The sequence below is a fragment of the Camponotus vicinus genome, unplaced genomic scaffold, assembly GCF_025532165.1.
Source record: "Camponotus vicinus isolate PSW18456_S1 unplaced genomic scaffold, iyCamVici1.0 SCAF_1, whole genome shotgun sequence".
NCBI classification, from domain to species: Eukaryota; Metazoa; Arthropoda; class Insecta; order Hymenoptera; family Formicidae; genus Camponotus; species Camponotus vicinus.
In genome coordinates this window covers 25025868-25304604 of record NW_028141945.1, presented here as the reverse complement: position 1 = coordinate 25304604, position 278737 = coordinate 25025868, and the positions used below count along the sequence as shown (strand labels likewise).

At 31.9% G+C, this 278737-nt stretch overlaps 6 protein-coding genes, 2 long non-coding RNA genes, 3 other non-coding genes and 6 pseudogenes across 13 annotated transcripts; 7 read left to right on the top strand and 10 right to left on the bottom strand.

The window, feature by feature from the left end:
* Window positions 1-6794: 6794 nt before the first annotated feature.
* Window positions 6795-14446, bottom strand: LOC145959846 (terpene synthase-like). The gene is made up of 4 exons (XM_083079037.1): window positions 14313-14446; window positions 14127-14229; window positions 13638-13944; window positions 6795-6943 (listed from the first exon to the last, which is right to left on the bottom strand). Exons 1-3 carry the CDS (start codon window positions 14415-14417, stop codon window positions 13709-13711), a joined length of 444 nt encoding a protein of 147 aa, XP_082935163.1. The 5' UTR covers window positions 14418-14446; the 3' UTR covers window positions 6795-6943; window positions 13638-13708.
* A 21928-nt stretch (window positions 14447-36374) lies between these two features.
* On the bottom strand, window positions 36375-50363 carry LOC145959845 (terpene synthase-like). The gene is made up of 5 exons (XM_083079035.1): window positions 50303-50363; window positions 47766-47865; window positions 47495-47649; window positions 39837-39981; window positions 36375-36506 (listed from the first exon to the last, which is right to left on the bottom strand). Exons 2-5 carry the CDS (start codon window positions 47826-47828, stop codon window positions 36375-36377), a joined length of 495 nt encoding a protein of 164 aa, XP_082935161.1. The 5' UTR covers window positions 47829-47865; window positions 50303-50363.
* Window positions 50364-60875: 10512 nt separating this feature from the next.
* LOC145977629 (uncharacterized) lies at window positions 60876-62378 on the top strand. The gene is made up of 4 exons (XR_014440594.1): window positions 60876-61114; window positions 61418-61528; window positions 61730-61860; window positions 62056-62378. It is a non-coding gene; the product is annotated as an uncharacterized LOC145977629 (long non-coding RNA).
* Window positions 62379-65020: 2642 nt separating this feature from the next.
* On the top strand, window positions 65021-65140 carry LOC145959901 (5S ribosomal RNA). The gene has a single exon (XR_014435219.1). It is a non-coding gene; the product is annotated as a 5S ribosomal RNA (ribosomal RNA).
* Window positions 65141-67563: 2423 nt separating this feature from the next.
* On the top strand, window positions 67564-223450 carry LOC145961836 (proto-oncogene tyrosine-protein kinase ROS-like; annotated as a pseudogene).
* LOC145973027 (terpene synthase-like) lies at window positions 100404-115857 on the top strand. Of its 2 annotated transcripts, none has more exons than XM_083102158.1 (7): window positions 100404-100490; window positions 100607-100759; window positions 108952-109098; window positions 109511-109631; window positions 114917-115056; window positions 115140-115242; window positions 115413-115857. In XM_083102158.1, the coding sequence occupies exons 1-7, from the start codon at window positions 100428-100430 to the stop codon at window positions 115646-115648; spliced, it is 963 nt and encodes a 320-aa protein (XP_082958284.1). In that variant the 5' UTR covers window positions 100404-100427; the 3' UTR covers window positions 115649-115857. The 2 variants fall into 2 exon arrangements, with proteins under 2 accessions (XP_082958284.1, XP_082958288.1); XM_083102162.1 differs by having other exon boundaries at window positions 100607-100761; window positions 108990-109098.
* LOC145959902 (5S ribosomal RNA) lies at window positions 121334-121453 on the top strand. The gene has a single exon (XR_014435220.1). It is a non-coding gene; the product is annotated as a 5S ribosomal RNA (ribosomal RNA).
* LOC145973671 (proto-oncogene tyrosine-protein kinase ROS-like) lies at window positions 147036-155421 on the bottom strand (annotated as a pseudogene). Its single transcript, XR_014439533.1, has 7 exons — window positions 155280-155421; window positions 152506-152648; window positions 152338-152431; window positions 151668-152198; window positions 150016-151443; window positions 147442-147549; window positions 147036-147250 (listed from the first exon to the last, which is right to left on the bottom strand). The product of XR_014439533.1 is annotated as a proto-oncogene tyrosine-protein kinase ROS-like (transcript).
* LOC145974912 (uncharacterized) lies at window positions 159301-160103 on the bottom strand (annotated as a pseudogene).
* LOC145959440 (uncharacterized) lies at window positions 173625-177161 on the bottom strand. Its single transcript, XM_083078292.1, has 4 exons — window positions 177061-177161; window positions 176761-176940; window positions 173843-174182; window positions 173625-173722 (listed from the first exon to the last, which is right to left on the bottom strand). Exons 1-4 carry the CDS (start codon window positions 177148-177150, stop codon window positions 173625-173627), a joined length of 708 nt encoding a protein of 235 aa, XP_082934418.1. The 5' UTR covers window positions 177151-177161.
* On the bottom strand, window positions 177795-183023 carry LOC145974905 (uncharacterized; annotated as a pseudogene).
* Window positions 207176-213462, bottom strand: LOC145973022 (proto-oncogene tyrosine-protein kinase ROS-like). Its single transcript, XM_083102144.1, has 7 exons — window positions 213253-213462; window positions 211532-211676; window positions 211364-211457; window positions 210592-211224; window positions 208889-210366; window positions 207582-207689; window positions 207176-207390 (listed from the first exon to the last, which is right to left on the bottom strand). The coding sequence occupies exons 1-7, from the start codon at window positions 213394-213396 to the stop codon at window positions 207278-207280; spliced, it is 2715 nt and encodes a 904-aa protein (XP_082958270.1). The 5' UTR covers window positions 213397-213462; the 3' UTR covers window positions 207176-207277.
* On the bottom strand, window positions 216355-216474 carry LOC145959908 (5S ribosomal RNA). The gene has a single exon (XR_014435225.1). It is a non-coding gene; the product is annotated as a 5S ribosomal RNA (ribosomal RNA).
* Window positions 219133-219937, bottom strand: LOC145974899 (uncharacterized; annotated as a pseudogene).
* A 10228-nt stretch (window positions 223451-233678) lies between the features above and the next one.
* On the top strand, window positions 233679-236767 carry LOC145973007 (uncharacterized). The gene is made up of 4 exons (XR_014439331.1): window positions 233679-233873; window positions 234557-234661; window positions 234733-234837; window positions 236252-236767. It is a non-coding gene; the product is annotated as an uncharacterized LOC145973007 (long non-coding RNA).
* Window positions 236768-238922: 2155 nt separating this feature from the next.
* On the bottom strand, window positions 238923-241030 carry LOC145961780 (uncharacterized; annotated as a pseudogene).
* Window positions 241031-248085: 7055 nt separating this feature from the next.
* Window positions 248086-264700, top strand: LOC145959844 (terpene synthase-like). Its single transcript, XM_083079034.1, has 8 exons — window positions 248086-248353; window positions 251160-251259; window positions 251375-251529; window positions 259242-259386; window positions 259835-259955; window positions 263739-263878; window positions 263962-264064; window positions 264247-264700. The coding sequence occupies exons 2-8, from the start codon at window positions 251197-251199 to the stop codon at window positions 264480-264482; spliced, it is 963 nt and encodes a 320-aa protein (XP_082935160.1). The 5' UTR covers window positions 248086-248353; window positions 251160-251196; the 3' UTR covers window positions 264483-264700.
* Window positions 264701-278737: the final 14037 nt, after the last annotated feature.

Sequence of the window (278737 nt, the reverse complement as noted above, 5' to 3'; positions counted from 1 at the left end):
AAATGGTAATAATTATTATTCTCTTGCAGCACGCTGAAAACAATTTTGGAACGCGAAAACAGTACTGTCAGTATTTTCAGCGCACTTAGGAAGACACTTTATATGATAAACAAATACATAAATTTAATACCCACACAGAAAAAATTATCTAATGGATATCTAATAAATATCTAAATGGCTATATAAGGTTTATGCCCTCTATAGATAACTAGTAGATCCTTTAATAGGTTACCTTTAATTTTTTAAATGGAACCCCCTATTTTTTATTATGTATTCTTATAGCTTATCTCGAGAACTTTCCAAAACACTATAATAAAGTATTTCTTCATTGAGTACTTTTCGAGTTATGAGGCTTGAAATAATTTCTTAATTTTACATAAACCATAAAATATCTAGTAAAATATTCATTTTTCGATTATCTTACCTTAATACTTTTATATGCAAAATAATGAGAGGAATCAATTGGTGTAAAAAAAAACATAGTTGTTTTTAAGAAAAAATATTATATAAAGGGTGTCCTAGACCACCCGTACACCCCTTTTCTTTCAAAAACTAAGTATTTTAGAGAAAAACATTTTCGACAAAAATTGTATGGTTTTGAGGGGAACATAAGATGGTGTCATTGGTTTGACCTTGGATGGCATCGTTAAGGTGAGGTCAAGGACACCTTTAATTTTTTAAATGGAACTACCTATTTTTTATTGCATATTCTTATAGCTTATGTCGACAGCTTTCCAAAACACTATAATAAAGTATTTTTTCATCAAGTACTTTTCAAGTTATAAGGCTTGAAATAATTTCTTAATTTTACATAAACCATAAAATATCTAGTAAAATATTCATTTTTCGATTATCTTACCTTAATACTTTTACGTACAAAATAATGAGGGGAATCGATTGGTGTAAAGAAAACACATAATTATTTCGAGAAAATATGTAATTTGCAATTAACAATTACATTTTTTTTCGAAACAATTATGTGTTTTCTTTACACCAATCGATTCCTCTCATTATTTTGTACATAAAAGTATTAAGGTAAGAAAATCGAAAAATGAATATTTTACTAGATATTTTATGGTTTATGTAAAATTAAGAAATTATTTCAAGCCTTATAACTCGAAAAGTACTCGATGAAAAAATACTTTATTATAGTGTTTTGGAAAGCTCTCGACATAAGCTATAAGAATATGCAATAAAAAATAGGTGGTTCCACTTAAGAAATTAAAGGTGTCCTTGACCTCACCTTAACGATGCCATCCAAGGACAAACCAATGACACCATCTTATGTTCCCCTCAAAACCATACAATTTTTGTTGAAAACGTTTTTCTTTAAAATGCTTAGTTTTTGAAAGAAAAGGGGTGTACGGGTGGTCTAGGACACCCTGTATAATTGTTAATTGCAAATTACATATCTTTTTTTAAAAACAACTATGTTTTTTCTTTACACCAATTGATTTCTCTCATTGTTTTGTATATAAAAGTATTAAGATAAGATAATCGAAAAATGAATATTTTACTAGATATTTTATGGTTTATGTAAAATTAAGAAATTATTTCAAGCCTCATAACTCGAAAAGTACTCAATACAAGAAATACTTTATTATAGTGTTTTGGAAAGTTCTCGAGATAAGCTATAAGAATACATAATAAAAAATAGGGTGTTCCATTTAAAAAATTAAACCTTCATGTGACATTTTTGTTTATTACTTAATAATTATTGCGAATTTTGCAAAATGGTAGAGGACTTTTCTTCTTAGTTTGACCCATCTATCATCATTTTTCGTTTGGTCCCTCACGAATCGGACACCCTGTATATATCATCTACATATCCATATCCATTAAGTAACTACTAAAGATATCCACTAGATACACACGATATTATTCTCATATCTATATTCACACGCAAGAAAAACGGGCCACTAAATTTTAGCACAATTTTTTAACATCTTTCAATAGCAATAAATCAGTGAAAAATCATCATATTAAGATGAAACAAAGCTCAAATTAAAGCTTGAACATTTCTCTTAAAAACAAAAAACAAATTTGACTTACAAAAAATGTTTTACAAAATGGCGGACGTTGAAGATAGACTTTGAGAAATGGGAAACAAATTTATTTAAAACAGTTGCATTGCTCAGTTGTATCAGTTTCCTGGTACAAAAATGTATGAGCTTTTAAGCTCATTTATTTCCTAACAAATTCATATTTTAATCAATTTTCTGCGATCTTCTTTGATACAAAAATGCTAAAATTTAATGGCCCGGTTTCTTTTCGTGTAAGTGTATATTCACCAAGTAGCTACTAAAGATATACTGAATATTTATATACATCCACATCGCGTCTTGTCACTAGGTAGTGAAAACGGGAGCGCCGAACTCGAGAGTGGAATCCAATTAAGACAGTATACAGGGCGAGCCTGAAAAACGTTGTCTGTAAAATGACGTATTCCTGACACCATTCTAAGACAATTTTTCCTTTACCAAAATTTGATTTGAAGCGTAGTTTTTGAATTATGAGCAAAAATAGTTAGTAAATCACGCGTCGGGTACAGAAGGCAGGCAGGAGCGGCGCGGCGTGCCGCGAGCGCGGGCGCAGCTGACCGCCCGACGGGTGATTACCACCGCATGAGTCGCTAACTATTTTATCTTATAACATAAAATTATGCTTTAAATAAAGTTTTGGTAAAGAAGAAAATGTCTTAGAATTACGTCAGAAATACGTGTTCCTTAAAATAACGTTATTTTAATAATGAAAAATTGTTCCGGATCGCCGGCCGTCCGACGTTGCAATCAGCTGATTGCTACACGCGATGTGTGTATGGCGGAGTGTGTGCGTAAGAGAGAGAGAGAGAGAGAGAGAGAGAGAGAGAGAAAGAGAGAGAAAGAGAGAAAGAGAGAGAGAGGGAGGGTAGGAGGGACAGACATTCATACACACGCACGCACTTTTTTTCTCGCTCTCTTTCTCTCTTTTACGCAACACTCATACACTCTCTCATTCAGTCTCTCACTCACACTCTCTCGGTCACTCACTCACTCACTCACCTGCTTACTCACTTGCTCACTCACCTTGTAGCAGCATAGCGAATCTTCATGCTATGTATTGTTGTTATCTGCTGCACGGTTATGATTGCTAGAGATGTGCGACACATCGAAACTTTTTCGATTATTAATCTCACACTCGATTGACACAATACAGATTACACGATAACGAGTTTACTGTTTATTCACTCACTATTGATTTATCGATACCAAAAATTACTTTCAAAGAAACGCGAATGCAAACAGCACATGACTCGACGCGAAGCGACGGACCGCGGAGACTGCGCGACCATAAGAGTTATGTTGCCAGAAATGCGACACGCGACATCTAACAAACGACTTGCGCGTGGCGCGTGATTGACGCGAGATAAGACGAACAATCGGCTGAAACCTTCGCATTGCGAATGCGGTAGAAAACATGAAACGTATAATGACATACTTAAAAAACTAATTATTTATTATAAATAATAACTAATTATTTATTATAAATAATAACTATTTCTAATTATAATAAATAATTATTATTTTAAAAAGCATGTGTTGTACGTTATTATGTTTTCGAAATTATTGCATTCACGATGCGAAGATTTAAGTCAATCGCAAGAATAATGTAATTAAAATTACATTTGGAAAAATTTATTTTTATTCTGCTCATAATGAAATGTTCCAACGTGAAAATGTATTGGTCGCTCTGAAAAGAGCGGATTGACTAAAAAAATTTTAAAGCAGATGCTCAAAATGCCCGCCATCCATCCTAATGCAAGCTCTCATGCGTTTTAATAAGTTTCTTTCGACGTTTTCCATTATTTCTTCGTCAATATTCCAAATAGCGAATCGTAATCTTGTCTCCAGATCTTCAATATCTTCGGGAAGCGTTTTATAAATTACTTCCTTGCAGTATCCCCATAAGAAAAAATCTAGAGGATTGAGATCCGGAGATCTTGCGGGCCAACGTATCGGGCCGTACCGACCCATCCAGCGCCCGCGAAAATTCTCGTTTAAATAATTCGTAACGATCCTGGCGTTGTATGGCCCAGCACCGTCTTGTTGGAAGATAATATCGTTTCTTTCAAATAATGGCACATCTTCTAAGAAATGTGGTAGATTTTCTGTTAATAAATCGACGTAGGTTCTTCCAGTTAAAATATCTGGAAGAATAACTGGACCAAGTATTTCAGTGCCCATTATTCCAGCCCATACATTAATCTTCCAACGAGTTTGAAAATTTCGAAATCGCGTGACTCTGGGATTTTCTTCGCTCCAAAAGTGCATATTATGCACATTAAAAATTCCTTCTTGTGTGAATAGTGATTCATCGCTGAATATCACACGAGAGGAATATCTGGGATCTCGATCGACGTTTCGCAGACAATTTTCGCAAAACGTTCGTCTTGACAATCGCGAATGTAGCGGACGTTAATTAGTGATTGGTCGCGGGAGGCGAGGAGGGCCATAGACCCCCAGCGAAGATCGTATAAATTAGACGCACGATCGGTGATGCAATCAATAAGCCTGCGATTATCAAGACGAACGTTTTGCGAAAATTGTCTGCGAAACGTCGATCGAGATCCCAGATATTCCTCTCGTGTGATATTCAGCGATGAATCGCTATTCAAGAAGGAATTTTTAATGTGCATAATATGCACTTTTGGAGCGAAGAAAATCCCAGAGTCACGCGATTTCGAAATTTTCAAACTCGTTGGAAGATTAATGTATGGGCTGGAATAATGGGCACTGAAATACTTGGTCCAGTTATTCTTCCAGATATTTTAACTGGAAGAACCTACGTCGATTTATTAACAGAAAATTTACCACATTTCTTAGAAGATGTGCCATTATTTGAAAGAAACGATATTATCTTCCAACAAGACGGTGCTGGGCCACACAACGCCAGGATCGTTACGAATTACTTAAACGAGAATTTTCCCGGACGCTGAATGGGTCGGTACGGCTCGATACGTTGGCCCGCAAGATCTCCGGATCTCAATCCTCTAGATTTTTTCTTATGGGGATACTGCAAGGAAGTAATTTATAAAACGCTTCCCGAAGATATTGAAGATCTGGAGACAAGATTACGATTCGCTATTTGGAATATTGTCGAAAAAATAATGGAAAACGTCGAAAGAAACTTATTAAAACGCATGAGAGCTTGCATTAGGATGGATGGCGGGAATTTTGAGCATCTGCTTTAAAATTTTTTTTAGTCAATCCGCTCTTTTCAATACATTTTCACGTTGGAACATTTCATTGTGAGCAGAATAAAAATAAATTTTTCCAAATGTAATTTTAATTACATTATTCTTGCGATTGACTTAAATCTTCGCATCGTGAATGCAATAATTTCGAAAACATAATAACGTACAACACATGCTTTTTAAAATAATAATTATTTATTATAATTAGAAATAGTTATTATTTATAATAAATAATTAATTTTTTAAGTATGTCATTATACGTTTCATATTTTCTACCGCATTCGCAATACGAAGGTTTCAGCCGATCGTTCGTCTTATCTCGCGTCAATCACGCGCCACGCGCAAGTCGTTTGTTAGATGTCGCGTGTCGCATTTCTGGCAACATAACTCTTGTGGTCGCGCAGTCTCCGCGGTCCGTCGCTTCGCGTCGAGTCATGTGCTGTTTGCATTCGCGTTTCTTTGAAAGTAATTTTTGGTATCGATAAATCAATAGTGAGTGAATAAACAGTAAACTCGTTATCGTGTAATCTGTATTGTGTCAATCGAGTGTGAGACTAATAATCGAAAAAGTTTCGATGTGTCGCGCATCTCTAGCAATCATAACCGTGCAGCAGATAACAACAATACATAGCATGAAGATTCGCTACGCTGCTACAAGGTGAGTGAGCAAGTGAGTAAGCAGATGAGTGAGTGAGTGAGTGACCGAGAGAGTGTGAGTGAGAGACTGAATGAGAGAGTGTATGAGTGTTGCGTAAAAGAGAGAAAGAGAGCGAGAAAAAAAGTGCGTGCGTGTGTATGAATGTCTGTCCCTCCTACCCTCCCTCTCTCTCTCTTTCTCTCTTTCTCTCTCTCTCTCTCTCTCTCTCTCTTATGCACACACTCCGCCATACACACATCGCGTGTAGCAATCAGCTGATTGCAACGTCGGACGGCCGGCGATCCGGAACAACTTTTCATTATTAAAATAACGTTATTTTAAGGAACACGTATTTCTGACGTAATTCTAAGACATTTTCTTCTTTACCAAAACTTTATTTAAAGCATAATTTTATGTTATAAGATAAAATAGTTAGCGACTCATGCGGTGGTAATCACCCGTCGGGCGGTCAGCTGCGCCCGCGCTCGCGGCACGCCGCGCCGCTCCTGCCTGCCTTCTGTACCCGACGCGTGATTTACTAACTATTTTTGCTCATAATTCAAAAACTACGCTTCAAATCAAATTTTGGTAAAGGAAAAATTGTCTTAGAATGGTGTCAGGAATACGTCATTTTACAGACATAACGTTTTTCAGGATCGCCCTGTATAAGGCCGTGCACGGTACAAGACCCGCGAATCACAGCTCATCGATCAAAGAGCGCACTAGCTCGAAGACTATTATAGCCGCATCTTTTCTATCTTTTGTGAGGAGCTTCAGAGCTTCAACAATTAATCGCAGACGATCACGAATTCTGTTATATATAAAACATGGATATCCATGCAAAAATTTAATAAATATCAATAAATGTAATATATGTAATATATATGTAATATATATATATTTTTTTATTTATATATACACACATAAGTATCCACTGGATGTTGTATGGATATTCTGGATGTTGTGGATAATGGCTTATACATCTTGTGGATATTTATGAAACTCGTTTGGCGAACATTTGGATATCTACAGCTATTTCTAATAACTCTGATTCTCATATACTCGTGGATATCCTTATGTTATGTATCAATGGGGGTAACATTAATACCCACACTGTCTTTTCGTATAATGTACTTTATTGTTGTTTTATTATGAATATATAGAGAACACGTATGAAAGAAATGATATTTAAACGTATCGCTTAGAGGCACTTCGCCTTGTCTCGTTAAACGTATCGCTTAGAGGCATTTTGCCTTGTTTCATTAAACGTATCGCTTAGAGGCATTTTGCCTTGTTTCTTAGTCGGACCACGACAACGCCTTGGGAATGTTTTCCTGAGTCGTGGTTCACACACATGTAACGTATCGTATTGAGTGTTCTCTGTTCGGCTTTTTAATCCGTACTGACGAGCTGAGCCTCTGCGCTCAGCTCCCCACCACTTATTATTTGGTGAGTTCGCTGGGCCTTGCTATTACGTGTATCGTAAACGCGTTGAGGCCTATAAACTCGCATGAATGTGTGTGTGTATGTGTTTATTCTTCTCGACTAAGATATATGTCATGCACGACGTCGCATTCCACGTAACACACTCCCCCCGTTGAGAGGGTACCGATCAACTACGCATCGTTGATCTCGCATAAGTATAACGCATGTTACGGCTATCGATCAACTACGCATCGTTGATCTCGTATGAATAACGCATGTTATAACGTATATTATGTACATTACGAATGCTTATGTTACAATATACATATATATGTACATCGTATTATCATTGTTCGACTGGTAACGGACACAGCATTTTCGCAGCTCTCTTCATTTCGCTAGTGGCAGTTTTGACAGTAGCAGCTTGGATTACTCCGTTTTCGCCTGGATGTATTTCCTTAATCCTGCCCAATGCCCACTGTGTGCATGGCAGATTTTTTTCTTTTATAAGTACGACGGTACCAACGTCTAAATTTGATCCGTCCTTCTACCATTTATTGCGCATCTGAAGTTCATTGAGATACTCCAGGTTCCATCGCGTCCAGAAATCCTGTCTTACCTTAGTAATATGTTGCCAGGTAGACATTCGATTGACTGGAACAGACGAAAGATCAGTTTCTGGTAGGGACGTTATCGGTTTTCCGATCAAATAATGAGCCGGAGACAACACCATCAGGTCATTTGGGTCGGACGAAATGGTCGTAATGAGTCTCGAATTTAGGATATCCTCGACTTCGGTAGTAAATGTATTCAATTCTTCGAAAGTGAATAAAGTATCTCCTATCACCTGTTTAAAGTGATGTTTGAAGAGTTTTACTGATGATTCCCATAACCCACCGAAATGGGGTGCGAATGGTGGTATAAAGTGCCATGTAATTCTACGTTCGTTCGAAAAATTGTCTATGATCTCCTTATGCTTCTCAGAATTGAATAAGGCGTACGTTTCTTTTAATTTATTATTCGCGCCTACAAAATTGGATCCGTTATCTGAATATATATGTTCTGGTATGCCACATCTCGCTATAAACCGACGCAATAAATCGTCAGCTATAAATCCGCTATGCCGCTATAAATCCATCAGTTGACAAATCGCTTACGACTTCAAGATGTATAGCCTTGATTGTCATACATACGAACACGCATACTCGTACATATGTTTTAATCCGCGTTCGATTACGGTATTTCCTTTCTTTAATAAAAAAGGGGCCACAAAAATCAATACCCGTATTAGTAAACGGTACAGAACGCGCGTCGGAGGGAGATTGCCCATATTATAATCGACGGTATTTGCCTGAAATCGAAAACAACGCACGCATGTACGTACAATTTTCCGTAACTGATTCCGACCATCTGGTAACCAAAATTTCTGTCTTAATAAATATAATGTAGTTTGTATACCTGTATGATGATGTGTCTCATGGATTTCGCGAATAATGTGATCGGTCAAACGGTGACAATTAGGAATCAGTATCGGATGTTTTTGACCGAACGTTAGACTCGACATTTGTAATCGACCTCCTACGCGAATTAAATCATTGTCGTCTAGAAACGGGCTCAAATTCGCGAATTTACCTTTAATCGTTGATATTTTGTCTTTTAGCCCTTTAATTTCGTTGGGAAATCTTTCAGCTTGAAGCATCTTTATTATTCGTATTTCTACTTTATTAATCTCTTCCGCGTTTAATGGTCCAGAATGCTTATTCCTGGGTAAGACGCGAAAACAATATGCTACTACTCTTAATAATTTTGAATAAGACGAGTATCTATCAAAAATTTTAAAATCGTTATCTTTGATCATCATGCAGATATTCTTTTTCAGTTCCGGTATCTCCGTTATTTGTGTAATTTCATTGGGCCAATCAGTCTCATTCTTCGCTAACCACGAGGGTCCTGTGAACCACGTTAGATTTTGCAAGAAAACGCGAGGTAGCTGTCCTCTCGAGATCGCGTCCGCTGGGTTATTCTCCGACCTAACGTGTCGCCACTCTATTGAATCGGTGATTTCTCTTATGGCTGCGACGCGATTTGCTACATAAGTCTTTAATAAATGTGGAGACGTTTGTAGCCAGTGAAGCACAATCGTCGAATCGCACCAAAATATAACTCGGTTGTATACGATCTCCGTTGTGCCGCTTATTTCTCGATATAACTGTGCCAGTAATAAGGCGCCACAAAGTTCGAGCCGCGGAATAGTAATAGTTTTTAAAGGTGCAACCCGCGATTTAGCGCATAAAAGTCTAACGATCGTATTTTCAAGTTGCCTTCTCGAACGTAAGTACACGCACGCACCGTAACCGATGCTGCTAGCATCGCAAAAACCATGCAATTGGACCTCGTTGTAATCCGCAACTAGTATTTTCCTATCAAAAGAAATCCGATTCATCGTTGACCATTGTCGAGCGAACTCTAGCCATTCCGTGTATATAGTTTGCGGTACTGATTCGTCCCAATGTAAGTCGCATCGCCATACGTCTTGCATCAATTTTTTCGCATATAATATAACTGGACCTAACAAGCCTAAAGGGTCAAAAATCTTTGCAATTTCCGATAATACGTCTCGTTTCGTTAATCGTTCCGCGATGTTAATCGAACGAGTCGTGTAATGTATTTTATCATCTCGAGTGTTCCATGTTACGCCTAATGTCTTTAGAGTGTGGTCTACATTTAACACAAAATTTGCATGGAGTACTTCGGACTTTAGGTCACTGATCATTATTAGACGCCTATTGTCGTATGGCAAAACCCCCCCGAGCTAGTAATGCGGTTATCTCATCCCTTATCTCGCGAACTTTATTGATTGTCTCAGCGCCCGTCAATAAATCGTCTACGTATAAGTGTTTTTCGAGTATTTCGGCTGCTCTGGGATACCTGTGCCGTTCGTCATCCGCGAGTTTTTTGACGGTCCTAATCGCGAGAAACGGCGAAGAGGCAACACCGAATGCGAGTGTGTTGAGTTGGAACGTATCGATTGTGTGGTTTCTACATCAAAGTATACGCTGGTATCGTCTGTCATCCTCATGTAACCACACCTGTCTAAACATTTTTTCGATATCTGCTGTAATTACATATTGGTACGCGCAAAATCTTATTAAATGCGAGATTAAATTGTTTTGAATAGTAGGCCCTACTAATAACACGTCGTTAAGAGATAACCCGTTATTCGTTTTTGCTGAAGCGTCGAATACTATTCGCACCTTGGTGGTATTACTCGTCTCTTTACTACCGCGTGGTGTGGCATATAGTAACCGTCATCGCTTGGGTCTTCTACTCGAGACATATGTTTTAACGTTCAATATTCTTCTAACACTTTGTTATACTCGCTCTTTAGTTTCGCATCCGCATTAAGCTTACGTTCTGCTGCCGCTAGTCATTTAAGTGCAATATTTCGAGATTCTCCTAGATGTTGATTTATGTTACGAAATGGTAAACGGACTTTGTAACGCCCGCTGTCGTCTCGTGACCGTTTTCACATAGTGTGCTTCGCATTCGATCTCTTCTTCCGATTTCTGTTTGCCTACTGTGACTTCTTCGATAGTCCAAAACTTAGTTATTAAATTATCTAACGTTGTTAAATGATACGCCGCGTAATTCGATGGGTTTTGTGATGCGCCGTTTCACCAGCGACTACCCATCCCAGACGCGTTTTCTGGAGATATAGATCGTGATCTTTGTGTGTTAGATTAATTTGACCGAATGCGAATAACGACAGCGTCGCCCCTGAACTGATTAACAAATCGACGGGCCTCGGTAAGTGGAAGTCTGGATCCGCTAATCTAATGTTTGCAGGTAAATTAATTGAGTCGCGCGGAAAGACCTCTGATGGAATTAGATCCGCGATAGCCGGTATTGTCAAGCACGTCAATTCCTTCGAGTAACCATCATGTATTGATTGTATGGTAATTCGTACCACGCCTTTCGATTTTGTATTCATATCATTAATCGTGGCGATTGGTAACGATTGTTTGATCACGTGTACGCCGAAACGTCTTATGACAGATTCCGAAAGAAAATTCGCACTTGCACATGTGTCTAATAAAGCGCAACATTTAACCAGCTTGTTTTTGCGACCCCGGATGTGTATTAATGCGCTTGTCAATAATTGCGGCGCGGAAATGTGTAACGTCGTGAGGCTCGTCTTTCTGTTATCGGTCGGTTCTAGTCAATTGGTTTGAGCGGATTCGGATTTCGTCGCATCGGATTTTCGGTTGGTCGAATAATTCTCTTGATGTAAAAGAGTGTTATGTCGTTTCTGACAAATTGTGCAGTTGGAAAATTTGCATGTGCTGCCTATATGTGATCGTAGACAATTGTAACATACCTTCGCGAACCTTACTGCTTCGATGCGTTTATGTACCGGTAACTGTTTGAATTTCTCGCATAAATAGAGCGGATGTTTTTTAGCTTTACAGATTATGCAATTACGAGATGCGCTTATGGTGAACGCTTGGTTCGAAGGGCCATTTTGCTTTCTTTTGATAGGAGGTTCTAATTTTCCCTTTTCTATTTCCGCCATTTTTGACCTTTCACGTTTCGATGCGCAAACCGCGGTTTTATATAAGAATTCGTACATCTGATCGGGTTTCGGAAATTCGTCTCTTTCGAGAGTTGTTTCCCATTTCTCTAACGTGATCTTGGGTAATTTACTCTCCAAGATGTGAACAATCATTTCCGGTCCTACTGAAACCCCTAGAGTGTTTAACGACGCGACGTGTTGTTGCGCGTCGTCTGCTAGTTTGGATAAACTACTCGATGTCTCCTTTTCTATTACAGGTAAGTTTAAGATTAATGATAAATGTCTCGAAATCAGAACTCGTTTTATTTTATACGAACGCTCTGAGACCCCCCTAGCGTGTTTAACGACGCGACGTGTTGTTGCGCGTCGTCTGCTAGTTTGAATAAACTAGTCGATGTCTCCTTTTCTATTACAGGTAAGTTTAAGATTAATGATAAATGTCTCAAAATCAGAACTCGTTTTACCTCATACGAACGCTCTAATATATTCCACGCGTTGGAATAATTTATTCCGTCTATCTCGAATATCCGTACTTTACTAGCGGCCTCACCAATTAACGCTGATTTCAAATAATATAGTTTGTCTATATCTGATAAATCCGTTTGTGAGCCTATCACGTTATGAAATGCATTTTTAAACGATAACCAGCATTCATATCTACCGTCAAAAGTTGGCAGAGCCGCCTCGGGTAACTTAATCCGCCGTGTCTTGCGTGAGGTCCTGACTACATCGTTATCGTCTCGCGTTTCGACGCTCGCTCTGTCGGGTCCCGCGTTTGATGTACTCGCCGCGTTTACGATGGTTTCTATTTTTCCTGCGACGTAATAGAAACGTTCTTGAATATTCTCGAATTCGGTTTGATGTCCCTCATCCGTATCTAATATAGCGAGTTCGTCATTGAACTCTTCGTAAGCGTGGTATAAATCGGTCAAACGCGTTAATCTTAATTTTAATGCAACGTTATCTAAATTACCTTTGTCGAGGGCATTGCCTAAATTAGTTATTTGAGACTTCAAAGACTTCCTTTTTTGTACGATGAATTTGATTCTGTTCGACATTGTTATGTGGTATGGGTTGAATTATGTTCGAACGACTTATCTGTTTCGTTGGATGATGTCCGTGCGTGTGTTTAGATATCTCTCGCCTTTTTTCCTTTGTCTCCCCGTAAATCCACTAGTGATCCTCAGATCCGTTCGTAGATGCGTAGGAGTTGATCGCTTGCACAGAGGCCGTTCGCCGACCTCACAGGAGGCACCAAATGTTATGTATCAATGGGGGTAACATTAATACCCACACTGTCTTTTCGTATAATGTACTTTATTGTTGTTTTATTATGAATATATAGAGAACACGTATGAAAGAAATGATATTTAAACGTATCGCTTAGAGGCACTTGGCCTTGTCTCGTTAAACGTATCGCTTAGAGGCATTTTGCCTTGTTTCATTAAACGTATCACTTAGAGGCATTTTGCCTTGTTTCTTAGTCGGACCACGACAACGCCTTGGGAATGTTTTCCTGAGTCGTGGTTCACACACATGTAACGTATCGTATTGAGTGTTCTCTGTTCGGCTTTTTAGTCCGTACTGACGAGCTGAGCCTCTGCGCTCAGCTCCCCACCACTTATTATTTGGTGAGTTCGCTGGGCCTTGCTATTACGTGTATCGTAAACGCGTTGAGGCCTATAAACTCGCATGAATGTGTGTGTGTATGTGTTTATTTTTCTCGACTAAGATATATGTCGTGCACGACGTCGCATTCCACGTAACACCTTAATGCCTATGAAGAATATTCAATGGATATCTAATATCAATTATTTTCTGTATGGGTATACTTTCTTTCTTATAAAAACATTCGTGTTAAGGAGTCTTGGGACGCTTCTTTGCTATCCCAATTCTTGAACTCATCTAGAATTTTTATTAGGAGCGGATTGCCTCCTAAGCGATCAATCTCAGCTCTTGCTTTCATGTCCAATTCTTCAAGTACGCTTCTTGTATACTTGAGAGAGCCAAATTTTTCTAACAATTTAATGCAATGACGTTTCAATTCGATATCTTTTGTTCGTTGTTTTAGAATATCTTTATCAGACATTATTAAGGAAACTTATATATGTATAATAAAATTATAAATAAAATTATAAAGTATTTGAAAATTGTATATGTGTATATGTAATGTAGGGCTGTTTACATTTCTTTAGTAAATGTGTTACTAGTGTGTTAACTAAAAAAATATAAAAAAAATAATATATAATAAAGGATACTCATTATTTGCTTATCATCAGGATTGGTTGTAAGCGCATGAATAATTGGAAAGCTGAATTTTCCTTCAGTCAAATCCTCACAGTAACTTATATCTTCGGTATACTATAACAAAAAATATATTGACTTCAATCTTTTCAGTTCATTTAAGTACGTATAACGTTGCAAATATATATATTATTACTCACATCACCGAGGCATAAATTACAATAATCATCACGTATTTGATAGTATAAACTCAAAATAGCTAATAGCGGCGACAAATCTTCTTCATAAGTTGAGAACAATTTCATTAATCTTACTGGCAAGTTAAAGAGACAACCAATCTCTGTAAAATTAATAGAAATTTCAATTATACATATATATATACATATATATATATATATATATATATATATATATATACACCCAGTAAACACTAAGTAACAGTAATATAATTACACAGGCCCACAAAAAAAAAGTACCCTGTGCTGGCGATCTGATTAGGCTAGTCTCATGTATTTTGGCCCACTGAATTCGAATCTGACGTCAGAATTGTTGCGTCACAGTTTTTTTTAAATCTCAACAATAGACGAAAATTTCGTAAAAATTGACATTCTAGGGTAATAAGACTGCGCTTCTTGAAGAAAAAGTTACCGAAATCATATTTTAATGTATTTTCAGACATTATAAATCCAAATCCGACCTAGAATATAAACGTTATGCTCAATTTATGATGCGAGCTGGACCTAATGCCCGAATAATGTGTCTTATGATCGTCCGCGCTTACGCACTCTTTTATCTTCAAATGACCTGTGAAGTGGATTTCTCTTACGCTTTTTTCTTTCTGCTATATTTTCTCTTTTTAACATCCAACAAAAATCAGCCATCATATTTTCATCCCATCGTCCTTGATATCGGCGCTCCATTTCTTTAATATCTTGATGGAATCGCTCTCCTTACTCTTCACTGTAATCCTCAAGATTTTCTGGAAAGTAATCTAGGTGTGAATGGAGAAAATGCAATTTTAGATTCATTAAGCATCCTAATTTACCAAAACTTTTAACCATATTAGCTACTATTTTCTCGTAATCTTTACTTTTGTGATTACCCAAGAAATTTTCTAGTACTTCTTGAAAACTAAGCCACGCAGCTTATTCAGTGTCATTCATCGTAGTAATGAACGTTTCGTCCTGCAGCATTGTACGAATTTGAGGACCATCGAAAATTCCCTCCTTCAACTTGGCTTCGGATTATAATAGATTACGAGAAAATAGTAGCTAATATGGTTAAAAATTTTGGTAAATTAGGATGCTTAATGAATCTAAAATTGCATTTTCTCCATTCACACCTAGATTACTTTCCAGAAAATCTTGGGGATTACAATGAGGAGCAAGGAGAGCGATTCCATCAAGATATTAAAGAAATGGAGCGCCGATATCAAGGACGATAGGATGAAAACATGATGGCTGATTTTTGTTGGATGTTAAAAAGAGAAAATATAGCAGAAAGAAAAAAGCGTAAGAGAAATCCACTTCACAGGTCATTTGAAGATAAAAGAGTGCGTAAGCGCAAACGATCATAAGACACATTATTCGGGCATTAGGTCCAGCTCGCATCATAAATTGAGCACAACATTTATATTCTAGGTCGGACTTGGATTTATAATGTCTGAAATTACATTAAAATATGATTTCGGTAACTTTTTCTTCAAGAAGCGCAGTCTTATTACCCTAGAATGTCGATTTTTACGAAATTTTCGTCTATTTTTGAGATTTAAAAGAAACTGTGATGCAGCAATTCTGACATCAGATTCGAATTCAGCGGGCCAAAATACATAAGACTAGCCTAGTCAGATCGCCAGCACAGGGTACTTTTATTTTGTGGGCCTGTGTTATTGGTTATAATTTCCCACTCAATAAATATAATTGTTACAGTTATATAACATGTATAACTTGACGTTTGCTGGGTACGTGTATATGTGTATATATATACAGGGCGATCCTGAAAAACGTTATGTCTTTAAAATGACGTATTCCTGACACCATTCTAAGACAATTTTTCCTTTACCAAAATTTGATTTGAAGCGTAGTTTTTGAATTATGAGCAAAAATAGTTAGTAAATCACGCGTCGGGTACAGAAGGCAGGCAGGAGCGGCGCGGCGTGCCGCGAGCGCGGGCGCAGCTGACCGCCCGACGGGTGATTATCACCGCATGAGTCGCTAACTATTTTATCTTATAACATAAAATTATGCTTTAAATAAAATTTTGGTAAAGAAGAAAATGTCTTAGAATTACGTCAGAAATACGTGTTCCTTAAAAAAACGTTATTTTAATAATGAAAAGTTGTTCCGGATCGCCGGCCGTCCGACGTTGCAATCAGCTGATTGCTACACGCGATGTGTGTATGGCGGAGTGTGTGCGTAAGAGAGAGAGAGAAAGAGAGAGAGAGAGGGAGGGTAGGAGGGACAGACATTCATACACACGCACGCACTTTTTTCTCGCTCTCTTTCTCTCTTTTACGCAACACTCATACACTCTCTCATTCAGTCTCTCACTCACACTCTCTCGGTCACTCACTCACTCACTCACTCACCTGCTTACTCACTTGCTCACTCACCTTGTAGCAGCGTAGCGAATCTTCATGCTATGTATTGTTGTTATCTGCTGCACGGTTATGATTGCTAGAGATGCGCGACACATCGAAATTTTTTCGATTATTAATCTCACATTCGATTGACACAATACAGATTACACGATAACGAGTTTACTGTTTATTCACTCACTATTGATTTATCGATACCAAAAATTACTTTCAAAGAAACGCGAATGCAAACAACACATGACTCGACGCGAAGCGACGGACCGCGGAGACTGCGCGACCACAAGAGTTATGTTGCCAGAAACGCGACACGCGACATCTAACAAACGACTTGCGCGTGGCGCGTGATTGACGCGAGATAAGACGAACGATCGGCTAAAACCTTCGCATTGCGAATGCGGTAGAAAACATGAAACGTATAATGACATACTTAAAAAATTAATTATTTATTATAAATAATAACTATTTCTAATTATAATAAATAATTATTATTTACTCAATCACGCGCCACGCGCAAGTCGTTTGTTAGATGTCGCGTGTCGCGTTTCTGGCAACATAACTCTTGTGGTCGCGCAGTCTCCGCGGTCCGTCGCTTCGCGTCGAGTCATGTGTTGTTTGCATTCGCGTTTCTTTGAAAGTAATTTTTGGTATCGATAAATCAATAGTGAGTGAATAAACAGTAAACTCGTTATCGTGTAATCTGTATTGTGTCAATCGAATGTGAGATTAATAATCGAAAAAATTTCGATGTGTCGCGCATCTCTAGCAATCATAACCGTGCAGCAGATAACAACAATACATAGCATGAAGATTCGCTACGCTGCTACAAGGTGAGTGAGCAAGTGAGTAAGCAGGTGAGTGAGTGAGTGAGTGAGTGACCGAGAGAGTGTGAGTGAGAGACTGAATGAGAGAGTGTATGAGTGTTGCGTAAAAGAGAGAAAGAGAGCGAGAAAAAAGTGCGTGCGTGTGTATGAATGTCTGTCCCTCCTACCCTCCCTCTCTCTCTCTCTTTCTCTCTCTCTCTTACGCACACACTCCGCCATACACACATCGCGTGTAGCAATCAGCTGATTGCAACGTCGGACGGCCGGCGATCCGGAACAACTTTTCATTATTAAAATAACGTTTTTTTAAGGAACACGTATTTCTGACGTAATTCTAAGACATTTTCTTCTTTACCAAAATTTTATTTAAAGCATAATTTTATGTTATAAGATAAAATAGTTAGCGACTCATGCGGTGATAATCACCCGTCGGGCGGTCAGCTGCGCCCGCGCTCGCGGCACGCCGCGCCGCTCCTGCCTGCCTTCTGTACCCGACGCGTGATTTACTAACTATTTTTGCTAATAATTCAAAAACTACGCTTCAAATCAAATTTTGGTAAAGGAAAAATTGTCTTAGAATGGTGTCAGGAATACGTCATTTTAAAGACATAACGTTTTTCAGGATCGCCCTGTATATATACATATACACGCGGCGGGGGGTGACGTCACGCGGGGGATGACGTCACGCGGGGGGGGTGACGTCACGCGGGGGGGGTGACGTCACGCGGGGGGTGACGTCACGCGGGGGGTGACGTCACGCGGGGGGGTGACGTCGCGCGGGGGGGGCACGTCACGCGGCGGATGACGTCACGTGCGGGGGGGGGTGACGTCACGCGCGGGGGGCATCACGTGCGCGGGGGTGACGTCACGTGCGGGGAAGCGGGATCCGTGGCGCGAGCGATGGACGAGGGGTTCCGCGCGGGTAGGGGGGATCCGCGGCGCGGCCGATGGACGAAGGGGTCCGCGAGGAGAAGGGGGATCCGCGGAAAGAAGACGGTGGTGTGAGAAGAATAGCGCTACGTGTGGGAAAAGGATAGCGCTAAGTGTGTGTGAAGAGGACAGTGTGACAAGGATGGCATCAATATGTGACAAGGATGACATCAACGTGTGACAAGGATGGCGTCAACGTGGGACAAGGACGACGCATTGTAAGATGCTGCATAGGTGGGAGAAGGACGACGCAAAGGTAAGTGAGTGAGTGAGTGATAGCGACGAGCATATGAATGAGAGAGAACGATAATATCGCGAACAACGCGTACGAAAGAGAACGATATTGCAAGAATAACGCGTGCGAGAGAGAACTATAATATCTCGAGACTTAGAACGATAATAGCGCGAGAACAACGCGTGCGAGAGGGAATCATAGCGCAAGACAACGCGCACGAAAGAGAGAACGATATCGCTATACTTACAACTAGCGCAAGAGAGAGAACGATAGCGCGTACGAAAGAGAGAACGATAATAGCGCGAGAACAACGCGTACGAGAGAGAACGATATCGCTATACTTACAACTAGCACAAGAGAGACGCAAGGGATGGGAACGCAAGGAGAGGCGAGTAAATAATCACATTCTTTTTTCAATCAAAATTTATTTTAAAATGTGTGTAATACAATTGTGTGTGTGTGTGTGTGTGTGTGTCTAATAAAATAATATTTAATAATATTTAATAATAATATAATAATAATATATATAAGAAAAAGTATATAATAAGAAAATAAAAATATAATAATCGAACGACTGTCGAACGACTGTCGAACGGAAACGAACACTCGTCGAACGGAAATGAACGGTCATCGAACGGCTATCGAACGGTAATTGAACGGTCATCGAACGGAAATGAACGACCGTCGAACGGTCATCGAACGGAAACGAACGACTGGCGAACGGCTATCGAACGGTAATTGAACGCCCATCGAACGGAAACGAACGCCCGTCGAACGGAAACGAACGATCGTCGAACGGAAACGAACGTCCGTTGAACAGTCATCGAACGGTAATTGAACAGTCATCGAACGGAAACGAACGCCCGTCGAACGGAATTGAACGGTAATTGAACGCAAAACTATATTCAATTATTAAACAAATATTTAAATGTTTTATTATGTACCACAATGTAGTATCGAAATACAATATCTGTGGCAGCTGTGTCACGTACGGAAACACGATACTGCGCACATACATAGATAAGGAAAAGGAAAGAATGGAGAGAATAAGAAAGACGATAAAAATATATCGCATCAATTTATTATAAATATGGATTCGAAGAATCATGGTGTTTCAACCACCAATTATAAATCTTAAATACATTTTGTAAAGCGCAATTTTTTACATGATTTTCACAATGCATAGTATTCTTAACATCTAACTTATTTAAAGAAGCTACATCCTCATAGTCTACATCCAAAGTTTCGATAATCACATCGTTTCTCGCATCATTATCCAGTATATCGGCTAACCATTGCCGTTTTTCGTGCCCTTTAACGTACACGTGAGGTGACGCATCATCATCCTCCCCCGTTGCACCCATCATCGCCGTTGTAATTAAACGTTTCGACTTCCAATATGAAACGTGTCCATCATTCCACGATAATCCATGGTGATTTTTCATCAGCCATAAAACCTGACATCTCTCAGATTTTGTGAGCATGTGCCATGGTTCGGGACATATAAAAATGTAATGAGAAAGTACGGATCCCTTTCTCAGAACCGCAGCTTCCTTCACGACAAAATTTTTCCCAACGATAAATCCTTGTAGATCCACAAACGTTGGCACAGCCATGATGACAAGATCCGATCGCAGACTGATGTCGATCGTCAAACATCTCAATCTTTTATATTTTTTCATATGCAATGGAGGGGATATTTGCTGACTTATGTAATTTTGCGAACTACATTGGTCAATGGATTATATTCGACAACCCGATCGTGCAAGATGAGACAATAGGCGGTAGTATTCGCCGGTATATTTTCCCTGCATTCAAACTCTATTCTCACGTCCACGGTAGCAGTTTTGACAGACTCGTTTTGTCGCGAGCAATCAATGACCGCGAGAGGACCGCAATGTAGAAACTTTGAAATAGTTAATAGCGTGGTGCTGTTATCGCATCCGTAATAAGATTTGTGAAAACGAGAGTACATATCGAATAGGACGGCGAATCTATTTTTTTCAAAATCTAAATTTAAATCATCGTAGAGATAAAATTCCGAGTTTAAATAGAGTTTAACGTTGGTCAATTTGCAGTCATCGAATAATGTAACATCTTGTGACACTGAATTCTTTTTACCAGTTTGCAGTGCAAAGATCACGTATCGTGGTTTCTCTAGCTGGAAGGCGGCTTTCACGGTCCACGAATGCTTAGTCGTGCTATGCAGCAGAGGAAATTCGTATAGATTCCAAGATCGGAAACTCATGTTCAAGTATCGTCCGCTTTCCAACATTCGCAACATCGACAATTTATTAATCTCATTCAATATTACATGAGGCATACGCCACTGTATCTTGAATAATTCAATCTCAGCTTCCGACGATGGATGTCCGAATAGACAATTATTATCGTTGAGCGAACGTATCAGAATCAATTCGTGACGAGCGTTAATCACAACGCGTTTATAATCTTCGCAAAATCCCAGCAACATGTTGAGCGGTACGCAATAGTTGAAATAATTTTTGTCACCGTTGTAGGTCAAATCCCACGCAGCGTTCTTCAAGTTTATACTTTTCTGGTGCGTTAGAGAGACATAATTTTTGAGCGTTGAAGTTATTCCAACATTTCTATTGCGATCAATCTCTACTCCATCGAGTTCATATCGAAGCTCATCAAACATGAATGCGGCGCAATTGTTTCCCAATACAACCTTCATTTCGTCATTCGCTTTACGCACATTAAACCTTCCCTCGATGTAAAGAAAGCTTTCACACGGTAACGTGTACAAATCCTGATGTTGTATAGGTATTCGTATCTCATCGCTGTATCCAAGCGTCGTATTGGCGTACGGATTGTATGTATGAGTCTCAATCTTGACGATGCGATCGTCAAAGACTGGCTCACCTGCGATATTCAAAATATCAATCATTCTTTTCGCACGATGAATCCCAATGATTTTAAAAATTCACGATTCAACGCGCTCAGCTTCTTCTTAACGGCTATCTTATTATTGTCACCCGATACCGCAATAGTATTGTCCCTCGTAAAAGTATTGTCTCTCGCGTGCTCCGTTTCGTTCAGCACGAGCATACTATGTTTGTCGCCGCCGTATATGCAATCTTACGGTAATTTCCTCTCCTCGAAAATCGAGCAATCGGCCTCTTTGATCCACAATACGTATCGTTAAATCCGTAATGCTCCGTACGATGATCGGCAGATAAATGATCTGTGCCGGCGTTTCCGATATCTTATATCCTGGCGGTACGCTCGGTGAAAATTCATGTATCGTGTGTACGCGCATGCCATTGCTGTACGCACCTGTAGTCACGTTACATTCTATACGAATAATATTTACGTTTATAATATTAACTGGTTCGTCCGATTCGTACCACTTGCGAGGTTGCAATATACGATTCGACGAGAATCCAAGCAAGGATCCTACATTGTCGGGTTTGGTAAAGTTTATTCTGTAGGCGCATTTGATTTCGCTCTTTAGCGTGCTATGATTGGCGCGGAGCGCTATTGGATATTCCTCATCATAATCGTTTTCAACATCTCTGGAAAGGTGTTCATCTTGCAAAATTGCGCGTTTGAGATAGTCATTTATAGCGTGCAATTCGTACGATCCTTCGGGAATCGTAATTTCCTTGTCGTCGTTGCCAAAGTAAAATTTATTATTCGAAAAATTTACATTCGGAATCGTATGATAAGTTTCAAAATCAGTTAATCCGAGCTCGTAATCGGCATCGGTCAAATCTATAGCGGGAAAATAGCTTACAGCGAGAACGCTGCTTCTACCAGTCAACGTAAGTGTCAGTGACATGTCGAACGAATACTGAGTCGTGACGATGGATTGTTAGGCTTTAAATTGATCGTCGACTGTTTGAAGAAATTTTAAACACAACTGTCCACAGATGCTCTGATTGTAACTTTGATAAGATGCGTAATTGTATTCAATTTTCACTCGTCCGAAATATCGCACAAGTTCCTTGGGTGGTCGAAGATTTCCAAAACTGTCGAAATATACGACACGATCTCCTCTCTTTGCGTACGCTACCCAATGAGTACCGGGACCATCAACGTCATCCAAATTGACGATACCGCTCTCGTTTCGTCGTACACCGCTTATCGGTAAATTATTGCGCATGAAAACACCTCTAAAGAAAGATATGTGCATACGTTTCGCCAATTGTTCCAATTGCACGTTAGTTGTCGCACCCGTAGGCATTTTTAATGTTTTTTCGACGTTTCTTTTTTCTCTTAGACTTTGTTGAGAATCCCTGTCCACGCTTGTACGGAGCGAGATAAAGTCCGCGACCTTCCATAGCACGATTGTGACGCTGCAACTCTTCCAGCTGACGTTGCGCCGCCTTGCTATCGTTTACAGCCTTTGCGATTCCCGCCGCACCGCCGGCCAAAGAACCGACAACTCCCAACAACGGTAAAAGTGGTAAAATACTACCGCGTTTCGCTACTGGAAGTATTCGTTTTTTCCTCCTCTTTGTCGTCGATGGCTTTTTCATCCCCATGCCGAGTTTTGTCTTTGCCTTCATTGCCGCCCAAACAGTCGTAGCGGCTGCTCTTTCGCCAAGAGTCGAATCCCTCGCGGTAATGCGTTCTCGCGCTCTTGCAGCTAGTATGCGATCCGCGACGTGTCGTTGACCGAGGTCGTTGCTTCGCGAGTAAGCAATGTCGTGCTCGCGACAAGCGGCGTCCAATGGATTGATGCCTCGATCGCCTCTAGCCAATCGTTTCTCTAATCGAGTTCCCGGGCCGCAAAACTGATAACCGGGAATATGTAATTCGATGGGAAGCGCGTTTATCGCACTATTTAAGAGACCGCTACCTTTTACGATTCTCGCTGACATTCGTAGCAATCTTTTATTAACGGTGGCGGACCGTCGATATGTGTTCGCTGCCACGGCTGATTGTAATGTCTCATGCACGAACGATTTTGTCGAACCTCCGAATCAGCCTTTATATATTCTGGAAGCTTGTCCCACAATCGTTCCACGTAATCACCAAAATTTTGCAGTAAAACAATCTTTGGGATATACTGCAGTTGTTCGGCGGTAAGCCGGAAAATGTCTCTTTCATCCGACAGAAGGAGAAACATTTTGATACTGAACGGTTTCGAGTTGAGACACCTCTATAAATAGGTCTCCCCCCTCGTGATCATTCGCAAAATTGATTTGAAAGAGAAAACATGCGGTTCGTGCGACAAGCGCGGATAATCAAAGTATCAAATTTCGACGATAGACTAATATCGGAGAAAAAAGTACGCAAGCATGGAAACATGCTACCGACTACTATACGCAGTATCGTTTGCGGCCCTTCAAACTGCGGTAAGACAAACGTGTTGATTAGTTTGATAGAAAGTCCGTACGGTGTACGTTTCGAGAACGTGTACGTATACTCGAAATCGCTTCAACAACCGAAATATAGATACTTGGAAAATTTATTAGCACCTATAGACGAAATTGGTTATTTTACATTCTCTAATAACAGCGATGTCATTCCACCGAGCGAGGCGCTTCCGAATTCCATCTTTATCTTTGATGACGTGCATGTGACAAGCAAGATACGATAAGAGAGTACTTTGCAATGGGTCGACACTCGAGCGTCGACTGTTTCTATCTTTGTCAAACGTACGCCAAGATACCTAAGCATCTTATACGCGACAATGTGAATCTTTTGATTTTATTTAAACAAGACGGCACAAACTTGAAACATGTGTACAACGATCATGTAAATACCGACATGTCTTACGACGATTTCCGCGCATTGTGTCAGAAATGTTGGCAACGCAAATATGGCTTCGTAGTCATTGATAAAGACAGCATGTTGATCAATGGACGATATAGAAGAGGATTTAATGATTTCGCGATACCGTAAAGCGATCAGTCGTCATCGACACATCGATCGAGCATCATGAACGGTGATCGTGAAAAGATTGCGAGAGAGATTGCAAAAACGAGCGAATCAATTTGCAAAAAATATCGTGCTTTGAAAACTGGTAAAATGGAGGAAGACGTTGCATTGGAAAGGCAATTTAAGCCAATTACCGAACCTTTAAAACAGCTTGTCGAAAATACTGTGGAATCTGATGCGCCGAAAATCGAGCCATTGAGTTTGACGTTCGGAGAGAAGCACGAGGAAAAAATAAAAGAGTCAAAGCATGGAATAAAGCGAGCACGGATAAATATGCCGATAAACGATTCGCCGATATATTCGACACCGAATCGATCAAAACGAAGGAAACAATTTTCTAATATGGCTACTGTTTCTACTCCGATAAAAGTACAACCGCGTCAAACAATGCCATTCCCGTTCGTCGAAGAAATTTACGAGATCACACCCGATTCGTTTGTAACATCGGTCCGACACGAATTAGAAACGTCCGAAGGTCAGAAAACGTTCCGAGATCATTTTGGTCCACTAGCGCAAAAATATATAGGAGCTATCATGAGTGTTGATAAAAATAAGAGTATGGATTACGTCTACGGTGTTAAATTTACCAGCGAAGGAATGATGCTCGGTGATAAACGTTTCGATGTGGACATGGAAGATAATATAATTATCGATGGAATAAAATATACGGGAACCGAAGGTATCTACGATTTGATTTTTAGAAAATTTCCCAATCATAAAAAATACACTCAAGACGATTTGTATAAATATCAAAGTATATTAAAAGTAACAAATGCGCATAAACGTGACAACAAAGTTAATAATCCTATTAAAAGTAATAAAGGATACAAGTACAAATATATAATTGCACCATTATTCCCCGATAGAAAGGTGGGAAGAGGTATAGACGCATCACGAACCATGACGCTAAGCGACAATATGATCGATTACGTGCTTTGGAACGATCCCAACGAATTGGTAGATCGTTTGCGATTGCTGGACGCCTCGCGTCGAGCCGGCAACAATGCTCACGACAATGAAATCTTGTCAATTATCGAAGAACTTCGCGAGGCCGACATTATTATAAATTAAACTATGCGTCGACGATACGTGTCATTCGGTCAATGATCTCGGTACCGAAATGTCGATTAATAAATTTGGATTATCCCTCGGAACGTCGAATAATTTGTACTATCAATGGAATGGATTATTGAGAAATTACGTTCGCGATAACGCTCTCTGCCAGACTACTACAGGCTTTGATGCAAGGTCGCGCAAGATTCAACGCGTAGCGCAACCGGAAGCTGATACTGACGCCGTCAACAAACGATACGTGGATAAACTTTTGAGAGATCGACAGGGAGAAATTGAGCAAAAAATTATCGCGCTCGAAACAAACGTGCAGGCGCTACAAATAATGATGGACGAGATGAAGAATGTGCTGAGATATGCAACATCTGACTCGACACAGTAAACGAGACATACTAATATTGCAATAGTAATTATGCCTCGATCAAACGTGCGAAAGAAGAAAAACACCTCCGAAAAGCGGCAACTAGTCGAGGAATTACATGCTCCGGCGAGAAGAAATTTTCCACGAAGACGCGTCATTGTACGCGGATACGACGATCTGTGGCAGGCGGACGTGGTCGACATGCGTTCGTACTCTCGACTCAACAAGGGTCATAAATATATACTCACAGTTATCGATGTGTTGAGCAAGTATGCGTGGGCCGTACCGCTCAAGAGTAAGAGCGGAAACGAAATGTCCGAAACGATCGCAAAAATTATTGGAGATGATAAAAGGTGTCCGAAAAATTTTCAAACCGACAAAGGAAAAGAATTTTACAACGCGAGTGTGCAGAAACTCATGAAGAAACACAACATTAATCATTACTCGACATATTTCGTTATGAAAGCCTCGGTCGTGGAACGATTCAATCGTACTTTGAAAAACAATATGTGGAAAATGTTTACGCTCAACGGAAATTACAAATGGATCGACGAGCTATCTCGACTCGTTGCAGAGTACAATACGCGAAAACATCGCACCATCGGTATGAGACCTGCCGACATCACTCCAGCGATCGCCGAAAAACTTTTAAATACGGTGTATAGCAACGTAAAAATTGCGGCTCCGACAAAATTTAAAGTAGGCGATTCTGTACGCGTGAGCAAATACAAGACCATCTTTGAAAAAGGTTTCACGCCTAATTGGACGACCGAAGTTTTCAAGATTGTCGAGGTGCAGAAAACTAATCCCGCGACATTCATACTCGAAGATACGCGTGGAGATCCCGTCGCTGGAGGATTCTACGAATACGAACTACAACGCGTCGCTAATCCCGACGTATATCTCGTGGAAAAAATTTTGCGGGAAAAGGGTGATGACGTATACGTGAAATGGTTGGGAATGGATAAATACAACTCTTGGATACATAAAAATAATGTATTATAAATATTTATTAAAATATATAAAATATGTGTATAAAAAATATAAAATTTATTAAAATATAGAAATATATAAAATGTATAAAATATAAAAATATATACATGGTTATGTACAAAATATACAATTAATAATAAACAAAATATACATTTATTTACAATGGTATTCTATAATGTCCCCACGGTAACGTATCGGTGGTTTCGGGTACGATATACCGCTTATCGTCGTACGGACTCAGAGCAATTTTCGTCTCGCAGATCGTGTATACTTGATGTAATTTAGATCGTATACAAGACTGCTGACGCGTCATTTCAATTTCTTCGTTTAAACACCGCGTGTAATCGTCAAACGTTATCGTTCTCGCGACAACGTTACTCTTGACACCTTCAACTTTCTTTGTGTCCTTTTTCCCATTCACTCATAATGCGTACATCTTTGCTCTGAGCCCGACGAATTCGGTCATTATGGCACCGTTGTTTTCGTCCTTCATTAGACCCGGTACCTTTTTATTTACAAGCGGTATACCGTACACATTATCCACCGCATAATCACTCGTGTCGAATCTGATGATATCACATTTCATATTCTCATACACATCCGCGCACTCAATGTGATATATGAGACTATCCGTATCGATGTACATTACCCGGCATTTGTCGCGATACATTGGCGTCATATACTCGTGATGAAACTCGTACAAACATGTCTTGGATATGTCGAGTATGGACATACCCACGTAAATCGGTTTGTAGAATTTCACCTCGAGTTTACGCAATTCCACAGCGATTAAGTTTTCTGAAAAAACGCTTCTGCTGTGGAAATTTGGTTTCGCGATCATCGCCTCTGCGCCGTACCGACCATCCCACTTTGTTAATAATTTAACATCGACATGATTGCGCACATTTTCCATCGTTTTACCAAACACCGCATTATTCATTAATTTATATAAATTTTTTTCGAAATCATTTTTAGCCAATGTTCTAAAATGTGTATTTAATTCTATGTAATTTCGAAGCCAGGGAGATTGTGAAAACTGTAAAATTCGATGTATTTTTGTAACGCGAAGACCGTGACGCGTACACTGCTGCAGGTTGCGATAGTGTATCACGTAACGCTTCTTATCGTATAGCGTTGCAAGCAGTTTGAATTCCCGCTTGCCAGGTGGTTTGTCGCGTGTCGGGCAAAACGGTAGGTCAGTGTGCGCATCGTGAAGATGTTGCGGGTACTCGAGGTCCACTTCGAGGACATAGCCTGTAGGCGAATCTAGCGCGATGGATGATACGTCAAAATTGGACACGTCATCGACCCATTGAAAATCGGCATAGGGCAACGGTTGACACATTGCCCATCCGTACAAATTATTTACATCAAAGTACATCAGGTACGATGATGGTTTCGATGGATCGTACGACTCCATGTACTTGTTATTAGCGCGAGCGTATCTACCCGAACATTGACTCAGACCGCCGCGTATACCACGTTCGATGAACATAACCATGTCGATGTCAATAAGCAACTCGAACGTAATTTTCGTATGCTTCAACATGGCGTCCCACGTGTATCCGGGGAGAGTATAGTAATACGCGGGGTCGAGTCCGTAACTTTCGATACATTTATCTCGAAAGGTTTCGAAAATATCGGCTAATAACAAGACATCAATTTTGAGATATAAATCACTATATTCGCCTAGCGTCCGAATGGAGAATCGCGTCCAGATGTTCTCGGCGTGCGCGTAATCGCTCTCGGATACAGTTTCGCCGGTCAAGGAACTGTAAAACGATTTGCGCGGTGGTAAACATGTATCTTGCAACTTGTCAACGGAATCGATGTATTCGTACGGAAATACACCTTTTCGCGTTAACAAATTGAAATGTTCGGTTGATAAATTTTGAAATTCTGATTTTAAAATTTTGAGTTTGTCTTTGTCCAAAAATGATGCCAATTTGTCGAGACTCGATGTGAGAAATTTGAATGAATCGATGAAACGTAATTTTACATAATTTTTTGATTCTTCATCCATACAAACATTTTTAGTAAACGAAATATATTTCTCTTTAGTTATCGGAAGTAACTCGATTTTCCCTTCGAACGATGTGGCTATTTCCTCGATAATAAAGTGCGAATCGTAACCAGATAAATTATGAAAAACTATGGGAATACAAAAAGATTCTTTATAATTTAAATTACAATTTGAGTGTGCTGGACCTCTGTACCGCCCGGTCAGATGGCAATGATCGCGAACGCGTGTATCGTCTTGCATGAACGGTTTTTCGCATATATGACATTGAGTGGCTCTATGGAATTTCTCCCACTCTTCGGACGTCAAATTTACCATGGGAACATTTGTTTTTAAAATATTTTTTACACGTAACGCTAAATTTTTGAGGTCTTCGGCAAACCATGCTATACAATCGGCGCTACGACGCGAATGGTACGCCGATAACGATTCGTCGTACGAACAATGTACATAATAGGCTATACTAAATACTTGGTGATGTTGACGCAAATTTCGCTGTTCTTCATCCGTCTTGGCCAGAACGCATTCCAGGTCGGCGTAGACCACAAATGGAAGCCGCTCCTTCCGATTAAAATTGTTGAACGATAGCCACTTGTCCTTATCGCTCGGCAATCGGACAGCGCAATCGTTCATCTTTCCGCAGTCGACCGTATGCGACTGCAACTTGGCGTCTGAATTAAAATAATGCAGGCATCTGTAAAAGAACAATTTTTTAAAGATTTATATAACAAAGTGTATAACCTATAATTATTCAAATAATATAAATTAAACTTACCGATCGCAGATATATCTTTGACCGTTGTGTTTGCTCAGTTGTGAGCTCACGAGCCGGGATAAATTTTTAATCCATGCAAAATGTCCGACGCTGTTGTCGTCTTCAATGTACAGCAAGTTGATATGCTTATCCCGCTTCTGCTGCAAAAGACGCATCGGGACAATGCTGTTCTTGTCTTCGATGTTGTACACATTTATAGAAATGTCATTGGCAAGTTAAAAATTTTTTATTTGGTTCACTGTCACTGGAAACTCAATGTTCTGGAGATTCAGCACTGTCGTGTAATGCGGGTACGATGATTCCCGTTCCGCCTTTCTTTCGGCGGGGTTTAGGGCGGCGACCACTGCCCACGCGAAACATGCATTGTCTCTGGATTGTACATTAATCACCGCTCTTTTCATCATAATGTTCCGCGGTAATTTGACATCCCGCACGCATAGGATTATACTTATTTATATTTACAGTTAAATTTAGTATTCGCGACAAAGCCCACCCGCTATCGCGTTCCTGAAATTCTTCCAGCGACGCTAGGGTGGGTTCGATAACGCGCCGTTCGTACCACTCGCGTAAATCGGATGTGCGAAAGAGTTCATAGTTTCTCGTATTGATACTTTTGTTGGCGCGTTTATCCCCAGCCACGAATTCACCGTTAAATATAGTGTTCACTTTCACACAATTGTGTCTTTTTATAACGTTCTTCACATGTTCTATCACAATGTCTTTGGCGTCATCGAGAAATTGGCGAGGTTCGATGTGATTATAGTTTATCACCGCACCAGTCGATACGCGACTCTCGAACGCCGTATCAATCTCGCGCCACACAAGTCCATTTTGACGCGCGCTACATCCGGCACGCGCGTGTATGAAACGTCCACGTACCGAATTTTTCAACCCTTCGAGGCGCGCGATCCGAGCAATCAGCGATTGTCGATTTCCGATCGATAATCGCGGTCGCTTGATGCGACTTTGCTCTTCCAACAACTCGATGTATTGGTCGCATCGTTGCTCTCACACAATGTAGTCTTCCAGCGAATCAATCAATGTGGATTGCTCTCGCAAATTTTGTTCCTCCATATTGTAACACACACTTGCGAAATGCGCTTCCTAATGATAGTTCTGGATGTATTTTAGCAAAAATACTGGCGGGGTGTGCCTCTTTATCACGATTTATATACTGTCTCGTGCATATCATCGAACATTCTAGAATGATTTCATCTTAAAAAATTCCCCGGAATAGCGTCTGCAATTTAACCTTGATAATTTCGCGTTTTGTCACGTACATTTGAAAAATCTAACGTGATTGCATCAGGAGCAGCCGTACATCGGCGCTCGATTTTAGCGAATTCAGCTAAATCTTTGTCTAGGGGTGATGTGCGTTTTAACCTTGACGGTTAATCTTTGTTCCGATGCGCATCTTAACCTTGAAAATTTCGCGTTTTGTCACGTACATTTGAAAAATCTGACGTGATTGCATCAGGAGCAGCCGTAAATCGGCGCTCGATTTTAGCGAATTTAGCTAAATCTTTGTTCCGATGCGTATTTTAACCTTGAAAATTTTACGTTTTGTCATGTACATTTGAAAAATCTAATGTGATTGCATCAGGAGCAGCTGTACATCGGCGCTCGATTTTAGCGAATTCAGCTAAATCTTTGTTCTGGGGATGATGTCATCGCAGCCGTACATCGGCGCGACAAAATTTTAGAGGAAATTAAAATGTCGTGTCAGCAATAATCCCCTCTACATTGCAATTTGCGATACTATTTGAATTGATATTAATTCTAATACGATCAGTATTGCATCAATCACGCGTGTGAAAGGTTCGCTGAAGAAATCAACATGAATTTTTACGTTCCGATTCGAAACGGTGAAACTCCACCGTGTAAGAAGCAAAAATGTAACACGTAAGTTTCGATCGTTTAAAAATTTTATTTATTAATTTTTTTTAAATATTGATCTAATTTATATATTTTTATAGCATTCAGCCTCGTCGTGCGACTCGCATACTTGGAAGAAGATACGCTCTAACCCCAACGTCGTACAAGTATTTGGACATTGGAATAAGCGTTGGAGCTGTATCGTACGTGGAACTGATTCTCGGCGATAATCGAGGCAATCAAATAGTGTTACCTTTTTCAACGTGGAATTTGTTGATGCAGAAGCAAGCAGACATTGAACAATTTCTACAATCGACTGCTCTCCTATTAAGGATTGGAGATTTATCGATCGAAATGTATCAATCGAAAATTGTAAAACTCACATTATGTGACAATTCTTTGTACATGAAACCACCGACATTATTACATTTATTTAATTTTGAAAATTGTATCGATCATATGCACAATTAGTTATGTGAGAATACGTATCTCGTGAATGAAAAATTTAAACAATTTGAAACTGTATTACAACGTAACAATATTACTACTGTATGCGATGCTGTAAAAACGATACGCGATAGTGATGTCTTTAACAGCGAATCATTAATCGATTGCGAATTATTAACATGCGCTGTAAATGATATTCTTTACGATGCGTGCAATAAATAATTATTTTTATTCCATCTGTGATTTTAATTCTTTCTTTCCATACGAATAAGAATAGTTATACTTTTCTCAACACGCTCCGCTAAAGATGTAGAGAAATGTTGAGGTAGATGAGACGTGATGCTCTAGTTGAAATGAGACAAAAGATATTAAAAGATATATAATGAAGAGGAGCCTGCGACATTAGAATATTATTTCTTTCGTTAGTCTTTGCGTTTCGTTAGTCTTGTGTTACGTTAGTGCAATGGCTGAAGACGACGTTATTATCATCGATGACGATACGGATGATGATGATTATTGGATGGAAAGAGAGAGAGAAATGGATGAGGAATCATCCGATGGGAAACCTGATTTCCGTTTTCGGACTAGTGATGATGAAGAATTACTTCAATACGAGCGGGAACAACTTTCAAAGAAGAATCTGGAAACTTCAATCGTTCAGTTTATAAGACATCAAGAGCTCGACTTGGAAAAACCTCGCACAAATTCGTTGAGGACATTTCTTCTAGCTCGAGAAATATGTGCGCGAGATTTTGCAAAATATCATGGATGTAAATGTTTCAATATAGAACCTAATCATTCTAAAGTAAATTGTATTGGAAATAAACTGCGTGAAAATCTCGAATTAATAGAAGATTTTGAAAAATTGGAAGAAGATGATCATGAGAATATACTACGGCGGAAATTGGAAACGTTGAAGGTAAAATATTTTTGTCGATGTGTAATAAATTTAAAACACTTAAAATTAATATGTTTGATTTTAGAGTTTACGTGATGATATGAATGGTCGACGAGAGGATAAACAGATATGTGAATCCAAATCTGCATCAAAATATAAATTGTGTGTATTGTATAACGGTGAATGGCAAATGCCATGGAAAGTATTGTAAGTAACTTTCAATTTATAATACATCAAAAGTTCTAAAATAAATTATTAAAAAACTATTCAAATGTCTTTTTCTGTTCCAGGAGCGGCTTCCCTCAGCCCGGCACATCGACCCCTTAGCCTTCTAGGAGCGACCTCCCTTTTAGCCCGGCGCATCACCCCCCCCCCCTATATATATCTTTTTTATATTTTAAATTTTTATTTTATTATTATTATTATTATATTTTTTAAATTCTATATCTATCTTTTATTATTATATATTACATATTAAGCACACACACACACACACACACAAAATTGTATTACACATATTTTAAAATAAATTTTGATTGAAAAAAAGAATGTGATTATTTACTCGCCTCTCCTTGCGTTCCCATCCCTTGCGTCTCTCTTGTGCTAGTTGTAAGTATAGCGATATCGTTCTCTCTCGTACGCGTTGTTCTCGCGCTATTATCGTTCTCTCTTTCGTACGCGCTATCGTTCTCTCTCTTGCGCTAGTTGTAAGTATAGCGATATCGTTCTCTCTTTCGTGCGCGTTGTCTTGCGCTATGATTCCCTCTCGCACGCGTTGTTCTCGCGCTATTATCGTTCTAAGTCTCGCGATATTGTAGTTCTCTCTCGCACGCGTTATTCTTGCAATATCGTTCTCTTTCGTACACGTTGTTCGCGATATTATCGTTCTCTCTCATTCATATGCTCGTCGCACTCACTCACTTACTTTTGCGTCGTCCTTCTCCAACCTATGCAGCATCTTACAATGCGTCGTCCTTATCCCACGTTGACGCCATCCTTGTCACACGTTGATGTCATCCTTGTCACATATTGATGCCATCCTTGTCACACTGTCCTCTTCACACATACTTAGCGTTATCCTTTTCCCACACGTAGCGCTATTCTTCTCACACCACCGTCTTCTTTCCGCGGATCCCCCTTCTCCTCGCGGACCCCTTCGTCCATCGGTCGCGCCGCGGATCCCCCCTACCCGCGCGGAACCCCTCATCCATCGCTCGCGCCGCGGATCCCCCCCCTACCTGCGCGGACCCCCTCGTCTATCGCTCGCGCCGCGGATCCCCCTTCCCCGCACGTGACGTTACTCCCACACGTGATGCCCCCCCCCCCCCTCGCGTGACGTCACCTCCCGCACGTGACGTCATCCACCGCACGTGACGTCATCCCCCGCGTGACGTGCCCCCCCCCCCCCGCGTGACGTCATCCCCCGCGCGACGTCACCCCCCCGCGTGACGTCATCCCCAGCGCGACGTCACCCCCCCCCTGGGCGACGTCATACCCGCGTGACGTCACCCCCCCGCGTGACGTCATCCCCCGCCGCAGTTCTCCCTTGCCCCTCACCCCTCCTCGGAGCCCCTGGGTTAGAATTCTCCTAGTATCACTACTTATATATATATATATATATAATTGAAATATCTATTAATTTATATATATATATATATATATTTTTTATATGTAATTTTTTTAATAATTAGAAATTTGGCTCAAGTAATCAAAAAATTAAAAAGAAAATGGCATAAGAGCCAACGCGCGGTAGTTCGAGCGCAGAGAAGCAACAACACTTCTTTCTTTTTTCAATATTGATTTATTAAAAAACACATTATAATAACAAAAAACGAACGTTTCGGATCATCTTTTGATCCTTCTTCAGCGTGATGTTAACAATTTATATTATAGATAGTGATGCGTTACATTAAACGAATTTGTTCTCGACGCGTAGGTGACGCTAAATTGCATCCCGCGGAGGTCTAGTAAGCGCTCTGCTTCCAACAGTCAATTAAGTATACTATAGTTATGCTATGCGACGTCACAGCAGATCTAACAAATCGAGTAAAAATAATAAAATAAATACCGAAAGATATTACACGTGAATAAGCTTTTTTGTTTAAATTAATAGATAGAAGTATGGCTCACCAGATTCCGCGCTTTTTACAATTAATAATATAGTATGACGCTGTGCGCTCCATGTCGATTCGAGATTCGATGACGAACTGTATAAATATGTCCTCGGTTGTTAGGATGTAAACATGGACTCAACCAAGGACATGCGCAGTTGACTCAACGATAATAAACATACCGACGCATGAACGAACGCCTCATATTTTCGATAAATTATCGATTATCGTTGCAAATGTATGATGCAAGCCCTCTGTATCACTCTGCAAGTTCAAGCTATTTTTTTGGCGCTTGATAAATAGCATTTCAGAGACAAGCCTTTTGCCCAACGAGGACTCCCTGTCCAAAATCTCAGATTCTTCCCAATTAAATTCGTGACCGAATTCCAGTCTGTGATTAGTTATAACCGAAGGTTGTGACGTATTTCGTCGAATGTGATTTCGGTGTTCAGAAATTCGTTTTTTTAACTGTCTGCTAGTTTGGCCGACATATGACGCATCGCAATCATTGCACGAGACTTTATACACTACATTGTTACACGAATCTTCTGGCATTATGTCTTTATGGACCTTGACAAAATTACGAAGTTTATTTAAGCCAAAATAAGAAACTCCCGTGTCATGATTACGAAGAACTCGTTCCATGTTTACGTCCTGACAACCGAGGATATATTTATACAGTTCGTCATCGAATCTCGAATCGACATGAGGCGCACAGCGGCATACTATATTATTAATTGTAAAAAGGGCGGAATCTGGTGAGCCATGCTTCTAACTATTAATTTAAGCAAAAAAGCTTATTCACGTGTAATATCTTTCGGTATTTATTTTATTATTTTTACTCGATTTGTTAGATCTGCTGTGACGTCATATAGCATAACTATAGTATATTTAATTGATTGTTGGAGGCAGAGCGCTTACTAGACCTCCGCGGGATGCAATTTAGCGTCACCTACGCGTCGAAAACAAATTCGTTTAATGTAACGCGTCACTATCTGTAATATATATTGTTAACATCGCGCTGAAGAAGGATCAAAAGATGATCCGAAACGTTCGCTTTTTGTTATTATAATGTGTTTTTTAATAAATTAATATTGAAAAAAGAAAGAAGTGTTGTTGCTTCTCTGCGCTCGAACTACCGCGCGTTGGCTCTTATGCCATTTTCTTTTTAATAATTTTTTTATTTCAAAAAAATATATATATGCACACACAAATATTAACATTTACTTTTTATTGCCATAGCCTTGTAATCTTTCTCACTTGGGCAAATGAAATTATCCCGCCAAAAAATTTCTATTCCTTGACCTCTTTGAAGTTCCAACAATTGTTCTATACACACTTTTGGTGCCTAAAAAGAAAACGTAGTTAGTACAATAATACAATACACAATTCTATCTAACATGCATTATGGAGCTTATCTTTTACAATTTTAACAACTTTTAATGTGCTTTATATTAAATTAGTATATGTTAAAATATCATAAAATGTTTAACAAAACAGTTATAATGGCAATACGAGTCTAGTGTCGATGTTATAACACATTTATTTATATTACAATCAAATAAATATTGATATTAAAGCATACAAAGAGAGGATAGCGAACGTTTCGACCCTATTTTTGGGTCATCTTCAGCGCGAAAGTATATAACAAAAGATAATATAATGAAAAAACATAACAACAAAGTGTTTTATATCGGAGTCTGTTACAAAGGGTGCTGTCTAAAGCGATAATAAATGTCTCGGTATCTCATTATTTTGACGATGCCTACGTAAAAACAAAAGACAAAAGTAAAACAAGTTAAATAAATAATGTAATTAATATGAACAAAGAAAGAAAAAGTACTAAATTAAACATGAAATTATGAGATTGAAATGTTAATTTATTAAAAATGATCTAAATATAAACTGAACATAAAGTCAAAGAAATAAATAAATAAGTTATAAATAAGTTAAATAAATAATATGACTAATATGAACATAGAAAGAAAAAAGTACTAAGAATTACATGAAAATTACGAGATTGAAATTATTTTAATGTCAATTTATTAAAAATGATCTAAATAAACTGAACATATAGTCAAGAAATAAAAATTAAAAGGTTAAAAAGATAAGAAGTTAAAACTACGGAAATAAGACTTACTTCCAGGCATCGAAAATAATGACGCGCCGAGGAGATGAATAGAGACAACTTAACATCTCCGAAGACGAAGATCGACTCGTCTTTAACGGATAAATGTGACTTATAATTTCTGATATTTAATCCATTTCTTAAAGGACAAGACCGCTTCATCACCAAACGTAAATTTAATACTATTGAAGAACGAGTAGGAACGCATTATTGCAGCCAGCGTTTAAATTACAAAAATTAATAAATATAAGACTCGAAATATAAAATTAACAAAACAGTTATAATGGCAATACGAGTCTAGTGTCGATGTTATAACACATTTATTTATATTACAATCAAATAAATATTGATATTAAAGCATACAAAGAGAGGATAGCGAACGTTTCGACCCTATTTTTGGGTCATCTTCAGCGCGAAAGTATATAACAAAAGATAATATAATGAAAAAACATAACAACAAAGTGTTTTATATCGGAGTCTGTTACAAAGGGTGCTGTCTAAAGCGATAATAAATGTCTCGGTATCTCATTATCTTGACGATGCCTACGTAAAAACAAAAGACAAAAGTAAAACAAGTTAAATAAATAATGTAATTAATATGAACAAAGAAAGAAAAAGTACTAAATTAAACATGAAATTATGAGATTGAAATGTTAATTTATTAAAAATGATCTAAATATAAACTGAACATAAAGTCAAAGAAATAAATAAATAAGTTATAAATAAGTTAAATAAATAATATGACTAATATGAACATAGAAAGAAAAAAGTACTAAGAATTACATGAAAATTACGAGATTGAAATTATTTTAATGTCAATTTATTAAAAATGATCTAAATAAACTGAACATATAGTCAAGAAATAAAAATTAAAAGGTTAAAAAGATAAGAAGTTAAAACTACGGAAATAAGACTTACTTCCAGGCATCGAAAATAATGACGCGCCGAGGAGATGAATAGAGACAACTTAACATCTCCGAAGACGAAGATCGACTCGTCTTTAACGGATAAATGTGACTTATAATTTCTGATATTTAATCCATTTCTTAAAGGACAAGACCGCTTCATCACCAAACGTAAATTTAATACTATTGAAGAACGAGTAGGAACGCATTATTGCAGCCAGCGTTTAAATTACAAAAATTAATAAATATAAGACTCGAAATATAAAATTAACAAAACAGTTATAATGGCAATACGAGTCTAGTGTCGATGTTATAACACATTTATTTATATTACAATCAAATAAATATTGATATTAAAGCATACAAAGAGAGGATAGCGAACGTTTCGACCCTATTTTTGGGTCATCTTCAGCGCGAAAGTATATAACAAAAGATAATATAATGAAAAAACATAACAACAAAGTGTTTTATATCGGAGTCTGTTACAAAGGGTGCTGTCTAAAGCGATAATAAATGTCTCGGTATCTCATTATCTTGACGATGCCTACGTAAAAACAAAGGACAAAAGTAAAATAAGTTAAATAAATAATGTAATTAATATGAACAAAGAAAGAAAAAGTACTAAATTAAACATGAAATTATGAGATTGAAATGTTAATTTATTAAAAATGATCTAAATATAAACTGAACATAAAGTCAAAGAAATAAATAAATAAGTTATAAATAAGTTAAATAAATAATATGACTAATATGAACATAGAAAGAAAAAAGTACTAAGAATTACATGAAAATTACGAGATTGAAATTATTTTAATGTCAATTTATTAAAAATGATCTAAATAAACTGAACATATAGTCAAGAAATAAAAATTAAAAGGTTAAAAAGATAAGAAGTTAAAACTACGGAAATAAGACTTACTTCCTTACTTACTTTACTAATTTCATGTTTAATTTAGTACTTTTTCTTTCTTTGTTCATATTAATTACATTATTTATTTAACTTATTTTACTTTTGTCCTTTGTTTTTACGTAGGCATCGTCAAGATAATGAGATACCGAGACATTTATTATCGCTTTAGACAGCACCCTTTGTAACAGACTCCGATATAAAACACTTTGTTGTTATGTTTTTTCATTATATTATCTTTTGTTATATACTTTCGCGCTGAAGATGACCCAAAAATAGGGTCGAAACGTTCGCTATTCTCTCTTTGTATGCTTTAATATCAATATTTATTTGATTGTAATATAAATAAATGTGTTATAACATCGACACTAGACTCGTATTGCCATTATAACTGTTTTGTTAATTTTATATTTCGAGTCTTATATTTATTAATTTTTATAAAATGTTTATTTTTATTTTAACGATAAAACATTTATGTATGTTTTCCTTTTTAGTCAAGTCCTCGCAATAATTTTTATTTTTTCTATAACAAAATAATCTTTAATCTTTTCGGGTTTAAATATATAAATGCCATATAATCCAAAGATTCATAGTATTTAAATTTTTTGCATTTTTTGAAAATATTTGAACACTAAGAGAGAATAAGATCTGTTATTTTCAATCTTGCTTTGTAAAGATAATGCGACTAAAATACTGTATACTTTATCTTCTTTTTGTAAGTATAATATGGTTACTTACTGCAGGATGTTGTAAATTAATAATTCGTTCCAAAGCAATAAACAATATATAAGCGGCAGCACTTAGTGAGCTAGCAATCCCAAAAACAGAATGAGCGACAGGAATACCTTTCCGCAAAATGGAATTATCTTGAATGTCGTCAATTCTGTAAAAAAATAAAACAAATTATAATATTAAGAATATATAGAAAATTGCACTTTTGATATATAAATTCCATTTTATCCATGTAATATAAAGAAAAATGTAATATAAAATACACGTAGTATAGAAATAATAATATAGAAATAAATGTAATGTAAAAATTATGTTGTGCTCGTCGGTGCCGTTTCTTACGAAAGACCAGTCGGAAGCCAGCATGCAGTGCACGCGAATACCTCCACCGACACTTATTTGGTCAGCGAACGACCTTTCAGGAGTCCTCCGTGGCAATCGGCATTGCATCCATTGAGCGAGATGCCAACATCACTTTGGAGTCGCATGTCATTGTGTTAAAAAGCGGCATTAGGTATGAGATCTGGATAGCTCAGTGGTCTAGAGCAGTTGCCTGGAAAGCGAAAGAGTCGGATTCGACTCCCGATCCAGCCACTTGCATCTCACATATTGTTTTAGTCCACGAATATTATTTCCTAGCAATTATTCATTGGGCTGAAGAGTGTGTGTATATTCTCTTCAGCCTAATGAGTAATTGCCAGGAAATAATATTCGTGGACTAAAAGAATATGTGAGATGCAAGTGGCTGGATCGGGAGTCGAACCCAAGTCTTTCGCTTTCCAGGAAACTGCTCTAGATCTGCTCTTCACAGGATATGCGTCGATGCCGTTGCCACGGGGATGAATTCCTCGATAGGAAAATTGTGAAAACATTTCACAATAATGACATCATGACTTGATAAAATATTTCTTCATAATTGCACTAAGATTATTCGCCATATCGTTATTATTTTATTGAAATACTATTTAGAAATTAATTGCGCAAACAGTTATTAATACTTTATAAAATATCAATATTTTTACATCTACTTTTTTAAGATATATCTATATAATTGCAAATCACAAATTTCAGCGATTAAAGTTTGTCAATGATATCGTGTAGAATTTGCGCGCTAGGTCCGTAACTATATTTATACGCGTACCGATCAATCATCTGTTATTGATTTTATCATATGAGGTGATATTGATTTCTATTGCATAGCTGATTTTATTTTGTAATTTCTTATGTGCGTATTTATTATTTACATAATTAATACATAATCATACATTATGGTGATTAATTAGTATTAACAAATTATAAATAATATATGCAGAAAACGTTTTTTTTTTAAATAAAAATTTAAATAATTGTTCAATTATTACATTTAAACAGAATTATAAAATCTTAAATAAAAAATATTTAACATATTTGAAAAATGAGATACATTTCTCTTTAATCAAAGAAATATTTGTAGAAATTAATCTATTATCATTATAATGAAACAAAAAAATAAATTCAGTTATGCAGTAAAAATTAATATCATCTGACATGAAAAAATCAATAACAGATGACAGATCGTGTAAATGTACACGTGTAAATGTAATTATGCGCAAATTTTACACGATATCATTGACAAATTTTGATTGTTTATAACTTAAAAAATATTATAGCCTCAACATTTTTGTATTAGAATTTTCATCTCAGTTTTTATTCAGGAATATGTTATTAAAATTTCAATTGCGAGTGTGGAACATCCTGTATATAGGGTGTCATGAAAGTGAGCATGACTTTAAAAAATTAAGGTAGATTGGCTCAAAATTAGAAGAAAAGTCTTGTACAGTTATGCAATATTCGCAATAATAAACGAGAAATAAATTAAAGAAAATCGGCTAATGCGCGTGGCTAGAAGTGCGTGGCAGTGAAGGCGGTCTCACTGTAACATAATGACGGCGCCTGGCGAAAGGTGATTGGGGAGGGGAGGAGCGATGAGTGTGTAGGCGCGCGGCGAAGGCTCTTCCCCTCTCCAATCACTGTTTCGTTATTTTATTGTGTGCGTGTGGGCCGTATCACAGTATATACAGTAGAGCAGGCCTGGCCCACGAACTATAGCTCGTGCTTCCCCGCTTCCCCTTCCACTGACGCGAGATGCGTGCATGTACTGTACATGCTGACAATGAGTGTAGAGTGTTGACGAATATGTGGAATAAGAAAGAGCGCGCGAGAGTGATAGCCTTAGAGGAGATAGGTGGATCGAGGGGCCTGAAAGGAAAAACAGGAAGAGACAGCCGCGAGAAGAGGGGGCATATTCTCCTCCTCTCGTGCTCCGTGGGCGCCCCCGAGGCCAGGCCTGCAATAGAGACCTATAGGGCCGCTTCGACCAAATTCCGATTAACTCAATCGTTGATTAAAGGATTGCCAACATGACAAAATAATTCAGTGTGACCAATTGTATTTCTGACTATATACTGTATTTCTACTAATTATTGGCTTCTCTCTGTATATTGTTAGAAATACAATTGGTTACACTGAATTATTTTGTCATGTTGGCAACTCTTTAATCAACGATTGAGTTAATCGGAGTTTGGTCAAAGCGGCCCATATAGGATCAGTTTCACCATCTCCGGTTAACTCAATCAGCCGATTAAATTTAAGAATTGCCAACTACAAAACAAACTAATTTTTACTCACAGACATCTTATTATAATGTTACATACTTATTTAATATTATATGCACGTGGCAATAACAATATTACACACTCACTTAACAGCTGCTAATATGTACAATAAGATGTCTGTGAGTAAAAATTAGTTTAAGTTTTGTAGTTGGCAATTCTTAAATTTAATCGGCTGATTGAGTTAACCGGAGATGGTAAAACTGACCCATCAGAGATGCGCCAATGGCGAACAGTGTTTGATTGGTCACAGTGAAATCACGTGGTTTTTCCGCCATCTTGTACCCCATGACGTCATTAATGACGTTACTGATGACGTTTATTGACGTCATGCTAATTGTTGCTCGTGTTCTGAGTAAGATCTTGTTTTTCATGTATTATGTAATATTATAAGTTTATAACATAATAATTTCAATTAACACATAAATTTTTTTTAAATTGAGAAAGATTGTTTTGCTAGGAAGAACTGTGTTATAATAATTGAAAAAATTATCAAATTATGTTTATATATTATATATATTATTATTACCTTATTATATTATTATATTATTATATTATTATATTATTAATACCTTAATGCATTAATATATTTATATTATATGTTAATATATATTTTAAACATTTTGCATTTATTATAATATAAATGTAATAATGTAAATATTATAAAAGAGAATGAGGAGGATAAAATATAATATAGCGTCACTATATATTTAAATGATATACTCAACCTAGAAAATAAGAATAATTAAATCAAGTATCAGCTCCCAAATCCTTCGTATAGCAAACTCATTTTGTTGCAGTATGATTAGACTCGAAACACAAGCACGGCTGTGTTCCAAAATTTACTGCCAGTACTGAAAATATATAGTGTATGTCACACGTAAACTATAGAGTTTCAGTACTGGCAGTGAATTTTGGAACGCAGCCCACATGTAATGTCAATGACGTCATAGGGTATAAGATGGCGGATAGAAATCGTGGTGAGGAGTCATTGGCGCATCTCTGATTATAGGTTTCTAATATACAGTAGCAACTCTCCTGATTTTGTGTTGGCCAAAATGGAGTGCGCATGCGAAAAATAAATAAGTTGGTCAGTAATGCCATCTGAACTTCTATCTCGCTTACTCTTTCTGTTTTTGCTCTCTCTCACATATTTAAATGCCCAATTAAATATCTACCTATCATTACTCTATATTTTTTAACTTTAAACTAAACAATTAAGTATTTATTTATACATGCTTATATATATTTTACATACATGTATAATATATTAGTATAATTGTTATTAGTATAATTGTACTTTAATTTCATATATTAATTATTTAATATAATTGAATATTTAATATAATTGTATTATAATATTATTTAGTTTAATAATTATAATTTTTATTTTCTTGAGCATAAAAAAGTATTTAACATTTTTTATATATTTTACTTTTTTTACTTTATATTTTTTATTACCTCCCATATGGCACAGAAATTTGCATCAACATTGCTGCAATGTTACAACATTGCACATTGCAGTGTAATGCTGCAGAAATATTGCAGAGATATTATTTTGTAATATTACTTTGGCAATATTGCACCAACATTTTAACATAACGAAAATGTATAACATGTGTTTCTTTACTTGCCGCTACTGCGACACCAAACTTAAGTAATTCGTATTCGAATTTTCGTCTAAAGTGGATATAGTCTACAAAGGACTAATGCAATAATTATATTTCTTGTCTTGAGTCGGTTTAATTTCTAATAAATTGACTTGATTTATTTAATATTCTGAATTCTAATAAGGGATCTAGATTATTAAACAAATAATTTATTTAATAATCTGGATCCCTCGTTGGGATTCAGAATATTAAACAGATTTTTCTTCACTGAATGGATAAATGAGAAATAGTTCATTTATTGCACGTATTAAAATATTCTGGTGTTGAGGGTATGTAAAATAATTGTATGTATATTATTGAGATAAATATTTAATAAGAAACATTTATAGATAAAAAATTAATTATTAATAAATTTACTAATAAAAAATACTAATAGATATTTTTTTAAAAGCGTGAAATTTTTTTAAAGGGAAATGTTTTTTTCCTATCTTTCTTAAACATTTTTTTAATATTTTCAAAGTTTATTTATTAAATTTAAAACGGTCTGCATTTGTAGCAAAACGCGTTTTCATATTACAAATACATTGCACCGTAACATTACTACAATCTTACAATGCAATATTCCTATAAGCGGACATTTTAACGTTGCTGCAATCCCACAGCAATGGTGCAGCAACATTTTGCAATAAATTTGCAATGTTGCAATATTGCGGTGAAAGATTGCTGCAATGTGTATGCAATCTTTGTGTGCTGTATGGGATGTAATATATTTTGTTTATAACAATTATTTATTTTTTTATTGATGTTTTCTAGAGAGAGAGAGAGAGAGAGAGAGAGAAGAGAGAGAGAGAGAGAGAGAGAGAGAGAGAGAGAGAGAGAGAGAGAGAGAGAGAGAGAGAGAGAGAGAGAAAGTAGAATGAATACGAAAGAGTAAGTGAGATAGAAGTTTAGATGACGTTACTGATCAACTTACTTATTTCGCGCATGCGCACTTCGTTTTGGCCAACACTGACATCAAAGGTGCCGACAGGGAGTTGCGCTACTGTATATACTGTGGTCGTATCCTCTTCCGTATCATCACTGTTTCTCAGTTTAATTTCTAATAAACTAAATTTAAAATAATTTATTTAATAATCTACCCAGTGAAAACAGTATAGTCAAAATAATGTTAATATGACGTCAAAATCGTTGTTTATCGTCATTGCGTCAAGAAAATAGTTTAATATGACGAAAAATTGACACCATATATATTGAGATTGTATTTGATGAAATACTTTAGGAAAAGTGGAAATAGATTTTTTATTGATTAATTATATATACATATAATATTAATGAGAAAAACTCAATGTCATATTGACATCAAAATGAGTATATTATGATAAGATAATTTGACTGAATTTATAATCGATTATTTTATTTCGAAAGAGATTTTTGGCGTTGTTTTATAGTGGTATGTATTGCGATTTCTATATATTTTGAAAATTTAAGCTCCCAATCGCATTTATTTTGATATTATTATACGATATTGCACGTTCAACTGACTTTATAAATTTAAATAGTGCGCGCGATCACCCATATAAAAATTAGTAAGCAGTAAGAGAAACGACCAATTATAGTCAATTATAGTAAAGCAGCCATTGAAACTAGAATATTGCTTGACCATGATTGATCGATTCTCTTCCTGCTTACATCTTACTGCTTATGAGTGACAATTTGCTTGTTAACAATGGTTTTTAGTTCATCTGCCGACAGGACATAGGACATAGTGCAACAAGAATACGAGTGATTAACGATTAAATAGAACAATCTTACATAATTATATAGAATTAACATGGATAGAAGACAAGTAAGTATTATTAATTGTATAATATATCTTTGCATTTTATACATCGTATTTTATTTAATAGCTTATTGTAATGATTGAGATTAGTTAGGTTAGATTAGATTAACCGGTGTTCCCAAGGCTCATATTATGAGTTTTAGAAATATCCAAAAAGTATGTGCTATACATTGAGTGATTATAATTTCTATAACATGTTAGGAGATTTAGATTATATTTCTTTTCTTTTAAAGTGTCCATAAATATCATCATGTATCAGTTTTAAGCATTTATAATAATATGTAATAATAAAATTAGAAAAATATATCCTAATGAAAAATAAAACATGGTGTTTAGGATTGAAATGTTCTTTATTGACGATACACGTGAGATTGACCGCTTTGCTCAAAGCATTGAGGTAGACTGTCTTTCTTTAAGAAGAACGTAAAGCGCGCCATCTATCTTACCTTAATGGTATACATATAACATAACTCAATCAAAGAAAAAAAAGAAAACTGAACACATGGTATGATGAACGCGATAAATATTTTGATGTATTTTATATACATAATCTGAATCTCCTAATATGTTATGCATTTATGTTTAAAAGGATATGAAATGTCACATGACTTTATTAAGAACAAAATCGTTTGAAGTTTATATTGAATAAAAAACATTATATAATGTATTTTTGTCTTCATTTTGTCTCTGTTCCTATTATAAATGTAATTTAATTTTTTAATATTGCATTCATTCCTGTAGAGAGTAAGGGGGCATTCAGATCTTGACAGAAAAGCAGAAAGCCAATCAGAACTCGCGTTAATAATAAGCAGTATATGAGAAAAACAAAAAGTAGAAACTGTTACTACCAGCGTAAGTTATGATTAATAACTTCTGCTTTTCTGCCAAGGTCTAAATGCGCCTTAATTGTTTACTTTGACATCAAACAGCCATCAAAATGACAGTCAGGAACATCATCAAAGTATGGGACGTTTTGCAGTCAAATTGCTATCTTTTTGCCGTTATTTTGATCACTCCTTTTGATATCATATTCTTTGTCAATTTGATAACATTTTGACATCATTTTGATTAGATTGTTTTCACTAGGTATATTCCTTGTTGAGATTTAGAATATTAAATAGAATATTAAGATTATTTGAAATTAGATGCATAAATGGTAAACAGTCCATTTATTGCTTGTATTAAAGTATTCTTATTGCCGAGTATCGATAATCTATATAGATGTCCTTGAATGAAGTCATCTTTTAGTCATCATATAGGTAAGACTAAAATGTCACTCAATTCAAGTCATGAAACGGCTTCTAGCCATTTTTCCATCGACTTAACGATGTCAGTAAAAGATGTCTATGACAAAAATATATCCAGTTTTAAGAGTACTTTTAGACGACTTGGTGCTGTGTGAAATATTACAAAAATAATATTCCTTAATGAAAATTATGTAGATTTATGTAGAAGTATTTAGACAACCATAACAATCTAAATATATATATATTATGAAGAAATAGAAATGTGCGCAATTGGAATAAAAAAACATAGAAATTATAATGTAGCAAAATGCAAACTTACATATTGCTCGAGTTGTGAAGCATGATTACTATTTCTTCGATTGCTTTTATTCTGTTAGGCGATATCTTTAGCCAGTAATTAAAAGTCTGAATTAATTTTGCCGTTATCTGCTTTCCAGGAACTTGAAGATTGTATCTGATCGGTTCTAACAGTTTCTACAATAAATCATAATTTTTTTAATCTTTTACGTCACCAAAATCTCTGTAGTAATCATAGATAAATAAAATACCTAAGAAAAAGAGAAAAAATAGAATGAAAGATAAATTCTTACCTCATCTTCTTGTTTGTTGCCACTCAGAGAATAATAAAACGAGTTGTTATTTGTATTTGTCATGTTTTTCAATTCTCAGCGATATCTTCTTCTCTCAAAACTGTAAGAATTTAAGGAGAAAAATATTTTTATATATAATCCAGCGAGAAATGACTCATCAGATTGATGTAAAAGTCGGCACATCGAAAACATAAGAAAAAAATTAATTCATAATTAATTTTATATTCATCAATTTTAATTGATTTTTATCATCTTTCGATCAATTATCGATATAGAATGATTCGATTTCGACTCAATACTTCTTCCTCAATGCAGCTGTATTATTAGAGGCGAGAAAATATAAATTTTTTTCTTGTATTATACACATTAAAATAAGTTAATTTATCTACATTTCACTACTTATGTGTTCAATATTCAATATTCATAAAATATTCGTAAAAATTGTCGGTCTTGTAATCCTTTATTAGTAAATGTAACTGAAGAAAACTGAAAAAATATTTGGAAATATTTAATTGAAACAGATATAATCAAGAGTTAACTTATACGGAAAATTAAAATTGTACAACTATTAAATTTTTTATAAATCTAGTCTTACCAAATACTATGGAACATGAATAGTGAAATTTAGAAATATTAATTTATTTCGACATATAATGCAAGAAAAAAGTTTATATTTCTCATTTTTATTAAAATAAAAGTAAGAATTCAATTAAATGTTGAAAGATATAACTATTTATTTTTCTTTGACATTTATAATATAAAAGTTGTTTTAATTAACTTAAAACTAGGCACGTCACAGACGTAATTTTTAAAAATCACAGTTAATCTTCATCAGTCAACTTAATCTTGTACGACATTTGTTTTAATTCAATCATATTTCAATTATAAACAAATAAAATTAGCGCAAAAAATAAATTTTTTAACATTTTGAAAAAGATTTTTTGTAGGGGCACTTAAAATCCGTTATTTATAAAACACCAGTAATGTAAATGATTTGCGTCGAAGAATTGTACAAGAATACAGAGACATTCGTGTAGAAACTTTTCAAAATATTTGTTCAGAATTTGAAAATCATTTATATTATTGCTTATAAAGCAATACAGAACATTTTGAACATTTATTATAATAAATAACTAATAAATAAATTCTACTCCAAAATTTATCTTTATATATAAAATATTTTTGACATCTAAAGCTTCCAAGTGCGATTTCTCGAAAAATACTCACTTAAAAAAAAAAAAAAAGAAAGAACTGTATACAAAAATCAAAAAAGACTTTTAAAATGATATACTTGACTCCTATTGCCATTTAAGATTTTTGAAGGGGTAGCTACTTCGACGAAGGGGATGAAAAAATTTCGTTATATTCAATGTATTTAAATCCCCCTCAAAAACAAAATTGACGTCTTTGGCATTTTTCGCAAAAAATAGTCAATCATGAAATAAATGGGTGGAAGGTTTTAAAATGAACACCATACACACACACACGCACACGCACACGCGCGCGCGCACACATAACCTTGACAATGCTATTCGAGGTCATAATAATGTTGCTGTGTAATGCGCCACATAAAACCCTATAGCATTTGTATGAAACATTTTTTTTTAAATGCGTATTTTTCGAAATATTAAGGGGTTTCCACACTTTTGGTAAATCTTGTATACATATATATATATATATATATATTGATGAGATCGTTGTAGTAAGAATATGATAGTTCCTGGCTATTGGTCAATAGTCAGTAATGTCTCGGCCTTCGTTATGATCATACTCCTTTCTCTTTATACATGGCTTTTTCTCTTGTCTTTGTACTCTTTACGCTTCCACCTTGTTATCAATCAAACCAATTTTTTTCGGTACATCTGGGAGGTTTGGATGTTGGAGAGGTTTTCACGTTTTTATCGCATTGAGATCTCTTTTTATTAATTTCTTTTAATTGAACATATATTCTCTCACATAATTTTTCTACTTTTGATATCTTATCATTTTCATCAATATATAAAAAAATATATAATAAATATATATAATAAATATATAATAAATATATAATAAATATATATAATTAAAAGTATAAGACTCGAAATATAAAATTAAACAAAACAGTTATAATGGCAATACGAGTCGAGTGATATTGAACAAATACAAAGAGAGGATAGCGAACGTTTCGACCCTATTTTTGGATCATCTTCAGCGCAAATGTGATAATATAATAAAAAAATAACAAAAGTGTTTTATATCGGAGTCTGTTACAAAGGGTGCTGTCTAAAGCGATAATAAAAGTCTCGGTATCTCATTATCTTGACGATGCCTACGTAAAAACAAATAACAAAAAGTAAAATAAGTTAAATAAATAATGTAACTAATATGAACAAAGAAAGAAATAAGTACTAAAATTAAACATGAAAATTACGAGATTGAAAATATTTTAATGTCAATTTAAAAAAAAATGATCTAAATAAATATAAACTAAACATAGAATTCAAAAAAAACAAAAAATTAAAAAGATAAGAAGTTAAAACTACGGAAATAAGACTTACTTCCAGGCATCGAAGACAATGACGCGCCGAGGAGACGAATAGCGACAACTTAATATCTCCGAAAACAAAGATCGACTAGTCTTTAACGGACAGATGTGACTTATATATAAACGGTAAAGCGGGTCAAGTAATATATAAATGTGCACATACGCAAAGTCGCAGACCTGTTTGTTATGATAGAAACTGTGTTAAATTTTTGGCAAGTCGTGAACTGTATCAGAAATTTATTTAAACATTGTCAACAACTTACAGAATAGGACATGACAATTTTGTTATAGCTACAGAGACTCTACACGACACGTATTTTATTGTATTTTTTCTGATTTTCTTATTTCACACCACACAATTAAATAAAATTATATTTACAAAAAAATGTACAGAGTTTCAGGAACTGAAACGGCGAAGACATCGAGATAAGTCCGAAGACGAATATAGCGGCGTAACTTTGCAGCTTTACTAATAAGAACGAGCGGTTTTACTAAGAGCGGTTTTACTAAGACCGGTTGTACTAAAAGCGGTTTTACTTGCGAAAAATTCTGTGAATTGCTAAGTGCGAACTGCGAAGTACACCGAAAAAATTGTATTCTTAACTTAAGAATATGCCACTTATCTTTAGAATATATACCACTAAAATAGGCGCCAAGAAGATCCTCTTAAGTTAAGAGGTAAATCTTCTAAAGAGATATTCTTATTAAATATTCTTATTAGATATTCTTGACAGGTAAGAATATATACTTAATGGGATGTTTTTTTATTATTTAATATTTGAGCCGCCCACAGGCTAAAGTGATTAACTTCACTTTTTAAATTTTTTAAAATTTTAGTGCCAAACTAATTGATTTTGATCAATCAAGTGCTTTAGCACTAAAATTTTGAAAAATTTAAAAAGTGGAGTTAATCATTTTAACCTGTGAATGGCTCATTTGTAATTAATTACAATAACAAAAAGTAGTTTTACAAATGAACATTTGTTATTTATTAAATATGTTTAAATGATATACATATAATTGAATTTGTGTGTATTAACATAAGCTAAATATACATTTTTGCTTATTATATTATTTTTACTACTAATACTATAAACTAATACTATAAACTCTAATTTACTACTAATACTAGAAACTCTAATTATACTCTAATAATACTATAAACTCTAATTTACTACTAATACTATAAACTCTAATTATATACATACTAGTATATAATTCTATACATACTAAAAATATACTAAAAATAACTATGTGTAAATTATATATACTTATATTATATATATTTATTTTTATACTATATTATACAGGGTGTCGCAGACCACCCGTATCAGCCGAATATCTCAAAAACTTAGCGCGGTAGACAAAAATATTTCAGACAAAAGTTATAAGGTTTCAAGTAACGCATTACATGGCGATATCAGTATGACCTTGAAGAGTGTTGTCAAGGTCACGTAAAGGTCACCTTCAATTTTTAAATAGAACCCCCTATTTTTTATTGCATATTCTTGTAGCTTATCTCGTGGGCTTTCCAAAACACTATAATAAAATATTTTTTCATTAAGTACTTTTCGAGTTATGAGGCTTAAAATAATTTCTTAATTTTACATAAACCGTAAAATATCTTGTAAAATATTCATTTTTCGATTTTCTTACCTTAATACTCATGCACAAAATAATGAGAGGAATCAATTGTAAAGAAAACACATAGTTGTTTCGAAGAAAAAATATGTAATTTGCAATTAACAATTACATATTTTTTTTTAAAAACAACCATGTTTTTTCTTTCATCAATTGATTTCTCTCATTATTTTGTACATAAAAGTATTAAGGTAAGATAATCGAAAAATGAATATTTTACAAGATATTTTACGGTTTATGTAAAATTAAGAAATGATTTCAAGCCTCATAACTCGGAAAGTACTTAATGAAAACTAACTTAATTATAGTGTTTTGGAAAGCTCTCGAGATAAGCTATAAGAATAAGTAATAAAAAATAGGGGGTTCTGTTTAAAAAATTGAAGGTGACCTTCGCGTGACCTTCAAACAACTTTTCAAGGTCAAATCAATGACATCATCTTATGGCCCCCTTAAAGTCAGTTAACTTTTGTTTAAAACATTTCTTTCTTCAACGCTTTGTTTTTGAGATATTTCGCATTATCAACTTAAATGGGACACCCTGTATGTAATGTTAAAAATATGTTAAATAATTTTAAAGATTAAAAAGTAAATTTTTACTTTAAGTTACACAGTACGAAAAATTTTTATTTTGACATATATTGTAGAGGATACATTCCTAAGTAAAACATTGTTTGAATTTTACGGCGGTCTCACTTCGTTCACGAGATATACGATTTTAAATTAACATAATTACTTGTATCTTTTCGTTATATTCTATTTATGCTTTTATATTTTTTGTTTACATTTGTTCGTCACGGTTTCATGTTTTATTTTACTTGAGTGTTTATATTTTTTTTAATAATTTACCTTAACCTCCAATCCCTTCATCCCACACCACCCCTGAGTCAGCGCGAAACGAGGTCTATTATTGTATAGTTGCACATGGGTTTACAACTTTCTATGCGAAACGAGGTCTACCCTACACCATCCCGGAGTCAGTGTGAAACGAGATCTATGATTCCTCGTTTCGCATAGAAAGTCGCAAACCCATGTGGAACCATTCGGAAAGATGACCTTGGTAATGTTGTAAACAAAAAATATAAACATGTTTAGGATATAATGAAAATATGATATAAGTATGAAATTTCGAAATCGCATATCTCAGGAACGTAAAGAGATCGCTGCAAAATTCAAATAGTGTATTACTTAGGAATGTATTATCTACAATATATGTCAAAATAAAATTTTTATGTGCTGTGTCACCTAAAGTAAACATTTACCGCTTAAAATAATAGGCGCACATAAAACTTACTAATACATTCGGAAGTATTTATAGTCTCACTTAATAAAACTTTTTGCGGATTAAGTGATACAAATTTAGGATTATATTTTCCCAAATTATTAATCAATGTGTTTTTTCTAATTAATAATTCATACGGTACATTACCGTTGTTGTATATATTCAATTTGGGCATTCTCGCTTGTACTCCATCTAAATGAAGAACCTATTCAAGATTATATTAATGTTAAAATATAATCATTTAATTACAAAAAAAAATTTTTAAAAAGAAAAAATTACGATAAAAAAAATTATAAAAAAATACAAAATTAAAAAAATTACAAAATTGCAAAAAAAATTACATAATTTGAACTAATAAAATGCTCAATCCGATCTATATCTTCGTTCCACGCGACAACCTGTATCCTTCTTCCGGCTCCATTGTTTAGATAAAATTTAAAAAATTTATATTGTGGGCTTCTACCAACAATACGAGACGCATCGATGCCATCAACATAACCGATTACTTCACTGTATAAGAATTATAAAATTATAAAATTATATATTTTCTTTTTGTACACAAAAGAAATAGTGCATTTGAAAAAATAAATCATAGAAAAACATAAAAAATAACCATAATAAAAAGTGAATCTGCATTAACTATGTTATTTAGGTAGTGACATGAACACTATAACTAAAAAATAAATACATACATTAATTAAAGAATTAGAAAGAATGAAATTATTGAAAATAAAACACAATATTATTATTATTATTATTATTATTATTATTATCATTATCATTATCATTATCATTATCATTATCATTATCATTATCATTATCATTATCATTATCATTATCATTATCATTATCATTATCATTATCATTATCATTATCATTATCATTATCATTATCATTATCATTATCATTACCATTACCATTACCATTATCATTATCATTATCATTATCATTATCATTATCATTATCATTATCATTATCATTATCATTATCATTATCATTATCATTATCATTATCATTATCATTATCATTATCATTATCATTATCATTATCATTATTATGATTATTATTATTATTATTATATATTATTATTGGGAAAAATTTATTTATAAAGTTTATTTAGAATATATGATTTTAAAACTGAAATGAATAAATTAAAAGAGAGAGAGAGAGAAAGAGAGAGAGAGTGTGTGTGTGTGTGTGTGTGTGTAGGTGTGTGTGTGTGTAGGTGTGTGTGTGTGTAGGTGTGTGTGTGTGTAGGTGTGTGTGGGTGGGTGTGTGTGTGAAATATATATAATGTAATATGTATAATATTTGTATATATAATCTGTATAATAGTTTGTATATAATAACCATGAAGAATATTAACACTGTCGAATCAAAAATTTGAATTCTATCCAGTATTTCCTTAGGTGTTAAAGAGTCTATTAATTCATCAATTTCTTCATTCTCTCCTCTTTCGGCTATAGCTGCGTTTAGAACTTCTTGAAAATCTGCTTCAAATTCCATTTTAAATTTTATTGATGTAAATTTAATATTTTTTGACTATATGTCTGTTAAATGTTTGTAATAAAATATTATTGATGTAGATATTTATTTATTAGGTTCTCATATAATTTATATCCTTTCCTCGGTTGTTTTATTCAGAGAAGTACTTCGTGTGATATAATAGATGAAAATCAATAGGTCGATTTTACCTATTACGATATTCTACGATATTTATTGACTATTTTAAACATTTTTCTAAGTATAGTGATATCAAAAGTTTATAATCAAGCATATCATTTCTGAATATTGGTATATTGGATATTTGTGTGATATAGTGATAATAGTGAATTTTAAACATATTTTAAATTTTAAAATTATTTAATATATTTTTATATACATTATTACATTGTATATATTTTACAATTCCACAAGCATAAATGAAATTTTACATCCATTATGAATAATAATCGAAAGAATAAGATAAAGATCAATTACTGATGGCACATTTAAATTAAAAAATAACATTATAAATTTTGATGATGACAAATATTTAAATTTAGATTTAAATAAAAGAAATATAATTAAATTAATAGGAACTATGCAAAGTTCAGATAAAAAATAATTATAGTAATTTTTTTAATTCATTAATATTACTTTGTTGGAAAACGGCTTCAAATTAAATTATGCTGTTTAAAATTTTTAGGATATGTATCTGTTTAATGTATCTGATGAAATGTGACTATAAATGGATTTATTTATTACTTTTCCATAGAATTTATATCCTTTTATCAACAATTTTATTCATAGGAGTATTTATGCGATATAATTGATGACAAAATTGATGATATGATCTCTAGATACTTCCTAGATAAATGCATTTTATTCAATATCGATGAGAGTTATTTACTTCGATTCGTGGTTGCCTCGAACGGCTGCCATCGCGCGTATTTTGAGAATTTGTGTGTAAGAGGGTAGACAAATAAGATATATTATTTCATTTTATTAAAATTTAATATAGAGTTTATTTATTTTGTTCATGTAAGAGCTCAATGGCTCTTACATGAACAAAATAAATAAACAGCGCGCAAACAAATAAACAAACGCGCTATGCGCGCGCCTGTGTTGTTCTAATAAAGTAAAGTTTAAAAACAATATCTACAAACAAATTCTACGATGGATGAGCTATGAGCAATTAGAAGATAAGTGCGTATTATAAGAATAAATTAGCATCAAAAATTAATAAAATTGATAATTGTTAATGCGTATCCTTTATTTAATAAATTAAACAAAATCTTTACAAAAAAATCTTTTCTTGATCTCTTCCCTTTTTAATTAATACTTCCATATATTTTCGCAATAGATGCAAAGCATAAGTTCGAAAGAAGTTATTAAAATTATTTAATTTAATTTAATTAATTTAATTTAATTATTTAATTTAATTTATTTAATTTAATTATTTAATTTAATTTATTTAATTTAATCCATTCTAGCTCATCCATTTTAAGGCAACGGATTTATCTACTATCTACAATCTACATCTACATCTACATCTGCAATCTCTACGAATCCGTTACCTTAAAGTTAAATAAAAGTTTTTTTCACTCATTGGCACTGATGCGCAACAGCGGAGTTGTTGTTATCGAAGCTAGTTGTCTATAACATACAAATATAAAATTCATTTATAATAATGCTCACAAAATGCAATTAATATTTAAAAAAATTTTTACCGCGCGGAATTTTATATCCGATGTATAAAAAAATAAGCAGATAAACACGTATGGAAAAATTTTATAAATTTTTCAAACTGTTTTTTAAATATAAAATTTTATATGGTTTTTATAAAAATCTTTCTCTTTAATTCATTTAAATAATAAAATCGAATTATTGTTCGTTTATAACAAGTTAACGATTTATAACAATTAATATATAAATAATAGATATTCACTATCAGGTTGCTCCGCCGATGTAAGATGCCTCTCCCAGGCCTTCCTCTCTCCCAGGCCTCCTCCTTCTCTCATGTTGTTGACGCGCGATACTTTTAACGGCACTCACGCACTCACGAGCGATATTTTTATATCGCTATTTTCGCTATTTTACGCGCTATTTTTGCTATTTTACTTAACGGTGTCCGCACTATTTCGATACAATAAAAAATTTTCTATTTGATCGCGCGATGTATATACTTAATATGTATATACTTTGAACGGCACTTCCGGTTTCGGTACGAGCGAAAATCCCATTTCAGCTTCAAGCCAACAGGTCGGGAATGCAACGATACAAGGAGCAAAGATTAAGCCCAAACTGGAAAGAAGACAAAACGATTGACGGAAATAGAAGAAAATGAAGTTCACCAATTCTTTTTCGCGCATAATTATCCTATCTCGTATCGAACTTGGACCCGCTAAGCACGATTTCAGTTGCTCCGCCCGGACATGTTATGCCTCCCGCGGTTGCTATATGCTACACCAGGCTGGTAGACGGCAAAAGAAGAGGAAATCCACATTTTTCAAATGCTAACATTCAGCAATTTAGAAAATGGGGAGGCAACCCCTTTTATCGAGCGAAAATCATGCCTAGGGGAATCCACTCGACTCCTCGACAGGGTTAACACACGCAGTGTGTGTGGCTGTAGACAAGCAAAGAGAAGGGACCCATTGACGACCATTCCGAGCAATTGATCGAGTTCTAACTAATTCGGGCCGAATCACTTGACGAAGCACGAAGCACGAAGCGCGAGTGTACGTTGCATAGCAACGTGTGCAAACTCGAAACATCCCAGTTAATTGGCATCGGAAGTAGAGACTCGTGACAATAAATGAAATTGGGATTTTATATGAAAAAGTCCAAAAGTTTCGCGAAAACGTGACGACGCGAGAATACTACAACGCGAAAACGCGGTAACAAAGCGCTTGCCGTCCGCGGCACGTTGATGGCACCGACGACGCGAAAGGGTACTTAGCTTCCATTCAGGCACCTTAAGATTTATCATAAATAGAAAAATTTAAAATAAACCTCAAGGCACCATCCAAATACTAAGCCCTCCCACCGGGACAAGGTGTACCTAATGGGAGGGTTATATTATATATAATTTTATATATAATATAATACATAATTTGAAATTTATTTTGTAATATAGTACATAAATTTAAATTCGCAAATATAAATGATAAATAAAAATATAAAAGATAAAAGAAAATCTATTATCTAAAGCAATGTTCAAAATAATTGATTTTAAAACTAATTATTGAGCGCAATTAATTTTTACATTTTTACTTTTAAATATATATATTTTAATATTATAAATTGCGTAATTACAAAATAATTTATATTTTTTAGATATAAACTTTTAGTAATACTATAAATAAAAAAATTTCTATTTTTTAATATGTGAAATATTTAAATAAATATATTAATATGAAATATTTTATAAAACATAAGAAGTATCTGAAAATATTAATTAATAAAAAATTTTATAAATGTTTTAATTATTTTAAAATAAAATGGAATATTTTTTATAAGTGTATGTATTATATATGTTACAATTTAAAATCACTATCAAAGAAATAAAACGAAACGTGAAATATGTATATTTTGAATATATATTAATGATAAATAATTTATATATTATTGCGTCCGCGAAACGATATATATCGAATGCGCGCAATCGGCATACGCCTACGTTCGTGCACTCGTAAATAATAACGCGATTTAAGGTGCACAAGAATTTAAAAATAAACCGCGAGTAACATACAATAATTCAGAATAATCGTAAAACGGATCACAAATAGACGCGCGTTCGCACAGCTTGACAGCTGGGCTCAGACTCTCTGACAGTCGTTGTTTATAACATCTTGACAACGCGCGCGAAAACGATCTTCTTCGAAAGAATTCAACGGGTGACGAATACATTCAGCGGGACGGAACGAGGGGACGCAACAATATAATAAATAATGAATGTGAGAAATAATTTATATTAATGACTTACATCATATCTCTCATTGGTCCATCCATTTCCAAAACCTCCTTTTTTCTTTTGCTTTCTTCGCTTTTTCCTCGTGGCACTTCAATCCACGTTGCACTCATTTGAATTCCTCGTTGCACTTACACTCATTCACGAAAAGTTCCTCGTTGCACTTGCAATTGTGTTCAGAGAAAGAATTTGATAATATGTGAAACGTCTCTCACGTCACTACTCAAGGTCACTGTGCGAATGATAATAAAGCTATGTAACATATTAACAATAGCGCGATACTGTTTATTAAGATCGAACACGGTGTTATTGATAATTCTCTCGTTGCCGAAATATTTTCTGTAATATAAAATATTTGCGCGAGGAATATTAAATTATAGAAGTATTTGAATTTATTGATTAAGATTAATTGATTACTTATTAAACTATTCATCATGAAGTCTTTCGTTATGCTAATTATTTGTATCTATAATTCGATTGTTTTACTTCGTGTTCTCTCACAATCCCCTCCTCCAAATTATATTTAGATTGTCAAGTAGAATGATAAAGTAACACGGATGGAATATATTTGTGACTCTAAGTATTAAAATAATAATTATTGTCCGTAAAAATTGCAAACATCGATGTGATTATTTAATATGTTGGATTCCTATCACATTAAATCGATTCTCGATTAAATTGTATATTGTTTAGTTAACCAGGATTGAGAAAATTTAAAGCATTGGTCGAAATATATTTAATTCTAATATTGTTAAAGAAATATTGTAATAAGCATTGATGATCAAAATATCATAATATATTTAATTCTCTTGTCCCCTTTCATGTATCCCCTGTTTCAATTTTTATTCGCAGTAATGAATGATTACGATTCGATAAATATTTATCGTTGCGATACAGTTTCCTGTCGTTTATCAAATGTTAATTAATTTTTAATTATTAATATTAATAGCAAATTATGTTTCGATACTAATCGTAATCGTGTTTAGTACAAAAACTACAATATACGAAGCGTTTCTCATCACTACTTTATTACTCGAGAGTCATCGTGCGAATGATGACAAAGTCGTAATGTAGCGCGCTACTGTTTATATTCTATATTGCCAAAGTCGAATACCGTGTTATTGATAATTCATTGCCGAAATATTTTATATATTATCAAATATATATTAACGCGGAATATTAAATTATACAAGTATTTTAATTTATTTAGTAAAATTGATTTTGGTAAAACTAGACAATTGCGGCCTATACGCCGATGACCTTGACCTTGACATATGTTGTCAAGGACACCTTCCCGAGTAATTTCATGTATATATACAGGGTGTCAGGGAAATTTTTGCCCACACGAAGTAAGGAGGTAGATTGTATCAAATTAAGAAGGAAGGACTTGTATGTACTACAGCTGAGCGGACATGTGAGTGTAATCATAATGCGCAGGCGCCGAGCTCACATGTACGCTTACACTCGCCCGTATGCCACTGATTGTGGCATACGGGCTAGCGGGAGAAAATACTTATCGCGCGGCCGTAATTTACGTGGAATGATCTTCCGGGCGTGCACGAAAGCCAAGTGAACGTACAGTTTTACGAGTTGTGCAATAATTATGTGAAACTGGGTATCGTGCATAATATCGGGATAATCGGTCCAGCAGTGCGTCTTCGTGTATGAGATGATGAAAGGATTCTTGAAGCATTTTATGAAAATCCTGGAACTAGCGTGCGTCGTGTGGCACATGAATTTGGTTTTTCGCGATACGCGGTACATCACGCTTTACGTGTAACGGATTACGCTCGTATCATTACCAACATGTGCAACACATTTTATCGAGAGATTTTCAACCACGGATCAATTTTTGTGAAGGTACTGTCATCATCAATTTTTTACATTTACGATACATTCAGCGCACAGTAACGGCATTTTGAACAATTTTCACAAATATTTAAATTGAGAGTGGAATAGGCCTATGGGGGAAACCACTATAAAAAAAGCGCACCATGCTATCTACCGCAAGGTGGTGTGGAAATGATAGCGCATCATTTTCTCGTCACTAAAAGGACGGGTCATTTTTCGGCGCAGTATTGCGATATATCGCACGCCACCATCATGTCTCGGAGAGCGATCCGCCCATCACTTCGCCGCACGCCTAGTATAGGATTACAGTGGGACGACTCTCGTCGCCGCGCGCTTCTACTCACGCAGATTGGCCGATATTCTTTATTTAATTTTTCGTTAATTATTGCGAATATCACAAAACAGTACAAGTCCTTTCTTCTTAATTTGAGCCAATCTGCCTCCTTATTTCGTATGGGCTAAAATTTCCCTGACACCCTGTATAGCGATACCATTTTGATTACGTAATTCCCGTATTGTCGGCGCTAGTGTCTTTCTTCCTTTTACGTTATTGGTGATCGGTGAAAACGTCCATGTGATTTCTCACATATTAATCGCAGGTAATCATTATTATTTCTTTCAAAATGTATTAAATCTATAACACAACATATTCTATAAAAGATATTTTCGTTTTAAAGATACTTGTATTTTTTATTCATATTTGATATTTACGATAAAATATTTTAAAGTCAAATAACCTCAAAACCGCATATTTTAAAACTTTATCTTATTGTGAATTTTTAGATTAGTGAGATATAAATACTTGTAATTCTTAAATAATTATTATGAAACTTGACATATACGTCAAAAAAGCGCAACTTGAAATATCTATATGCTTATATGAAATTCTTTTTTTGTTGCAGCGTTGCCAAGAAAGAAGCGGAGAAAGAACAATAGAGAGAAATTTATGAGAGTCCACTCCTGCATATTTGTCTGTGGAAAATTCCACATACAAGTGGGACATAAAACAAAGAGTAAGTATAGTAAATTATAATATAAACATTAAATTATAAAATATTAAATTATAAACATATTACTTTTTTCTTTTTATAATGTTCCTTACATGCTTCTCTTCCAATTTACATGTGCATGTTACGTGTACATTACATATTTTTTTCTTTTAACAGCAATAGACACGTGCAAACATATTCTTATGTGAAATTTTTCTGTTGCAGCGTTGTCACAAGAAAGGGAGTGGAGAAGGAAAACAGAGAGAGAGAGAAAGACAGAAATTTCCAAAAGAGCACTCCTGCGAAGTAATATTTCTCTGTGGAAAGTTCCACACACAAGTGGGACATAAAAAAGAGTGAGTACAATAATAAATTATACAAATATTAAATTATGCAATTCCATGTGCGATAGCTTTCTTTTCAACTATTTTTCACATCTACATATTAGAAATAAAGCGTATACTAATTTGTTATTTGATTAAAATTACATTATAGATATATTTGTTCTTATTTATTAAGGAATAACTAATGAGAATATGTTACTTTTTCAGGTGTGATATGAAGATCACATGTCAACGTGACGGATGAGCAGATTGCCGCGCCTATAAAAGTATGGCTCGCCCATGCTAAAGAGCGCATGGAGCGTTCACGAAACATACAAGAATGAAAAGAATATAAAGCTAAAGTTTTGTTTCTAATAGTTAAAGACTGTTATTATTCTTATTTCTGTATTCTTTTTATTCACAAAGTAATTATATAGTTTCGAATATAAGACGAATATTGTATGGGATTCCGGTGCAATACGTGTGCAATTACAGCTTTAAGTAAAATTAAATAAATTTTATTATTAATTTTTATTTTGATACTTTGTAATAAAAAGTGATAATATTAATTTAATAAATGATATATAAATTTATAAAGAGATAAATAAATATATTTATTTACTGAACACAGAATACAAATTAATATAACTTAACCTATCCTAATCAATATACTAATAATATACTAATAATGATATACTAATAACATACTGAGTGACATTCTATAGATATACCGATAACATACTGCACGTTCCACTGACGATATTCTATGAATATACTGCAGGATATTTATAACATATACTACGAACTATAATAAGTGGGACATAGGAACATTTATAGCATGTACTCAGTATATCGTAGTACGTATATCGAATGTTTTCAGAATGTACGCAATATACTTTTACGATATTCTCCGAACATTCTCAGTATCTACATGTACTGTTAGGGATATGGTTAAATTCGTAAAAAAATAACCTTTCACTTGGTAATAAAGAAATTTCAAAATTAAAAAAAGATATTTAGTGGTAAGGGTATTTTGAAAAATTAAAAAAATAAAAATTCTTTGTTATTGTTGTAAAGTACTCTTGAAGCCACCCATACAGCACAGGTAGATCCTGAGTATGTATTCAGTATATCGCAAACGTAGATTGTGTATATCCTACTAATATTCGATATACGTATTATGATATTTTGAGAATGTACAAAGGATGTTCCTATGTCTGCCTTAGAAATCTACTCAGTATATATTCAGAATATTTCTTGGTATATTATGAGTATATTTTTAGAATATCTTAAGCATATTTTTACATTAATAAATTATATATGAATATAGAAGACAGTTGGATTGTATGTAAAATAAAAAATAGATTCTTCATGTAAAAAATAAATAAAAATGTGAAATTATTTACTTTATAAACAAAGTTTCAGACAAAAATGTTATTTCTAATAGATAAATATAAAACGTTTAAAAAATACCTATTAGTGTTTATTAAATGATTCTTATTGAAATAATATTTATCTCGATAATCTCGAATATGTACAATTATGTAAGTACACTCGGCAATAGAAATACTTTAATAAACGCAGTAAATGGATTATTTCTCACTTTAATTTTAAATAATCTGTTTAATATTCTGAATTCCAACAAGGAATCCAGATTATTAGACAAATTACTTTAAATTAAGTTTATTCCCTAACAGCACATGTAGATACTGAGAATGTTCGAAGAATATCGCAAAAGTACAATGCATATATTCTCAGAACATTCGAGATACATACTATGATATACTAAGTATATATTAAGAATGCCCTAATGTCCGCCTATTTTGGTTAATAGTAAATACTGAGAATATCTTGTAATATAATTTCATATATGTAATAGAAATACTTTTAATAAATGCAGTAAACGGACACACTATTTCTCATTTTAATTTAAAATAATCTTTTTAGTATTCTGAATCCCAACAAGGAATCCAGAACAACTAAACTACTAAACAAATGAAAAATTTTAAATTAAGTCAGTTTATTATAAATTAAACTGACTAAAAAGAAAAAAGAAGAAACTTTGGAACTCGAGTTAGTACCAGTCCTTTATATCCATTTCACCAAAAATTAAGTACGAGTTTGGTGGCGCGCGTAGCGGCAAAATGAGGAAACACGTGCAATATTATAGAATATCCTGAAAATATACGAGAAAGAATATACTAATACGAGATATGCAAAATATATTCTGAGAATATATGAAAAATAATATACAACAAGAGATGTTATGAGATTATTCTCAGTATATTACATCTGTAACGTATATTTACAGTATGAGTATAGAATATTCGAATGATATCATGTGCTGTTAGGGTTATAAATTAAACTGACTAAAAAGAATAAAAGAAGAAACTTTGGAACTTATGTTAGTACCAGTCCTTTATGTCTATTTCATGAAAAATTGAGTACGAGTTTGGTAGCGCGCGTAGCAGCAAAAAGAAGAAACACATGCAATATTATAGAGTATCCTGAAAATATACGAGAAATAATAGAGATATTCAAAGTATATTCTGAGAATATATGAGAAATAATATACAACAAGAGATGTTATGGAAATGTTCTCAGTATGTTACATCTGTAACGTATGTTCACAGTATAGGTGTAGAATATTCGAATAATATCATGTGCTATATGGGCATTTAACTTTTAATTTGAAAACTTTTTTCTATCTCTTATAGTTTCTGAAATATTTATCTCGAAAGAAAAAAATCGATTTTTTTCAAAGGAGTGTTTTACCCCCTAGACACGCGTATGGGCACGTATAAAAAATATGTGTCCCTTATTTTTGTCTAGAAAACAACATATCAAAAGCTCATTAAAGTCGGAGGGGGACACTGCCATGCCTTTTCGTTAGATGGGTGACTGCTTGGAAACACCATGTACTGTTGGCAGCATCTTTTTGTTTTTTGTTAATTTAAATATAATCAATATTGATATAATTTTTTTTATTCCAATCCCTATGCTAAATCATTTTCTTATAATATGATAACTATTGAATCAATAGATTGTATATACATTTCGTGAAAAATGATAATAAATAACAGCATACGCGTTTGAAAATTTATAAATAACTGCGTTCAATATGTTTAAAAATTAATAAAATACGTTCTAAAAATTTAAAAATTAATCTTCAGCAATCGAAAGGCTCATTATCGTCAACGGTCATACCACGTTGTAAAATACCAGTTCTCGTCCGATCACTGAAGTTAAGCAACGTTGGGCATGGTCAGTACTTAGATGGGTGACCGCTTGGGAACACCATGTACTGTTGGCATCATCTTTTTTTTTGCTAATTTAAATATTATAAATATTGATATAATTTTTTTATTCTAACCCCTATGCTAAATCACTTACTTATAATGTGATAACTATTGAATCAATAGATTGTACGTACATTTCGTGAAAAATGATCATAAATAACAGCATACGTAGCGTTTGAAAATTTATAAACAACTGCGTTCAATACGTTTAAAAAATTATAAAATACGTTCTAAAAATTTAAAAATTATATCACGCCGGGGTCATGCCGTCGTTTTTTATGTGATAGTTTTATTACAAGGAAAAGCACGGAAATGTCCCCCTCCGAATTTTACGAGCTTTTAATATGTTGTTTTCTAGACAAAAATAAGGGACACATATTTTTTTATACGTGTCCATACGCGTGTCTAGGGTAAAATACCTCTTTGAAAGAAATTGGTTTTTTTCTTTCAAGATGAATATTTCAGAAATTATAAGATAGAAAAAAATTTTCAAATGAAAAGTTAAATGGCTTCAAAAGTACTTTATAACAATAATAGAAAAAAATTTATTTTTTTTTTAATTTTTTATGATAATTTTTTCAAAGTTTTTTGTTATTATTCGAACTCGCAAGTGGATAGAGTAGGGATAAAATAAAGACTACTTGTTATGACGGGAACTGAGACCTTTCGGTAATATCGGGACAGGATAGATCGAGATTTTTTATTCTCGATGGTTCCCGATGATTCCTGACGTCGAAATGATCCGGCGTCACATTACAATAATAAATTCGAATAAAATGCAATTTTACTTTTTATTTATTTATTTGAATAATTTTTACTAGACATCTAAGAATTATTAATTAATTAAAATAAAACATGCAATAAAATAAATAAAATTTTTTAATACTGTGTAATAAAATTTATTAATAAACAAATATTAAAATAAATAAAATTGATTAGAAAATATGAAATATGTGTGTATATTTATATCCGAAACGTACGATACGTAGGCAACTACTTTAATAAATTATTAAAAACTATATTGAATAAGTAAATTAATTAAATAAATGAGTAAACATAAAATATGTAATTATAAAAATGAAAATATATAATTATAAAACATAAAATAATAAACAAAATATATAATTATAAATTTATATGTACTTACAAAAATTAAGAAAACAATATACTAAAAGCTCATCAAAACCGGAAGAGAACACTTCCGTGCCTTTCCTTGTCAATGAAAAAATACTTTATTATAGTATTTTGAAAAGCTCTCAAGGGAAACTACAAGAACTTTTTTTTGGGAAGAGATTGCTCTGACACCCTGTATATGTATATATATATGTATATATGTATATATATATATATATATATACAGGGTGACCCATTTTAATTAGGCAGCCAAATAACTCGAAAAATAAGCAAGATAGAGAAAAATGTTTTAGACAAAAGTTGTATGGTTTCGAGGGGGCCATAAGATGGTATCATTGGTTTGACCTTGAAGAGTCATTTGAAGGTCACGTGAAGGTCACTTCAATTTTTTTAAATGGAATACCCTATATATTTTTATACATTCTTGTAGCTTATTTCGAGAGCTTTCCAAAACACTATAATTAAGTACCTTTCCGTTAAGTACTTTTTGAGTTATGATGCTTGAAATAATTTCTTAATTTTACATAAACCGTAAAATATCTTGTAAAATATTCATTTTTCGATTATCTTACCTTAATACTTTTATGTACAAAATAATGAAAGGAATCAATTGGTGTAAAGAAAACACATAGTTGTTTTTAAGAAAAAATATAGAATTGTTAATTGCAAATTACATATTTTTTCTTCGAAACAACTATGTGTTTTCTTTACACCAATTGATTCCTCTCATTATTTTGTACATAAAACTATTAAGGTAAGGTAATCGAAAAATGAATATTTTACAAGATATTTTACGGTTTATGTAAAATTAAGAAATTATTTCAAGCCTCATAACTCAAAAAGTACTTAACGAAAATGTACTTAATTATAGTGTTTTGGAAAGCTCTCGAGATGAGCTACAAGAATGTACAAAAATATATAGGATGTTCCATTTAAAAAAATTGAAGTGACCTTCACGTGACCTTCAAATGACTCTTCAAGGTCAAACCAATGATACCATCTTATGGCCCCCTCGAAACCATACAACTTTTGTCTAAAACATTTTTCTCTATCTTGCTTATTTTTCGAGTTATTTGGCTGCCTAAGTTAAAATGGGTCACCCTGTATATATATGTATATATATATATATATATATATGTATATATATATAAATTAACCAGAATATATCGAAAATATATGTATATACATATATAAATTAATATCAACTCGATTAGCAGAATGAATTATTAGTAGAGTGAGGAGTGAAACAACTAATTGAGGACGGAAACTGATTGAGTGCAAACATTTACGAAAAAAGCAAATTATGTTCGGAACAATATTATGCGTTTTATTGAAAAGTTTCGTACTGACAAAGGCAATTATCACGTTTATGCCGAAGGATTATACCACTGCAAATAGCCTCCAGGAAGAATGCGTTTCCATGTGTCCGGATTTAAATTTCACCCAAATAAGAGATATTTTTCGTTTGATTAAGAAACAATTGAATGTTATTGCCTTAATAGTGTAATTAAAAATGTATAGTGTAAAAATGTATAATAATAAATTATATACATTATATATATGATAATAAAAAATAAAACTATTCAACATAAAAATAGGATTTATAAGGAAATTTTATATATAATAATAAAAGAAAATTGTATTCAATGTAAACAAAGGATATATAAAGCTTGGAAATTTTGTTTATGAAAAGATGTTATATAATATGATATAATAAGTTCAATTAAAACGGTAAATTAAAACTTGATTGTATTATTTTTGTCTCTTACTCTCCCTTTCTCTCCCTGAGAGAGAGATAGAAGAATATATATACTGTTATTATTTCTAAAAATAATAATTTTTAAAATTAATGAAGCTTCCTATCTACTTTCTCCTACATTTATATATACATATGATGACACTTGAACAGACTTTTTTATATGTTAGTTTTCTTCAATTACTAAAATTTCTTTATTTTTCTAGATATTTATAATAACATTTATTGATACATAGTATAAGATTTATATTAATTTAAATTTCATTTTATGAAATTAATTTAGAAAGTTAGCATCATTTCTTTGTATTAAGAATAATTATATAACGGAATAAAACTACTAAATATCGAGACAGAGAGTCGAGAGTCGAGTTGTCTAATGAAACTTTAAATTAACTGTAATGTTAATATTTTAATCGTCAATATATGCAATAGCAATTGCTATATCCTAGAATTTATATTAATTTTCATTATACATATATTCATTTATATATAATTATGTGCACATATTCTTATCGAGACATTGTCGGTTTATACAATCATGTTTTCCAGGATTTGTTTCCATTAAAAATATAACGATAACCTAGAAAAAATTTGACAAGATTTTAGATAAATAAATTTGCATAATCTCTATGAAAAATATTTAATAACTGTAAAGAAACATTATTTTTAATATTTTTATTCTTGAAGTACAAATTAAAACTTTAATGATGTCGGACAAATTCTTGAAAAGTTTGAGTTACGGTAAAATTGGAGAAGTGTTAACTAACCTGTCGTGAAAGAATCAAATCGTTAGGCAAAATTGTTTCAATAAGTGGAGAAAGCTATACATTCACTTGTATTATTTGCTAAATGTTACGATTATAAATCTTTATTGACTCTTATTAACCTATGACTTTCCTAACCCATGACTTTCCTTTTGATATATGAATCATGTTTGATATATAAGATGTCTAAAAAAGAATAAAAAGAATAAAAAATAGATTCTACACAAATAAAATTACATTATTGTACTTCACATATTATCAATTAAGAGTGGTATATATCAAACCGATATTATTAATCAAACAAGAAACGAATGATAATTTTTTGTTTCATAATTTATATAATTTATCATTAAAAACACAAAAATAACTGCGTTTCTGCTCCAACGGTACTGATTAAATCTTTTCGTATGTTATACTTTGTTAAGGATATTTCAACGTCCGGGAGAAGTAATCATCATATATTAAATTTCAAACCTGATCAAAGTCATTCCGATAGTATAACTGTGAGAAATGAGCGAGAAATCGATGAAGTTCCACTTGTAAATATTTCTATAATTCCAGAATCTATTGGTAAGTTGCAAAAAATGCATGGAACATTAATAAAAAAATAATTATGTTAGTATATACGATCTCAGAATCTGTAGAAAGCAGGTTGAGCAAGCCAACATCTCTCAGAGCATTTGTACAATTCTCCCACCGATTCACGGAGAAAGTAGACGACATTTTTATAACATTGAGGTAAAGAATCTAAATTCTCAGTCTGTATTCTTTCTTTTTTCTCTCTTTTTCTTAAATTCAACGACATAACTATATCAAAATGTTAATTCTGTTATAATTTTGTTAAATATAAAATGGCTAAAATTTTATTTTTTACAGATGGAACCAATCTGAATTTACCGATGAAATAATACAAGGATACACAGTGCAATGTTTTTTCATCGAGGACTTAAAAGAGATTCAAATCTGCGACGATAAAAATATCACAACTACAAAATTGGAGCACACGGTGCACAATCTTAAACTTAACACGACATATTATTTTCGAGTACGTGCACATACTGAAATTATTGCTGGTCCTTACACGGATTTAATCGATGTATCGACTACGCATGAAAATCCAATACCTAAATTATTATTAGTAACGAATGCTGGCGTCCACATATTGGACTTAGATTCAAATATTATTAATAATATCGTTGAACAATCGGACATAAGATATGTCGCTTACTGGGCACAAGAACATAGAATTTATTGGATGCACGGAAATAACCTAATGACATTGGAAATTACTGAAAATAATATCACAAAAATAGCTAGTCTTGATTATCATGCATTTAATCTCTGCATTGACTGGGTAGCAGGAAATCTATATTTGGGAGTTACTAGCATGGTAAATGAGAGACGTGCACATATTAAAAGTTCGACTTAACATTGTGGAAAAATGGCATAACTAAATATGATAAGATTTTAAGTATAAATTCGTATAATGCAAATTGGACAGTAGCCGATTTTATAAATATATTACCATCTATAGGGTATGTTTACTATCGTACATCTGAAAAATTATAATTTCTTATTAAAGATTTTTGCAAATTTGTAATTTTACTATAATTTTATGTGGTTTTCTAATTAAGGTCATAGGTAATAAAAAAATAATAAGTTTACATATAATTATAAGAATTTTGAAATTTTACTACACCTAAGTTTCTGTTCTTGTTAAATTAATTTTTTATAATATGTAAAATAATTATATATTTTTTTAGAATTTTACATTACAACTCACTTGATAAAATGGATGGATTTGATAATGTAATACAATGTGATCTTGATGGAAAAAACACGCAAATTATTCAGATAAATTCATCCAATATGTGCTCCTGCCAATTTCATAAAGATTCATTTTATTCATTTAGTTACGTACAAGTTGATGATATGAATAATGAGAAACCGTTAATTTACTGGGGGTAAAGAAAGATTACATAATTGTGACAGACATTAACGTTTGTATGTGCAATATGATTTTACACAACAAAGACATGAACGATGCAGTGGAATTCAATTTTATAACGATTGACAAAACAAACATTTATATTTTTATACGGAATTACATGGTTACGGTCGATATTTCTATAAATTACTTTTACGTTTTGGAAAAGAAGTATGCACTTTTCGATAGCATAAACGAGGGATAATAATATCCCCAAAAGATAGAACTCTTTGGATTCATAAATTTCACGCTTTTAATAAATCTTTACAACCGTACCCTCCAATAAAATGTCTGATATCTGACGAAAGAATTTACAATTTTGAAGAAATAATTGCAACGACAAACAGCATTATTGTAACTCTCCCGAAGCCGGTTGTAAAGAGTAAACGCAAAAAATATAATTTACCAACTACTATACATACTATCTCTGTAAGCCATTGTGTAGACAACAATCTCAACAAATCTGAAGAATTTAATGTACAGACGTACGAGCGATATTATGAGATTGAGAACTTAACACTGTTTACAGAGTACAAGTTGAAGTTTACTTTAAGCAATTATTACTTTGATCAATTATCGATAAATCCATTCGACTCGAATATGATACTAATGAAAACTAATCCGGGCAAGCTCAATGCACCGGAAGACATAAGTGTTCAAGCTCTGACGCCTACTATAGCAGTAGTTCATTGGATGCCACCCAAGAAACTAAACTGTGCGCCCGTGATCTACGAAGTGTATTGGAAGTCAGTTACATTAGTGAACGGCACACAACAAAAGAGCAAACAATTTATCCATATGCCGAAACGTATGGCAGACGGCAGATTTTTCACAAAGATTCACTTGTCGCTACCAGTACAAGATTACTTCATATACATGCGTGTGTATCCAGTTAATTTTAGTGATTTTTGTAACGAGAGTTTAAGCAAGAGTTTTGTTCACATATACTCAGAACCAAGCAATATTACTTTGAGGGAGGTTAATATAAATAACATAGACATTTCATGGATCCCAAACATCAATTTGACGGGTTTTTCTGCAATAGAGTACAAAGATATTGCAACAGAAAGGTGGCATACGACGAATTACATTAAAATGAATTATAGCGAAGAAATAATATACCATATCGAACATTTACAGCCTGGAACGTTATACAAGTTTCGCTTGATATTGAAATACCTCGAATATGACGAAATTTTTATATGGCCGGATGATGAAAGATTTATTTTTTCAACACTTGGTAAGCAAATAAAGACACTCATACAATAAAGTTGTATATTAAGGAATAATTTCTTTGAAACATTGAAATATTGCAAATCAATTGCGAAACTCTGCTGAGTCATTGTTTTAAGATTGTGACAAAGTTAAGATGTTCGCTCGTCTAATACGAGGGTCGTTCATTAAGTCCTTAGAAAAAGATAGAAAAACAAATTATTTTAGGTAGATTTTTTTTTATTTTTCAACATAATCCCCTTTTAACTTGATGCACTTATCCCAGCGTTTCTTCAAGCTTTTTAAGCCGTCCAAAAAGTAGGATTTCGGAAGGTCGTCAAAATAGGCATCTCTTTGGGCGATGACCTCCTCGTTCGACGTGAATCGTTTTCCGCCGAGCCGTTTTTTCAAGTTTGGAAATAAAAAAAAGTCACTGGGGGCCAAATCTGGTGAGTACGGTGGATGTTGCAATAATTCGAACTTTAATTCCGCGATTTTCGTCGATTCACGTCGAACGAGGAGGTCATCGCCCAAACAGATGCCTATTTTGACGACCTTCCGAAATCCTACTTTTTGGACGGCTTAAAAAGCTTAGAGAAACGCTGGGATAAGTGCATCAAGCTAAAGGGGATTATGTTAAAAAATAAAAAAAAATCTACCTAAAATAATTTGTTTTTCTATCTTTTTCTAAGGACTTAATGAACGACCCTCGTATTGCAATGAAATATTATAGCAACATTGCAGTGTAATATATTTGAAAGAACGCAATGTGTGTGTTATGGCAGCCATCTAATAATATTACATGTAGAGTATTTCTGTTTTCGACAGATAAATATCACAGAAACATATGGAAGCATATAATTAAGAAGCTTGATATGAAAACAGTTTGCAACGACATCATATCTAAAATAATATATTGTAAAATTATATTTAAACATAATCATATAACTTAAAATATTATATTTTGGATACAAAATTATTTTAAATATTTATACGAATCGCTTTCTTTACTTTAGATGTTTTATATACTCTTATAATGGAGTAAATATATAAACATTAATTTGAATTAATTATGCATTTATTACTAATTCTTTTTATTTAGTTTTATTTAAATATTTTAAAAATTCGTTACATTTACCTGTTACATATATTTGCATGTGAAAAATACATAAAAATGCATATGAAATAAAAATTAAAAAGTACAATTTTGGATAAAATAATACTTATTCTTAATATAATGAAAAAATATTTTAAAACTTATTAATATCATATTTGTACATGAGTGTATTCCAGGTAACAGAATGACATTTTAATAACGTTTCAATGACGTCATAGTAGGTCATTAAGACGTCTTTAGATATCATTTTGCTACCTGGATATTAATATATCACTAAATATATTGTGTAACGATGATACTATATTATCTATATCCTTTAATAGAAAAAATAGCAATGCTTACCTTTAGCTTAGAATTATATCGACTCATATTATTTGTATGTTCCCATACAGCACAGAACATCGCAGCAATATTGCAGCAACATTGTAATATTGCTGCAATATTGCTGCAATGTTCTGTGCTGTATGGGTTATTACATTATTTTTATAGATAAATTAAAAAGTATTATTGCAATGTTTCTAAAATATAAATATTGTATTTCTAATATCTAACAAATATTTTGTTAATTTATATTTCCGCGATGTTCTATAATATTTCATTGCAATTTGCAATATTGTAACTTTGTCGCAAAGTAATTGGAATATTCTGTGCTATATGTATATTAATATGTATATTAATATTATATGCTTATTTTCTTGGATATTAAAAGGCCTACAAAATTTAGAAAATTAAATATTTAGAATAAAGTTATAAGTAGAAATAAGTTTTTAAAGAAAACACACACACACGAAGATATTAAAATTATATTTTTGCATAATATAGGTGATATTTCGAGAACTCCTGGAATATTAGCTATAAAATATTACCTACCATTGTTGTTAAGTTTTATCGTTATAGTTATTGTAATCTGCGCCTGCTACTTTTATAGTTGTACATAAGTATATTTGATATACGCGCGTATTGACTTGAATTGTAGATTATACATATATATCAGTTGTAATATCTAGAGATTTATTGAAAATAATTAATTTACTTATATAAAGTTAAATTAATAAATACTATTTAAAAGCGATAAACTTTTTAATAGATATTATTCCATAACTAAATTCAAATTTTATTACAGTATATCGACAACGCAGAAATAATACTGAACAAATTTTGCCTTCAATAACGGACACGGAATTAGCTGTTCTGCCAGGAGCGGCACAGGATGTGGGGCGCCGCCGGGAGTAATAAAGGAAAGGCTACGGGGTTGTCGAATATTTCCCTTTTTATTAACAAAATTGATTTATTTTCCTTTTTTATAATATTTTTAAATACATTCACTGTTTAGCTACTCTACACAAGTCTCGGGTTTCTTTTCTCAGCCTCTTCCTTAGTTAGACTTTAAGTAAAAAATTTTAAGTACTCCGCTAGATTTTAAGTACTAAATTCTTCTTTTAATAATCGGCACATTAAATAGCGATTAGCCCTTTCATGCACTGGTAATTGATTAATTTTTTATTAACGACTGTCCGCCACGTGCTACGCTTTTTATTCACTCGTTTTTGGCGAAATTTGGGAGAAGATCGCCTAGCAACATAACCGACCATATAAGGTCATGATGTACTTTTGTGGCGGTCAAATCTTATTGTTATTGCAAGCAAAAGCGTTTCAAGAGTCGAAATCCTTTATTTGCACTTTCGCGTTTTCGGCGAATTCGCGCGTGGTTCGCTGAGGTGGCGGTTCGCGAACATTCTATCGCGTTTTAAATTTATATTAACAGTAAAATAAAGTTATAGTTCTTCAGACTATAACATCGCTATTGTACATGAAGTACCTTGCTGAAACACTCAATTCAATATGATTTACAGTCCTATGCTACATTATAATCTGGATAAATATGCAATCACCGAAATCAAACGTAAACAAATTACATTAACAAAACCTTTTGGTACCGGCGCATTCGGATTGGTAAAAATTAATTTTTTCAAGCAACGTTTCACGATATTAATTTCTAGATCAACAAAACAGATATGCGTTTAATAATAAAGACATGAATTACATGAATTTTTATTATAGATTATAATATAAAATTTAAGTGGAACAACATACATGCACTTTATTATGTATTTGTCGTTGAATTATTTAATGTAAAGTAAAATATAACGTTACTTGACATTAAATTATACATTTTTTAATGAAATACGTAAATGAAATATGTAAATTTGTGTAAAATATTTCGCAGATGTTTCAAGGAAATGTGAAGAACTTAGAAAGATCGAGCACAGAGATATCCGCTGCAATAAAAGTGCTTCGAAATGATGCTTTTTCTCATGAGAAAAAGAAATTTTTAGAAGAAGCCAGACTTATGAATCACTTTCGACATAAACATGTATTAAGATTGTTAGCCGTTTGTTTAGATGGAGATTTGTCGTTACTAGTGTTGGAATTGATGGAAACTGGTGATCTGTTAAAATATTTAAGAACCGATATGAGATCAATACTATTAGCCAAGTACAATAAATTATGTGATATTAATTCGTAATCGATACTAAATGAGTTAAGATTACTTTAATTCCTAAAGCATCTTTTATATGATGTATATAATTTAAAAAAGTTTTACACAAATTTTAAATCGCATAAATAACCTACAAGTCCAAGTAAGATATGTACACTTCGGAAATGCGAAAGTATAAACGAAAGGTTTCGATTTTGAATCGCTTGCACTAAGGTTCGATCGGCACGAAAAGTCACTGTGACCATATATGATCATGTCGCTAAGCATTCTTCACTAAAAATTTAGCCAAAACGAAGTAATAAAAACCATCCATTGCGAGCGAGTGGCCGGCATTCGCTAATTAATTTTGCACTTATCAAAGTTAATCGCTAAAGGTTTTTTGGAAATAATTGATAATTTAGAATCAATCATGCATGCTGAAAAAGAAAATGATTTACTTCACGCATAAATTATTTCACACTATGTATATAATAAAGAGTATATATATTGTACTCGATAATATATAATAAAAACAAACTATGAGAATCTATAATAAAAATACTATACTACAATCCTCTACTGGCGAACTCCGACGATTTGTGAATCTTCAAAATCCTCACGGCACCTCACATGTCATATCTCACATGGCACAACAACGTTCTTCCATTGACTTATCCTTCCTTAGATTTGAATCGTAATATCAGTAAAGTTTTCCTTACCTGAGACTAAGACAATTATTTAATATTGTACATAACACATCAATATTTATTATATAAATTATTTCAATGTTTTTGTTATTCTTTTTTTTAGTTGAATTTTATAATACACATAGTATATATAAAATAACAATTAAAAAATTAATTAAAAATAGGCAAGTAGGAATCAGTAAGTTGAAACATGAATATTATGTTTGCTAAAATCATATCATATACTAGGAAGGAGAAATTCTGCTTCTTACTCGCTGGATGGAATATTTGTATTCGAAATATTTACTTCTAAGTGCAATGTTTGAAAATTAACATTCTTAGGTGATTCTACATTATGAAAACTTATTATCGGTATGACAAACTTTGTATGCGCGAAGAAGATTGTCGATGCTACTTAACACTTTAACTAGGGGTATATATTCGTAAGACAAATAAATGAAATGAATTATTAATGAATAAAATAAATAATAGACTCGAGATAACACAACGTAAGAAAAAACTAATGGAACTAATGGAATTGTCAATAAGCAATCCCCGTACCACAGCATATCTTAAAGTTGCTTATTGACGATAGCTTATTGACGATTGTTTCATAAAACGTCGTCAGCCATTGACAACAGCTCGTTAAGAATCATTGTTTCATCCATCAACAGTCCTCTCCATAAATTTACGACTTTTCTCCATAATTGTTTATATGATAATTTACCGCATGCCAAGAGCCACATATGCAACAGCTATAAATTAGTTGATAAATTAAACAATTTATACGTGGAGGAACATTTAAGACTCATTTCGCTTGACGTAGTGTCTCTTTTCACGAACGTTCCTATAGATCTTATTATTGGTGGAGTTGCTAAGCGATGGCACTTGTTAAAAAATAAAATCAAGATTCCATATCATGAATTTTTAATTGGGTTAAGATTAGTTCTGAATTCCACTTTTTTCAAGTTTAATGGGATATATAAACAGATTTAACCATATATAAACAGATTTTCGGCACTCCTATGAGGTCCCCGCTTTCTCCTATATGCGCGGATTTAGTCTTACAGGATCTAGAAGAAAAAGCTATTGCACGCCTTCCTTTCCATCTTCCTTTCTACTTCAGATACGTTGACGATATTGCTTTAATTGTTCCCTCCTCCTTTACAGATCTCACATTACAAATTTTTAATTCATTCCATGAAAGACTTCAATTTACGACTGAAATTGCGGATAATAATTGCCTTAATTTTTTAGATGTGTCTATTATCATTAACAATAATCATATCGAATTCGATTGGTATAGAAAACAGACTTTTTCTGGTCGCTTTTTAAATTTCTTTTCGCAACACCCATTAGCGCATAAAAAGGGTGTCGTCATTGGACTCACTGATAAAATCTTTAAATTATCTCACCCGCATTATCACGAAAAGAATTTTAAATTTATTTTTGACACACTACTTATGAATGGTTATCCTACAAAATTTATTTTCACTACTGTGATACATAGAATCAAATCTCTCATATGTAATAATATCGTTCCCCCCTCTCCTCCTGCTTCTCATCCTTCTTCCTCTCGTTCCTTTTTTGTTATTCCATTTATTGATGGTGTTTCTAAACAGTTCAAAGATATCGCCGCGAAGCTGAACAAATCGTTATCATTTATGGTTTTAAACAAATTAAATCGTTTTATTAAAGCTTACAAGGATCCTTTACCAACTGTAAATCATTCTAATGTGGTTTATAAAATCTGCTGTGAAAATTGTACAGCATCTTATGTGGGGCAGACCAGCAGACAGCTCACTACCAGGGTTAAGGAGCACAAATCTAACATTAATAGGCCCTTTGAATCCCTTTCTGTTGTCTCTCAACACAGGTTAGAGGGACACGAATTTAATTGGGATGAAGTGAAAGTTTTAGATGAAGATCCTTCGTTTTTAAGGAGAATTATTTCTGAAATGATTCACATTACGCTGCAAAAAAATGGTTTGAACATGCAAAATGACACTATTAATTTAGACAAAGCTTATCTTCCTATTATAAAATCTTTTCCTTCCAAATAATTATGGCTACGTTCTTTGCTCGCTCCGTACCTGAATTTCTGCCCCCCTCCCCCTCCTTTCCATCGGTATGCCTAAAGCTTCTTCTCGCTCGACTCAGTACGTTACGCCGTTTCGCCTGCGATACATCGTTCGCTTTCTGTCGCCGATCTTTCGTGATATGCTTAATTTTACCTTGCTTTTCCTTGCATAATTTATTACTCGTATGTATTGCGCTCTATTAATTTTCTTATACTTTTCATTTTATTTTTATTCTTTATGACTTTTTTTGCTTATACTGTTTTTTGTTTTGCTTGGCTTTGGTTGTGGGAATGCGTGTTGCTCTGCCTGTTTTTAATTTTTCAGATCCTGGCTTATCATCTATTTGGATCAATTATTTATTGCAAAATAAGACGCTTTAATCTCAGTTGCGTGGCGGATTTTCTTGTGCTATCATCGCCTGAGTTATATCGACAACATTTTGCTTTTTCTCCATCTTTTTTACTCATCTCCGATCTGTGTTTGGGAGTACAGGTGAGTAGCATGCGGACTCGCAGGCATTGCCACAGCGACGTTAAATTTATATTGGCGAAATTCTTTTTTATTACACTATGTATTATCTATTTCAATCGTAAAATTTTGACTCGACGGTAACTTCATGTATGTTAGCAATTTTTTCGACGACTCCGAGCGTTACATTGCATCATGATTCTTGTGTTATTGCGGTTTTTTTGGAATACTTTATAGCATTGAAAAGGATCCGGAGAAGATCGAAACGTTTGCGTTTGTTTATATATTGATTATTGCGACCGTTTATTCTTTATTTCGCTTAAACATTATTGTTTGTAATTTAATACATCTTTCAATTATTATATTTTTTGTTTTTTGCGTCGACCATCTACGCGTGTGGTTCATTTGCCTTGTCATTATTAGTTTGTTGATTCTTATCTTTGTAACTACTTTTAATTCTTATTCTTTTTTCCATACGTGTTTATCTGCTTATTATTTTACACATCGGATATAAAATTTCGCGAGATAAAAATTTTTTTAAATATTAATTGCATTTTGTGAGCATTATTATAAATGAATTTTATATTTGTATGTTACAGACAACTAGCTTCGATAACAACAATTCCGCTGTTGCGCATCAGTGCCGGTGAGTGAAAGAAACTTTCATTTAACTTTAAGGTAACGAATTCGTAGAGATTGCAGATGTAGATGTAGATTGTAAATTGTAGATAAATCCGTTTCCTTAAAATGGATGAGCTAGAATGGATTAACTTAAATAAATTAAATAAAATAATTAAATTAAATTAATTAAATTAAATTAAATAATTTTAATAAGTTCTTTCGAACTTATGCTTTGCATCTATTGCGAAAATATATGGAAATATTAATTAAAAAGGGAAGATATCAAGAAAAGATTTTTTTGTAAAGATTTTGTTTAATTTATTAAATAAAGGACACGCATTAACAATTATCAATTTTATTAATTTTTGATGCTAATTTATTCTTATAATACTCACTTATCTTCTAATTGCTCATAGCTCATCCATAAAATTTGTTTGTAGATATTGTTTTTAAACTTTACTTTACTAGAACAACACAGGCGCGCGCTATGCGCGCGCCGTTGAGCTCTTACACGAACAAAATAAATAAACTCTAGATTAAATTTTAATAAAATGAAATAATATATCTTATTTGTCTACCCTCTTACACACAAATTCTCAAAATACCGCGATGGCAGCCGTTCGAGGCAACCACGAATCGAAATAAATAACTCTCATCGATATTGAATAAAATGCATTTATCTAGGAAGTATCTGGAGATCATATCATCAATTTTGTCATCAATTATATCGCATAAATACTCCTATAAATAAAATTGTTGATAAAAGGATATAAATTCTATAGAAAAGTAATAAATAAATCTATTTATAGTCACATTTCATCAGATACATTAAACAGATACATATCCTAAAAATTTTAAACAGCATAATTTAATTTGAAGCCGTTTTCCAACAAAGTAATATTAATGAATTAAAAAAATTACTATAATTATTTTTTATCTGAACTTTGCATAGTTCCTATTAATTTAATTATATTTCTTTTATTTAAATCTAAATTTAAATATTTGTCATCATCAAAATTTATAATGTTATTTTTTAATTTAAATGTGCCATCAGTAATTGATCTTTATCTTATTCTTTCGATTATTATTCATAATGGATGTAAAATTTCATTTATGCTTGTGGAATTGTAAAATATATACAATGTAATAATGTATATAAAAATATATTAAATAATTTTAAAATTTAAAATATGTTTAAAATTCACTATTATCTACAAATATCCAATATACCAATATTCAGAAATAATATGCTTGATTATAAACTTTTGATATCACTATACTTAGAAAAATGTTTAAGATAGTCAATAAATATCGTAGAATATCGTAAGAGGTAAAATCGGCCTATTGATTTTCATCTATTATATCACACGAAGTACTTCTCTGAATAAAACAACCGAGGAAAGGATATAAATTATATGAAAACCTAATAAATAAATATCTACATCAATAATATTTTATTACAAACATTTAACAGACATATAGTCAAAAAATATTAAATTTACATCAATAAAATTTAAAATGGAATTTGAAGCAGATTTTCAATAAGCTCTAAACGCAGCTATACCCGAAAGAGGAGAGAATGAAGAAATTGATGAATTAATAGACTCTTTAACACCTAATGAAATACTGGATAGAATTCAAATTTTTGATTCGACAGTGTTAATATTCTTCATGGTTATTATATACAAACTATTATACAGATTATATATACAAATATTATACATATTACATTATATATATTTCACACACACACCCACACACACACACCTACACACACACACACACACCCACACACACACACCTACACACACACACACACACACACACACACACACACACACACACATTCTCTCTCTCTTTCTCTCTCTCTTTTAATTTATTCATTTCAGTTTTAAAGTCATATATTCTAAATAAACTTTATAAATAAATTTTTCCCAATAATAATATAAAATAATAATAATAATAATAATAATAATTCTTTCAAATAATAATAATATTGTGTTTTATTTTCAATAATTTCATTCTTTCTAATTCTTTAATTAATGTATGTATTTATTTTTTAGTTATAGTGTTCATGTCACTACCTAAATAACATAGTTAATGCAGATTCACTTTTTATTATGGTTATTTTTTATGTTTTTCTATGATTTATTTTTTCAAATGCACTATTTCTTTTGTGTACAAAAAGAAAATATATAATTTTATAATTTTATAATTCTTATATAATGAAGTAATCGGTTACGTTGATGGCATCGATGCGTCTCGTATTGTTGGTAGAAGCCCACAATATAAATTTTTTAAATTTTATCTAAACAATGAAGCCGGAAGAAGGAAAAAGGTTGTCGCGTGGAACGAAGATATAGATCGGATTGAGCATTTTATTAGTTCAAATTATTTAATTTTTTTTTGCAATTTTGTAATTTTCTTAATTTTGTATTCTTTTATAATGATTATATTTTAACATTAATATAATCTTGAATAGGTTCTTCATTTAGATGGAGTACAAGCGAGAATGCCCAAATTGAATATATACAACAACGGTAATGTACCGTATGAATTATTAATTAGAAAAAACACATTGATTAATAATTTGTGAAAATATAATCCTAAATTTGTATCACTTAATCCGCAAAAAGTTTTATTAAGTGAGGCTATAAATACTTTCGAATGTATTAGTAAGTTTTATATGCGCCTATTATTTTAAGCGGTAAATGTTTACTTTAGGTGACACAGCACATAAAAATTTTATTTTGACATATATTGTAGATGATACATTCCTAAGTAATACACTATTTGAATTTTGCAGCGATCTCTCTACGTTCCTGAGATATGCGATTTCGAAAAATTTCATACTTATATCATATTTTCATTATATCCTAAACATGTTTATATTTTTTGTTTACAACATTACCGAGGTCATCTTTCCGAATGGTTCCACATGGGTTTGCGACTTTCTATGCAAAGCGAGGTTTACCCCACACCACTCCTGAGTCAACGCGAAATGAGATCTATATTGTTTGATTCCACATGGGTTTGCAACTTTCAATGAGAAGCGAGGTCCACCCCACACCACACCTGAGTCAGCGCCAAGCAAGGTCTATCTATTATTGTATATTCCATATGTGTTTGTAACTTTCCATGCGAAACAAGGAACCATAGATCTCGTTTCACACTGACTCCGGGATGGTGTAGGGTAGACCTCGTTTCGCATAGAAAGTTGCAAACCCATGTGCAACTATACAATAATAGACCTCGTTTCGCGCTGACTCAGGGGTGGTGTGAGATGAAGGGATTGGAGGTTAAGGTAAATTATTAAAAAAAATATAAACACTCAAGTAAAATATAACATGAAACCGTGACGAACAAATGTAAACAAAAAATATAAAAGCATAAATAGAATATAACGAAAAGATGATACAAGTAATTATGTTAATTTAAAATCGTATATTTCGTGAACGAAGTGAGACCGCCGTAAAATTCAAACAATGTTTTACTTCGGAATGTATTCTCTATAATATATGTCAAAATAAAAATTTTTCGTACTGTGTAACAAAGTAAAAATTTACTTTTTAATCTTGAAAATTATTTAACATATTTTTAACATTATATATATCTCACAGTTCTAGAAGCATATATAAAAACAAATTTTGCATCGGTTATGAACAATAGATTAAATAAAAACATAGGCTGTGGTTCAATTACTGACGGCACATTTAAATTAGAAGTTAGTATTCTAAATTTTGACGACGATGAATATTTAAATTTAAATTTAAATAAAGGTGACAAAATTGAGATAATCGGAGCTATGCAAATTTTAGGTAAAAATATTTATAATAATTATATAAAATATATTATCTATGAATATACATATGTTTTATTTTTTAGAAATAAATTTTTTTTATTACTAATTTTCTTTAATTTTATAATTTTAAATTTTTTTTCATAATCTTATAATTTTAATTTTTTTTTAAATTAAAAAAAATTTTTTTTTTTATATGAGACATTTTCCCTTTTTTAATATTAATTTAATATAACAAAGAAAACAAATTAATTATTCCGCTGGTTCTCATTGCCTATTTAATTTTTTGATTATTATTATTGGAGCTTTATACAATTATTAATTTCAATTATTTAATTTTATGTTTATAAAGCAAATTAAATTAAAAATATATTAATTAGATTAAATATCATTGAGTAATTTTTAATGCAAACTTATTTCGACAATACAGATCTTTTTTAAATTTAAATATTAAAATTTAAATAAGTTATAAATTAAAATTTAATTAATTTGAATAAATAATAAATTAAAATATAATTAATTTAAATAAATAATAAATTAAAATTTAATTAATTTGAATAAATATTAAATAAAAATATAATTAATTTAAATAAATAATAAATTAAAATTTAATTAAAGAATAATTAAATAATTAATAAACAATAAATAAATAACAAGTTAATAAATATATGGCTCTAAAAATTTAAATAAATATAGAGGAACAACGGCAGTAAGAGCCAGCGCAGGTTTTTGTGCACATGTATTATATCATGAATGGTAAGCTTACAATAGTGTACTATTTCTTCGATTACATTTAATCAATTTAAATAACGTACGTTTCGGCCCTTCTTTTTGGCCGAAAAAGGGCCGAAACGTACGTTATTTAAATTGATTAAATGTAATCGAAGAAATAGTACACTATTGTGAGTTGTTTACCAGCTCGGGCGAAGATTATAACGTCCAATCTCTTATCACGTTAATTACATCCATTTATTCGATTTTATGTTATTGACATTCATTTATATTCTACATTGCACATTGACTTACTGTAAGTTTATTTATCGCCTATTTATTCTATTTAATATCACATATTGCAGTGTTCGGGTTGATCACCTTTTAACCATTGACTTTTAGTTTAATTTCGACTTCAACATGGACCAACTTTCATACCTCTTTGGTCTTCCAATCACAGAGGGATCGACCTGCGACACGATAATTGTGACAAGATGTGCGATAATTTTCTTATTATTCGACCTTGATGGATCTAGTTAACGATAGAAAGTTATATTATTTTTGTTTTATATCTTTTATTATTCTAATTGCTGCGCTGAAGATGGCCCCAAAAAAAGGGCCGAAACGTACGTTATTTAAATTGATTAAATGTAATCGAAGAAATAGCACACTATTGTAAGCTTACCACTCATGATATAATACATGTGCACAAAAACCTGCGCTGGCTCTTACTGCCGTTGTTCCTCTATATTTAAATAAATTAATTAATTAAAATTTAATTATGTTAAATTCTTCAATGTCGCCAGTAAATAAAATAAAAGACGTAAGTTAGATCGACCACACTGGCAAATTTATTGTTGGTAATATATCACGGTAATATATCAATTGAACTCCACTAATGGTAATCTTCCACGATGTTATGGCTTACCTAAGATTCATAAAAGTGGTTTCCCATTGCGGATTATTGTGTCAGCACTTGGAAGTCCGTTATACAATGTCGCGAAATACATTCATGATATACTACAGATTTCGATTTTGGAACCTAAATCTCATATTAAGGATGGTTGGACATTTGCTAATAATTTGAAAGATAAATCTATTAATGATGACGAAATTATGATTTCACTTGATGTCGCTGCATTATTCATGTCGCTAATATTCCTAAAGAATTGGTTTTGAGTGCTGTGACTAAACGTTGGGATCATATTGCTCCTAACACAAAATTTAATTGTTCTCAGTTTTTATACGCGATAGAAACGGTTTTGGATTCTACTAGTTTTTCGTTTAATGGACAGTTTTATGAGCAGATTTTTGGTAGTCCTATAGGATCTCCCCTGTCACCTATTCTGTCAGATATCGTGATGGATGATTTAGAGACGCATTGCTTAAATTTGTTGAGTTTTAATGTTCCAATATATCATAGATATGTGGATGACATTTTTACCATTGCTCCACGTACAAAGATGGATGAGATAAAATTGACCTTTAATAATTATCATCCACGTTTGACATTTACTCATGAAATGGAGTCTGATTCATGTATTAATTTCTTAAACACAACTGTCATTTGTTCAGATGACATCGTCGTCTTTTGACTGATTGGTACAGAAAACCCACGTGCTCTGACAGATACATTAATTTTTATTTTAAGCATCCGTTTAAATATAAAATGAACACCATTTATAATCTCGTTGACCATGCTATTTTATTATCTGATGTTAGGTTTCATTTTAAGAATATAGATATTGTGAAACAGATTTTATCCAACAATTGTTTCCCAAATTATTGATCGTTACGTCAAAAAAAAGACTTGATTTTTTGAAGCATCGTGACGTAAATATGAATACTGAGCGTGATAATTCAGTCACACCTTCCTACATCTCTCTACCGTTTGTGGATGGCTTGAGCGACGGGATTAGTCGTGTGTTTAAAAATATGGGTCTTAAGGTTGTTTATAATGTACCTAAGAAACTTGATGCATTAATTAAACGTGGGAAAGATGGATTGCCTATTAACAGCAGGACGGAAGTTGTTTATAAGTTGGATTGTAAAAATTGTAATGCGTCATATATTGGCCAAACGAAGAGACATTTACGTACTCGTGTTAAAGAGCATTTTAATAATATCAAAGTGCACGCAAGTAATCTTTCGGTCATCAGTAAACATAAATTGGAATTTAACCATGACTTCGATTGGTCAATGCCAGTTATTTTACATAATGAAAAACATGTGAGAAAGAGAGAAATTGCTAAAATGTTCTATATTAAAAAGTTTGACAACACTATTAACTTACAAAAAGACACTGAGAATTTAAACAATATTTATGATAAACTAATAAAGGTCGTTCAGTCTTTCTCAGTTAGTTGTATGGAGAGGTTGACATGATGAAATCTTGACACAGCGATTTCCTTTTCTCTCACAATATAATAATTAACTAAGGCTCTGTATGTATATGAATTTTCCGCTTATTTTTATTATCAATTTAATGTCAATTTTATGTCAATTACTTCTTATAATACTATATAAATATTTTAGTTCACTTGATAAGGTCCAAAACCTTGGTCGAAACGTCGTGATATATTACCAACAATAAATTTGCCAGTGTGGTCGATCTAACTTACGTCTTTTAAAATTTAATTAATTTGAATAAATAATAAATAAAAATATAATTAATTTAAATAAATAGTAAATTAAAATTTAATTTGAATAAATAATAAATAAAAATATAATTAATTTAAATAAATAATAAATTAAAATTTAATTAAAGAATAAATAAACAATAAATAAATAATAAATTAAAATTTAATTAATTTGAATAAATAATAAATAAAAATATAATTAATGTAAGTAAATAATAAATTAAAATTTAATTAATTTAAATTTATTTGATCTTTTTCATTATTTTTTTTTCTTATAAATATTATAGAATATCAATAAAAAATATATATATAATCGACCAAAACTAGCCAAAATTCTTGTTTATTTGTTAAAAATTACGACGTTTCGACCATATAGTTGTGATCCTTTTCAAATATACACTGGAATATTAATAATTAGATTTTTGATTTTTTGTTTTTGGCGGTTTGAATAAAAAACAGCAATAGATCTGAAATGACTGTGAACAATTTGAATAACTTACAGTTCAGATAAAAGAATATAACAATGTAAATCTAACTCTACATATCACAATTACAAGATCATTAACGTCTTGCCACATTTAAAAAGAGAGTTAAACGTTATGTCAGTGTGAGACTTCGTCAAAAACTGAATATGTTGAATCGAAAATAATAATAAACTACACGACCTTTGTTATTTTGTCATAGTTGTTTAAGTTATCCGTGTCCTTCTGTAGGTTGATTGAGTTATTAGATTTTTTAATATAAAACATTTCAGCAATTTCTCTCTTTCGCACATATTTCTCATTGTGTAATATATTAGGTTTCGTCCAGTCAAATTCGTGTCCTGATTCTAATCTATGTTTACTTATAACAGAATGATTTGTTTCATGCAATTTTATATTGCTAAAATGCTCTTTCACTCGAGTACGTAAATGCCTTTTTGTTTGCCCAATATATGACACATTACAATTTTTGCAATTTAATTTATATACAACATTTGTTTTATCGTTATTATGTAAAATATTTTTACCACGTTTTATTAAAGTATTTAGTTTTTTTGTTATTTTATAGACAACGTTAAAGCCACTGCCTCGCAATAAACGGCACAAGTCATGACTCACATCTTTATCGTATGGTAATGAAATAAAAGATGTCCTGTCGAAATGTTTAGGATTTGCGTCAACGTTCTTGTTGTGTGGTCACGATTATTTAAAAAATTAATTCTTTTTTGTATGTGTCGTTTTATGATATGTTCAGGGAAACAGTTATTGAGTAAAATATTATGTACTAACTCAATGTTTTTTTTGTTGGAAAATGTCATTAGATAATAAAATTGCATGGTCAACCAAATTATAAATAGTATTAATTTTATATTTCAACGGGTGGTTGGAATGGTAGTTTATATACCTCCCAGACCACGTAGGTTTCCTATACCAGTTAGTAATAAGTCTGTTATCGAACCGAATGACAGTTGCATTTAAAAAACTGATAGACGAATTAACTTCAATTTCATAAGTAAATTTCAAGCGTTGGTGATAATTTTTAAAAGTCGTTAAAATCTCGTCTATTTTTGTACGTGGCACTATGGCAAAAACATCGTCTACAAATCTATAATAAATGGAAACAGTAAAATTCAAAGAACTTAAACATTGTGTCTCCAGATCATCCATCACCATATCTGCTAAAATAGGTGATAACGGAGAACCCATCGGACTGCCGAAGATTTGTTCATAAAAACGTCCATCAAAGGCAAAGCAAGTTGAGTCTAAGATCAATTCTATTGCATATAAAAACTGAGCTAAATTAAATTTTGTATTCTTAACAATATCATCCCAACGTTTTTTAATGGCATTTAAGATCAGATCTTTGGGAATATTTGTAAATAATGAACTGACATCCAAAGATATCATAATATTATCATCATCAGTAAACTTATTCTTAATATTTGTTACAAAGGACCAGCCATCCTTAACATGTGTGAATTTGGTTTTCTGATTGACTTGTATAAAATCTTATGGATATAACTCGCGATATTGTATACCGGGCTCCCAAGTGAGGATACTATAAATCTTAACGGAAAACCATCTTTATGAATCTTCGGCAGACCGTAACAACGTGGTAAATTCCCATTAGTACAATTTAAATATTTATAAGTCGTTTCGTTGATCAAATTATTGTTACGCCAGGATTTGACTAACGCGTTTATCCTGTTAGTTAACTGTTTTATAGGATCTTTCTTCAATTTTTTATATGTAGATTGGTCATTCAATAATAAATCCATTATTTCATAATAATCATTCTTATCCATAACAACAGTAGTCTGACCCTTATCAGCTCTCGTGACTATAATATCATTATTCTCACGTAAATATTTTTTAGAAAGTGAAAATGCGTTAAGGATATATCTGTCTAAGTAATTGATATGTTTTTTCTCACATAAAAATTTTTGAAGCGTACCAGCAACAGAAATTCTAGTTGTTTCAATGAAATCCGTGGGGATAATATTGCATTTCACCTCAAAATTCTTAACAACATCCAATATATAGTTTATACGATCATTTTTTTGATCCTGTTGTATCGGTAGTGATATTATAGAATATCATTTTTTACAACAATCATTTATACATTTTATTCACATCTAATATTTTTCCTATAAATATTTATGCTTTGTTTCGAATATATTTATTCCTTAAATTAAATTAAATTTTTTAAATTATCATCTTTTAAATTATTATCATGCAAAAATTTCTTATAAAAAGTCCAGTACGAAATAATTTATTTCCTTTGAGTAGTATAGCTAGGCGGGTTCTAACTCAGGTCCTCTCAGGGGGGATGAAGCGCGAGGGGAACCGCGGCGCGGAGTGAGTGACGTCACGCGCGGGGGAGAGGGAACTGCAGCGCGCGAAGAGTGACGTCACGCGTGGGGAAAGGGGATCCGCGGCGCGACCGATGGTCGAGGGGGTCTGCGCGGGGAAAGAGGAACCACGGCGCGACCGATGGACAAGGGGGTCCGCGGGAAAGGGGGATCCGCGGCGCGACCGATGGACGAGGAGGGTCCGCGAGGAGAAGGGGGATCCGCGGAAAGAAGACAGTGCTAAAGTGTGAGAAGGATAGCGCTACGTGTGGGAAAAGGATAGCGCTAAGTGTGTGAAGAGGACAGTGCGACAAGGATGGCGTCAACGTGGGACAAGGACGACGCATTGTAAGATGACGCATAGGTGGGAGAAGGACGACGCAAAGGTAAGTGAATGAGTGAGTGATAGCGATGAGCATATGAAAGAGAGAGAGAATGATAGCGCGAGAACAACGTGTGCGAGAGAGAACGATAGCGCGTACGAAAGAGAGAACGATAATAGCGAAGATAACGCGTGCGAGAGAGACAATGATAATATCGCGAGACTTACAATTAGCGCGCGAGAGAGAACAATATTGCAAGGACAACGCGTGCGAGAGAGAAAGAGATAGCGCGAGACTTACAACTAACTAGCGCGAGAGAGATAGCGCAAGGAATGGGAGCGCAAGGAAAAGGTGTGTAAATAAATACATTTTTTCAATTATAAATATAAAATATACATTTATTAAAGTGTAAATACATTTTTGTGTCATAGCGCGTGCGAGATAGATTACTATACTTATTCTATCTAAGCGCGAGAGAAAGAGATAGCGCGAAAGAACAATGACGAAGATAGAGAGAACTTATGATTAACGCGCGAGAGAGAGAGCACAACGAAGATATCGCGAGACTTACAACTAGCGCGTGAGAGAAAGATGCAAAAGGATGGGAGCGCAAGGAAAGGCGTATAAATAAATATGTTTCTTTTTACAATTAAAAATATAAATTTATTAAAAATGTATGTTAATAATAAATACATTTGTTGTGTGTGTGTGTGTCTAATAATAAAATAATAAGAATAATAGTATTAATAATATATAAGGGGGGGGGGATGCCCCGGGCTAAGGGGAGGCCGCTCCTGGAAGGTTAAGGTGTCGATGTGCCGGGCTGAGGGGGGCCGCTCCTGGAACAGAAAAAGACATACATTTGAATAGTTTTTTAATAATTTATTTTAGAACTTTTGATGTATTATAAATTGAAAGTTACTTACAATACTTTCCATGGCATTTTCCATTCATCTTCATACAATACGCACAATTTACATTTTGATACAGGTTTGGATTCACATATCTGTTTATCCTCTCGTCGGCCATTCATATCATCGCGTAAACTCTAAAACCAAACATAATAATTTTAAGTATTTTAAATTTATCACACATCGACAAAAATATTTTACCTTCAACGTTTCCAATTTCCGCCGTAGTATATTCTCATGCTCATCTTCTCCCAGTTTTTCAAAATCTTCTATTAATTCGAGATTTTCACGCAGTTTGTTTCCAATACATTTTACTTTAGAATGATTAGGTTCTATATTGAAACATTAACATCCATGATATTTTACAAATTCTCGCGCACATATTTCTCAAGCTAGGAGAAATGTCCTCAACGAATTTGTGCGAGGTTTTTCCAAGCCGAGCTCTTGATGTCTTATAAACTGAACAATTGAAGTTTCCAGATTCTTCTTTGAAAGTTATTCCCGCTCTATTCGAAGTAATTCTTCATCTTGACTAATCCGAAAACGGAAATCAGGTTTCCCATCGGATGATTTCTCCTCCATTTCTCTCTCCTCTCTCTCTCTCTCTCTCCATCTCATCCATTTCTTTCTCCTCTCTCTCTCTCTCTCCATTTCTCTCTCCTCTCTCTCTCTCTCTCTCCATCCAATAATCATCATCATCCGTATCGTCATCGATGATAATAACGTCGTCTTCAGCCATTATATGTGACCAACGAAACACAAGACTAACGAAACGCAAAGAACAACGAAAGAAATAATATTCTAATGCTGCAGACTTCTCATTCCAACTAGAGCATCACGTCTCATCTACCTCAGCATTTCTCTACATCTTTGGCGGAGCGTGTTAAGAAAAGTATCAACTATTCTTATTCGTACGGAAGGAAAGAATTAAAATCACAGATGGAATAAAAATAATTATTTATTGCAAGCATCGTAAAGAATATCATTTACAACGCATGTTAGTAATTCACAATCAATTAATGATTCGCTGTTAAAGACATCACTCTCGCGTATCGTTTCTACAGCATCGCATACAGTAATAATATTGTTACGTTGTAATACAGTTTCAAATTGTTTAAATTTTTCATTTACGAGATAGGTATTCTCGCATAACCAATTGTGCATATGATCGATACAATTTTCAAAATTAAATTAGTGTAATAATGTTTGTGGTTTCATATACAAAGAATTTTCGCATAATGCGAGTTTTACAATTTTCGATTGATGCATTTCGATCGTTAGATCTCCGATCCTTAATGGGAGAGCAGTCGATTGTAGAAAACAGTCAATGTCTGCTTGTTTCTGCATCAAAAAATTCCACGTTGAAAAAGGCAACACTATTTGATTGCCTCGATTATCGCCGAGAATCAGCTCCACGTACGAAACAGCTCCAACGTTTATTCCAATGTCCAAATATTTATACGATGTCGGGGTTAGAGCGTATCTTCTTCCAAGTATGCGAGCCGCACGACGAAGCTGAATGCTATAAAAATATATATAAATTAGACCAATATTTAAGAAAATTTTAATAAATAACAAAATTTTTAAATCTTTTTTCTTACATGTCGCATTTTTGCTTCTTATACGGTGGAGTTTCGCCGTTTCGAATCGGAACGTAAAAATTCATGTTGATTTCTTCAGTGAACCTTTCACACGCGCGATTGATGTAATACTAATCGTATTATGTAATACTAATCAAATTATTATTAATTCAAATAGTATCTCAAATTGCGATGTAGAGGGGATTATTGCCGACGCATCGTTTTAATTTCCTCTAAAATTTTGTCGCGCCGATGTACGGCTGCGATGACATCATCCTCAGAACAAAGATTTAGCTGAATATAACAAAATTTTCAAGCGCCGATGTACGGCTGCTCCTGATGCAATCACGTTAGATTTTTCAAATGTACGTGACAAAAAACGTGAAAAAAATAACCGTCAAGGTTAAGACGCACATCATCCCTAGACAAAGATTTAGCTGAATGCGCTAAAATCGAGCGTCGATGTACGGCTGCTCCTGATGCAACCACGTTAGATTTTTCAAATGTACGTGACGAAACATGAAATTATCAAGGTTAAATTGCACACGCTATTCCGGGGAATTTTTTTTAAGATGAAATCATTCTAGAATGTTCGATGATAAAACAATGCAGGAGAATATAAATCATGATAAAGAGACACACCCACCAGTTTCGCTAAAGTACATCAGAACAGTCATTGGAAACGCTAAATTTCGCAAGTCTGTTACAATATGGAGGAACAAAATTTGCGAGAGCAATCTACTTTGGTAAATTCATTGGAAGATTACATTGTGTGGGAGCAACGATGCGATACGTATATCGAGTCGTTGGAAGAGCAAAGTCGAATCAAACGACCGCGATTATCGATCGGAAATCGACAATCGCTGATTGCTCGGATCGCGCGCCTCGAAGGGTTGAAAAATTCGGTACGTGGACGTTTCATACACGCGGGTGCCGGATGTAGCGCGCGTCAAAATGGACTTGTGTGGCGCGAGATTGATACGGCGTTCGAGAGTCGCGTATCGACTGGTGCGGTGATAAACTATAATCACATCGAACCTCGTCAATTTCTCGAGGATGCCAAAGACATTGTGTTAGAACATGTGAAGAACATTATGAAAAAACATTATAATGTGAAAGTGAACACAATATTTAATGGTGAATTCGTGACCGGAGATAAACGTGCCAACAAAAGTATCAATAGAAGAAACTATGAACTCTTTCGCACATCCGAGTTACGCGAGTGGTACGAACGGCACGTTATCGAGCCCACCCTAGCATTGCTGTAAGAATTTCAAGAACGCGATAGCGGGTGGGCTTTGTCGCGAATACTAAATTTAACTGTAAATATAAATAAGTATAATCCTATGCGCGCGGGATGTCATATTAAATTGCCGCGGAACATTATGATGAAAAGAGCGGTGATTAACGTGCAATCAAAGGACAATGCGTGTTTCGCGTGGGCAATGGTCGACGTCCTATACCTCGTAGAAAGGAACGCGGAACGGGAATCATCGTACCCGCATTACGCGACAGTGCTGAATCTTCGGGACATTGAATTTCCAGTGACTGTGAACCAAATAAAAAATTTTGAACTTGTTAATGACATTTCTATAAATGTATACAGCATCGAAGACAAGAACAGCATTGTCCCGATACGTCTTTCGCAGCAGAAGCGGGACAAGCATGTCAACTTGCTGTACATTGAAGACGACAACAGCGTCGGACATTTTGCGTGGATCAAGAATTTATCCCGGCTAGTGAGCTCGCAATTGAGCAAACACAAGAATCCAAAATATATTTGCGATCGGTAAGTTTAATTTATATTATTTGAATAATTATAGGTTATACACTTTGTTATATAAATCTTAATTAAACTTTTTCTTTTACAGATGCTTACATTATTTTAATTCGGACGCCAAGTTGCAGTCGCATACGGTCGACTGCGGAAAGATGAACGATTGCGCTATCCGATTGCCGAACGATAAGGACAAGTGGTTATCGTTCAACTTTAATCGGAAGGAGCGGCTTCCATTCATCATATACGCTGACTTGGAGCGTGTTCTGGCCAAGACGGAGGAAGAACAATAAAATTTGTACCAAGTATTCATCACCAAGTATTTAGCATAGCTTACTATGTACATTGTTCATACGACGAATCTTTATCGACATATCATTCGCGTCGCAGTGCCAATTGTATAGCATGGTTCGCCGAAGACCTCAAAAATTTAGCAATTCGCGTTAAGAATATTTTAAAAACAAATGTCCCCATGGTAAATTTGACATCCGAAGAGTGGGAGAAATTCCATAGAGCCACTCAATGTCATATATGCGAAAAACCGTTCGCGGAAGACGATACACGCGTTCGCGATCATTGCCATCTGACCGGGCGGTACAGAGATCCTGCACACTCAAATTGCAATTTAAATTATAAGGAATCTTTTTGTATTCCGATAGTTTTTCACAATTTATCCGGTTACGATTCGCACTTTATTATCAAGGAAATAGCTACAGCGTTTGAAGGGAGAATCGATTTACTTCCGATAACAAAAGAGAAATATATTTCGTTTACCAAAAATGTTTGTATGGAAGAAGAATCAAAAACTCATGTAAAATTACGTTTCATCGATTCATTCAAATTTCTTGCATCGAGTCTCGACAAATTGGCATCATTTTTGGACAAGGACAAACTCAAAATTTTAAAATCAGAATTTCAAAATTTATCAACAGAAAATTTCAATTTGTTAACGCGAAAAGGTGTATTTCCGTACGAATACATCGATTCCGTTGACAAGTTGCAAGATACATGTTTACCACCGCGCGAATCATTTTACATTTCCTTGACCGGTGACACTGTATCCGAGAGCGATTACACGCACGCCGAGAACATCTGGACGCGATTCTCCATTCGGACGCTAGGCAAATATAGCGACTTGTACCTCAAAATCGATGTCTTGTTATTAGCCGATATTTTTGAAAACTTTCGAGATAGTTGCATCGAAAGTTATGAATTCGACCCCGCGTATTACTATACTCTCCCCGGATACACGTGGGACGCCATGTTGAAGCATACGAAAATTATGTTCGAGTTGCTTACTGACATCGACATGGTTATGTTCATCGAACGTGGTATACGCGGCGGTCTGAGCCAATGTTCGGGTAGATATGCTCGTGCTAATAACAAGTACATGGAGTCATACGATCCATCGAAACCATCATCGTACTTAATGTACTTTGTAAATAATTTGTACGGATGGGCAATGTGTCAACCGTTGCCTTACGCCGATTTTCGATGGGTCGATGACGTGACCAATTTTAACATATCATCCATCACGCTAGATTCGCCTACAGACTATATCCTCGAAGTCGATCTCGAGTACCCGCAACATCTTCACGATGCGCACACTGATCTACCGTTTTGCCCGACACGCGACAAACCACCTGGCAAGCGAGAGCTCAAACTGCTTGCAACGCTATATGATAAGAAACATTACGTGATACACTATCGCAACCTGCAGCAGTGTACGCGTCACGGTCTTCGCATCACAAAAATACATAGAATTTTACAGTTTTCTTAATCTCCATGGCTTCGAAATTACATAGAACTAAATACACATTTTAGAACATTGGCTAAAAATGATTTCGAAAAAAATTTATACAAATTGATAAACAATGCGGTATTTGGCAAAACGATGGAAAATGTGCGGAATCGTGTAGATGTTAGGCTCATAACGCACTGGGACGGGCGGTACGGCGCAGAGGCAATGATCGCAAAGCCAAATTTCCACAACCGAAGCGTCTTTTCGGAAAACTTAATAGCTGTGGAATTGTGCAAACTCGAGGTGAAATTCTACAAACCGATTTACGTGGGTATGTGTATACTCGACATATCCAAGACATGTTTCTACGAATTTCATCACGAGTATATGACGCCAATGTATCGCGACAAATGCCGGGTAATGTACACCGATACGGATAGTCTCATATATCACATTGAGTGCGCGGATGTGTATGAGAATATGAAGTGTGATATCGTCAGATTCGACACGAGCGATTATGCGGTGGATAATGCGTACGGTATACCACTTGTAAATAAAAAAGTACCGGGCCTGATGAAGGACGAAAACAACGACGCCATAATGACCGAATTCGTCGGGCTCACAGCAAAGATGTACGCGTTACGAGTGAATGGGAAAAAGGACACGAAGAAAGTTAAAGGTGTCAAGAGTAACGTTGTCGCGAGAACGATAACGTTTGACGATTACACGCGGTGTTTAAACGAAGAAATTGAAATGACGCGTCAGCAGTCGTGTATACGATCTAAACTGCACCAAGTATACACGATCTGCGAGACGAAAATTGTTCTGAGTCCGTATGATGATAAGCGGTATATCGTACCCGAAACCACCGATACGTTACCGTGGAGACATTATAGAATACCTTTGTAAATAAATGTATATTTTGTTTATTATTAATTGCATATTTTGTACATAACCATGTATATATTTATATATTTTTTACATTTTATATATTTTTATATTTTAATAAGTTTTATATTTTTTATACACATATTTTATATATTTTAATAAATATTTATAATACATTATTTTTATGTATCCAAGAGTTGTGTGATTTATTCATTCCCAACCATTTCACGTATACGTCATCACCCTTTTCCACGAGATATACTATACGTCGGGATTAGCGACGCGTTGTAACTCGTATTCGTAGAATCCTCCAGCGACGGGATTTCCACGCGAATCTTCGAGTATGAATGTTGCGGGATTAGTTTTCTGCACCTCGACAATCTTAAACATTTCGATCGTACAATTTGGTGTGAAACCTTTTTCAAAGATGATCTTGTATTTACTCACGCATACCGAATCACCTACTTTGAATCATATTTTTTTTTACCGTATTATTTGGTTCGTAAAGCATATTTAAAAGTTTATCTGCGATTGCGGGAGTGACATCGACAAGTCTCATACCGATAGTGTGATGTTTTCGTATACAATACATAATTTTTATATATCTCCAAGAGTAGAACGATTTATCCATTCCTAAACATTTTACGTAAACGTCAGATATTACATTTCGGTACTACTATATTGCGGTACATGATAAAACATTTTAAATATTTAATAGATAATTGAATATAGTTTTGCGTTGATAGTCGCTTGATAGCCGTTCAATGCTGTTTGATAGCCGTTCAACGGTCGTTCGATAATCGTTTAATGTCGTTCGATAGCCGTTCGACAGTCGTTCATTTTCGTTCAACAGTCGTTCGATAGCCGTTCATTTCCGTTCAACAATCGTTCGATAGCCGTTCGACAATCGTTCAATGTCGTTCGATAACCGTTCAACAGTCGTTCAATTACCGTTCAATAGCCGTTCAACGGTCATTCATTTCCGTTCAATAGCTGTTCAACGGTCGTTCATTTCCGTTCGATAGCAGTTCGACAGTTATTTTTAAGAAAAAATATGTAATTGTTAATTGCAAATTACATATTTTTTCTTCGAAACAATTATGTGTTTTCTTTCAAATTAATTCCTCTCATTATTATGTACATAAAAGTATTAAGATAAGATAATCGAAAAATGAATATTTTACAAGATATTTTTTACGGTTTATGTAAAATTAAGAAATGATTTCAAGCCTTATAACTCGAAAAGTACTTGATGAAAAAATACTTTATTATAGTGTTTTGGAAAGCTCTCGACATAAGCTATAAGAATATGCAGTAAAAAATAGGTGGTTCCATTTAAGAAATTAAAGGTGTCCTTGACCTCACCTTAACGATGCCATCCAAGGTCAAACCAATGACACCATCTTATGTTCCCCTCAAAACCATACAATTTTTGTCGAAAACGTTTTTCTCTAAAATGCTTAGTTTTTGAAAGAAAAGGAGTATACGGGTGGTCTAGGACACCCTGTATATACAGGCTGTTCCGTAAGTCGAAGTAAATCATTCGGGAGATAAATGGGGAACCAAAAACAAGAAAGAAAGTTGATACACACATAGGTCCGAAAATGCGTTCTTTTCGAGTTATCGCCATATTTATGTTAAAATTTGAAATTGCTTCGCTTTCAAATTTTTTTGTAAAAATTGAAATATGAGATGGTTTTTATGAATATGATGAGTTTTTATATATATATATATATACTGGGTTTGACCTTGAAGTTATTTGAAGGTCACATGAAGGTCACCTTCAATTTCTTAAATAGAACACCCTATATGCTTTTGCATATTCTTGTAGCTTATCTCGAGAGCTTTCCAAAACACTATAATTAAGTTAGTTTTCATTAAGTACTTTTCGAGTTATGAGGCTTGTAATCATTTCTTAATTTTAAAAAATATGTAATTGTTAATTGCAAATTACATATTTTTTCTTCGAAACAACTATGTGTTTTCTTTACACCAATTGATTCCTCTCATTATTTTGTACATAAAAGTATTAAGGTAAGATAATCGAAAAATGAATATTTTACAAGATATTTTACGGTTTATGTAAAATTAAGAAATTATTTCAAGCATCATAACTCAAAAAGTACTTAACGGAAAGGTACTTAATTATAGTGTTTTGGAAAGCCCTCGAAATAAGCTACAAGAATGTACAAAAATATATAGGGTATTCCATTTAAAAAAATTGAAGTGACCTTCACGTGACCTTCAAATGACTCTTCAAGGTCAAACCAATGATACCATCTTATGGCCCCCTCGAAACCATACAACTTTTGTCTAAAACATTTTTCTCTATCTTGCTTATTTTTCGAGTTATTTGGCTGCCTAAGTTAAAATGGGTCACCCTGTATATAGGGTGTTCATTTTAAAACCTTCTACCCATTTATTTCATGATTGACTATTTTTTGCGAAAAATGCCATATATGTCAATTTTGTTTTTGAGGGGGACATTTAAATACATTAAATATAACGAAATTTTTTTCATCCCCTTCGTCGAAGTAGCTACCCCTTCAAAAATCTTAAATGGCAATAGGAGTCAAGTATATCATTTTAAAGGTCTTTTTTGATTGTTTATACAATTCTTTCTTTTTTTTTTTTAAGTGAATATTTTTCGAGAAATCGCACTTGGAAGCTTTAGGTCTCAAAAATATTGTACATATAAAGATAAATTTTGGAGTAGAATTTATTTATTAGTTATTTATTATAATAAATGTTCAAAATGTTCTGTATTGTTTTATAAGCAATAATATAAATGATTTTCAAATTCTGAACGAATATTTTGAAAAGTTTCTATAGGAATATCTCTGCATTCTTGTACAATTCTTCGACGTAAATTTATATTACTGGTGTTTTATAAATAACGGATTTTAAGTGCCCCTACAAAAAATCTTTTTCAAAATGTTAAAATATTTATTTTTTGCGCTAATTTTATTTGTTTATAATTGATATATGATTGAATTAAAACAAATGTCGTACAAGATTAAGTTGACTGATGAAGATTAACTGTGATTTTTAAAAGTTGCGTCTGTGACGTGCCTAGTCTTAAGTTAATTAAAACAACTTTTATATTATAAATGTCAAAGAAAAATAAATAGTTATATCTTTCAACATTTAATTGAATTCTTACTTTTATTTTAATAAAAATGAGAAATATAAACTTTTCTCTTGCATTATATGTCGAAATAAATTAATATTTCTAAATTTCACTATTCATGTTCCATAGTATTTGGTAAGACTAGATTTATAAAAAATTTAATAGTTGTACAATTTTAATTTTCCGTATAAGTTAACTCTTGATTATATCTGTTTCAATTAAATATTTCCAAATATTTTTTCAGTTTTCTTCAGTTACATTTACTAATAAAGGATTACAAGACCGACAATTTTTACGAATATTTTACGAATATTGAATATTGAACACATAAGTAGTGAAATGTAGATAAATTAACTTATTTTAATGTGTATAATACAAGAAAAAAATTTATATTTTTTCGCCTCTAATAATACAGCTGCATTGAGGAAGAAGTATTGAGTCGAAATCGAATCATTCTATATTGGTAATTGATCGAAAGATGATAAAAATCAATTAAAATTGATGAATATAATTAATTATGAATTAATTTTTTTCTTATGTTTTCGATGTGCCAACTTTTACATCAATCTGATGAGTCATTTCTCGCTGGATTATATATAAAAATATTTTTCTCCTTAAATTCTTACAGTTTTGAGAGAGGAAGATATCGCTGAGAATTGAAAATATGACAAATACAAATAACAACTCGTTTTATTATTCTCTGAGCGGCAACAAACAAGAAGATGAGGTAAGAATTTATCTTTTATTCTATTTTTTCTTTTTTTCTTAGGTATTTCATTTGTCTATGATGACTACAGAGATTTTGGTGACGTAAAAGATTAAAAAAATTATGATTTATTGTAGAAACTGTTAGAACCGATCAGATACAATCTTCAAGTTCATGGAAAGCAGATAACGGCAAAATTAATTCAGACTTTTAATTACTGGCTAAAGATATCGCCTGACAGAATAAAAGCAATCGAAGAAATAGTAATCATGCTTCACAACTCGAGCAATATGTAAGTTTGCATTTTGCTACATCATAATTTTTTATGTTTTTTTATTCCAATTGCGCACATTTCTATTTCTTCATAATATATATATATATATTTAGATTGTTATGGTTGTCTAACATAATTTTCATTAAGGAATATTAGTTTTGTAATATTTCACACAGCACCAAGTCGTCTAAAAGTACTCTTAAAACTGGATATATTTATGTCATAGGCATCTTTTACTGACATCGTTAAGTCGATGGAAAAATGGCTAGAAGCCGTTTCATGACTTGAATTGAGTGACATTTTAGTCTTATCTATATGATGACTTCCTTCAAGGACATCTATATAGATTATCGATACTCGACAATAGGAATACTTTAATACAAGCAATAAATGGACTATTTACATTTATGCATCTAATTTTAAATAATCTTAATATTCTATTTAATATTCTAAATCTCAACAAGGAATATACCTAGTGAAAACAATCTAATCAAAATGATGTCAAAATGTTATCAAATTGACAAAGAATATAATATCAAAAGAAGTGATCAAAATGACGGCAAAACGATGGCAATTCGATTGTAAAACGTCCCATACTTTGATGATGATCCTGACTGTCATTTTGATGTCTGTTTGATGTGAAAGTAAACAATTAGGACGCATTTAGACCTTGGCAGAAAAGCAGAAGTTATTAATCAAAACTTACGCTGGTAGTAACAGTTTCTACTTTTTGTTTTTCTCATATACTGCTTATTAACGCGAGTTCTGATTGGCTTTCTGCTTTTCTGTCAAGATCTGAATGCCCCCTTACTCTCTACAGGAATAAATGCAATATTAAAAAATTAAATTACATTTACAATAGGAGCAGAGACAAAATGAAGACAAAGATACATTATATAATGTTTTTATTCAATATAAACTTCAAACGATTTTATTCTTAATAAAGTCATGTGACATTTCATATCCTTTTAAACTTAAAATGCATAACATGTTAGGAGATTCAGATTATTTGTATAAAATACATCTAAATATTTATCGCGTTCATCATACCATGTTTTATTTTTCATTAGGATATATCTTTCTAATTTTATTATTACATATTATTATAAATGCTTAAAACTGATACATGATTATATTTATGAACACTTTAAAAGAAAAGAAATATAATCTAAATCTCCTAACATGTTATAGCAATTATAATCACTCAATGTATAGCACATACTTTTTGGATATTTCTAAAACTCATAATATGAGCCTTGGGAACCGGTTAATGTAATCTAACCTAACTAATCTCAATCATTACAATAAGCTATTAAATAAAGTACGATGTATAAAATGCAAAGATATATTATACAATTAATAATACTTATTTGTCTTTTATCCATGTTAATTCTAAATATAATTATGTAAGATTGTTCTATTTAATCGTTAATCATTCGTATTCTTGTTGCACTATGTCCTATGTCCTGTCGGCAGATGAACTAAAAACCATTGTTAACAAGCAAATTGTCACTCATAAGCAGTAATATGTAAGCAGGAAGAGAATCGACCAATCATGGTCAAGCAATATTCTAGTTTCAATGGCTGCTTTACTATAATTGACTATAATTGATCGTTTCTCTTACTGCTTACTAATTTTTATATGGGCGATCGCGCGCACTATTTAAATTTATAAAATCAATTGAACGTGCAATATCGTATAATAATACCAAAATAAATGCGATTGGAAGCTTAAATTATCAAAATATATAGAAATCACAATACATACCACTATAAAACGACGCCAAAAATCTCTTTCGAAATAAAATAACTGATTATAAATTCAGTCAAATTATTTTATCATAATATACTCATTTTGATGTCAATTGAGTTTTTCTCATTAATATTATATGTATATATAATTAATCAATAAAAAATCTATTTCCACTTTTCCTAAAGTATTTCATCAAATACGATCTCAATATATATGGTGTCAATTTTTCGTCATATTAAACTATTTTCTTGACGCAATGACGATAAACAATGATTTTGACGTCATATTAACATTATTTTGACTATACTGTTTTCACTGGGTAGATTATTAAATAAATTATTTTAAATTTAGTTTATTAGAAATTAAACTGAGAAACAGTGATGATACGGAAAAGGATACGACCACAGTATATACAGTAGCGCAACTCCCTGTCGGCACCTTTGATGTCAGTGTTGGCCAAAACGAAGTGCGCATGCGCGAAATAAGTAAGTTGATCAGTAACGTCATCTGAACTTCTATCTCACTTACTCTTTCGTATTCATTCTACTCTCTCTCTCTCTCTCTAGCTCATGATACATACAATATTATTAATATAAAATGTATTTTATTGAAGAATATATAGAAATAAATTGTTAATAATATACCTGAAAAAGAAAAACATCAAATAAAAAAATAAATAATTGTTATAAACGAAATATATTACATCCCATACAGCACACAAAGATTGCATACACATTGCAGCAATCTTTCACCGCAATATTGCAACATTGAAAATTTACTGCAAAATGTTGCTGCACCATTGCTGTGGGATTGCAGCAACGTTAAAATGTCCGCTTTTAGGAATATTGCAATGTAAGCTTGTAGTAATGTTACGGTGCAATGTATTTGTAATATTAAAACGCGTTTTGCTACAAATGCAGACCGTTTTAAATTTAATAAATAAACTTCGAGAATATTAAAGAAATGTTTAAGAAAGATAGGAAAAAAACATTTTCTTTTAAAAAAATTTCACGCTTTTCAAAAAATATCTATTAGTGTTTTATATTAATAAATTTATTAATAATTAATTTTCTATCTATAAATGTTTCTTATTAAATTTTTATCTCAATAATATACATACAATTATTTTACATACCCTCGACACCAGAATATTTTACATGCAATAAATGAACTATTTCTATACATGCAATAAATGAACTATTTCTCATTTATCCATTCAGTGAAGAAAAATCTGTTTAATATTCCCAACGAGGGATCCAGATTATTAAATAAATTATTTGTTTAATAATCTAGATCCCTTATTAGAATTCAGAATATTAAATAAATCAAGTCAATTTATTAGAAATTAAACCGACTCAAGACAAGAAATATAATTACTGCATTAGTCCTTCGTAGACCTTATATCCACTTTAGACGAAAATTCGAATACAAATTAGTTAAGTTTGGTGTCGCAGTAGCGGCAAGTAAAGAAACACATGTTATATATTTTCGTTATGTTAAAATGTTGCTGCAATATTGCCAAAGTAATATTATAAAATAATATCTCTGCAATATTTCTGCAGCATTACACTGCAATGTGTAATGTTGTAACATTGCAGCAATGTTGATGCAAACTTCTGTGCTATATGGGAGGTAATAAAAAATAGAAAGTAAAAAAAGTAAAATATATAAAAAATGTTAAATACTTTTTTATGCTCAAGAAAATAAAAATTATAATTATTAAACTACATAATATTATAATATAATTATACTAAATATTCAATTATATTAAATAATTAATATATGAAATTAAAGTACAATTATACTAATAACAATTATACTAATATATTATACATATATGTAAAATATACATAAGCATGTATAAATAAATACTTAATTGTTTAGTTTAAAGTTAAAAAGTATAGGGTAATGATAGGTATATTTAATTGAGCATTTAAATATGTGAGAGAGAGCAAAAACAAAAAGAGTAAGCGAGATAGAAGTTCAGATGGCATTACTGACCAACTTATTTATTTTACATGCGCACTCCATTTTGGCCAACACAAAATCGGGAGAGTTGCACTACTATATATTAGACATCTATAATCAGAGATGCGCCAATGACTCCTCACCACGATTTCTATCCGTCATCTTATACCCTATGACGTCATTGACATCACATGTGGGCTGCGTTCCAAAATTCACTGCTAGTACTGAAAATCTATAGTTTACGTGACATACACTATATATTTTCAGTACTGGCAGTGAATTTTGGAACACAGCCGTACTTGTGTTTCGAGTCTAATCATACTGCAACAAAACGAGTTTGCTATACGAAGGATTTGGGAGCTGCTACTTGATTTAATTATTCTTATTTTCTAGGTTGAGTATATCATTTAAATATATAGTGACGCTATATTATATTTTATCCTCCTCATTCTCTTTTATAATATTTACATTATTACATTTATATTATAATCAATGCAAAATGTAAAATATATATTAACATATAATATAAATATATTAATGCATTAAGGTATATAATAATATATATAATATATGAACATAATTTAATAATTTTTCAATTATTATAACAGTTCTTCCTAGCAAAACAATCTTTCTCAATTTAAAAAAAATTTATGTAAGTTAATTGAGATTATTATGTTATAAACTTATAATATTACATAATACATGAAAAAACAAGGTCTTACTCAGATTTAACACGAGCAACAATTAGCATGACGTCAATAAATGTCATCAGTAACGTCATTAATGACGTCATGGGGTACAAGATGGCGGAAAAACCACGTGATTTCACAGTGACCAATCAAAAACTGTTCGCCATTGGCGCATCTCTGATTATGGGTCAGTTTCACCATCTCCGGTTAACTCAATCAGCCGATTAAATTTAAGAATTGCCAACTACAAAACAAACTAATTTTCACTTACAGACATCTTAGGGTGCGGACCCATGCAGCGGAATAGCGGAACGCGGAACGAGAGCGGAACCAATCGCGAGCGTTCTGCGTTTTTCAGCAGCTTTAGCTTTTTCGCAGACTGCGTAATCAGCGTAATATACACATATTGCATGTAGCATGTAACCTCAAAATACATAAGTGCAATAAAAATAGTAGTGCAATAAGCGGCAGTAAAAGAAAAAAACATGAGTAATATTCCGTAATTATTATTATATCCGTAATTCGTTGTCACGATGAATTTAACAAGGTATATGTGTATACATATATACAGTTCTGTCATTTTTGTTGCGCAGAAACATGGGCCTCCAGTCCCCATGTAGCATAAGTAAACTTTGCGCAACCAATCACGAGTTATTATTTCAAAAGTGTTGAAACACGTTAAAATTTATTTGACAGATTTTAACATTTTCAGTCAATATTTCCGATAAGAAACGCATTTAATTTAATATTTATATACATGATAATAAAAACGAGCAATAAAAACAATATTTAAAAGTCATTTTAGGGACGTGCTGTTCGGACTGCTTACGCTCATTCCGCTCCATAACCTAACCATGGGGATGGGGAGGATTTGAAATTTGCGTGATGAAAACTGCGGAACGCTCGCGATTGGTTCCACTCTCGTTCCGCATTCCGCTATTCCGCTGCATGGGTCCGCACCCTTATTGTACATATTAGCAGCTGTTAAGTGAGTAATGTAATATTGTTATTGTCACGTGCATATAATATTAAATAAGTATGTAACATTATAATAAGATGTCTGTGAGTAAAAATTAGTTTAAGTTTTGTAGTTGGCAATTCTTAAATTTAATCGGCTGATTGAGTTAACCGGAGATGGTGAAACTGATCCTATATGGGCCGTTTCGACCAAACTCCGATTAACTCAATCGTTGATTAAAGGATTGCCAACATGACAAAATAATTCTGTGTAACCAATTGTATTTCTAACAATATACAGAGAGAAGCCAATATAATTGTAGAAATACAGTATATCGTCAGAAATACAATTGGTCACACTAAATTATTTTGTCATGTTGGCAATTCTTTAATCAACGATTGAGTTAATCGGAGTTTCGAAGCGGCCCTATAGGTCTCTACTGCAGGCCTGGCCTCGTAGGCGCTCACGGAGCACGAGAGGAGGAGAATATGCCCCCTCTTCTCGCGGCTGCCTCTTCCCGTCTTTCCTTTCAGGCCCCTCGATCCACCTATCCCCTCTATAAGGCTGTCACTCTCGCGCGCTCTTCCTTATTCTGCATATTCGTCAACACTCTACACTCATTGTCAACATGTACAGTACGTGCACGCGTCTCGCGCCAGTGGAAAAGGAAGCGGGGAAGCACGAGCTATAGTTCGTGGGCCAGGCCTGCTCTACTGTATATACTGTGATACGGCCCACACGCACACAATAATACATATTATACAGGGTGTCATGAAAGTGAGCATGACTTTAAAAAGTTAAGGTAGATTGGCTCAAAATTAGAAGAAAAGTCTTGTACAGTTATGCAATATTCGCAATAATTAACGAGAAATAAATTAAAGAAAATTGGTCAATGCGCGTGGCTAGAAGTGCGTGGCGGTGAAGGCGGTCTCATTGTAACATAATGGCGGCGCGCAGCGAAGCAGTAATTGGAGAGGGGAAGAGCCTTCGCCGCGCGCCTACACACTCATTGCTCCTCCCCTCCCCAATCACCGTTTCGCTGCGCGCCGCCATTATGTTACAGTGAGACCCCCTTTACCGCCACGCACTTCTAGCCACGCGCATTGGCCGATCTTCTTTAATTTATTTCTCGTTAATTATTGCGAATATTGCATAATTGTACAAGACTTTTCTTCTAATTTTGAGCCAATCTACCTTAATTTTTTAAAGTCATGCTCACTTTCATGACACCCTGTATACAGGATGTTCCACACTCCCAATTGAAATTTTAATAACATATTCCTGAGTAAAAACTAAGATGAAAATTCTAATACAAAAATGTTGAGGCTATAATATTTTTTAAGTTATAAACAATCAAAGTTTGTCAATGATATCGTGTAAAATTCGCGCATAATTACATTTACACGTGTACCGATCTGTCATCTGTTATTGATTTTTTCATGTCAGATGCTATTAATTTTTACTGCATAACTGAATTTATTTTTTTATTTTATTATAATGATTTTTATAATGATAATAGATTAATTTCTACAAATATTTCTTTGATTAAAGAAAAATGTATCTCATTTTTCAAATATGTTAAATATGTTTTTATTTAAGATTTTATAATTCTGTTTAAATGTAATAATTGAACAATTATTTAAATTTTTATTTAAAAAAGAACGTTTTCTGCATATATTATTTATAATTTGTTAATACTAATTAATCACCATAATGTATGATTATGTATTAATTATGTAAATAATAAATACGCACATAAGAAATTACAAAATAAAATCAGCTATGCAATAGAAATCAATACCACCTCATATGATAAAATCAATAACAGATGATTGATCGGTACGCGTATAAATATAGTTACGGACCTAGCGCGCAAATTCTACACGATATCATTGACAAACTTTGATCGCTGAAATTTGTAATTTGCAATTATATAGATATATCTTAAAAAAGTAGATGTAAAAATATTGATATTTTATAAAGTATTAATAACTGTTTGCGCAATTAATTTCTAAATAGTATTTCAATAAAATAATAACGATATGGCGAATAATTTTAGTGCAATTATGAAGAAATTTTTTATCAAGTCATGATGTCATTATTGTGAAATGTTTTCACAATTTTCCTATCGAGGAATCCATCCTCGTGGCAACGGCATCGACGCATATTCTGTGAAGAGCAGGTCTAGAGCAGTTTCCTGGAAAGCGAAAGACTTGGGTTCGACTCTCGATCCAGCCACTTGCATCTCACATATTCTTTTAGTCCACGAATATTATTTCCTAGCAATTACTCATTGGGCTGAAGAGAATATACACACACTCTTCAGCCCAATGAATAATTGCTAGGAAATAATATTCGTGGACTAAAAAAATATGTGAGATGCAAGTGGCTGGATCGGGAGTCGAATCCGAGTCTTTCGCTTTCCAGGCAACTGCTCTAGACAGCTAGACTGCTCTAGACACTGAGCTATCCAGATCTCATACCTAATGCCGCTTTTCAACACAATGACATGCGACTCCAAAGTGATGTTGGCATCTCGCTCGATGGATGCAATGCCGATTGCCACGGAGGACTCCTGAAAGGTCGTTTGCTGACCAAATAAGTGTCGGTGGAGGTATTCGCATGCACTGCATGCTGGCTTCCGACTGGTCTTTCGTAAGAAACGGCACCGACGAGCACAACATAATTTTTACATTACATTTATTTCTATATTATTATTTCTATACTACGTGTATTTTATATTACATTTTTTTTATATTACATGGATAAAATGGAATTTATATATCAAAAGTGCAATTTTCTATATATTCTTAATATTATAATTTGTTTTATTTTTTTACAAAATTGACGACATTCAAGATAATTCTATTTTGCGGAAAGGTATTCCTGTCGCTCATTCTGTTTTTGGGATTGCTAGCTCACTAAATGCTGCCATTTATATATTGTCTATTGCTTTGGAACGAGTTATTAATTTACAACATCCTGCAGTATGTAACCATATTATACTTACAAAAAAAAGATAAAGTATACAGTATTTTAGTCGCATTATCTTTACAAAGCAAGATTGAAAATAACAGATCTTATTCTCTCTTAGTGTTCAAATATTTTCAAAAAATGCAAAATTTAAATACTATCCTTGGATTATATGGCATTTATATATTTAAATAAACCGAAAAAATTAAAGATTATGTTGTTATAGAAAAAATAAAAGTTATTGCGAGGACTTGACTGAAAAGAAAAACATACATAAATGTTTTATCGTTAAAAAAAGATAAACATTTTATGATATTTTAACATAAACTAATTTAATATAAAGCACATTAAATGTCGTTAAAAGATAAGCTCCATAATACATGTTAGATAAAATTGTGTATTGTACTAACTACGTTTTCCTTTCAGGCACCAAAAGTGTGTATAGAACAATTGTTGGAACTTGAAAGAGGTCAAGGAATAGACATTTTTTGGCGGGATAATTTCATTTGTCCAAGTGAGAAAGATTACAAGACTGTGGCAATAAAAAGTAAATGTTAATATTTATGTGTGCATATTTATATTTTTTTGAAATAAAAGAATTACATATAAAAAAAAAATATATATATATATATATATAAATTAATAGATACTTCAATTATACATATATATATATGTAGGATATTTTGAGTGCATGTGCTGACCAGTCCGATCGCGTATTGTGCACGGTCACACAGCACAAAAACACGAAGCATCTCGCGCGGCGTTATGTCTTCCGCGTGTGGACCTTTTGGGACGCCCCGCACAGCTCCTAGAACGTCCTGCGCGTTAAGATTATTTTATGACTAACGTATGTACGACGGAAAGACGAGCATGGGCTGTAGCAAGACAGCTCAGGCAGATAGTTCCTAACGATCGTTCAAAGAATCACGACGCTCTACCGTATCCTAACTTTGTAACTACACATATTCCGTTGTATATTACTTTAAATAAATTATATTCTTAAATAACATCCTACATATTTTGGAGGCTCGTCCGGGATAGCGGTATAAAGTGTAGTATCAGATATACGACGAAGAAGGATCGCGGTATAGAGTGTAGTATCAGATATACGACGAAGAAGTGCATTAAAAGTGCATAAGAAGTTTTAAAGTGTGAAGGCGTAAAGACGTAAATGATGGAACCAGGCACTAGCGCAGCAAACGACGATCTGAGTACAACATTGATGAGCATGACGACAACTCAGTTAAAGCAGGAACTCAAAAGACGAAAGCTCAAGACGACGGGACTGAAAAGTGAACTTATCGCACGACTGTTGCCGTTCATGCTACTCGAACGCGAACACGGCGATACAGAACATGATGATGATAACCAAAGCAAAGGTGATAACGAAAGTACACGCAGACAAGAACACGACAACGAAAGTGATACGAGTGACTCAAGCGATGAAGACGAGGCGCCAATCATTGAAAGAAGACGATTTAAGGAAGAAACCCGAAGAAATCAACTATTGACGTTCAGGGATGTTGAAGAATCCTTGAAAACGTTCAACGGAGACGACAAGGTCAACGTGAAGAGATGGATCAAGGACTTCGAGGAAATGGCTGCATTGTGCGAGTGGTCCGATATCCAGAAAGTGGCGTACGCGAAGCGTCTTCTTCGCGGTTCGGCGTAAGTTATTCGTAAACTATGAGAAGTGCACGAAGACATGGAAAAAATTACGGCGAGCATTAACGGAAGAATTTGCCAACATTGTAGATGGTCACGCAGTGCATCGGGAATTATCACGACGAAAGAAAACGTCCGACGAGTCATACCAGGCATATACATACAAGATGCTCGAAATCGCCGCACAAGCTGATGTGGATACGCGGTCGGTAATCCAATACATTATCGAAGGTATCCAAGACGACGCAGTTAACAAGACAATATTACACGGAGCAAAAACCATACGCGAGCTGAAAGAAAGGTTCACTCAATACGAAGCTATAAAAACGGAAGGAAAATCGAGGATAAGGCAGTTAAAACCGGAGGAGAAGAAGAAGACGATCCGAGGGGACACGAGTTTGACGGAGACGAAGAGATGTTTTAACTGTGGCAGTAAGGACCATTTGGGTAAAGCGTGCCCGACGAAGGACAAAGGTGCCAAATGTTTTAAATGTAATCAATATGGACACATCGCTAAACTATGTAAAGTAGCAGTAAGTACACCGAAAGAAACCGCATGTATAGCTATTAAGGACCCTCAGCAAAAACAGATCAAACCAGTAGAAATTTCGAATCAACGTTTTGTCAGCGTTATAGATACCGCTAGCGATATAAGTTTAATCAATCGAGATTGTTAATTGATAATAAATTAGGTTGTCCGAAGTTAGATAATGGCGTAAATTTTAATGGTTTAGGCGCATTAAATAATAGCACGCGTGGTTCCTTTGTAACGAATATTGTTATTGATGGCGAAACATTCGAAATCACATTCCATGTCGTTAATAACGAGATAATGAAATATACAGTCTTGATCGGTGCTGACTTCTTAAATTTGATCGATCTACGTTCGGTAAAAGATAAAGTGACAATTCGAAAAGCTCCCGAAGACAGTCTAGATGTACCTGAAGTATTAAAGATCGACGTAATAGAGAAAGTAGATCCGTTTGATTTTTCATATATCCCCGATGAAGACGCTCGACGAGAAGTAGAAACTATTGCAAAAGATTATAAACCAAGGAAAACGCAGGAAGTCGGTACTAAAATGACGTTAGTTTTGAAAGATGATATCCCGATTTATCAAAGACCGCGCAGATTGTCTCAGCCGGAAAAGGAGGAAGTCGATAAACAATTAAAAGCATGGTTAGATGACGGTATAATAAGACCTTCTAATTCCGACTATGCAAGCCCTGTCGTTCTAGTTAAGAAGAAAAATGGCGAGACAAGAATCTGTGTAGATTTTAGGAAGCTAAATAAGAAAATAATAAAAGATCGCTATCCGTTGCCATTAATCGAATATCAATTAGATCGTTTGCAAGGCGCGAAAATTTTTAGCACGCTCGATCTGAAAAACGGTTTTTTCCATGTCGAAGTAGCTGAAGAAAGTAGGAAGTACACTTCTTTCATTGTTCCAACAGGTCAGTATGAATTTATGCGGATGCCTTTCGGACTTTGTAATTCCCCCGCGGTATTCCAAAAATTTATAAACGCCGTATTTAAAGATTTGATTTTTAAGGGGACAGTATTAACTTATATGGACGATTTGATTATCCCTTCGCAAAATATTGAACAAACGATTGATGATTTAAAACACGTAATAAAGGTAGCAAGTCAAGCTGGTCTGCATATCAACTGGCGAAAGTGTCAATTTATCCAAACGAAAATTGAATATTTAGGACATGTTGTAATTAACGGAACCGTAGCACCGGCGGAATGTAAAACTAAAGCCGTTATGAAATTTCCAACTCCTAAATGCGTCAAGGACGTGCAGAGTTTTGTCGGTCTTACGAGTTATTTTCGAAAATTTATTCCTCGATATTCCACGATAGCACGACCGTTAACGAATCTTTTAAGAAATAATGTAGTTTCGATTCGAAAAAGACGAAGAGCAGGCATTTTTAAATTTAAAATTCGCATTGAGCAACAAACCAGTTTTGAAGTTATACAAAGTCGGAGCTGAAACAGAATTACATACAGACGCTTCAAAATTCGGTTACGGTGCAATTTTATTGCAGAAAGATAATTCGGATAACACTATACATCCAGTTTATTACGCGAGCAGGAAAACCACCGCGGCCGAGGAGAAATATACTAGCTATGAGCTCGAAGTACTTGCAGTCGTCAAAGCGTTGAAAAAGTTTAGAGTATACCTGTTAGGTATTCACTTCAAAATCGTCACTGACTGTAAAGCGTTTACTCTAACAATAAACAAAATAGATTTATGCGTTCGTGTGGCTAGGTGGGCTCTGGCCTTAGAAGAATACGATTACGAAATTCAACATAGACCAGGAAAGAATATGATACATGTAGACGCACTGAGTAGAAATCCTCTTCCAGAAATTCCTCTTATCAGCGAAAGTAACGACGGTTTAATTGCCAAATTTAAGAAAGCTCAGAGTACTGATCAAGATTATGCAGAAGATTATTAAGAGTACTGATCAAGATTCTGCAGAAGATTATTAAGTTAGCGACACTTAATAAAGCCGACGGATATCTACAGGGTGATTCAAAATAACCCCTGTGTCCCTGAAATGACATATTCTTGAATCAATTCTAAGACGATTTTTTCTTCGGCAAAATTTCGTCCGAAGCTTAGTTTTTGAATTATTAAAGGAAGTAGTTAACGTATGACGGGTCGAATACAAGAGGCAGGCAAGGGTGGCGCGATTCACCGTCAGACGCGGGAGCTTACGGGGCGCCTGCTGCGATTAGCTGATCGCTATACACATTCAGACACACATGCGAACATATACATTCTCTCTCTGTCTGCTGTCTGTCTGTCTGTCTGTCTGTCTGTCTGTCTCTCTCTCTCTCTCTCTCTCTCTCTCTCTCTCTCTCTCTCTCTCTCTCATTCGTTCACTCACTTGCAATTTTTTTTTTTTTTTTTTTTTACGAGAGAGGGGAAAATGCATTTTATGCATACCCACCGGTCGATCCAGTGAGTTATGTGGGACTCGAGTACCAAGTCGAATTACCAACTCGGTACTCCCTACCCACTAAAAACCCCTCTCTTTTCACGAATTTCCTTTAACACACTGTCCCTCTGACTTCCCGAGATCTGTTTTCACATAACGTCAAATAATAGTCATTATTACCTTGTTCGATGACTTTTGATGTATTGCTGTAATTGCTTGAAGGAGAAATGAATTTTCCGATATCGGAAGAATCGGCATTGCATCCATCGAGCAAGATACCAACATCGCTCTGGAGTCGCATATCACTGTGTTAAAAAAAAAAAAGCAGCATTAGGTGTGAGGTCTGGATAGCTCAGTGGTCTAGAGCAGTTGCCCGGAAAGCGAAAGACTCGGGTTCGATTCCCGATCCAGCCACTTGCGCCTCACATATTTTTCTAGTCTGCGAATATTGTTTTCTAGCAAATATTCGTTAGGCTGAAAAGTGTGTGAATGCTCTCTCCACAGGATATGCGTCAGTGCCGTTGCCACGGATGGATTCTGTCGCTCGTTGATCAAATGGGCGTAAAGACACGTCCGACCTCCTCCCACATACATCCCTATCTTTCTCTGGATCGATACATAGTTACAAAAGTAGGCGACCATGAAGGGCCACAGGAAACTTCAACATCTGCCGATCATATAAAACCATGGCTGTATTTCGACGATTTAGACGAAATAGAGAGTGAAGACGAGGAAGAGAAAAGTTGCAATTTATGAACAGTGGTGAGCGTGACATTCGAGGGCGAATGTCTGGCAGGACGGCCGAGATGTAGGATATTTTGAGTGTATGTGCTGACCAGTCCGATCGCGTATTGTGCACGGTCACACAGCACAAAAACACGAAGCATCTCGCGCGACGTTATGTCTTCCGCGTGTGGACCTTTTGGGACGCCCCGCACAGCTCCTAGAACGTCCTGCGCGTTAAGATTATTTTATAACTAACGTATGTACGACGGAAAGACGAGCATGGGCTGTAGCAAGACAGCTCAGGCAGATAGTTCCTAACGATCGTTCAAAGAATCACGACGCTCTATCGTACCCTAACTTTGTAACTACACATATTCCGTTGTATATTACTTTAAATAAATTATATTCTTAAATAACATCCTACATATATATATATATATATATATATATATATATATATGTATAATTGTAATATCTATTAATTTTACAGAGATTGGTTGTCTCTTTAACTTGCCAGTAAGATTAATGGAATTGTTCTCAACTTATGAAGAAGATTTGTCACCGCTATTAGCTATTTTGAGTTTATACTATCAAATACGTGATGATTATTGTAATTTATGCCTCGGTGATGTGAGTAATAATATATATATTTGCAACATTATACGTACTTAAATAAACTGAAAAGATTGAAGTCAATATATTTTTTGTTATAGTATACCGAAAATATAAGCTACTGTGAGGATTTGACTGAAGGAAAATTCAGCTTTCCAATTATTCATGCGCTTACAACCAATCCTGATGATAAGCAAATAATGAGTATCCTTTATTATATATTATTTTTTTTATATTTTTTTAGTTAACACGCTAGTAACACATTTACTAAAGAAATGTAAACAGCCCTACATTACATATACATACACATATACAATTTTCAGATACTTTATAATTTTATTATATATATGTTTCCTTAATAATGTCTGATAAAGATATTCTAAAACAACGAACAAAAGATATCGGAATGAAACGTTATTGCATTAAATTGTTAGAAAAATTTGGCTCTCTCAAGTATACAAGAAGCGTACTTGAAGAATTGGACATGAAAGCAAGAGCTGAAATTGATCGCTTAGGAGGCAATCCGCTCCTAATAAAAATTCTAGATGAGTTCAAGAATTGGGATAGCAAAGAAGCGTCCCAAGACTCCTTAACACGAATGTTTTTATAAGAAAGAAAGTATACCCATACAGAAAATAATTGATATTAGATATTCATTGAATATTCTTCATAGGCATTAAGGATATCCACGAGTATATGAGAATCAGAGTTATTAGAAATAGCTATAGTTATCCAAATATTCGCCAAACGAGTTTCATAAATATCCACAAAATGTATAAGCCATTATCCACAACATCCAGAATATCCATACAACATCCAGTGGATACTTATGTATATATAAATATATATATATATATATATATATATATATATATATATAACATATATATTACATATTATATATTACATATATTACATATATTGATATTTATTAAATTTTTGCATCCGTATCCATGTTTTATATATAACAGAATTCGTGATCGTATGCGATTAATTTTTGAAGCTCTGAAGCTCCTCACAAAAGATAGACAAGATGCGGCTATAATAGTCTTCGAGCTAGTGCGCTCTTTGACCGATGAGCTGTGATTCGTGGGTCTTGTACCGTGCACGGCCTTATATACTGTCTTAATTGGATTCCACTCTCGAGTTTGGCGCTCCCGTTTTCACCACCTAGTGACAAGACGCGATGTGGATGTATATAAATATCCAGTATATCTTTAGTAGCTAGTTGGTGAATATACACTTACATGAAAAAAAAACCGGGCCATTAAATTTTAGCATTTTTTTATCAAAGAAGATCGCAGAAAATTGATTAAAATATGAATTTGTTAGGAAATAAATGAGCTTAAAAACTCATACATTTTTGTACCAGGAAACTGATACAACTGAGCAATGCAACTGTTTTAAAAAAATTTGTTTCCCATTTCTCAAAGTCTATCTTCAACGTCCGCCATTTTGTAAAACATTTTTTGTAAGACAAATTTGTTTTTTGTTTTTAAGAGAAATGTTCAAGCTTTAATTTGAGCTTTGTTTCATCTCAATATGATGATTTTTCACTGATTTATTGCTACTGAAAGATGTTAAAAAATTGTGCTAAAATTTAGTGGCCCGTTTTTCTTGCGTGTGAATATAGATATGAATAGATGAGAATAATATCGTGTGTATCTAGTGGATATCTTTGATAGCTACTTAATGGATATGGATATGTGGATGATATATGTATATATACAGATCTACTAGTTATCTATAGAGGACATAGACCTTATACATATAGCCATTTAGATATTTATTAGATATCCATTAGATAATTTTTTCTGTGTGGGTATTAAATTTATGTATTTGTTTATCATATAAAGTGTCTTCCTAAGTACGTTGAAAATATTGACAGTACTGTTTTCGCGTTCCAAAATTGTTTTCAGCGTGCTGCAAGAGAATAATAATTATTACCATTTTAACGAAAATAGATCCTAAGGAGTTGCTAACTTCTGACTGATTCTGCACATATTCTCGAGGTAATATAATTTCAGTAATGCATATGGCGACTGGTTGTTTCCACATTTTTCGTAACATTTAAAAAAAAGGAATGTCATTAATAAATCTATCATTTTATGTCATTAATAAATATATCATTTTATATGTCATTACATATTTTTATGTTATTTTTTTATACTAGTTATAATGGTTAATTTTTCTATTTTAATACCTATCGCTCCTTTTTGTTGCTATAAAATTTATTACGCGTTGTCAAGATTTAACTCTCCTTTCCTCTCCCCTCCCCCCCCTCTATCTCACGATCCATCTATTTATCCCTTTATCCATGTCATCTACAATACTACAAATGCATTCCGATTTTCATTGCTGCCACAGTCTACAGACAATTTCGGAACTGTTGATTGCAGTAGTAGTACAGTACTGTGTACTGTCAGTATATTTTCAGCGCATTTCGAAAAACACCCAATGTTACAAGTTCACTATTACTCAAAATTATCTGTTATTGATAGCGAAATAGAATAAGGGATTGGGTAAAAAAAATAATATGTGACATATGATACTAATATGAAAGACTAATATATGAAATGAAAACAAAATAATATATGAAAAAAATAATATGACAAAAACTAATATAACAAAACAATTGTAATAAAAAATGCAATTAATAAATGCAAAATAAAATTTCTTGATAGGAAACTTCTTGAAATTTCTTGAAACTTTTTGAACAAAGGAAAAGGCTTGTAAAAACGTATTCGAGAATAAGAATGATAATTATGTTACATCCAGACTCTTGAATGGATGTGCCATCTGGAAGAACGTAACTTATTTACCCCGTGATACACTTTACAAGAACGTGAATGATTCTGGTCGAACAAACTGTTTGAGCCTTTATTTGATCGGACGTCGTGCTTATGGGGATATGTTGCACTGGAATCTGCGATGTTGTGATATTATAGTCATTAAACGGTAATTTGCTGAATTTCATATCCTGGATATATGCTTGGCCCTTTACCGTGAACAAGAGATATTCCGTGAGAATATTGTAATACTCATCTTTGTCCTCAATATATTGTGCTTTGCCGGTATTGTTCAACCATTTTTGGTACGCCATAAACCATGGATCGAGAGTATGATTATTGATGTACGGATTTTGCATGAGAATGTCCACCAGCTGAACCAGCGCTTGACGATCCTCGTAATAATTTACACCCGTCAAGTATATGTTGACGTATTTACCGTACTTGGGAAAGTATTCCTTTAATTTATTGTGAAACTGTATAGAGTAAGATTCCTGATTCAGACAGCTTAATATACGCTACTTTATTATTTTGCTACAGATTTTATAAGAACTATGTATGATAAGTAAATATCGCTATTTTTAAAACAACTTATTTAATGAAAAAACATTTTCTATTTGATATTACCGAAGCAATGATGACTGAAAGTAAAATAAATAAGTTAGATAACATGTGAATAATTTTGGATCAAAATTATTGTTCTAACGTTCTAAGAATTTTTTTGACTCTAAAAAGGATCAATTAAATGTTTTAAAGCATATTTCAAAATGTAGACTTTCTTTGTATACACAATTCGCTCTCCGAATAAAATTTTCTTGTATAATTGAACCATTTCTGATGTGACGATTGCTATTGCACAATGGAACTGTTTTTCTAAATTGAATATGTGTGGATCGAAATTATTCACATATTATCTAATCTACTTATTTTACTTTCAGTCATTGCTTCGGTGATATCAAATGAAAAATGTTCTTTCATTAAATAAATTGTTTTGAAAATAACTATTTAATAGATATTTAATAAATATCTAGTTATCATGCATAGTTCTAATATGAAAATTATATATAGTTGGCCAATCCCTCACGTAAACAAGATAATGAAACTTATGGGAAAAGATGTATGTACTTATGGAAAAAGGAATATTAGTGAACAGTACAAACATGAGATAAAATGTTTCTTTCTTTTTTTATTAGTTATTTTTTTAATATTTTTGACTAAAGTAAAAGAGAGAGAAAGATTGTAATATTATATAATTTTATATTTTTATATATTATATAATTTTATAATTTTATATATTATATAATTTTACATTACATTTTTAGTTTCATCAATTTTATATTAATTTTAGTTTCATTAATAATTTAATATTTGATTTATAATTAAAAGTTAGATGACAGATTATTTTTTTTATACATTTTTCCTTATGCATTTTGTTGTGTAATACATACTATATATATATAGTTCTCTCAAAATAATTTAAGAATCAATTTATATATATATATATATATATATATATATATATATATATATATACATTTATAAAAATTATCGATTTCCGAATATGATCCTTAGTGTGTGTGTGTGTGTGTGTGTGTGTGTGTGTGTGTGTGTGTGTGTGTGTGTGTGTGTGTGTGTGATATACATAGTTTCCGCTGATGTTACAATGGTTCGGGAGTCATCAATCAGGATGAGGGGAACCTAGATTTTATAATTTAATCCTAACTGGTATTTGCAATATAATCTATTTTTTAATCTATTTTCTATAATCTATTTTTTTAAATAAATAAAATTATAATAAAACAAAAATATTAAAAGATCCAGCTATAAAATCAAGCGGAGATATTATGTACGCAAGAAAATTCAAAGACAATCAATAATTAGTAACAAATTTATTAAATAAAGTTATTGAATGTTGGAATCGCGGACATTTCGATTAGTCTTGTTAATAGTATCGTTAGTGCAAGTGACAATTAACCCATACAGTACCGAGCACTGTAGTAATATTGCGGCAATATTGCAATGTTATCACAATATTAATTATTAATATTGCTGTAATATTTTGTGCTGTATGGGAATTCGCTACGTAACAATAACGATATTGTCGTTAGAAAATAGACTGAAGGTTTCTTTCACTTATATTCCCACTAAGCAAAATGTCAATAGATTGACAGCAGATTCGACCAGAATTTCACATCAGAATCATAGCTATTTGTGTCTGCATTAAGCTTGTGTTCTGGCGACAGAGTAAAACATAATCTGACAACTGATGGTCGGCAGAAACCGAGAATCTGCGCACGTAATCTGATGGCAAATTGATAGCAAAAACCGAACAAGATTTATACTTATTTATATTATATAAATAATATTATATAAATAATATTATATAAATGCAATAAAATTGATTACAGGTGCTAAATAAGAATATTATCGGCAAATTACAATTTTCTTTTAATATGACATATACAATGTAATATATGTTATCGTAGTTATATCTCACAAAGCGAAGAACTAGCAAATAGCCACAATTATGAAGAATAGAACCAGGAGACCGAATTAGGCCTGATTAGAGCCACCAAATTGTGCCAAAAAAGTTATATGTTATCATTTCCAAATTTGCCCACTTGTAGGCAAATACTACTTTAACCCTTTCGTACCTCCGGCTTTCCCAAAAGAGATGTGTTTCATATGAAGACAATTTTATAGGTTTTTGGGGGTACTGATTACAAATTTATCATCAAAATGTAAATTCAAAATGGCGGATTCAGGATGGCGACTATAAAAAGCTCAAATATAAATATATTTAAAATATGAGCTTAGATTTTATTTTTTTAAATATATATATTAAAATATATATATTTAAAATATATATATATATTATGTTTTTTCCTGAATACACACACACACGTTCGAATCGTAGCATTGTTATACACTTTTTTTGCAAGCCGCGCATCTGTCGCGAGACTTGGATGCTCGTCGCACGCGTCTTACATTGATTACACATAAGAAATATTATAATATTTATCCTAATAAAATTGTAATCATAAAATAAAACTTTTAGTTTATAATTAGCATAAATTCTACGATATTCTATATTATTAATAATATAATTCTATAATTCTTTTTTGATTAATATACGGATAATCTTAATTTTCTAAAAGTTTGATTATTTGCAAAAGTTTAGATAATTATATTTTATTGTAAACATTACATTTCTCAAAGTGCGCGATTTCTTTACATATATAGCTTGAACTTTCTTCTTTAAAACAAGCCAAGGAAAAAGTCGATAGGATTATTTGTTTAAAAGTTATGATTTTTTCGTCGGTGGGACATATATGTATGTCCCGGAGGTACGAAAGGGTTAGGTACGGAAAACAATACATATAAATAACAGCATACGTAACGTTTGAAAATTTTATAAATAACTGCGTTCTATATGTTTAAAAATTTATAAAATACGTTCTAAAAATTTAAAAATTATATCTTCAACAACCGAAAGGCTCATTAACGGCAACGGTCATATCACGTTGGAAAACACCAGTTCTCGTCCGATCACTGAAGTTAAGCAACGTTGGGCATGGTCAGTACTTAGATGGGTGACCGCTTGGGAACACCATGTACTGTTGGCACCATCTTTTCTTTTTGCTAATTTAAATATTATCAATATTGATATAATTTTTTTATTCCAACCCTTATATGCTACATTATTTTCTTATGTGATTACTATTGAGTCAATAGATTGTATATTTTGTGAAAAATGGTGATAAATAACAGCATTCGCAGCGTTTGAAAATTGATAAATAATTGCATTCAGTGTGTTTAAAAATTTACAAAATACGTTGTAAAAATTAAAAAATTATATCTCCAACAACCGAAAGGCTCATTATTGGCAACGGTCATACCACGTTGTAAAACACCAGTTCTCGTCGTCGTGCCGCTAAGTTCAGTCGTACTACTAACGAAATCGATTATCCGCTAAAATCATAAAAATAAATCTACAATTTATAAAGAAATATTGCAAGACAATATAAAAAACTGTCTCCCATTACAGAAAAGACACTAAATACGTTATGTGGTGAAAAGATTAGCACCACTAAGAAATCCAGTACGATCGACGCAGGTGACATAACCTCGTTGCTAAGAAAGTCCATTATAAACAACCAGCTTTATACAGTAAAGTATAAGGCAACAAATATAAACAGTGCCTCGCTAGAAAAGTTGCATCAGCAACTAATAAAGAAACAAAAGAGTAGGAATCTGCATCCAAATCTTACTTTAGTCAAGATGAAGAAAAGTCAACATGTAGATGACTCGAACAAAGAAAACCTACAGCCCATAAAAAGCACTATACCGATTAATAATACACCCCTGAAAGAGGACGTACAACCACAAATCGACTCCCAAATCGAGGATACGCCAACCTATAACGTACTAACGAGGGATAAATACACACCTCTTAATGAAATTACAGATCTAAACAGATTCAGATGCTAACGACAATAGCAGCATCGTAGCCGAGTTAAAAAATCGGAATAGACGGACTCATCCGATTACTGAAGCCTCCAGCACCCAGGATAAACCCTTCCACGACAACACAACACAAAAAGGAATAAACGTCCATCCAGGGCCTTCTAATATAACAATATCCAAAGAAGACGACAAGGATCGGCCTAAAGGAAAGGATCAAAAGATGGAAGAAAAGCCACCTCCGCTCAACATCATTTATCAAAGCCCAAAGGACACAGAACGGCTTATAACTAGCCAAATAAAACAGGCAAATTTTACAATTAAGCGTATAAATAATAATAAACATATATTACAGATGTTCTCGCTAACAGATTTCCATAAAGCTAAAAAATTATTAGAATCGGTATATACGTGTTTTTATACTTTCACACCAAAAAAAGATAAAGCTATCTCAGTACTACTAAAGGGATTACATCACTCGTATGATCCGCAGGTAATTCTAAGTGAATTAAAATCGCTAAAGGTCGAAGGTATAGACTTTCATAAAATTACTCTCTTTAAGATAAAAAGATCCGTAAGTGAGAATATCCCATTATCTATCTTTTTAGTGCAGTTGGAGGCAGGAAGTAAAATACAAAATCTTCTCAAAATAAATAGACTATGTCACCACGTTATATCGTGGGATAAATTAAAAAACAAAGACATTATACAATGTAAAAGGTGTCAACGATTAGGGCACGTAGCATCCAACTGCAACCTCAAATATAGATGCGTAAAATGCAATGATCCGCATGACCCAGGAGAGTGCAAATTATCTCCAAATAGCATACAGGATAAGACCAAATTATATTGCGCAAATTGTCAAAGTTACGGCCATCCCGCATCCTATCGTGGTTGTCCAATACTCCTTAACCTGAAAAAAAAGCACAAGAAAAGAAAATAGAGCTACAAGAGAAAAGAGAAAGAAAGATAATAAATCTAAACAACTACGTAAAGAAAAATATCAATTTCGCAGACGTAGTAAAGAATAATAACACAACATCCTCACCTGCAGAACGAAACCCTGCACCACACGAAAACACATCTCCAAATGCACCCTTAGCGTCTAGTATCAATGGTATCATAAACATGTTCAAAACTCAAGTAATGACACTTCTATAAAAGCAACAGTAACAAATAAACAATCTTACACAGCTAGTTGAAAAAGCGGAAAAAAAACAGATTACGTTTTAAATATAATCGACTCTATATGCCAAAATAATGACTAACTTTAATCAAAATAAAAAAACTTACCCAAACTTAAATTACTTGTAATTAATGTAAACTCAATCGTAACAAACCAAAAAAGATCTTCGATAACAAACATACTAAAGACACAAAAGCCAGACGTAGCTTTACTCTCTGAAACAAAACTAAAACAAAATCACGTGGTAAACTTTAAAAATTACAACATAATAAGAAATGATAGAAGCGATAGACAAGGAGGCGGAACAGCAATAATAATAAAAAAAAATATAGACCAAAAGAAAGTACATATATACACGCCTCAAACAAAACCCTTCTTAGAAAATACTATTATAAAAATAAAATTAAAAACTAATACATACCTATTCCTAATAGCAGCCTACGCGCCTTGCGGTAATAAAAAAGAATTTATCCCAGAGCTCAATAATTTATTCGGGCAACTCCAACTAGAAAGAGAAGAAAACTATTATATTATTGCAGGCGACCTAAACGCTAAGCACACCAACTGGTTAAATAAAGAAAATAATCCTAGAGGAGTGTCTCTGAATAAATGGTTAGCGAACAATGAATTCCAATATCGAAGCAAACTGTATTGTACGCAGTTTCCCTCCTATCCTTTAGGAGAATCACATCTTGATATCATAATAGCAGACGTACGGATAGATTTCAATAACACAGTAGACTCCTTCAAACTACCAAGCGTCCCATATGATAGCGATCACAACGCGATTCTTGCACATGTCTCTTTTACAGAAGACACACAAATACCGTTCACAAATAACACTGCAACACAAAAATACAATTATAGAATGACAGACTGGGAAAAATTCGCTAACACATTAAAACAAGATTTTAAACTCGACATCCCCAATGACAAAAACTTAACTATACAAGAAACAACAGAATACTTAAAACAAATAGATAATATTAAATTATTAATGAAGGAATCAGAAAAGTTATTTCAAAAATAAAACCTAAAGACGGAATAGATACCTATCTAAACTCAAATATCATAAACTTACAAAAACTTAAAAGTCATATACTAACACAACTACATAAAAAACAGAGAGAATGGCCCAATGCAAATGAAAACGCGATTAGAATGCTAAAAAATCTGTTGAGAGATGTCAAGAATAGACTGAAAGTAGACTTCGCGAGCTCGGTAAACAAATACTGGGAGGAAAAGATTCGCAACATCCCTGTTAATAACTCCGCGTCAATGTTCCCGCAAGTAAATTCAATATTCCGGAAAAAGAACATAGCCGAAATATCACAGCTCAAAATCCCGCGCGAGAGTAAGCATATTTTAGACAAATATAATATAAATACCGGGAATATATCCATAAATGAAAATAATGAAACTATAGTCAGCAACATTGAAGATAAACTTAATGTAATTGGTGCTTTTCTTGTAAACATAAATAACGAAAAGAGGACGAGCAATATTAGGTTTGAAGAGATAATAGAAAACAAAGCGCGCGAATTAGTTAACACAGCAGAAATAAAGCGTAAAAATAACGAAGTAATATGCACATTCAACGAAAATAACACTTCTGACAACCCATCAACAGAAGAAGGACCAAAAAGCTACTTTACTAATGTTTTCTCTTTAGAAAAAAAATTTAGACATCTTAATAACAAAAAATCATCAGGTATAGGCGAAATACCAAATATAGTACTCAAACACTTACCTTCAGCCATGATACGAGCTTATGCGATCCTCTTTAACAATTTATTAAACAATAGATATTTTCCACTGCACTGGAAAAAAGCCTTAGTAGTACCGATCCTAAAAAGAAATAAAGAAGACACAAACCCAATAAATTATAGACCCATAAGTCTACTCCCGAATATAAGTAAAGTATATGAAATGATAATAAATGACGCGATATTAGCAGAGTGCTCGGAAAAAAACGTCTTACCCGAAAATCAATTCGGCTTCAGATCCAAACACTCCACTTTACACGCTATTAATAAACTTACCTCAGACATCTGTTGGGCCATAAATGACAAGAAGTGCGTAGGCGCCTGTCTCATAGATTTAGAAAAAGCGTTTGATTCGGTCTGGCTATCAGGCCTCATTGTCAAGCCTAGTCAAAACAAATTCCCCGATCACATGATAGAATTAATCTGGAGCATGATAAGTGAAAGATCCTTCGTGACCGCCATAGGAAAGCTTACTTCTTCAAATGACTTCGTTATAACAAATGGATTGCAACAGGGCTTAGTAAACTCTCTCATTCTTTTCAATATATACACATGTTACGTGCTGAAATTTTGCAATACAAATTCGGTCTGCCCCATAAAATCCATCGCCTTTGCAGACGACTTAATAATTTATCACGAGGATTCATGGCCCTCACGAATACAATGCAAGCTTCAAGATGGATTCGAAAGAATCAATACATATTATAAATCGTGGAAGCTGAAAATAAAAATAAACAAATGTGAAACCATTTTATTCAGATAGAACCTAGAATATGCGAACAAAAACGTATGAAAGAATTATAAAACATTCTCCATAAAAGATGGAAATGAGATTATACCACACATGAGTTGTGTAAGATATCTAGGAGTTTATTTAGACGAAAAGCTAAAGTTCAACAAACATATAGAAACACAATTAACAAAAGCAAAAAAAGCCTTCTTTCAACAAAAAAGACTCTTTTACTCAAAAATATTAAATACAAAAATAAAAATAATATGTATGTTACTTACCTCTAATTAGACCTATTATTACATATGGATGCCCTGTGTGGTATAACGTCAGTGCCTCACAATTGGAAAAAGTCAGACAGTTTGAACGTAAATGCTTAAGAGTTTGCCTGAGAATGTTCGCAAACCCAGAACATGATTACTGCAAACATTACAGTAACAAAAAGATATATGATAAAGCAGATATTCCAAGAATAGACACAATTTTATAATAAAACTCACACGAGACCATTTTGCAAATGCAAGCCTCATTAAACACAATAGCTTAATCTTTGGTGCATTATATCCACACCCAGAGTACCACGCAAAAACATTAACCTCTGGCTTTATCCCTCCTGAAGCTTTCCCATATTTAGACGCTAATGGCTATATACAAGACATAAATGGTATCCCAACCATTTATCACATACCTAGACATAAAAATATAAAAACCATAAAATATCCGGCAAATGTAAACTGCTTAAGAGATAAGATTGAATTACGTTATTGCATGGACCTTCCAGAAAGAGATATACAGGATAAACACCGTGAAAATTCCAAATACTGGTGGCTCGAAAGAGATAAGTAGCCTTCCTTCCTTTCCTTCTTTCTTTCTCTTTCCTATGATTAGTGCAAAGTAAGGAAAAATCCATTAAAACACACAAACAAATAAATATATATATATTAATGACAATGTACCAAAGCGCAGACCACTTTTTTTTTTTTTTTTGGTAACCCAGTGGAAATGCTTGATGCATACCCTCGTCCCCGGGGGAGGAGCGAGGATTATGCGGGACTCCCGGCAGCGCCAAGTGTTGGCCCGCCAGTTTACCCGCTAAAACCACTGGGGTGGCCTTCCACGCGTTGGAGGAGCAGGCGGGAACCCGGAACTGCCGTTGCATTACATCGGCATCCCCAACTGTGTCTCCCCTCCGCGCTTAGGGCCCGGCAAACTTGGGTGCTACTGCCGGGCCTCCTTCCCGGGGAGGGCTTTGTTGGCCGCTCCCCGCTTTCCTTCCTCAGTGTGGGCAGACGGGGCCACGCCGTCCACCCACCTTCCTCGTAGGCCTATTTACTGGTCGCCTTGGGCCCCCGTCTTCGGCGACCAGGCCTAGAGGGAATCGTACTTGGGCGCCATCCTAAGGTGGCCCCGTGCGTTCCTAGGGAGGGGAATTGAATCTCCCCCCCTGTACTCCTACTCCGTTTATGCGGACTTGAGGGAGCTGTGGCTCCCTCGCATCTTCCAGCACCGAGCTGTGGTGCTGTAAGGAGGGGGAGGGGGGGTTTATTCCCCTGCCCTCCTCCTCGCCATCCCTTTTGCAGACCACTAGTCTTATGCTACTAGTAATGTATATAAGTTAATGTAAGCTAACCTTTTAGACTAATAAAATTTACAAGTCGTAATAATAAGTCAGTATAACAGTATTCCCGTCCAATGTACATATTATAACCTCTAAGGATATTTACAAAACTGTTAGTGCCTAAGTATATAAAAGAATAGCGGATAGAATAATGTCTACATAGACTGATAATTTGCGTTGTTTTGTTTCTCTTTTTTAACTATTTTAGTTTATACTATGTTATAACAGCGTAAAACAGATCTCCGAAGTTTTTTCCTGCGCCTTTTTCTCTGGATAAACATTACATAATACCAACCTGTAAAGATCCGTCCGCGAATCACCTCGATAATAAAAATAACTACCATACCGACCATAGAACAATTATAATAAATAACTAATAAGTCCTAAGAGATTCTCCTCGGAGACCACAGTGACATTTAAAAGATGAAATGTAAAAACTCGTTTATTGGTTTCTAAAAAATTATTGTAACTGAAATGGGCATTCAATAAACAACTTATACACACACACCAGTTTTCGTCCGATCACTGAAGTTAAGCAACATTGGGCATGGTCAGTACTTAGATGGGTGACCGCTTGGGAACACCATGTACTGTTGGCACCATTTTTTCTTTTTGCTAATTTAAATATTATCAATATTGATATAATTTTTTTATTTCAATCCACTGAACTATATATAAACTGGATTGGAAACTGTCATTGTATGTATGTACATAAGCGAATAACGGGCCTGAGATAGATTTTCAGGGCTAAGTGTCTCACTCACACGCATCTACGCACATGTGCACATTTTGCAGAGTACAAGCAGATCTAAAAGGATGAAATGAGACATCTAGCCCTGATGAGTATTCTCTCTCGGCTCGCGAAAAGCTCTTCAGTTCCCATTCCACCCTTCAGATTTCGACACCTCGCGTCTAAGAGAGCTTATGCTCCATCCATGTATTTCTTAGGGCGCATTCAGACCTTAGCAGAAAAGCGGGAAATAGAAAATTAGAAGCCAATCACAATTCGTACTGGTAGTAAACAGTGCATTCTGCTCTTCTGTGATTGGCTCCTGCTTTTCTGTTTTCTGCTTTTCTACCAAGGCGTTTTTACGTCCATGGTGTCCTCTGTGTCGCCAGAGAAAAGACTGAGAGATGTCATGGCCTGCTTTTAGATGATCCCTGAAAGAGATACTCCCTCTATGGACTTGAAAACGTGGACATGAACTACAAAGCCAAAGTCCATGAATATTCTCGGAGAGTAATATATAATGTGCACAATTTCTGGTTTTGTTCCGTGCTATGTGCACAAAATGCCGGTAGCACCAGTGCTGTAGAACAAGATACTTATGTATGTAAATTGATAGTAAATTATTCAATCGCGAAAAATACTGTAATATTCAAAGATAAAATAAATATTTTTCTATATTTATCGTCATATTTATATCTTTTTATTTACAAAACACAAAATGCCTGCTGTGGGATAAAAACATTTTTAACCGTATTTCTATCAATCTTCTTAATTAGTAATAAATTGATCTTTGATATTTATCAATCTTTTTTAATTATTTATAAATTTATTATAATTATTAATACATGTATAGAATTTGTCAAATTAATCACTGATTCTTCTAAAGTCTTTATAATTAAAACTCGAAAAATATAGATGTTGTAAAATATTTTAAGTCTCTTCCTTTATATAAAATATAAAGAATTTATATGTTCCATTTTAATATAGCTAACATTATCTTTATATATTTTTATTATGATTTTCATACCAGCATAACATTTTTATGCTTAATACTTTATATAATACAATGTACTAAATTATAAAATTTAATATAATTAATTTAAAATTTAATATTATTAATATTAATTTAAAATTTAATATAATTACAAAATAGTATTACTATTAATAAATAGGTTGTATGCATACTGTCTTTTAGTTTCTAATCATTTCCAATCACTATACATTTCTATCCAATATATTCTCTTCTTCGAGTTCTTGGATTATTATGATTTATTGTATTCATTTGTGTTAACATCATAAAGATTACCATCCAGTTGTCATGATTATTCCTTCCTATGGAGTACATTGGAATACTTTGTTCTCAGGTATAGATATTCAAATCACTGTAGTTGCCTTTTTCTATTTTCTCGATTATTGTCTCTTTTTCTTTCATTTTATTCAAAAATATTAAGATAATATAATATATATTTATATAATTTTGGTATTTCTATTAGTCTCTTCCCCTTCGACTTGTCCGGCATGACTGACCCTACTAGTAACTACGGCCGATATTCATAATTCACTCTTATATTTAAGATCGTCTTAAGTAAGTTGGAATATAATTATTTTACTAACTAAACGGAATCTTAAAAAGCAATCTAAGATCATACTTAAAATGATGTTAAATACAAGAATAATCTATATGAATATCGGCGTACATTACCGCCGGCATAGGTTCACGAGAGTACTCAAACCTCCCCACCTGGCAAATGCCTTCGTTAAGGTAGAGAAACATCGAGGAGGAAAAATTTTTTTTTATTTCTTTTTTATTTTACTTTTATTTTCTTTTAATACAGAGTTTCCAAACAGAAAATATAATACACATATAAAATATATATTACATAATTACAATATAATATATGCAACGTAAATTACAATTAATTTGCAATTACATAAAAAAAACATTACAAAATAAATTACAAATTAAATTATTAACTAACATAAAAAATATTAACATAAACATACTAACATAAACATATTAAATTATTAATTAACATAAAAATAATTACATTACAAATATATATATTACAAAATATGGTAATTATGCAGATATACGGAGCCACTTCCGATTTCAATAATTTTCACATATGTTGTCAAGGTCAACACTCTGAGTAATGGTATAAAGATTTTAGCCCGCGCTCGTTGTTTATTAATAAATTATTAACCAAAAGAGTTTAATGAATAGAACACAATTTTACGTCATAGAATGATTATATGACGTGATCCACCAAATTTTAGTAAATTTTCTTAATTTTACATAACCGATAAACCGATTAGATGCTTTCATTCGAATAATGGCTGCTATGTATCCTATCAATGAAAATATAAATGAATTATAAATTACAATAGATAAACATTTATGCTACTTCCTAAAATTATTATTCTTTATTTTAAATACATTTAATACAATTAAAAAATATCACAAATGTATGTGTACACAAACACACACACACACACACGCGCGGAGGGTGCAAGGGGGGCCTTCGACCCCCCTCCCGCAACCTCCCCGCCGGTAGGGGACGCATTGCGAAGAGTTAAATCACAATGGATATATGCTGTAAGTTATAAAGCGAGGTCCATCTTGCCTACCGGCGGGGTGGTTGCGGGAGGAGGGCCAAAGGCCCCCCTTGCACTCCCCGCGCGCGCGCATGTGTGTGTGTGTACACATACATTTGTGATAATTTTTAATTGTATTAAATTGTATTAAATTCTATATAAATTTAAATTGTCTTAAATGTATTTAAAATTATTATTTTTTTATATAACAGCTAAAATAGTAGGTTTATGGAAAAAATGCATACAACTTTTTTTGTAGTTTTTCAGCGGCTTTATTTTTTGCTTAAAATTTTTTTTCTCAAATCAATATTTTCGGAGATAAAAAGCATTAAAATTGTGAAATTCTTTTGTTAATAATTTTTAAATAAACAACGAGCGCGGGCTAAAATCTTTATAACATTATTCAGAGTGTTGACCTTGACAACATATGTGAAAATTATTGAAATCGGAAGTGGCTCCGTATATCTGCATAATTACCCAAAATATATGACAAAATATAATACAAATTTGATATAAAATATAATTCGAAATTTAGACGAAATTTAGAATCTCCAGACGAGACTGATCAGCGAAGATAAATTACGCGATATTTATTATTAATAATAGATATGCAATAATAGAATTTAATAAGTTTTAATACGTATATAATCATGATCAAAAGAGTCATTAATAAAATTATTGATCGTTTCTTCGATTGTAAAAGAAAGTATTTGCATTACTGGCGCATTTTGTATAAATTATCAAAGGAAATATTCAAAATAAAATGATAGAATAAACTTCGAAATCAACAATTAAATTACTAAATAAATCGCGATTTAAAATTCGCGAGAAAACGCGACGAATAAATAAATCGACAATAATCAGAATATTCGATTGCGAGATACGCATAACTTTTATAATATGATAATCGAAACCATCAATAGACACGCGTGCGATATAATTATTATCGCACAAATGATGACAGACGAAGATATTTTGGCAAACATTTGTGATCCGTATTGTTTATGAACATAAAATTCACTGTCCGATTTATTTGTGATTAATACGCGACTTTATATGAATTTCACGATTGAGAATAAAATACATATCCTATTTCGCCCATGATTAGGTGAATAAGATGAAATGAGCTCTATAAGTTTTAAAATATAATTAAAAATCGCGTTGTGGCCACATTTAATAGAAAATAACGGAACTAATGATTTTCAAAGTCCCTCTAATAATCGATGTAATTATAGAGTTTAATCAAATTTAAATAATGTAAAGAATCACGTTTAAAACAATCATTAATAAAGTTATCGATCGTCTTTTAAATTATAGAAGAAAATATTTGCACTACCAGCATTTTGCACGAACTATTATAAACAATATTCAAAGACGTGGAAAGATAAATAAAGCTTCAATGTATAAGTCAACGATTAAATTATAAGATAAATCGCGATTTAAAATTCCCGAGAAAACGCGACGAATAAATAAATCGATAATATTCGGAATATCCGATTGGGATATGTATACCTTTTATAATATAATAATTATAATCGTAGCGACTCAATAGACATTATAATCGCGCGCGATATAATTATCACATAAATGCGAAGATATTTTGACAAACAATTTGATGTCTGTAATATTTACGAATACAGTACTCACTGTCCGAGTCAATTGCGAATCTTTATAAGATGAATCGCGACTCGAATTTACGAGAAAACGCGACGAATAAATAAGTCCATAATATGCGGAATATTTGATCGCGATACGTATAATTTTTGTAATATAATAATCGAAGCTCTCAATAGTGCACGATATAATTATTATCACGTAAATATAGAAAATCGAAAATATTTCGACAAACATTTGAGGTCTGTAATGTTTGTGAATATGCAATTCACCAACCGATTTACTTGCGAATTTTTATAAGATAAATCGTGATTTAAAATTCGCGCTAAAACGCGACGAATAAATAAATCGATAATATTCAAAATATTCAATTGCAGATACGCAAGTGACATACCGGTAATCCGATAAAAACAGGAGCGATCTTAAAAATGGAGAACGATTAATATCTTGTTTCTATATCAGATTTCGCAAGATCAATCTGCGAAGAAAAGTTAAGTGATCCATTGAACGTCGGGAACTTCACTGAAGGAGGGAACGAATCTTGGATCTTCCGGACTATTCCCGATAGCAATGATTTCAGTAATAAATCAACGACAATTATCCCTCGTCATTATCTTCAATTCACGAAATTGATATCAAAAAATATGTTTTTCCATTATTAAGAAATATATTTCTTTATTGAAAATTAAATAGATATAACGACCTTATTTATTGAAATATGATTACGAACGATTATATTTATAAATAATAAAATACATGCATTATTGGAGTTTGTGTTAAATGTGTGAACACATATAATTTGGGATACCGTTCGCGCGCGCGAGACGAATCAAACCCAATATCAGCAAGATTTAAAAAATTTCAATTCGAACAATGTGCAAAATAAAATAAATCAATTAATTCTAGATTAATTCTTTAGATTCTTATTCTTATAACGTTGAAATTAATAATTTCTTTTCTTTTAATCAATATCTTACTGATATAGGAGTACCCTTTCGATTTGTCTCGAAATTTTTAATTATTCGCACATTTTATGTATTCATGTATAATTTCGCGTATATATAATATATAACATTATTAAAAATTATAAAAATATTTTGGATACGTGAATTTGTGCATGTATTTTATTATACATATATATATAAAATGGTATATACCTAAAAACTAATATTTCAAAATGGCGATGGATGTCTAATACCTGCAAATAGTTTCTTAAAAGAAACTAAAAATTAATGTTAATATCCCCAGCACCTAGAAATAATTTTTCAAAAGAGACAAATTATATTAATTAAAAATATATTCGTTCGTAATCATTTTTATCAAAAAAATTATACAAATTAATTACAATACGAAATTACTTGAAAAATTAAAATTTATACACAACGCCATATCCATATTTAATCTACTATTAAATCTTTCTGGCATTATATATACAGGGTGACCCATTTTAACTTAGGCAGCCAAATAACTCGAAAAATAAGCAAGATAGAGAAAAATGTTTTAGACAAAAGTTGTATGGTTTCGAGGGGGCCATAAGATGGTATCATTGGTTTGACCTTGAAGAGTCATTTGAAGGTCACGTGAAGGTCACTTCAATTTTTTTAAATGGAACATCCTATATATTTTTGTACATTCTTGTAGCTCATCTCGAGAGCTTTCCAAAACACTATAATTAAGTACATTTTCGTTAAGTACTTTTTGAGTTATGAGGCTTGAAATAATTTCTTAATTTTACATAAACCGTAAAATATCTTGTAAAATATTCATTTTTCGATTACCTTACCTTAATAGTTTTATGTACAAAATAATGAGAGGAATCAATTGGTGTAAAGAAAACACATAGTTGTTTCGAAGAAAAAATATGTAATTTGCAATTAACAATTCCATATTTTTTCTTAAAAACAACTATGTGTTTTCTTTACACCAATTGATTCCTCTCATTATTTTGTACATAAAAGTATTAAGGTAAGATAATCGAAAAATGAATATTTTACAAGATATTTTACGGTTTATGTAAAATTAAGAAATTATTTCAAGCATCATAACTCAAAAAGTACTTAACGGAAAGGTACTTAATTATAGTGTTTTGGAAAGCTCTCGAAATAAGCTACAAGAATGTACAAAAATATATAGGGTATTCCATTTAAAAAAATTGAAGTGACCTTCACGTGACCTTCAAATGACTCTTCAAGGTCAAACCTATGATATCATCTTATGGCCCCCTCGAAACCATACAACTTTTGTCTAAAACATTTTTCTCTATCTTGCTTATTTTTCGAGTTATTTGGCTGCCTAAGTTAAAATGGGTCACCCTGTATAGACAATAATAATACCAATCCTTATAATGATAGAACATTTTTAACGAAGAAAAGAAAAGATACATTTCTCTCATCTAAATATATATTATTTAAATTAATTCGACGTTAAAGAAGCGTATCGTCGTTGAATTACTACGAAATCATTGCTTTCGGAAATTGCCAGGAAATCCTGGGATTAGTTCCTTCAATCTTAGAATAAAAATTCTCAATTTTTAACAGGACACCGAACTAGATGTCGCGAATGGATCTCACAAGAACCGGTGAGAAATAATTCTCTATGATGAAAATCGTTTCGACTCCTCGGCGGTACGAGCCACGCAACTTTCATTAACGTTTATTTAACGGAAGAAACAATGATAACTCTTTTATTAAAACGACAATCTCGTCTAAGAACGCGAAAAAGAATGTGAGAAAAACACGGTGTTTTCGCAACGGTAATTTATTAATTTATTTATGAATATTTTCCGATACGAAAAAAAAAATTCGTAAATACAAATATAACTGAAAAAACAAATTATTAAATTCATAATAATTAACTCGCGATTCTATAATATCGAAAGTGATCGTTAAATTTTTTGAAGCTAATATTTAATCGCTGACTTATCACATCGAATCTTCACTCCCTTATTCGACATTTCTTTATATTTAATTAGCAATATTTAGGAATATTATCTGACGAGAGAAACAGCGATAAAATTCTTCTGTTAAAATGATAATCTTGTATAAGGACGCGAAGAGAACGCGGAATCATAATTTAATAATTTATTTCAAGAATATTTAGTTCCGCGCGATATGGAATTCATAAATAAATAAAGTTAACGGAAAGCATATCATTAAATTTATAATAATTGACTCGCGATTCTGTAACGAAGGCGTCCGTCAAATTTTATAATGCTTATATTTAATCATTAATTTAGCATCAAATTTTTACATTTTATATAAAAATTTTCCGAATTTATTAATGATTCTTTGACATGAAAATACAAACAATTACTCTTTTATGAATATTCCAAAAATATATACTACAGAAACAAATACTTTAATTTAATGAATTACTATTATGTTAATTACTATTATGTAATCATTATACGTATACTTTCGATAATTTTTCGTGTAATTTACATAAAAATTTACAATCGTACTCTCTAAAAGTGAATCACTGTATTATCACTATAATCAGTGCTGTACTTATAACCATATCAGTGAGTATTGACTGTTTTTCAGTGATAATATACTGATTCAGTCTAGTGAAAGTAGTATATATACTACTTTCACTAGAGTGAATCAGTGTATTATCACTGAAAAACAGTCAATACTCACTGATTACAAGCGATTATAAGTATAGCACTGATTACAGTGATAATACACTGATTCACTTTTAGAGAGTACTTTTATGTTGAATAGTTTTATTTTTTATTATCATATATATAGGCTGCGTTCCTTTTTACGCTTTCAGCGCTGAAAGCGTCGCTCTATCTTCGTTTGATATTCGATGTGCAACAAAGACAGAATGATGCTTTAAGCGTGTAAGCGTTCAAATGGAACGCAGCCATAGTGTACATAATTTATTATTATACATTTTTACACTATACATTTTTAATTACACTATTAAGGTAATAACATTCAATTGTTTCTTAATCAAACGAGAAATATATCTTACTTGTGTGAAATTTAAATCCGGACACATGGAAACGCTTTCTTCCTGGAGGCTGTTTGGAGTGGTATAACCCTTTGGCATAAACGATAGTTGCCTTTGTCAGTAAGCTTTTCAAGTCAGTACTAAGCTTTTCAATAAAACGTATAATATTGTTCCAAACATAATCTGCTTTTTGCGTAAATGTTTGCACTCAATCAGTTTCCGTCCTCAATTAGTTGTTTTTCTCACTCTACTAATAATTCATTCTGCTAATCGAGTTGATATTAATTTATATATATACATATATTTTCGATAAATTCTGGTTATTTCATATATATGTATGTGTATATATATATATATATTTTTTTTTTTTTTAGTATTTTCGATAAACTCAGTTTTAACGAATTGCAAGTTATTGTCTTCTAATATTATGTTTTTAATTTCTTTCTATAAGAGGTCAATATATAATATACGTCTTAGGATTAAATTAGGGAACTTTTATTAAGTAAATAGTGTCTTTCTTTTTTTTAGGAAAATAAATGACAGTGAGAAATGATATATATTCATTTGATTGTATCGCGAACACAGGAATATAATTATTATCAGCTTTCCTCTTAAATTTCTTTTAATATTATAGTAGAAAAGCAGTCGATAAAAAGATAATCGCAATCAAATTATAAACGATCAAAGAAATTATAGAATTACCAATCTTGTAACATTTTTGTCCATACTCACACGCACAGTGTAATCGAATTTGTTTAGATCTTTGCTATATCTTTGCTATATCGTTTTATTAAAAATGTAATTTTTGTAAAATTCGTTCGTATGGGTTGCTACGTATACTTTTTAAAATCCACTATTCATACACAATTACACGTTTTCTGTGATATTCATACGAGTATGATGTTTGAAGCAAGCGATAAGTAAGACGCGATAGCGTCTTTCGGCTAGCGATCACAATAATAACTGACTTCGAATGATCAATCTGATCATATGTTACCATGACATCTTATTAGCTGCCTTTTAATTTATTTTTCTCCGCGGAGATACTCAGCACTACTTTAAAAACAATTAAAATCTTTAGAAATTGTTTGACAAAATGTTATATATATTAAAAATATAATTCTATATATAAATATAAATAATTATACTGTTTAATAAATTATTAAACTTCTTATATTAATTTATTTTTACGTAATTTTCTCTTTTGTACAAGACACTTTTTGGCACGTTTACTATAATATATAAAACGATATTCTAAAAAAAATAATAATGGATTAAAAAAAAATGATTTACGTAACATTCATATGATGCAATTTGAGTCAACTGATACATAACGAAGTAGCGTAAATACTAGCATAAATAAGTACAAATTTACACAGTAGTATAAATAATTAAAATAAGTAAAGTACAAGTTATTATTATCGTTATTTGTAAATAATTTTAATAATACAATAACTTATATTATATAACTTTATAATATAATATAGCAACGTATAGTAATAATTAATTTATTATTTTAATTATATTGTAATTTTTTTGTATACGACACAGTCTTTAATATGCACCAGTGTACATTAGTACATTCAATCAAATTTTCTCTTTCTTTCGCTATAAATCAATTACTTTATTTCAAAAAAATTTTGATAAACGCTTTAATTACGTGAAATACAAATGAAATACACGTGAAATACACGTGAAATTGAAAGTAATTTTGTGAGGCTTTGGTTCCTTCTTCTTTTGTAATTTATTCACTCCATTCATATATCAAATGATATATAACACATTTTTATTTTTATAATTATTAAAGAGACATTCTGCATAAAAATATTTTTAATAATTTAAACGAGTATTTAAATAACGGCCTCTTTTTAAATACATAATAATAGATGTATTTTATAAAATAAAATATTTTATAAAAACTTATTCTCCTTAGCAATGATATATGTATTTAAAAAAATTTATATGTATAATTTGAAATAGAAAGAAGCTTTAAAACATAATATAAAAAAGGCTTGAAAAGAAAATTACAATTGTATATGTTAACATTTATGACTTTACAGAATAATTAATACTACATTAAAGCGCAGATCTTACATAATTATAAGATACAAAAATGCACATGTCGAATGTCTAATGAAATATTGCAAAGAACAAACATTCTCGTATTAATCCGTCTACAATTTATCCCTTAGTAATAAGTTATTTATATCAGCTAGATAACATCTGCTATATTCAATAAATCATCTCTTTTATGTTACTTCTTAGAACTATATTATTTTCGAGATAATATTTGAAGTTTAGTTTAATTTTCGCTGCATTGCAACAACACAGTATTAATATCAAATGGACAGTTAACCTTTTAACTATGGCTGTTGTCAATGTCACGACGTTTTATGAAACAATCGTCAATAAGCTATCGTCAATAAGAAACTTTAAGATATGCTGTGGTGCGGGGATTGCTTATTGACAATTCCATTAGTTCCATTAGTTTTTTCTTACGTTTTGTTATCTCGAGTCTACAATTATTTATTTTATTTATTAATAATTCATTTCATTTATTTATCTTACGAATATATACCCCTAGTTAAAGTGTTAAGTAGCATTGACAATCTTTTTCGCGCATACAAAGTTTGTCATACCGATGATAAGTTTTCATAATGTAGAATCACCTAAGGATGTTAATTTTCAAACATTGCACTTAGAAGTAAATATTTCGAATACAAATATTCCATCCAGCGAATAAGAAGCAGAATTTCTCCTTCCTAGTATATAATATGATTTTAGCAAACATAATATACGCCAAGTACATAAAAAATATTCTACCTTATATGCAACAAAACGTTTAATGAAAAAATATCCCTAAAAATAATTTATAAAAATTTTCCCTCAAAAAATATATATAATTTTCCTAAAAAAAAATCAAAACTAAATATGAAATCAATAATTAATTAGCCAAGTACATTGAAGCAATTGATAATTTAAAATATTTGTCACAAATTCAATCTTGCATTTATGTATTATAGATTCTGGACAAAATGAAAACGATTTTCAAAATAAATTCCATACTTTGTATGATATATAAAAATACATTATTATGTGTGATCCAAATAAATATTTGTACAATATATGAAATAGCATTAATATATTGCGGGTTTTATATTGCAGATTACAAACTCATAAAGCTATTTAATACTTACCCCATACAGCACAGAACATTGCAGTAATATTGCGGCAATATTGCAATGTTGCTGCAATGTTACAACAATATTAATAATATTGCTGCAATATTCGGTGCTGTATGGGTATGCAATAACATCGATTGCATTAATCGCCAATTTTAAATTTGAAAGAGAAAAACTAATCGATTTAAGATCGACTAATTGTTTTAAGATCATAAGTTTTATTAAGTAGACCTGGAACTAAAGGATTTAAGAAATTAATAAAATGACAAAAATTTGACCCGAGTCGTATTATAATTTACGCATTTTAATTTTTTTATTATTAGGAAATATTTAATTTTGAAATTAATCATAAGCTTTGCCAAGTAAATTCGGAACTAAAAAAATTAAGATCAAAACAACTTAGAAAAACTTGGCGTGCTCGGGTCACATTATAATACACATATTTACAAATTTACAAATATACATAATTTTACAAAGTTTGCGAATTATATACATGTAATTAATTTCAATTATAGAAATATGTGAATTATACGACCCGAGCACGCCAAGTTTTTCTAAGTTGTTTTGGTCTTAATTTTTTTAGTTCCGAATTTACTTGGCAAAGCTTGTGATTAATTTCAAAATTAAATATTTCCTAATAATAAAAAAATAAAAATGTGTAAATTATAATACGACTCGGGTCAAATTTTTGTCATTTTATTAATTTCTTAAATCCTTTAGTTCCAGGTCTACTTAATAAAACTTATGATCTTAAAACAAGCAGATTAGTTTTTCTCTTTTAAATTTAAAATTGGCGATTAATGCAATCGATGTTATTGCAATACCCATACAGCACCGAATATTGCAGCAATATTATTAATATTGTTGTAACATTGCAGCAACATTGCAATATTGCCCCAATATTACTGCAATGTTCTGTGCTGTATGGGGTAAGTATTAAATAGCTTTATGAGTTTGTAATCTGCAATATAAAACCCGCAATATATTAATGCTATTTCATATATTGTACAAATATTTATTTGGATCACACATAATAATGTATTTTTATATATCATACAAAGTATGGAATTTATTTTGAAAATCGTTTTCATTTTGTCCAGAATCTATAATACATAAATGCAAGATTGAATTTGTGACAAATATTTTAAATTATCAATTGCTTCAATGTACTTGGCTAATTAATTATTGATTTCATATTTAGTTTTGATTTTTTTTTAGGAAAATTATATATATTTTTTGAGGGAAAATTTTTATAAATTATTTTTAGGGATATTTTTTCATTAAACGTTTTGTTGCATATAAGGTAGAATATTTTTTATGTACTTGGCGTATTTTTTTTACCTTTGTAAGGTTTTTTTTGGAGGGATTTTACACCTTTTTGTTAAAATTTATTTATATCTTTTCTGCAATTTAAATTATTTTTAGGGATATTTTTTCATTAAACATTTTGTTGCATACAAAGTAGAATATTTTTTATGTACTTGGCGTATTTTTTTTACCTTTGTAAGGTTTTTTTTGGAGGGTTAATTTAATTAGCAGTTTTTATCATTACATACTTTACTATTATAGATTTCATTATTATTGCATTATTCTTTATTGATTATAAAATAAAATTTTGTTTCACGTATAAAGAATTAAAGAAAATTGTAGAAGTTCAGATTTAATTGAACAACACAAAGACATGTTGAAATTCCGTTATTGTATTACATCTTAAACAAAATTGAAATTTAGCCATTACTAGATTAAAAATTAGAAATAACTTAAACAGATATATGTAATAAGTAAATAATAATAATATAATAATTACCATAAAAGTTTGATATGGTAATAAATATTAATAAATATTTTATAAGGCAGCATTATTAACATATATTTAGTCTATCCTTCCATAATTCAAAATATATTTCCAGTTTTACAAATATGATATTACTCTTTTCCTACTTCCATGAAACATCTCAATCTTATTCCTACAAGTAACCTATTCATACAAGTTATGATTACGCAGAAAAAATTTATCTATGTACATAATTATATATATCAATAACTCTATAGTTCTATAGTATATAATTATATATATATATACATATACAGGGTGGCCCATTTTAATCCATCCATTCGAATATCTCGAAAACCAAGCCCGGGAGAGAAAAATGTTTCAGGCAAAAGTTGTTTGGTTTCGAGGGGGCCATAAGATTGTACCATTGGTTTGACCTTGAAGAGTCATTTGAAGGTCACGTGAAGGTCACTTCAATTTTTTTAAATGGAGCATCCTATATATTTTTACATATTCTTGTAGCTTATCTCGAGAGCTTTCCAAAACACTATAATTAAGTGCCTTTTCGATAAGTACTTTTTGAGTTATGAGGCTTGAAATAATTTCTTAATTTTACATAAACCGTAAAATATCTTGTAAAATATTCATTTTTCGATTATCTTACCTTAATACTTTTATGTACAAAATAATGAGAGGAATCAATTGGTGTAAAGAAAACACATAGTTGTTTTTAAGAAAAAATATGGAATTGTTAATTGCAAATTACATATTTTTTCTTCAAAACAACTATGTGTTTTCTTTACACCAATTGATTCCTCTCATTATTTTGCACGTAAAATTATTAAGGTAAGATAATCGAAAAATGAATATTTTACAAGATATTTTACGGTTTATGTAAAATTAAGAAATTATTTCAAGCCTCATAACTCAAAAAGTACTTAACGAAAAGGTACTTAATTATAGTGTTTTGGAAAGCTCTCGAGATAAGCTATAAGAATATGCAATAAAAAATAGGTGGTTCCATTTAAGAAATTAAAGGTGTCCTTGACCTCACCTTAACGATGCCATCCAAGGTCAAACCAATGACACCATCTTATGTTTCCCTCAAAACCATACAATTTTTGTCGAAAACGTTTTTCTCTAAAATGCTTAGTTTTTGAAAGAAAAGGGGTGTACGGGTGGTCTAGGACACCCTGTATATATAAATTATATATATATATATATATATATATATATATATATATATATATAATTATACATGTAGGGAATATTTCTGCGTAACTATATTGTGTCTACGCAGGCAAATGTAATAAATATCTATGTAACTATAATTATGGTTGCGCAGTCAAACATGTAAATTTCTACACACACACTATATATGTGTGTGTATGTGTGTATATATATATACACACACATATATATATATATATATACAGGGTGAGTCAAAAGTATGTTTTAAAAATTTGTGAGCGTGTTCCTGGATAAAAAGGAAGAACAAATGTTCATATGAACATATGGTCGCAAATGCTTTGTTGTCGAGATAATGGACATAAATCAGCAGTATCAAATAATGCTTTATTTGAACGTTTACAATTTTGTTATTGTTGTTTGTTTTTTGTTGCTCAAGCATGTGTTGAAAATGATGGAGGACATGTAGAACATCTCTTATAAACAACAATAACAAAATTGTAAACGTTCAAATAAAGCATTATTTGATACTGCTGATTTATGTCCATTATCTCGACAACAAAGCATTTGCGACCATATGTTCATATGAACATTTGTTCTTCCTTTTTATCCAGGAACACGCTCACAAATTTTTAAAACATACTTTTGACTCACCCTGTATATATAATTATCATTATACATGTAGGGAATATATCTGCGTAACTATATTTGTCTACGCAGGCAAATGTAATAAATCTCTATGTAACTATAATTATGGTCGCGCGGTCAAATATGTAAATTTCTACACACACACACACACACACATATATATATATAATTATAAATTACATAATTATATTCCACAAAATGATAACTGTCTATTCTCTTTATTAAGATTAATATATAATATGTCAAAATATATTATGTCTAAATAATGAAAAAAATTTTACAATATTTTTATGAATTTTTACAATATTTTTATGAATTTTTCACAATCCACTTAATTGTTGTTAAGTGTCTCACACACACAAGTCGGTGTTTTTATTATATAATAAATGTACTTGGCGTCGCGACGCTACCGCACCGCTTGATAATAACCTTTTCTTCCTTGTTCCGCACTATAGTTTTATTTATTTACTTATTTATTTATTATTATTATTTTTATTTTTATCATTTTTATTTATTTATTATTAATCTGTGTTTAATAACCTGATTGCTTAACGTGTCACTTCTCTTCCTTGTTACACTATTCCGCACTATACTTTAAAAATTTATCTTTCATACGTCCGTACACACATATATATGTATACATATCACACGTATGTATGCACATGCACACATATGATTTTGTCTCTTAAAGCATTGTACATATCGATGCATAATCGTATACGCAGCGGTATGAACGCTGCTTGAGGGACAAACTCGCTTTGCTTGTGTGCGTGCGAGCATACGTACGTGAGACTGAAGAAAATCCGGGAGAACGTAAAATGTCACAATTTTGATATGCGATTATCATTTCTCGGGATTGATTGCACCGATTTTATTCAAACTGGTCGCAATCGAAAGCTTGTATCCACATTATATCATAAAAGTGCCGTTAGATTTTTTCTTAAGGTCTTAGTTTCTGAAATATCTTAATCGAAAGTTTATATGATGTGAAATTCCGGATAAGCTACTTGGTAGCGCCGCAGTGACTCTCAATACTCGGATCCTGTTTTTTATGTACTTGGCGTCACGACGCTACCGCGTCGCTTGATTCATGTTCAACTTACTGATTCCTACTTGCCTATTTTTAATTAATTTTTTAATTGTTATTTTATATATACTATAGGTATTATAAAATTCAACTGAAAAAAAGAATAACAAAAACATTGAAATAATTTATATAATAAATTTTGATGTGTTATGTACAATATTAAATAATTGTCTTAGTCTCAGGTAAGGAAAACTTTACTGATATTACGATTCAAATCTAAGGAAGGATAAGTCAATGGAAGAACGTTGTTGTGCCATGTGAGATATGACATGTGAGGTGCCGTGAGGACTTTGAGGATTCACAAATCGTCGGAGTTCGCCAGTAGAGGATTGTAGTATAGTATTTTTATTATAGATTCTTGTAGTTTGTTTTTATTATATGTTATCGAGTACAATATATATACTCTTTATTATATACATAGTGTGAAGTAATTTATGCGTGAAGTAAATCATTTTCTTTTTCAGCATGCATGATTGATTCTAAATTATTAATTATTTCCAAAAAACCTTTAGCGATTAACTTTGATAAGTGCAAAATTAATTAGCGACTGCCGGCCACTCGCTCGCAATGGATGGTTTTTATTACTTCGTTTTGGCTAAATTTTTAGTAAAGAATGCTTAGCGACATGATCATATATGGTCACAGTGACTTTTCGTGCCGATCGAACCTTAGTGCAAGCGATTCAAAATCGAAATCTTTCGTTTATACTTTCGCATTTCCGAAGTGTACATATCTTACTTCGACCTGAAGGTTATTTATGCGATTTAGAATTTGTGTAAAACTTTTTTAAATTATATACATCATATAAAAAATGCTTTAGGAATTAAAGTAATCTTAACTCATTTAGTATCGATTACGAATTAATATCACATAATTTATTGTACTTGGCTAATAGTATTGATCTCATATCGGTTTTTAAATATTTTATTTTTATCACTCTTAGATTTTTTTATTTTTTTAAAGTTTTTTTTTATGTACTTGGCGTATTTTTTCACCTTTTATGAATATTGCACCCTAGCGATGGAACGCTCACGCACACTACCAGGCGATAACTCGAAAAGTACTCAATAAAAAAATACTTTATTATAGTGTTTTCAAAAGCTCTCGAGATAAACTATAAGAATGAGATAAACTATAAGAATAAAAAATAGGAAGTTTCGTTTAAAAAATTAAAGGTGACCTTCATGTGACCCTCAAACAATTATCCAAGGTCAAACCAATGGTATCATTTTATGTTCCTCTTCGAGTCAAACAACTTTTGTCTGAAACATTTTTCCAATCTGTTTTACTTTAAGAGATATTCTGCTGCATTATATTTACCTTACGATAATAATCATCCTTGTAGATATCTTTAGCTAGTCCAAAATTTTCAATTTTGACGATACGGTTTTCGCGATTTCTCGAAGATACTAAGCAATTACGACATGCTAGATCTCTATGCACGAAACGCAACTCTTCCAAATAGCAACAGCCTCGCGCAACATCTTCGCACATGGCGAGCAAATCCTGCAAACGAGCATGCGAATCTAACGCTTACAAATTTCGACAATCTCTTAAAAATTTTAACAGATCACCAGTTTCCATCAATTCCAACACTAGTAACGGCGAATCTCTATCTAAACAAACGGCTAACAATCTTAATACATGTTTATGTCGAAAGTGATTCATAAGTCTGGCTTCTTCTAAAAATTTCTTTTTCTCATGGGAAAAAGCATCATTTCGAAGCATTTTTATTGCAGCGGATATCTCTGTGCTCGATCTTTCTAAGTTCTTCACATTTCCTTGAAACATCTGCGAAATATTTTACACAAATTTACATATTTCATTTACGTATTTCATTAAAAAATGTATAATTTAATGTCAAGTAACGTTATATTTTACTTTATATTAAATAATTCAACGACAAATACATAATAAAGTGCATGTATGTTGTTCCACCTAAATTTTATATTATAATCTATAATAAAAATTCATGTAATTCATGTCTTTATTATTAAACGCACATCTGTTTTGTTGATCTAGAAATTAATATCGTGAAACGTTGCTTGAAAAAATTAATTTTTACCATTCCGAATGCGCCGCTAACAAGAGGTTTTGTTAATGTAATTTGTTTACGTTTGATTTCGGTGATTGCATATTTATCCAGATTATAATGTAACGTAGGACTGTAAATCATATTGAATTGAGTGTTTCAGCAAGGTACTTCATGTACAATAGCTATATTATAGTCTGAAGAACTATAACTTTATTTTATTGTTAATATAAATTTAAAACGCGATAGAACGTTAGCGAACCGCCACCTCAGCAAACCACGCGCGAATTCGCCGGAAACACGGATTTCGACTTTTGAAACGCCTTTGCTTGCACTAACAATAAGATTTGACCGTCACAAAAGTACATCATGACCTTATATGGTCATGTTGCTAGGCGATCTTCTCCCAAATTTCGCCATTAACGAGTGAATAAAAAGCGCAGCACGCGGCGGACAGTCGTTAATAAAAAATTAATCATTTACCAGTGCATAGAAGGGCTAGTCGCTATTTAACGCGCCGATTATTAAAAAAAGAATTTAGTACTTAAAGTCTAGCGGAGTACTTAAAATTTAGTACTTAAAGTCTAACGGAACTAAGGAAGAGGCTGAGAAAAGAAACCCGAGACTTGTATAGAGTAGCTAAACAGTGAATGTATTTAAAAATATTACAAAAAAGGAAAATAAATCAATTTTGTTAATAAAAAGGGAAATATTCGACGACCCCGTAGCCCTTCCTTTATTACTCCCGGCGGCGCCCCACATCCTGTGCCGCTCCAGGCACAACAGCTAATTCCTTGTCCGTCATTATTGAAGGCAAAATTTGTTCAGTATTATTTCTGCGTTGTCGATATACTGTAATAAAATTTGAATTTAGTTATGTAATAATATCTATTAAAAAGTTTATCGCTTTTAAATAGTATTTATTAATTTAACTTTATATAAGTAAATTAATTATTTTCAATAAATCTCTAGATATTACAACTGATATATATATGTATAATCTACAATTCAAGTCAATACGCGCGTATATCAAATATACTTACATCTATAAAAGTAGCAGGCGCAGATTACAATAACTATAACGATAAAACTTAACAACAATGGTAGGTAATATTTTATAGCTAATATTCCAGAAGTGCTCGAAATATCACCTATATTACGCAAAAATATAATTTTAATATCTTCGTGTGTGTGTGTTTTCTTCAAAAACTTATTTCTACTTATAACTTTATTATAAATATTTAATTTTCTAAATTTTGCAGGCCTTTTAATATCTAAGAAAATAAGCATATAATATTAATATACATATTAATATACATATAGCACAGAATATTCCAATTACTTTGCGACAATGTTGCAATATTGCAAATTGCAATGAAATATTATAGAACATCGCGGAAATATAAATTAATAAAATATTTGTTAGATATTAGAAATACAATATTTATATTTTAGAAACATTGCAATAATACTTTTTAATTTATCTATAAAAATAATGTAATAACCGGGAGGGCTTCAGTTGCCTATATTCCCGATTGCCAACTGCTTCGTTTGCGCACAACATTTTGCCGACAGCTTCTTTTGCCGACATTCCCGATTTCCTACATCCCAATTGCCTACATATATTATTGCACACACGAAAAAAATGAAAATACGAAAGTACGATTGCACACATGACATTATTGCGCACATACACATTGCACACATGACATTATTGCACACATACACATTGCGCACATAACATTATTACGCAGTTACACATTGCACACATGACATGATTGTACACATGCACATTGCCCACATGACATTATTGCACACATAAAATAAGAAAATCATATTAACACTTTGCACACATGACTTTATTGCGCACATACACATTGCACACATGACTTTACTGCACACATGCTCATTGCACACATGACATTATTGCACACATGCACATTGCCCACATGACATTATTGCACACATAAAATAAGAAAATCATATTAGCACTTTGCACACATTACTTTATTGCGTACATACACATTGCACACATGACTTCATGAATTTATATAGAATTTAATACAATTTAATACAATTAAAAAATATCAGAAATGTATGTGTACACACACACACACACACACACCGGGGGGGTGCAAGGGGTTCTTCGGCCCCCCTCCCGCACCACCCCGCCGGTAGGCAAGGTGGACCTTGCTTCATGTGGAAAGTCGCAAACCCATGTGAAATTTTTGAATTGTATTAAATTCTATATAAATTCTTGAAGTCATGTGTGCAATGTGTATGTACGCAATAAAGTAATGTGTGCAAAGTGCTAATATGATTTTCTTATTTTATGTGTGCAATAATGTCATGTGGGCAAAGTGCATGTGTACAATCATGTCATGTGTGCAATGTGTAACTGCGTAATAATGTTATGTGCGCAATGTGTATGTGTACAATAATGTTATGTGTGCAATGTGTATGTGCGCAATAATGTCATGTGTGCAATCATACTTTCGTATTTTCATTTTTTTCGTGTGTGCAATAATACATGTAGGCAATCGGGATGTAGACAATCGGGATGTAGGCAATCGGGAATGTCGGCAAAATGTTGTGCGCAAACGAAGCAGTTGGCAATCGGGAATGTAGGCAAACGGGACCCCCCCGTAATAACCCATACAACACAGAACATACAAATAATATGAGTCGATATAATTCTAAGCTGAAGGTAAGCATTGCTATTTTTTCTATTAAAGGATATAGATAATATATTATCATCGTTACACAATATATTTAGTGATATATTAATATCCAGGTAGCAAAATAACATCTAAAGATGTCTTAACGACCTATGACGTCATTAAAACGTTATTAAAATGTCATTCTGTTACCTGGAATACACTCATGTACAAATATGATATTAATAAGTTTTAAAATATTTTTTCATTATATTAAGAATAAGTATTATTTTATCCAAAATTGTATTTTTTAATTTTTATTTCATATGCATTTTTATGTATTTTTTACATGCAAATATATGTAACGGTAAATGTAACGAATTTTTAAAATATTTAAATAAAACTAAATAAAAAGAATTAGTAATAAATGCATAACTAATTCAAATTAATGTTTATATATTTACTCCATTATAAGAGTATATAAAACATCTAAAGTAAAGAAAGTGATTCGTATAAATATTTAAAATAATTTTGTATCCAAAATATAATATTTTAAGTTATATGATTATGTTTAAATATAATTTTACAATATATTATTTTAGATATGATGTCGTTGCAAACTTTTTTCATATCAAGCTTTTTAATTATATGCTTCCATATGCTTCTGTGATATTTATCTGTCGGAAACAAAAATACTCTATATATAATATTATTAGATGGCTGCCATAACACACACATTGCGTTCTTTCAAATATATTACACTGCAATGTTATTATAATATTTCATTGCAATATTAGACGAAGCGGACATCTTAACTTTGTCACAACCTTAAAACAATGACTCAGCAGAGTTTCGCAATCGATTTGCAATATTGCAATGTTTCAATGAAATTATTCTTCAATATATCTGCAATCTTATTGTGCTATATGGGTATTTTCATTTGCTTACCACGTTTGCTACCATGTGTTGAAAAAATAAATCTTTCATCAGCCGGCCATATAAAATTTTCCTCATATTCGAGGTATCTCAATATCAAGCGAAACTTGTATAAAGTTCCCGATTGTAAATTTTCGATATGATATATTATTTCTTTGTTATAATTCATTTTAATATAATTTGTTGTTTGCCACTTTTCTGTTGCAATGTCTTTGTACTCTAGTGTAGGAAAAACCGTTAGATTAATGTTTGAAATCCATGAAATGTTCATGCTATTTATGTTGGCCCCGCTCAAAGTAATATTGTTTGGTTCTGAACCAAATTTGGTATGTGATCGATCTTGCTTAAACTCTCGTTGTAGAAATCGCTGAAATTACTTGGATACACATAGACGTATATCAAGTAATCTTGTACTGGTAGCGACAAGTTAATCTTCGCGATAAATCTGCCGTCTGCCATACGTTTCGGCACATTGATAAATTGTTTGCTCTTTTGTTGCGTGCCGTTCACTAATGTAACTGACTTCCAATGCACTTCGTAGGTCACGCAGTTCAGTTTCTTGAGTGGCATCCAATGAACTACTGCTATAGTAGGCGTCAAAGCTAGAACACTTATGTTTTCTGGTGCATTAAGCTTACCCGAATTAGTTTTTATTGGTATCACATTCGAATCGAATGGATTTATTGATAATTGATCAAAGTAAAAATTACTTAAAGTAAACTTCAACTTGTACTCTGTAAATGGTGTTAAGTTCTGAATCTCGTAATATCGCTCAGCCGTCAGCACATTGAATTTTTCAGACTTGTTGTCTAAACAGCTTACGGAGATAGTATATATAGTAGTTGGTAAATTATATTTTTTGCATCCACTCTTTACAACCGGCTCCGGAAGATTTATAATGATGCTGTTTGTCGTTGCAGTCACATTCTCAAAATTATAAACTTTTTCGTAAGGTGTCAGACATCTCATTGGAGGATATGGTTGTAAATATTTATCAAAAGCGTAAATTCTATTTAAAGAATATTTATCTGAGCCTATTCTTATCTTTTCAACATATTCGTCTACATTTACGCTCTTGAGACTTGCGTATTTCTTTTTCGAAACGTAGATATGATAAGTATATTGAAGCCGATTAAATGCTAAAATGTAAATGTTTGTTTTGTAATCGTCATAGACCGGAGTCTGAAATCATCACTTATGTTTTTCGTGTGTAAAATCGTATTGCACATAGAAAGGTTAATGTTTGTGACAGTTATGTGATAAACATCTATCCAGTAAATTAACGGCTCTTCATTATTCATGTTATCAATTATCATATGATGGATATAAGACGCAGGAAATTGGCAAAGGGATGAATTCATCTGAACAATTTGCACGTTTTTTCCATCGAAATGAGATTTCATCATATCATATTCTTTATTCATCCAATTGTATGATATGCGATATAAAATTCTAAAAAATATATAATTATTTTACTCATTATAAAACATTATTTTAACAAAAACAGAAACTTATATGTAGTAAAAATTCGAAATTCTTATAATTATATAATAACTTATTATTATTTTTTACTTATGATCTTAATTATAAAACCACGTAAAATTATAAAAAAGTTACAAATTTGCATAAATCTTTAATGGAAAATTATTTTTTCAGGTGAACGGTAGTAAACGTACCCCATAGACGGTGATACAATTAAATAGTCAAAAGTAATTTCTGCTTTGAAAATCTCATCAAATTTAATTATGCCATTTTCCCACATTGTTAAGTCGAACTTTACAATGAAAGAGTAGTCTGTATCTTGATAGGCTATATATAGATTTCTTGCTACCCAGTCAAGGCAGAGATTAAATACAAGATAATCAAGAGTAGCTATTTTTGTGATATTATTTTCAGTAATCTCCAATGTCATTAGATTATTTCTGCGCATCCAATAAATTCTATGTTTTTGTGCCCAGTAAGCGACATCTCCTATATCCGATTGTTCAACGAGATGATTAATAGTCTTTGAATCTAAGTCCAATATGTGGATGACAGCATTCGTTATTAATAATAGTTTAGGTATTGGATTTTCATGCGTGTGCTCCAATTTTGTAGTTGTGATATTTTTATCGTCGCAGATTTGAATCTCTTTTAAGTCTTCGATGGAAAAACATTGCACTGTGTATCCTTGTATTATTTCATCGGTAAATTCAGATTGGTTCCATCTGTAAAAAAATAAAATTTTAGCCATTTTATATTTAACAAAATTATAACAGAATTAACATTTTGATATAATTATGTCGTTGAATTTAAGAAAAAGAGAGAAAAAAGAAAGAATACAAACTGAGAATTTACATTCTTTACCTCAATGTTACAAAAATGTCGTCTACTTTCTCCGTGAATCGATGGGAGAATTGTACAAATGCTCTGAGAGATGTTGGCTTGCTCAACCTGCTTTCTACAGATTCTGAGATCGTATATATTAACATAATTATTTTTTTATTAATGTTTTATGCATTTTTTGCAACTTACCAATAGATTCTGGGATCATAGAAATATTTACAAGTGGAACTTCGACTTCTCGCTCATTTCTCACTGTCATACTATCAGAATGACTCTGATCAGGTTTGAAATTTAATATATGATAATCACTTTTCGCGGACGTTGAAATATCCGTAACAAAGTATAACATATGAAAAGATTTAAATGAGTACCGTTGGAGCAGAAACGCAGTTATTTCTGTGTTTTTAATGATAAATTATATAGATTATGAAACAAAAAATTACCATTCGTTTCTTGTTTGGTTAATAATATCGATTTGATACATACCATTCCTAATTGATAATTGATTCCTAATATGTGACGTACAATGTAGTTTTGTTTGTGTAGAATCTATTTTTTGTTTCTTTTTTAAGACATCTTGTATATCAAACGTGATTCACATATCAAAAGGAAAGTCATGCAGTAGGTTAATAAGGATTTATAACCGCAACTTTTAACAAATAATACAAGTGAATGTATAGCTTTTTCCACTTGTTGAAACAATTTTGCCTAACGATTTGGTTCTTTCATGACAGGTTAGTTAACTCTTCTCTAATTTTATCATAACTCAAATTTCTTTTCAAAAATTTGTCCGATATCATTAAAGTTTTAATTTGTACTTCAAGAATAAAAATGTTAAAAATATTGTTTTTTTACAGTTATTAAATATTTTTCCTAGAGATTATACAAATTCTTTTATCTATAATCTTGTCAAATTTTTTCTAAGTTATCGTTATATTTTTAATGAAAACAAATCATAATAGTATATAAACTGATGTCTCGATAAGTATATGTGCACATAATTATATATAAATGAATATATGTACAATGAAAATTAATATAAATTTTAGGGTGTAGCGATTGCTATTGCGATTGATATATTGTCGATTAAAATATTAACATTATAGTTAATTTAAAGTTTCATTAGATGGATCGACTCTCGACTCTCTGTCTCGACCACAACGCTGTGGTGAAATAGTTTTAACTAAACGTATAGGTGATTAAGACGAAATTATTTAATTATTTTTAATATTTAGTGAACTCAATTAAACGTAAAATATTTATAACTATTTTTGGAAAATGTTTATAACTATTACTAAATATTTTGTTATTATTATCATACTTGGTGATAAAAACTAAATATTTCAAAAAATGCATTACTAAATGCATCTCATAGATTTACCCAGAATTTTTTTTTCAGTGTAGTAGTTTTATTCTGTTATATAATTATCCTTAATACAAAGAAATGATGCTAACTATCTAAATTAATTTCATAAAATGAAATCTAAAATAAATCTAAATTAATCTAAATAATCTAAATCTAAATTAGTATAAATCTTATACTATGTATCAATAAATGTTATTATAAATATCTAGAAAAATAAAGAAATTTTAATAATTGAAGAAAAGTAACATATAAAAAAGTCTTCAAGTGTCATCACATGTATATATAAATGTAGGGGAAAGTAGATAGAAAGCTTTATTAATTTTAAAAATTATTATTTTTAGAAATAATAATAGTATATATATCCTTCTCTCTCTCAGGGAGAGAAAGGGAGAATAAGAGACAAAAATAATATAATCAAGTTTTAATTTACCGTTTTGATTGTGTACTTAATATTATATTATATAACATCGTTTCATAAACAAAATTTGCAAGCTTTATATATTCTTTGTTTACATTGAATAAAATTTTCTTTTATTATTATACAGGGTGTCCCATTCTAATGTCCCATCCCAAATAACTTTCTTATTTTTAATTTTAGAAAAAGATGTTTCAGACAAAAGTTGTATGGTTTCAAGGGGGACATAAGGTGGTGTCATTAGTTTGATCTTGAATAGTTACTTGAAGGTCACGTGAAGGCCACTTTCAATTTTTTAAATGGAATCGTCTACTTTTTATTACATATTCTTGCAGCTCATCTCGAGAGCTTTCCAAAACACTATAATTAAGTTAGTTTTCATTAAGTACTTTCCAAGTTATAAGGCTTGAAATCATTTCTTAATTTTATATAAACCGTAAAATATCTTGTAAAATATTCATTTTTCGATTACCTTACCATAATACTTTTATGTACAAAATAATGAGAGAAATCAATTGGTGTAAAGAAAACACATAATTGTTTCGAAAAAAAAAATGTAATTGTTAATTGCAAATTACATTCTTTCTTTCGAAACAATTATGTGTTTTCTTTACACCAATTGATTCCTCTCATTATTTTGTACATAAAAGTATTAAGGTAAGATAATCGAAAAATGAATATTTTACTAGATATTTTATGGTTTATGTAAAATTAAGAAATGATTTTAAGCCTCATAACTCGGAAAGTACTTAATGAAAACTAACTTAATTATAGTGTTTTGGAAAGCTCTTGAAATAAGCTACAAGAATATGCAATAGAAAGTAAGGGGTTTCATTTAAAAAATTGAAGGTGACCTTTACGTGACCTTGAAGCAACTATTCAAGGTCAAACTAATGACACCACCTTATGTCCCCCTTGAAACCATACAACTTTTGTCTGAAACATCTTTTTCTAAAATTAAAAATAAGAAAGTTATTTGTGGTGGGACATTAAAATGGGACACCCTGTATATAAAATTTCCTTATACATCCTACTTTTATGTTGAATAGTTTTATTTTATATTATCATATATATAGTGTATATAATTTAACATTATATATTTTTACACTATACATTTTTAGTTACACTATTAAGGCAATAACATTCAATTGCTTCTTAATCAAACGAAAAATATCTCTTACTTGTGTGAAATTTAAATCCGGACACATGGAAACGCATTCTTCCTGGAGGCTGTTTGCGGTGGTATAATCTTTCGGCATAAACGGATAATTGTCTTTGTCAGTACTAAACTTTTCAATAAAACGCCTAATATTGTTCCGAACATAATTTGCTATTTTCGTAAATGTTTGCACTCAATCAGTTTCCTCAATTAGTTGTTTTCCTCACTCTACTAATAATTTATTCTGCTAATCGAGTTGATATTAATTTATATATATACATATATAAATTAATATCAACTCGATTATATATATATACATATATATACATATACAGGGTGTCAGGGCAATCTCTTCCCAAAAAAAAGCTCTTGTAGCTTCCCTCGAGAGCTTTTCAAAATACTATAGTAAAGTATTTTTTCAATGATAAGGAAAGGCACGGAAGTGTTCCCTTCCGATTTTGATGAGCTTTTAATATAATATGTTGTTTTCTTAATTTTGTAAGTACATATAAATTTATAATTATATATTTTGCTTATTATTTTATGTTTTATAATTATATATTTTCATTTTTATAATCACATATTTTATGTTTACTCATTTATTTAATTTATTTACTTATTTAATATAGTTTTTAATAATTTATTAAAGTAGTTGCTTACGTATCGTACGTTTCGGATATAAATATACACACATATTTCATATTTTCTAATTAATTTTATTTATTTTAATATTTTTTTATTAACAAATTTTATTTCATTTTTTATTTTAATTTATTAATAATTCTTAGATGTTTAATAAAAATTGTTCAAAAACCATCACATTAATTTTTCACGAAATGTACGTACAATCTATTGATTCAATAGTTATCACATTATAAGTAAGTGATTTAGCATAGGGGTTGGAATAAAAAAATAAAAAGTGAAATTGCATTTTATTCGAATTTATTATTGTAATGTGACGCCAGATCATTTCGACATCAGGAATCATCGGGCACCATCGAGAATCAAAAATCTCGATCTGTCCTGAGTCCCGATATTACCTAAAGTCTCAGTTCCCATCATAGCAAGTAGTCTTTATCTTATCCCCACTCTATCCACTTACGAGTTCAAATAATAACAAAAAAAACTTTGAAAAATTATCATAAAAAAATTTAAAAAAAATAAAATTTTTTTCTGTTATTGTTGTAAAATACTTTTGAAGCCATTTAACTTTTAATTTGAAATTTTTTTTTTATCTTATAATTTCTGAAACATTCATCTCAAAAGAAAAAAACCAATTTTCTTCAAAGAGGTGTTTTATTCTAAACACGCGTATGGGCACGTATAAAAAAATACGTGTCCCTTATTTTTGTCTAGAAAACAACATATTAAAAGCTCATCAAAATCGAAGGGGGACATTTCCGTGCCTTTCCTTGTAATAAAACCATCACATAAAAAACGACGGCATGGCCCCGGCATGATATAATTTTTAAATTTTTAGAACGTATTTTATAAATTTTTAAACGTATTGAATGCAGTTGTTTATAAATTTTCAAACTCTACATATGCTGTTATTTATTATCATTTTTCACGAAATGTACGTACAATCTATTGATTCAATAGTTATCACATTATAAGTAAGTGATTTAGCATAGGGGTTGGAATAAAAAAATTATATCAATATTGATTATATTTAAATTAACAAGAAACAAAAAGATGTTGCCAACAGTACATGGTGTTTACAAGCGGTCACCCATCTAACGAAAAGGATGGAAGTGTCCCCATCCGATTTTAATGAGCTTTTAATATGTTGTTTTCTAGACAAAAATAAGGAACACATATTTTTTTATACGTGCCCATACGTGTGTCTAGGGGGTAAAACACTCCTTTGAAAAAAAATCGATTTTTTTCTTTCGAGATGAATATTTCAGAAACTATAAGAGATAGAAAAAAGTTTTCAAATTAAAAGTTAAATGGCTTCAAGAGTACTTTACAACAATAACGAAGAATTTTTATTTTTTTAATTTTTCAAAATACCCTCACCACTTAATATTTTTTTTTAATTTTGAACTTTCTTTATTACCAAGTGAAAGGTTATTTTTTTACGAATCCAACCATATATGATTAAGTTATGTTTCAAAAAATCATTTTACAGAATTAATTATAAATCTCTCTGTAATACGCTATTCATGTCCGTCCGTGCGCTCGATTTTTCGCGCAACACATCCTGTTTTTCTGTAATGAAAGATAACTAACACGGATACATTTATCTATGTAATCACGTTTTCTTTTGCGTGCATAGCTAGAATAACATTGATATAACAAATCAAATTTATATTTAACCGTTTGAGTGGCACGGACTTTTGTAGAAACTCGATCGAAAAATGCCAAGCGGCGCGATAGTGCTTGTCTAATTCCGAGTCGAAGAAAGGTAAGTAGCCAGCCTTGTTTATAATATTAAAAAAATGTACACGTGTAGAAATGTTATATTACTTCAATTTCACCTTAATTTGCCTATGACTAAACGGTAACAGTAAAGACACGCACCGACAAAAACCGAGCGGTTACTGTGAATTTACAGATTGATGTGCTGGCACTTTTAAGCACTGGACAAAAGAAGCGCGATCGCGCCGCTTGGCACAAAGGTTAATATGTGATAAGATATTAAAACGCTAAATATAGATAAGTTCAAAATGTATGCATGAAAAATGACACACGAGGCTCTAAACTTGTTTAATTTAAGACGGCACAAGATAAAATAATAATAATAATAATATTAATATAATTATGTAATTGCATAGCTTTACGGAGTGCATGCTGCACTTATTTATTACACTTATTGTTTCATGTAGAAAAGGAATTACTATCTTATATCATAAATCGTAGCTATTTTTTTTTCCATGGCTTGATGTTTGACGTTTGCAAAAGAAATTAGAAACTTAAAAAAATTTAAATTAAAGTCAAAGATTAATGATTATGAAAATGTTTGAAGTATACAATATAAATATATATCATTGAAGCACAATAGTATAAAATGTGTAAAAAAAATATTTCGGTGGCCATTGTACGACTTTATCAGTTTAAAATTGATATTCCTTCTAGTTTTGGCAGAGGGATAAGACCTAGATCTTTTAGTGATAATATTCAATCTACAAGATTTAAAAGAGATAGATATTTCTTTACATCAAAATTTATTAGTTGTTCTGCATCGTATGAGAATTAAAGTAAAAATGAAAAGAGGAAAGGAGGTGTAGGAGAAAGACATTCACGTGAAAATTTTTCAGATAAAGATAACTAGATTTTGAACACTTATGCAATTAATATTATAAAAGAAGTAATATATATGAAAGTTTTACAATTGTAACATACAATTTTATAAAGATCATTAATAAGAGAAGAGAAGAAAGGATAAGATAAAAGAAGGTGTAAACATAATATCCATTTATTTTAAATCATATATAAATCATCATATATAAATATATAATGCTTTCATTAAATAGACAAATAAGAAATTTTGTAACATAATTATATAATTCAATTGCACAATATAATTGTATAAATGTATTTGATATAATTATGTACATAAATAAAATTATGGTTCAAAATTACAAAGATGGTGGTCATGAAAAAGATGTTGTAAATAAAGAGTTCTCTTACACCATGCACAAGTAATTATAGCAATATTGCCGCAAACATCGCATGTTCGTTTAAAATTTTTTTTGAAACAAAAATTAACTAGCGTTTCAAATTGTGCTGATCTATCTTCAATATAACCTCTTTTATGTCATACATATTTAAATAAATCTCTAAATCTCGGTAATGAAAATTGATAGTGTGTTAAAGATTGCAATTTTAAAATGGCATCTCGTGAATAAAGTTTGATCTCTAAGTCTAAAAATATGACAATATCCGAAAAATATTTTATAAAATTTTTCCACAAGCAAAAATCATACTATCTAATGGTTCTTTGGCCCGTTGTATAGTCTCTGCTGGTATAGTTAGAAAAACAATATCTTCAACAGATTCTGGTTTATTTCTTGCAATTATATTTGGATAATGTCCAGTTCAAGAATCCAATAATAAAACTGATTTAGAACCAACATTTGGAAAATAAATTTCTTTTAACCAAATTTCAAAATGATGTCATGTTAATTTTCCAGATTTTGAGGCCATAACAAAAATATTGTTCTCCCTAAACATTTCTTTTACTCTCAGACCAAATGATCCAGTGGGTTCTTTTAAAACAATAAAAAGAGGCGATAATAATCTACCATCGCCTGAAATTGTTGGTTGTATAGTATTACTACGTGTAATTGCCAATATTAACTGTGCTGTGCACTCTTTTTTGTACCTTGGATTGCTAAAGAACGACCACTGCAAAATTCTAATTGAAAACCGCTTTGGTCTGAATGATATAATATATTTTCATATCCATAACGCGTAATATAATATTTTACATTTTCAATAAACTTATTGCTTTCTACTTATAGAGATTCTTTTGATTTTATAGACCTTTTTGTAACAAATTTTGTGACTTTACTAACAATATTATGTGCCATTTTAAATTTCCTTACCCATGTTCTTGATGCTGTAAATTCTGGTACATTAATCTCCTGTTACGCGTTGAGGGCCAATCGAGCAATATCAATATCGTGAATAGTTACACCTTTCTCTAGACTTTCTTGGAATTTTTCTAATATATATGGTGAAATTTCCTTTAACTTTTGCAATTTAGTCTCATCTCTGTTAACTTATTCTTCTCATCTTCGTAATTGACGTAGTGATGTCACTTTCCGAAATCTATGTTTTACAATTTCTAACGATTTTCTTTTAACTGAATCAGCAGATTTCCAAAACTCAATAGCATTTATTCAATTGGAATATCATCCTTTACACATATCATTTCTTTTACATAATATACTGCTTCTTGTTCTTCATCTCCATCTTCGTCTGTTACTAGTTCTGTTTCAGGTATATATGTCAAAAGAATTTTGAAAATCAAGAGAATCTTCTTCATCTATTTCAAATTTTTCCTCATACATTTGTTACAGCATATTTTCTATTTTTTCTTTTACTTCTGTTTCTTCATTTGTAGTAGGAGTTTGTGGCAAATTAAAAGTAACGGCATTAAACAGAAGTATTATGACGTTTCGCGGATTAAACTGCATTTTGCTGTAAAAATATAATAAAATATATATATATATGTCAGAAATATAATTAGTAATTATGTTTAAAGAATGATAAACTTTATTTTATGCTTATTGTATTTATTTTTACTTTTTATTAAATTTTCTCCTTCTTCTTTGAGAAGTATGTTCAATAAAACAGACGGTAATTTTAAATAAACGTTTGTTGACGGTAATTTTGTATAAACATATCTGTTATTTCCACAAAAGTTATAAGTATCAAAAAATTTCAATACTTTAAAAAAATAAAAATTTATGTTCTAATTGTGATTTTATACAGCCGCAAAAGTACAAAAATCGTAAAAAAAATATAAATTAATAGATTTTTAAAATATCAATAAATACTCTTACAAGAGCACACGCATCGATTTAGTATATCATTAAATGATATCACGTATTAAGTTAACACTCGCCAAAACCTCTTACACTATCTCGCTCCAACAAATTCAGATATATTTATATGATGTTTGTCAGATATATTTATATGATATATTATTTTTGTATGATTTTTGTGTCCTGATATTTATACTTATTCAATTGTTTAGGATTAAATGTCTAGCACGGTAAAAACTTCCGATAATTATATAAAATGTCTTTCAAATATATCTGTTAATTATCTTCTATTACGGAAAAACAGTGTGCGCAATGTGTTGCGCGAAAAATCGAACGCATGGACGGACATGAATAGCGGATTTATAGAGAGGTTTATAATTAATTCTGGAAAATGATTTTTCGAAACATCACTTAATCATATATGGTTGGATTCGCAAAAAATATCCTTTCACTTGGTAATAAAAAAATTTCAAAATTAAAAATATATTTAATGGTAAGGGTATTTTGAAAAATTAAAAAAATTAAAATTTTTTTGTTATTGTTGTAAAGTACTCTTGCAGCCATTTAACTTTTGCTTTGAAAATTTTTTTGTATCTTTTATAATTTCTGAAATATTCATTTCGAAAAAAAACCGATTTTTTTCAAAGGAGTGTTTTACCCCCTAAACACGCGTATGGGCACGTATAAAAACAAAGTGTCCCTTATTTTTGTCTAGAAAACAACATATTAAAACTTATTAAAATCGGAAGGAGACACTTCCATGCCTTTCCTTGATAATATTTGTTTAAAAATGTTTTTAGAAAAGTTTGAAAGACTTTTCTAAAATGGAAAATTCTTTTTAATTTGAAAAACTCTAATAATTAATAATTTTTTAATACTTATTTATTTTAATTTATTTATTTTAATAGTTTAATAATTTCATTTATTTATTTTAATTTATTTATTTATATTGGCCACTATTACACGGTATGCCGCTGAAGTGAAAAATGCCGGTCTCGCCTTAACCGGTCTTTGGCTATCTGTCTATTAATCTGTGATCTTACAACAAGCTAGTATATCTCACAACAAAAATTAGTATCCTATAACGTCTGTTGACGATCTCCATACTAATATAACCTTGAAATAAACACACACATTTGCACTAAGAAGATAATAGTCGTTTATTGTTAAACATGTATATCGATCAAAAAGTATTTCTGTTGAATTATTTTTCTGAATATATTTAAATTTTTAAGAAATTATTATTAACTGATTAACCCAGTTCTCCAGTCTGAAGATTGCATTTGATCCCGTGTGATGTAAAAGAGACTAGATTCTCTTAGCAGAAAAGGAAATCGAATATACGTTTGAACATAACAATAATAACGATTCTAAACGGCCGTTTACTTGTTTTTTGACAACCTTACAATTTCTTCGATTCGAGTCATCCACCACTGATTGTGTGACTTCGGGAATACACAATTGTAACAATATGTTTTTTCTTCGATTCATCTTTCTCTTGGTTTTCAACGTAACGTATTTATAGAAGCAAAAAATATTTTGTTATTTACATTTAAGAAAAATATTCTTTAGCGTAAAACATTTCTACTAACGATACTTTGCGTCGAGCTTACTAACTTTATACTAATGGTACTTTGCATCTCATTTGACTTGATTGATACACTTTGATAGATATATCGATATAAAATCTAACAAAAGATATACATTATAAAGATGAAAGATAACACTCGTAAAATATATAATATTTATAAAAGTATTACAAATCTTCAAATCATACTTTGTTATACATAACAGATTCTATGATTTTCGAAGAGAATTATGTAATACGGACACTGAGATTTCATAAGTTATGCACAGGTATTGATATGGAAATCTAAAAGTTTTCATGAATTCTCTTTTGAAGATCCGATTGTTTGTATAATACTAGCAAATTTTCACACCATAATAGTTTCTCTTTTCTTCCTTTCTGAAGGAAATATTATTTCTCTAAATATGATATGTTTTTTCTTTACACCAATTGATTCCTCTCATTATTTTGTACATAAAAGTATTAAGGTAAGATAATCGAAAAATGAATATTTTACTAGATATTTTATGGTTTATGTAAAATTAAGAAATTATTTCAAGCCTCATAACTCGAAAAGTACTTAATGAAAAAATGTTTAATTGTAGTGTTTTGGAAAGCTCTCGAGGCAAGCTACAAAAATATGCAAAAGTATATAAGGTGTCTCGTTTAAAAAGTTGGAGGTGACCTTCACATGTCCTTCAAACGACTTTTCAAGGTAAAACCAATGACACCATCTTATGAATCCCTTAAAACCATACAACTTTTGTTTAAAACATTTTCATCGAAACCGCTATGATTTCGAGATATTCGAGTGTGAAAGTTAAAATGGGACACCCTGTATATATATATATATATATATATATATATATATATATATATATATATATATATACACATATAGTAGACAGTAGTAGACAGTAGTAGACGGATAGTAGACAGAAAACTTCATTAATTTTAAAAATTATTTTTAGAAATAATAATTATATACATATATATATATACATATATATATATATATATATATATATGTATATAATTATTATTTCTAAAAATAATTTTTAAAATTAATGAAGTTTTCTGTCTACTATCCGCTACATTAATATATACATACGATGACACCAACAGATTTTTATGTTATTATTCTTCAATTTCTAAAATTTATTTATCTTTCTAGATATTAATGATATTTATTTAATGATATTTATTTAATGATATTTATAATAAATTTAAATAAGAAAAGGCTTAGGACCGTGACGTAGGGTGGTGGTACGGAATGACAATTCAAAAAATTAAAAATGCTAAGACAGAGCCACAAATGTTAGAAAGTAATTTAATAAGGAAATGTCTGTCAGAGCAAATAATTATTTAAAAACATTTAATAGATAATTATGTACGATATGAATAAAACTACATCACATTCAATATATATCATTTAGGAATGGTACACTGAAAAAATTGTATTCTCAACTTAAGAATATGCCACTTATCTTTAGAATATAGCGCCAAGAGGAGATCCTCTTGACGCCTATTTTAGTATATATTCTAAAGATAAGTGGCATATTCTTAAGTTGAGAATACAATTTTTTCAGTGTATATATCAAACCGGTATTATTAAGCAAACAAAAAATGAATGGCAATTTTTCGTTTAGTTTTATAATTTATATAATTTATCATTAAAAGCACCAGAAACAACCACTTCAACGATATTCATTTAATTCTTTTCGTATCTTATACTTTATGAAGGATATTTCAATGTCCGAGAAAAGTGATCATCATATACTAAATTTCAAATCTGACCGGAGTCATTCTGATAGTACTGTGAGAAATGAGCGAGAAGTCGATGAAGTTACACTTGCAAGTATTTCTATCATCCCAGAATTTATCGGTAAGTTGCAAAAAAATGCATAAAACATTAATAACAAAATCTATGACGAAAAAGTGTAAATATAATTTAAATTCAAGAGAGAGTGGAAATCAAATCTAAACATATCTTCCAGTAGTGAGACGAATATAAATTCTAATTCCGTCCAAAAAGAAATAGAAAAGCATAATATAAACATAACATTGTACATAAAAATTGTCATGATTTAAGGTAAAGTCAATTTTATTAATTTGCTACTTTGTTTTAAAGCAATCGTAAATATTATACTTCTGATTTCTTAAGTTATAGGAATGTTTCGAAAAGTACTTGTCATTTTATTAAAAGTTATTTATTCGTTTTTGCCATGAATTAACGATTACTTTTCTAAATCTTAAATGACGTAAAAAATTTTTATATTATTTTTTTAAAGGTCAATACTGTGCTAATTTCCATATTTTGTTGTTTACATTTATTTTTTTCTCTTTCCTTTATTTTTACATTAAATTGTTCTTTCTGATTTACTGAGATAATCCACTTAATCTTATATATAATTATGATAATATGTACGATCTTAAAATCTCTAGAAAGTAGTTTGAACAAGCCAACATCTTTCAGAGCATTTGTACAATTCGACAGTCAATTCACAAAAAAAGTAAACGACATTTTTGTGACATTGAGGTAAAAAATCTAAATTTTCAGTTTATATTCTCTCATTTTTTTCTTCTTTTTTTACATTCAACGACATAACTATATCAAAATGTTAATTCTGTTATAATTTTACTAAATATAAAAAGACTGAAATGTTATTCTTTTACAGATGGAACCAATCTAACTTTACCGATGAAATAATACAAGGGTACACAGTTCAATGTTTTTTCATGCAGGACCTAAACGAGATTCAAATCTGCGACGATAAAAATATCACAACTACAAAATTGGAGCACACGGTGCACAATCTAACATCTAACACGATATATTATTTTCGAGTACGTGCGCATACTAAAATTGTTGCTGGTCCTTACACGGATTTAATCAATGTGTCGACTATACATGAAAATCTAATACCTAAATTATTACTCACAACAGATAACAGTATTAGAATATGGGTCCTAGATTCAAATACAACTATTTATCTCGTAATGTCAAAGTACGTATACTGATAAAAAAACATAGTTATAATTATCATAAATTATTTTTAACACTAACTATAAAGTTAAAGTTATTATTATTATACACAAGTTTATTATTATCAACATTATAGTAGTAATAATTATAAAAATAGAAATTTCAACTATAATTTTTTTACTATATATTTGTAGTTGGCTCTTTTTTTCAGTATATTAGGTGTCGCTTACTCGATACAAGACAATAGAATTTATTGGAGTGTCGAAAAACACCTAATGACATTAAAGATTAACGAAAATAATATCACAAAGATGGCTAGATATAATAAAGAACTACGTGATCTCTGCCTTGACTGGGTAGCAAGAAATCTATATTTGGCCTGTACAAAGTCAGGCTACTTTTATATTGTAAAGTTCGACTTAACAATGTGGGAAAATCGCATAATTAAATTTGATGAGATTTTCCAAGCAAAAACTACTTTTGACTATTTAATTGTATCACCGTCTATAGGGTACGTTTACTACCGTTCACCTGAAAAAATAATTTTCCATTAAAGATTTATGTAAATTTATAATTTTTCTATAATTTTACGTGGTTTTATAATTATGATCGTAAGTAAAAAAAAAATAATAAGTTATTATATAATTATAAGAATTTCGAATTTTTACTACATATAAGTTTCTGTTTTTGTTAAAATAATGTTTTATAATGAGTAAAATAATTATATATTTTTTAGAATTTTATATCGCATATCATACAATCGGAAGAATGGAGAATATGATATGATGAAATATCATCTTGATGGAAAAAAACGAGCAAATTTTTCAAATAAATGCATGCTTTTGCCTATTTTATCATATACATTCTTTTCGTGATATGATAATTGATAACATGAATAATGAGGAGCCGTTATGTTACTGGTTAAGTGAGAATTACACAATTGTAACAGACATTAACGTTTCTATGTGCAATACGATTTTACACAAGAAAAACGTAGGTGATAACATCAATTTCAAATCTATGACTATTGACAAAACAAACATTTTAGCAATTGATTCGTTTCAATATATTCTCTACGTTTTGAAAAAGAAATACGCAAGTCTCAAGAGCGTAAATGTAGACGAATATATAAATAAATATATACATATCGTCACAACCATATCCTCCAATGAGATGTTTGACACCTGAGGAAAAAGTTTACAATTTTGAAAAAGTGACTCCAACAATAAACAGCAAACAGCATTAAAATAAACAGCATTATTGTAAATCTTCTGGAGCCGGTTGTAAAGAGTAAATGCAAAAAATATAATTTACCAATTACTATATATACTATCTCAGTAAACCATTGTGTAGACGACAATCTCGATAAGACTGAAGAATTCAATGTGCAGACGTTCGAGCGATATTACGAGATTCAGAACTTAACACCGCTTACAGAGTACAAGTTGAAGTTTGCTTTAAGTAATTTTTATTTTGATCGATTATCGATAAATCCACTCGACTCGAATGTGATACCAATAAAAACTAATTCGGGTAAGCTTAATGCACCAGAAAACATAAGTGTTCTAGCTTTGACGCCTACTATAGCAGTAGTTCATTGGATGCCACTCAAGAAACTGAACTGCGTGACCTACGAAGTGCATTGGAAGTCAGTTACATTAGTGAACGGCACGCAACAAAAGAGCAAACAATTTATCAATATGCCGAAACGTATGACAGACGGACGATTTTTCACAAAGATGAACTTGTCGCTACCAGTACAAGATTACTTGATATACGTGCGTGTGTATCCAGTTAATTTCAGCGATTTCTACAACGAGTGTTTAAACGAGATCGTTCACATATATTCAGAACTAAACGATATTACTTTGAACGACGTCAACATAAATAGCATGGACATTTCATGGATCTCAAATATCAATTCAACGGTTTTTTCTGCGCTAGAGTATAAAGATGTTGCAACAGAAAAGTGGCAAACAACTGATTATATTAAAATGAATTATTACAAAATGAATTATAACAAAGAAGTAATATACTATATCAAAAATTTACAGCCGGGAACTTTATACCAGTTTCGCGTAATATTGAAATACCTCGAATATGAGGAAATTTTTATATGGCCAGATGATGAAAGATTAATTTTTTTAACACTTGGTAAGCAAATGAAGATACCCATACTGCACAAAAAGGTTGCAGATGTATAATGAAGATGTAATTTTATTGAAATATTGCAATATTGCAAATCAATTGCAAAACTCAGCTGAATCATTGTTACAAGATTGTGACAACGTTAAAATGTCAATTTTTTGTAATTTTGCAATGAAACGTTATAGCAACATTGCAGTGTAATAAATTTGAAATGCAATCATTTAATAATATTATTACAATTTATTACAATTATTTAATAATATTACTTAGAATATTTTTATTTCTAACGGATGAATAGATATCTCGGAAGCATGTGAAAGCAATAGAAGTATAATTAAATTTAAAAGCTTGATATAAATAGAAATTTGCAGCAATTTCGTATATCTAAGATAATGTTACGTCCAGACCCTGGAATGAATGGGCCGTATGGAAGGACGCAACTTACTTACCCCGTGACACACTTTATTCGGGCGTGTGTATGGATCGGGTCGAACGAATGTGAAGGGCCTGGCACAGGTCAGCGACCGAAGGTCTCTTTAACGCTGCGTTTTTAAGCCTATTCGTTCGATGGCCCCTATTCGGTAAAGGAATTTAATCCTTGTTACGCGGGATGGGACCTAGTGCGATCTCAGGATTTAGGGAAGAGAACGGTTTAAATAATTAAATTATACATTAAATTAAAAATACATATATTATAAAAAAAAATAATAAAAGAAAAATACATCTTAGCAGTTGTAGGTATGCGTGAGTGGGTATCTGTATGTGTATGTATATATTCTCGCGGGTGTTACAATCGTTCGGAGGTCATCAGTCAGAATATACAGGGAAGAATTTACGTTAAGAATTAAATTCTGATTGGTTAATACAATATACATATAATTAATATAATATAAGAAATAAAATAAAATAAAAGGTGAATGTGTAATAAAAAAAAATATGAATAACTCTTACTAATTAAGGGAAGTATAGAATTCGTCGCTTGCGCATATGTGTTATAGTTAGAATTAAAATTTTCTAAATTCGCTGAAACACAGGTCTAAATTAAAATACAATAATAAAATTAAGATAAGAGATTCGCCAAGTCTAAGTTCGAAAATTATTCATCTATTTCAACGGCTTCTCCCAAAAGTAATGATAATTCAAAGGAAAATAATATGAAGAGAAAGGAAAAGATAATAATAATAATAATAATATGAGGATGGGAAATTAAAAGAAAACGAAAGGGAGTCAAGAAAAAATAGAAATGAAAAGATATATACAGGGTTTAGCAAAAGTGTGGAAACCCCTTAATATTTCGAAAAATACGCATTTAAAAAAAAAATGTTTCATACAAAAGTTATAGGGTTTTAAGTGGCGCATTACACAGCAACATTATTATGACCTCGAATAGCGTTGTCAAGGTTATGTGAAGGTCACCTCCAACTTTTTAAATGGGATACCCTATATGCTTTTGCATATTCTTGTAGCTTATCTCGAGAGCTTTCCAAAACACTATAATTAAGTTAGTTTTCATTAAGTACTTTCCGAGTTATGAGGCTTGAAATCATTTCTTAATTTTACATAAACCATAAAATATCTTGTAAAATATTCATTTTTCGATTATCTTACCTTAATACTTTTATGTACAAAATAATGAGAGGAATCAATTGGTGTAAAGAAAAAACATAGTTGTTTTCAAGAAAAAATATGTAATTTGCAATTAACAATTACATATTTTTTCCTAAAAACAATTGTGTGTTTTCTTTACACTAATTGATTCCTCTCATTATTTTGTACATAAAAGTATTAAGGTAAGATAATCGAAAAATGAATATTTTACAAGATATTTTATGGTTTATGTAAAATTAAGAAATGATTTGAAGCCTCATAACTCGGAAAGTACTTAATGAAAACTAACTTAATTATAGTGTTTTGGAAAGCTCTCGAGATAAGCTACAAGAATATGCAAAAGCATATAGGGTGTCCCGTTTAAAAAGTTGGAGGTGACCTTCACATAACCTTGACAACGCTATTCGAGGTCATAATAATGTTGCTGTGTAATGCGCCACATAAAACCCTATAACTTTTGTATGAAACATTTTTTTTTTAAATGCGTATTTTTCGAAATATTAAGGGGTTTCCACACTTTTGCTAAACCCTCTATAAAGAAGGGCTGAAACGAGATATAAAGATAGAAAACAATATAAATTCTCGGTAAATAAATCAGAAAGAGCTAATAAAGAGAAATAAGGAATTGTTCGCGAATCGCCTTACGAAGATTCCCGGCGAACGGGGAATTGTTTGCGAATTGCCTTACGGAGATTCCCGGCGAACTGGAAATTGTTCGCGAATCGCCTTACGGAGATTCCCGGCGAACAGGGAATTGTTCGCGAATCGCCTTACGGAGATTCCCGGCGAACTGGAAATTGTTCGCGAATCGCCTTACGGAGATTCCCGGCGAACGGGGAATTGTTCGCGAATCGCCTTACGGAGATTCCCGACGAACGGGGAATTGTTCGTGAACCGCCTTGTGGAGATTCTAGACGAACGAGAAATCGTTCGTGAACCGCCTTGAGGAAATTCTAGACGAACAGGGAATCGTTCGTGAACCGCCTTGTGGAGATTCTAGACGAACAGGGAATGATGAGGAAGATGATTAGGAAGAGGTGAGACAAGGATTGATCGATTGATAGTAATTAGTAAAAATTTAATGGTTACTAAACTGTTTGAAATTATTTGTCAGACATAGATTTTAAAATATGAGATAGTAAGATATGGGAAAGGGAGAAAATAAAAATTACTCAATTTTACTCACAACTCGTTGGCATCACAAAATTGAGTGCGTTGATAAAATTGCAATGGTTGAGGTCGGAGGTTTATAACATGAAGATCTGGGTAATGGAGATGTTTATCAGAAAATTCACACGATGCACAATTAAATGTTAACAAAATAATTTTCACTGTGATAAAACAGATTAATAACTCAATTGCATAATGCAAGAAAAGAGGATCCCCGAGGCTATATAATTTTAAAATTGAATGACTGAATCTTGACTGGAACTGTGAACTGAATTGTCAACTGCACTGCTGCTCGTCGGAAGAATTAGCGTACTGAACTGTCAACTGTAGTGTTAATAGCGCGCGTCGCGCCTTGCGCTTGCATTTTAAAGTTATTACTCCTCCTCCCTTTTGGATGGTGGGGAATCTTTTTAGGCGAATTAAATAATTTCTATTACTCCCTTCCTAAGGTCAAGGAGCTTGATTTTTTAAAAGGAGAGGGGTCTCTTAAGATTTTTATTGGTTAAGCCCTTTGGCTCGAGACTTAGCTCCATCCAGTAAAGAGTGGGAGTGAGCTGATTATCTTATCGCTTGATGATTTGGCGATTCGGAGAACGCTCGAGGGTGGCCTGTCGAACGAGCGCACGTGCACTATCAATTTCAAGAATATTGCTGTATGTTTAGATTTTGACAATCTTCCCGAGAACCAGATCTTTATTTTAAAATTTCTTTAGATAGAGAGGCTTCGAACATAAAGCCGTACCAATAGATACGGGACAGTTAGAGTTTCTCATAACAATTTTTCATCTCATAATTCACGAATTTATTTAGAGTTTCGTTAACGCTATCTCGACTGGCCATTCCCTGAATTAGATTTGTTAAAGTTTAATAGCGATACACGCGGATTAGGTTGCGTTCTTCTACGCGTTATCATTATTCCTAAGAAGAATCGATTTACATTCCAAATGCAAGTCGATCCTCGATTTCTTTCTTCCACGAAATCGTTTCGAGGAAAGAAAAGAATCGTGGAGTCCACCGGACGTAACAATAATATACAATTATATTTAAGCATAATCATATAACTTAAAATATTATATTTTGGATACAAAGTTATTTTAAACTTTTATTTATATGAATCTTCTTTTTATTTTAAATGTTCTATACTTTTATAATGAGAGTACAAATATATAAACATTAATTAGAATTAATTATACATTTATTACTAATAATACTTTCATTTAATAATTTTAAGAATCCGTTACAATCACATACATTTGCATATGAAAAATACTTAAAAATGCACAAAAATATAAAAATAAAAAGTATAATGATAGATAAAATATTAAATATTACTAATATAGTAATAAAATATATTATCTTTGAAAATCTTTTATCATATTATACATGAGTGTATTGAAAGTATATCATAAAATACATTGTAACAATGATATAAAATGTTATCTATATCTTTTAATAGAAAAAATAGCACTGCTTATCTTTAACTTAGAATTATATTAATTGATCGATATTATATTTGTGTCATTAATTCATTTGACTTTACCTGCAAAAAATTAAAAATTATCGCATGTATAAAATTATCGCATTATAAAAAAAATATATTATTACATTATTTTTATAGATAAATTAAAAAGTGTTACAGTTTTGCAATGCTTCTGAAATATAAATATCGTATTGCTAATATCTAACTGATATTTTGTTAATTTATATTTCTACAATGTTTCCGTAATTTTGCATTACAATTTGCAATATTGCAACATTGTTGCAAACTAGTTATATAATTCTATGCTGCATGAGATATTATAATATTATGTGATGATATTTCTAGATATGAATAGGCCTAAAATTTTAAAAATTAAATATTTATAATAAAGTTATAAGTAGACATAAATTTTTAAAAACACACACACGAAAATATTAAAATTATATTTTTGTGTAATATAGATGATACTGTTAGAGTTCTATTTTATCATACACAAGCGATTGTAGCACCACACCATGTAACTATTATGTTAAATGTGTCTGTCTCTCTCTGTGCTACGCGCTCCCCGTTCTATGTAACGTGACGGTGCAATAAACGACCTTTTTTATATTACAAATCCACAAGTGATATCCACGCCCTGCCCTAACATCACTGATTATGGTCAATTAAAATAAAACTCACTGTAAAACCAGTAAATTTCACTGTAAAACCAGTAATCGCTAGTTCGTTCGTTTACCGCTACGATCGCTATCTCTCTCGTATTTAGTTTTAGTCATAAGAATTATATAAAGTTTGCAAAGAGCGACAGATAAAATTAAAAATATTACTTCGATTTAATTTCAGATATTAAATCGATCTTATGAGTCGGACAAATAAATGTCTGGCGACTTAATGAGAATTATTCGTTCGTTGTCTACTTAAAATAGCAAGTTCAATATGCATGTAATATATAAATAAAAAAAATTTTTTAAAGAATAGAAGAAAGAAATATTACTGATATTGAGAAATATTATTGATTGAAGCAGTCAAAATTATATTAACTGATTCTTTCAATAAAATATCACTGATTTACAGTGCTGTACTTATAACTGCTGTAATTAGTGACTATTTACTGTTTTTCAGTGATAATACACTGATTCACTTTTAGAGAGTAATACAGCTAACAGTATTTTCAACATAACTCCTGAAATAAGCATTTCCGCACCTATGTCCATATAACATTTTTTCATCCATCAGGTGTGAGGAATATCTCCTTAAATTTTTGACATACCTTTTTAAAATACCCTGTATACAGGGTGTCCCATTTTAAGCGATCACCCCGAATAACTTTTTTAATTTTGATTGTAGAAAAAAACGTTTCAGACAAAAGTTATATAGTTTCAAGGGGGACATGAGATGCCATTTAGTGCCATTAGTTTATCTTGAAGAGTCAGCTGAAAGTCACGTGAAGGTCACCTTCAACTTTTTAAAACCCTATATGCTTTTGCATATTCTTATAGCTTATCTCGAGAGCTTCCCAAAACACTATAATTAAGTTAGTTTTCATTAAGTACTTTCCGAGTTATGAGGCTTGAAATAATTTCTTAATTTTACATAAACTGTAAAATATCTTGTAAAATATTTATTTTTCGATTATCTTACCTTAATACTTTTATGTACAAAATAATGAGAGGAATCAATTGGTGTAAAGAAAACACATAGTTATTTTTAAGAAAAAATATGTAATTGTTAATTGCAAATTACATATTTTTTAGTACAATATCACGATATTATCATAAAAAAAGTTAAAAAATTATTTATGTATTTTAAAATACGTATATTATAAATCATAAATTTTATTGTACACACTACCGATCAGAAAGTACTTCGTGCATAATAGCAATATCAGTTGGATAATTTTTTACCAAGTTTTCAGTTGGTTCGTAATGAGTGCGAACCTTCGAAATGAGCAAAATATCGTCCTATCTCTACATTATTTATCCATTTTGGTGAACAACTTGATACAGTATCTAAAATTAAAAGAAAATATGTTTTATATATATTTATGCGGATGTATAAAGAGATGAAAAATCATATAAGATATATATAATTTATAAGAAAGAATGTTATTAATAATATCTTATACACACCTTGTGGTGCATAACATACTATATTATTTTCTGCAAGAATTATATAGTGCGGTTGATAGGTAAATCTGGAATTGCCCGATTTGCAAGTATGACATTTGCAGAAGCACATATGCCAAGTTTCACAGCATTCGCTGAGATGTGGAGCTACAGATTTTAATTTTTTTTGTACGAACGCAACTTTACATTTGTAATTCCACCCAATTATCACACCAGTATGAGGATTACATTTCTCAATAGAAGGTAAATATGGTTTCGGTGAGTGCGTTACGATCATACCAATCGCATATTTAATTTCTTTCTCTCTTATTTCCGATTTATTTCTTACGATATTAGCTGTATCCTGTATATAACAAATATCGTAATGATAAAATTTAAATAATACTTTTTGTCAAGTATTTTTAAAAGTAATTATTGTAATGTGACTTAAATTATATAGATAGTTATCACTATATATTGACATCTGAACTACTCACATGCATACATATACATATACATGTACATATACATATACATGTACATATATATTATAGTATATTATATACAACGATATATTATATACAGAGTGATTCTAAATAACTTTATGCTTTTGCAAAAACATAATCTTGACCGAATTCTAAGACGATTTTTCCTTTGGCAAAATTTCGTCCGAAGCTTAGTTTTTGAATTATTAAAGGAAGTAGTTAACGTATGACGGGTCGAATACAAGAGGCAGGCAAGGGTGACGCGATTCACCGTCAGACGCGGGTGCTTACGCGGGGCGCCTGCTGCGATCAGCTGATCTCTATACACATACATACACACATGCGAACACATACATTCTCTCTCTGTCTGTCTGTCTGTCTGTCTCTTTCTTTCTCTCTCTCTCTCTCTCTCTCTCTCTCCCCCCCCTCTCTCACTCATTCGCTCACTCACCTTTTTTTTTTTTTGACGAGGGGAAAATGCATTTTATGCCTACCCACCGGTCGATCCAGTGAGTTATGTGGGACTCGAGTACCAAGTCGAATTACCAACTCGGTACTCCCTACCCACTAAAAACCCCTCTCTTTTCACGAATTTCCTTTGACACACTGTCCCTCTGACTTCCCAAGATCTGTTTTCACATAACGTCAAAAAATAGTTATTATTACCTTGTTCGATGACTTTTGATGTATTGCTGTAATTGCTTGAAGGAGAAATGAATTTTCCGATAGATCGTACGTTCTCAAATTTAACGTAGATATCACGTTGCAAAAGACAAGAAATCCACACTAAATTATTAACTGAAAGTTTTTCTCCTTTCATGAACTGTATTCTTTTATAAACTTTAACGTAATCACATTTATTTACTCACTCGATGAGACGAGAAATTTACTAATGACTCTCACTAATCACTATTAATCACTGTCGAATAATAACTGTTGGCGATTAAAAATCACTCGATGAAAGAAACACGCGCGGACACGTTACTACACGACGCGATGACGCGACAATGCAACGATAATTACTCGGCAACTGCAAGCAGTTTTTTGTCATGGTAGGTTGCGGTAGGTTAAGGTACTACTGGCGCAATCGAACGCGATCATGTGTTCGATTGAAGAATGCGGTAAACATAATAAACATTTAACATATTAATATTATTATTATCATGAATGTGTGTGATATCCATACATCGTATGATATCTATTTAAAAATTAATTAGATTAAATAAGTGTTTTTAAAATATTTATTACTTTTACTATTATCTTAAATAAATATTTAATATTAATATTTTATATGATAATAGTAAAAGTAATAAATATTTTAAAAACACTTATTTAATCTAATTAATTTTTAAATAGATATACGATGTATGAATATCACACACATTCATGATAATAATAATATTAATATGTTAAATGTTTATTATGTTTACCGCATTCTTCAATCGAACACATGATCGCGTTCGATTGCGCCAGTAGTACCTTAACCTACCGCAACCTACCATGACAAAAAACTGCTTGCAGTCGCCGAGTAATTATCGTCGCATTGTCGCGTCGTCGCGTCGTGTAGTAACGTGTCCGCGCGTGTTTCTTTCATCGAGTGATTTTTAATCGCCAACAGTTATTATTCGACAGTGATTAATAGTGATTAGTGAGAGTCATTAGTAAATTTCTCGTCTCATCGAGTGAGTAAATAAATGTGATTACGTTAAAGTTTATAAAAGAATACAGTTCATGAAAGGAGAAAAACTTTCAGTTAATAATTTAGTGTGGATTTCTTGTCTTTTGCAACGTGATATCTACGTTAAATTTGAGAACGTACGATCTATCGGAAAATTCATTTCTCCTTCAAGCAATTACAGCAATACATCAAAAGTCATCGAACAAGGTAATAATAACTATTTTTTGACGTTATGTGAAAACAGATCTCGGGAAGTCAGAGGGACAGTGTGTCAAAGGAAATTCGTGAAAAGAGAGGGGTTTTTAGTGGGTAGGGAGTACCGAGTTGGTAATTCGACTTGGTACTCGAATCCCACATAACTCACTGGATCGACCGGTGGGTATGCATAAAATGCATTTTCCCCTCTCTCGTAAAAAAAAAAAAAAAAAAAAAAAAAAACAGGTGAGTGAGCGAATGAGCGAGAGGGGGGAGAGAGAGAGAGAGAGAGAGAGAGAGAGACAGACAGAGAGAGAATGTATGTGTTCGCATGTGTGTATGTATGTGTATAGCGACCAGCTGATCGCAGCAGGCGCCCCGCGTAAGCACCCGCGTCTGACGGTGAATCGCGTCACCCTTGCCTGCCTCTTGTATTCGACCCGTCATACGTTAACTACTTCCTTTAATAATTCAAAAACTAAGCTTCGGACGAAATTTTGCCAAAAGAAAAATCGTCTTAGAATTCGGTCAAGATTATGTTTTTGCAAAAGCATAAAGTTATTTAGAATCACCCTGTATACTACCTTTATTGAATTTATAAAATTCCTGTATTCATAATCGATATCTATATCATCAATAAAACTTCTTAAACATCGCCATGAAAAATTCATCAAGTTATTGACCTTCCAATTGTGAAGTATATCATATTGATTTATCAATTCACAGAAATTACGCGGAAGCTTAACTATCATCTTTTGTATTTGCTGAAAAACGATAGACACATAAACAATATTTCATTTATAGAAAAGGAAATGAAAGGAACTTTACTTATTGCTTATAAAATATTGACTCATTGACTAATACGTCGTATAAAAACTGCTTACCGATATATCATATAATGAATTCAGTGGGTGAGTAAAGTAACAATTCCCTCTAGCAATGTTCAACGGATATTGTAAGGATTTATCCTTCATATAAAAATAGTCTACCCAATGATGACCTACTCTATAACTAAAAATAATTAAAAAATAATTATATATACATATATTTATCATTAGATAGATTGAAAAGCTCTCAAGCTAAAATTGTATACTAACTATTTTGGTTCCCATATGATTGCCGTTACAAAACCGTCCCCCTTATATCTACAGTTTAAAAAACAGCGTAAACCAAGTCTTCTAGCTATGCAATGATATGCAATAGACAAAAGACATCCTTGATAATATTCTAGAACCTGTATCATTAAATTTTATTAGAAAAATTATCTTGAACATTTGTAAGGTATAAAACAGTTATATTTGTGCAATGCATAACAAAATATTATTATAATTTAATATAATATAAAATAACTTACATAATTTATATATTTGGTTTTGACATCTAATGTTACTAATAATTGATGTAATTGATGAACACCTAATTCAGAGAATATAATTTCTTCAAGAATATACATAATTTGTTTCGATTCTGTTGGTTTCCAGAAGTTATCGTCGATGTTATTTTCTCTCCAAAATGTAAATTGCACAGATGGTATCGAGAATACAGAATGCTTAGGATATTTAGCTTTTAGATGGGATAGTACTTCTCGCACAATATCATCTAACCATGTATCAATGATTTAGTAAGTTACATAAGGTTGAAAATATTGTGCGATGATAGTAACTTGCCTTTCCAAAAGCAGCTTTTCCATTGGCATGAATATAAACATGTTTTGTTTGTATATTAATCGATACTGTTTTATCCAATGATTAAGCCAAAATTATATATAACTGTTAAATTGGAATCGTGCCTGAAAAAAATTTACATATTAATTGTACAATATATATTTACTTTAATTTATAACGTTAATGACAATTTGGTTTATTAAATTTTACCGTAATAGTAATTGTGTTGAAATAATTCTATTTATATCATCCAAGACAAAACGGTAACTTATAGAATCTCCAGCTATAGAACGCAGAATACTATTCAATTCCATTATTTTGGTACTGCATAAGTTATTGTGAGACATTAATGATACGTAATGCCGCAATTTTTCTCTACATTTTACACTTTTTTCTAAATGATTAAAAATTTCCTTCAATTTTTCTTTGTCAATCTGTCCTGTTTGCCTTCTTTTCAAAAAAGGGAATCTAAAATTAAAAAATAAATTTTCCAGTAATATGTTAAACAACAAATATCAGCAATAAATTATAGACAATATACTTTTTAACATATATATTTTTAATTATACGCGCACACACACACACATTCATATTCAGAAAAAATTAATGAAATTAATATTATTATAGATTTTTCTATTTAATAAAGAAATATATGTAAAGGAAATACATATAAAGAAGGGGAGTCATTTAACGCGTTTTTTGTTTTCCACAGGATTTTCAAAAAACAATTTTTTTTGTATTGTATGATCGTAAGGAGTGTTAAAAGTAACCATTAGAAAACTATAAAAACCATTATAAATAACCATGAGAAAAAAATTCCATCCATAAAACCAAAATTAAGTATTAGTTTAGATATATCTATGATACCTAAGTCTTTTTCATGATTAATAAGTGACTAATAAAATATTATAGCTTATGTTATTGTGCTCAGCCATCATATTAACATATGTAATATATATAATTTTAGATTATAACATGTATTATCCTTAAGGTAAAGATAAATACAGTTCGTAATGAAAATATTAATTTTTTATTATTCTTGACACATGGTGACCATAATAAATAATGATTATATGTATAGATGTATGTATAGAATATTAGTTAGACACTTAAGCTTCTACCGGCTATGATCATTGAAGAAGTTTTATTATTTTGTTTAATGTATTAATTTTTTATTTTAAGTTTTTTGGACATATTAATCACTGAGTTATCTTCTAAGCATTTTCTAATAATAATTGCACATAATTCAATAATTCTTCTTCCTCTGTTCAACAGGATTAATCATGAGTAACATTTATGATTTTTAAAATCTCGTTATGGTCTGTAGTGAACATTATAATTGTATCTAGAGTAAAACTTTTACAACTTTGACGCAGTATAGGGACTTAAATCTGGAAAAACAACTAATAGTATTTTATATATATAATCACCTATTTATTATGGTCACTTACATATGTTAAGAATAATAAAAAATTATTTTTTTTTCATTATGAGCTATATTTATCTTTATCTTGAAGATGATATCCAGGTAGCAAGATAACGTCGAAAGACACCTTAATAACTTACTATGATGTCATTATGATAGCTTAGCTGTCCTTAGACGTTATATATTCCGGTATCATCTTCAAGATAAAGATAAATACAGCTCATAATAAAAAAAAATAATTTTTTATTATTCTTAACATATGTAGGTGACCGTAATAAATAGGTGACTATACATATATATATATATATAAAATTAATTAATATTAGTTATTTCCAAATTTAAGTCCCTATACTTCGATGATAGCTAAGCTATATAATGATATACAATAATTAATATTGGTCTTATGGTTTGAATTTTTTTTTCATCTGACGGTTATTCCTAATTGTCATACAATATAAAAAAATTGTTTTTTTGGAAATCTTGTCGAAGGTCAAAATAATGTGCTAATCTTCCTCTTTTTTTTTATTCAAATTGTAATTATCACAATAGTAATGAATAGTAATCTGCACACATAAATACAATGTGATATCGAGATGCATTTGCTGCGATAATCTCGCGTCATTTAAATTTGTTATTTTATATTATGTTTGAATGAGAAATCAAGTGGAAAGTTATATTTATAACTGTGTTGTAATTGTATTGTAGAAATATTTAGATTTTACACATGTCATTAAGATAAAAATAAAAACTGATAGAAAATTTAGAATAAAATAATATTTAATTTATATAATCTTCAAATTTGATTACATGTGCTTTATACAAGGAGGGCTTCAGTTGCCTACATTCCCGATTGCCAACTGCTTCGTTTGCGCACAACATTTTGCCGACAGCTTCTTTTGTCGACATTTTCGATTGCCTACATGTATTATTGCACACACGAAAAAAATGAAAATACGAAAGTACGATTGCACACATGACATTATTGCGCACATACACATTGCGCACATAACATTATTACGCAGTTACACATTGCACACATGACATGATTGTACACATGCACTTTGCCCACATGACATTATTGCACACATAAAATAAGAAAATCATATTAACACTTTGCACACATGACTTTATTGCGCACATACACATTGCACACATGACTTTATTGCACACATGCTCATTGCACACATGACATTATTGCACACATGCACATTGCCCACATGACATTATTGCACACATAAAATAAGAAAATCATATTAGCACTTTGCACACATTACTTTATTGCGCACATACACATTGCACACATGACTTCATGAATTTATATAGAATTTAATACAATTTAATACAATTAAAAAATATTAGAAATGTATGTGTACACACACACACACGGGGGGTGCAAGGGGGGCCTTCGGCCCCCTCCCTCAACCACCCCGCCAGTAGGCAAGGTGGACCTTGCTTCATGTGGAAGTCGTAAATCTATGTGAAATTTTGCAAATATACACCTCGTTTCGCATCATTTATATCATTTATATCATTAACTTCATTTGTTAATAACTTTTTAATAAACAACGAGCGACGGCTAAAACCTTTTGATACTTATTGAGGACAGTGATCTTGACAACATATGTCAAGGTCAAGGTCATTGAGGTTGGGTCCGTTATTAGGTACGTTTTTCAAAGATTTACTGATTTTTTGCGTTTTTTTTCGATTTGCGAGTCCGGCCGCCATTTTTAAGTTTGATATTCGTGTTCAGGAGGTAAAAGTACGTAGGAATTGGGTATTCTTACCCATTATTTCATATGGGTTTTCCGAAGGTTTACCATAAAGTCATGTGTGCAATGTGTATGTGCGCAATAAAGTAATGTGTGCAAAGTGCTAATATGATTTTCTTATTTTATGTGTGCAATAATGTCATGTGGGCAATGTGCATGTGTGCAATAATGTCATGTGTGCAATGAGCATGTGTGCAATAAAGTCATGTGTGCAATGTGTATGTGCGCAATAAAGTCATGTGTGCAAAGTGTTAATATGATTTTCTTATTTTATGTGTGCAATAATGTCATGTGGGCAAAGTGCATGTGTATAATCATGTCATGTGTGCAATGTGTAACTGCGTAATAATGTTATGTGCGCAATGTGTATGTGTGCAATAATGTCATGTGTGCAATGTATATGTGCGCAATAATGTCATGTGTGCAATCGTACTTTCGTATTTTCATTATTTTCGTGTGTGCAATAATACATGTAGGCAATCGGGAATGTCGGCAAAAGAAACTGTCGGCAAAATGTTGTGCGCAAACAAAGCAGTTGGCAATCGGGAATGTAGACAAATGGGACCTCCCCCCCCTTTATACATATAAAAATCATAAAATTTGAATAGAAAATTTCAAGGTCATATATTATGAGTTTCAGAATATATAATTATTTATGAAAATTAACTAGAATATTATATAAATAAATCATGAAATATATAAAATATTCTTGAAACTAATAAATGTAAAAGAAATATCTTTATGAATATTATGATAAATAAAAACATTTATGAGTAATCGCATTATTAAAAGTTTTAAAATTAAAATATAACAAATCATGACAGCACTTTCATTTAGCTTTATCTTTTACAAATCAAGTAATAAGAAAGAAAGGCTAAAAGACCGTGGCACAAGATGTTAGAGTGTAAAAAATAATAAAGACTCTAAATAAGAAACATAATATATTAATAATTAGTTAAAAATAAAAATACATACGTACGTTTCGATCTTTTCAAGATCCTTTTCAATGTTCAAGAAATCGTTAGAAAATAAATAAACATTAAAAATTTAAAAATCATAATAACGAAGCGCGATTAAAACAAAGACAGGCGCGATGGGACAACAAATAGACAGTTGTGTACAGTAATAACGGTCGCCAATTTTTAAACACTAACAATTGATGTGACGAATGAAAGCGCATAGACAGTTCATAAATTAAAAGGCTAATAATGTCTTGCTACTAGCCACATTTTCTGAAAAAAGGCTAACACACCTCTTCATCGGCAAAAGGCGTAATAAATCCGCATACGTGAAATTATTCTTCGCAAAAATATATTGTTTTAATCGCGCTTCGTTATTATGATTTTTAAATTTTTAATGTTTGTTTATTTTCTAACGACTTCTTGAACATTGAAAAGGATCTTGAAAAGATCGAAACGTACGTATGTATTTTTATTTTTAACTGATTATTAATATATTATGTCTCTTACTTAGTCTTTATTATTTTTTACACTCTAACATCTTGTGCCACGGTCATCTTTTAGCCTTTCTTTCTTATTACTTGATTTGTTATCATCCGGACCGTATATTGCGTTTATCATTGTATTTATCTTTTACATTATACAATAGATTTCTTTTTCATTACATAATTGAAATAATTTTAAAATATCAAAAAAATATATTAGCTCAATATACAATGAAGTAGATAGGCACAATATTAGATTAATAAGACAATAACGTAATAACTTTAACTTTTTTACTATTGTTTTACGGAAGTTGAACTTCGTTGATCGATCAAATATGAGATAAACATAAAAAAATTTATTAAAATATTTATAAATACAAACGTACCTCTGGTAAAATTTTTTTTCCCAAAATTTGTGACTAAATGTTATCTGCTGTAATCGATTGCATGTAGATTTCAGATTCTCGATATCCTCCATGCTGATGTTTTCGTCCTCCAAAATTAAAGCAATTATTTCATCGGGCAACTGTATTATCGTAGCCATCGTAAAAAATTCACGAAAAATTCACGAATTTACAAAAGAGTAACGATGTTATATTTTCTTTCGCATCATTAATTTCGTTTATATACTTATATATATAACTAACATGTATCACGAATGTGAGCGTACAAATTTTACTCCTGCTTGTAGCACAGTCGCAATGCGTCTACAACATGTACTTTGGTCGACATAGTTCAGACTAAAGATGCATTTTGTGTACACGGAAAAAAAAGATATGATGCATACAACCAGAAATATTTAGTTGTAAGCAAATAGCTGCATCATCCTAATTAGTTTTGAGTGACAATTATGTAAATGATTGATATGACTTATTTACTTTGATATGTCAACTACATAAATGTAGTTGCGCGTGATTTAGTTGCCACAACCAGAATTTTGTTAAGGCACCCATTTATGGGTAGACTGACTATGGCGTATTAGTTGCAACGCGTACATATGCTGCGCAGAGCGTACTGCGCAACACATGTCCATACGCGTTGCGTTTGATGCGTGTGCTGCCGAGGCTCATTTCTGGCATAATGGCGATGTAGCACGTAGCGAGTTTTCGCGTTTGTTTTCTGTAGCTGTAACATCGTTGATGCAAAGACGACTTATCCGCGAATGTAAGTGCAAGCGTATACGTACGTGTTTAACGCTGGTTGAGGAGAGTTTGTCGGGTAGTGTATTTTCGTGTCATTATTTTCGATATCGTTATGGATGATCAAAAAATTGCGTTGCAACGTATGAAACTGCCACATCTTATTGGATAGCAACTTATTTTAATACTACATCAAGACATTTTATTTAAGCCAACTAAATGGTGCGGTTACCATTACAATATCTGTAGTTGTATTATCAAGAAATAGTTTGATTGAAGTTTGGTTGGAGCAACCAGGTTTCGTCACTGCTACAACATAATCGCTCAACAATTGCTGTGTGATTGCAGCAAACACATAATTAGTTGTTCCATATTTTACTATTAAATCTGGTTGGCACAATCAGATTTCTGTGTGAACCAACCATACTGTTTTTTCCGTGTAGAAATGACTCACAGCGTTTGGTTTATTAATAAGGGACAAAAGGGACATCCGATTCGGTCCTGATTGGTCAAAAAAATCAGAGGAGTAGGTATGTGTAATAAATTTTTTGGAGAAAGTTTCTTTTCAACCATTTCTTTTCACTTCTTGAGGTTTATGGTTTTATGGTCTTATTCCAATGTTATTTAATGGAATTATTTGTTCTTTTGACCGTTATTTATATATGTACTGCGATCACATTTTTTATACTAGGATTATGATCTTATCAAAATTTCTTGCATTTTAATTTTTATTATTCTTATATTTTATTATATAATTAATTATTTAAGAAAAATTAAAGAAACTAATAAATGAATCATCGCGCAATATGCGAGGACTACAAAGAACCGTCGAAATAAACTAATAAGTAAGTATTCGCAGCTTGGCTTTGCACAGTAAACTTTATGATAAAAGTTTTCAATTTTAGTTTACGAATATAGAAACATTGAAATCTATATTTTCAATCTTCTTTTATTCTTATCTTATCTTTTTCTTCAATACAGATAGAAGAAAAAACAACTTTATCTCTTATATACAAATACAGCAAATACTTCGTTGACTTATAGGTTTTAAAAGATTTTTTATTTGAAAGAGAGAGAGAGAGAGAGAGAGAGAGAGAGGATCTTTTTATTATTATTAACCATCGAATTTTTCTAATCCTTAATCTCATTTCTATCCGTGATAAAAGTATACATTTACGTTGGCATACACGCCACTGTAATGCACTTCTTACCGTATAATTATTATTAATCATAAAATTACTGTATATACTCGATAATTTAGTAATAATATATCTGTATTTTTTACTTCGCTTTTACATTAATAAGAAGAAAGGCCTTTCCCCTCTGCTGCGTCGTCGGGTGCGGGCATGTCCATTTTGGCATGTACTTAATGGTATATTGTGTATGGATGGAAAAAGAAAAAGCGTGGTGAGTCATGCTTCCAATTATTAATTTGTAAACATAAAAAAGAATTCACATATAATATCGGCATTTGATTTTTTACTCGATTTGTTAGATATGCTGCGATTCTACACAGCAAATCTTAATACATTTGATGAACTTTTGGAAGCAGCAGGCTTGCTAGATCTCCGCGCGATGCAGTTTCGCGTCACCTACGCATCGAGGAGGAAATAAACTTTTCTTCTTTTTTACAATATAATAGTTTGTTTTTTATATTAATAATTGCGCTGAGGAAGGATCAAAGACGATCCGAAACATTCGTTATTTTTGTAGTTTTTAGATTTGAAATAAGTAACAATCAATAAGAAGAAAGTGTTGTTTCTTTTCTTGCGCCCCAATTACCGCGCAGTGGCTCTTATGTCAATTTTGATTTAATTTTCATTTATTTATTTGAGCCAAATTCCTAATTATTAGTTTTATATTAATGAATAATATTCGACATAATGTATAATTCGATTAATTAGTCGTTTCTTTCTACTCTTCGCCTCGATAGATCGCATAATTCTAACTCAAATAACAGAGATTTAATGACAAAAAAACGTAACAAAACGATAAAACGGAACAATCAATAAAACCTTACTCGAGACTAAGATAATTTTATTTTAAATATACAACCTTCGTTGAGAATCAGAAAGAGACATTTTTACTTTTCTCTTTCTAGATTTTCTAAACTTTCCAGACTTCCTCTTTTTATTATGTTTTTAATTTTTCTTTTGTCTTCGCTTAAAAAAACTGTAAAATTCTGCATTTACTAGATGTTTTGATAAAATTTTATATTTACGAAATATTTTAAAATAGCAGAATCTCTACAGTTATACTTTCTATTAAATAGAATTTTTTTTAATACATGGATAGAATATCAAAATTTTTTATTTGTAAAATATTTCAGTATTTTAATTTTTTTAATTTTCTAATACACATTATATAATAAATTACATACAATTAAGTAATGTATAATTATTTGCATTATAATTTATTTTTTTAAATCTTTATGCAAATATGACTTTATCAATATATTAAAAAAAAATAGGTAACTCAAGAAAATTCTATATATATACAAACTGTATATTAAAACTATTCTGTAAAATAGAAACAGAGCAAAAATTCACTTTTTTAAAATTTGTTTCTTTAAAAAATTGCCTTGTATATAAAAATATTTATAGCCTCGACATTTTTGTATAGGAATTTCGATAGGGTGAAGATAGTCTTTTGAAATGTGGCAGGCTTGAGGAGGAAGGACAGAGAATTCTGGAATTTTATAGAGAGTTTTGATGTAATAGGATTGAGCGAAACGTGGATAGAGGAAAGAGGTTGGGAAGTAATAAAGAGAAGTTTATCGGAGCGTTTTAGCTGGAAATGTCAGTAAAGAAAGGTAGGGCAAAAGGGGGGATAATTACAGGAATAAGGAAGGGGTTAGATGAGGTAAGAGGAGAGGAAGTAATCGATGTAAACGGAATACAGGAGAGGAGGTTAAGGATAGAGGGGAGAACATGGAGAATAATAACGTTGTATAACGATGGCAAGATGAAGGAGAAGAGAAAGGAGCTGGAGGGAAAGGTTAGGGAATTAGAAGAAGAAATGTTATGCATAGGAGGAGACTTCAACGCCAGAATAGGGAAGGAAGGGAAAAGATTTGAGGAGAGCGAGGAAAAAGAAAGATGGAGAAATTCTAGGGACAAGGAAGTTAACAGGGAGGGAAAAGAGTTGTTGCGTTTAATAGAGGATAGGGGGTGGGAAGTGGGAAACGGGAATTTAAGAGGGGACGAGAGGGGAGAATTCACATATACAGGCGGCAGAGGGGATTCAGTAATAGATTATGTCATTGTAAATCAGGGAGCGTGGGATAGAATAGAAAAGCAAACGGTAGGGAAGAGGGTAGAATCAGATCATCAGCCACTGGAGTTAGAGGTGAGAGGAGAATTTAGGAGGAAAACCGGGAGAGCTCAAGAGGTCATAAAGGATATTGTACAATGGAATAAGGAGAGCATTGAAGAGTATAAGAAAAAGGAGAGAGAGATTACGATAGAAGGGGAAAAGGTAGAGGAGTTGTGGAATAGCGTAAAGATAGGTATAGAGAAATGTATAGTAAGAAAAAGAATAAGGTTAAGAAGAAAGAAGATTGAAGAGAAGGATTGGTGGGATGCAGAATGCAAGAGGAGGAAGAAACAGGTAAAAAAGGCATATAGTAGATGGAGAGAGGGGAAGGAAGAAAAAGGAAGATATCAATCACTGAGGAGGGAGTTTAGAGAGTTATGTAGGAGAAAAGAAGAAGGGAGAAAGGAAAAGTTAGAAGAGGAGGTCAGAAATTGTAGAACAGAGGCACAGATATGGAGAATTATAAATAAAGAAAGGAAAAGAGTAATATTGAGTCCGGAGAATATAGAAATGGGGGAATGGAAAAATTACTTTCAGCATTTACTGGAAGGTAGAGAAAAGGATAATAGGGAAGTTGCAGAGAAAAGGAGTTTGGATGGGGATCAGGAGGAAGAACTGAGGAATGAAGAAATAGAAAGACAGATAAAAAAGTTGAAAAGGAAGAAAGCGGCAGGAGCAGATGGAATAGGAAGTGAGGCTTGGATATACAATGAAGGCAAGATCAGAGGAAAGTTAAAGGAGTTGTGTAAATTGGTATGGAATGGAAAAGGATTCCCTGAGGAATGGAGAGAGGGGTTAATAGCGCCCATTTACAAGAAGGGGGAGGCTGGTGACGTCAGAAATTATAGAGGAGTTACGCTGCTGTGCACAGCTTATAAAGTATATGCAGCAATACTGACGGAAAGATTAAGGCAAGAGATGGAGGAGAAAGGAATATTACCGGAAACACAGGCAGGGTTCAGAAAGAAGAGAGGCACGATGGATAACATATATATACTGCAACACGTAATTAGAAGAGAGGTGAGAAAAAAGGAGGAAAAATGTATGGCTTCTTTATGGATCTAAAGGCGGCGTTTGACAGAGTGGACAGAAAAAGGTTATGGGAGGCGATGGAGAAAAGGGGAGTAAGAAGAGGATTGACAGAAAGGGTAAAGGAGATATATGAAAGTACGAAATGTGCAGTAAGGTCGCAAGGGAAGAGATCGGAATGATTCTGGACGGAGAAAGGTGTGAGACAAGGATGTCCGCTTAGTCTGCTTCTGTTCTCGATTCTGATAGCGGAGGTGGAGGAAGAGATGAGGAAAGGACAGATAGGAGGGGTCTTGGTGGGGGAGGAAAGGATATGGACACTGGCTTATGCAGATGATTTAGTTATCCTGGCAAAAAGTGAAGAAGGAATGAAAGAGATGTTAAAAAGAATGGAGAGAATTTTGAAGAGGAAAAAGTTACAACTGAACATCGAAAAATTCAAAATGGTATGTTTTAAGAAGGGAGGAGGTAGGAGGAGAGAGAAGGAGTGGAAATGGGAGGGAGAGAAGATCGAAGAGGTAACAGAAATTAAATATCTAGGTTATATAATAAAGAGGAATGGGGAGAACGATGGCCAAATTAAGGAGCTAAAAAAGAAAGCGAACAGGGTGATTGGTCAGGGGTCAGGGGGATAGGAGAGCGCAGGTTTAGAGACGATTTTAGGAGAAGGATGTTATTGTTTAGGTATTTAGTTTTAGGAATAGTTATGTACGGGGCAGAAATATGGGGATGGAGAGGAGGAAGGGAGTTGGAAGGGATACAAAAGAAGTATGTCAAATGGTCCTTGAACCTCGACTCCTGTACGCCGGATTATATAATTTATAAAGAAACGAACGTAGAGAATATAGAAACGATAGCGGGAAGAAGAGCAGTTAAATTTGAGGAGAAGGCGTTGAAAGAAGGAGATAGGAAACTAATAATAGAATGCATAAAGGAAAGGGAGAAAAGGGGAATGAGAGAGGGAGGGGAGGATGAAAGGGAAGGTTTTTATAGGCAGAACGGATTTAGCTCTGAGGGAATTAGGCAATTAAGAGTGGGAGATAGGGACGTATGTGAGATAATAATGGAGAGAGAAAGAGAGAGGTTAGGGCAATGGGTGGAGGGTAAGATAAGGAATTCGAAATACAATATACGGTATAAGGAGATCGTAACACTGGGACTGCCGGAATATCTGAAGAAAGAAGGGAGGAAAGGAAGTCAGAAGCTAATAGCAAGGTGGAGGTGCGGGAACGAGGAAGAGAGGAACAGGTACTGGAAAGGTGAAACTGAAAAAAGATGCCGGATCTGCGAGGAAGAGGAAGGAACAATTGAGCACATAAGGAGTCATGTAGATAGTATGAATATTAGAATAAAGGATATAGCGTAAAGACACGTCCGACCTCCTCCCACATACATCCCTATCTTTCTCTGGAGGCCTGCCCCGGCCCTATCTTAGGGTCCATCCGCCACTGCTATTTGGTACAGTGGGGATTTTAATATATACTAGAGGGATCTTGGGGGATGTGGTCACTCTACGGCGTTGTGCTCGTCGGTGCCGTTTCATACGGAAGGCCAGTCGGAAGCCAGCATGCACGCGAATACCTCCACCGGCACTTATTTGGTCAGCGAGCGACCTTTTCAAGGATCCTCCATGGCAATCGGCATTGCATCCATCGAGCAAGATACCAACATCGCTCTGGAGTCGCATATCACTGTGTTAAAAAGCAGCATTAGGTGTGAGGTCTGGATAGCTCAGTGGTCTAGAGCAGTTGCCCGGAAAGCGAAAGACTCGGGTTCGATTCCCGATCCAGCCACTTGCGCCTCACATATTTTTCTAGCAATTATGTCTGCGAATATTGTTTTCTAGCAATTATTCGTTAGGCTGAAAAATGTGTGAATGCTCTCTCCACAAGATATGCGTCAATGCCGTTGCCACGGATGGATTCTGTCGCTCGTTGATCAAATGGGCGTAAAGACACGTCCGACCTCCTCCCACATACATCCCTATCTTTCTCTATATTAAGCGAGGAAGGAAGGAAGGGCGCAGTGGAATGGATGGAAGCGGTTAGGAGGAAAAGAGAGGAGAGAGCGAAGAGAATAGGGAAGGTGTGAGAGTGAGCGAGAGTGTGTGAGGTTAAGGAATTTATGTAAACCAAGTCCCTTGGCTTTAGGCCTTTTGGCTAACCAATAAAGATTATCTAATCTAATCTAATCTTAATAAATGACATAAAACTCTATAGCGACGATAAATTCATCGAAACGCGATCTTTTATAGTTGCAAATAAAACTTGTAAAGCGAAAGTAGCAAAAATTACAAATTTTGTTACAATATTTTCCGATCATCAAACTTTACTTTATAATAATTATTTCTCTAACATTATATAGAATCAAATTCGATTTCGCCCGATGTTTTAAACTTTCCTAAATTGCAAGCATATATATTTTATTAATTAAACCATTGCTGTATCATCATTTTACATTAGTTTAATATTACAATTTTACGATTCGCGTTATTGTGCATATATTATACATTGATAAATAAATATAACATTAATGTAAAAATCGAGTGGTACATGATTTTAGCTTCGTTTAAATGTCGAGCGAATTGTAATATTTTTTGTGTTCCTTTCTTATAATATAATAAAATACGTATCTCGTATGATTATTTTGCGATCGGGAGTTCTGTGCAAAGTGTCTCACGGTCATTTCTATATATGACTAAATATAATCCCTCTAAAAAAAACTGGTAAATGTTTACTTTAGCTTACACAGCTCGAAAAATTTTTATTTTCACATATGTTGTAGAGGATACATTCCTAAGTAACACCGTTTGAATTTTGTGGCGCTCTCTCTTCGTTCCTGAGATATGCAATTTTGAAGTTTCATACTTTCATGTCATCTTTTCGTTATATCCTATTTATGTGTTTACATTTTTTGTATACATTTGCTCAATACGGTTTCATATTATATTTTCCTTGTGTGTTTATATTTTTTTGTTTACGTTTGCTCGTGTGACTTCCATGTCGCTAAGCTATAGAAATATCACAAATGTATGTGTACACACACACATACACACACGCGCGCGCGCGCGCGCGGGGCGTGCAAGGGGGGGCCTTCGGCCCCCCCTCCCGCAACCACCCCGCCGGTAGTCAAGGTGGACCTCGCTTTACAACTTACAGCATATATTCATTGTGATTGAACTCTTCGCAATGCGTCCCCTACCGGAGTGGTTGCGGAAGGGAGGGCCCAAGGCCCCCCTTGCACCCCCCCCGCGCGCGCGCGCGCGTGTATGTGTGTACCTATATTTCTTCTTAAACATACATGATGTGGTAAAATTATATTGTATTCTTGAAACTTTTTTTGTTAATAACTATTTAATAAATAACAATAAGCGGCTAAAACCTTCTGAAAGATGACCTCGGAAAATGTAAACAGAAAAATATAAACATATTTAGAAAATAATGAAAAGATGATACAAGTAAGTATAAAATTTCAAAATTGCATATCTCAGAAACGAAGAGAGAGCGCCACAATTCAAACGGTGTATTACTTAGGAATGTATCCTCTACAACATATGTGAAAATAAAAATTTTTCGAACTGTGTAAGCTAAAATAAACATTTACCAAAAAACTTTATAAAGGTAAAAAAATACGCCACGTACATAAAAGAAAATCTTTAAAAGATCTAAAAATCTAAAAGAGTGATAAAAATAAATAATTTAAAAACCGATATGAGATCAATACTATTAGCCAAGTACAATAAATTATGTGATATTAATTCGTAATCGATGCTAAATGAGTTAAGATTACTTTAATTCCTAAAGCACTTTTTATATGATGTATATAATTTAAAAAAGTTTTACACAAATTCTAAATCGCATAAACGACCTTTAGGTCGAAGTAAGATATGAAAACTTGGCGTGCTCTCCCCCCCGTCATTTATATACATATCTTGAATAAAATAAAAAATTTTAATATACAATATATGTATATACAATATATATTTGTTAATCCTTTAATTTAGTAAATACAATTTACATTTTTATAAAATAAGCTTTAGACTATGGATATGCAACTGGCAGCCTGTGGACCCGAAACGACCTGCGAGGCTTTTCAATCCGGCTTGCAGCGGAGAGGCACACGCGCTCCCTAAAAAACTGCTGCAAATACGTGAGTATTTTTGTTTATTTATGCATGAATATTTTTTCAAATTTTATTTATATTTTGTCTATTTATCTATAGAATCCAGATACATTATTACAATATATCTTGTATTTTCTTTTGATAAATGCATAAATATTCGGTTTTTCTTTGAAGTTTAATATGGGCCTTGTTAAAAACTAGGGCCTTGTTAAAAACTAGGGTTCCTTATAAGGCTCAAAGTATGTTTTCTTTTTAAATGTAACGAAAAAAATGGAAATTTTTAAAAAATAAAGCAATTCTTTATGGATTTTTCCAAAGTTTAATAAATAAATAATAATTCAAAAAAATACGATTTTTGTTGTATAATCCTCTAACTTAGCATTAACAATAAGGTAGGGCTTATTTGGTTCACTTATATATATACGTATAAACAAAATCCAAAAAGTTTGAAAGAATTGTAAGATAAAATTATACCTACTATTTCGGTCTCCATATGATTGTAATGTTAAAATTATATTCATAATTACTTTCGTTATCATCACCTGCCTCCTCTAGGCTTAGCATGCCGAATCTTCTGGCAACGATTGGATATGTAATAAACAATACACATCTTTGAAATGATTCTGAAATCTATGTAATAAATTATATTCAAAAAATTATATGCTAAACATTTATAAAATATAATTATTGTAGTTCTTGCTCATAGAATGGCAAATTATTCATGTAATTTAACGTAATTTAAAATAACTTACAAAATTTAAATACTTGGCTTCAGGATCTGATATTATCAATAATTGATATAATTTAGAGATCTCTAAATCAGAAAATATATATCGCTCAAGTATACGCATAATTTGTTTTGCTTCTGTTAGCACAGAAATTGTCATAGGTATTATTATCTCTCCAAGAAGAAAATTATTCCAACGAGACCGAGAATATTCGATGCGCATTTTTATTTTTTTTTAAGGCGGATTAGTATTTTTTACACAATATCATCTAATCATGTATTTATGACCGAATACAACACATGTGGTAGAAAATATTGAGCCATAATAATAAGTTGTCGTTCGAAAAGCTGCTTCTCTCTTGGCTTATTTCTAAATTTCATTTGCTCGCATAGAAATCGACATTATCTTAGACAATGAAAAATTAGGCCAAAGTAATAGTTATTTGTTAAATTCGAACCGGGTTTCCTATATAAAAGTTTCCATATTAATTGTAAAATTATTATTTTAATTTATAATATTAATATTGTTTAGCATATTTTACCACGGTAATCCTGCAGAAATTCTATTTAATTCATCCCAAACAAAATAATAAATCATAGGATTTTCAGAAATATAGAAGACCTTTCAATTCTTATTTGTTAGTTTTTGATAAATTACGATCAGACATTAATAATACATAATACTGTAACTTTTTGATACACTGATTTCCTGCGTCTAATTGTACTTTAAAATTAAATGGTCAAATGTTTTCTTCCGCTACTTTGTATTTAATACGTATATACTCTTTCATAAAAATAATAATGCTAAATTTATGAAAAATATTATATAAAAAGAATATTATATAAATCTTAAAACATATGCATGTAAAAATATGTGCTTATTTAAATATCATTATGTAACTAAACATTTGTGCAAAATCGTATATTGTTGTATTTTGTATTGTTGCACTTTGAAATTGAAATTATAAATATTAAAAAATATAATGACATCATAATTTTATGTTTTATATTATAAAATATACTTTTTTTTCATAAAATCGAAATAATAAAAATGAATAAACTTGTAGTGTAATAGAAAGAAAAATATTTTTTTGGAATACATATTTTGTATAATTTAAAATAATTTATATAAAAAAATATATTCTTAAACATGCATTAATCAAAGACAATAATAAAATATAGAATAACTTTTATGTTCATAATTTAACAACAGAACCTAGGTAAAGAGAGGTTGAAATTTTAATTTATAATAACAACAAGTCACAAATCGCTAATACATTAGCAAGCTTTCTTTATCAAGTAGCGCGCAGTTTGGAATTAAGCAACGAAGCTTATTATCATCGACATATAGTACTGGACGGAGCAATGAAGCGAAATCGAGTGTTGACAGACAAGAAAGTAAAGAGACAAGACGATATGGGGGTAGTAGCGACTCATGGAGCTACGGAGCCATGAGATATTTCAAAATTTTATACATCTCTCTGTGTCATTCGTTTTGCACAATAAACAAGCAGAAATCATATTATTAATTATATAATATCACTGTAGAATATTATTTTTACATATTGTTTTTGCATATAGCATATGTATAGAGTAATGAAGGTCCCAACTTATAAGAATACGATACTGTTTCCTTTCTCCTTTCAAACAAAATTCAACCAATGAAAAGAGACTAGAATGAGAGATCCGTGCTCCCACATCTACTTTTCTCTTTCTCTCAACACAAAAGATCAAAGAAATTTTGCCACATGCTCCGTCCAGTACTGTATGTCGATGTTTATTATGACTTTTCGATCTCTCTTTTAGATGCATTAAGATTATTGCTAGATTTCGAGTCTTTACTTTAATCGTATTTAATTGTAATATAAATAACAACGAATTTAATGCAATGAAACAGGCACAAAATTAAATTAATAACATAAATTTTCTTTTCGACAATTGTTTTTGAGGGGGTTTAACGATAAATATCGATTAAATTATTGAAATCAATAATAAAATATAAAATTAATATAAAAAACTTATGAATGAAAAAGTACCTTTTGTATCTTGTAAACCGAAAAAATTGTATTCTCATCTTAAGAATATGCTACTTATCTTTATAATATATTCTACTTAAATAGGCAACAAGAGGATCCTCTTAAATTAAGAGGAAAATCTTCTAAAGGAATATTCTTATTAAATATTCTTATTAGATATTCTTAACACACAGAGAAAAATGTTTCTTTGGATTTAATAAATTTTGCTGAAGTCAAATAAATTTAATTATTGGTCTAAAAGTTCTTATCCGTCTAATTTCAAATAATCTGTTTAATATTCTGAATCCCAACAAGGAATCCAGATTATTAAATAAATTATTTTAAATTCAGTTTGAAATTAAACTGATAAGTAGTGATGTCAGAAAGAGGATGCGGTTCAAATGCACACAATCAGAGAACTTGTGTGTGAGCAACGGCCTTTTTTTCGCATCACTGCTAAGAGAAAAAAGTATATTTTAGATCTAATGTTAATACATACGTCCTTTATATACATTTCATGATAAATATTGAATACGAGAAAAGTTAAAAGTGATGGCAAATGAAGAAACATGTGCCATTGCACTGCATGCATGTCGCGCACGCGGAAATCGAGTTGCGGCGCAAAAGTCACAAATTAAGAATATATTCTTATTCATTAAGAATATTTATTAAGAGGACTTATAAAGTATACATGCAAGAATATAATTTTTTCGATGTAGTATTTATTTTTCCAAAAATTGCTATTCAGTATTATCTGTTGCAGTCTATTACACGTGGCTTTAAAACTCACTATATCTTCTATGAGAGCGAAGCGTGGCACAGTAGACAGCGCACTAGTCTACAAAGCCAAAGGCGCCCCCCCCCCCGGATTCGATTCCCGGTGGAACCGAAAAATTGTATACGCTCGCTCCTTTCTCGGAAGGCAAACGGCAAACCACCGAGACTAAGAAGAAGAATATCTTCTATGCTGATGTTCTTATCTTCTAATATTATAATAATCACTTCATTGGCAAATGTGTTATCGTAATTATTTCGAAAAATTCAATGAAAAAACCCACAATTAAAATTTAAAATTCACGATATCTTCTACGCTGATATTTTCATCCTCTAATATTAGAAGAATTACTTCTTCCGGTAAATCAATTATGCCAATCATTGTGAAAAAACTCACAATTTTTGCTTTTGTATCACTAATTTTTTTTATGTACTTATATGTATAACGAGTCGCGAATGTCAGCGCACAAAGGTCTTCTAATTGTCCGGATGCATCTGTAACATGCACTTTCTTCGATGCGGACAAGACTGAAAATACATTTTTTTTTTATGCCGAAAATATTTCCATGCGTTTAACTTGACCAATAGAATGGATAGGATATATAATAATTTTGTCTTGATTGATCAGTAAAATTAGTGAATAGCAAATCTCACGAACTCTAGAAAAAAAATTTCTAGACAATCCTTGTAACAGTTCTGGAAATTTGATTTTGTTCTAATATTATTCTAATAGAATTCATGGACTTTATGATTGTCAGAGTTGCCCACTGTTTCTAATAAATAATCATTGAGAATTTTAATCGATATCTTGAACTTTGAATAATTTCGTTACATCTTGCAGAATTTGTAATTCTTTTCTTTCTCACAATCTAAATACTAAACGCGAAAAAATTATAAAAAAATCAGAAAAGAACGAACTGAAATTTGCAATCAAGTTTCAATCGCCCGAAAGTAATGTATAGTTTTAATCAGAGATAAATGTTCAAAAATCATAAATCAATAGAATCATAAAGATTATGGAATTTTAAAACAAAATCATTGCGTTCTTTTAAAAATAAAATCCATTTCGCAATCTAAAATGAAATTATTGAAGAAAAAACTATTATTATCCACTGATATTATAATTCCACATTTAATAGACGACCTATTGACAAGGCGGAGACAGATTATTCATTAATTGTGTGAGAAATAAATAAAATATAAATATTATTATGCATTAGAATCACTCAAAATATATGTGTATTTATTCAGAAAGTCAACTTCACGCAATATACATATACGCTCTGGCAATTTTAAAAGAGAGTATATATGAATGCCAATTACATTAGCGCTTCAAGCTCTTTATAAATCATTATCAGTATCAAATAAAATCTTCTTATGTATCAAAAATTTAAAAATCTCCCATTTTAAAAAGACGCTTTCTTTCATAGAAGTCATAGGAAACCTTCAATAAATTTTTGATTCGCGTTACATTTTTCTAATTAGTCATCGGAACGTAAGCTGAAGCTAGGGATATAAATAAGAGAGAGAAAGAATATCTATTCAAGAAAGAGAATTACGTCTGAAATCATACCGATATTTTCACGCTAGTCTATTACATTCTTCTCCATAGGCACCGATACAGCAACATACATATTTTGTGCCACAAGTCCAGAGACGCCGCTATGGCGATATATATTTTATAATAAAAGTAAGAAGATGAAGAAGAATAAAGAAATTATTTATAATATTTATTTGTCAGTCGATTATATATAATGAAATTATTTATGATACTGAGAGCACAGCAGTGACAATAGTAAAATAGAATTTTTTGTTTGTTTGATATAGTAACATTTTTTAATGTTCATCAATCAAAGTACTGTACCACAAAAATATCTTGGAATTGCTGGTGGGTCATATAAAAAAAAGGTGGAATGCAAAGGGTTAATATATATTCGAATGTGAGATCTTTATTTGCCTCATGTGATTGCGTTACCTGAAATTTATGTTGTAATGAAAATATTTCGGAAGTTTAATTATGTATTCTTAACAATTATTTATATTTTTTGTACATATTTATATGAAAGTTCTTCACATGACTGCAAAAAGCAGCATTCACTGTTGTAAATTACTGCCGTTTTATTCTGTGTTGATATAGCATGTATGGTATGTTCGCATTCTGTATTTCTACAAATAATGAGTTCAATTGAATAATTTTTAATTTTTTTACTATTTTTTTTTGATAACGTGGACAAATCTTTGATTTCTCGTAAATTTTTATTTTATTGTGATTATTGACCTTATAAAAATTTTTTGCCTCTTAATGTTAGCATTTTTATATTTTAATATAATTAATTATTTAAGGAAAATTATAAAACTAATAAATGAATCATGTACGATCGTGAAATATGCGAGGTACTGTAAGGAACTATCGCAGTAGACGAACATAAGTATTCGGCTTTGCATAATAACTTCTATATAAAAACTTTCAATTTACGAATATATTCAAACATTCAAATTTATTTATGATTTTACATCGTTTGTTTCTTCAATATGAAGAAAAGAAAACAAGTCAACTTCATCTTTTTTATATACAAATACAAAATACAATAAATACTTTTTCTATATCGATTTTCAAAAATTTTTTTGTTAACTTATTCTATTAATAATACATTGCTATGACCGAATTCAGAACATAAAGTACTGACATTTTAGAATCTTTTCCTCATTTTTCTGACTTAATTACTGATTAATAACTGTTGAATTTTTGTAATATCCATAATAAAAATACACATTACGTTAGCATTACACGCCAATTAACGATATTATGCTTTGTATCTCATTTGACTTGTGACTGATCGGCCTGATAAAAATTTACAAGATGCATAAAACACGCGTATGCCTAAATTGATACATAGCATTCATGATATGTATGAATTATATAATACATAATAAATTATATTATATATTATATATTATAATTGTATAATACATGATATATATAATTGCATATGACAAGAGCTAAATTGATAATCTTTCGGTGTTATGGAAACTGTTGTGGAAATTCGTCAATAAAAGTGGTTGACTAGTTAAGAGGGATCACCAAAGTTTATTACATAATTCGATATAATTCTACATATATTCTTATATAACATATGTTTTAATTTTAACGCGTTGTATTTAATTTTAACACGTTGTATTTTTAATTTTAAAAGATTGGAAAACTACAATATACTCATAGAAAAAAATTAAAAAAAATTATTTATAATTTTATTATATTTATTACAATCGTATTAACCTCTAATATGAGACTGGCCATCAGGGAGCCATTTTTGATTGATCCGCTACTTTTCGGCAACTTCCGCTCATATTTAAATTTTAATTACTTTATTTTGAATATAAATGATATTTAGTAATAAAGATTATAGATTATAATGAATATTACATATATAGAGAATAACTCTTAAATAAATTATAATGATAAATTTTATAATATTTCTAAGTATTATACACGATTAACGAGTAGCGTTTTTAAACCATGCGGTACGATGTCTAACGTTTCTAGGAAATATTTTCATTGTATTTTTTTTGCGCGCTCATTCGCCAATCCTTTGTAATTAATATTTCAATAATTATTGCGAAAAATGCAAAATGGAAAAGGACTTTCCTGTTCGATTTACTGCGCTCTATCTTCTCACGAGTTTTGGTCTAATCTTTACATCCTGTATTTCTATTACGAATTGTAGATTTTATAATGTATACAGCTAACTGGAAAGTATTTCGGAAATACGAACGCCATCGGTTGGATAAAGTTCTGCCAAGCTTTCATTTGGTACATAATGAGTGCCTTCAAATTTAGAAAAATATCGTCCTATTTCAAAGTTATTGATCGATTTTGTTGGACATATCGATATAAGATCTAAAATAAAAGATATACATAGTAAAAGTGAAGATCATACGTATAGAAAATATGTTATTTAAAAATTTTGCAAATCTCTTTTCATACCTTGTTGCACGTAACACATTTTATGATTTTCGGAGAGAATCATGTAACATGGTTGATCGATAATATCTTCTGTTTCACGTATGCATAGATATGATGTATATGGGGACCTAAACCAATTAATGAATGTTCTTACGAAAGTCGAATGTGTTCACAATGCCAACCAATTATTACACCATAATGTTTTTCCTCTTCTTTATATTTCTTTGAATGGGATACTATCATTCCGATCGCAAATTTAACTTTCTCCATCGTTTCCTCTTTTCCAAATTTTACTTTTAATTGTTGTCTTATTCTATCATCAGATCTAACCTGTGAACATATAATAGCAACATTCAAATATATAACATTCTATCAAGCGATTTCTAAAATAATATAATAATTTAAATTTTAAATAATTATAATGCGTATATAATTTCTTCGTAAATTGATACATGGACATTAAAGGATATTATATGATGTGTAGTAACATACCTTTATTATCTTCGTAATTTCTTTACAGTAAATATCATATTTTATATCAGAGTCATTTGTCAAGGATCTTAAGATATCAATTAACATGTTGAGCCTCCATTCGTAATTTATATTATGATTATTTAATAGACTATCATCACAGAAATAACACACCCTCAAAATAATTGTCCTTGTTTCCTAAAAAAAAAAACAGATACAATAAACCAAATTATGATTGCTGAGAAGAAAATAAAAATAACATTTATTTTTACAATTATAACACTTATTAATTATAAAATATATTGACTCATTGATTTACGTACTAAACATTTAAACCTATAAAATAATATCCTATTTTTATTAACCATAAAATTAATATAAAGAATTACATCTACTTACTATACTATGCCATTGATTGTAATGCCATGAAAATTCTCTGTATCTTTCTCTGACAATATTTGATGAAGAAATATTAAAATATTCTGGATTGTTCCAACCTTCGTTTGGAAAAAAGAAACTTCTTTCTTCTTCTTCTGTAGAACTGAAAATAAAAAAAGATATTCATATACATATGTATACATAGTCAAAATATGTATATGTATACATATACATATTTTGATATATAGAAGGAATATTTATTATAATTAATGTTCATGTTTTCTGGAGCATTTGCAATTGATTAATTAAAAATGTTGTGCATATGTCTTATTTTAGCAAAATGCATTGTTGAAAAAATATGTTGAAATTTGTTGAAATATCAAAATTATGAAAAACTAAGACAGCAAACTTTTTTCAATATAAAAATAAAAATAAGATATTAATTGCTCAATGATATAGTTGCTTACTGTATTTTTGAAAAAATTAAACAATTTTTTATTTAAATCATATTTGTCATTCCGTATAGTATCATTTTGTCATTCTATACATGTTATATGTATAATACATAATTATGAAAAAATTAATAGTATTTATCAATGAAATATATTTTTATGGTAAATATCTTGGAATATCTGCAACTTTATCAGTAACCTTGACCTTGACATATGTTGTCAAAGCCATGATCTTCTGTAACTTCCAAAAGATATTAGACGACGGTCATTGTTTATTAAAAAGTTATTAACAATTAAATTATATAATAAGAACAAGTATTAAACACGAGAATGTTAATTAAAAGAACATATTAGCTGTATATTTAAGTATTTATATGCATGTGAGCAGGGGAAGAGCCCTTTCCTTTGCAATCCTACTTCGAAAAAATTGATCTAACGTATTCAAACGTATTTGTTTTTAAATTTAAGGTAGGTTTGAATTAGGTTGATAGGAGTTTTCGAGATGGAGATGCAAGGGAAGGGGCAAAGCCTTTCTTCCACCTACGCGTTTACTTACAGAGCAAATGCATGTATTTTTTAAATAAACGCGTAGACGGGGGAGAGGTTCTATCCCTCTCCGTGCATTATCATCCCAAAAAAACTATCCTAAACTAATTCGTATCCAAGATATGGGGATATACCTCGCTTTGCATGGTTCCACGTGAGTTTGCAACTTTCTATATGAAGTGAGATATATTCCCCAGTCCCAAGAAAACTAATCTAATCGAACTTGTATTCGAGGTATGAGATGTATCTCGCATTTAATACTTATACTTACTATACAATTTAATTGATAATAACTTTTTAATAAATAATGACCGCTGGCTAAAACTTTTCGGAGATTATTCAGGATCATGACGTTGACAATATATATCAAGATCAAGATCATTGATGATCATTGTTGTTATTCTAGACATTTATAATTTTTCATAAACTTTAATAATTTTTATAAAATAAATTTTATTATAACGTTTGCTAATTTTTAAAAAATAATGGATATAATCGATTGATATATTCACATCTTTATACAAGCGTAACGTTGCATCGAAAACATATAATTCTTTAAATGCATGTGTATATATAATTGCGTGTAATTTTTTATATAAATCTATTTATTTTGTATTGATGACATTTAAAATCTATTAAGATAACTCCTCGAAAAATATATAATTCACATAATGATATATATCAAAAATTCTAATTATAAGTAAATAACTAATATAAGTAAAATGTAATATATATCAGCTTTATCATTTTTTAATGTGATTATCTAAATGTGTGAATCTATTTATGTATAAAATAAATAAAAGAAGTTTTATTTATCATAAAGAAAAACAGATTTTTGTAAAAATAAATTATAATGTTTTGTTTAAGATTCTCAAAATTACTTTGATCTTTTAACTGAAGAAAAAGATTTTGATTATGCTTTCTACACATATAAAAATGCAAAGCCTTTCCCGCACTCACCACTCCTTCCCTACTCATCACTTTGCTGTGCGCTTGGTATAAGGTTATAGTGAGACGATTCTCGTCGCCGCGTACTTCTGGACGCACACCGATTGACTTAAACTTTTTTAATTCATTTAATTAATTAATTTTAATTAATTTCTCATTAATTATTGCAAAAATCACAAAATGATAAAGAAGTTTCCTTCTTAATTTGAGCCAATCTACCTTCACACTTCGTGCAAAAAATTATCGGACATCCTGTATATATATATATATATGTATACATATATATATATATATATATATATATATATATATATACACACACACACACACACACACACACACACACACACACACACACACACACACACACACACGCAGGGAAATGTATATACATATAAACAAAATCCAGAAAGTTTCAAAGAGCGCTGAAGATAAAATTATACTTACTATTTCCATATGATTTTAATTCTGTTGATATATAAGTGATACATATCAGTTTCATCATCTATCATCGGAATGCCGAGTCTTCTGGCTACAATTTGATATGTAATAAACAATACACATGTGTGAAATTCTAAAATCTATGTAATAAATTATATTAAAAAATCATATACAGGATGAGCCATTTTAATTAACGCACGCAATTATTTCGGAAACAAAGCATTTTAGAGAAAAATGTTTCAGACAAAAGTTTTATAGTTTCGAGGGGGCCATAAGATGGTATCATTGGTTTGACCTTGAAGAGTTATTTGAAGGTCACATGAAGGTCACCTTCAATTTCTTAAATGGAACCTACTATTTGTCATTGCATATTCTTGTAGCTTATCTCGAGAGCTTTCCAAAACACTATAATTAAGTACCTTTTCGTTAAGTACTTTTTGAGTTATGAGGCTTGAAATAATTTCTTAATTTTACATAAACCGTAAAATATCTTGTAAAATATTCATTTTTCGATTATCTTACCTTAATACTTTTACGTACAAAATAATGAGAGGAATCAACTGGTGTAAAGAAAACACATAGTTGTTTTTAAGAAAAAATATATAATTTGCAATTAACAATTCCATATTTTTTCTTAAAAACAACTATGTGTTTTCTTTACACCAATTGATTCCTCTCATTATTTTATACATAAAAGTATTAAGATAAGATAATCGAAAAATGAATATTTTACAAGATATTTTATGGTTTATGTAAAATTAAGAAATTATTTCAAGCCTCATAACTCAAAAAGTACTTAACGAAAAGGTACTTAATTATAGTGTTTTGGAAAGCTCTCGAGATAAGCTACAAGAATATGCAATGACAAATAGTAGGTTCCATTTAAGAAATTGAAGGTGACCTTCATGTGACCTTCAAATAACTCTTCAAGGTCAAACCAATGATACCATCTTATGGCCCCCTCGAAACCATAAAACTTTTGTCTGAAACATTTTTCTCTAAAATGCTTTGTTTCCGAAATAATTGCGTGCGTTAATTAAAATGGCTCACCCTGTATATTAAACATTTATAAAATATAAAAATTATTATAATTTTTGTTTATGACAAATTATTTATTATTATTACTATGTAATTTAACATAATCTAAAATAACTTACAAAATGTAAATACTTGAATTCAAGATCTGATATCATTAATAATTCATATAATTCAGAGATGTCTAAATCAGAAAATATATATTGCTCAAGTATACTCATAATTTGTTTCTCTTCTGTTAGCTCCCAGAAATTGTCATAGATATTATTATCTCTCCAAAAAGAAAATTTTTCCAATGGGATCGAGGATATTGAATGCGTAAGATGTTTATTTTTAACGCGCAATAGTATTTCTTGCACAATACCATCCAACCATGTATCTATGACCGAATACGACACGCGTGGTAGAAAATATTGAGCCATAATAATAAGTTGTCGTTCGGAAAGCTGCTTTTCTCTTGGCTTATTTAAAAATTTTATTTGTTTGTATAGAAATCGATATTGTATTAGACAATCGAAAATTAGGCCAAAGTAATAGTTATTTGTTAAATTGGAACCGGGTTTCCTATACAAAAATTTCCATATTAATTGTAAAATAATTATTTTAATTTATAATTGATATATCATTATGTTTGGTTGTAAAGGGTGTAGAATTCTTATCCTAAAAAGAATTCGCTCCTAAAAAATGGGAGTAGGAAAGTAGGGATGAAACAGATTCGTTCTTGCCTTCCTGCATGAGACACGACTCAGTTGAGTCGGGAACACAATCTAGTCAAGATATATATATTGGAGTAATTGCGGAAATAAGGGAGATCTTTTAGTTAAGCATATATTGGAGTAGTTTTCTGTAAGACCGTGCACCTATCTCCTCTACATCACTATTAAATACATAACAATAATATTAATATCATTTAGTATATTGAATTTTACCACAGTAATTCTGCAGAAATAATTCTATTTAATTCATCCCAAACAAAATAATAAGTCATAGGATTTTCAGCTATGAAATATACAGGGTGTTCGGAAATTCAACGACAAATTTTCAAAGATTGTCGGGGGCACCATAAGAATCATTTTTTGCAAATGAACCTGGAGTCGGAAACGTGTCATTACATCGCTATGGCATACGGAGTGTTCGAAAGAGTCGGGACCTCGAAATATCATAAAAAATAGAAGTTTTACAAAAAATTGTTTCAAATAAAAGTTGTAGGGTGTGAAAAGGTCTATTTACTGGCTCCATGTGTTTGACCTTGGATGGCGTCGCCAAGGTCACGACAAGGCCACCTTGAATTTTTGAAATGGAACTCTCCACTTTTTATTGCATATTCTTGTAGCTTATCTCGAGGGTTTTCCAAAACACTATAATAAAGTATTTCTTCATTGAGTACTTTTCGAGTTATGAGGCTTGAAATAATTTCTTAATTTTACATATACCATAAAATATCTAGTAAAATATTTATTTATCTTACCTTAATACTTTTATGTACAAAATAATGAGAGGAATCAATTGGTGTAAAGAAAAAATATAGTTGTCTTTAAGAAAAAATATATAATTGTTAATTGCAAATTACATATTTTTTCTTAGAAACAATCTGCCTCCAGCACATACATAATTTATCACTTCTGCATTAGTCTTGGCAGTGTAAGATTGTTCACCCAATGATGTCATTTCCCACATTAATACCCTAAATGACCTAACATCGCTTAGAGAAGTAAATATTCCGATCACCAAAGATTCCGGTGCTATCCAACGAACAGGAAACTGACCTTCTCCTTTCTGAAACATGATTTAAACTAAAACCTAATTTTCTGATTCAAATTGTTCATTTTTAGAATATGTGCAAAATGAAAAATGTCCATTCATCTCTTGCTTTATATAAATGAAAATAATTTATTTATATTTAATATTATTCAAAAAGAAAATGTACAATATTATTATGATAAAAAATGAAAAGCATTTTCAAAAGAACTCGCTTTTTTAATAATTAATTTTTTAAATAATTATATTTACCTTGCGATAATAATCATCCTTGTAGATATCTTTAGCTAGACCAAAATCTCCAATTTTGATGACATGGTCCTCGCGATTTCTCGAAGATACTAAGCAATTACAACACGCTAGATCTCTATATATGAAACGCAATTCTTCTAAGTAGCAACAACCTCGCGCAACATCTTCGCACATGGCGAGCAAATCCTGCAAACGCAGAGCATGCGAATCTGACGTTTGCAAATTTCGACAATCTCTTAAATATTTTAACATATCACCAGTTTCCATTAATTCCAACACTAGTAACGGCGAATCTCCATCTAAACAAATGGCTAACAATCTTAATACATGTTTATGTCGAAAGTGATTCATAAGTCTGGCTTCTTCTAAAAATTTCTTTTTCTTAGGGAAGAAGCATTATTTCGAAGCACTTTTATTGCAGCGGATATCTCTGTGCTCGATCTTTCTAAGTTCTTCACATTTCCTTGAAACACCTGCAAAATATTTTACACAAATTTACATACGTATTTCATTAAAGAATGTATAGTTTAATGTCAAGTAACGTTATATTTTACTTTATATTAAATAATTCAACGACAAATACATAATAAAGTGCATGTATGTTGTCTCATCTAAATTTTATATTATAATCTATAATAAAAATTCATGTAATTTATGTCTTTATTAGGAAACGTATATCTGTGTTGTTGATCTAGAAATTAATATCGTGAAAAAATTAATTTTTACCATTCCGAATGCGCCGCTAACAAGAGGTTTTGTTAGTGTAATTTGTTTACGTTTGATTTCGGTAATTGCATATTTATCCGGATTATAATGTAACATAGGACTGTAAATCATATTGAATTGAGTGTTTCAGCAAGGTACTTCATGTACAATAGCTATATTATAGTCTGAAGAACTATAACTTTATTTTATTGTTAATATAAATTTAAAACGCGATAGAATGTTAGCGAACCGCCACCTCAGCAAACCACGCGCGAATTCGCCGGAAACGCGGATTTCGACTTTTGAAACGCCTTTGCTTGTACTAACAATAAGATTTGACCGCCACAAAAGTACATCATGACCTTATATGGTCATGTTGCTAGGCGATCTTCTCCCAAATTTCGCCATTAACGAGTGAATAAAAAGCGCAGCACGCGGCGGACAGTCGTTAATAAAAAATTAATCATTTACCAGTGCATAGAAGGGCTAGTCGCTATTTAACGCGCCGATTATTAAAAAAAGAATTTAGTACTTAAAGTCTAGCGGAGTACTTAAAATTTAGTACTTAAAGTCTAACGGAACTAAGGAAGAGGCTGAGAAAAGAAACCCGAGACTTGTATAGAGTAGCTAAACAGTGAATGTATTTAAAAATATTACAAAAAAGGAAAATAAATCAATTTTGTTAATAAAAAGGGAAATATTCGACGACCCCGTAGCCCTTCCTTTATTACTCCCGGCGGCGCCCCACATCCTGTGCCGCTCCAGGCACAACAGCTAATTCCGTGTCCGTCATTATTGAAGGCAAAATTTGTTCAGTATTATTTCTGCGTTGTCGATATACTGTAATAAAATTTGAATTTAGTTATGTAATAATATCTATTAAAAAGTTTATCGCTTTTAAATAGTATTTATTAATTTAACTTTATATAAGTAAATTAATTATTTTCAATAACTCTCTAGATATTACAACTGATATATATATGTATAATCTACAATTCAAGTCAATACGCGCGTATATCAAATATACTTACATCTATAAAAGTAGCAGGCGCAGATTACAATAACTATAACGATAAAACTTAACAACAATGGTAGGTAATATTTTATAGCTAATATTCCAGGAGTGCTCGAAATATCACCTATATTACGCAAAAATATAATTTTAATATTTTCGTGTGTGTGTTTTCTTTAAAAACTTATTTCTACTTATAACTTTATTATAAATATTTAATTTTTTAAATTTTGTAGGCCTTTTAATATCCAAGAAAATAAGCACATCATATTAATATATGTACATATAGCACAGAATATTACAATTACTTTGCGGTAATGTTGCAATATTGCAAATTGCAATGAAACATTATAGAACATCGCGGAAATATAAATTAACAATATATTTGTTAAATATTAGAAATACAATATTTATATTTTAGAAACATTGCGCAATAATACTTTTTAATTTATCTATAAAAATAATGTAATAACATACAAATAATATGAGTCGATATAATTCTAAGCTAAAGGTAAGCATTGCTATTTTTTCTATTAAAGGATATAGATAATATTTTATATTATCGTTACGCAATATATTTAATGATACATTAATATCCAGGTAGCAAAATAACGTCTAAAGACGTCTTAATGACTTACTATGACATCGTTAAAACGTTATTAAAATGTTATTTGACATCATTCTGTTACATTTCTTAATTTTTATTTCATATGCATTTTTATGTATTTTTCACATGCAAATATATGTAACGGATAAATGTAACGAATTTTTAAAATATTTAAATAAAACTAAATAAAAAGAATTAGTAATAAATGCATAATTAATTCAAATTAATGTTTATATATTTACCCCATTATAAGAGTATATAAAACATCTAAAGTAAAGAAAGTGATTCGTATAAATATTTAAAATAATTTTGTATCCAAAATATAATATTTTAAGTTATATAATTATGTTTAAATATAATTTTACAATATATTATTTTAGATATGATGTCGTTGCAAACTGTTTTCATATCAAGCTTTTTAATTATATGCTTCCATATGCTTCTGTGATATTTATCTGTCGGAAACAAAAATACTCTACATGTAATATTATTAGATGGCTGCCATAACATTGCGTTCTTTCAAATATATTACACTGCAATGTTGCTATAATATTTCATTGCAATATTAGACGAAGCGGATATCTTAACGTTGTCACAACTTTAAAACAATGACTCAGCAGAGTTTCGGAATCGTTTTGAAATATTGCAATGTTTCAATGAAATTGTTCTTCGATATGTCTGCAACTTTTTGTGTTGTATGGATATCTTTATTTGCTTACCAAGTGTAGAAAAAATAAATCTTTCATCATCCGGCCATATAAAAATTTCGTCATATTCGAGGTATCTCAATATCAAACGAAACTTGTATGAAGTTCTCGGCTGTAAATGTTCGATATGGTATATTATTTCTTCGCTATAATTCATTTTAATGTAATTCGTTGCATGCCACTTTTCCGCTGTAACATCTTTGTACTCTATTGCAGAAAAACCCGTCAGATTGATGTTTGGGATCCATGAAATGTCCATGCTATTTATATTGACCTCGCTCAAAGTAATATTGCTTGGTTCTGAGTATATGTGAACGATCTTGCTTAAACTTCCGTTGTAGAAGTCGCTGAAATTAACTGGATGCACACGTACGTATATCCAATAATTTTGCACTGGTAGCGACAAGTGAATCTTTGTGAAAAATCTGCCATCTGCCATACGTTTCGGCATATGTATTAATTGTTTGTTTTTTTGTTGTGTGCCGTTCACTAATATAAGTGAATTCCAATACACTTCGTAAATCATGCCCGCACAGTTTAGTTTCTTAGGTGGCATCCAATGGACTGCTGCTATGGTAGGCGTCAAGGCTTGAACACTTATGTTTTCCGGTTTATTGAGCTGGCCCGTTTTAATTCGTATCACTTTTGATTCAAGTGGATTTATCGATAATTGATCAAAGTAAAAATTGCTTAAAGCAAACTTCAATTTGTACCCTGTACACGGTGTTAAATTCTCAATCTCATAATATCGCTCATACGTCTGCACATTGAATTCTTCAGATTTGTTGAGGTTGTCTAAATAATGGCTTACAGAGATAGTATATATAGTAGTTGGTAAATTATATTTTTTGCATTTACTCTTTACAACCGGCTCCGGAAGATTTACAATAATGCTGTTTGTCGTTGCAATTACTTCTTCAAAGTTGTAAATTTTTTCATCAGGTATCAGACATCTCATTGGAGGGTACGGTTGTAAAGATTTATCAAAAGCGTGAAATTTATGAATCCGAAGTGATATGAACCTATCTTTTGGAGATACTATTATCTTTTGAACGTATTTGAATGCGTTTATGCTATCTAAAAGTGCATACTTCTTTTTCAAAACGTAGAAATAACCCTTAATAGAATTAGAGACCGTAAACATGTGATAGTTTATAAAAATGTAAATGTTTGTTTTGTCAATCTTTATAAAATGAAATTCCACTGGATCACTCATGTTTTTGATGTGTAAAATCATATTGCACATACAAACGTTAATGTCTGTCACAATTATGTAATCTTTCTTTACCCAGTAAATTAACGGCTTCTCATTATTCATATCATCAACTTGTATGTAACTAAATGAATAAAATGAATCCTTATGAGATTGACAGGAGCACATATTGGATGAATTTATCTGAATAATTTGCGAGTTTTTTCCATTAAGATCACATTGTATTATATTATCAAATTGTCCATCCATTTTATTAAGTGAGTTGTAATATAAAAGTCTAAAAAAATATATAATTATTTTACATATTATAAAAAATTAATTTAACAAGAAAAGAAACTTATGTGTAGTAAAAATTCAAAATTCTTATAATTATATAATAACTTATTATTTTTTTTTACTTATGATCTTAATTATAAAACCACGTAAAATTATAAAATAATTACAAATTTGCATAAATCTTTAATGGAAAATTATTTTTTCAGGTGAACGGTAGTAAACGTACCCCGTAGACGGTGATACAATTAAATAGTCAAAAGTAGTTTTTGCTTGGAAAATCTCATCAAATTTAATTATGCCATTTTCCCACATTGTTAAGTCGAACTTTACAATGAAAGAGTAGTCTCTATCCTGATAAGCTAGATATAGATTTCTTGCTACCCAGTCAAGGCAGAGATCATATAGCTTATGATCAAAGCTAGCTATTTTTGTGATATTATTTTCAGTAATCTCCAATGTCATTAGATTATTATTTCCGTGTATCCAATAAATTCTATGTTCTTGTGCACAGTAAGCGACATTTCCTATGTCCGATTGTTCAACGAGATTATTAATAGTCTTTGAATCTAAGTCCAATATGTGGACGCCAGCATTCGTTACTAATAATAATTTAGGTATTGGATTTTCATGTGTAGTCGACACATTGATTAAATCCGTGTAAGGACCGACAACAATTTTAGTATGCGCACGTACTCGAAAATAATAAGTCGTGTTAGATGTTAGATTGTGCACCGTGTGCTCCAATGTTGTAGTTGTGATATTTTTATCGTCGCAGATTTGAATCTCGTTTAGATCCTCGATGAAAAAACATTGCACTGTGTACCCTTGTATTTCATCTAAAATTTCAGGTTGGTTCCATCTGTAAAAGAATAAAATTTTAGCCTTTTTATATATAGCAAAATTATAATAGAATTAACGTTTTTATATGTCTACGGCGTTGAATTTAAGAAAATGAAAGAAAACAGAAAGAATACAAACTGAGAATTTAGATTCTTTACCTCAATGTCACAAAAATGTCATCTACTTTCTGCGTGAATTGATAGGAGAATTGTACAAATGCTCTGAGAGATGTTGGCTTGCTCAACCTGCTTTCTACAGATTCTGAGATCGTATATATTAACATAATTATTTTTTTATTAATGTTTCATGCACTTTTTGCAACTTACCAATAGATTCTGGAATTATAGAAATATTTACAAGTGAAACTTCATGGACTTCTCGCTCATTTCTCACAGTCATACTATCAGAATGACTCTGATCAGGTTTGAAATTTAATATATGATGATCACTTTTCTCGGACGTTGAAATATCCTTAACAAAGTATAATATGCGAAAAGATTTAAATGAGTACCATTGGAGAAGAAACGCAATTATTTCTGTGTTTTTAATGATAAATTATATAAATTATGAAACAAAAAATTATCATTCGTTTCTTGTTTGGTTAATAATATCCGTTTGATATATACCACTCTTAATTGATAATATGTGAAGTACAATGTAGTTTTATTTGTGTAGAATCTATTTTTTATTCTTCTTTAAGACATCTTGTATATCAAACATGATTCATATATCAAAAGGAAAGTCATGTAATAAAAGATTAATAAGAGTCAATAAGGATTTATAACTGCAATATTTAGCAAATAATGCAAATGAATGTACAGCTTTTCCCACTTGTTGAAACAATTTTGCCTAACGATTTGATTCTTTCACGACAGGTTAGTTAACTCTTCTCCAATTTTACCCTAACTCAAATTTCTTTTCAAAAATTTGTCCAATATCATTAAAGTTTTAATTTGTACTTCAAGAATAAAAATGTTAAAAATATTGTTTCTTTACAGTTAAATATTTTTCATAGAGATTATGCAAATTTATTTATCTAAAATCTTGTCAAATTTTTTCTAGGTTATCGTTATATTTTTAATGGAAACAAATCCTGAAAAACATGATAGTATAAACCGACAATAAGTCTCAATAAGAATATGTGCACATGATTATATATAAATGAATATATGTACAATGAAAATTAATATAAATTCTAGGGTGTAGCGATTGCTGTTGCATATATTGTCGATTAAAATATTAACATTACAGTTAATTTAAAGTTTCATTAGACGAATCGACTCTCGACTCTCTGTCTCGATATTTAGTAGTTTTATTCCGTTATATAATTATCCTTAATACAAAGAAATGACGCTAACTTTCTAAATTAATTTCATAAAATGAAATCTAAATTAGTGTAAATCTTATACTATGTATCAATAAATGTTATAAATATCTAAAAAAATTAAGAAATTTTAGTAATTGAAGAAAAATAACATATAAAAAAGTCTGTTCAAGTGTCATCATATGTATATATAAATGTACGGGAAAGTAGATAGAATGCTTCATTAATTTTAAAAATTGTTATTTTTAGAAATAATAATAGTATATATATCCTTCTCTCTCTCTCTCTCTCTCTCTCTCTCTCTCTCTCTCTCTCTCTCTCTCTCTCCCTCTCTCTCTCTCTCTCTCTCAGGAAGAGAAAGGGAGAGTAAGGGACAAAAATAATACAATCAAGTTTTAATTTAATTGAATTTATTATATCATATTATATAACATCTTTTCATAAACAAAATTTCCAAGCTTTATATATCTTTTGTTTACATTGAATAAAATTTTCTTTTATTATTATTATATATAAAATTATATAAATTTATATATAAATTTATTATTATATATAAAATTTCCTTATACATCCTAATTTTATGTTGAATAGTTTTATTTTTTATCATCATATATATAGTGTATATAATTTATTATTGTACATTTTTACACTATACATTTTTAGTTACACTATTAAGGCAATGACATTCAATTGTTTCTTAATCAAACGAAAAATATCTCTTACTTGTGCGAAATTTAAATCCGGACACATGGAAACGCTTTCTTCCTGGAGGCTGTTTGGAGTTGTATAATCCTTTGGCATCAACGTGATAGTTGCCTTTGTCAGTACTAAGCTTTTCAATAAAACGCATAATATTGTTCCAAACATAATCTGCTTTTTTTGTAAATGTTTGCACTCAATCAGTTTCCGTCCTCAATTAGTTGTTTTTCTCAATCTACTAATAATTCATTCTGCTAATCGAGTTGACATTAATTTATATATATACATATATTTTCGATACATTCTGGTTAATTCATATATATATATATATATATATATATATATATATATATATTTATATATATATACAATACAGGGTGTCAGGGAAATTTTTGCTCACACGAAGTAAGGAGGTAGATTGGCTCAAATTAAGAAGGAAGGACTTGTACTGTTTTGTGATATTCGCAATAATTAACGAAAAATTAAATAAAGAATATCGGCCAATCTGCGTGAGTAGAAGCGAGCGGCGACGAGAGTCGTCCCACTGTAATCTTATATTAGGCGCGCGGTGAAGCGATGGGCGGATCGCTCTCCGAGACATGATGGTGGCGTGCGATATATCGCAATACCGCGCCGAAAAATGACCCGTTCTTTTAGTGGCGAGAAAATGATGCGCTATCATTTCCACACCGCCTTGCGATAGATAGCATGGTGCGCTTTTTTTATAGTGGTTTCCCCCATAGGCCTATTCCACTCTCAATTTAATATTTGTGAAAATTGTTCAAAATTATTGCACAACTCGTAAAACTGTACGTTCACTTGGCTTTCGTGCACGTCCGGAAAATCATTCCACATAAATTACGGCCGCGCGATAAGTATTTTCTCCCGCTAGCCCGTATGCCACAATCATATCCGTATATTCCTGCAGAGTACACTTCATTTTCACTGTTAATTTACTACGCGAACACATGATTTTTACTAAAACTGTCTCAGCTCTCGCAGGCTGTTGCCAGAGTGCATACGCCAGCAGCATGCAACTACAATAATTGTGCAATAATTGTGCAATAATTATGTGAAACTGGGTATCGTGCATAATATCGGGATAACCGGTCCAGCAGTGCGTCTTCGTGTACGAGATGAAGAAAGAATTCTTGAAGCATTTTATGAAAATCCTGGAACTAGCATGCGTCGTGTGGCACATGAATTTGGTTTTTCGCGATACGCGGTACATTACACTTTACGTGTAACGGATTACGCTCGTATCATTACCAACGTGTGCAACACATTTTATCGAGGGATTTTCAACCACGGATCAATTTTTGTGAAGGTACTGTCATCATCAATTTTTTACATTTACGATACATTCAGCGTAGAACGGCGTAGTAACGGCATTTTGAACAATTTTCACAAATATTTAAATTGAGAGTGGAATAGGCCTATGGGGGAAACCACTATAAAAAAAGAGCACCATGCTATCTACCGCAAGGTGATGTGGAAATGATAGCGCATCATTTTCTCGCCACTAAAAGGACGGGTCATTTTTCGGCGCGGTATTGCGATATATCGCACGCCACCATCATGTCTCGGAGAGTGATCCGCCCATCGCTTCGCCGCGCGCCTAATATAAGATTACAGTGAGACGACTCTCGTCGCCGCGCGCTTCTACTCACGCAGATTAGCCGATATTCTTTATTTAATTTTTCGTTAATTATTGCGAATATCACAAAACAGTACAAGTTCTTCCTTCTTAATTTGAGCCAATCTACCTCCTCACTTCGTGTGGTCAAAAATTTTCCTGTATATATATATATATACATATACATATACATATACATATACATATACATATACATATACATATACAGGGTGTCAGGGCAATCTCTTCCCAAAAAAAGCTCTTGTAGCTTCCCTTGAGAGCTTTTCAAAATACTATAATAAAGTATTTTTTCATTGACAAGGAAAGGCACGGGAGTGTTTCCTTCCGATTTTGATGAGCTATTAATATACTGTTTTCTTAATTTTTGTAAGTACATATAAATTTATAATTATATATTTTGTTTATTATTTTATGTTTTATAATTATATATTTTCATTTTTATAATTACATATTTTATGTTTACTCATTTAATTAATTAATTTAGTTATTTAATATAGTTTTTAATAATTTATTAAAATATACACCCATATTTCATATTTTCTAATTAGTTTTATTTATTTTAATATTTTTTTTTTAATAAATTTTATTACATAATATTAAAAAATTTTATTTATTTTATTGCATTTTTTATCTTAATTGATTAATAATTCTTATATGTCTAGTAAAAATTGTTCAAATAAATAAATAAAAAGTGAAATTGCATTTTATTCGAATTTATTATTGTAATGTAACGTCGGATCATTTCGACGTCAGGAATCATCGGGAACTATCGAGAACCAAAAATCTCGATCTGTCCTGAGTCCCGATATTGCCGAAAAGTCTCAGTTTCTGTCATAGCAAGTAGTCTTTATCTTATCCCCCCTCTATCCACTTGCGAGTTCGAATAATAACAAAAAAAGTTTTGAAAAATTATCATAAAAAATTAAAGAAAGTAAAATTCTTTTTCTGTTATTGTTGTAAAGTACTTTTGAAGCCATTTAACTTTTAATTTGAAAACTTTTCTATCTCTTATAGTTTCTGAAATATTCATCTCCAAAGAAAAAAATCGATTTTTTTCAAAGGAGTGTTTTACCTTCTAAACACGCGTATGGGCACGTATAAAAAAATACGTGTCTCTTATTTTTGTCTAGAAAACAACATATTAAAAGCTCATCAAAATCGGAGGGGGACATTTCCGTGCCTTTCCTTGTAATAAAACCATCACATAAAAAACGACGGCATGGCCCCGGCATGATATAATTTTTAAATTTTTAAAACGTATTTTATAATTTTTTAAACGTATTGAACGCAGTTGTTTATAAATTTTCAAACGCTACGTATGCTGTTATTTATGATCTTTTTTCACGAAATGTACGTACAATCTATTGATTCAATAGTTATCACATTATAAGTAAGTGATTTAGCATAGGGGTTGGAATAAAAAAATTATATCAATATTTATAATATTTAAATTAGCAAAAAAAAAATGATGCCAACAGTACATGGTGTTCCCAAGCGGTCACCCATCTAAGTACTGACCATGCCCGACGTTGCTTAACTTCAGTGATCGGACGAGAACTGGTGTTTTACAACGTGGTATGACCGTTGACGATAATAAGCCTTCCAATTGCTGAAGATTAAGTTTTAAATTTTTAGAACATTTTATTAATTTTTAAACGTATTGAACACAGTTATTTATAAATTTTCAAACGCGTATGCTGTTATTTATTATCATTTTATTATGATTTTTCACGAAATGTATATACAATCTATTGATTCAATAGTTATCATATTATAAGAAAATGATTTAGCATAGGGATTGGAATAAAAAAATTATATCAATATTGATTATATTTAAATTAACAAAAAACAAAAAGATACTGCCAACAGTACATGGTGTTTCCAAGCAGTCACCCATCTAACGAAAAGGCATGGAAGTGTCCGCCTCCGATTTTAATGAGCTTTTAATATGTTGTTTTCTGTTAATATGTTGTTTTCTATACAAAAATAAGGGACACGTATTTTTTTATGCGTCCATACATTTTACGTGCCCATACGCATGTGCAGGAGGTAAAACACTCCTTTGAAAAAAATCGATTTCTTTCTTTCGAGATGAATATTTCAGAAACTATAAGAGATAGAAAAAAGTTTTCAAATTAAAAGTTAAATGGCTTCGAGAGTACTTTACAACAATAACAAAGAATTTTTATTTCTTTAATTTTTCAAAATACCCTCACCACTAAATATTTTTTTTAATTTCGAAATTTCTTTATTACCAAGTGAAAGGTTATTTTTTTACGAATCTAACCATATATGATTAAGTTATGTTTCAAAAAATCATTTTCCAGAATTAATTATAAACTTCTCTGTAATACGCTATTCGTGTCCGTTCATACGCTCGATTTTTCGCGCAACATATCCTGTTTTTCTGTAATGAAAGATTACTAACACGGATACATTTATCTATTTAATCACGTTTTCTTTTGCGTGTATAGCTAGAATAACATTGATATAACAAATCAAATTTATATTTAACCGTTTGAGTGCCACGGACTTTTGTAGAAACTCGATCGAAAAATGCCAAGCGGCGCGATAGTGCTTGTCTAATTCCGAGTCGAAAAAAGGCAAGTGGCCAGCCTTGTTTATAATATTAAAAATATGTACACGTGTAGAAATGTTATATTACTGCAATTTCACCTTAATTTGCCTATGACTAAACGGTAACAGTAAAGACACGCACCGACAAAAACCGAGCGGTTACTGTGAATTTACAGATTGATGTGCTGGCATTTTTAAGCACTGGACAAAAAAAGCGCGATCGCGCCGCTTAGCACAAAGGTTAATATGTGATAAGATATTAAAACGTTAAATATAGATAAGCTCAAAATGTATGCATAAAAAATGACGCACGAGGCTCTAAACTTGTTTAATTTAAGACGGCACAAGATAAAATAATAATAATAATAATAATATAATTATATAATTATGCAATTGCATAGTTTTACGGAGTGCATGCTGCACTTATTTATTATACTTATTGTTTCATGTAGAAAAGGAATTACTATCTTATATCATGAATCGTAGCTATTATTTTTCCATGGCTTGATGTTTGATGTTTGCAAAAAAAATTAGAAACTTAAAAAATTTAAATTAAAGTCATAGATTAATGATTATGAAAATGTTTAAAGTATACAATATAAATATATATCATTGAAGCAATAGTATAAAATGTGTAAAAAAAATGTTTCGGTGGCCATTGTACGACTTTATCAGTTTAAAATTGATATTCCTTCTAGTTTTGGGGCAGAGGGATAAGACCTAGATCTTTTAGTGATCATATTCAATCTACAAGATTTAAAAGAGATAGATATTTCTTTACATCAAAATTTATTAGTTGTTCTGCATCGTATGAGAATTAAAGCAAAAATGAAAAGAGGAAAGGAGGTATAGGAGAAAGACGTTCACATGAAAATTTTTCAGACAAAGATACTAGATTTTGAACACTTATGCAATTAATATTATAAAAGAAGTAATATATATGAAAGTTTTATAATTGTAACATACAATTTTATAAAGATCATTAATAAGAGAAGAAGAGAAAGGATAAGATAAAAGAAGGTGTAAACATAATATCCATTTATTTTAAATCATATATAAATATATAATGCTTTTTATTAAATAGACAAATAAGAAATTTTGTAACATAATTACATATATAATTCAATTGCACAATATAATTGTATAAATGTATTTGATATAATTATGTACATAAATAAAATTATGTTCAAAATTATAAAGATGGTGGTCATGAAAAAAATATTGTAAATAAAGAGTTCTCTTACACCATGCACAAGTAATTATAGCAATATTACCGCAAACATCGCATGTTTGTTCAAAATTTTTTTTAAAACAAAAATTAACTAGCGTTTCAAATTGTGCTGATCTATCTTCAATATAACCGCTTTTATGTCATACATATTTAAATAAATCTCTACATCTCGGTAATGAAAATTGATAGTGTGTTAAAGATTGCAATTTTAAAATGGCATCTCGTGAATAAAGTTTGATCTCTAAATCTAGAAATATGACAAAATCCGAAAAATATTTTATAAAATTTTTCCACAAGCGAAAATCATACATATCTAATGGTTCTTCGACCCATTGTATAGTCTCTGCTGCATAGTCTCGGCTCGTTGTATAGTTAGAAAAACAATAACTTCAACAGATTCTGCTTTATTTCTTGCAATTATATTTAGATAATGTCCAGTTCAAGAATCCAATAATAAAACTGATTTAGAACCAACATTTGGAAAATAAATTTCTTTTAACCAAATTTCAAAATGATGTCATGTTAATTTTCCAGATTTTGAGGCCATAACAAAAATATTGTTCTCCCTAAACATTTCTTTTACTCTCAGACCAAATGATCCAGTGGGTTCTTTTAAAACAATAAAAAGAGGCGATAATAATCTACCATCGCCTGAAATTATTGGTTGTATAGTATTACTACGTGTAGTTGCCAATATTAACTGTGCTGTGCACTCTATCTTTTTTGTACCTTGGATTGCTAGAACGACCACTGCAAAATTCTAATTAAAAACCGCTTTGGTCTGAATGATATAATATATTTTTATATCCATAACGCGTAATATAATATTTTACATTTTCAATAAACTTATTGCTTTCTACTTACAGAGATTCTTCTGATTTTATAGACCTTTTTGTAATAAATTTTGTGACTTTACTAACAATATTATGTGCCATTTTAAATTTCCTTCCCAATGTTCTTGATGCTGTAAATTCTGGTACATTAATCTCCTGTTACGCGTTGAGGGCCCATCGAGCAATATCAATATCGTGAATAGTTATACCTTTCTCTAGACTTTCTTGGAATTTTTCTAATATATATGGTGAAATTTCCTTTAACTTTCGCAATTTAGTCCCATCTCTGTTAACTTATTCTTCTCATCTTCGTAATTGACGTAGTGATGTCACTTTCCGAAATCTATGTTTTACAATTTCTAACGATTTTCTTTTAACTGAATCAGCAGATTTCCAAAACTCAATAGCATTTATTCAATTGGAATATCATCCTTTACACATATCATTTCTTTTACATAATATAATGCTTCTTGTTCTTCATCTCCATCTTCGTCTGTTACTAGTTCTGTTTCAGGTATATATGTCAAAAGAATTTTGAAAATCAAGAGAATCTTCTTCATCTATTTCAAATTTTTCCTCATACATTTGTTACAGCATATTTTCTATTTTCTCTTTTACTTCTGTTTCTTCATTCGTAGTAGGAGATTGTGGCAAATTAAAAGTAGCAGCAGTAAACAGAAGTATTGTGACGTTTCGCGGATTGAACTGCATTTTGCTGTAAAAATATAATAAAATATATATATATATATATATATATGTCAAAAATATAATTAGTAATTATGCTTAAAGAATGATAAATTTTATTTTATGCTTATTGTATTTATTTTTATCTTTTATTAAATTTTCTCCTTCTTCTTTGAGAAGTCTGTTCAATAAAACAGACGGTAATTTTAAATAAACGTTTGTTGACGGTAATTTTGTATAAACATATCTGTTATTTCCACAAAAGTTATACGTATCAAAAAATTTCAATACTTTAAAAAAATAAAAATTTATGTCAATTGTGATTTTATACAGCCACAAAAGTACAAAAATCGTAAGAAAAATATAAATTAATAGATTTTTAAAATATCAATAAATACTCTTACAAGAGCACACGCATCGATTTAGTATATCATTAAACGATGTCACGTATTAAGTTAACACTCGCAAAAACCTCTTATACTATCTCGCTCCAACAGATTCAGATATATTTATATGATGTTTGTCAGATATATTTATATGATATATTATTTTTGTATAACTTTTGTGTTCTGATATTTATATTTATTCAACTGTTTAGGATTAAATGTCTAGCATGATAAAAATTTCCGATAATTATATAAAATGTCTTTCAAATATATCTGTTAATTATCTTCTATTACGGAAAAACAGGATGTGTTGCGCGAAAAATCGAACGCATGGACGGACACGTATAGCGGACTTATAGAGAAGTTTATAATTAATTCTGGAAAATGATTTTTCGAAACATCACTTAATCATATATGGTTGGATTCGCAAAAAATAACCTTTCACTTGGTAATAAAAAAATTTCAAAATTAAAAAATATTTAGTGGTGAGGGTATTTTGAAAAATTAAAAAAATAAAAAATTTTTGTTATTGTTGTAAAGTACTCTTGCAGCCATTTAACTTTTGCTTTGAAAATTTTTTTGTATCTTTTATAATTTCTGAAATATTCATCTCGAAAAAAAATCGATTTTTTTCAAAGGAGTGTTTTACCCCATAAACACGCGTATGGGCACGTATAAAAAAAAAGTGTCCCTTATTTTTGTCTAGAAAACAACAAAAGCTTATCAAAATCGGAAGGAGACACTTCCATGCCTTTCCTTGATAATATTTGTTTAAAAATGTTTTTAGAAAAGTTTGAAAGACTTTTCTAAAATGGAAAATTTTTTTTAATTTAAAAAACTTTTTAATAATTAATTATTTTTTAATACTTATTTATTTTAATTAATTTATTTTAATAGTTTAATAATTTCATTTATTTATTTTAATTTATTTATTTATATTGGCCACTACTACACGGTATGGCGCTGAAGTGAGAAATGCCGGTCTCGCCTTAATCCGGGTCTTTGGCTATCTGTCTATTAATCTGTGATCTTACAACAAGCTAGTATATCTCACAACAAAAATTAGTATCCTATAATGTCTGTTGACGATCTCCATACTAATGTAACCTTGAAATAAACACACACATTTGCACTAAGAAGATAATAGTCGTTTATTGTTAAACATGTATATCGATCAAAAAGTATTTCTGTTGAATTATTTTTCTGAATAAACTTAAATTTTTAAGAAATTATTATTAACTGATTAACCCAGTTCTCCAGTCTGAAGATTGCATTTGATCCCGTGTGATGTAAAAGAGACTAGATTCTCTTAGCAGAAAAGGAAATCGAATATATGTTTGAACATAACAATAATAACGATTCTAAACGGCCGTTTACTTGTTTTTTGACAACCTTACAATTCCTTCGATACGAGTCATCCACCACTGATTGTGTGACTTCGGGAATACACAATTGTAACAATATGTTTTTTCTTCGATTCATCTTTCTCTTGGTTTTCAACGTAACGTATTTATAGAAGCAAAAAATATTTTGTTATTTACATTTAAGAAAAATATTCTTTAGCGTAAAACATTTCTACTAACGATACTTTGCGTCGAGCTTACTAACTTTATACTAATGGTACTTTGCATCTCATTTAACTTGATTGATACACTTTGATAGATTTATCGATATAAAATCTAACAAAAGATATACATTATAAAGATGAAAGATAACACTCGTAAAATATATATATATAATATTTATAAAAATATTACAAATCTTCAAATCATACTTTGTTATACATAACAAATTCTATGATTTTCGAAGAGAATTATGTAATACGGTGACACTGAGATTTCATAAGTTATGCACAGGTATTGATATGGAAATCTAAAAGTTTTCATGAATTCTCTTTTGAAGACTCGATTGTCACACCATAATAGTTTCTCTTTTCTTCCTTTCTGAAGGAAATATTATTTCTCTAAATATGATATGTTTTTTCTTTACACCAATTGATTCCTCTCATTATTTTGTACATAAAAGTATTAAGGTAAGATATTAAGTATTAAGGTAAGATATTAAGGTAAGATATTAAGGTAATCGAAAAATGAATATTTTACTAGATATTTTATTGTTTATGTAAAATTAAGAAATTATTTCAAGCCTCATAACTCAAAAAGTACTTAACGAAAAGGTACTTAATTATAGTGTTTTGGAAAGCTCTCGAGATAAGCTACAAGAATATCTAATGACAAATAGTAGGTTCCATTTAAGAAATTGAAGGTGACCTTCATGTGACCTTCAAATAACTCTTCAAGGTCAAACCAATGATACCATCTTATGGCCCCCTCGAAACCAAACAACTTTTGTTTGAAACATTTTTCTCTCCCGGGCTTGGTTTTCGAGTTATTCTCCATTAAAGGTTAAAATGGTCCACCCTGTATATAATTATGTTAATATGTACGATCTTAAAATCTCTAGAAAGCAGTTTGTGCAAGCCAACATCTTTCAGAGCATTTGTACAATTCGACAAAAATCAATTCACAAAAAAAGTAAACGATATTTTTGTGACATTGAGGTAAAGAATCTAAATTTTCAGTTTATATTCCCTCGTTTTTTTCTTCTTTTCTTAAATTCAACGACATAACTATATCAAAATGTTAATTCTGTTATAATTTTACTAAATATAAAAAGACTGAAATGTTATTCTTTTACAGATGGAACCAACCTGAAATTTTAGATGAAGTACAAGGGTACACAGTGCAATGTTTTTTCATGGAAGACCTAAACGAGATTCAAATCTGCGATGATAAAAATATCACAACTACAACATTGGAACACACGGTGCAGAATCTAACATCTAACACGACATATTATTTTCGAGTACGTGCGCATACTAAAATTGTTGCTGGTCCTTACACGGATTTAATCAATGTGTCGACTATACATGAAAATCCAATACCTAAATTATTACTCACAACAGATAACAGTATCAGAATATGGGACCTAGATTCAAATACCACTACTTATCTCGTAATGTCAAAGTACGTATACTGATAAAAAAACATAGTTACAATTATCATAAATTATTTTTAACACTAACTATAAAGTTAAAGTTATTATTATTATACACAAGTTTATTATTATCAACATTACAGTAGTAATAATTATAAAAATAGAAATCTCATCTATAATTTTTTCACTTTATATTTGTAGTTGGCTCTTTTTTTCAGTATATTAGGTGTCACTTACTCGATACAAGACAATAGAATTTATTGGAGTGTCGGAAAACACCTAATGACATTAAAGATTGACGAAAATAATATCACAAAGATGGCTAGATATAATAAAGAACTACGTGATCTCTGCCTTGACTGGGTAGCAAGAAATCTATATTTGGCCTGTACAAAGTCAGGCTACTCTTATATTATAAAGTTTGACTTAACAATGTGGGAAAATGGCATAATTAAATTTGATGAGATTTTCCAAGCAAAAACTACTTTTGACTATTTAATTGTATCACCATCTATGGGGTACGTTTACTACCGTTCACCTGAAAAAATAATTTTCCATTAAAGATTTATGCAAATTTATAATTTTTCTATAATTTTACGTGGTTTTATAATTATGATCGTAAGTAAAAAAAAATAATAAGTTATTATATAATTATAAGAATTTCGAATTTTTACTACATAGTATAAGTTTCTGTTTTTGTTAAAATAATGTTTTATAATGAGTAAAATAATTATATATTTTTTAGAATTTTATATCGCATATCATACAATCGGAAGAATGGAGAATATGATATGATGAAATATCATCTCGATGGAAAAAACGAGCAAATTTTTCAGATAAGTGCATCTTTTTGCCTATTTTATCATATACATTCTTTTCGTGATATGATAATTGATAACATGAATAATGAGGTGCCGTTATTTTAGGTTAAGTGAGAATTACACAATTGTAACAGACATTAACGTTTTTATGTACAATACGATTTTACACAAGAAAAACGTAGGTGATAACATCAATTTCAAATCTATGACGATTGACAAAACAAACATTTACATTTTAGCAATTGATTTGTTTCAATATATTCTCTACGTTTTGAAAAAGAAATATGCAAGAGCGTAAATGCAGCCGAATATATTGAAAAGATAAGCTCAGTTGAAAATCAATATTTTTTTAGAATTTACGCTTTTGATAAATCGTCACAACCATATCCTCCAATGAGATGTCTGACACCTGAGGAAAATAATATATCTTCCGGAGCCGGTTGTAAAGAGTAAATGCAAAAATATAATTTACCAACTACACCCACACAGCACATGATATCATTCGAATATTCTATACTCATACTGTAAATATACGTTACAGATGTAATATACTGAGAATATTCCCATAACATCTCTTGTTGTATATCATTTTTCATATATTCTCAAAATATACTTTGAATATCTCGTATTAGTATATTCTTTCTCGTATATTTTCAAGATGTTCTATAATATTGCATGTGTTTCTTCATTTTGCCGCTACGCGCGCCACCAAACTTGTACTTAGGCCGGAATTCACAGTCCATTCTATATTTAAGATTGTCTTAAGTCTGGTCTTAGGTCGTCTTAAGATTCTGTTCAGTCAATAAAATAGCCGTATAAGACTTTCAAATCTTACTTAAGATGATCTTAAATATAAGAACGGACTATGAATACCAGCCTTAATGTTTGATAAAATGGATATAAAAGGACTGGTACTAACATGAGTTCCAAAGTTTCTTCTTTTTTCTTTTCAGTCAGTTTAATTTATAATAAACTGACTTAATTTAAAATTTTTCATTTGTTTAGTAATTTGGATTCCTTGTTGGGATTCAGAATATTAAACAGATTATTTGAAATTAAAATGAGAAATAGTGTATGTGCGTTTACTGCATTTATTAAAAGTATTTCTATTACATATATGAATATATTATATATGATATACTATATGAATATATATACATATAATACATGCAAGAGATATACCGTTAACATTCTATAGATATCTCTAGTATATACCACAAGATATTCTCAGTATTTGTGCTATTAACCAAAATAGGCGGACATTAGAGCATTCTTAGTATATAGGGAAGACCGGGGACAAAAGTAACAGCGTCATGAAAGTAACAAGCCTCGTAATAAACTACACAATATGTTGAATAATTTGTACTATACATATAGTCAAACGCCCCGATTCTCTTCCTTTTCAGCTAATTGTTGTAGAACGATCGCGCCGGTTGCACATGCAGGAGTGAAATTAGTGTATTTGCATTATTCATCTAAGTATTTCTTGTTTTAGTTTTTTTGTATCTATGCCTAATTAAAGTGTATATATTGACGTTGAATTATTTGCCGGTGTATTCTTCTAAAATGTATTCACAAGTTTTTATAGTTGATTTGGCTAAGTCTTGCATCATATTTAAGTTATAATGCTTTTATTCTAAAAAATGTATTTGGAGACGAAAGTAACACGACACTCTGTGGACGAAAGTAACATGTTTCAATGCTTAAAGTATAAGGGCTGGCCTCATAATAACTGTACCAAAGGTAATTCTTATTACGTATGTCATAATTGTGATTCGAAATAGATACCAATCTCTTTTGTATAAGTAGTTATCATCCAATTTTTACACTATTATTTAGAATTAAACTATTATTTAGACTTAAAAAAGTACAAAATTGGTGTGATAGTAAGTATAATTATTTTATGATTAGTTATAATTATTTTGCTTAACAAAGATTATTTCTTTTAAGTTTTTTAAAAATGATAAAAATAAATATTAATTTATTTTTATCATCTTTAAAAAACTTAAAAGAAATAATCTCCGTTAAAAATAAATATTTATTTTATTTTTTATTTTAATATAATATAATACAAATTTATAATAAAAGTTATCTTGTTTAATAAAAGATTATAATAAAAGTTGCCTTAAATTGAAAAAAGGCATATTTATTTAATTTTTCCGAAAATAAGAACTGGTACTTTTATCCCCAGACTATGTTACTTTCGTCCCAGGCGGCCTGGGCCAGGCCCCTAGTTACAAAAGTAACAATCAACGTACTTGCGAAGAGCTATAATAACTTTTTAAATATTTATCATTTGAGATTGAAATATAGGTATAATAATGGAGCAATAAATGGAGTTTTTTTAACATATAATGTTTTTTTTATATCTCTAACGATAATTAATTAGTGACCTATAATACAAAAAATGTTACTTTTGTCCCCGGTCTCCCCTAATGTAATTTTTGCTTTCTTTATGCTACTAGCAAAATGAAATTTTATATTCCATGATGGAAACTGCGTTATAATCAAATAGAATAGAGAACATAAAATTATAGATATTTACTCCATATATATATATATATATATATATATATATATATGTGTGTGTGTGTGTGTGTGTGTGTGTGTGTCTGACAAGCCGATTATCAATAATTTTCAAAGACTCAAAGAGAATTCAAGGAAGTGTAAAATTATGGAAGGAGTAAAATTATTGACAAGTTCCTTGATTTAGATTTAAAGGATGAAGTTCTGAAAATCATGCTTGTATAGATGCAGACTCAAGCCAGTCAACGCACATGTTTCAAGGTAAAACTAAAAATTTCTTTTTTTTTAGGTATGTTTAGCAATCAAAGTTAAAAAGAATAGAATATGAAAATTTAGAAATATTGAGAAGAATATTAAAAATGTTACATAGTGACTGTAGGAATATCACTTAAAAAGATTATGTGCTATATCGAATATTTCAATGATATGATCATATAATTTCTCAAAATCTTGGGCTTTGTGTCAACCCTTTAATCGCATTTTCACCAATTGTTTGAATATTAAATTCTATTTAATTGTTTTCTGCTGGATAAGGCACAGTATAAGCGTATATTTTTGCCAAGACTCCAGAGAAAATGGATTATAGATTACAGAAAAGAAGCTATTGATAAAATTTAATGTATGCCTATTATTTTGTTTATAAAATCTAAAATCTAATTTTGATGTATTATTATTGTACTATTGATTTATTATGTAAGAAAGTGTATTTCCTAAAATATGTCTTTCATCGACGAAAACGGAAGTTTCGTATGTTTCATTATATTGTTTCAGTGGTGATTGTACAGCGTGTTTCTAAATGATTCATCCGATTTCACAAGGCTGTAACTTATACATGAATGAAGGTAGAACCTCGCGGCAAATGTAAAACTACATATCGAAACGTCAAGTTTTCCGTGGCACATGTTGGATATTACCGGTTCACTTAGTTAGGTTGCCGGTAGTCGCCCTGGTGCCGCTACAGCTGGTACTCTGGTACTGCTAGCGCGCATGTTCAGTATGCGTCGAGATGGTGACAACACAGCAACAAAAAGCGTTTTGTATTCTCCGTTTCAACAAGTGTGAGTCAGTTACAACTGTGCAGCGTGATTTCCGTCGACATTACGGGTTACAACGAGATTGACTACCGTTTAGACGTATGCCATGCGTCCGGTGGAGGGCACATTGAACATTTGTGAAAACTTGGTATTCTTAAACTTGGTATTCTTACACGTATATTAAAATTTATCCGAAGGTTCTATCTTCATTCATTTCAAAGTTATAGCCTTGTGAAATCGGATGAATCATTTAGAAACACGCTGTATTTAATTAAAAAAATACTGCACAATGGTTCGGTAAGTTTTTAATGGTTCTATGATTCAGATGAAAATGTAAGTGATTTTTAAAAATCATTTTTGGGGTTGCAATACTTGTCGAGGGTGGCAAGGTATTTAATATATTGCATATATTACTTTTACTATTTTCTTGTGTATTTGCGATTTCCATATTTAGCGGCGAATATTGATCTTATATTCAATATTAGTATAATTTTTCCTTCGAGAAATTGCCGAATAGATGTCTCATGCCATGGAAAAGGGGGAGACGGAGGGAGAGGCGTCTGTTGCCGAAATTTCGCTCACGAGCGGTTGAAAGTCCCAAGTATCAAAACACGACATAAAAACAAATAATGGCACGAATGTCGCACAGGCTCGTGATTTATCGAATGCTCTCGTGTAGATCGAGGGCGAGAGTATCCGCGAAAAATTAGATCGAAAACACACGGAAGATATTCTTTAAGTCAAAAGTGTCTTGTAATTTAGTCTCGTTATCTCTCGCTCAAACAATCGCATAAAATTCGAACCGTTTTGATTCGATATACAAAAGAAATACATAAAAAAGTACATAATCACAATACTTTTATCGGATGTTGGACATAATCTTATCCTATGTGGTTTTTCCAAACGAAATCAACTGTTTTGCAACGTTGCTGCTTTCTACATCGCCAATAATCTCCGCCACAATAGTCACATAGTGCTGTGATAATATAAATATCTCGTTAAATAATTTTATTATTAAAAGACTGAAGCATTTTATAACTGAATAGTTTGTGAAAGAAGCTGAGTGATATTTTATTTGAAGGTAATAAGAATTTTTACTCACATCCAAAATATATTACGTATTAGAAAGATTATAATATTTCATTTGTATCGTATTGTTCCAGTGGTAATTGTATATATATTCAAACAATGTTGCCAGTGGAATTCACCGGTGGTATGATTCATACCAATATTAGTGGCGAAGTAATTTTTAATAATAACGCGACGATACTTGTCGACAAGGATGGCAAGGTATTTAAAATATTCTATACATTACTTTTACTATTTTTATTAGCGATTCATCTAATATAGATAAAATCCCTAAAAAATAGAAGATAAATAGAAGATAAATAGAAGGAATAAAACTTATACAAATTAATTTGTACAAATTAATATAAGACAAAAAAGTAAAAAAAATTTAATTAAAAAAACGACGCCCTTTTCTTACCTTTTCTTTTAAAAGATAAGTTTTTAGGGATTATATCAATATCATTCGAGTTTCGCACACAAATATTGCCGCAATCTCTATATGATACGCGATAATTTAACGCGATCGGCTGTGCAAACGAGAAAAGCACGTTTAGTGAACCGTGAATAATGTCACTGACAAAATACGTGAGCCGATGTTCTTGTTTCGAGGACACGCGGGTTAAAAGAATACATTGACATCGCTACGATTGAATCCGTCATTTTTACAAACAATTCTGTTTCCTTTCTCTAACACTGTCGAAATCTTTAAAGCTAACGAGAAGTTTAAATAGAGGTCCAATGACATTAATCTTTCTAAAGAATTAAATATTATCTATATATCCAAGATTTTTATAATATATTTGATTAATGATCTCTACAAGATCATCAATTTTCGCAATCAAAATATTCAAGAAGAGAAAGAAGAAATAAAAAAATCTGGATAAGAAAAAAATCTTTCGTCCAAATTGCCTATTTTAATATCTATTTTGATATCAAGCGCTTGTCTGCATTGAAAAACATTTTTATTTAAAAACAAAATCAAATTTCCATCACAGTCTGATTGATAGCGATACAAATCCTTCAGGCGACGTGTGAAAGCCCATATATCAAAATATTTATGATTGTCACAATCACTCGTTATTAGAATCGTTTGCGTATTCTACCATTTCGGGCGCGATCAAAGAGAAACGACCAATGTTCTGAACGGAATATTTTCATTTTAATGAAACATAGAGATGTCTAGATTCAGTTGCCACTAAAAAGTCAATTCGCAGTAATGAATTCCAGAAAATGTCAACTCGTTTCTTATAGACCTTCCGCATCTAACAAAGTAAACTTGCACCATTTCGTGTAATGGTGGATATAAATTTATTATTAAGCTTTTAGCGTGAATGACGACGCTATTATCTCTGATTTTAATAATTTAATGACTAAATTTCATTAATTTAATGACAAAAAGAGCACTAAATTGTATAAAAAGGGTCTAACTTCAATCGCGTTATATACTAATCATCCTTGAGCTATTATTAGTTTCTATTTTATATACTATATCAACAAAATATTAGAGTATTTAATGTGGAAAAGCCGTAATTGCTTGTTAATTAAATTTTCGATAAGAACGAAAAGGCACATAAGCAATTCCGGTTTTCCGCTTCTCAAGGTACATTAAATTTATTTGTATTAAATATATTTTCCACTAAGATCATTAAAAATCTTTAAATAAATTTTCTAATCTTATCATATTATAGTAGTATTATACATTTTAAACTAATTTAACATCTATAGATTATGATTACAGTGTTATAATTCATATCCAGGATTATATAAAAGTAGCATTATTTAGTTTATTATAATGTAAATATAAGATTAAGATGCTGAGTATTTCTAAGTTTTTAATAATTTTATTTAAAAATGATGTTTTATTTTAGACTAAAGTTATAATAATATTCTTATAAAAAATTTCTTATTATAAATATGTTATCATTAATAACCAGAGCTATTTCTTCATTTGTATTTCGAAGATTTTTTTCTACTGAATTACGAAAGAAAAACATTTCTTAGAAAAAATTTAATTTTTCCATTTTATTTCCGGCAATTGGTCCTTTTGCGATATTTCATCAATTTTGCCTGTATTAAAATAATTCTCAAGAAACAAAATCATCTTACTCAATAGAAGAGAATATCATAACTCTTCCCCCCCCCCCTCTCTCTCTCTCTCTTTCTCACGACTGGAAATTTTACTTCAAGCAATTTAAATCACCGTTTCTCTTCGTTCTCCATACTCGCCACATCTAGGATCTAACGGATGCTTCTGCAACATTGACACTATTTAGACTAATAAAATTGGAAGTTTAACGGATAGTTTAGCTTTGTGAATAGATGCATTTATGAACTTCATCTTTCATACATTGCTACGTGACTTATTCGTAAATGCATATCATCAATGAGTTCAATAAAACTTTCCTCGAAGGATTGGATAATGGAAAGCTGTAACCGTTCAGAAAATCTTAATTAAAAATTTTCATATTTCGATTTTGCGTTATAATATTTCCGTTTACAGATCATGCAGCATAAAAATAAAGATACTTTCTTTATACATATAATTCAAACTCGCTCTATCGGTTAAGCTTAGTAAGAATTCGATCCGTTCAGCCGTTATTGAAATCCGGTAATCTGAGTTATTCTCAACTGCCCGACTCACGTCTAGATACACGGAGTGCCGCGCTAATGTTTCGCATGAACTTGGCGCGAGACACTACCGTGTCTCTTGATAAAACAATAATTATATTTTTATTAACATCTGTATTATACAATATCCAGATTAATGCTGTTATGGAAAATCCAAATACGAAAGAAAATTTAAAACTTGCGACAATTAATAATACCTGGATTTATTGATTGCCATACACATGCAATGCAGTATCCGAATTTTGGATTGGGTTACGATAAAACTGTCTCAGATTGGCTGGAAGCCTATACTTTTCCATTGGAGAGGCGCTATAATGATGAAAACATTGAAGCACGAGAAGTGCTTGACGCTGTTGTGGTATGTATCATTGATGATGTTCATTTTAAAACTTTTCATAAATACATTTTGGAGTAGAACAAAATTTGTTTATCCCCTTAGTCGGCCTACTTCTTCAAAAATCTTAAATGACAAAAGGAGTCAAATGGTATATCATTTTAAAGGTCTTTTGATTCTTTATAAAATTCTCCTTCCTTTTTTTTATTTACGTGAATATTTTTCGAGAAAACGCACTTGGAAGTTTTAAGTGTTAACTCAAAAGAGTTTTACATACAATTTGGAGCAGAATTTATTTATTTGTCATTTATTACAACAAATGTTTAAAATGGTCCATTGTTTTCTAAACTATAATATAAGCAAGAATTTGAGAATCGTTTATATTATTGTTTAGGAAACAATGGAGAACATTTTGACATTTGTTATAATAAATGACAAATAAATAAATTCGGTAAATGTTTACTTTAGGTCACACAGCTCGACAAATTTTTATTTTCATATATGTTGTAGAGGATACATTCCTAAGTAATACATCGTTTGAATTTTGTGGCGCTCTCTCTTCGTTCCTGAGATATGCAATTTTGAAGTTTCATACTTTCATGTCATCTTTTCGTTATATCCTATTTATGTGTTTACATTTTTGTTTACATTTGCTCAACACGGTTTTATATTATATTTTTCTTGTGTGTTTATATTTTTTTGTTTACGTTTGCTCGTTGTGACTTCCATGTCGCTAAACTATAGAAATATCACAAATGTATGTGTACACACACACACACGCAGGGGGTGCAAGGGGGGGCCTTCGGCCCCCCTTCCCGCAACCATCCCGCCGGTAGTCAAGGTGGACCTCGCTTTCCAACTTACAGCATATATCCATTGTGATTGAACTCTTCGCAATGCGTCCCCGATGGCCCCCCTTGCACCCCCCCGCGCGCGCGCGCGTGTGTGTGTGTGTGTGTGTGTGTGCCTATATTTCTTCTTAAACATACATGATGTGGTAAAATTATATTGTATTCTTAAAACTTTTTTTGTTAATAACTATTTAATAAATAACAATAAGCGGCTAAAACCTTCTGAAAGTTATTCAGAAAGATGACCTCAGGAAATGTAAACAGAAAAATATAAACATATTTAGAAAGTAACGAAAAGATGATACAAGTAAGTATGAAACTTCAAAATTGCATATCTTAGGAACGAAGAGAGAGCGCCACAAAATTCAAACGGTGTATTACTTAGGAATGTATCCTCTACAACATTTGTGAAAATAAAAATTTTTCGAGCTGTGTGACCTAAAGTAAACATTTACCATAAATTCTGCTCCAAATTGTATCTTTGTATGTAAAACTTTTTTACCACTTAAAACTTCCAAGTGCGATTTCTCGAAAAATATTGACGACGGGATGAAAAAAATTTCGTTGCATTTAATGTCCTCTACGAAAACAAAACTGACATCTTTTGACACTTTTCGTAAAAAGTAGTCAATCATGAAATAAATGGATGGAAAATTTTAAAATGAACACCCTGTATAAAATAATAATAGTGTATACATAATATAAAATGACACTATAACATATAAAATAATGCTATAAATAATATGTAAAATATATTAGTATAAAATAAATGTATAAATGTTGTTTTAATTGAAGAGGCAAACTATTCATGCCGGGACGACTACGGCATGAATATAATGCATGCACGTTAAATAGAGCATCTCGGCTATTCACCAGAAAAGTATCCCAGTATCAACAAAGAGCCTTCATCGGCAGAATAAATAGAAACGTTCCTCTAGACGGGGCAATTTGTGAAGGAACGGAACAATCGATCAAAGGAACAAATGATTTTATAAATTCCATCAAACGCATGAGAGGGGTAAGAATTCCAGAAAAGATAGGGATGTATGTGGGAAGAGGTCAGACGTATCTATACGCCCATTTGGTCAACGGGCGACAGAATCCATCCGTGGCAACGGCATCGACGCATATTCTGTGGAGAGAGCATTGACACACTTTTCAGTCCAACGAATAATTGTTAGAAAACAATTCGTGGACCAGAAAAATATGTGAGGTGCAAGTGACTGGATCGGGAATCGAACCCGAGTTTTTCGCTTTCTGGGCAACTGCTCTAACCAACTAAGCTATCCGGACCTCACACTTCATGCTGCTTTTAACACAGTAATATGCGACTCCCGAGCGATGTTGGTATCTCGTTCGATGGATGCAATGTCGATTGCCACGGAGGATCCTTGAAAGGTTGCTCACTGTAGCTTTTATCGGAAAAGTAAACATGAACGTTACACGGGACGATAAATATTATGAAAGCACGGCAAAATCAACTTCGAGTACTAAAATCCTTATACAAAGCTTAAAAGAAAAATCATCAATTTATATGAGGAACCATATAATAATATGACATATTTTTTTTTAAGTGATTATATATTAACGTAAAATTTTCTATATAATAATTTTCTAGTTAGAAAATTATTATATAGAAAATTTTACGTTAATATATAATCACTTAAAAAAAAATATGTCATTATTCAAAATTTCTTGTAGTATCTAATAAAACCAATTATTACTCCTGGATGTGCATTAAATTGCGATATGGAATTAATGCGACGGCTGGCGATGATTGCTAGAGAAAAAGATTTACAGATATAGGTATCATATTGTACTCGCATAACATTCATCACATGCTAATGTCAATTCTACATGTTTTTCATTTTCTGTAGAGTCACGTTTCTGAAAATAAAGATGAGGTAAAAGCCGTGAAAGAAAAATTCGGAAGAGCGACATACACAGATGTATATGAAACTGCTGGTTTTCTTACCGACAAGGTAAGATTTAATTTTCCTTATATTATTATTCTCGTACACAATAAAGATATACCGATGATAATATATATAATTATAATGTCGATTCTTTTACAATGTACTTAATAGATTGATAAAGGAAAATGAAATTTTACCTTGTCGGTATATCTTTATCGGTATATCTTTATTGTGTACGAGAATAATATATTATTATTCTCGTACATAATAAAGATATACCGATGAAATATATGTATATAATAAATATTTAAGATAATTATGCACTTTACGGACAATCTCACCGATTTCAATGATCTTGACATATGTTGTCAAGCTCACTCTCCTGAGTAAGTATCAAAAGGTTTTAAGTGTCGCTCACTATTTATTAAAAAATTATTAACGAAAAAAGTTTTACGAATTATGTGCAATTTTTAGACATTATGTACGTTTTAAGAGTCAAGATGAAATGTACATGCGTGGATACAGTGTGTTCCGCCATTCCCTACGGGCGGGGCTCCACTTTCGGAAGATATAACCTAACCTAAACCTATTTCTGATTTAAAACTAAAATTTAGTTTAAGATGAACCTTGCTTCGCGTGAAAAGTTGCAAACCCATGTGAACTTCGTTTTATTTTGCAAAGTACGTGCGTGGTTACAGTGGGTTCCGCTCACCTTTTGGGGGGGGGGCTCCACTTCCGGAAGATATAACCTAACCCAAACCTATTCTGATTTAAATCAAATTTTAATTTTACATCAGAAATAGGTTTTTTTCAGGAATAGGATTTGAGTTAGGTTATATCTTCCGAAAGTGAAGCCCCCCCCCTACGGGGGGGGCGGAACACACTATCTTCAAGCATGTACTTTACAACACAAAACAAAGTTTACTCTACATTTAATGATGATCTTCGCTATATATTAAACATATATTCCATCAAATATAACTTCTTAAACGTACATGCTGTCGCAAAATCATATTATATTCATTAAACTTGTTTTGTTAATAACTTTTTAATAAATAATGAGCGACACTTAAAACCTTTTGATACTTACTCAAGAGAGTGAGCTTGACAACATATGTCAAGATCATTGAAATCGGTGAGGTCGTCCGTAAAGTGCATAATTACCCAATTGAAAAAAGACACCTTACTGATTTTAGTACTAATTTTGTAGTTTGAAAAAAAATTTAATTTTAAAAATTCAGACAAATATCAAGAAAATATAATCAGCAAAATTGAAAAGCAGAATTAAAATTTGATAATTATTTTGTGTCCAATACCCGATATACTGTAACGTGCGTTTTTTTGGCCATTCGTTACAAGAACGTAAGGTCCAATCATGGTAGGATTTTTTGAAGTCTGCGTTCTCCTGTTGCGGAGAAGAAACGGCCCTACGTTTGCGCCTCGCATATTTGCGAATTCTCACGCAATTTTCGTATTTAAGCGAATACCGATGCCTCGAAATCCGAAAAGATACTCGATGAACGAACATCTCATATCATGGAAAAGGGGGAGGCGGGGAGAGAGACGTCTATTGTCGAAATTTCGCTCATGGGTGACTGAAAGTCCCAAGAATCAAAACGACATAAAACAAATACTGGCAGGCGAAGGACGCGTGATAACAGAATCTTGTGCCAATCAGGATTCGCCACGCAAAGAAAGGGATAGATCACCAACGTGTCTCCTATCATCCTGTTTCCTAAAGGTCTTTCACTCCTCACTATTCGACGAGCGCGAGTTCAGGAAGGACGCAAAGCCTCTCCGCAGTGCCTCGATAAGGAATTTTCCTAAGTTGGTAAGACGATCATTTTTCTTTTATAAGATTTCACGTCGCGCTCTGGGTGAATCGCGATTAATACCCTGCGTATTCGTGTGTCTCTGTAATATTCTGTCATATTTCTTTTTATATTTATATTCACGTGAAAACTCGTTAGTATTATTATTAATCTCGTGCATTTATATAATTCTTAATCATACACGTTACATGTTATATAGCTTTTAATCCGAATAATTCGCGAATTTTTGCGCTCGATTTTCATACAGCTAAATAATGATAGTTATAATTCGAATGTAATATATAAGATATCACTAATTATTATTATATATTAAGATATGTGTATATATATATATATATATATATATATATATAATTATTGTTATTATTATCGAATATTAGTAAAAGTTGAATATATCATATCTATTATTCTATTGAAATTCTTTCGTTCTTATGACGCCTTGTTTCCCGTTCTTTTACAGGTGTTTCTCGCATTTATTCTACGTAATAATCTATGTAAAGAATATTGAAAAAAACTGTAACATTTTTAATTTCATAGAATGGAACAGCGAAATAATGATACATATATAAATAAACTCCAAAACAGTTTGCGATGGAAAAACGTATTTATTTTCAAAATTGTAAAACAAATATGGGCATATATTATTGTGTCTTTGAGGGATCTTGAATGTCCTTGGTTTGTATATTACTATAATTTTCATTTCTAATGTTTCCAAACAAATGAATAGATAGAAGTGATTATCCTTGCGAGATCATCCAGATTCAAATTTTGATTTTTAATTTTGTAAATATCTTAACAACAGTTGACTTTTCGGAACAGGCTCTGATATAAAAATTATTAAGCTCATTATCGATGGAGTGATTCAAAACTCATCTTATTAAAAAAAAAGAAATTATAATTGGCAATATGGAAACCAAGAACATTCAAGGATCCTTAAGATCACCACTGTATGTACCCTTATTTGTCTTACAATTTTGATAATGAGTATCTCTAGCCATGTTCGAGAAAAATAAACTTTTTATCACTCATTTTGTATATGTTCTATTTTTTTATTTTTTAATAATATACGATACTGTTAATTTTTCAAATATTGCCTATTTATATTTTTGATGTTCTCGATCTCCTTACACACTTTCGTCCCGACCGAATCATTCCCTCTACCAGTATCTGAAGCCTAATAATCTTGTAATTGTCACGATTATCTCTTGAGTGGAGATCACGAATCGCGCCGAAGATGTCGTGTGGCCCCTGTACAGTTGAAAGAAAATACATAATCACAATACTTTTATCGGATATTGGATATGATCTAATCCTATGTGGCTTTTCCAGAATAAATCCAGCTGTTTTGCAACATTATTGTTTTCTACATCGCCAATAATATCTGCCGCAATAGTCACATACTATGATAATATACATATAAATATCTCATTAAATAATTTTATTATTAAAAGATTGAAGCACTTTATAGCTGAATAGTTTGTGAAAGAAGCTGAGTGATATTGTATTTGAAGGTAATAAGAATTTTTACTTACATCAAAAATATATTACGTATATACATGAATGTTCTTTTGTGCAAAAATAAAATTATTTGCACAATTATCTATTCTTTTATTATTATAGAGTATATAATGAATGGTAAGTAGGTATATAGGGCCGGTTCTAACCCAGGTCCTCTCAGGAGGGGTGAGGCGCGAGGGGGATTTCGGTGGCGCGGGGGAATGACGTCACGTGGGACGGAGGGGATTTCAGTGGCGCGGGGGCTGCGGGGCGGGGGACGCTTGTTTCGGCGCGTGTTGGATGTTTTATCGCAAGTATAAGCAATATTATAGTACATATCCGGTTGATAAACAATATAAACAGCGGTATTCCTCAAGCAATATTGTATTACATACCCTAACGCGTCAGGACATGTTTTCGCAAACAAAATAGCTCTCGCGGTACCCCCACCCCACCCCCCACCCCCCTCACCACCCAATATAAGTAATTCTAGATTTTTTCCGTTCGACATAACCTTACAAAATAGCTCTCGCGGTACCCCCCCCCCAACCCCCCTCACCAACAATATAAGTAATTCTAGATTTTTTCCGTTCGACGTATCCTTATCTCTCTCTCATTGAATTACGCGTCGCGCGAATTTATAAACAGCGGTATTTCTTTGAAGAGGATTGGGCGGGTGAGAATACGTGCGAAGAAATTACATCATGATTTAGACTTAAAACTCTTTATTCTTCTTTTTATACATATTTTTCTTACGTATTATGTGGACTAAAGACTAAAGCTGCCAGCTCGCAATCGACGAGTTGATGCTTGTTGAAAGCGTCACTCGCGCGTATTACATTCGATACTTCTTTCGGATTTACAGTGGACGCGATATTGGAGAATTGCGTAAACTTGACATCAACTGTTTCGATAATTTTATCCAACCGAGCAAAAGTTACATCTATGCATTGATCGAGATCAAACATACGATGTAACGTCGATTCGATCATCATGATGCATACGTTTGAAGATTCGAGACTTATGAGTTTGACGTCGTTAATCGTACGAACTCTCACTGTTAGTGGTCCAACGCTTATGAAATTGTAGTCATCTTTAGAGTCGTTCCGAAGGAAATTTTGAATATTGCGACGTTGCTCGTAGAATCCCTTCCACGTTTCGAGAGATAATATCAGTTCCTTTCCCCGATGATCTCCTACGGCAATCTCCACGTAACTCGGTGGACCCACGTTGATACCAATTTCGAGGAATTTGAATTCCGTAGCTGTCAATGCGTCTACCTAGTATACGAACCGCATGACGCTCCAACGAAATGCTACGGGAAAAATTAAAATTAAATAATAGTAATAATAATACAATTTGTAAAAATAGAAAAATAGAAAAAATGTTAAACGAAACTTACTCGTCACATTTGTTCTCAAACGATGGAGTTTTATCACGACTCGGTGCATAATTATTTACGCGTCTTCCGACGCCGCTGCTGCTGCTGCTGCTTCTTTCGACGTAGTACATTTCTCTGGGGTTATGAAAAGTGAACCACGAGCAGTTAACGCGACACTGATCGTACAGGAATTAACCGAGTATACGTGACGCTCATCTTCCAAAAGTATAATGTGGTGAGGGATCAATGCTTCTAACGCACTGAAATTTAGGAGAAGGAGGAGGCGGCGCTCGGACAAAAAATTCTTAGAAACGCAAGGAAAGGATTAGGGAGAGGAAATAAGAGATCACATATTAATGTTTACATATTTTATTTTTCTTGCATTTCTTTCTGGCGTTGCGACCACCAGTTAAATATTTTGAATACATTTTGTAATGCGTCATTCTTAACATGTTTTCCACATCGCATACTATTGGTATTATCTAATTTATTTAGAGCATCAATATCTTCGTAATCTGCATCCAAGGTTTCAATAATATAGCCGTTTCCCGCATCGTCTAGTATATCGGTCAGCTATTTTCGCTTTTCAAGTCCTTTAACGTATACGACAGACGATTCTTCTTCTTCTTCTTCGTGTATCGTACCAACGACAGCTGTTGTAATTACACGCTGAGCCAAGCCAAACGGAACGTTTCCGTCTTCCCATTGTAATCCATGATGATTTCTAATCAATCACCCATGAGACTTGACATCGCTCAGATTTTGTAAGCACGCTCCACGGTACGGGACTTGCGAAAAAGTAATGCGAGAGAACATATCCCTTTCTCAGAACCGCAGCTTCCTTCACGACAAAATTTCTCCCGACAATAAATCCTTGCAGATCCACAAACGTTGGTACGGACATGACGAGATCTCTCGTCGAGAGAATGACGACACTCTAAAACCAACGCCTCGCAACACTTTGATTTATATCCTGCTCCTCTTCCCCTCTCTCTTGTGTCGCGAACACTTAGGTGATTTTGCGTACAACGTTGGTCAACGGATTGTACTGGATCACGCGATCGTGTATGATGAGACAGTACGCAGTGGTATTCGTCGGCACGTTCTCCTTACACTCGAATTCCAATCTCACATCCACGGTTGCGCTCTTGACCGATTCGTTTTGTCGAGAACAATCGATAATCACGAACGGACCGTTACGTAGAAACATCGAGACGGTGAGACTCGGCTCGAGATACTCGTATCCGTAATAATTCTTGCAGAAGCGCGTGTACGTGTCGTACAGAATGGACCATCTGTTTTTATCGAAATCCAGATTCATATCGTCGTACGGATAACATTCCGAGTTCAGATAGAGTTTCACGTTGATCAATTTGCAGTCGTCGAATCGACTCGTATCCTCAGACATAACATTCTTCCGGCCTGTTTGCAGAGCGAAGACAACGTAGCGTGGTTTCTCCAGCTGAGTCGCGGTCTTAATGGCCCACGAATGCTTGGTTGTACGCTGCAATAGCGGATACTCGTACAGATCCCACGAGCGAAAACCCATGCTGAGATATCGTCCGCTTTCCAGAGCACGCAGCATCGACAGTTTTTCGATCTCGCTCAACAGCACGTGTGGCATTCGCCATTGTATCTTGAATATGTTGATCGCAGGCTCCAGCGTCGAATCTCCAAGCAGACAATTGTTGTCGTTGCGCGATCGTATTAAGATCAATTCGTGACGAGCGTTAATCACCACGCGTTTGTAATTCTCGCAAAATCCCAATAACATGTAGAGCGGTACGCAAAAATTGAAGTGTCCATTCGCATTGGTCCACGCATCCCAGCCGGCGTTCCTCATAATCACGCTTCTATCGGATGATACCGTTACATAGTTTTTGAGCGTAATAGTTATTCCTACGTTTCTATTGCGATCAATCTCAACGCCATCGAGTTCGTATCAAATTTCATCGAACATGAATGCGACGTAATTATTTCCCAGTGTCACATCAGCTCCTCCGTCAGCTGGTGGTCTGTTTTTCATTAGTTCTCCCTCGATGTATAGGAAACTCTCATACGGCAACGTATACAGATCCTGTTGTTGTATGGGTATTCTTATTTCGTCACTGTATCCGAACGTTGTGTTGGCGAACGGGTTGTACGTGTGAGTCGATCTTGATGATACGATCGTCGAAGATCGGTTCGTCACCGATGTTGAGGATGTCGGTCATCGTTCAGCTGTTTCGCACCGCGAATCCCAAAGATTGTAAAAACGCAACGTTCGATGCGCTGAGTTTCTTTTTCTTGGATGATTGGATATTAGCGAACATCGACGTTGTTGTGTTGTCGCTGGCCTCGTAAAGATTGCGTTATCTCTCACGTATTTCAATCCGTTCAACACGAGCATCTCATACGCCGCATACGTATGTTATCGCCGTAGCCGTCGTATGTGTAATCTTACGGTGATCTCTTCTCCTCGAAAATCGAGCAATCGTCCGTTTTGGTCGACAACGCGTAACGTTAAATCCGTAATGCTCCGCGCGATGATCGGCAGGTAAATAATCTGCGCCAGCGTTTCCGATATCTTATATCCCGGTGGTACCCTCGGTGAAAATTCATGTATCGTATGAACGAGTTTGCCGTTGTTGTACGCGCCCGCGGTCACGTTACACTCTACGCGGACAATATTCACGTTGATAATGTTAGTCGGCATGTCCGATTCGTATCATTTTCGCGGCTCGAGAATAAGATTCGAGAATCCTAGCAGCGATCCAATGTTGTTGGGCTTGCTAAAGTTTATTCTGTATGCGCATTTGATCTCGCTCCTCATCGATAAGTAAAATAAAAATCGATGAGTAAAATAAAAATCGGCGAGTAAAATAAAAATCGGTGAATAAAATAAAAATCGATGATGATGAGTAAAATATAAATTGATGAGTAAAATAAAAATCGATGATGAGTAAAATAAAAATCGATGAGTAAAATAAAGATCGATAAGTAAAAAAAATCGATGAGTAAAATAAAAATTGGTGAGTAAAATAAAAATCGATGGCGATGAGTAAAATAAAAATCGATGATGATGAGTAAAATAAAAATCGATGATGATGAGTATAATAAAAATCGATGAGTAAAATAAAAATCAATGAGTAAAATAAAAATCGATGATGAGTAAAATAGAAATCGATGATGATGAGTAAAATAGAAATCGATGAGTAAAATAAAAATTGATGAGTAAAATAAAGATCGATGAGTAAAATAAAAATCGATGAGTAAAATAAAAATCGATGATGATGAGTAATATAAAAATCGATAAGTAAATTAAATATCGTTAAGTAAAATAAAAATCGATGATGATGATGATGATGAGTAAAATAAAAATCGATGAGTAACATAAGAATCCATGAGTAAAATAAAAATTGAGGAGGAGAAGGAGGAGGAGGAGGAAGAGGAGGAGGAGGATTAAATTCAATGAGTAATAATAATTCCTCAAAATATTAATTATTTTAAACATTGTACATATTTTTATATACATTATTGATATCATTTACATACATTATTGATATCATTTGGATTTTATATTTGTATTACAGATATCGTAGCTTCAATATCAACTCCGCTGCAGCGCATCAGTGCCGGTGAGTGACCTTTTATTTTGAAGCAACGGATTTGTAAATGCATGAAAACATCCGTTGCTTCTAACTCGATTGGCGGGACAATAGGCGTGAAAAATGAAAATAAAGTAAAATATTTTTTAAATAGATATTTTTATTAAAATTTTATGATGATCTAAATGAAATATACTTCCATTACAAATATCGGCCTTTGCAATAGAATAATTTTAGAAATACAACTTTGAATCTGTAAATACTTAATCTAAAACATAAAGATAATTATAAGTAACCCGCCAACTGAGTCAACGCATGCTAATTATTTTTAATATATGCACGATAATTTATATTTTGCGATTTTTGAAGTCTGAATGACGTGCATTAAAATACGATCGTAAATACGCATGATCGTAGACAAATGATTAGTCTTAATTATTATAACTAAAAATCGATTAGTATAAATAAAAATAGATGAGTAAAATTAAAAATCGATGATGAGTATAAATAAAAATCGATGATGAGTAAAATAAAAATCAATGAATAAAATAAAAATCGATGAGTAAAATAAAAATGATGAGTAAAATAAGAATCGATGTGTAAAATAAAAATCGATGAGTAAAATAAAAATCGATGATGATGATGATGAGTAAAATAAAAAACGATGATGATGATGATGATGAGTAAAATAAAAATCGATGATGATGATGAGTAAAATAAAAATCGATGATGATGATGAGTAAAATAAAAATCGATGAGTAAAATAAAAATTAATCATTAAAATAAAAATCAATGATGATGAGTAATATAAAAATCGATGAGTAAATTAAATATCGTTAAGTAAAATAAAAATCGATGATGATGATGATGATTAGTAAAATAAAAATCGATGATGATAATGATGATGAGTAAAATAAGAATCGATGAGTAAAATAAAAATTGATCATTAAAATAAAAATCAATGATGATGAGTAATATAAAAATGAGTAAATTAAATATCGTTCAGTAAAATAAAAATCGATGATGATGATGATGATGATGATGATGACAATGACGATGACGATGACGATGACGATGACGATGACGATGACGATGACGATGACGATGACGATGACGATGACGATGACGATGACGATGACGATGACGATGACGATGATGATGATGAAATAAAAATTGATTGATAGATAGATAGATAGATAGATAGTTTATTGGTTCCCCTTAGGGTTACAAGGCGCTTTTTTAAAAGGAGCGTACCCGAACCTTTCACAATCCAAGGCAAAGCTTACATCCCTCCCGACCTGGCCCTTGTGCGACCGCTACATTCTGTTCCCCATACCCTCCCTACGTACCCTCCCCTTCCTTGCTCTCCATCCCTCACCCCCCTTTCCACTCTCCTGATCCTTCTCCTCCCACTCTCTCTAGTCTTCCTTTCGTGATTACACCGCTTTCCATCTTCCTCTTCCTCCTCTGCCTTTCTCCTGTGCTTTGCTTTCTCTGTCCTGTCTCTCTTCCTTTCTCGTCTCCATTTCGCTCCTCTCTAATCCACTCCTTTCCATTCTCCATCCTGTACCGAAAGTAACTGCAAAACCAAATAAAAATTAAAAACCGGAGCACAGCGGTTATCGACTCCTCATCCTCTCTACTCCCTCCACTTCTTCCATTTCCCTTAAACTCCCTCTCCTACCTTTTTCTACCTTTCCTCCTCTATCCCTATCCTCTCCCCCCTGTCCCTACTTGTCCCTCCCTCTTCCACCTCCTACCCTTTCTTCTCCTACTCTCCATTCCCTATCTTCTTCACCCTCTAACTCCTCTCTCCCTTTTCCACTACTCATCACTTTCCTCCTCCGTCTCCTTTGTTTCCTCGTACCACCTATTTCTTTCCAAATCCCATCCCCATGCCTTTCCATCTATGCATACCCTCCTATTCGTCGTCACCACTACCTTCCCCTTCGCCCTCTCCATCTTGGCCCTTTCCACCAATTTCCACCTCACCCTTCTTTCCTCCATCGTCAAATCCTCATCCACCCCCACCCCCCAATTCCTCCTTATTTCCCAGCCCCTCTCCAATAACTCTACCCTGTCTTTCACCTTTCCCATCCTCACAATTAGCACCGTTCCCGCGCTCCCCTTCCTCTCCCGTACCTCACCAATCTCCACCTTTCTCCTTAGTTCCTCCCTCACAATCCCCTCCATCAGCCTCTTCCTTTCCTCCGCACATTTTTAAGAAAAAATATGATTTTGTTAATTGCAAATTACATATTTTTTCTTTGAAACAACTATGTGTTTTCTTTACGCTAATTGATTCCTCTTATTATTTTGTACATAAAAGTATTAAGGTAAGATAATCGAAAAATAAATATTTTACAAGATATTTTACGGTTTATGTAAAATTAAGAAATGATTTCAAGCCTTATAACTCAAAAAGTTCTTGAGGAAAAAATATTTTATTATAGTGTTTTGGAAAGCCCTCGACATAAGCTACAAGAATATGCAATAAAAAATAGGCAGTTCCATTTAAGAAATTGACGGTGACCTTTACGTGACCTTCAAATGACTATCCAAGGTCAAATCACTGCCACCATCTGATGGCTCCCTTCAAGCCATATAACTTTTGTTTGAAAAATTTTTTTGTTAGATTATTGTAAGTGCCTTAAAAATCGTGGCGACCGTTACAAGGACCATCCTGTATGTACAGGGTGTCCCATTTTAACTTGGACAGTAAAATATCTCAAAAACTAAGCCCAGCAAACAAAAATGTTTCAGACAAAAGTTGTATGGTTTCGAGGGGGACATAAGATGGTACCATTGGTTTGACCTTGAAGAGTTATTTGAAGGTCACATGAAGGTCACCTTCAATTTCTTAAATGGAACCTACTATTTGTCATTGCATATTCTTGTAGCTTATCTCGAGAGCTTTCCAAAAAACTATAATTAAGTACCTTTTCGTTAAGTACTTTTTGAGTTATGAGGCTTGAAATAAATTCTTAATTTTATATAAACCGTAAAATATCTTGTAAAATATTTATTTTTCGATTATCTTACCTTAATACTTTTATGTAAAAAATAATGAGAGAAATCAATTGGTGTAAAGAAAACACATAGTTGTTTTTAAGAAAAAATATGGAATTGTTAATTGCAAATTACATATTTTTTCTTCAAAACAACTATGTGTTTTCTTTACACCAATTGATTCCTCTCATTATTTTCTACATAAAAGTATTAAGGTAAGATAATCGAAAAATGAGTATTTTACAAGATATTTTACGGTTTATGTAAAATTAAGAAATTATTTCAAGCCTCATAACTCGAAAAGTACTCAATGAAGAAATACTTTATTATAGTGTTTTGGAAAGCTCTCGAGATAAGCTACAAGAATATGCAATAAAAAAATAGGAGGATCCATTTAAAAAATTGACGGTGATCTTCACGTGACCTTGAAGCAACTATTCAAGGTCAAACCAATGGTACCATCTTATGTCCCCCTCGAAACCATACAACTTTTGTCTGAAACATTTTTGTTTGCTGGGCTTAGTTTTTGAGATATTTTACTGTCCAAGTTAAAATGGGACACCCTGTATATATATATGTAAATGTTTATAAAAATAAACAAAAATATATTTAGTTTATAATATAATCAATAAAAAAATATATATATAGTTATATAGTATAGTATAGTGTATTTTTAAAAATAAGTATATATAATATAGTATAAAAATAAATATATATAATATAGGTATATATAGGTATATATAATTTACACATAGTTATTTTTAGTATATTTTTAGTATGTATAGAATTATATATTAGTATGTATAGAATTATAATTAGAGTTTATAATATTAGTTTATAGTATTAGTAGTAAAAATAATATAATAAGCAAAAATGTATATTTAGCTTATGTTAATACACACAAATTCAATTATATGTATATCATTTAAACATATTTAATAAATAACAAATGTTCATTTGTAAAACTATTTTTTGTTATTGTAATTAATTACAAATGAGACATTCACAGGTTAGTGATTAACTTCATTTTTAAAACTTTTCAAAATTTTGGTGCGAAAGCACTTGATTGATCAAAATCAATTAGTTTGGCACTAAAATTTTAAAAAATTTAAAAAGTGAAGTTAATCACTTTAGCTTGTGGGCGGCTCAAATATTAAATAATAAAAAACATCCTATTAAGTATATATTCTTACCTCAAGAATATCTAATAAGAATATTTAATAAGAATATCTCTTTAGAAGATCTACCTCTTAACTTAAGAGGATCCTCTTGGCGCCTATTTTAATGGTATATATTCTAAAGATAAGTGGCATATTCTTAAGTTAAGAATACAATTTTTTCGGTGTACTTCGCAGTTCGCACTTAGCAATTCACAGAATTTTTCGCAAGTAAAACCGCTTTTAGTAAAATCGATTTTAGTAAAACCGCTCTTAGTAAAACCGCTCATTCTTATTAGTAAAGCCGCAAAGTTACGCCGCTATATTCGTCTTCGGACTTATCTCGACGTCTTCGCCGTTTTAGTTCCTGAAACTTTGTACATTTTTTTGTAAATATAATTTTATTTAATTGTGTGGTGTGAAATAAAAAGATCAGAAAAAATACAAAAAAATACGTGTCGTGTAGAGTCTCTGTAGCTATAACAAAATTGTCGTGTCCTATTCTGTAACGCTCTCTCAAATTCTGCGCTGTCGCGGTAATCCGTAGTCGCTCCGCAAACATATATATTTATTTTTTTTTATATATTGATGAAAATGATAAGATATCAAAAGTAGAAAAATTATGTGAGAGAATATATGTTCAATTAGAAGAAATTAATAAAAAGAGATCTCAATGCGATAAAAACGTGAAAACCTCTCTAACATCCAAACTTCCTAGATGTACCAAAATCAAACCAAAAAAAATTGGTTTGATTGATAACGAGGTGGAAGCGCAAAGAGTGCAAAGATAAGAGAAAAAGCCATGTATAAAGAGAAAGGAGTATGATCATAACGAAGGCCGAGACATTACTGATTATTGACCAATAGTCAGTAATGTCTCGGCCTTCGTTGTGATCATACTCCTTTCTCTTTATACATGGCTTTTTCTCTTGTCTTTGCACTCTTTACGCTTCCACCTCGTTATCAATCAAACCAATTTCTTTCGGCACATCTGGGAGGTTTGGATGTTGGAGAGGTTTTCACGTTTTTATCGCATTGGGACTATCATATTCTTACTACAATGACTCTCATCAATATGGACAACTTTTCATAATTCGGACTTCTCTTTGTTTTAATAAGGTAAAGTATATCTTTCCTTGATTCCTCGCGTCACTTGGACGATTTTGATGTCGAGGTGAGCGTTGCGCTTTTTGCTTGAATATGTCATCGCCATGCGCATATATATATTTTTTAGTTATTTTTATTTTATCATTTTGTACAAGCGCTTTTTATTTTTCGACCGTTATTATTTTTTTATTGTCTGCGTTTTATTAGATAGTCGACCGTTTTAATATGTTTGTTTGACCTTTTGATTTTTTTTTAGTGCGCGCACCTTTCCAACGTTCGCGTTCTAATCACGTTATGCGATCCGTTTTAAGATATTGAAAATGATCCGCATTGGATCGAAACGTACGTTTGTCGATATTTTTGTATTTGTATTATTTTTTCGATGGATAATGTTCGTCTTTTTTTTTACTATCAATTATTAAAGTTACTATCAATTATTAAAGAATATATGCATTTTCCGTCCTAGATTTATGTTCTAATTTGAATTACGTAATAACAACCTACGCCACGGTCCTTAGCCTTTCTCTTTTATCAAATTTGTTATCTTACGGATCGTTATTCACTTTTGTTTTTACAATCATTATGAATCTAGAGAGACTCAACAGGTCTCTTCTTCCAAATGAAAAGAGACCTCAAAACATACAAATCTCCCATTTCTGTCTATCAAGACAGAAGATCAATTGAATTTATGGAAACATTTTTAGAACATAAGAACAATTTTGCAGCTGTAGTGAATAAACATCTATTTTTATAATGATATATAAGAAAACACAATTGTTTCGAAAAAAAAAATGTAATTTGCAATTAACAATTACATTTTTTTTCTTAAAAGCAACTATGTTTTTTTTTACACCAATTGATTCCTCTCATTATTTTGTATATAAAATTATTAAGGTAAGATAATCGAAAAATGAATATTTTACTAGATATTTTATGGTTTATGTTAAAATTAAGAAATGATTTCAAGCCCCATAACTCGGAAAGTACTTAATGAAAACTAACTTAATTATAGTGTTTTGGAAAGCTCCCGAGATAAGCTACAAGAATATGCAAAAGCATATAGGGTGTCCTGTTTAAGAAGTTGGAGGTGACCTTCACATAACCTTGACAGTGCTATTCGAGGTCATAATAATGTTGCTGTGTAATGCGCCACATAAAACCCTATAACTTTTGTATGTGAAACATTGTTTTTTAAAATGCGTATTTTTCGAAATATTAAGGGGTTTCCACACTTTTGGTAAACCCTGTATATATATATATATATATATATATATATATATATATATATATATATATATATATACAGGGTTTACCAAAAGTGTGAAAAAATAGTCAATCATGAAATAAATGGGAGGAAGGTTTTAAAATGAACACCATATATATATATATATATATATATATATATATATGGTGTTCATTTTAAAACCTTCCTCCCATTTATTTCATGATTGACTATTTTTTGCGAAAAATGCCAAATACGTCAATTTTGTTTTTGAGGGGGACATTTAAATACATTGAATATAACGAAATTTTTTCATCCCCTTCGTCGAAGTAGCTACCCCTTCAAAAAGCTTAAATGGCAATAGGAGACAAGTATATCATTTTAAAAGTCTTTTTTGATTTTTTATATTCTTTCTTTTTTTTTTAAGTATTTTTCGAGAAATCGCACTTGGAAGCTTTAGATGTCAAAAATATTTTACATATAAAGATAAATTTTGGAGTAGAATTTATTTATTAGTTATTTATTATAATAAATGTTCAAAATGTTCTGTATTGTTTTATAAGCAATAATATAAATGATTTTCAAATTCTGAACAAATATTTTGAAAAGTTTCTACAGGAATATCTCTGTATTCTTGTACAATTCTTCGACGCAAATCATTTATGTTACTGCATTCTTGTACAATTTTTTGACGTAAATCATTTATATTACTGGTGTTTTATAAATAACGGATTTTAAGTGCCCCTACAAAAAATCTTCTTCAAAATGTTAAAAAATTTATTTTTTGCGCTAATTTTATTTGTTTATAATTGAAATATGATTGAATTAAAACAATGTCGTACAAGATTAAGTTGACTGATGAAGATTAACTGTGATTTTTAAAAATTACGTCTGTGACGTGCCTAGTCTTAAGTTAATTAAAACAACCTTTATATTATAAATGTCAAAGAAAAATAAATAGTTATATCTTTCAACATTTAATTGAATTCTTACTTTTATTTTAATAAAAATGAGAAGTATAAACTTTTTTCTTGCATTATATGTCGAAATAAATTAATATTTCTAAATTTCACTATTCATGTTCCATAGTATTTGGTAAGACTAGATTTATAAAAAATTTAATAGTTGTACAATTTTAATTTTCCGTATAAGTTAACTCTTGATTATATCTGTTTCAATTAAATATTTACAAATATTTTTTCAGTTTTTATCAGTTACATTTACTAATAAAGGATTACAAGACCGACAATTTTTACAAATATTTTACGAATATTGAATATTGAACACATAAGTAGTGAAATGTAGATAAATTAACTTATTTTAATGTGTATAATACAAGAAAAAAATTTATATTTTCTCGCCTCTAATAATACAGCTGCATTGAGGAAGAAGTATTCAATATTGAGTCGAAATCGAATCATTCTATATCGATAATTGATCGAAAGATGATAAAAATCAATTAAAATCGATGAATATAATATTAATTATGAATTAATTTTTTTTCATGTTTTCGATGTGTCGACTTTTACATCAATCTGATGAGTCATTTCTCGCTGGATTATATATAAAAATATTTTTCTCCTTAAATTATTACAGTTTTGAGAGAGAAAGATATCGCTGAGAATTGAAAAACATGACAAATACAAATAACAACTCGTTTTATTATTCTCTGAGTGGCAACAAACAAGAAGATGAGGTAAGAATTCATCTTTCATTCTATTTTTTCTCTTTTTCTTAGGTATTTCATTTGTCTATGATGACTACAGAGATTTTGGTGACGTAAAAATTTAAAAAATTATGATTTATTGTAGAAACTGTTAGAACCGATCAGATACAATCTTCAAGTTCCTGGAAAGCAAATAACGGCAAAATTAATCCAGACTTTTAATTACTGGCTAAAGATATCGCCTAACAGAATAAAAGCAATCGAAGAAATAGTAATCATGCTTCACAACTCGAGCAATATGTAAGTTTGCATTTTGCTACATCATAATTTTTTATGTTTTTTTATTCCAATTGCGCACATTTCTATTTCTTCATAATATATATATATATTTAGATTGTTATGGTTGTCTAACATAATTTTCATTAAGAAATATTATTTTTGTAATATTTCACACAGCACCAAGTCGACTAAAAGTACTCTTAAAACTGGATATATTTTTGTCATAGACATCTTTTACTGACATCGTTAAGTCGATAAAAAATGGCTAGAAGCCGTTTCATGACTTGAATTGAGTGACATTTTAGTCTTATCTATATGATGACTAAAAGATGACTTCATTCAAGGACATCTATATAGATTATCGATACTCGGCAATAGGAATACTTTAATACAATAAATGGACTATTTACCATTTATGCATCTAATTTCAAATAATCTTAATATTCTATTTAATATTCTAAATCTCAACAAGGAATATACCTAGTGAAAACAATCTAATCAAAATGATGTCAAAATGTTATCAAATTGACAAGAATATGATATCAAAAGGAGTGATCAAAATGACGGCAAAAAGATGGCAATTTGACTGCAAAACGTCCCATACTTTGATGATGATCCTGACTGTCATTTTGATGTCTGTTTGATGTCAAAGTAAACAATTAGAGCGCATTTAGACCTTGGCAGAAAAGCAGAAGCTAACATAATTTACGCTGATAGTAACAGTTTCTACTATTTGTTTTTCTCATATACTGCTTACTATTAACGCGAGTTCTGATTGGCTTTCTGCTTTTCTGTCAAGATCTGAATGCCCCCTTACTCTCTACAGGAATAAATGCAATATTAAAAAATTAAATTACATTTATAATAGGAGACAAAATGAAGACAAAAATACATTATACAATGTTTTTATTCAATATAAACTTCAAACGATTTTGTTCTTAATAAAGTCATGTGACATTTTATATCTTTTTAAACTTAAATGCATAACATGTTAGGAGATTCAGATTATTTGTACAAAATACATCTAAATATTTATCGCATTCATCATACCATGTTTTATTTTTCATTAGGATATATCTTTCTAATTTTATTATTACATATTATTATAAATGCTTAAAACTGATACCTGATAATATTTATGGACACTTTAAAAGAAAAAAAATACAGGGTAGACCATTTTAACCTTTAATGGAGAATAACTCGAAAACCAAGCCCGGGAGAGAAAAATGTTTCAGACAAAAGTTGTTTGGTTTCGAGGGGGCCATAAGATGATATCATTGGTTTGACCTTGAAGAATTATTTGAAGGTCACATGAAGGTCACCTTCAATTTCTTAAATGGAACCTACTATTTGTCATTGCATATTCTTGTAGCTTATCTCGAGAGCTTTCCAAAACACTATAATTAAGTACCTTTTCGTTAAGTACTTTTTGAGTTATGAGGCTTGAAATAATTTCTTAATTTTACATAAACCGTAAAATATCTTGTAAAATATTCATTTTTCGATTATCTTACCTTAATACTTTTATGTAGAAAATAATGAGAGGAATCAATTGGTGTAAAGAAAACACATAGTTGTTTTTAAGAAAAAATATGGAATTGTTAATTGCAAATTACATATTTTTTCTTCAAAACAACTATGTGTTTTCTTTACACCAGTTGATTCCTCTCATTATTTTGTACGTAAAAGTATTAAGGTAAGATAATCGAAAAATGAATATTTTACAGATATTTTACGGTTTATGTAAAATTAAGAAATTATTTCAAGCCTCATAACTCAAAAAGTACTTAACGAAAAGGTACTTAATTATAGTGTTTTGGAAAGCTCTCGAGATAAGCTACAAGAATATGTAATAACAAATAGTAGGTTCCATTTAAGAAATTGAAGGTGATCTTCATGTGACCTTCAAATAACTCTTCAAGGTCAAACCAATGATACCATCTTATGGCCCCTTCGAAACCAAACAACTTTTGTCTGAAACATTTTTCTCTCCCGGGCTTGGTTTTCGAGTTATTCTCCATTAAAGGTTAAAATGGTCCACCCTGTATAGTCTAAATCTCCTAACATGTTATAGCAATTATAATCACTCAATGTATAGCACATACTTTTTGGATATTTCTAAAACTCATAATATGAGCCTTGGGAACACCGGTTAATCTAATCTAACCTAACTAATCTCAATCATTACAATAAGCTAATAAATAAAATACGATGTATAAAATGCAAAGATATATTATACAATTAATAATACTTACTTGTCTTCTATCCATGTTAATTCTATATAATTATGTAAGATTGTTCTATTTATTCGTTAATCACTCGTATTCTTGTTGCACTATGTCCTATGTCCCGGCAGATGAACTAAAAACCATTGTTAACAAGCAAATTGTCACTCATAAGCAGTAAGATGTAAGCAGGAAGAGAATCGACCAATCATGATCAAGCAATATTCTAGTTTCAATGGCTGCTTTATTATAATTGACTATAATTGGTCGTTTCTCTTACTGCTTACTAATTTTTATATGGGCGATCGCGCACACTATTTAAATTTATAAAATCAGTTGAACGTGCAATATCGTATAATAATACCAAAATAAATGCGATTGGGAGCTTAAATTTTCAAAATATATAGAAATCGCAATACATACCACTATAAAACAACGCCAAAAATCTCTTTCGAAATAAAATAATCGATTATAAATTCAGTCCAAATTATCTTATCATAATATACTCATTTTAATGTCAATATGACATTGAGTTTTTCTCATTAATATTATATGTATATATAATTAATCAATAAAAAATCTATTTCCACTTTTCCTAAAGTATTTCATCAAATACAATCTCAATATATATGGTGTCAATTTTTCGTCATATTAAACTATTTTCTTGACGCAATGACGATAAACAATTTGACGTCATATTAACATTAGTTTGACTATACTGTTTTCACTGGGTAGATTATTAAATAAATTATTTTAAATTTAGTTTATTAGAAATTAAATTGAAAAACAGTGATGATATGGAAGAGGATACGGCCACAGTATATACAGTAGCGCAACTCCCTGTCGGCACCTTTGATGTCAGTGTTGGCCAAAACGAAGTGCGCATGCGCGAAATAAGTAAGTTGATCAGTAACGTCATCTGAACTTCTATCTCACTTACTCTTTCGTATTCATTCTACTCTCTCTGTCTCTCTCTCTCTCTCTAGCTCATGATACATACAATATTATTAATATAAAATGTATTTTATTGAAGAATATATAGAAATAAATTGTTAATAATATATCTAAAAAAGAAAAACATCAAATAAAAAAATAAATAATTGTTATAAACGAAATATATTACATCCCATACAGCACACAATGATTGCATACACATTGCAGCAATCTTTCACCGCAATGTTGCAACATTGCAAATTTACTGCAAAATGTTGCTGCACCATTGCTGTGGGATTGCAGCAACGTTAAAATGTCCGCTTTTAGGAATATTGCAATATAAGATTGTAGTAATGTTACGGTGCAATGTATTTGTAATATAAAAACGCGTTTTGCTACAAATGCAGACCGTTCTAAATTTAATAAATAAACTTTGAAAATATTTAAAAAATGTTTAAGAAAGATAGGAAAAAACATTTCCCTTTAAAAAAATTTCACGCTTTAAAAAAATATCTATTAGTGTTTTTTATTAATAAATTTATTAATAATTAATTTTTTATCTATAAATGTTTCTTATTAAATATTTATCTCAATAATATACATACAATTATTTTACATACCCTCAACACCAGAATATTTTAATACGTGCAATAAATGAACTATTTCTCATTTATCCATTCAGTGAAGAAAAATCTGTTTAATATTCTGAATCCCAACGAGGGATCCAGATTATTAAATAAATTATTTGTTTAATAATCTAGATCCCTTATTAGAATTCAGAATATTAAATAAATCAAGTCAATTTATTAGAAATTAAACCGACTCAAGACAAGAAATATAATTACTGCATTAGTCCTTTGTAGACCTTATATCCACTTTAGACGAAAATTCGAATACGAATTAGTTAAGTTTGGTGTCGCCACGTAGCGGCAAGTAAAGAAACATATGTTATACATTTTCGTTATGTTAAAATGTTGCTGCAATATTGCCAAAGTAATATTACAAAATAATATCTCTGCAATATTTCTGCAGCATTACACTGCAATGTGCAATGTTGTAACATTGCAGTAATGTTGATGCAAACTTCTGTGCTATATGGGAGGTAATAAAAAATAGAAAGTAAAAAAGGTAAAATATATAAAAAATGTTATACTTTTTTATGCTCAAGAAAATAAAAATTATAATTACTAAACTACATAATATTATAATATAATTATATTAAATAATCAATTATATTAAATAATTAATATATGAAATTAAAGTACAATTAAACTAATATATTATACATATATATAAAATATACATAAGCATGTATAAATAAATACTTCATTGTTTAGTTTAAAGTTAAGAAATATAGGGTAATGAGGTAGATATTTAATTGGGCATTTAAATATGTGAGAGAGAGCAAAAACAAAAAGAGTAAGCGAGATAGTAGTTCAGATGGCATTATGCCATCTGAACTTATAGGCCAATGATTCCTCACCACGATTTCTATTCGCCATCTTATACCCTATGACGTCATTGACATCATGTGGGCTGCGTTCCAAAATTCACTGCCAGTACTGAAAATCTATAATTTACGTGACATACACTATATATTTTCAGTACTAGCAGTGAATTTTGGAACACAGCTGTGCTTGTGTTTCGAGTCTAATCATACTGCAACAAAACGAGTTTGCTATACGAAGGATTTGGGAGCTGCTTGATTTAATTATTCTTATTTTCTAGGTTGAGTATATCATTTAAACATATAGCGACGCTATATATTATATTTTATCCTCCTCATTCTCTTTTATAATATTTACATTATTACATTTATATTATAATAAATGCAAAATGTAAAATATATATTAACATATAATATAAATATACTAATGCATTAAGGTATATAATAATGTATATAATATATGAACACATAATTTGATAATTCTTTCAATTATTATAACAGTTCTTTCTAGCAAAACAATCTTTCTCAATTTAAAAAAAATGTATGTAAGTTAATTGAGATTATTATGTTATAAACTTATAATATTACATAATACATGAAAAAACAAGATCTTACTCAGATTTAACACGAGCAACAATTAGCATGACGTCAATAAACGTCATCAGTAACGTCATTAATGACGTCATGGAGTACAAGATGGCGGAAAAACCACTTGATTTCACAGTGACTAATCAAAAACTGTTCGCCATTGGCGCATCTCTGATTATAGGTCAGTTTCACCATCTCCGGTTAACTCAATAAGCCGATTAAATTTAAGAATTGCCAACTACAAAACTTAAACTAATTTTTACTCACAGACATCTTATTGTACATATTAGCAGCTGTTAAGTGAGTGTGTAATATTGTTATTGCCACGTGCATATAATATTAAATAAGTATGTAACATTATAATAAGATGTCTGTGAGTAAAAGTTAGTTTAAGTTTTATAGTTGGCAATTCTTAAATTTAATCGGCTGATTGAGTTAACCGGAGATGGTGAAACTGACCCTGTATGGGCCGCTTCGACCAAACTCCGATTAACTCAATCGTTGATTAAAGGGTTGCCAACATGACAAAATAATTCAGTGTAACCAATTGTATTTCTAACAATATACAGAGAGAAGCCAATATAATTGTAGAAATACAGTATATCGTCAGAAATACAATTGGTCACACTGAATTATTTTGTCATGTTGGCAATCCTTTAATCAACGATTGAGTTAATCGGAGTTTGGTCGAAGCGGCCCTATACTATAGCAGTGATTGGAGAGGGAAAGAGCCTTCGCCGCGCGCCGCCATTATGTTACAGTGAGACCGCCTTCATCGCCACGCACTTCTAGCCACGCGGATTGGCCGATTTTCTTTAATTTATTTCTCGTTAATTATTGCGAATATTGCATAACTGTACAAGATTTTTCTTCTAATTTTGAGCCACTCTACCTTAATTTTTTAAAGTCATGCTCACTTTCATGACACCCTGTATACAGGATGTTCCACACTCGCAATTGAAATTTTAATAACATTCCTAAGTGAAAACTAAGATGAAAATTCTAATACAAAAATGTTGAGGCTATAATATTTTTTAAGTTATAAACAATCAAAGTTTGTCAATGATATCGTGTAAAATTCGCGCATAATTACATTTACACGTGTACCGATCTATCATCTGTTATTGATTTTTTCATGTCAGATGATTTTAATTTTTACTGCATGACTGAATTTATTTTTTTGTTTTATTATAATGATTTTTATAATGATAATAAATTAATTTCTACAAATATTTCTTTGATTAAAGAGAAATGTATCTCATTTTTCAAATATGTTAAATATGTTTTTATTTAAGATTTTATAATTCTGTTTAAATGTAATAATTGAACAATTATTTAAATTTTTATTTAAAAAAAGAACGTTTTCTGCATATATTATTTATAATTTGTAACTAATGTTGTTACTAATTTGTACTAATTAATCACCATAATGTATGATTATGTATTAATTATGTAAATAATAAATACGCACATAAGAAATTCCAAAATAAAATCAGCTATGCAATAGAAATCAATACCACCTCATATGATAAAATCAATAACAGATGATTGATCGGCACGCGTATAAATATAGTTACGGACCTAGCGCGCAAATTCTACACGATATCATTGACAAACTTTGATCGCTGAAATTTGTGATTTGCAATTATATAGACATATCTTAAAAAATAGATGTAAAAATATTGATCTTTTATAAAATATTAATAACTGTTTGCGCAATTAATTTCTAAATAGTATTTCAATAAAATAATAACGATATGGCGAATAATCTTAGTGCAATTATGAAGAAATTTTTTATCAAGTCATGATGTCATTATTGTGAAATGTTTTCACAATTTTCCTATCGAGGAATCCATCCCCGTGGCAACGGCATCGACGCATATCCTGTGAAGAGCAGGTCTAGAGCAGTTTCCTGGAAAGCGAGAGACTTGGGTTCGACTCCCGATCCAGCCACTTGCATCTCACATATTTTTTTAGTCCACGAATATTATTTCCTAACAATTATTCATTGGACTGAAGAGAATATACACACACTCTTCAGCCCAATGAATAATTGCTAGGAAATAATATTTGTGGACTAAAAAAATATGTGAGATGCAAGTGGCTGGATCGGGAGTCGAATCCGAGTCTTTCGCTTTCCAGGCAACTGCTCTAGACCACTAAGCTATCTAGATCTCATACCTAATGCCGCTTTTTAACACAATGACATGCGACTCCAAAGTGATGTTGGCATCTCGCTCGATGGATGCAATGCCGATTGCCACGGAGGACTCCTGAAAGGTCGTTCGCTGACCAAATAAGTGTCGGTGGAGGTATTCGCGTGCACTGCATGCTGGCTTCCGACTGGTTTTTCGTAAGAAACGGCACCGACGAGCACAACATAATTTTTACATTACATTTATTTCTATATTATTATTTCTATACTACGTGTATTTTATATTACATTTTTTTTATATTACATGGATAAAATTGAATTTATATATCAAAAGTGCAATTTTCTATATATTCTCAATATTATAATTTGTTTTATTTATTTACAGAATTGACGACATTCAAGATAATTCCATTTTGCGGAAAGGTATTCCTGTCGCTCATTCTGTTTTTGGGATTGCTAGCTCACTAAGTGCTGCCGCTTATATATTGTTTATTGCTTTGGAACGAATTATTAATTTACAACATCCTGCAGTAAGTAACCATATTATACTTACAAAAAAAAAGATAAAGTATACAGTATTTTAGTCGCATTATCTTTACAAAGCAAGATTGAAAATAACAGATCTTATTCTCTCTTAGTGTTCAAATATTTTCAAAAAATGCAAAATTTAAATACTATCCTTGGATTATATGGCATTTATATATTTAAATAAACCGAAAAGATTAAAGATTATTTTGTTATAGAAAAAATAAAAATTATTGCGAGACTTGATTGAAAAGGAAAACATACATAAATGTTTTATCGTTAAAAAAAAGATAAACATTTTATGATATTTTAACATAAACTAATTTAATATAAAACACATTAAATGTCGTTAAAATTGTAAAAGATAAGCTCCATAATGCATTAGATAAGCTCCATAATGCGTTAGATAAAATTGTGTATTGTATTATTGTACTAACTACGATTTCTTTTCAGGCACCAAAAGTGTGTATAGAACAATTGTTGGAACTTCAAAGAGGTCAAGGAATAGAAATTTTTTGGCGGGATAATTTTATTTGCCCAAGTGAGAAAGATTACAAGGCTATGGCAATAAAAAGTAAATGTTAATATTTGTGTGTGCATATATATATTTTTTTGAAATAAAAGTTACATATAAAAAAATATATATAATATAAATATATATAAATATATATAAATATATATATATAAATATATATATATATATATATATATAAATTAATAGATATTTCAATTATGTGTGTGTGTGTGTGTGTGCGCGCGCGCGCGCGCGCGTGTGCGTGTGCGTGTGCGTGTGCGTGTGCGTGTGCGTGTGCGTGTGCGTGTGCGTGTGGGTGTGCGTGTGCGTGTGCGTGTGCGTGTGCGTGTGCGTGTGTGTGTACATGTATACCCAGTAAACACTAAGTAACAGTAATATAATTATTAGTTATAATTTCCCACTCAATAATATAATTATTACAGTTATATAACATGTATAACTTGATGTTTGCTGGGTACGTATATATATATGTGTATATATATATATATATATATATATATATATATATATATGCTGGGTACGTATATATATATATATATATATATATATATATATACGTACCCAGCAAACGTCAAGTTATACATGTTATATAACAGTAAAAATTATATTTATTGAGTGGGAAATTATAACTAATAGCACAGGCCCACAAAAAAAAAGTACCCTGTGCTGGCGATCTGACTAGGCTAGTCTTATGTATTTTGGCCCGCTGAATTCGAATCTGACGTCAGAATTGCTGCATCACGTCACAGTTTTTTTTAAATCTCAAAAATAGACGAAAATTTCGTAAAAATCGACATTCTAGGGTAATAAGACTGCGCTTCTTGAAGAAAAAGTTACCGAAATCATATTTTAATGTATTTTCAGACATTATAAATCCAAATCCGACCTAGAATATAAACGTTGTGCTCAATTTATAATGCGAGCTGGACCTAATGCCCGAATAATGTGTCTTATGATCGTCTGCGCTTACGCACTCTTTTATCTTCAAATGACCTGTGAAGTGGATTTCTCTTACGCTTTTTTCTTTCTGCTATATGCTATTTTCTCTTTTTAACATCCAACAAAAATCAGCTATCATATTTTCATCCCATCGTCCTTGATATTGGCGCTCAATTTCTTTAATATCTTGATGGAATCGCTCTCCTTGCTCCTCACTGTAATCCCCAAGATTTTCTGGAAAGTAATTTAGGTGTGAATGGAGAAAATGCAATTTTAGATTCATTAAGCATCCTAATTTACCAAAATTTTTAACCATATTAGCTACTATTTTCTCGTAATCTATTATAATCCGAAGCCAAGTTGAAGGAGGGAATTTTCGATGGTCCTCAAATTCGTACAATGCTGCAGGACGAAACGTTCATTACTACAATGAATGACACTGAATAAGCTGCGTGGCTTAGTTTTCAAGAAGTAGTAGAAAATTTCTTGGGTAATCACAAAAGTAAAGATTACGAGAAAATAGTAGCTAATATGGTTAAAAGTTTTGGTAAATTAGGATGCTTAATGAATCTAAAATTGCATTTTCTCCATTCACACCTAGATTACTTTCCAAAAAATCTTGGGGATTACAGTGAAGAGTAAGGAGAGCGATTCCATCAAGATATTAAAGAAATGGAGCGCCGATATCAAGGATGGGATGAAAATATGACAGCTGATTTTTGTTGGATGTTAAAAAGAGAAAATATAGCAGAAAGAAAAAAGCGTAAGAGAAATCCACTTCACAGGTCATTTGAAGATAAAAGAGTGCGTAAGCGCAGACGATCATAAGACACATTATTCGAGCATTAGGTCCAGCTCGCATCATAAATTGAGCATAACGTTTATATTCTAGGTCGGATTTGGATTTATAATGTCTGAAAATACATTAAAATATGATTTCGGTAACTTTTTCTTCAAGAAGCGCAGTCTTATTACCCTAGATTGTCGATTTTTACGAAATTTTCGTCTATTGTTGAGATTTAAAAAGAACTGTGACGTGATGCAACAATTCTGACGTCAGATTCGAATTCAGTGGACCAAAATACATGAGACTAGCCTAGTCAGATCGCCAGCACAGGGTACTTTTTTTTTTGTGGGCCTGTGTAATTATATTACTGTTACTTAGTGTTTACTGGGTGTGTATATATATATATATATATATATATATATATATATATATACACACACCCATATATATATATGTACAGTAGCGCTCAAAAGTATTTTGACAAGGACAATAATTGGGCTAATTTAATACAAATAGAAGACACAAATATACAACTATTTTTTATTGGAAGAAACTTGATTTGTCTACATATTTTTGTAAAAGAAATTGTAGTTTGATAACAAAATTACAAAACCAAACTAAAAATAAAGAACATGATTGATCAAAAGTATTTTGACACTGTAATCAAATGAAAATTTTTAACGCTTAAACATCATCTTTATTTTTAAATGAATCAATATTTAGTAGCATATCCATTAGCCTTTATAACAGCATCACAACGAGCCGGCATCGAGTCGACTAACTTCTGTATTCGATCCAAAGGAATTTTTCCCCACTCCTTCTTAAGAGCTTGAAATAAAGCCTCTTTATTCGAATAATTTTGACATCTTACTCTGCGATCTAACTCCTCCCACAGATGCTCTATGGGGTTTAGATCAGCACTTTGACTTGGCCATTCGAGAACCTTGACTTTTTCACGTTTCATAAATTCGGTTATGTGCTTGGACTTGTGTTTTGGATCATTGTCGTGCTGAAAGTACCACCCAGGTGGCATGTTCTCTTTAGCATAGGGCATCATTTGCGTCTTTAATATGTTCTCATACATAAATCGATCCATATTCCCTTCAATGCGAACTAGCGGTCCAACTCCATAGCGTGAAAAACAGCCCCAAACCATAACACTGCCGCCTCCATGTTTGATGGTGGGCACTTGGTATCGAACATCATATCTTTTGTTAACAGGACGTCGAATGTACTTAATCCCATCAGATGACACTAAATTAAATTTGCTTTCGTCGCTCCACAAAATACTAGACCATTCAGAACTCGTCCACAGTTTGTGGCGTTTTGCAAACGCAATTCGTAACTTCTGGTTCTTTGCAGATATAAGAGGCTTCTTTGTGGGTCGACGGCCGTGTAATCCATAAGATATTAGACGACGTTTGACGGTTGAAACATGAATATCCGTGTCGTAATTTTCTTTCAGTTCGTTTTTTATTGCTACTGCCGACTTACGAACATCACTAGCGGATAGTCTTTTTATTATGCGATCAATAGTAGGAATTGTTTTTTTCGGACGGCCACTTCGGGACTTGTTTTCGATAGTCCCTCGTTTATTGAACACTTTATTCCATATACTAACAAGCTGCCGAGACACGTTAAAATTACGTGCAACTTCTGCTTATGTTTTTCCTTGTTTTAGGGCGGTTATAACAGCTTTTTTAAAGTCAGTGGAATATTCTTTAAGCTTCGGCATGTTAAAAGAATCACAATAAATTGATATACACACAAATCAAGTAATACTACAACCGACACTTTGGAAAACTCGAAACAAAATGACTTGTCAAAATACTTTTGAGCGCAAGATATGGAATGTTTGTCATTCAGCGCCTACTGTGAACAAACAAGTTCAAACTTGTTGTTTACTTATGACCTGCAATCACATCACACTCAACGATAAACTAAAACGTTTTTTATTTAGCACTATGTAACGCGTAATAACAAAGAATTTCTTGTTGTCAAAATACTTTTGAGCGCTACTGTATAATTGAAATATCTATTCAATATATCTATTTATATATATATGTGTATAATTGAAATTTCTATTAATTTTACAGAGATTGGTTGTCTCTTTAACTTACCAGTAAGATTAATGAAATTGTTCTCAACTTATGAAGAAGATTTGTCGCCGCTATTAGCTATTTTGAGTTTATACTATCAAATACGTGATGATTATTGTAATTTATGCCTCGGTGGTGTGAGTAATAATATATATATTTGCAACGTTATACGTACTTAAATGAACTGAAAAGATTGAAGTCAATATATTTCTTGTTATAGTATACCGAAGATATAAGTTACTATGAGGATTTGACTGAAGGAAAATTCAGCTTTCCAATTATTCATGCGCTTACAACCAATCCTGATGATAAGCAAATAATGAGTATCCTTTATTATATATTATTTTTTTTATATTTTTTTAGTTAACACACTAGTAACACATTTACTAAAGAAATGTAAACAGCCCTACATTACATATACATACACATATACAATTTTCAGATACTTTATAATTTTATTTATAATTTTATTATATATAAGTTTCCTTAATAATGTCTGATAAAGATATTCTAAAACAACGAACAAAAGATATCGAAATGAAACGTCATTGCATTAAATTGTTAGAAAAATTTGGCTCTCTTAAGTATACAAGAAGCGTACTTGAAGAATTGGACATGAAAGCAAGAGCTGAGATTGATCGCTTAGGAGGCAATCCGCTCCTAATAAAAATTCTAGATGAGTTCAAGAATTGGGATAGCAAAGAAGCGTCCCAAGATCCCTTAACACGAACGTTTTTATAAGAAAGAAAGTATACCCATACAGAAAATAATTGATATTAGATATCCATTGAATATTCTTCATAGGCATTAAGGATATCCACGAGTATATGAGAATCAGTTATTAGAAATAGCTATAGATATCCAAATGTTCGCCAAACGAGTTTCATAAATATCCACAAGATGTATAAGCCATTATCCACAACATCCAGAATATCCATACAACATCCAGTGGATACTTATGTGTGTATATATAAATAAATAAATAAATATATATATATATAAATATTATATATATATATATATATATATATATAATATTTATATATTATAATATTTATATATATATATATATATATATATATATATATATTTATTTATATATATAAATATATATAAATAAATAAATATATATATATATATATTACATATATATTACATATATTACATATATTGATATTTATTAAATTTTTGCATGGATATCCATGTTTTATATATAACAGAATTCGTGATCGTCTGCGATTAATTTTTGAAGCTCTGAAGCTCCTCACAAAAGATAGAAAAGATGCGGCTATAATAGTCTTCGAGCTAGTGCGCTCTTTGACCGATGAGCTGTGATTCGCGGGTCTTGTACCGTGCACGGCCTTATATACTGTCTTAATTGGATTCCACTCTCGAGTTCGGCGCTCCCGTTTTCACTACCTAGTGACAAGACGCGATGTGGATGTATATAAATATTCAGTATATCTTTAGTAGCTACTTGGTGAATATACACTTACACGAAAAAAAACCGGGTCATTAAATTTTAGCATTTTTTTATCAAAGAAGATTGCAGAAAATTGATTAAAATATGAATTTATTAGGAAATAAATGAGCTTAAAAACTCATACATTTTGGTACCAGGAAACTGATACAACTGAGCAATGCAACTGTTTTAAAAAAATTTGTTTCCCATTTCTCAAAGTCTATCTTCAACGTCCGCCATTTTGTAAAACATTTTTTGTAAGTCAAATTTGTTTTTTGTTTTTAAGAGAAATGTTCAAGCTTTAATTTGAGCTTTGTTTCATCTCAATATGATGATTTTTCACTGATTTATTGCTATTGAAAGATGTTAAAAAATTGTGCTAAAATTTAGTGGCCCGTTTTTCTTGCGTGTGAATATAGATATGAGAATAATATCGTGTGTATCTAGTGGATAACTTTAGTAGTTACTTAATGGATATGGATATGTGGATGATATACAGGGTGAGCCATTTTAATTAACGCACGCAATTATTTCGGAAACAAAGCATTTTAGAGAAAAATGTTTCAGACAAAAGTTTTATGGTTTCGAGGGGGCCATAAGATGGTATCATTGGTTTGACACTGAAGAGTCATTTGAAGGTCACGTGAAGGTCACTTCAATTTTTTTAAATGGAACACCCTATATATTTTTGCACACTTTTGTAGCTTATCTCGAGAGCTTTCCAAAACACTATAATTAAGTACCTTTTCGTTAAGTACTTTTTGAGTTATGAGGCTTGAAATAATTTCTTAATTTTACATAAACCGTAAAATATCTTGTAAAATATTCATTTTTCGATTATCTTACCTTAATACTTTTACGTACAAAATAATGAAAGGAATCAATTGGTCTAAAGAAAACACATAGTTGTTTTGAAGAAAAAATATGTAATTTGCAATTAACAATTCCATATTTTTTCTTAAAAACAACTATGTGTTTTCTTTACACCAATTGATTCCTCTCATTATTTTGTACGTAAAAGTATTAAGATGAGATAATCGAAAAATGAGTATTTTACAAGATATTTTACGGTTTATGTAAAATTAAGAAATTATTTCAAGCCTCATAACTCGAAAAGTACTCAATGAAGAAATACTTTATTATAGTGTTTTGGAAAGCTCTCGAGATAAGCTACAAGAATATGCAATAAAAAAATAGGAAGATCCATTTAAAAAATTGACGGTGATCTTCACGTGACCTTGAAGCAACTATTCAAGGTCAAACCAATGATACCATCTTATGGCCCCCTCGAAACCATAAAACTTTTGTCTGAAACATTTTTCTCTAAAATGCTTTGTTTCCGAAATAATTGCGTGCGTTAATTAAAATGGCTCACCCTGTATACAGGGTGTCCGATTCGTGAGGGACCAAACGAAAAATTATGATAGATTGGGTCAAACTAAGAAGAAAAGTCCTCTACCATTTTGCAAAATTCGCAATAATTATTAAGTAATAAACAAAAACGTCACATGAAGGTTTAATTTTTTAAATGGAACTCCCTCTTTTTTATTATGTATTCTTATAGCTTATCTCGAGAGCTTTCCAAAACACTATAATAAAGTATTTCTTCATTGAGTACTTTTCGAGTTATGAAACTTGAAATAATTTCTTAATTTTACATAAACCATAAAATATCTAGTAAAATATTCATTTTTCGATTATCTTACCTTAATACTTTTATATACAAAACAATGAGAGGAATCAATTGGTGTAAAGAAAAAACATAGTTGTTTTTTAAAAAAAATATGTAATTTGCAATTAACAATTACATATTTTTTCTTAAAAACAACTATGTTTTTTTTTTACACCAATTGATTCCTCTCATTATTTTGCATATAAAAGTATTAAGGTAAGATAATCGAAAAATGAATATTTTACTAGATATTTTATGGTTTATGTAAAATTAAGAAATTATTTCAAGTTTCATAACTCGAAAAGTACTCAATGAAGAAATACTTTATTATAGTGTTTTGGAAAGCTCTCGAGATAAGCTATAAGAATACATAATAAAAAATAGGGGGTTCCATTTAAAAAATTAAAGGTAACCTATTAAAGGATCTACTAGTTATCTATAGAGGGCATAAACCTTATATAGCTATTTAGATATTTATTAGATATCCATTAGATAATTTTTTCTGTGTGGGTATTAAATTTATGTATTTGTTTATCATATAAAGTGTCTTCCTAAGTGCGCTGAAAATACTGACAGTACTGTTTTCGCGTTCCAAAATTGTTTTCAGCATGCTGCAAGAGAATAATAATTATTACCATTTTAATGAAAATAGGTCCTAAGGAGTTGCTAACTTCTGACTGATTCTGCACATATTCTCGAGGTAATACAAATTCAGTAATGCATATGGCGACTGGTTGTTTCCACATTTTTCGTAATATTTAAAAAGAAAAGAAAGTCATTAATAAATCTATCATTTTATGTCATTAATAAATATATCATTTTATACGTCATTACATATTTTTATGTTATTTTTTTATACTAGTTATAATGGTTAATTTTTCTATTTTAATACCTTTCGCTTCTTTTTGTTGCTATAAAATTTATTACGCGTTGTCAAGATTTAAGTCTCCTTCCCTCTCCCCTCCCCTCCCCTCTCTCACGATCCATCTATTTATCCCTTTATCCATGTCATCTACAATACTACAAATGCATTCCGATTTTCATTGCTGCCACAGTCTACAGACAATTTCGGAACTGTTGATTGCAGTAGCAGTACTGTGTACTGTCAGTATATTTTCAGCGCATTTCAAAAAGCACCCAATGTTATAAGTTCACTATTACTCAAAATTATCTGTTATTGATAGCGAAATAGAATAAGGGATTGGGTGAAAAAAATAATATGTGACATATGATACTAATATGAAAGACTAATATATGAAATAAAAACAAAATAATATATGAAAAAAATAATATGACAAAAACTAATATAACAAAACAATTGTAATAAAAAATGCAATTAATAAATGCAAAATAAAATTTCTTGATAGGAAACTTCTTGAAATTTCTTGAAACTTTTTGAACAAAGGAAAAGGCTTGTAAAAACGTATTCGAGAATAAGAATGATAATTATGTTACATCCAGACTCTTGAATGGATGTGCCATCAGGAAGAACGTAACTTATTTACCCCGTGATACACTTTACAAGAACGTGAATGATTTTGGTCGAACAAACTGTTTGAGCATATACGCTACTTTATTATTTTGCTACAGATTTTACAAGAACTATGTATGATAAATAAATATCGCTATTTTTAAAACAATTTATTTAATGAAAAAACATTTTCTATTTGATATTACCGAAGCAATGATGACTGAAAGTAAAATAAATAAATTAGATAACATGTGAATAATTTTGGATCAAAATTATTGTTCCAACGTTCTAAGAATTTTTTTGACTCTAAAAAGGATCAATTAAATGTTTTAAAGCATATTTCAAAATGTAGACTTTCTTTGTATACACAATTCGCTCTGCAAATAACATTTTCTTGTATAATTAAACCATTTTTGATGTGATTGCTATTGCACAATGGAACTGTTTTTCTAAATTTAATATGTGTGGATCGAAATTATTCACATATTATCTAATCTACTTATTTTACTTTCAGTCATTGCTTGGTGATATCAAATGAAAAATGTTCTTTTATTAAATAAATTGTTTTAAAAATAACTATTTAATAGATATTTAATAAATATCTAGTTAGCATACACAGTTCTAATATGAAAATTATATATAGTTGGCCAATCCCTCACGTAAACAAGATAATGAAACTTATGGGAAAAGACGTATGTACTTATGGGAAAAGGAAAATTAGTGAACAATAGAAACATGTGATAAAATGTTTTTCTTTTTTTATTAGTTATTTTTTTTTATATTTTTGACTAAAGTAAAAGAGAGAGAAATTGTAATATTATATAATTTTATATTTTTATATATTATATAATTTTATAATTTTATATATTATATAATTTTACATTACATTTTTAGTTTTATCAATTTTATATTAAGTTTAGTTTTATTAATAATTTAATATTTGATTTATAATTAAAAGTTAGATGATAGATTATTTTTTTTATACATTTTTCCTTATCCATTTTGTTGTGTAATACATACTATATATATATATATATATATATATATATATATATTATTCCAAAGATTCCAAATTTATCATCAAAATGTAAATTCAAAATGGCAGATTCAGGATGTCGACTATGAAAAACTTAAATATCAATATATTTAAAATATGAGCTTAGATTTTATTTTTTTAAATATATATATTAAAATATATATATTTAAAATATATATATATTATGTTTTTTCCTGAATATACACACACACGTTCGAATCGTAGCATTGTTATACACTTTTTTTGCAAGTCGCGCATCTGCCGCGAGACTTGGATGCCCGTCGCACGCGTCGTCTTACATTGATTACACATAAAAAATATTATAATATTTATCCTAATAAAATTGTAATCATATTTAAATAAAACTTTAAGTTTATAATTAGCATAAATTCTATGATATTCTATATTATCAATAATATAATTCTATAGTTCTTTTTTGATTAATATACGGATATTCTTAATTTTCTGAAAGTTTGATTTTTTGCAAAGTTTAGATAATTATATTTTATTGTAAACATTACATTTCTCAAAGTGCGCGATTTCTTTACATATATAGCTTGAACTTTCTTCTTTAAAACAAGCCATGGTAAAAGTCGATAGGATTATTTGTTTAAAAGTTATGATTTTTTTCGTAGGTGGGACATATATGTATGTCCCGGAGGTACAAAAGGGTTACCGAAAACAATACATATAAATAACAGCATACGTAACGTTCGAAAATTTTATAAATAACTGCGTATATGTTTAAAAATTTATAAAATACGTTCTAAAAATTTAAAAATTATATCTTCAACAACCGAAAGGCTCATTATTGGCAACGGTCATACCACGTTGTAAAACACCAGTTCTCATCAGTTCTCGTCAGTCATACCGCTAAGTTCAATCGTACCGCTAACGAAATCGATTATCCGCTAAAATCATAAAAATAAACCTAGAATTTATAAAGAAATATATCAAAACAATATAAAAAACTGTCTCCCATTACAGAAAAGACACTAAATACGTTATGTGGTGAAAAGATTAGCACCACTAAGAAATCCAATACGACCGACGCAGGCGACATAACCTCGTTGCTAAGAAAATCCATTATAAATAACCAGCTTTATACAGTAAAGAATAAAGCAACAAATATAAACAGTGCCTCGCTAAGAAAGTTGCACCAACAACTAATAAAGAAACAAAAAAGTAGGAATCTGCATCCAAATCTTACTTTAGTCAAGATGAAGAAAAGTCAACATATAGATGACTCGAACAATGAAAACCTACAGCCCATAAAAAGCACTATACCGATTAATACACCCTTGAAAGAGGACGTACAACCACAAATCGACTCCCAAATCGAGGATACGCCAACCTATAACGTACTAACGAGGAATAAATACACACCTCTTAATGAAATTACAGATCTAATGGGAACAGATTTAGATGCTGACAACAATAACAGCATCGTAACCGAGTTAAAAAATCGGAATAGACGGACTCATCCGATTACTAAAGCCCCCAGCACCCAGGATAAATCCTTCCACGACAACACAACATAAAAAGGAATAAACGTCCATCCAGGGCCCTCTAATATAACAATATCCAAAGAAGACGACGAGAACTTCCGTTTCCGGCGCTATCGTGAGTGATACGTGTGTGAGTGACTGGACGAAAATCAGGCAAAGAGGCGTGTGAGAGGGTGTGTGAGAGGGCAGCGAGTGGGTGAGAGAGAGAAGTGGAGGAGTGAGAGAGCGTATGTGGGAGGGCACGGGTCAAAGGGAGAGGATAGGTGTAGATACAGGAAAGGAAAAGTAGAGTAGGGACAACGGACAGACAGGTAGGCACGGAATAAATCAGAAGAGAGGGGCAAAGCGTATAGGCAGGAACGTCACGGTGTCGCGCTGTCGCGGCAACGCGCGTGGGGGCATAGACTAGTAGAGATATAGAAGGGAAACTCATTGAGGCATAGAATAACTGGACAGATTGACATAGCCGAGAGAAAATGACGGAGGAAAAAGGAAAAGCGGCAAGAGTGAAGGAATTAGAGGGGGAAGAACAGGAGAGAGGAAGAAGGGAGAGAAGAGGAAGTACAGGAAATGTAGATTTGATAAAGAGAAAGAGAGAGGAGATAGAGTCGGAAAAATGGGCCTTCAACAGGAGCAAGAAAGTGCAAAGATCACCGCAAAAAGAAGGCAAGGAAATTACAGGAGATGAAAGAAGCTGGATAGAGGAGATAAAGAATGAGGTGAAAGCGGAGATGAGAGAAGGGATAAAGGAGATGATAGAGATAATGAGGGAACAGGGAAGGGAAATTAGACAAGAGGTGGAAGATTTAAGAAGAAACATGGAAGAAAGGGAAAAAAATGGATGAAGGAGAAAGAGGAGATGGAAGAGAAGATAAGAGAATTGGAGAAGACGGTAACAAAAAGGAAAGAGGAGGGAATAGAAAATGAAGAAGATACAGGAGAGAAGGGTCTGGAGAGAAAGCTAAAAGAAATTGATAAGAAATTAGAGATGAGAGAGAGAGAGGAAAGAAGAAAAAACATAGTTATAAGAGGAACAAAAGGAAAGAGGGACGAAATAGAAAAAGAGGTAAAAGAAATTCTAAAGGAGGTAGGAATAGAGGCGGAAGTGAGCTGTAAGAGGGTCATTGAAGATGGCAGAGAGGGAGGTATAAGGATGGCAATAATAGGTCTACAGGGATTGGAACAGAAAAGAAAGGTCATGATAGAGAGAAGAAGACTGAGAGAAAAAGGTATAAGAATAGATGATGACCTGACATGGAAGGAGAGAAAGATGAGATGGATTTAGATGACATTGCAAGGCAGGAGAGAGGAAATGGTAAGAGAGTAAGGGTAGGATATGGAAAAATGCAAATAGAAGGAAAATGGTGGAAATGGGAGGAGGATGAGGAGATATTGCGAGACAACGAAGGAAAAGTGTGGAAGAAAAAGGGGGAAGAATAAAAGAGGCAGAGGATGGAGACAACCCGGAAGAGGAGGAAGAGGAGGTCAAAGAGGGTAAAAAGGAGGAGGAAGAAGAGAACAAAGGAGGAAAAAACGGAGAGGAGGATAAGAGAAATGAAGAGAGAGTGAAAAAGAAAGACAAGAGGGAGGAGGAGATTTGGAAGGTAGTCTTCTGGAACGTGGCGGGCATAACAAACAAAGATAAAGAGTTCTGGGAGGGGGTAAAGGAATGGGACGTAGTGATAATGATGGAGACATGGCTGGATGAGAGGGGTTGGGAGAGGATGAAAGAGAAGATCCCAGGCGAATATAGATGGAGAGTACAGATAGCGACCAGGAAGAACAAAAAAGGAAGGGCGAGTGGAGGCATGTTATTAGGAATACGGAGGAGAATAGAAGAGATAAATGAAGAAGGAAGGGTGGAGGAAGAGGAAGGAAAAATCGAATGTAAGATAAGAATGGGGGAAGAAATATGGAGAATAATAGGACTATATGTAAATGACTATTGACAGGAAACTAGAAGGCTTGAGGGATAGGATGGAAGAGGGAGAGAAGGGAGTAATAACTATAATAGGTGGAGACTTTAATGCTAGAACGGGTGAAGAGGGAGGTTGGGAAGTAGAGGACGAGAAGAGGATGGAAGGAGGAGGGAGGAGATCAAAAGACATGAAAATAAATAGGGACGGAAGAAAGCTACTGGAATTCATAGAGGAAAGAGGCTGGATGATATTGAATGGAGGCGTGAAAGGAGATGAGGAAGGTGAATTTACGTACACAGGAGGGAGAGGCGAGACAGTTATAGACTACGTGATAGGGGAGGAGGAGGCCAGAGAAAGGGTAGAAAGATTGGAAGTAGGAGAAAATGTGGACTCAGATCATCACCCATTAATAGTATGGGTGAGGGGTAAACTTGAGAGAGAGCAGAGAAAGAGAGAGAGAGAAAGAATAAGAAGAAGAGGATTATGGAGCGAGGAGGGAAGAACACAATTCAAAGAGAGGTTAGGGATGATAGAGGGAGGAAAAGGGGAACTACAAGAGGAAATAGAAGTAGGAATGGCAAGGATAAGGAAAGTAATAGAGGAGAATGAAAATGAGGGAGGGAGAATGGTCAATAAGGGCAGAAGAGGATGGTGGGACGAAGAATGCAAAGAGAAAAAAAGAGAGGTAAAGAAAGAGCTGAGAAAGTGGAGGAAAGGAAAAGGAGAGGTGGAAAGGTACAGAGAAGGGATGAGAGAGTACAGAGAAATGTGCAAAAGAAAGAAGAAAGAGGAAAAGGAAAGGATGATAAGAGAAATAGGGGAAGCGAGAACGGAAGGAAAGGTATGGGAGTTGATAGGTAGAGTAAGAAATGGAAGGAAGAGATAAAGCTGGAAGAGTGGAAGGAGTACTTCATGGAATTAATGGGTGGGGTGGAGAATAGGGTAGTGAAAGGAGAAGGAAGAAGGGACAGACAAGAAGAGGAGGAGATAGAACTGGAGGAGGTAAGAAACGTAATAAAGAAATTGAAAACAGGAAAAGCAATAGGTAATGATGGGATACCGAACGAGGCGTGGAAATTCGGAGGAGAGGAAATAATGAGATGGATATGGGAAATTTGTAAAAGGGTCTGGAGAGGGGAAGGGTGGCCGGAACAATGGAAGGAAGGGGAAATAATTCCAATAATAAAGAAAGGAGAAGGGAGAGAGGTGAAGGATTATAGAGGAATAACAATTGTCTTCGATGTACAAGATCTACACAGCGATACTAGCAGAAAGAACAAGGAAGGAAGTCGAAACGAAGAATTTGATTCTCGATAATCAGGCAGGATTTAGAAAAGGAATGGGGACGATGGACCAAATATTCGCACTGAACTACTTGGTAAACAGACAACTGGGAAAGGAGAAAGGAAAGATGACTGTATTATTCATAGATTTGAAAGCGGCGTTCGACTTAGTGGATAAAGAAGTATTAATTAGGGTGATGATAGAGAGAGGAGTGAGGCAGGGATTGGTAGATAGGGTAAAGGAGGTATTGAGAGAAACGAAGAGTAAGGTAAAAATGGGAAGAGAGAGTGGGGGAACATTCTGGATAGCGAAGGGCGTGAGACAAGGGTGCCCACTAAGCCCGATACTCTTTAACCTATTAATCGCGGACTTGGAAGATTATATGAAGAAGGGAGGATGGGGAGGAGTAAAACTGAGAGGAGAGAAAATTTACACGTTAATGTATGCGGATGATATAGCACTGATGGCGGAGGAAGAACGAGACATGAGATCGATGATAAGCAGGCTGGAGGGATACCTGGACAAGAAGGGTTTAACCTTGAGTGTAGAGAAAACAAAAATAATGAGATTCAGAAAGGGTGGAAGAAGGAAGAAAAAGTATGAATGGAGATGGAAAGGAAAGAAGTTAGAGGAAGTTAAAGAATTCAAATAACTTGGATACACACTGAAGGAAAATGGAGGACAGGAGGCGCACATCAGAGAGAGAAGAAGGAAGGCGGCGAGGGTAATGAGGGAAGTTTGGGGGATAGGGAAAAGAATGTGGAAAAAGGATTGGAAAAGAAGGATCTGGCTATACAACACCTTGATATGGACAGTGATGGGATACGGGACAGAAGTATGGAAATGGAAGGAAAGGAAGGAGGTTGAAGGTATACAAGAGAGATACCTCAGATGGGTATTGGGGCTAAATTGGAGGACACCTGGATATATGGTGAGAGATGAGGTGGAAAGGGAGAAGATGAGAGGCAGAGCGAGTAAGAGAGCATGGAAATTCGAAAAGAAGCTAGAAGAAGGCAACGGAGAGGGAATAGCGAGGAAATGTCTGGAAGAAATGAAGGAGAGATGGAGGAAGGGGATGATAATAGGAAGGTGGGAGCAAGAAAGAAAGAGTTATCTAGAAGAGTTAGGGGTGAGAGTTGAAGAGCAGGAAGAATTGGAAGCCGAAAGTTTGGAGAACAGAGAGAAATTAAAACAAAAGCAAGAAAGGGATGAAAAGATCGCAGACTCGAGATACAACCGGTGGTACAAGTTTATAAGGAAGGATGAGATCCCGGATTACTTAAAGAAGGGCTGGGAGGAAACAAGGTGGAGTAGGATTGCAAGGTTCAGACTCGGTAATGAAATTAGAGAGGGACTGTACTGGGAAAAGGAGGAGAATAGAAGGTGTAGGATGTGTGGGAGGAAAGAGGAAACATGGGAACACATATGGGAAGAGTGTACGAGATGGGAGAAGTGGGAAGGAGAGGGGTGGCAGGAAGTGGTGGGGAGGTTATTGGGAGAGGAGGGAGAGGGGGAGGAATGGATGAAAGCGATAGAGAAAATGAGAAGAGGGGAGGAGGAGAATGGAGATGGTGGTTGAGAGAACGGTATGAGTGAAATGTATGGGAGAATGGAATGATTGAAAAGATGCAAAGGAACCGGAAGTCCAACCTTAGAGATAAGATAGATATAAGAACGAATAAGCGTATAAGCGTATAAGCGTATAAGCGTAAGCGAGCGAGCGGGAGAGCGAGAGAGCGAGAGATCGAGGCCAGAGCGGGATAGGAAGCACGATTAATGTACAGGGTTGGGTACGTCCCTTCAAAACGCCAATTGTAAAGGTTTGGGTACGTTCCTTAAAAACGCCCTTTAAGGCCTCTTCGGGGCATAATAAAGTACTTATTCTATCTATCTATCTATCCAAAGAAGACGACAAGGATCGGCCTAAAGGAAAGGATCAAAAAAAAGAAGAAAAGCCACCTCCGCTCAACATCATTTATCGAAGCCCAAAGGACACAGAACGGCTTATAACTAGCCAAATGAAACAGGCAAATTTTATAATTAAGCGTATAAATAATAATAAACATATATTACAGATGTTCTCGCTAACAGATTTCCATAAAGCTAAAAAATTATTAGAATCGGTATATACGTGTTTTTATACTTTCACACCAAAAAAAGATAAAGCTATCTCAGTACTACTAAAGGGATTACATCACTCGTATGATCCGCAGGTAATTCTAAGTGAATTAAAATCGCTAAAGGTCGAAGGTATAGACTTTCATAAAATTACTCTCTTTAAGACAAAAAGATCCGTAAGCGAGAATATCCCATTATTTATCTTTTTAGTGCAGTTGGAGGCAGGAAGTAAAATACAAAATCTCCTCAAAATAAATAGACTATGTCACCACGTTATATCGTGGGATAAATTAAAAAACAAAGGCATTATACAATGTAAAAGGTGCCAACGATTAGGGCACGTAGCATCCAACTGCAACCTCAAATATAGATGCGTAAAATGCAATGATCCGCATGATCCAGGAGAGTGCAAATTATCTCCAAATAGCATACAGGATAAAACCAAATTATATTGCGCAAATTGTCAAAGTTACGGCCATCCCGCATCTTATCGTGGTTGTCCAATATTCCTTAACCTGAAAAAAAGCACAAGAAAAAAAATAGAGCTACAAGAGAAAAGAGAAAGAAAGATAATAAATCTAAACAACTACGTAAAGAAAAATATCAATTTCGCAGACATAGTAAAGAATAATAACACAACATCCTCACCTGCAGAACGAAACCCTGCACCACACGAAAATACATCTCCAAATGCACCCTTAGCGTCTAGTATCAATGATATCATAAACATGTTCAAAACTCAAGTAATGACACTTCTACAAAAGCAACAGGAATAAATAAACAATCTTACACAGTTAGTTGAAAAAGCGGGAAAAAAAACAGATTACGCTTTAAATATAATCGACTCTATGTGCCAAAATAATGACTAACTTTAATCAAAATAAAAAAAACTTACCCAAACTTAAATTACTTGTAATTAATGTAAACTCAATCGTAACAAACCAAAAAAGGTCTTCGATAACAAACATATTAAAGACACAAAAGCCAGACGTAGCTTTACTCTCTGAAACAAAACTAAAACGAAATCACGTGGTAAACTTTAAAAATTACAACATAATAAGAAATGATAGAAGCGATAGACAAGGAGGCGGAACAGCAATAATAATAAAAAAAATATAGACCAAAAGAGAGTAAATATATACACGCCTTAAACAAAACCCTTCTTAGAAAATACTATTATAAAAATAAAATTAAAAACTAATACATACCTATTCCTAATAGCAGCCTACGCGCCTTGCGGTAATCAAAAAGAATTTATCCCAGAGCTCAATAATTTATTCGGGCAACTCCAACTAGAAAGAGAAGAAAACTATTATATTATTGCAGGCGACCTAAACGCTAAGCACACCAACTGGTTAAATAAAGAAAACAACCCTAGAGGAGTGTCTCTGAATAAATGGCTAGCGAACAATGAATTCCAATATCGAAGCAAACTGTATTGTACGCAGTTTCCCTCCTATCCTTTAGGAGAATTACATCTTGATATCATAATAGCAGACGTACGGATAGATTTCAGTAATACAGTAGACTCCTTCAAACTACCAAGCGTCCCATATGATAGCGATCATAACGCGATTCTTGCACATGTCTCTTTTACAGCAGACACACAAATACCGTTCCCAAATAACACTGCAACATAAAAATACAATTATAGAATGACAGACTGGGAAAAATTCGCTAACACATTAGAACAAGATTTTAAACTCGACATCCCCAATGACAAAAACTTAACTATACAAGAAACAACAGAATACTTAAAACAAATAGATAATATTATTAATGAAGGAATCAAAAAAGTTATTCCAAAAATAAAACCTAAAGACGGAGTAGATACCTATCTAAACTCAAATATCATAAACTTACAAAAATTTAAAAGCCATATACTAACACAACTACATAAAAAACAGAGAGAATGGTCCAATGCAAATGAAAATGCGATTAGAATACTAAAAAATCTGTTGAGAGATGTCAAGAGTAGACTGAAAGTAGACTTCGCGAGCTCGGTAAACAAATACTGGGAGGAAAAGATTCGCAACATCCCTGTTAATAACTCCGCGTCAATGTTCCCGCAAGTAAATTCAATATTCGGAAAAAAAACAGCCGAAATATCACAGCTCAAAATCCCGCGCGAGAGTAAGCATATTTTAGACAAATATAATATAAATACCGGGAATATATCCATAAATGAAAATAATGAAACTATAGTTAGCAACATTGAAGATAAACTTAATGTAATTGGTGCTTTTCTTGCAAACATAAATAACGAAAAGAGGACGAGCAATATTTGATTTGAAGAGATAATAGAAAACAAAGCGCGCGAATTAGTTAACACAGTAGAAATAAAGCGTAAAAATAACGAAGTAATATGCACATTCAATGAAAATAACACTTCTGACAACCCATCAACAGAAGAAGGACCGAAAAGCTACTTTACTAATGTTTTCTCTTTAGAAAAAAAATTTAGACATCTTAATAACAAAAAATCATCAGGTATAGACGAAATACCAAATATAGTACTCAAACACT

What these genes read in the sequence shown, in the direction of transcription:
- LOC145959846 (XM_083079037.1), bottom strand. Translation starts at nt 14,417, where the DNA reads ATGAAATTGTTCTCAACTTATGAAGAAGATTTGTCGCCGCTATTAGCT. An exon ending in GTAATTTATGCCTCGGTGAT is followed by an intron (nt 14,230 to 14,312) that starts GTGAGTAATAAT and finishes TTTTTGTTATAG; the next exon opens with TATACCGAAGATATAAGTTA. An exon ending in TGATGATAAGCAAATAATGA is followed by an intron (nt 13,945 to 14,126) that starts GTATCCTTTATT and finishes TGTCTGATAAAG; the next exon opens with ATATTCTAAAACAACGAACA.
- LOC145973027 (XM_083102158.1), top strand. Translation starts at nt 100,428, where the DNA reads ATGACAAATACAAATAACAACTCGTTTTATTATTCTCTGAGCGGCAAC. An exon ending in GTAATTTATGCCTCGGTGAT is followed by an intron (nt 115,057 to 115,139) that starts GTGAGTAATAAT and finishes TTTTTGTTATAG; the next exon opens with TATACCGAAAATATAAGCTA. An exon ending in TGATGATAAGCAAATAATGA is followed by an intron (nt 115,243 to 115,412) that starts GTATCCTTTATT and finishes TGTCTGATAAAG; the next exon opens with ATATTCTAAAACAACGAACA.
- LOC145959844 (XM_083079034.1), top strand. Translation starts at nt 251,197, where the DNA reads ATGACAAATACAAATAACAACTCGTTTTATTATTCTCTGAGTGGCAAC. An exon ending in GTAATTTATGCCTCGGTGGT is followed by an intron (nt 263,879 to 263,961) that starts GTGAGTAATAAT and finishes TTCTTGTTATAG; the next exon opens with TATACCGAAGATATAAGTTA. An exon ending in TGATGATAAGCAAATAATGA is followed by an intron (nt 264,065 to 264,246) that starts GTATCCTTTATT and finishes TGTCTGATAAAG; the next exon opens with ATATTCTAAAACAACGAACA.
- LOC145959845 (XM_083079035.1), bottom strand. Translation starts at nt 47,828, where the DNA reads ATGACAAATACAAATAACAACTCGTTTTATTATTCTCTGAGTGGCAAC. An exon ending in GCAACAAACAAGAAGATGAG is followed by an intron (nt 47,650 to 47,765) that starts GTAAGAATTTAT and finishes GATTTATTGTAG; the next exon opens with AAACTGTTAGAACCGATCAG. An exon ending in TTAATTTACAACATCCTGCA is followed by an intron (nt 36,507 to 39,836) that starts GTAAGTAACCAT and finishes TTTTCTTTTTAG; the next exon opens with GCACCAAAAGTGTGTATAGA.
- LOC145973022 (XM_083102144.1), bottom strand. Translation starts at nt 213,396, where the DNA reads ATGTTTGGAACAATATTATGCGTTTTATTGAAAAGCTTAGTACTGACA. An exon ending in ATTGTATCACCGTCTACGGG is followed by an intron (nt 210,367 to 210,591) that starts GTACGTTTACTA and finishes ATATTTTTTTAG; the next exon opens with ACTTTTATATTACAACTCAC. An exon ending in ATTTATTTTTTCTACACTTG is followed by an intron (nt 207,690 to 208,888) that starts GTAAGCAAATAA and finishes TGCGTAATATAG; the next exon opens with GTGATATTTCGAGCACTCCT.
- LOC145959440 (XM_083078292.1), bottom strand. Translation starts at nt 177,150, where the DNA reads ATGAAGGATAAATCCTTACAATATCCGTTGAACATTGCTAGAGGGAAT. An exon ending in ATTTTATAAATTCAATAAAG is followed by an intron (nt 174,183 to 176,760) that starts GTAGTATACAGG and finishes TGTTATATACAG; the next exon opens with GATACAGCTAATATCGTAAG. An exon ending in AGTATGTTATGCACCACAAG is followed by an intron (nt 173,723 to 173,842) that starts GTGTGTATAAGA and finishes TTTTAATTTTAG; the next exon opens with ATACTGTATCAAGTTGTTCA.